This window comes from Dryobates pubescens, chromosome 20 (genome assembly GCF_014839835.1).
Source record: "Dryobates pubescens isolate bDryPub1 chromosome 20, bDryPub1.pri, whole genome shotgun sequence".
Lineage (NCBI taxonomy): Eukaryota > Metazoa > Chordata > Aves > Piciformes > Picidae > Dryobates > Dryobates pubescens.
The window spans coordinates 17270201-17549447 of NC_071631.1; the positions used below are offsets into that span (position 1 = coordinate 17270201).

Below are 279247 nucleotides of genomic sequence, written 5' to 3' on the forward strand. Positions count from 1 at the left end.
CAGCACGGGGCTGGGGGCCCAAGCAAGAGCTGATAGCGATGGAGGCAAAGCAGAAAGGCAGCCAGGTGCCCTCCCCAGGGGCCCTGGTCCTGCTACCCACCCCGGGCAGGGCAGTGACACCCCCAGCAGCTCGTGCAGGCTCCATTCTCCTCCCAGGGCAGGGCTATGGGCACATGGATCAGTGCCACACTTGCTCTCTCTCTCCCTCACAGGATTACTCCCTCCCCAGCACATGCAGAAACATGGAACACACAAAATTGTACTGGTCTTTGATTTTGTCCTCTCCATTTGTTTCCCCTGCTTCCCCACATCTGCCTCTGCAGTTGGGAGGCTCCATGAAAGTGTCACCGTTTGCTGTTTCCAGCACAGGGGAGACCTTGGCTCCCAGGCAAAGCTCCAGACCCCAGACATAGCCCTCAGCATCCTCCAACGAAGGACAAAACACAGCAGGACCCAACCTGGGGACCTCCACGGAGTTTCCAGGAGCTGGGCAGTGGCTGACACCACTCTGCTCCAAAAGCTCCATGGCTGAGGTACTGTCCCCTCCCTCCACCCTCCAGGCGCAGGCAGGGGGCATTCCCAAGAGGCAGGCAGGCAGGAAGGTTGGGCCCCTGCCTGTGGGGATGCCTGCAAATTGCCCCAGGACCCTCCTGCCTTCTACTTCTGCACCTGCACATGTTTCTGCTCCTGGCATGTTCTCTGCTCCTTTGGCTCCACAAGACAACTTTCCTCTCCCTCCCCTCCACAGACGCTCTCATCCTCCTCTTCCCTCACCTAACCCACACATGTCAGCTCCCTCACACCAATCCTTCCACTCATTTTCCTCTTTCCCATCCATTTCAGTTCCTCCAACTTGCAAATACCCCAAACATCTGCAATTCAGCAAAACTCATCCTGAACCTTCAGTCCTTCCTCCTCCAGGGAGACCCTGTCCCCCTAGTCGCCCCTTGCAGGCAGTGCAGGCACCCACCCATGGCAAAACCACCCCCGCGGCTTCAGCAGGTCGGAGCCACGCACAGCCTGACCAACCCTGCATAGTTTCACCCCTGGAAGCTTTCCCTGGGTGCCAACTCCAGGCACAACAGACCTTTCCCCTTGGAAGCAAGGCGGACAGAGGGAACAACCTTTGGAACCTGCAACAGGTGTTCCCTGAAGGGCTCTGCACTGCCTCACGGCACTGGGTACCCCTCGCCTCCATATCTCCTCACCCAAATGCCACCAGAGACAAAAGCCAGCCCCGTGCCGCCCTGCAAAGACTCGTTGCTCTTCCCCGTGGGTGAAGAAGCATAAGACAGAACCCAACAGCCAAAACCAGAGGGGACAAAGAGGAGCAGGCAGCCAGGGAGCTGAGCCCCTCGCTCCATGCCGTGCCTACCTGCTGGTGCAAGGAGCCCTGCGTGCCTTCCTTCGCCCCCCCGCCCCGTTAATCAACGCGGCGGAATTAAAGCAAGCTGGACGCTAAAGAGCACAGATGAATTAATGCCACAAACCTCATTAGCGCTGGGTCTGACTCAGTGTCCAAATCCTCTGCCCAAATAACAGGCACCCACACGGCGAGCCAAGAAATTCTTCCGAAGGCAGAGGGGGAGCGGAACGGAACGCACCGCACCGCTTCGCTGCCGCCGCTCGGCTTCCAGCTTTGCCCTTTCCTTTCTCTCTTTCTGTGGTTTTTTCCTTTGGTATGTGTGTTTTCGGTTTTTTTTTTTCCCTCCTTATTTTTTTCCCCCTCTTTTTAACTCTTTCCCCCCGATCCCTCCTCTCTCTCTTTGCCGTCCCTTTTCTCTTTCCGGTTAAACGTCAGCTCGCAGTCCGGGGAGGGCAGGCTGCCCGCGATCCCACACAACCCCCACCCTGATTTCTGTACCCTCCAGTCAAAAATCGACTTTGTTCTGGCTCCCCGGAGCTGCTCCCGGCAGGGGGTGGGAGGGGGTGGGGGGGGGAAAGGTGGGAGCTGCGATAAATGAGATGGGATCCCAGGTGAGGACGAGCTTTATCCCAGCTGGGGAGGGAGGAGGGGGTGCCCATGACTCAGGGCTTGGCATTCCTCCCTCGCACACCTGGACGGGCAGGCACAGCTCGCCCGGACCCTCCCTCCACACAAGCACCATCCCACAGGTAAAGGGCTGAGCGGGCGGTGGGAAGGTGCCTGCCATGAAGGGGACTGCTTGGCTTCTCCCACCTGCTCGGGGCAGAGTGGAGGGCACTCCCCAGCCCCCCTTCAGCAGGGGTTTCTCCTTCAAATTTCCTACCAACACGACTGGAGCTCCTCACTCCTGTCAGGTAAGTTCCTTCTGCAACAGCAACCACCCTGCTGCTGAGCACAGCCTGAGTGCCTGGCTCACAGAGGATGGATCCACATCTTGCTTGATCCCGGGCATGAGCACCACAGCCTACTGCTCATAAGCAACAGATCCAGCTCCTGGGGCAATGCAACCCACTGTAGCACCCACCCCAATCTGCTCCTAACGCTCCCTGAGGAGTCTGAGAGTGCAAGGAGCAGCACCCCCACCATTCTGCTAGCCTGGCTCCAAACCCCCTTCCCCAGTCACAGGAACAGCAGAAGTGGGTTTGCAGTTCAGGTGAGGTTACTTTTTTGTGCTGCAGCACCCTTTTGCTTCAGAGGCTGGGGTCTGTCACAGGTCAGACCTGGCTGCAGGGCACACGTACCAGAGCAGATGTGACTGCAGAAGCTGCCTTTCAGCTCCCCAGTAAATCCTCCCGAGGAGAACTGCATCCCCTCAGCTTCAGCAAAAAGAGCAACAACAGCCAGATGGAAAAAGTCACTTATTTCCTGCCTGCCTTGGAGGGTCAAAACACGAGCAGAGCAATTTTGGCCTCTTCATTATGAATAGAGCATCGTGGGGGCTGCTGAGCAACTTCTCCGTGATGGTGCCCAAGCATTGATTCAAATGGAAGTGAGGAGCAGGATTGCCTTCACTCCAAGAAATGGGAAACTTGGGTAAATGGATTAAGCCCAGGGAAGAGGAGGATGTGCCTGTGCCATTAAAGCTGCAGCGGAAGGGAAGCAGGCAGGGGGGCAGCCTAGGATGGCCCAGGGAGCTGGAGTTTGCTATTTCCTGGTTTCCACTTGACTTGGCAACCTCAGCACCAGCCTGGTCCTTTTGCAGAGGACATTTCCTCTCTTTAAACACCACCTCTGAAAATCAAGGGGTTGTGCTGTTGGGGTTTTCAAACCAAGGCAGGTTGTTTCTGTGCTTTGATGCTCAAGCTACAGCAGTGAAGAGCAGATTGTTACTGTTGAAGGGTTGAAGACCTTCGGGTCCTGCTCTGCCTCAGGGGGCCACCGAGACAGCAGGTGGTGTAGAATGTTGCAGCTGGAAGAAAGCTGTGCTTCAGTTCCCAAGAAGAGAGCAAGGCATGTGCTGGTCCTCAAAGATGTGCCTGCTCTTCTTGGTTTGGATCCAAGCTAGAGGAGGGGTGATTTAGGTTAGATGTTAGGAAGAAGTTCTCCACCATGAGGGTGCTGAGACACTGGCATAGGTTGCCCAGGGAGGTGATAGAAGCCTCATCCCTGGAGGTTATTTAAGCCAGGCTGGATGTGGCTGTGAGTAAGCTGCTGTAGCGTGAGGTGTCCCTGCCCATGGCAGGGGGTTGGAGCTGGATGATCCTTGAGGTCCCATCCAACCCTGACAATTCTATGATTCTGTGATCCACCAGCCAGCCCCAGCCTTCCTCCCAGGGCTGCAGTTCTGCTGCAGTTGGAGTGAGCAATGCTGCCAGGCACACGAGTTAAATTCAGGCTACAAGCAAGGAATACATTACTAAGCACCTCCCCCCCCCCTTCTTTTTTAGTGATGGTTCCCCAACAGTAACCCTGGAACCAACCAGAAAATCCTGGGAGCAGTCAGCTTCTGCCATGCTATTTGGTGTCCTTGGTTTGTGGATGTCATCCTTTCTCCACCTGAGATGGAGAATGTTTATGCTGTTTCTCTAGCCTCATTTACAGACACTGACAGCCCCAGGGCTGCCTGACCACCTCACACCCTTCCCCTTCATCCCTAACATCCTGGAGCAGCAAGGCAGGACCAGCTCAACATCTCCAGCTGTGAGAAGGAGCCCAGTTCCTCGCTGTAGCTGCTGCCAGCAAAGCCTGAGATCCTCAGTTTGCACCTTGCTTTGAGACATGGCCCCAGCCCTGAACATCCCTGTGCACACGCAGCCTGAGTTTCCCACAGACCAGTAATTGGGCTGCACTTAAGTAAACGTTGGCAAAGCTGATAGAAGGCACTTTCCCAAAGTCAGGACAACTCCACCACCAGACTTAAGACACCACAAAGCAGAGAGGGATCAGAAATCCTCTGCAAATGGTCGTAAGACTTAAATGGGAGTTTACTTCATCTTGATTTAAAAGGGTTGCCTTTCAGGGACTCCTCTCCAAGACACTTCCACCAGGGAAGAAGGCCTGCTGAGCTCAGGTTTTTGCCTTGGTTCAACACCTTGCACCTCTGGCATTTGCTCACAAATGTGCTCTTTTAACTTCAGAGAGGAAGGACCAACAGAATTGGCTGCAGGTGGCTCCTCCAAGGCTCTCAGCCACATAGGTTGGCGGGCCTCACATTTTCTTATCAGTGATGCTCTCTGGCAATGTGGCCTGGAAGTGTTTGCCCTAGAAGTGAGGACAACTCCTGGTATAGCTCATACCAAATTATTGTGCTCTCTGCTGAGACCACCAGTCCAAGTGCCAGCTACTGTTAATTACAAGTGGGTTTAGGGTTCATTGTTTTCTTCTTTGTAATGCCACATCACTTTGTACAGAACTTTCCTCCTCTCTGTCCTGCCACTGTGGCGTGCCTGGAGATGTCTCTGGGGCTTTTTCTAGGTCTCTGTTGAGTGGTTCCAGCCAAGCTCCTGCTGCTGGAGCACATTCATTCCCTTCCTGAATTCCTAACAACACACACTGCTAAAAGAAAAATAACTTCTCCATCCCCTGGCTGCACTGTCACTGTCCTGCTATCTGGAGCAAATGTCAGGAATGCTTAATAGTGTGTTATTAATGTGCACTGAATTATGCTCCATATAATTACCCAGGTAATTAAAGAGTGCAAGATGAAACCCTCCCCTATTCTCTTCCTCAGCCTTTCCCCTAAGACAGCACTAATTACACATGCCTGCTTTTTTTTTCCCCAATGGATCTTCCTTCTCATGGACAAACTCCTGAAGGAAAAAATCTCTTTGCTGCACATCACTGCTGCCTGTTTGCCTCCAGGAGCACTGGAGCAGGCTGCCCAGAGAGGTTGTGGAGTTTCCTTCTCTGGAGACTTTCAAAACCCACCTGGATACATTCCTGTGTGGACTACCCTCAGTGATCCTGCTTTTGGCAGGGGTTTGGACTGGATGGTCTCTGGAGATCCCTTCCAGCCTCTGACAGTCTGTGATGAATGGGCAGCAAGAGGCAGACAAGACAAGAGGAAAATGCTAGTAAAGGATCCAAGATTAAACTCCAGCCTGTGACAATCCTAACATCCTTCCAGGGAAAACAAGATCTTCTGAGGCCTTACCCACCTGCCAAAGGGCTTTCAGCCCACTGATGCTGCACTGGAGAGATTTAGCAAGCCAGCCCACACCCCTCTCTGCTCCCTGTCTCTGGTGGCTGGCCCCATACCAGGCATTCAATGGCATAGGTGAGGGTCAGCCACGGAGTGGAAGAGGCAGTGGGACTGTCACCTCTTGTCACATTCTCCAAGCACTACAAGAGGCTACTCCAAGAAAAGAGAGGTTAAAATCCTGGTAACTTCACATCTTAGCAGTGCTCCAAGCCAGGTTTGTTTTCTTCCTGCTGCTGGTTCATACAAACTTGGTAGAGGACAGAGAGACAGACAGCCAGACGCCTTCTACCTGGAAAGGCAAAACCTTGTCTTGTGAAATCCTGGTGCTTTGCTGTTTACTGGCAACCAGCAGCATGAGGCCAGCCCCAGCCAAAGCCAGGTTTTAAATAAACAAAGGCTAACTATTGGAAGTCATTGGTGTCCGTGCTTCTGGCTTCCAACAAAGGGAAGGAAGTGGAACATAAACAGTCAGAGGAACAGCAGCACACAGCAAGGCTCAGAGATGACAAACTGCTCTGCAGCATGCTGCTGTCAGTGCTCCCCACAAGGAACAGGAGACTTGGGTGGAACCTCTGCCCCTTCATGGGTTTTGGACCTCAACAGTGATTTATTTAACACCAGGCAGTTTCGGAGCCTCTCTCTGGAGGCAACACCTCTGGGCTTTGCTGGGTTCACAGCATTTACCAGGACTGATCTGCCCATACCCTTTGATAAGCTCCTGGGCACGTTGCAAAGACCATCTGAGTGGCTTCACAGAAACTGCAACTTCTGCTCCTGTGCTGAAGAGCTGGAAAGGAGCTCACACAGGTGTCGGCTGGCCAGACGCCGGCTGAAGCAATCACCTCCGTGCTGCTGTCATCAGCTAAGCCTTGGCATGGCCCAAAGCCTTGGCAAGGAAGATTCCCTTTATTTGATTTCATTTTTGAGTCTCAGGGAAGAAGTCTCATAAACCCAGCAGCACTCCAACTAAAACATTGCTTCAGGTGCTCACATTTTACAGTTTGAGGTGGGGCTGGCAAGGGCTGCCCCTCCCCACCTGCTCTTTTGGTTAAGCAGCACCCAGCAAGACATAAAATAAAAGCAAGTCCTGAACACACAGAAATCTCTTCCCACAGCAGCATCAAAGAGGGACAGATCTCTACATCACAACAAGCAAATGGGAAAGAAAATCAACACCTGAGGGCATGGAGGTGGGAGAAGAGACTTCAGAAGGGAGTGTGAGAGCAGAACCAACCCAACCCTGCCAGGGATGACTTCATTACAGCAGCTCTCCTCCCTCTGCTGAGCAGCCTGGCATGGCAAAGCTGAAGCTCTCAGACTTGGAGCTTCAGCTGAGACAGACCTACCCAAGTGAGGAGACACCCATGCTTTAAAAGGCAGTAAGCAGAGAGAAGCCCCTTGGCTTTCTAGGAGCATGAGTCTGTGATGCTCTGACTAAGGAATAATGAAAACAGGACCAGTTTTAGTCTCCTGGGACCAGCTAGTCTCCCCTTAGGAGGAGATGCAAGACTATCTACAGCTTTTAGGAATAAGCCTGAGAGTCACTAGTGCAGCAGCAAGCACCTTTTAGCTGTGTAAGCTGCAAGTTTACCTTAGCACAGCTGAGAAGCAGGTTGCAGTTGCAGCTCCTTGGCTCCTTTCTGACCTGAATGAATCTATGAAATCCTGCATGTTCGAGCTGCTTTCTCCATCACGGTTAGCAAACAGCCATGGGTGCTCAGGAGTCAGCTGCCAGAGCAGCACAGCCCAGGAGCTTGACACTGCAGGAGTTTGAAACCTGCTCCAGATGCCTCAAGCCCAGCTCTGGCTCATCAGGCCTCTTGCTCTACACAAATGGAACCATCCAAGTTGTTTTAACCCCACCTTCCTCAAAACAAGGAAGCACTTCATGGCTGCTGAGCCCCTTTGTGGGAGACTGGCCTCCACAGGGGAAGGCTGTTTTGAAAGACCCAGGAGCTAGTGCTAGAAGGTAACTTTTGCAGAGTTTAGGATGCAGGAATAGGTTAGAAGCAGCATTAAGAACAGCTGCATCACCTCCTAGTTCAGAACAGCCTCCACAACACAACAAAAGTATCTCCCACAAAAATCAGTTGAAACTTTCCCTCCCCCAGTGTCTAAGATTCAAAGAAAAGAAAAAATGCCAAATGGGAGAGAAGCTTTGTGCTGTCCTCACTCTCATGGAATTGCTTCCTACTCACCTAACAGTGTCTGCAAGCAAGAGCACAACAAATGAACTGCTTCTCCCTCCCCAGGCTGGGCAGTGACAGGCTGAAGAGCAGCCCTGAGAAAGACTTGGGGGTGCTGGTGGAGGAGAAGCTCAACAGGAGCTCTCAGTGTGCACTTGCAGCCCAGAGAGCCAATCAGATCCTGGGCTGCAGCAAGAGAAGTGTGGCCAGCAGGTCAAGGGAGGTGTTTCTCCCCCTCCACTCAGCTCTGGTGAGACCCCACCTGGAGTACTGCCTCCAGTTCTGGAGCCCCTATTACAAGAGGGATCTGGAGGTGCTGGAAGGTGTCCAGAGAAGGGCCACGAGGATGAGCAGAGGGCTGGAGTACCTCTCCTATGAGGACAGACTGAAGGAGTTGGGGCTCTGAGGTGACCTAATTGTGGCCTTCCAGTATCTGAAGGGGGCTACAAGAAGGCTGGGGAGGGACTTCTCAGGATCTCAGGTAGTGACAGGACTAGGGGGAATGGAATGAAGCTGGAGGTGGGGAGATTCAGGCTGGACGTGAGGAGGAAGTTCTTCCCCATGAGAGTGGTGAAGCCCTGGAATGGGTTGTCCAGGGAGGTGGTTGAGGCCCCATCCCTGGAGGTGTTTAAGCCCAGGCTGGATGAGGCTCTGGCCAGCCTGATCTAGTGTGAGGTGTCCCTGTCCATGGCAGGGGAGTTGGGACCAGATGATCCTTGTGGTCCCTTCCAACCCTGACTGATTCTATGAAATGCAGACACACCACTGAATTGCTTCCTATTCACCTCCCAGTGTCTACAAGCCAGAGCACAACACATGAACTGCTTCTGCCTCCCCAGGCTGAGAGAAGCAGGCACACCACTGACACCAGGCTTTGGGCTTTTTTTCCAAAAGGGTTTTCCTTTTTTATATCATTTCCTTCCCCCCCCCCCCCCCCCCCCCCACTACCCAGGTAAGATTTATACAATAAAATTTTTCAACTGAAAATCCTTTTTCACAACAGTGGAGCAAGCAGAACCTGCCAGGTGTGCACGGCCCAGCACGACCTAGTACAGAGATGGACAATGTCACAACGAAGATCAGACGCTTGGCCTCTGCTTCTCTGCCACCCAGCCTCACTCCCAGGCAGAGCTTTGCCACGCAGCTCTTGGCAAACCTCTGCAGCTGGTGGCTTCTGCACAGAAAGCCCCATCCCTGCAAGATGCTGCCAGGCCCGTTTCAGCAGTTCCTTCAAGAGGCCAGCTGGTTAACATGTGGTCACTAAGAGCTACTCAGACACACACAAGGGTACAGATGTCAGCACTGTAACACAGAGTCGACACTTACAGATGTCGATTGCTTCAAGTCTCTGCTACACATCTGAAGGTGGACACTGACCAACTGCCTCTGCTTTAATTCCCTCAGAACTGAGTTAGCACGTGAGGGGGGCACATACCACAGCAGCCCTGCAATACTGATATTCCTGCACTGCTTGCCTTTTCACTGCCTCCCCACCCAAACCAGACTTGCAGGTACAGTAAGACCCTACTGCAGTAATTCAAGAAGCTAACTTGGAGAAGCTGACTCCAGATCCCACCTCCCTCCAGCACCACACACACAAGAGGGGTTCTTCCCACAGCAAAAAGCAGAGGCATTTTCAGCAGAGGTCCATTCCTGTGGGCACACAGCTGGCATGCCTGCTCCTGGCCCACTCTTTCCAAAGGGAACTGTGGTCTGTTTCAAAGCGTTGTGTCATCTTTTACCAAAGGCGAAAGCTACCCCTCCCTTCCGAGAACAATGGCTTCCATCATCCAGCAAGTCCAAAGCTCCAGGCCCAGCACAGCAGTCACTGCTTTGCCTTTTTGACTATGGTGCCAACAGCTGATATGACAGTGGTCTTGGATCCACTTGCGCTGGTGGTCACTGTGACGACGCCTGGCAGCGTGGCGGTAGTGGTGAGGATGGTGGGCTGAGCTATCGTCGTTACAGGGATGGCAGAGTCCCACTTGCTCTTCCTCTTCTGGGCATCTGTGGGTTTGATTAGGTCAAGCAGACATGGATTAGCAGGATGTCACCAATCCCCTCCTAACACCCTGTCTTGTCAGCTCTTAATGTGCCACTGCTTGACCAGACAGCTTTCCCTCGCAGTAATTTCGGCACACGCTGCTGAGGAGAAGACAACTTCGTGCCTCAAGAGTCACAGTAAAACTCTGCACCTGAACTCCAGCCAAATAGGAGACAGGTTCACTCCTTGCCCCAAAGCACATTTCATTTCAACAGAGCACACTTAGCTCAGTTGCTCAGGTACAGGACACTCAGCCTGCAGTGTTTTCTCTCCCTTCCCCTCACTTGGAAATGCAGGAGAAAAAATTTTCAGTCTTTCCAAATCTCTCCAGATCAAGCAGTCCAAGGACCCTCTGCAACCATAAACATCAGCAGCCTTCTTGACCTGCTAATAAACCTCTTCTCCATCCATCCTCTCTCCCAAGCTTTCATTGCAGAAGGATAGCCATGGGATACAGGGAGTGGAGAAAAGCTAATCCATCAGCTCCTGGAAGGAACCTTCAAGTGAGGAGCCTTCAGGGCTCTCCTGAAGCCCTAATCCCAGCCTTACTGCAGCACAAGAGGCACAATCACAACTGTCTCTTACCTCCCACTGTGGTGCTGGATGTCGTGGTGGTCGTAGAAGAGGCACTTGTCGTTGTGCCCTTCTTAGTGCCAGTCACAAATTCAATCTGGGAAGGGGGAGACACACAGGGGAGAGGGGAGGAGATAAAACCGAAATGTAAGTGCACAAAGCCTTTGTCTGAACCCACCTCACATGGTTTTAAGAACAGCTTCAGTGTCATGTCAGACACCGGCCTCTGAGCTGACTGTGATGCAGGAAGAAAGATGCAGACCTGAGGCCAAAGCATACTGAAGTCCTGAGGATTGTTGAGGATTCCTGCAACCCAGCTCCTAAGTCAGATGCAATAAAAGTCTGTTTGTAACCGACACAAGCACAGGGATTCGATACAGCTCAGGAAGGACAGATCCTGACCATCAAAGAATGCATTGACACAGTCAAAAGCCCTCTGTTCTTTTTCCTTCAAGAAACCTGCAGGACAAGCCCCTGCCTGCATGATTTTCTGCAACTGCATGGTGGCAGGAAACCTAGCAACAAGAGCTACAACAGCACACAGCCTCCTCTTTTCAAACTGCAGATCTGGGCAAGGACACAATCAGATGCCTTTGTTACTGTGCAAAACCCAAAACAAGCAGCAAGACACAGCATGTGCTGCAAGAAAAAAAAGAGCACACCACCTCCACATACTGAACAAGGAACCTCCTGCAAGGTTAGATGCAATCGCTACCATCAGATGGTTTTCTGGGCTTTGCCAATGAGGCTGAAGCACCTCTGCTATGAGGATAGGCTGAGAGACCTGGGGTTGTTCAGCCTAGAGAAGGCTCTGGGGGGACCTTAGAGCTGCTTTCCAATACCTGAAGGGATCCTACAGGACGGCTGCAGAGGGACTTTTCATATGGGTGTCTAGCAACTGGACAAGAGGGAATGGTTTTAAGTTGGGGGAGAGTAGGGTTAGACTGGATCTTAGGAAGAAGTTCAGTACAAGGATGGTGAGACCCTGGAATAGGCTGCCCAGGGAGGTTGTGGATGCCTCCTCCCTGGGAATGTTCAAGGCCAGGTTGGATGAGGCCTTAGCATAGCTGAGTTGAGAGGTGTCCCTGTTTGAGGCAGGGAGGTTGGAGGAGATGACATCTAAGGTCCCTTCCAACCTAAGCCATTCTGTCATTCTATGATTCTGATGCCAGCCAGTAGCTTAAAGGCAGCACTGCTGGAAGACAAGAATAAAATCTCCCAGGGCCTGTCTGTGCTCCTTGAGGGGTACAGAAGAATGCATATTTTGTAACAAGCCCAGTTAAAGCTGCAACAGGCCCAGCATTTCTGGAAATTAGATGCAAGAAGGCAATATCCAGGAGAAGAGAATGCTGATAGACTCACAATGAGATAGGATGAGGAAATGAAGCTAGAACTAGGCTATGCCACCAGGTGAAATGTCATAGATAAGAAAAAGAGTTGTTCTTTATGTCTTATCTTCCCTGTATCTGGCTTACTGAATGCCAGTTTAAGAGCTCTGCTTTAAATATGCTGACAAAACAGCAGGAAATTCAGTGGAATAAACAACCTAGAGAAAGGGACCTTACAGGAAGGGCAAACATCTTGATCTGTGCAGCCTGGGAAAAGGCACACCAGAAGAAAGGACAGGATCAGGGAATACCAAGCAGTATTAGCACAGAGCACACGAAGAGCAAAGCAACAAGGTGGAATTCAGCAGGGAAGCAAACCAACCCCCTGGATCTCCATCTCTTTTGGTTCTGAATAGCTACCTTTGTGCGTTCCTTCTTGGCCTTCTCCAGCTTGTCCATTTCAATCTTCTGGGCTTTGGCTGAAAGAAACAAAACAAAACAAAAACCCCCTCAGAAGTCACAAGAAGCTCTAGGAGCAGCACAAACCCATAGTGTCATCTCACTCCTTTCCCATCATCAATAATCAAAACCTTCAAACTGTGTACACAAGACTCATCTGCCATGAAACTAGCTCATGAAACTAGCTACTGCTCTTTAATCCAAGCATTGCTGCACACAACTAATGGTTTAAGGGATGAAAACCTTGAAGAACCAATTTAAAGGACAAGGCTTTCCAGACTGATGAAGCATCAATAACATTCAGGCACATCCAACCAGAATGAAGCACTGAAAGAGCAGCATGTGATGACTTCTCATTTATAAAGGAAGTCAAGACTCCAGTACAGTTAATTAACTACAGAACACAAAGGACTAAGGAAAAAAGAAAAGAGAAAAGAAAAAAGAACAGACTTCCTGGAATTACCTAATGCCTCATAATATGAATCCTCTGACCAGCCATGAGGATCAAACATGTCCTAAAGGAAAGGAAGAAAAACCCACAGTCAGATGAGGGCTATTTCCACTTGTGAACAAAAATGCAGTTCAAAAATGGTTTATGTATTTCACTCATCAATGATTTCTTCCTGTATCCCAGCTCCACAAAGATCACATCAGACCTTCTTTTACAGGACCACCTTCTGTTGTGAATGAAGGAACAGCTTTGAAGCCAAAAGGATTCTGGGTTAGGATGCATTTTTCTGCTGCTCAGCCTCTGTCCCTGCCAAGGGGTTTCCCATTTATCTACAGAGTACAGCAGCTTTTGTTCAGAGTCACTGTAGCAAAGCTGGAGGTACAGAGGCTCAGCACCACATCAAAATGTTCACTTCAATGCAGAGGATCAGATTTAAGTTCCTTTAAAGGATCTCTAAGCAAGCAGGCTTGAGAAAGCCCAAGGCAAGACCTTACAGCCCTGTGTTATCTTTTACCAACTCCCCTACCAGTCAAAAGTATTGCACCTCACCTTTGGATAGTTTGTGCCAAGCTCATCAATTGAACAAAACTGGATCAGCTTCTCATAAATGCTGCAAAGGAAAGACAAGAGCTCAGAACACAGCCAGGGGGCCAGAAGGAAATGGGATGCAGTTCAGATTGTTAGTACCAAGAGGTTGTCACCTCTTCCAGCTGTAAGAGCAAGATCAGGACATGGGAAGCTACACTTGCTATGATGCATGTGGCATGTCAATAACCACCTGACTCCCTGCTTCCTCCAAGTGAAATCTCCCAGCTCCCAGAACAGACACACCAGAACCACTTCGCCCAAAGCTCATACGTTTAAAATCCAACCACCGCGCCAACCCCGGCTGCTGCCTCCCAGAGCACACAGAAAAGCTTCACTGCTTCACCCTCAAATGAGGTTTTATTTTTGTAACCTTTTGCCCAGGATTCTGTTTATGCCACAATTCCAGAGAAGAAAATTCTTGGAATTTGCTCTGTGGTGCTATGGTGACACAGATAAAGGCGGTGACTCACCTGGGGTTGCGGAACTCCTTTTTCCTCTGAATGATGTAGTTCATGTCCATGCCCTCTTTAATCTTCCTCTCATACAGCTTTTGAATTTTATCCTAAGGGAGAAGGATTTACAGGGTGAGCCAGTACAAAAAAGAAGGAGCACACCAGCTGACTGGCAAAGGTGGTATGTGGAAGCACGCCAGCTGAAACACTGACCTTGCATGGAGCAAGGATTCCACCTCTCCCAGTGACCTCCCTGCATGGAGCAAGGATTCCACCTCTCCCAGTGACCTCCCTGCATGGAGCAAGGATTCCACCTCTCCCAGTGACCTCCCTGCATGGAGCAAGGATTCCACCTCTGCCAGGCAGGTTGATTAGAACAGACACTTCTTCCTTTAAGACCTGAAAGTAACTTCCTGAGCTGTCTGGATGGGAACTGATCACTTTCTGAAGGTTCCAGTGATTAAAGATTGACATTTGGGGCTGCAGTGCACACTACAGTTTCCCAGTCTGTTGGAAGGGACCTCAAGGATCATCCAGTCCAACCTCTCAGGGTAGGAATACAGTTTAAATGAGATGGCCTAGCACCCTGCCAAGCTGGGCCTTGAAACTGTCTAATGTTTCCTTTAAGCTGTGACTGCAGAGGCCATCTCTGAGAGGGACAGGTGAACTCCCCAAAGGTTCTCTCCTAACTCAGAGTGACCATCACATCCCCCTTCCACCTGAAAAAACAGCTGCTGGGCTACACTGCACAGAAGACAAGGCTCATGGCTACACCTGAGCAACAAACAGGTGAGCAGAGCAACATTCTGCTAGAGAACCACATCCAATGTGATCCTCAGGCACTGCTGGTGGTGTCTGCTGGCAGCCAGCTGCTCTTACGACCAATGCACTCTTAACTCCCTGCCTGGGTGCAGTGGTCAGTTTGATAGAATCAGCTTCTCTGCAGATCCTTCCCACAGTTACCAAGGCTCAGTGGGTTGCTGAAGCCAGGAGCCCCTGCAAAAGGCAATTTAACTGCCTCAGTTTGGAAATGTGAAGCAGTCCTACTCTCTAAAAGAGAATGAAAGGTTTGAAAAGTAAAGATGATCTTTTTTCCCCCCCCATCCTCATCAATGCAGGGAAAGCCCTTAAAAGTATTGTTGCTTTTAAGTTAAAGGGAATAGCAAAAGCAGACATTTTCATAGGGAACATAAACTTGAAGGGGATTACCAGGAGAACAATCTCCTGCATCTTTTCATTTCAGCACAAATTTGTCATATCAAGTAAGACCAGAGGCCTTCAGTCTTGCAGGATGGGAGAGCTGAGTCAACTTTCCTTTGTTGTTTCTGGATAAGTCCCTTCATGCCTCCCTCTGTATGAGCAGTCAACTCAAATGCAGAACACTGACTACTGTCTAAGGGTTTGCTCATGTCTGAATGAAAGAGGATTGTTAAGAGCTGATACAAAACTTCTGTTTCATCAACCTTAAACAAAAAAAAAAAAAAAAAGCAGCTTTATAAAATAAGTTTTCACAAGGTCTTCACAAAACTAGCAAAAAGAAATTACTTTATCTCCACACCCAGTGCACACATCATGAGGTTTGAAGGAACCCCTGCAAGAAGGTGAACGTGGGGAGTAGAAATGACTGAATAGGTGTTCCCTTTGGTCTCCCCCACTGGAGAGGGAGGGAGCAGTACAGTTCACATTGTCTACAAATGGGGAAATACTCCCTTTGGCAGAGTTCAAGGTGAAGTTTATTGGAGGAAGCCTGAGAAAAGGGAAAAGCCTTGACCATATTGCATCTCTAAAGAACAATCCCAACTCCTTGCTCAAAGTGCTCCGAGCTGTGGTTTGACCTGCACACAGGGGATGTGTTCTCCTTTGATTTAACACAGCAGACTGCTGTCAAAGGGGAAGAAAATCCTACAAGAGAATACAATAAACCAGGTTGGAAAAGACCTCTGAGATCATCAAGTCCAACCTATCACCCAACACCATCTAATCAACTAAACCACAGCACCAAGTGCCTCATCCACTCTATTCTTAAACACCTCCAGGGATGGTGACTCCACCACCTCCCTGGGCAGCACATTCCGATGGCCAATCTCTCTTTCTATGAAGAACTTCTTCCTAACATCCAGCCTAAACCTCCCATGGCACAGCTTGAGACTGTGTCCTCTTGCTCTGGTGCTGGTTGCCTGGGAGAAGAGACCAATCCCCACCTGGCTACAACCTCCCTTCAGGTAGTTGTAGAGAGCAAGGTGGTCTCCCCTGAGCCTCCTCTTCTCCAGGCTAAGCAACCCCAGCTCCCTCAGCCTCTCCTCATAGGGCTTGTGCTCCAAACCCCTCCCCAGCTTTGCTGCCCTTCTTCTGCCTCATTCTGCCTGCTGGAGCTCTGTGCATTCCTCAGACCTAACGCACCCTCACTCACTGATGTCAGAACAGCAAAATCCTCCGGCAGCACAAGAGGAGGGCTGGGTGTGCCCAGGTACACTGTGACAAGAAAGCCTGATCTGGATGGTGAGTCACTCTGAATCACCATTGCATCTTAGTAGCTTGCTTCACAGAGCCCTCCACTAGGGATTCTTCACTTGTATTTCTCCCAGGCAGATCACTGCAGTTAAAACTCAAATGGGTGGCAGGAAACACGAGTCCCTGCTCTTCATTTGCCTTCTATCAGGAGGGAGAGAAGAGCAGAAGGCTATTGCAAAGTTGCTTACTGCAATTATTTGGGTGTGCACCAGACAAAACATGCATTTGTTTTCTTTTGCTGCTTCTAAGCTACTAGCCTTCCTTCTAAATGTTTATCATCTGAAGATATGTAGGTGGAAAAGGAATCCAGTCAATGCTGCCTCAACTATTCCAGTCAGGGGATTCCTGGGCCTGTGTAGAAAAACAATCACTTGTTCTTTCCTAGGGAGCTGAATTTTGCTGAGGTTAAGAGGATAGCAGCCTGCACAGTAAACACTGCTTCTGTGGCCCTGGAGGGATCAAGAGTCATTTTAAAGCACAAGTGACCCACAGAGACAGGAAAGCAGCTTTAAACTGCTCTTGAGATCCCTGAACTAGAATTGCAGTAAAGTCTCAAGCATTAACACAGAGGGCTCATAAAGTCAGTGTGGCAAAGCTCCAGCTTTGATGCTGCATTTCTGCTGTGTGCAAAAAATCCTGAGCAGTGTTCCCAAGCATGCCCTCTCCCTAATGAACTGCAAGCCTTCATTAAAAAATGAGTGGACTTATACCAACCTGCAAGTGGTTAGAACATCTGCCAGGAGGCTCAGGAGGGATTTTGATCTCATCTGGAGACATGTTTCGCACTCTCTCTGAAAAAGAAGCTGTAGAGAGCAAACTGGGCATGAGTTCTGGCAGTACTGAATGGAATTCAAGCCATGCAAGTCATTAAACTTGTTTTGTGTCCTTGCTAGTGCTGCTTTATCATTGAGGACCCATGGGTGAAGGTAACAGGGGAATGTTTGCAGCTGGTACTTGTGGTGTTGTCAAAGCGCTGAGCAAGTAACCTAAAGGTTACATCACTGTATTGGGGGGATGTGAAGGTTGCTTTTTCTGCCTCATGCCATGGTTCTGTATCACACTCATGCTTAAAGCTTTATTTTCAGGGATCTCTTCACCCCAGAATGGAAATTTGAGAAGCTAAGCTACTTCCCACTCCAGCTGCAATTGTTGATAAGATGCTCAAAGGCAATGGATCTCCAGAGGAACAAAGGTTGGTCTGTGGAAGGTATCTCACTGTCCACTACACACTGAGCTGTTCAGATAGCCTGGAATCTCTGACAGAACTTGTGTCAGGATACTCAGAGAGAGAATCAGACTGTGTATCAGTCTGAGGAGGATCAGGGACCAATCCAAAGCAGTCTGGCTCATTGTCATTTTGGGGACATAATCATGTAGGGTCCTATTTAGGTCAAGACCTACCCATATGAACAAAAATGGCTGAAGAAGGGAACAACCCTCCCCAAGGCTGTCAGGAGTTAACCACAAGAAATTACATTTCATCCTGAAGCTAAGGTTTCCTTAACAGGCCCTTTGATCTTTGCTTAGCATCAGAATCTTGCTAGAAAGAGCAACTCATTCTGCAGGACAAGAAGCTGCCAGACTTCTAGAGCTGTTTGTGTTGCTACTCTGATAGTATTATCAGAGTACCTGACTGCCCTGTAGTTTACAGAGTGATCAGCAAAAGAAACAGCCATGCTTCTCCCTACTGCCTGCTTCTTTCCCACTGTTATGGGGAATCCAGGCAGCTATCTAGCCCAGTCGTGGAGCTGAGATTTGTGCCACACTTCCACAGCTGGGATTGTTCTCAACTGTAATTTGTACAGGGAATACATCCCAGAGTTTTAGCCTGCAGAGGATAAGAGAGATCTGACACCAGCACAGAAGTCACTCACATTTGCAGCTCCTCAATGATACAGTCCTCAGCCAAAGCTGCCTGGACGGCAGCTCCAGCATGCTCATGTTCAGCTCTTTGACTAAAGCTCAGAAGGGCCCAAAAGGCAGAGAGGGCTGTTAGAACACAGGGTGCCTTCCTGCCTTCCAGCACAGAGCCTGGGACAGCTGAGGTTACAGACAACCAACACTACACATGTTCAGTGCTGCCATTTTCCATTTCCTTTGTAAAAATGTCAAGCATCCTTTGGAGATGCAAAGCTGGCAGGCAACCACTCACTCCATTTGATCAAGATGCTGCTGAGGGTTAAATTCTTCAGCAGCTGCTAGCAATGAACAAAAAGTGTCCTTTGGCATTTACTAAGAGGGTGCCTCTATGGAAGAGGGAAAGCTTGCCAGGGCCCCTGCAGAAGGGCAGGCAGACAGGAGCTCCCTGACAACAAGGCAGACATTTGTTATAGGTTACAGCTGCTGGTGGGGCAGGGAAGCCTCTAGTTTAATTAGAGATTCAGGAAACCAGAGAGACAGCAGCTCATAGGCAGAAGTGTTCACAACAGCACGCCAGGCTCTCTGGAAAGGTGAAAGCTGCTTATGAGCTTAAAAGATTCACAGCATCAGCAGAAACACTAGAAAACAGGCCACCAAATCCAGGCTCCATAAGGCAAAGAAAGGACCTAATGAGAAACAGTAAAATTCATCAAGCCTAGCTCCAAGTCAGACCTAACTCACAGGCTCCTTGGCATGTGAACAGAAGAGCCACGAAGAAACAAATCATTTATGGGAGGAGGGAGTTGTGTGCTCATGTAAACTCAGGGACTATGGGCAAGAACTCTTGTCTAGCATCAAGGAAGTCCTAAGAGTATGTTGAACAACAAATTCAAAGCTCAAATACCACTGGAGGAGGAACAAGAGTACCCAATGAGCCAATCTGGTTTGACCCAGGACTTTTCAGGTTTTGGTGCTTTCTGCTCTTTAGGTGGAACCATGTGAGAACAACCATCTACCAACATGATACTGAAGGGGGAAGGCATCTCATAATGCCTTACAAGGAACTGGAACTAAGACATCTGTGATCCCATCATAGCTGCACACAGCTGAAGGCTGAGTCAGCAGCGAGGGTACGTGTGGCCCTGTCCCACCTCAGGCTGAGCACAGACAAGCATTCAGCATTACTCAGTTCTTTCAACACACTGAAGGCAGACTGAGGTGCCACATCATTAGCAAGAAAAGGATGAGTTTAACCCCTTTGGGCTTATTTTGTAGCAAGGAAGTGCAAATTATCCATGCCCTTGAGCAGTCCCCAAACAGGTAAGAGAATGAATGATTCCACAACCTCCTCCCAGCAGGGCTTGGCCTAGAGAAAGGGGCTGCTAAGACAATCATTTGAGGGACTCCTGGAACTTGCAGCCAAGAAGGCAAACAGCATCCTGGCCTGCATCAGCAATAGCATGGCCAGGTGGACCAGGGCAGTGAACATGTCCCTGTACTTGGCACTGGTGAGGCCACACCTTGAATACTGTGTCCAGTTTGGGGCCCCTCACAAGAACACTGAGGTGCTGGAGTGTGTCCAGACAAGGGCAGTGAAGCAGGTGAAGGATCTAGAGAGCAGTTCTTCTGAGTGATGGCTGAAGTTGTTTAGCCTGGAGAAAATAAGGCTGAAGGGAAACCTTCTTGCCCTCTACAACTCCCTGAAAGGGGGCTGGAACAAAGTTGGGGTTGGTCTCTTCTCCCAAAAAGCAAGCAACAGCATAAGAGGAAACCGCTTCAGGATGTGACAGGGGAGGTTTAGGTTGGATATGAAGAAAAATTTCTTCACTGTAAGTGGTTAGGCCCTGGAACAGGCTGCCCAGGGAAGCAGTGGAGTCTCCATCCCTGGAAGTACTCAAAAAGTGTGTAGATGTGGTGCTGAGGGACATGGGTTAGGGACCTGGATTTGATGATCTTGGAGGTCTTTCCCAGCCTTGGTGATTCTATGATTCTGGGCTCCTGTATAGAATATTCTGTGTTTCCAAAGGCTCAAGCACAGCTCTCTGTTGCCTATACAGTGCAGATGAAGAAGGTGTGTCCTCACAGGATACATCCAACTGCTTTCTGTGTCCTGTTATTGCTGCCAGATCAAAGTTTTACTTTTACATGAGTCACAGGTAGTGACACTGGCTGCGGTCTCTAATTGGGCCTGTGATTTGCTGGCTCACAGCCTAGAGGATCTCCATGTGGGGACCTCAGGAAGCTGGCTGTTGGCACAATTAATCACTACAGGCACACCCAGAGTCTGGCTCCAGTAAATATCTTCCCCTTGGATTCAAGGCCAGGTAAAGAACTAAGACCATAAAGGAGACCCTGATTCATATGAAGGTTCAAGATGGCTGGAGTCAGGTCTGCAACTCAAAGCATCCTGCTGCTGAAGGACACAGCTACTGGTGCTTAGTTCAGGTCAGCTTGTAAATAAGTAAGACTTCATCAGCAATAGGTGCTTTAGTTGTACCACTAGCACATGCACTGAGGCAAGGCAGAGATCTTCAGCTTCTCCCAGGCTCTGCATAGGAGGCCAAAGTATAACCAGCTATCAGGGTGTACCTAGCAAAGATTCAGCATCTCAGTAGCCACTGGAGGAGATTTGCTTGCCACATTTAATCTGCTTCAGTTTCAGCTGGATGGGTTATTTGAGCAGTACATCCAACAGCACAAAGCCATACTGCAGAGCAGGAAAGGAAGGGGCATAGTGCACACTGTACACTCATTTCCTTCCAGAAAGGAGCAACTGCTCACAGTCCAAAGGTTATGCTGGAGACATAGACAGGAGCTTTTTCCCCCCTGCAGATGGGTCAGCATGTTCTCCTAGTGCAGGGAAACCCAAAAGAATGAAGAGAGCTGGCTCTACCTGGAGAAGATTGGGGCATGGGTCATCTAAGGTCTGGTAAAGCCTCAGCACTTCCAGTGAATAACACTGCTCCCCAAGTAGGATGAAGAAGTCCTGTCCCTTCCAAGGGTCACTTCTGAGGTGCACTTTTAGCAGCCACAAGGAAGCACAGGCAGTATCAGGTGCCAGCTTGTCTATAAAGATCACACTATGCAAAAAAAAACCAAGCAAAGACCTGGAAAGGGCAATGAGAGGGACAAGGCTTTCCCCAGAGCCACGCAAACCGGTGGTGCCTGGTCTCCAAACCTGCATTCTTTGGCACTCTAATCAAGCCTGCTTGGCATAAACCAGGCTCTGTGGGGTTATGATTTCCTGGCACCAGAACAGCCAAATCAGAGGGAAGAACTGGAGGCAACAACATGCCAGTGAGTCACCCATCCATGGATGGACACTAGTTCCCTTTCTGCTCTGTGGGCTGAGAAATGCAGAAAGAGACCTGCAACTCAGCCATAATTTCTGCCCTTATGAACACTGACTTTGTGCTCAGATATCCTAAGGGCTAGAAGAGAACATTTCTTACAATCCAAAAGGTAAACAACCATGCTGCAAACAGCTTCAGGGGGGTAGAAAAGGAGCAGGGGGGGCAAACCAAAGGTATTATTTTGCAAGGCTGCAGGAAACAGCAAATGCTGTCAGCACCGTGGTACAAATACAACCAAAACACAAAACCAAAAGGATGTAGAAATCTACCCCAAAAAAGTTTCAGGTATATCTCTTCTTCCACCACAGGGCAGTTAACTACTGAAATCCCCCCTCCTACTCTTTCAGGCTTTGATTATGTGATCAGCCCTTCAGCCTAAGTCAGGACAATGAAGCCCTTCCCAAGCTGGTCCCTGCTGGTTTCTCTGTGCCAGCTCTAGCACTCACCTAGCATGCACTAAGCAACTCAAGGAATGGATCCAGCTGGAAGCCTCACAGGGAAAAAAAGTGAAATGAAGGTGCATCTCAGCTGGCTCCATCTCCCAGACCAGCTCAGGGCACACAAATGGGTGAGGTAAACCAGAAACACTACTTTTGGCAGGAGCCTACCTTTATGCTTTGCTTAAGGAACTCCATGACCATGGACTTTGATAAAGGTGATACTGAACAAGGTAAGGTTACCTTCTGAGAAGGGCAGACCCACAGAAGCTTTAATGCCAAAAGCAGCTGTGGAAAACTAAGGACACTGGAAAAAAAAAAACTCTGGACATGCAGACTGGAGAAGTCACTTGCTCTGTGTCAGAAAACCCTGCAACTCTCTCCATTTCAGAGTTCTACCTCTAAAAGCTCAGGTTGCCAGGAAAGGAGTGGTTCTCACCTCACACCAACCATAAAGTTCTTGCAACAGTTCCTTCCCAGCTAGATATGGTCTCATGCAAAAAAGACCTGCAGAATCCAGCATGATCTCCACTCACCTGGCTCTGCACTAACCTACCCAAAGCTCTGTGGGTGTTACTGTTGGGAAAGGTTATTGAAGATGACCCTGGACTTTCCAAATCAAATAGTGGTGCAATGAGTAAGTGAGATGTCACAATACCCCAGGAGCTTCACTAACCAAACATACCCTAGGCTAGGGCAATTTAGCAGCTATAAATCACTACAAGGAACACATTTAAGTGGGGATGTTCTGAGTTAAGTTCCTGAAGCCACAGAACAAAAGCATCTGTCATCATTCCTGGTTAGAGTGGCTCTCACAGAAGGGTCTGGACAGGGCTACTGCTTTATTGGTTTTAATATTGTTTTATGAGTGTGATTATTTTAATTCATTTTAATGCTTTAATTATTTTAAGGAATGGATTGTTTGGTTTTATTCAATTATTTTAAATACTTTTTTACTTCTTTTACTTATTTACTTGTTTTTAGTATTGTTTTTCAGCTCATCCAGAAGAAAACCACCAGTGCTGCCCTTTATATAGACATCTTTAGAACAGACTAGAATTAGCCAGGTTGGAAGAGGCCTTTGAGGTCATTTAGACATATTTGATATAGAAATATGTATAATAAATAGAGAAACATATTTAAATGAGAGTATATAATACAGAAAGATGTCCATCTTTTTCAGCCCTTTCAGCCAAAGGAAGACTTCACTGGAAGTATTCCATTGAGAGAGAACACTGCAGGTAGTAATTCAAACTACAGCCCTGTCAGGACAGGATGAAGATGCTTTATACAAAGGGGGAAGAAGCCTAGGTGGTCTGGTTTGACAAACATAAAACACACTTCTGAGCCAACTTACCAACCAGCTCCTGAGGATCTCTTTTCTCCAATTCTGAGAATTCCTAAGAGGAAGAGGGAAGAAACAGGTTTTAGTCAAGGTGTACTTCCAATCCAAAAGCTATACAGCACAGTTCAGAAATGCACACAATATTTCTGAGGCAAAAGAATAAAAATGAAGAACAGAATGCAAGTTATTAGATAACTGGGCAATGTTTGTACCATGGGAAGTCAAAGCCTAACAGGATGCTCTGTTTCCTCTCAGAACTGCAGTCTAAATTTAATGAAAGAATTTGGGCTTTGTTTCTGTGAGTGCTGGAAACTCCTTTTGAATTCCACAGAAACTGCTGCACTTGAAGCCTTTCCTCAAAGCAGATCAAACCATCAATTCTTCAGTTTTGGTGACTGGCCCTTGGCACCAGCCAAGGGTCAATGTTTTAGAGCACAGCTAGCTAAACACAAGCTGCAGCCAGCCCACAGAAAACTATCCCAGCCCTGGGAATGCCAGCACAGGCTTGTGCAACTTGCAGTGCTCCCAGCAGGGTCAGCAGGATGCACTCTCCAGAGCAACACAAAACCAGGTGGAACGCTCCCAGGGCCAGCAGCAGAGCACAGCAACTTCAGAGCAGGATCTGCTCAGCCTCTCCACCAACACCCAGAGCGCTGCAGAGTTCCAGGCTGCAGAAGTTTGCCAGTTGTGCCTGCTGCCAGAACCGACTGCTGTAAAAGTGCCATTCAGGGCTTTGGCTGGTAAACCCTCTCTGAAAATGCCAGGTGATGGAGACGCAGATCCTGCACTCTCATTTTGGAAAAACCTTCCCACTGTCAATTCTTTCCTGGCTGCTACTTTCCAGGAGTGATGTAGCCAATTTGCTCTTCTAGAAACTCCAGGGCAAGCTCCACTGGCTTGTAATGCTCGGTTTGGACATCCCAACACAGCTCTTCCCTCCTTAGTACATAATCTGTTGCAGGAGCACAGCAGATGTCTGCACCAAAGCCTGCTGAGCTGGAGCTGTCATGTAGGATCAGACAGTCTTAAAATATGCATTCACCTGATTGAGACCAACATTCAAGTGTTTTGGTGCTTCTGAGAGACCCCAGGAGTGTCACAAATGATACCAAGTTCAGCACAAGAAGTTTCAGAAACAGTATCAGCTGTATCCCAACACTGGCCTCTCCCCCCTCCCAAAGACCTTTTGTGACTGGCTGGGCTGTGTGTCCAAAATTCCTCAGTGCCTCCAAACACTGCAGCTATTCATTCAACCTGACAGAGACAGAAACCTACCTCCTCGCTGCTTAGTAACCACTCCCTGACCCCCCCCTTCTCTACTCCATTTCCAAGCAGGTGAGAGATGCATGAGGTGAGGAGAAAGCAGCAAGGTCACCAAGTCAGAGCTGTGCCAAATTCACTGTGAAAAATCATCAATATCCAGAGAAGCCAAAGCCCCCTGGAAGCAGATAAACAACTTCTTTGTGTGGCACCAAATGCTACAGGGCACTTTTTATAGCCATTCATGGAGAGAGAGAGAGGGGGAAAAAAAGTAGTAAAAAGAAAAAGAAAGAAAAAATAAGGGGGGGGGGAATAAAAAGCACTATTTCTCCAGAAGCACACTTGGATCACAAAAATGAAAGGCTTAAGTTATTTTAGAAAGACAAAAAGAAGAAGTACATGAAGGAACAGGCATCTCCTCACTGGCCAGCTGGCCAGGCCCCAGGGGCTTTGTGAGATGGGCTGTAGTGTAACAGCTCCAACTCCTCCCAGCTAATGCACTTGTAGCACATCAACACCTCTTCTGCTGGGGTCTGCAGAAAGAACAGCACAAGCAGAAAAGAAAGAAAAGCAGAAGCCTGACATTTTGAAGCAGAAAACTCGTGCCAAGAGAAGGAGAGCTCTCTGCTGAGAGCGCTGCACAGGAATCCAGGGAATCCTCTAGGCTGTGTTCTCCACAAACCCGTGCAGGCACAGCATTAATGTGGTGAGCCTCAACTCTATCAACAAGGCAGTAACATGGGGAGCCTCAGTTTGGCACCAGAGAAGTGGGGGTAGTTCTGCATGAAACAGCAGGTTGTGAGGACAAATTCAGACTAGTCTGCAAGTGTTGCATGCGGGCTGGAGGTGGTCATGGAGCTCCAGACAGAAGGTCCTGTGTGCAGGCAGCATGCAGTGACCTGTTAGCAGCCTTCTGACTGCACACATGTACTGCCTGTCTTCTCTTCAGGGGGAGAACTTCTGGAGATTCATAGAATGGCTTGAGTTGGAAAAGACCATGAAGATATCTAGTTCCAACCCCCCAGCTTCCCCTAGACCAGGTTGCTCAAAGGCCTCATCTAACTTGGCCTTAAACACCTCCAGGGAGGAGAAGGATCCACAACCTCCCTGGGCAACCTGATCCAGTGTCTCACCACCCTCACTGTAAAGAATCTCTTTCTAATCTCCAGTCTAAACCTCCCCTCCTCAAGCTTCAATCCATTCCCTCTTGTTCTATCACTTCAAGCCCTTGTAAAAAGTCCCTCCCCAGCTTTCTTGTCAGCCCTTTTCAGGTACTGGAGGGCTGCTATAAAGTCTCCTGGAGCCTTCCTGCCTTGGTTTGAGACAACAAATGTTTGCTGAGGTGAAAGGAGGGAACTGCTTTTGTTCCAACCTTGACTAAATGACATCCTGCACTCTTATCTTCGGAAGGTTTCGTTTCAAGTGGACTGAGAGGGAAGAGGAAGAAACAGGCTACGTCCCTGAGTACCTCTGGACTCAGCATTGTATTTATTATTCCAATATCCCTCCCATCTTCTTCCACCCACTTGTCCTCTCACCATCCAAGAACATAAAGGGAAGAGAGAGATTAAAAAAAAAATACATATAATCCCCCAGAGGGCAAATATTGTCAAGCAGGCACTTAAGCAACCCAGTGGCACAGTCAAATTCAGGTGCTTTAGACATGCTAAATGCCCCCCAAAAGGCTGCCCTCTTCTCTGGCCAGTTAAAAGGGCTGCAAGGACATCTGCTATATTCCTGCACTTTTCAGAAGCCCATTTCCAAGGCTTCAGCAGCTGTTTGGAGCTGGCACCAAGCATAAGCAAGGAGACATGAACTAGTATTCTGAGAGATAATTTGATGGCCAAACTCTCTCCTGTTCTGTACCTGACATCAGACAAACCCCTCTAAAACGTCAGATGTGTTAAACAGCAAGCTTTAAGAATTCCCAGCATCATCAGCTGAGTCTGCTTCCACCAGAAGCATGTTTGTTCTTCAGCTGACATGCTTCAATCCTAGAGCTACAGCACAAGCCTGCCCCATTTCAAACAGGCTAAACAAAGCCAGTCCTATCAGGCTGCCACTATGTATTTACCTGGCCCTAGCACCCACACCCATTCCACCATGGCTGCTCTAGCAAGTCTGGTCTCCACATCCTCAGGCTACAGCCAAGACATTAGAAACCTCAGAGCTACACCAAGCAAAAGAAAACAAGTTCACTAACATATTTCAGCCACACCTCACTGCCCAGAGGATATAAATTTTGCTTACTGATGAATTACTGCCTACCTACACCCACTGCTCCGTCATTAAGGCACTGAAGACATCAACACAGCTTTTCATTAAGTGGGACTACTTTCAAGCCTCTGAAATGCTTTCTGAAAACAAAGGGATGACCAACTCCTACCCTGCTTGTTCATATTTGCTCAGTTTACAGTCTAACAGCATGGCAAGTACCAAGAACTTGACCAAAGCCCTACAGTTTGGCCATGCAAGATTTAAGAAGTCTTGTTCAACCCCCCAAGTATCTACTGAAAAATCAGAGTCACACAGAATGCCAGGTTGGAAGGGACCCCAAGGATCATCTGCTCCAACCTTTCTAGGTAATAGTACAGTTTAAATGAGATGGCCCAGCTCCCTGTCAAGTGCAGTCTGAAGACTGTCCAGTGTAGGAGAATCCACACACGAGGTACAATCCTCCCAGCAAGGTAAAGCCACCATCCACAGCTCAAGTTCAGTCTGCTAAGTATGCTGGAGTCCATGAAATGGGTGGCACTCACATATCCAGTAGGAATCACTGATCACCTTCAGGAGCAAACCACGACTCACCAGAAACTAGCATTGCTCCAGAGAGACAACTTAGAAGCCCCCAGGTGCCAGTTTCTATTTGCTTGTCAGCCACAAGCAGCTAAGAAGAGTTTGGGATTTCTAGTAAGGTCAACACAAACCTCATGAAGTTCAATAAAGGCAGAAATCAAAGTTCTTTCCTAGGACATCCCACAACCTATCTGCCAAGGAAAAGCCCCAGGCAGCAGGACAGGCTCTGCAGAAAGGGACAAGGGGAAATCTTGGGGGAACATCAAGATGTCTCTACAGCAGCAGCATGTCCTGTTGCAGGCTGGAGCACCTCTCCTGTGAGGACAGACTGAAAGAATTGGGGCTGCTCAGTCTGGAGAAGAGAAGGCTCTGAGGTGACCTAATTGTGGCCTTCCAGTATCTGAAGGGGGCTACAAGAAGGCTGGGGAGGGACTTCTCAGGATCTCAGGTAGTGATAGGACTAGGGGGAATGGAATGAAGCTGGAGGTGGGGAGATTCAGGCTGGGTGTGAGGAGGAAGTTCTTCACCATGAAGCCCTGGAATGGGTTGTCCAGGGAGGTGGTTGAGGCCCTGTCCCTGGAGGTGTTTAAGCCCAGGCTGGATGAGACTCTGGCCATGGCAGGGGGGTTGGAACTAGCTGATCCTTGTGGTCCCTTCCAACCCTGACTGATACTATGAATTACAGCAATTTCAGCCTCAGCAAATGTGCAGGCAGAGGGATTCCTCTTCTCTATGCAGCACTAGAGACACCACAAGTGGATTCCAGAGCCAGTGTGGGCTCCCCACTACAAGACAGACATTGACAGACTGGAGGAAGTCCAAGAGAGGACATCAGGGTGGTCAGGGGCTGGAGTACAGGACATGCAAGGAGGGCCCAAGTGAGTTGGGTTTGTTCAGCTGGACAGAGAAGAGGGTGAAGGGATACCTCTTGAGTATTTAAGGATAATCTAAAAACCTTCAGTGGAATAATCACCCAACAAGAACTGTCCTAGACTCCCTTTGGCTAATTAAATCTGGGACACACACTGAGTACAGTGAACTGATTAGAAAGGACAGCACTTTTAAAATAGAATTCATTCTGCAGATCCAATCTAACATGCAGTTGAAGGAAATGGGAGACTCACCAAGTGGAGAGACCAAGGTACAATAAGCATTGCACAGTTGTCATCTTTCTGTTTTGAAAAGGACAAAAATGTTTCCACGTGGCTGAGAGATTGCTAAAGGAATTCAGAGGCATTTAACCAATGGAAAATTGGAAAGGTAACAGAATTTTAAGCAGGGAAGTAACCTAAATACACTTCAGGAAAGGTGATCTTGCGGTAGCTTGCTGCCCACCCTGCTCTGTATCCTTATCTCACAGGAAGAGCACAGGATCAAGCAGGTGAATGGTTGCAAACAGAGATGGTTATGTCAAATCTCTTCTCTATGGGTAACTATGTGAAAGCTCTTAGAGCCTTCAGGTACCCCAGACCCACAGGTTAATGGGTGCATTTCCATTTGGATGCTCATCACTTTCAAAAAATAACAAGGGGAAGACTTCACCAGTGGCACCTTCCAATCCTGCCCAGTTTTCACAAGCCCAGCCTCTGAAAGTCTGTGCAGGAGCATCCCTGAACTTCCTTTTGCAGCCAGTTGCTTGCTACTTGCACAGAGTCAGCCTGGGCACATCTGTTAAGCTAAAAATTCCCTCTGTTGTCACAGAGATAAAACAGAGGATGCATTTTGTTCAGGTTTTGTATTCTTCTCTCTAGTCATTGTATCCCATTAAGTATTACATGATGATATCCAAGAAGGGCCAGACTGATGAAAGCAAAAAGCAGCACTTCACTTTGCTCCTCTCAAGCACTCAGCAAACTGGTTTTCTGGCTACTGTCTACCTTGCAGCCTAGATCTCACAAGATCAACTGTTCAAGGACCTAAAGCCCTACAGCCTTGCTCCAATGAACCCACTGAAAGGAGTCAAGGGATGCCATGTTCAGAGCCAAGTTGGAAGACTGAAAAAGACATCAGGACAAGCAGGAGAGAAACTCCTTTCCCCTGATCTGGAGACTAACAAAGAGCAGCCTCTGAAAAGTGCAAACTGCTATGGGTAAAGACAGGAATATTAACCCAAATCAAGCCCAAACCATGTAACAATAAAACCCTTTTCAATATCTACCTGGACCACTAACATAAGAGAGAAGTTCTGTGCTTTTAAGAGCAGTTCTGCACATCAGTTCACAGATAGCACAAACCAGCTATTCTATGACTATTCCTATGTGCCTCCAGGAAAAGGTTTACCCTCATATTCTCCTTCCTCAAGACAAAAGCTTTCTTCAAGCTTTGGCTGCTTGCAAGAGCCTGACTGACATAAACCCAGCTTCGGGTTTTCATGTGTCACAGTCAGTTAAAGAAGAGCAAGCTGAAGAGGTCTCTCTGTGTGTGTGTGTGTGTGAACATGCATAAGGAAAGCCCTGCACTTTGGCTTAATATTTCACCTTGCTGGTGTGGAACACAGAACATCTTTTCAGTCACAGAGTGTTTCCCTTCAGTTACATAAAACCCAGGCTCTGCTCAGGTTCCATGGAAAATAAAAACAACCCAACGCAATCCTCGCAGCGTGGAACAGAGATTAAAGGAAGGAAGCAAACAACAATATGAATTTGAGACTGATGAATTCAAGTTGGGAAAGGCTTGCCCAGAACAGTTTTATTATATGGAAAGAATGGGCTCACTTCTAACAACGCTCACTAAATCCTTCCTGAAACGAGACCCATAAATCCTGTCCCGAGCTCACATCGAACGCAACTGCTGGCATGAGCTGTAGCCAGAAGGTACAAACTCAACCTTCAGTTTCTCATAGCAGCAGCTGCCTGTGTGAGTGCAGGTGTACTTCAAACTACTGACCAGAAGCAAACCCAGAAAAGTGATTGCTTTAAGTGAGATGCAAATTGTAAGGAGTGGAGAAGTTGATGCTTACAGATTCACAGATTGCATCGAGGTGGAAGGGACCCTCAGAGGTCATCTTGTCCAACGCCCCTGCAGGCAGCAGGGACACCTCCATGAGTCCAGTCTTGAATGTCTCCAGGGACAGGGCCTCAGCCACATCCCTGGGCAGCCTGTTCCAGTATTTCACCATTATCATTGTAAAAAAACTTCCTTCTGATGTCCAACCTTAACCTACCTTACTCCAGTTTTAAACCATTGCCTCTTGTCCTATCACCACAGGCCCTTCTAAACATTTCCTTCCCAGCCCTCCTGTAGGCCCCTTTCAGGTATCAAAATGTAGCTCTAAGGTCTTCCTGGAGCCTTCTCTTCCCCAGACTGAACAAATCCAACTCTCTCAGTCTGTCCCTGTAGGAGAGGCACTCCAGCCCTCCCATCTTTGTGGCCTGCCTCTGGATCCACTCCATCAGGTCCACATGTCTCGTGTTGGGGGTCCCATAGCTGGAGATTGTACTCCAGACAATACACCAGAGCAGAGTGGCAGAACGACCTCAACCTGCTGGCCATGCTTCTTCTGATGCAGCACAGGATATGATTTACAGTCCTAGAGCTTCCCTTTCCCACTAAATTCCAGTCAGCATTTTAGAAAGCAGAAGGCTTCTGCAGCCCCCCTCAACAACATTTTCTGTTTATTTCTTCCAGAGAGGATGCTCTTGCTTTGCACAATTTCTTCTCTCCCACCTATTTCACCTGTTTGCTTGCAGATAAAGACATCTAACACCAATTTCAACTGACAGCCACAAAACATATAGACCAGTCACACTCTTGTCATGCTAGAGAATTAATTTGAAGATATAAATTCAGAGAATTTATCAGTGCAGTCTTTCCACTAGCAGCCAGTGGGGCTCCTGCTGCAATCACTGTTACAGTGGGTTTCTCTCACCTGAGCAAGTGTCAGCATGAAGTATTTGTAATTCTTCCTCCTCTACAATTCAGACTGTCTCCTGAAGCCCCAACCTATCAACAGTCTCATTTGGCTGAGGGAGATGGAAAGAAATTCTATAACCTAGCACAAATTGTTAGAAGAATTATCTAAGCTGAGAGTGAAGATGGCAAGCAGGTAAAATATTTATACACAGGCAGCAAGAGAAAGACCTCTCCAAACCCTGCCTCATGTGCTTTTATGCCCTTTTTTTTTTAAGGAGCATGCAGACAATTATGTTCTTCTACAGACATCAGAAGTGTTTATGCAAGGAGAACACCAGAACTTCTCATTTAATATTAAAAATGTATGACAAGAACTATTTCATTCCTTGCTCACCAGATGTACCTGACATGGGTGTGCTCCCATGCTGAGGGCAAACACAGTGCAAGTGTCAAGTGTATTCAGTCTGAGGAAGAGAAAGCAAGGGAACACAAGCACAGTGCTTTTAACCCTCCTTTCCCTCCCCTCCCATTTTGTATCGTGAGAGAGGAGAATCCCAAGAGAAAGCTTGAAACAAGCCCATTTCCTAGAGCCATATCCTGTTTGCCAGCTCTGATACGTGGCTGCAGGCATAGTGCCCAGGATAGGCTAAGGAATTTAACCAAGAAAAAAAAAATGTAGGGACCATAATCTAGACACTAAGAGACACTCAGCAGCTCAGACATAAGCCACCTACAGGGAAAAAAACAAAACATACATTCAGCCTTCAGTGACATTTATCAGCTGTCTGTTCAGACCTACCTGTTTTGAGACACTACTTTCACAGACAAAAAGGGAAGGAAGAACCAAGCCAGGAAAGAGTCAACTCCTGAGACATTTCTTAAGCAAAACAAAGAACCTGTGTAGCTGACACTGCCTTTTTCTTTGTAAGCTAAATTAAGTCTAAAAAAAAAAATCCACCTTCATTTCGCTTCAGTTTCACTGAATAAACACTGAAAAACCCCAACCAAGAACTGGCAAAGCCTTTCAGTGAGCAACTGCTTCAGAAGGGAAGCATTCATAGAGTAATAGCCTTTAAATAGCTTCTTTGAAACTTGATTCCACTCACCTGACATATGCTATCTCAATATTTGACAAAGATTATTTGTTAGAAGCAATTTCCAGTCAAGGAACTGCATGCCAGAACTCTAGCTGTCCAAGTGGAGGTACAATTAATAACATCTGCCTTAAGAAAGCACCCTGGGCCCACAGCTACCTGCTTCTGTTGGCTACCTTCTCTCTTTCCTTCCCCCATCTCTGATGCTAGGGACCCTGTAAGTTCAACATCTGCAGATCACCTTGTGCTTGACAAGACCTCAGCTTACAGCCTCTCCACAGCACAGACAGCAACCTGCACAGAACACTTTGTACAGCCACACGCCACGCTTTGCCTGCAGCCAGTACCACAGCTCCCAGCAGCCTCCACCTGAAGCCATCACGGTCTACAGAGACATGCCTTGCTCTGCAGAGCACATAAATCCTACTTTCAAGTCACTTTTGCTTCCTACAGTGAAACAGGAATTGAGAGGTAAAAATCCCAGCACCATGTGACAGGGTCTGAGGTGTTCAGCTACTTGGATGATTTTATTTATTTGACAGATTAAGGAGCAAAATCAAGTGGAAGGGGAAGCTGGGTTGAGAGAAAGGGAAGGCTTAGGAGAGGTGATAAAATTAACTTCCTGCACAAGCTTTCTTTCCTGGTACATAGTACTGAAAATTCCTCTTCATGGTTTGGAGTAGAGAGAAGGTGTGAGGTTCCTTACTGGACTATGCACTTCTCCAAGAATGGACCCCTGAGTTCTTCCAGATTTAGGTCCCATACCCAGGACTGGGAAGCTGGAAGAAGCTATTTTCAGATATTTCTTGGTATTTGAGGCAATCCTCCACTTGTGCTGACTGTTCAGACTCTCACTCTGACACGCACAGACATGCAAATTCAGAGCAGGCCATTTCAGTACAGCAGACAGAAATAATTGCAACAACAGAGCTGGACTTGAAGAACTCAGACCTTTACCAGGTGAAATATTCAAGGGGGAAGCAGCTCCAGAAAGGACTTTTCTTCAAGTTTAAAGACAAACAGAAAAAAAGGCTGCCTCTTCCTTTGGAGAAAGGCAAGCCACACCTGTGTCAATAATGTGTGGTATTTAGTACTGCAGGGAGTTAGGAGTCTGCCACAGCATGCATGCCTGGCGGGGAGGAAGGAACAAGCATGTCCATGGACATGTCTCATCTTCCAAACAGCTCAAGAGCTGGACTGAAGCCAGCAGCTCTAAAGCAGGTAAACCAGCTTGAGAGACCAGCAATGCTGTGATCCACCTCCCTCCTAAGCAGGCAGAGCTGGAGACACACAAGTACATGGGGCAAAACAATCGAAGACGCTGAACGCTCTTGCTGCCCACATGCAAAGATGTTCACCAACTGCTGATGCTCTCTAGCCAAGGTCTATTCTCTAGGGTCAAACACCTAGGTAGAAAATGGGGACCAGGTATCAGCTGTGCTCATGTCTGACCACTCCCTGGAACAGTGCAGAGCACAGCACCAGCACTAGAAGCTAAGTCTACTCCCCTTGAAGGCTCCCTGCATGTAATGCTAACTGCTGAGCTACCAAACTCTCTGGTTCCCTCAACAGAGCACTAAAAAAACATGGTGCCTAACCCCAAATGAGGGAAAAGCATGTAGAGTTGGAAGCCCAGGCAGCATTTTACACAGTTACATTACAAGGAAGCTATAATGTAGACAAAGATGAATCCAAGGCTCCAGGGCTTATCACTGGCACCTTCAGGCTGCTCTCATTGGCAGAGGAATGAGTGGGAAAGAAGCCACTGGAGATCCAGCATTGACCCCAGCCCTGGAAACTACTGCTCATGCTTTGGAAGCATTTACACACAGCACAGCCATGAGGCCAGTGTTAAAATGCAACTGCTCTTCTGCCACTTCTGCCCAATACTAACCCAGATGGCATCAAAACAAAGCCAGCAGAAGGGGGAGGAAAAGAGAATGAATGCCATGAATTTGTGTTTCTGATGAGACATCGGGAGTGTCTTTCTACAGCACACAAACCAGACTTGTCCTACCAGATCCAGCCACTGCAAGAAAACCTAATCCAGAGGTGCTTCAGCCATCACTGGTTTGGGGTAGGACAGCAGTTCTAGCATATAGTCTTCAATTCTATCACCTTTAGCATATTTTCAGAGGAATTTTTAGCACTACCTCTCAGCATCTGAAAGCATCGAGGGCTGGCATTTCCTAAGCCACTTTCATCATTTGCCACCACCAAAGGAAAAACATTCAGGTAATTTTCTACAGCTTAGTAATGCCAGCTCCTTTCACAAAGCTTGCCACAAGAAACCTAAATGGAACAGCAGAGCTTTAATGAAACAGCTCTTCCCAAACACACTTTCCCCTCTTTCTGAGCAAAACAGTTGTACTCGAGGTCAAGGTCACTGAGTAGGTTCAAGCACCTTGTGAGAACCTAGTGTGAATTCAGAAAAAAATTAACATGCTTTATCAAGAGTTAATTACAGGAATTACATTACTGCACACACACCTCACTTACTGGTTCTCAGCACTTGGCTCTCTTACTTTAGGTTAAGATAATTTTGGTGTTTAGACAAGTAAATGGGCAGGCGAGACAAAAAAGCCAACAGTGTAATCAAAAGCCTCTATCTAAGGATTAGTACACACCTACACATCATCATACAGCAAAACTATTTTACAGGCATGCTGGATCAATAAAAGCTCCACATCACAGACAGCTGATGATTTTCAAGAGGTGGTACTTAGACATGCTTAGAATCACAGCATTCCCCTGAAAATCTGACACCCCAGCAAATCCCTGCTAGATCCCAGTTTGGCTGCCTCTCTATACAACACCACAAGGATGGATGGAGAGAGGACTCTTAAAACTAAACCAGAAGAAGGAAAACATCAGCAACCTCCTGCTTTGAAAAGCTGTGACCACGTGTCAGGCATTCACTTGCCAAGGGAGTGGCAGCATTTATCAGCTCTCCTGCACTGGCTAGTCCTGATATGCAATCAAGGCTTGAGAGTTAATGATTTCCCCCTGTGAAAACTCCAGGAGCCAAGCTGCAGGGCTGAGCTCTGTCCTTGATCAACACTTGCAACCTGTTCTCCATCCAGCCCTACAATATGAAGTACAGAATCCCTTAGAGCACAAGGTCGGTGTTTTATTTAAGGTTAATTTTCCTTCTTCCTGCAGGGCTGGTCCATTTAGTGAGCTCTGGAGGCTTGTATTTGGTTACTGCATGGAGGCTGTAACCATAGCCAGCTGCTGGCAAGAGCCCAAGCAACTTGCACTGGCTGCACAGCCCATTAACCCCCATCATTCCAAACCAACACTGCAAGCAGAACACCACATTTCACACCCATTCCCACAACGTCCTCTGTTTTGTACCCACAGTTCCATCACCTCAGAAAAGGCCACAAAGAAGCCATCCAGGCTGTGGGATTCCACCTTTTTTAACACCACACTGTTGACCATTCCTTTTGCCTTTCAAGCAGAAAGCTGTGTTTCTGAAATGCTTTAAAGACAGATACTTGTTTACCATTGGTGACTACTCACTTAAAAGCAGGAATCCCCTAAAGTGATTTTGCTTGACTTTGTCCCTCATGCACATCCTGAGTGAAATGTGGAAGTTCTCCCTAGATTTGAATCTTCAGTTTTCTAGGAGTGCCTGGAGCACTTCAAAATACAGTTACAGAATGTGATGTATCTGACTTTGCTACTTAAGAGAGAAGTTTTGCTACTCAGAAGTGCTTTTTACTGCAAGCACACCCTGTTTGGGACCGGTTCACAGGTGCTCAGTAACAGTGAACACCATGGGCTAGAAGCCTGCTCTGAAAGAACACTTTCAGGTGACTGCTGAAGCTTAAACATTCTTCTGCTCCTACAGGGCAGACCCTTTGCATCTGGTATTACCCAGATGCAGAATGAGGCCAAATCCTGACAGGAAGCACCAGCAACATGAGCTCTCCTTCTCCACACAACCCAGCTCAAGTGTCCTGGTGAATTATTCAAGACAGTCTCAAAATTCATTCACTGTATGTACAAAGCAGCAAAACACCAGGAAAAAAAAACCCAAATCAAAACACTGAATGTATATTCAGGGCTTCAAATGACTACAATGAATTGATGAATTGCAATGGTTTTGTCTCATTCATGAATTTTAAAGGATTTACCTTCCGTGTACAGTGAGCTTCAGACCTTGGAAAAGCCCTAGCCTTATCTACAGGGTCTGTGATATCTACTGAATCACATTTCAATGCCTGTGATGTCTTGCAATGGAATTAGCTGAACCACTGACACAGCATTCAGCTGGGATAAAACAAAATAAATCTCTCCAAAAGCATTAGCAAGTTTGAATCAAGTGCCTCTCTTGTTGCCATGCTTTCACAGTAACTACAACTCCGGCTCACTGGTTGTCATAGATACTGCAAACTCAAAGCAGTGAGAATGAGAACACTGCCACTTGGTGGAAAAGTGGGATAGCAGTCACTTGCAACTTCAAGTGAAACCACTTTTACAACCACACTGCATCTCCTCCCATTCCATGTGCTAGTGCATCTCCACAGAGTGCAGTGCAGCAACATGCCCACTCTATTACAAGCACAGCACTGGGCAGCTTTCCAGTATGCTGTGTAACAAAGGTGGCTTTCTCAGTCTCCCCCACCTGCCAGCTGCCTGCTCATAGAATGGTTTAAATTAGAAGGGACCTCAGAAATCATCTGCTCCAACCTCCCTGCCATGGGCAAGGACTCATCTCAAATAGACTCAGGGGTTCCTCATCCAACCTGGCCTTAAACCTCCCAGGGAGGAGACATCCACAACCTCCCTGGGCAGCCTATTCCAGAGTCTCACCACCCTTGTACTGAACTATTTTTTACCCAAGATCCAGTCTAAACCTACTCTGCCATCCTCTCTTGTCCTACTGCTAGACAGCCTTATGAAAAGTTCCTCTACAGCCTTCCTGTAGGATCCCTTCAGGTACTGGATTCTAGAATTACACAAAAAATCCCAAAACCCAGAGGAGGCTGCTGCCTTTTTCATTTATGCATGAAGCCATCCATCAAGGATGACATGGAATTCTGAAACTGAAGCTCAGATTTGCCTAGCTGCTAATCTCCTCAAATCCTCACTTTTCATGCCACATTAGGACAGCAGGGATTACATTTTATCTTTCTGATTTATTTTGCTTATTATTTTTTAAGTTTTACTCTACATTTTCTCTTCTCTCAGGACCTACTGCAGAGAGCACCCACAATGCCAAATGCTTTTTAATACTTTCAGTGTTGCCTGTTTCCCCACTGAAGCTGAAACACTGCTCTGGGGCTGTGTGTAGCTCTTTCTCAGAAGGGCAAAATGCACACAAAACTTGCTGAAAACAAAGAATTGCTGAATGGTTTGGGCTGGAAGGGACCTTGAAGATCATCTAGTTCCAACCCCCCTGCCATAGGCAGGGACATCTATTCTATTCTTAGGATATCAGGTGGTGATAGGACTAGGGGGAATGGAATGAAGCTGGAGGTGGGGAGATTCAGGCTGGACATGAGGAGGAAGTTCTTCACCATGAGAGTGGTGAAGCCCTGGAATGGGTTGTCCAGGCAGGTGGTTGAGGCACCGTCCCTGGGGTTGTTTAAGCCCAGGCTGGATGAGGCTCTGGCCAGCCTGATCTAGTGTGGGGTGTCCCTGCCCATGGCAGGGGGGTTGGAACTAGCTGATCCTTGTGGTCCCTTCCAACCCTGACTGATACTATGATAATATGATCTCCTTCTAGAGCCAGTTCCTCAAGACCCGATCCAACCGGACTTTGAACGCTTCCAAGGTCGGAACCTCTCCAACTTCCCTGGGCAACCTGTGCCAGTACCTCACCACCCTCACAGTGAAGAATTTCTTCCTAATGTCTAATCTAAATCGAGCTTCTCACAGTTTCAAGCCATTTAAAAATTCATCAAGAGGCTTTTAAACAAGTCCACATGAAACCTCAGCAAGGTATTAAAGCAAGCAGCAGCCACACAACTCAGTGGTAAGGATTCTAGAATGCATCATTGCTCAGACAAGAGCTCCTATAGTCTGATCTCATTCTTTTTCCATGCCAGATCTTTTCTCCATGGTAGTGCAGTCCTTTGAGGGGAGAGAAATGCAGACAGTTGCAACAAGGCCCTTCTACAGAGACCATCTGTTCACATTTGAACCCAACAGGTTTGACAGGAACAATGGCCAAAAATTAGAAGCAGGAAAAGGAGAACAGTGAGGGATTATCTTTTCCTCTCTTCACTATACAATTATTTCTCTTGTGACAAGGAAAGGACATCATATACTTCATTTCCATTAATGGTATTTCAGACACAGATGCAACAGCCTTCACCTGCAGTACAGCTGCCAAGATTTTCAACTGTGTGTTGCTATAAACCCATGAAAATACTGTGGATACTGGGAGAAAGTGGTGCTATAGAGCTCATTGAAACAGAATAGCTGAAGGAACACATTTGCTTACTTTCATCTTGCCCTACCAAAACATTATACTAATTCAAATGCCCTACAGAATTTCACTGCTCTGGTATCCTTAACAGAGCTCAGAGAGTGGCCAAGAAGGCCCATGGCATTCTGGCCTGCATCAAGAATAGTGTGGCCAGCAGGAGCAGACAAGTCATTGTGCCCCTGTACTCTGCACTGGTTAGGCCACACCTTGAGTCCTGTGTCCAGTTCTGGGCCCCTCAGTTTAAGAAGGACATTGAGATACTTGAATGTGTCCAGAGAAGGGCAACGAGGCTGGGGAGAGGCCTCAAGCACAAGCCCTATGAGGAGAGGCTGAGGGAACTGGGATTGTTTAGCCTGGAGAAGAGGAGGCTCAGGGGAGACCTCATTGCTGTCTACAAACTACCTGAAGGGTGGTTGTAGCCAAGTGGGGGTTGATCTCTTCTCCCAGGCACCCAGCACCAGAACAAGAGGACACAGTCTCAAGCTGCCCCAGGGGACGTTTAGGCTGGAGGTGAGGAGAAAGTTCTTCACCGAGAGAGTTGTTAGCCATTGGGATGTGCTGCCCAGGGAGGTGGTGGAGTCACCATCCCTGGAGGTGTTCAAGAGGGGACTGGATGTGGCACTTGGTGCCATGGTTCACTCATGAGGTCTGTGGTGACAGGTTGGACTTGATGATCTTTGAGATCTCTTCCAACCTTGGTGATTCTGTGAGTGTCTGTATCCCTGAGGAAGCTACAGGATAACATGAAGGCCCCTGCCATTGTCATTCACTTGGCAGGCCACAAGGCTGCTTATATTGCACAGGGGATTGAAGTAGCATAGAAATTTGAGTACAATTCTCCAATAATTTTTAAATGGCTTTTTTTTTTTTTTGCCTGTCTTCCATCTTTTAGTCTGATGCATGTTTCTGTGTGCTGTTAAAAACCTGTTGTTCAGCAGAAACAAGATGGAAGGCTTCAGCCATGTACAACAGCTATCATCTGGGGATCTTATTCCCCTCTTACTTTTAAATCCAACCTTTACACAACACCCTCGTTCACAAGGTCAAAAGAAGAGTTGGAGACAACTGAATTGATTGACATGTTTCATGACCTCTAGGAACAGAAGATCATCTGTTCATCAACTTGTTCTAAGCAAAGCATTCCAGCAGTGGTCACATGAGAATTCTGTGCTGACTTCCACATCTCCCAGAGCGCTGCATAACTGGTGAGATGCCGTCAGAAAAACTCCCACAGATCTAGTACATGAGTTCCTAAATTCATCAATGCAGGTCTTGATGGTCACTTGCCCTGCAGCATAACTCATTAACTACCTTTGACAGAAGCCAGCACTAAAGACAAATAACTGCATTACATCTACAAAAAGGAAAGTATAAAACCCAGCTACAGAAGGTCACAAATGAAGACTGAGCCATGCTGTTAAGACTCATTCCTCTTGTACTGAACTTCCCCCCACCACACCACCATACCACACTCCCAAATACCTTTAGGTCACCAGCCTCAGGTTTTTCAGTCTCTGAATCGTCATCTTCCTACAAGACAAGAATTTACAGGATTAAGCTTACAGAGCAGGCTTGACAAGTAACTGCACTTACAACAAAGGGCTTGTGTTCAGCAGCCCCAGCAGTAGTCCAAGAACCTTTCCACCAAAGTTAGTTTTCACCCACCCCCTCATGACCCCAAACCAAGACCTACAGTCAGGGAAAGGAGTGTTTGTTTAGCACGGATATTTTTCAGACAAAGGCATTACTCAGTAGCAGATGTGCCCCACAAAACTCATGCAGCTGCTGAAGGCTCAGGACTAGACAATAAGAAGCAACAACACTGGGATAAAGCGTTTGTTATTAGAGAACTCTGTCCCTGGGCTTTCTGACTTGCCCCTACTTAGCAATACTCAGAGAAAAAGCAACATTTGCAAGACTTTTGATACTCCCAAGTATATGTCAGCAACAATGAGAACACACACAGCTGGCCTGTCATCCAACCAAGCATGCAGGCTTCGTGAGGATCTGGCCTAGCACCAAGTTCCAGGGATCTGGTGATGATGCCAGCTGACATCAACTCACCAGCAGCATCTTGCTGAGGACCTGAACTTGCACAGGAGGGAACCACTGACAAATTCCACTGCTTTAGTTAACAGACTCTATTCAGTTTTTATTCCTTACCATAAGTAAACCAAACAACAGGGTAAATGTCTGCCCTGTTGAGAGCTTAAAATACTAAACTCAGCCTTGTGTAAAATTCTACACAACAGGAAAAGTAAGCCCCAGCTTTGGTCACAGACAGGAAGTAAGTCTACTGCTCCACTGCCCTGTGAGCTACTGCACTGGAGGTCCTAGAGGTACCCATGTTTCTAGATACAAATACATACTCTGGCATCAAAACAAGTTTGAGGAGCAGAAAATGTTTTTCATGCTCACACAACTCAGCAGAATGTTTTCCCTCCAAATTTTGCCACCAGTTTAACTCTGGCCCTAAACCAAGAACTTGGTGTTGTTTCAGCTTCAAAAAAGTAAACCAAAAAAGCAGCAAAGTGATTTATATGTGACTGAAAGAAGAGCTCACAGAGAAATGCCCACCTCAGTATTAGCACAGGAGCCTGTTTTGGCAAGGCAGAGAGAGAGTGTCCAGAGAAGGGCCATGAGGATGAGCAGAGGCCTGGAGCACCTCTGCTATGGAGACAGACTGAGGGAGTTGGGGTTGTTCAGTCTGGAGAAGAAAAGGCTCCGAGGAGACCTTACTGTGGCCTTCCAGTGTCTGAAGGGGGCTGCAAGAAAGCTGGGGAGGGACTTTTGAGGGTGTCAGGTAGAAATAGGACCGGGGGGGGATAGAGCAAAACTAGAAGTGGGTGGATTCAGGTTGAATGTTAGGAAGAAGTTCTTCCCCATGAGGGTGGTGAGACACTGGCACAGGTTGCCCAGGGAGGTGGTGGAAGCCTCACCCTGGAGGTTTTTAAGGCCAGGCTGGATGTGGCTCTGAACAATCTGATCTAGTGTGAGGTGTCCCTGCCCATGGCAGGGGGGTTGGAATTGGATGATCTTTGAAGTCCCTTCTAAGCCTGACAATTCTGTAATATCAGCAAGTTTTAATTGCCTGAATTAATATGCACATTCCACAGAAGTGAGGCATCAAGCTTCTTCACTTCAGCTACTCTCCAGCTTACCTTTCTGAAACATGCACATAGTCAGTAATTTGGTCTTAACAGTTAAGTTTGCAACTAGAAAAGCACCACAGTGTGAAGTAACTTGGTGTTTATCACAAAAGATTCCTTCCCCCCCGCCACAGTCCTGCCTATATTTTAAGAGAGGAAAGTAATTTTCAACAAAGCAACAAGATGAATCATTCATGTTATTGAGAGGTAACTGCCACAGCTCCCCAAACCTCCTACTCTAGCAGGGGACATCTGGGAAATACCAAACTAACAAGTATTACTGAGAACTGCCTTTGAATCCCCATCCCTGGAGGCGTTTTAAAAGATGTGGTGCTTAGAGACATGGGTTAGCACCAGAGTTGGTAGAGTTAGATAATGGTTGGACTCAATGATCTTAAAGGTCATCTCCAACCAAAATGATTCTGTGGTTCGATGAAAAGGCAAAGGCTTTGCAGTCACTGTTAAGGAAAACAACAAGAGTAGAGAGTTTGTTTAGATAAAAGCCCAGCTTTACAGAAACAATTCAACCAGTAACAGCTGCTGGCACAAGCAAGATCAACATGGTTCTCAATTCTGGTCAAAGACTCTTCAGTGCAAAAAAAACAAGCATTGCTCTCTGCAAAACAACTGGAGAGGAAGCCCCCTGTGTAACCTGCACACATCTACACAGTAACTGCAAGTACATGCAAGACCCACTGGTGACACCCCAGAGTGACTGAACAATTGCCATGACTCAAGAGCAAGTTGTACCTTCCAGATGATGGACAGCTGCAACCTGTACTGAGAACTCTGTGTGCAATCAAGTCTACTTCATCTACCTGCCCTTTGGCCAATGTTAATCAATCACAGCTCATCTCAACAAGCTTCCTGATCACACTAACCACTTTCTACAGGCTAAAGAGATCACTGAAGGAAGATCTAGAAGTTTTAGATATAATAGGGAGAATCACCAAAGTACTAAAGAAATGTCATCACTTTGCTTAGCCACAGGCCAGAAGCAGACTGTGAATGTTACTGCTTGCACCTTCTCCAGTTAGCAGCAGAACAAAACCAAAAGCAAGGACAAGAGACAGACAAATTTCTTGTCTGGTACCTGGGAAAAAAGGGGGTAGAAATAGTGTCTCCTAAGAGTGATCTAATGCACACACAGTAGACTTTAATGAGGAAAAGCCACAGTGATACAACCCTATGTCTTTCCTCCACCAAATAGCCAAAGCACTAGAACAGGGCCAAGACAACATATTCTTAATGTGGTGGTATGCAAAAGGTTGATGACAAAAAAGACAAGAACCTCCTTCCCTAGTCCTCCAAAACTCACCTCTTTGCTCTCACAGACACTCAACAAAACTATATATCCTTTTGTGTATTAGGGTTGCACTCACAGGCAGCAAGTTACATACCCTGCCTCATAATGCAACAGTTACTTAGATGATGTTATACACATGCCATGCAGCTATGACAAACAAAAGCCACTCACGTCTAGACAGGACACTGTTACATCAAGGTAACTTGATGCAGTAAGTAGGTTTAGTTATACACAAAAGAATAACTTTTAAGACATCACAGAACTTTACTCTTGTTGATCCTCCAGCCAACCATGCAACTGTGTGTTCCTTTTACAAGTTGCTCATTTATGTCATCCTACGCTTAAAGAATATCTTTCATTTAGTGTGGCTGTTAAATTGTATCAGCCTTTTCGGCCCCCACAAGAATCAAATGGCATCAACAGGTCGCAGCAAACAACACAAGCTGTGTCAGGCTGCTGATGGGTTTCGAGCCAAATGCTTTCTACTTGAAAAATAAAGTGATTACAAGTATTTGGAAAGTGCCAAAACCCACGTCAGATACTTTGGGTTCCAGCCCAGTCAGGGGCTTTCCTTGGAGGAAAGCCTCCAAAACGCATGAGGGTCTTCGGACAAACTCTCAGAGCACTGAAGAACTTACTGACTGCCTGCTATTCTCATCATCCTCCTCTTCGTACCCTTCTTCGTCCCCATCCACGCGGGTGAAGTCGTCCTCTCCGTACCCAACCGAGACCAGACCTCCTTTTTCTCCTAAGGACGAAAGGAAAAGGAAAACCATGAGGAAAGAGAAAGCAGCAACGAGTTAGGCCTTCCTCTCACAGAGAGAAAGGTGAAGGACGCCGGCCCAGTGCTCCCCCGGCGCCCTCCCTGCCCTCACCCGTAGTCGTTCCCCCATCGCTTCCCGCCGTCCCAGCCTCGCTGTCCGACTCCGGGTCCGAATCCTCAGCGTAAACCGCCAACGAGGAGAGGACGCTGCGCTTCGCCGCCGCCATCTTCCGCCTGGGCCGCGGCGCGCTTCCGGCGCGCGGGGCTTACGCACGCGGCGGGGACGCGCGCGGGGATGACGTTGGGGAGCAGTCGCCATAGCAACGCCTCCCGCCTCCAGCGGGAGCCCGTTGAGGGGAGAGGGCCCCGGCGGCCGCGCACGGCGGGAGGAGAGAAGCCTGCGGCCAGGCGGGGCAGGGCGGGGCGGGCGAGGCCTCGCTGTAGGACAGAGAGAGGCAGGATAAAAGGTGTGCAGCCTGGTTATAGTGAGGGGCTGGCTCGGTATGAGCCGCTTGTGACGTCATTGCGTGGCGCCGCGACGGCACCTGCCGAACCCTGACCGAGTGTGAGAGGGTTGGGGCGCGGAGGGGTACGGCTGTGGCGGGCTTGGACACTGGGAGTGAGGCGGCGGAAGGATACAGCCCCTGGCAGGGCGCGTTGGTGCGAGGAGCTCTGTAGGCTTCCGTCTTCCTCACTCCCTGTGTGGGGGGTGCGGGTGCGTTTAGGGGGCAGCGAGGGTCTCCCATCCCTATGGATCCCATTAGCTATGCCTGGCTCGTGCTCCATGGGAAGACCTCGGAAAGGTGAGGGTGGGGGGAAGGGTCTCCAAATAAATTATATTAGAGTCCTCTCCAGTGAGGGGGGCCTGGATAGCATCTTTTGGCGGGGACAGTAACAGATAAGGAGGTGAGCCTAGCGGGACAGCCCTGGGGAGCGTCGTGCAGGTGGCAAGGAGACAAGGCATGGCAGCATTCAGGTTTAGCTTGGTTCTTGTCACTGTTCACAGCTTCTCTAAGATGAGCGGTGAGGTCCCCTCGGGCCTGGAAGGCAGGGTCCGGAAAACACTGCGCAAGGTCTTCGGGTTTGAGTCCTTCAAGACTTCCCTGCAGGAAAGTGCAACCATGACTGTGGCAAGAGGTGAGGCTCAGCTTCAGGAAGGTGGTTGGAAACGTGTGGGTTTCAGTTTTCCAGTGAGGGTGATGCTGCAGGAGTTGGCTTTATGTCTGTTTGAAAGAGATCCATCACCTGGAATAGGCCTCTGCTCTCGAGATCGTTTCAGTGGCACAGGAGCACCAGCATGTGCTGCATACAACCCCCCTGAGCACAGCTTTGCCTCTTCTCCTTTGTATTTGTTTTGTAACACCACCTTTGCCTCAACTAGGAAATGTGAAGGTGCAGCGTACTCGGTATCTTCTCTAGAGGCATCTGCCAGCATGTCCTTATGTTAGAGGCAATACTACTAGAAGGCTTGATGACCTTGTTTCTGTCTGTTCTCTGAATCATGTGGCCATTATCAGAAACACAATTGTTAAGGTACCCATGGAGGCCCTGCATCTAGCTGGACAGGCAGTTCACATTACAGACTGCCAACCCTTAGCTGCACTGGCAGGAATCTCAGTGTCCACCTCAGCACTCAATGTAATTTCTCTCTGCAGACCACAGCCCAGCCAAACCCAGTGCTCTGTCAGTGGAGTAGCTGCCTACTAACAGCACAGATACTGGCATCTCCTGACTTGAAGTAGATACCACTTAGTGTGCAGTATCAGTTACTAACTGCATGATATTATCTATGTGGTTGAGATTTCCAAACTCTTATTTCTTCTGAGGTACTGGAAGGTTTAAGAAGATGTGGCAAAACTCTGTTGTGGCTCTGGTAATTTGGTAACTGGAGGTCTGTAAGAAGAGTGAAAGCAGTTCATCTGGTAAAGAGCAGCAATAACTTCTCTTTATCTTGGTTTCTATGTATCTTCTGGTCCTCTCATAAGGCTATTTCTAAGTGTTTACAAAGCAATCAGAGATTCTTTGAGGGAAACCATTGCAGGGATGCAAGATACTGCTGTGCATTTAGAACCTAAAATGCAGTGTCTCTGGTTGGTGTACACACACACATATGCTGTTGCTCACAGGTTAGAGGCCTTGCTGCCCACCCCTCCAGACAGAGCCCTGGGAACCCACCTTCACTCAGTAGCCTTGAGCTTTCTTCTCTTGTCTTTGCAGGTGAGAAGGATGTCTTTGTATGCATGCCCACAGGGGCAGGGAAATCTCTGTGCTACCAGCTTCCTGCAGTTCTGGCAGTGGGCATCACCATCGTCATTTCACCTCTGATTGCACTGATCCAGGTAACTCTCCTGTTAGCTGTGGCTTTCCCTAGTAGTCTGTCTTGGTGACCTTTATTTCCATTTCCTTTTAACTGAAATGTTCTGTTCACTCCAGGATCAAGTGGATCACTTGCTGGCTCTGAAAATCAAAGCCTGCTCTCTCAACTCCAAGCTCTCTGCCCAGGAAAAGAAGACCATCCTGGCTGACTTAGCAAGCGAGAAGCCCCAAGTAAAGCTCCTGTACATCACCCCAGAGATGGCAGCTGCCTCTTCTTTCCAGCCTACCCTGAACTCTCTGGTGACCCGAAACCTCTTGTCCTACCTGATCATCGACGAGGCCCATTGCGTCTCCCAGTGGGGACACGATTTCCGGCCCGACTACCTGCGGCTGGGCGCCCTGCGCGCTCGCATACCCAGCACGCCCTGCGTGGCCTTGACTGCCACTGCCACCAAGCAGGTCCAGGAGGACATTGTGGCAGTGCTCAAGCTAAAGCAACCACTTTCCACATTTAAGACTCCTTGCTTCAGGTCTAACTTGTTCTATGATGTGCAGTTCAAAGAGCTCTTGACCGATCCGTATGCCAACCTGAAGGATTTCTGTCTCAAGGCACTTGAAGTGAAGAACACCCCTGGGGTAGGTTTTAGCTTTGGGGAAGAAGGCTAAACTGAACAAAATCTGCTCTCATGGTCATTTGGAATGTGTCCAGAGAAGGGCCATGAGGATGATCAGGGGGTTGGAGCTCATCTCCTATGAGGACAGGCTGAGAGAGTTGGGGTTGTTCAGTTTGGAGAAGAGAAGGCTTTGAGGAGATCTTATTGAGGCCTTTCAGTATCTGAAGTGGGCTACAAGAAACCTGGGGAGGGACTCTTTAGGGTGTTGGGTAGTGATAGGACTAGGGGGATTGGATCCAAGCTAGAGGAGGGTTGATTTAGATTAGATGTTAGGAAGAAGTTCTTCACCATAAGGGTGGTGAAACACTAGAACAGGTTGCCCAAGGAGGTGGTGAAAGCCCCATCTCTGGAAGTTTCTAAGGCCAGGCTGGATGTGGCTGTGGACAACCTGACCTAGTGTGAGGTGTCCTTGTCCATGGCAGTGGGGTTGGAACTGGATGATCCTTGAGGTCCCTTCCAACCCTGACAATTCTGTGATTCTATGACCTTGCAGTGGTTGGTATGGCCTGCCAGGTCCCTGATATGGCAGGGAAGGAAGAAGTCCCTGGCAAGAAAGTGCTCATGTGTGCTTTTTAGTTCCTCTGAAAGTGTTCACCTGTGTTTTTCAGTTCCTCTAAACCAAGTAGAACGTGGAGGCTGTGTTCCTTTCAGAAGTGTTCTCAGAATGGAGTTGGTCTAAAAGAAAATGGATTAGAAATATGTGACTGGCATTTCTGTCCTGGTTTGTCATGTCCCAGGCAATCATTGCGTGTTTAATTGTGTTCTGCTCTTCTGCTGTGGTGGGAGTGAACAGAAGCCTTTGGAATGTTGTACTGAATTTCCTCCTCTAACACTAATTCCCAAAATAACCCTCAGCAGCTCAGAGCACCTGAGTTCATCTGTAAAGTGGAGGGGAGACTGCTTCTTGCCTTGTGCCCACTGGGAAAGGATTAGAGCACCATAATTGGTCAATGGTAGGCCTTGTAAGGAAGCTGTCTTTGATTTACATTTGTGCTGCAACAGTATCTTTCAACTGCTGGTAATCAGCTCATGATGAGCTTTAGGCATCCCTCCTGTCCCCACCACACTAACTATGACTTTCAGTGTCATGGACTTTCTCTTCACCTGCCCAGGTGTACTCTGGCTGTGGCATTGTGTACTGCAGGACCAGGGATGTGTGTGACCAGCTGGCTATTGAGCTGAGCTACCGAGGAATGAAAGCCAAGGCATATCATGCAGGTATGGGAAGCTCCATCTCCAGCTACTGACACATGGAGATCACCTTTCAGGTCTGGGTTGGGGCTACCTAGAAAAGAGCTTTCTAGACTAGGTCTGAAATGTGTCTGATGCTCACAAGTTAGGTCTGTGATGAGGTTCAGGCTGGGTATTTCTTCACACAAAGGGTTTATCAAGCACTGGAACAGGCTGCCCAGGGCAGTGGTGGAGTCATCATCCCTGGAGGTATTTAAAAGATGTGTGGATGTGGTGCTTAGGGATGTGGTTTAACCACAGTGGCTTAGCAGTAGTGGTAGGATTACGAGCTCTAGGCTAGTGGTTGGACTTCATGATCTCAAAGGTCTCTTCCAACCACAATGGTTCCATGGAGGTGTGGGGCGTTCAAAGGAATGGCATTCCCTTTTCTCCAGAACTGTTGGTTTTGTTGGATCTTGCATGGCCTAAATATAACAACTCCTCTTATACCAGGAGAGAGATGAGTTTTACTCTTTGGAATAGAAACAGCTGCTGCTGACTTCTGCTTGATGGCAGGCCAGTTTAATAGGCAGAGGGGAGCATGTGCATCAGACAGCTTCAGGGGGTTGGCTCACAGCAGGAGAATGGAGGAGGAGGAAAATCATCTTAATTTCTTTTTCCCTTCCCAGGCCTGAAGGCAGGTGAGAGGACTTCAGTCCAGAATGAATGGATGGAGGAGAAGATCCCAGTTATTGTAGCAACCATCAGTTTTGGAATGGGAGTAGACAAAGCAAACGTCAGGTGTGTGAGGCTGAACGTTGTGCACCACCAGAGCCTGAAACCTGAGCAGTGGGAAGGCAAAGTCTCAGTCTCTCTGTTATTTATATATCTGACTCAAATACACTTGCTAAACCCCACAAAGGCAGAACTGGAGGAGTTTTATCATAGAAGCAGCAAATACAAACTTGGAAAGGTTTGAAAAGAGATTAAAAACAAGATACCAGAGCTCCTCTTTGCCAGTCAGCTTCAAACCCAAGAAAAATGGAGGAATGCTTATTTTTTGCCACACCCTCCAGGGTTTCAAAATGAGCCACAGCTGTTCCTTTGACTTCTCTTAGTGCAATATTTGCTGTCAAAAAGCAGTGGGAAGAAAATCTGCACCTAAAATAATTCATACACCCTCTCCTAAAATAGTCAGAGACAGCTTTTTTTAGACATCTCCTTTGCATTAGGGGGGAAGAAAGAAGCAGTTCACAAATGCAATAACCATATAAAAATACCACTCTAGTTCAAGGACAGAAACTTTACACATGGTTTCAATTGCTGTTCCTCTGGGGAGCCATAATTGCTCTGTGTTGCTAGAATTCCTGCACTGCAGTGTAGCTGTGCTGGGTTAGTGCTGTGAGCTTTGATCACTCAGTACAGGGATAGCTGGGGTGCGATGCTCACGCTTCACACAGTCCTGATCTTTACTCTAAAATCCACACAAAGCAATTGCTCTGGACACTGTGGGAAGAAGGGTAGGACATCACTGAGGCAGTGACATCAGTTCAGAACTGAGCCATCTTTCTGTCTGTGCTGCCAGATAGCAGGATCCTGTAACAGGAGTAGGCTGTTTTACTGCTTGATGCATGTTATGCCATGGCATTAATGACCTACTGAAACCACTCTGCCCTGTTCAGTGCAGTAGTGATTTAAAAAGGCAGAGTAACTGAAGTGCAAAGGGCTGATTGAGAGTGAAGTACAGCTGAAATATGCTTGGAATATCATTAGTTTCCAAAGAGTGGAGTTCAATTAACTCTTTACAGGACACTTTTGAATAGTTTGAAGGCCATTATACTTGAGCCCAGGCAACAAGGCACTGCTGGCCTTCATGTGGCACTGCAAAGCTAAGAGCTTTCCCTCTGTTGGCAGAGTTCTGAGTTCTCATGTGTCTGTTATCAGCTGAGATCAGGTCTGACAAGTTCTGGAGGTGACTCTTCTGAAGAAAAAGGAGAACAGAAGTGTCTCTTTTCTTGATGGACTCTGTTCCTCTGTCTTCACTGCTAGTTCAGTTTTGTTTGAGGTGATTTATCAATTCCTTCAGTAAACTTCCTGATGGGGATTAAATGTGTAGGGCTCTGATGCTTCCTGCTTGGCCTGTTCCTGGAGTGTTTCTGTTTGCTTGCTTTTGTCATTTAATCTTTTGCCACACCCTTATGCATCATACCTGCCTCTGGAACATGCTGGGTTTGAGGCAGACTGGTACTTGAAAACGTGGGCAGAGTTACTGTGGTGTAAAATCCTCTCACCACAGTTATAAGCTGAATTGCTGAATGTTCAGGTACAAGCAGGTTTAAAGCAGTTTTGCAGCAGTGTGTTAAACCTTCCTTCAGAGATTACATTCAATTTAGTAATGCTTCATAGTCCATTTGTTGGCTGGGAAAGTTGCCCTCATCTACAAGTGAGCTTGGTGAGATAGAATTTCCCATTCAGGCTCTGCTGGCAAAGTGTCTTTGTAAAATCCAGCATTTCAGATTGTGATCTGGAATGTTCAGATTGTGTTGCACAAAATAAATAGTTGTTGGTTTGGGTTTTGGTAGTTGTTTTTTTTTCCCTCTAATGCTGCATTTTATGGTCAAATCTCCCAAAGTCCTTAAATCAACGTCCTTATTCTGTACCATTGTCTGCACAGTGGGGATACTGGTGTGCTCCTTCTTTTCCATCCACTTGGAACAACATCCTGCTCATGTTTTGTTCAGCTGTGTTTGTTTTCTTATAGCTCTGCTGCTTTCCTTGTGTCTTGTGTAAAGAGGACTTAGGTTTCTGTGTGCTAAACCCTTTGCTCTGCTAAATCCTCTGTCTTTTATGGTTTTGCTGCCCTATTTTTTTGCTGATGTTGATGTCCACAAACAGCACAATCCTGAGAAACCTGCAGGCTTATGTTTCCTGTTCTCTTATCACATGCAGATTTGTGGCCCATTGGAATATTGCTAAGTCAATGGCTGGATATTACCAAGAGTCTGGCAGAGCTGGGAGGGATGGGAAGGCATCCTTCTGCCGCCTCTACTACTCAAGGAATGACCGGGATCAAGTCAGCTTCCTGATTAAGAAGGAGCTCTCCAACATCCAGGTAAGGTCTGCAGAGTGGCCTCTACCTGCCTAGATCCATTGCCTTTGCTCTGATCTGGTTTGCCTCTTTACCTGCAGTGACCTCTGAATATGCAAAGATGAGTTTTGGTGCATCTCAAGCTGCCTTTAGCCCTCTTAAGGCACAGCAGAAAGGGTGAAGCAGGAAAAGGGAAAGGGTTGCCAGACCCAGCTCTGTATAGAGAGGTATAGGTGAGCAGAAGTCTGGAGCAGGGACAGGGTGGTGTCTGTACTCAATTGCCATATTCACAGAATCACAGGATAGAAGGGACCTCAAGGATCATCTGGTCCAGCCTTCCTAGGTGGTAGTTGAAATGAGATGGCCCAGCAGCACCCTGTCAAGCTGAGTCTTAAAACTCAGTGTAGGGGAATCCACTGCTTCTCTTGGGTGACTATTACTGAACAGAAGGGTTGGATTTTGTAACTACTAGAGTTACTTCATCTCTTTATATTTCAATTGAAGACTATAACTACTATTCTCATTTAATTTCAGGAAAAAAAAGGGACCTTAAAAGAGTCTGACAAAGCTGTGATGACCGCTTTTGATGCCCTTGTGAACTTCTGTGAGCAGCTGGGGTGAGTGCACTTCTTTCAAGCACTGTTTAATGTTGGGGAAAGCATGCCCTACCCCTTCTGAGGCACTGTTAGGGCTGAAAATATTGAATGGATCAGCTGATACTTTGCTGTCTGGGCTGAGGAAGGTGTCCCTGAGAAGTCTCTCACTCCCACTTCTGAGCTGAATTGTTGGTCTTGGAGCCTGATGCAGTGATAGGCTGATGATAAACTCTTAAGTACTCTGGCTGTGGATTTCACTGTGCTATGTCTTTGATGATGGGTTGACTTAGTTCCATTTGCTTTTGTTTTGACTCTTTCCTCCTTCATTACATCTCTCTTCTGAGGAAACAGGCAGCTTAATCAGCATGGGCTGGAAATGTTTAGCCTGGATCTTTCTCTAAATCTCAGGGGCTCCACTGTGCAAAGCACTGGATATCTGTGATTCTCACTGACCTCAGAAGGGAGCTGATGGTGCTTTGACTGTTCCAGAAACGGGCCCAAATTATGGACATGCCCAATCTAAATGCAGAGCAGCAACCACAATGTGGATTGCTCAGGTTTAGTTCTGACTTGAAAGCTGTAATTGTTCTAACTGCTGTTCTGTGCTGGGTAAGACATCAAGACTGTCATTTGGCTGGTTGGAGAGCAGTGTGTGTTCACTGACTGAACATGGTCAACATGTGTCTGGCTTTCAGGTCTGCATTTGTTTCACTTTTCATGCCTGTGCCTAGGACAACTTTTACAGTGTGAATTTAGCATGTGTTGCTTTTCTGATGCCTTGGTGAGCATGTTGTTGGTAAACAAATCCTGCTTTTATGAGATTGCTCTGGGAAGGTCCTGCTTCTACTGAGCTGTGGCAGAACATTGAGTCTGGGAGCACTTGAAGCACTTCTTTGCCCAAAGTCAGGGTGATACTGGAAAGTAGCTACTAGGAGGCTTCTTGCTCTAAAAGTTTGATCCACTTACTTGGCTAAGTTCTCCTGCTGGTGTGTGTTGCCAGCTTGCAGCAAGAGCAGCCAGATGGCTCTTTGTGTCTGGGTTTTGTGTAATCTGAGAGGCAGCTCTGTTGGTCTGGTTAGAGGCTAACCTCAGGGAACCTGGTCTTGGTATCTACTTCTCCTTGATTCCTAAGCTGGCTATCAGTAAAGTGAGTCAGAGTGACAGTCATTTCTTGTAATGGACATTAGTGCCATGAGAATTGGACTAGGATCACTGAACTAACCTTGCACAAGCCAGAAGCAGTAACAGGACATTTCAGGGTAGTGTCCCAGTGAGGCCCAGCTCCATGGAACTCCATCCTACAGCATCTCCTACTCGTGCACACTGTCAAGAGCCTGCCTGCTCTCTGAAGTGAGGACCTTCTCTGGAGTTGCACTGCAGCAATGAGACAATAATGGAGCAAGGACAGAGAGAAAACATTCTCCTTTTGCTCAGATGAATAGTAATGGAAAGAGGGTTTCACTGAGTACCTAAGAGAGATTTCTGTAGGGAAATGTCACTGACCTAATTAGAAGTCACTTATCTCCCTTACCTTTTCTTCCTTCTCCCAGCTTGGTACATTCTTCCTGCTGTATAATGTGGCAGATTCATCCCAGGATCATAGAATAGAATCAACAAGGTTGGAAAAGACCTCAAAGATCATCAAGTCCAACCTGTCACCCTCATGACTAGTAGACCATGGCACCAAGTGCCATGTCCAATCCCCTCTTGAACACATATTGCAGCACCACTGCCTGGCTTTCCTGCTCAGAGCTGTGCAGGAGGCTGGGGTGCTGTGAAAAGGAACACCACTTCTCAATTCTTTTTTTACTTTTTGAATTAATGCAGCTCTCTTCACTATGCAAACAGTGAAAGTAAACCTGAATCTCTGACCTTGCAAGGTTCTAAATAAGGACAAATAAAGACAGACTTGTACACTGCCAGGCAAGTTTTTGCATAGTATATTTAGGCTATTGCCTGAGTATGACAGGAGAGCAATGGTATTAAGCTGCTTGGAGAGAATGGGTTTAGGCTTTTGCTGGTCAGTTTCCTTTTGCCCATTTGCAAGGTAGAAACACCCACCCCCCCATAACTGCAGCAGAGGAAGACATCTCTATCAGTTTTAGGTGATGGTTGTCCATTTGCCACCTCTTATCTGTGGTCTTGTTTGCAAGATGAAAATCAGGCAGAGGTGAGCTGGCTGTGGTATGAGGCTAGCTGTGCAGTTCCTGAATACAGGCAGCCTTGGGTATTGAGTTTGTTGTGGACTTGCAGAACAGCTTGCTAGCATTGGTGCTTTGCTCTTGATTCAGGGAAGTTGCATGAGGAGAAATAACCACCCAGAGAGAGAAGTTTTCTATGAACAACGCAATCAGGTTGTGCCTGGACTGATTCTTGCTTAGCTGCAGGGCTCCAAGTACTGCATCTCAGCCCCACTGTTTATGCACCACTACTGTCTGTGCCTTGGAGATGAGCAGCACCCAAAGATGGCAGCAAATAAGATGAGAGCAATGAAAACAAGACAGAAGATGCTAATCACCAGTAGCCCTCCAAGAGCCCAGTCACTTCTTGTGATCAGTCTCTTTAGGTCTTCGAGAGCCGAGGATGCCTCTTGTACTGATGACATGCTGGCTTCCACCCTGCTGGAGGTAGACAAGAACAATGTCAGATGTTGGTGCATCCTCCCTGTGCTTTGAGCCTCGGTCCTGAAACCAGCACAGGCCTGCATGCTGCCTCTGCCTGCAGGCATCCCTCCTCCAAAGGGGGAGAAATGGGAGCATGAATACAGGAAAAAAGGCAATTGAGACCAGTTCCCAGTCAGACCTAGAGATGTAAAGAGGAAAGCTTCTGGCTTCATGAGATTTTGGCAGTTGAGATTTATTTTAATCATAGTTTATCAATATATTATATAATACAGTGTCTCTTCCAGTATGTTCAGTATGAACCCTTCATCTCTGTCAACTCTCCACCCTGTACATGAAAGGGGGAGAACTTGCTTAATAACATTGGAAAAAATCCCTATAAAGAAGCTGGGCACTTAAACTCTGAGTTATTTAAACACAAACTAAACACCCCAAACAACACCCCCCAACAATAAGCAAAGGTCTTCACAGACAATTTGTTGCTCCATAAGGCTGACAACAGTCTAGCAAAAAATAGCTCCCATTAACAGAGCTTGCTGTAGTCACACTTTCTGTTACTCTGCAGTAGAAGCTCAGGGTTTCCTCCCATGAAGTGCTTTGGTTCAGCAGTAATTTAAGTTGGGATCTCCATGGGTTCTACACATTTTGTCTTTCACTGGTACTTTGCATAATGACTTGGCTATTGGCTTTCTAAAGAGCATCCAGTATCTCTTTGCAAGCATCTTGTGGTTTTACTGTAGCTTCCTTGCTTCCCAAGGGAAAAAGGTTATTTCTCCTGCTTTCTCTCAAATAGAACTGTACAGATGTGATAGAGGAAGAGATCTTGGTTATTTCTGACAATTTGTTGGCCCTTCTGTCTGTATCCTTAATACTGTAAGGAAAAGGTTAGTCATGAACAGCGTGTTTCATCCTCAGCAAGTCACATCTGACAAGGGGCACAGCACAAACTCACTCTTCAGTGTGCTGAAGTTTTTGTTTCTTTCTCAGCAGGCAAATATATTCAGTTCATGAGTTGTTTTCTGGAATGATGGCAGATCATCAAGAGGAATCCAGGACATGAAAGCTGTTCTGGAGAGCTTCCTTCACCTTTAGGAAGGAGGCACCCAGAATCTAGATCTGTAGATCCACAGGCAGCAGCCCTGTGTACAGCCTAGAAAGCTCCTGTCCCTTTGGCTAATCCCAGTTAATCTCCTGAAATAATTGAGCTGGGTGTGATTTTTATAAATACCTGAAGCTGTTGTGGATGCTGCTTCTGGTTCCTCCTGTGCACCCTCTTCAAGAGATCTTGGTGGTGAGGGACCCCCTTAGTGCTGCTGCTGACTTACAGAGCTAGTGTGCCTGTTTGTACTGCAGTAAATTATTAACAGCTGACTTTCCTGCAAAGGTGTGGTTAATCTAATCAAAGGCCTTGAGTCTACCTCAAAAAACCTAGTTCAGCTGTCACTCATTTCTGCCTCTCCATGGCTTTATCCACTGGTGTACGTGCTGAAAGTGGTGGTGGAGAGCAGAGAGCTTTGTTTCCTGGATCCTGACTGGAAGTGTATTGTGAGCTCTGTTAGGAGACTGCCATATCTAAAATGACTGTGAGCAAGACTGCCCTCCAGTGCAAACTTCACCATGACAGTTGAGGTGGATTAAACTCATCACAGAGCCTCACACTGCTGATAGCTGCAATAAAACTGACTGCTGGTTGTGTTCCTCACTGAAGAAGACCAGAGGGATGGTGCTGGAGAGAGGCAGGAGGGATAAAAGGAGGAGAGCATGGTGTGTGAGGCTGCATCTGTGTAAAAGGAAACTTGGTTGTCACAAGCCAAGCAAATCACTTTGAAAGCAGAGGGATGATGTTACAGAACAGAAGCTGTTCCATTAAGTCATCAGTAGAACTTCCACCACTTGTGCTGGAGGCTTTGCCCTGGCTGTCTCTGGAGAGGAGCTGTTTCAACACTTGTATCATCAGGACTGAAGTATCTGTATTCCCCTGCAATTCCCTCCAGGCTCTCTCAGGCTTTCACAGAAGTGGCTGTATTTGAAGCAGTCTTGCCTTAGTCTCTGCTCTTCTGAATCTCCCTCTTTGAAAGAGGGAGATCCTCCCCTTTTTGAAAGAGAAGATCCATCCTCACTAGTGCTCAGGGCACTCCAGGTCCCTTTCTGTGGGTAATGATTGAAGCCAAACCCACAAAAGCTTGTGTGAGTGCTGAGCAGGGACCCAGAGACTGGCAGGTTTCTAGTCAACAAAAACTGAAGAGCTGCAGTAAGCTGGGGATGTGCTGGACATCTTTCAATCCAACCTAATCTGTTGCATGCAAGAGGGCAGCAGACTCTGCCCAGCGGAGGCAAGCACTTGGCATACCCAAAGGAATAAGCTGGGCAGAAATAGTCCAGCTGAGTGCAATGGCACAAATTGGTACAAAGCAGAACATTAGGCATTTGCAGAAATCAGTTGAGGGACCCCTTCTCTGCATGGTGGCTGCTCCTCTGCTTCTTCCACCTGCCTTCTCTAGGGAACTGCAGCATTTTCTCTCCATTTTTAAAACACTGCTGTGTTGATCCTGTTTCTAATTCAGGAACTTGGAGTGGCAGAGATAAGCCAGGAGCCACTTCTCTTGTCCTCTTCGCTGGTATCTGTCAGTGGTTTAACTTGTAGCACTACTGGGAGTTGTGTAGCTTTTCCTGTTGAGATAAGGCCTGGCAGCTTGTTCCTGGTGACAGCAACCTGTCAGTCGTTGGTATGTTTCCAGCCTGCTGAGCTTCCTCCTGACTGTTAGCACAGCCTGGTTCCATGCTGCTGAGCCGTTTCTGAATGGGACTCTGTTAAGTCCTGTAGCTGGCACCGTCTGGCACGGGCCAGCAGAGAAAGGGAGCTCAGTCCTTTCACAGCTCTCATGGTTTAGATACAGAAACATCTGTTAAGTCTGTCTGCTGCAAGGGAGACTTTCTGTGGCACCTTGATTGCCACATGTCTGTAAGAGGAAGAAGCATATCTGAGGGAGAGGTCAGTGGGATGCATCTCTGAATGTGGATCCGAGTGAACTGATGCCACACTGGAGCTTAACCTTCCCCAGCACATCGTATGGGAGTGAAAGCTCTGGGGCAGCTTAGTCAAGGCCAGAGTCTTGTTAGTCTCAGTGTAACTGTGCAAGACCAGCTCACACTGGAGCAGTCTTCTGTTGGCAGTTGTCAGGTTAGGGCTTAGATATTTCCTTTCCAAGGGCCATCCTCATCTTCTGCTGGAAAGCTTTCTTTTGTTGATTTAAAAGGGACATTGGTAGTCTGAGGGTTATTATTTTTTATCTGATTTTTTTAGGCTATTCTCTGTGCAGCTGCCTGTGGATACATTCCAGTACATCTGTCTTCTTTGCAAAAAAAAAAATCAAGTGCCTTAAATGCACAGTAAACTACTGCTGTAATGTGCTTTTTACTAATCTGGGGACAGGCATCAGAGAAAAGAGGTTTCTTCACAAAGCTTTCCATTTTTTGTGTCCCTTCTGATGTGTGCAGAATATTTCCAAGCCCAGTGTTACAAAGGTGCTGATTCTTATCTCTCCAGCTAGATGGTGGCTCTGGTAGGTACATGTGTTAAGCCCTTTGACTCCTCTACACCTCTCAGTTGGGATGCAAGGGTAGATGATGACTTCTCTACATGCATGTAACTTTTAATCTTTTCTCATAAACGTGGCTGGTTTCACACATGTGGCCCCCAGCCCAGTGGCTGACAGTTAGGTGCAGCATGATGCTCCTCTGCTTGGCTGTCCCTGTTGTGAAAGTCACAGCCTGGGCCATAGCCTTGTACTCACATAAATCCCTTCCTGAAGTTCACTGAGGTGTAAACCAAACATAGACAGTGGCTGCAGCATGGAAAAAGGGATTTATTTGCACTTGGTAACTTCAGCCATACAGCCCTTTCTTGGCTCTGCTTTGTCACAGTGCCTGCATCGCTCCTCTGAAGTGCCTTTGTGCATGCTCATGAACATACCTTAGGCATAATGCTTGTGCCCACTAAAATGAACTGCATACAGTGCAGGGAGTCAGGCACAAGTCCCTCAGGTCAGGACAGGGATTTGTTCATCTCTGTAGCTCCTGTACTCTGTAAGGACCATTCACCTGCAATAAGCAGAAGAGCAGAACCATGTGGGGAGCACTTTTAGCAGCAGAATGATTCAATTAAGCTGTAACTTGGTGAGTTTCTCCCTTTTGCCTTCATCTTTCTGCTTACAAAGGGTATTGCACGTGATCTGATTTGTTTTCTCTTTGGCAATTTCACATCATTGTGATGTTGATGAAATAAAGCAGGGAGTGTTTGCTGCCAGCTGTACTCAGAGCCTCAGCTGGTGTGCCTGGGTCAGAAGGTCCATGACTTGTTTTCAGCAGACATCTCACCTAAGCATGTCCGTGACAGGTGGCTTTAGAAAGAGCAGGTTTGGGCTCAGTCCAAAATGCGCTGCCCACATGGACCTCCCAGTCATGTTGGTGGGCCTTGTTAGCACCCAGCACCATCCTTCTGGATTAGCCATTTGTGAAGAGAGCACTTGGCAGTGTGCATGTTCTCTGCTTTGGTCTGTGGCTCCATGCTCACAAAAGGAATCCTCAGCTGGCCCAGTGGCAGGGCTGTCATTGGGCAAGCATAGAATGTCTGTTTGCTCAGCAGCATGTGTCCATGGCCCCCTACCCCACCCCAGAAGAGGGAGACAGTGATGGTACAGTAGCATTACCTCTCTGGGCACCCCACAGAGCCCAGCAGCGGCTGTCACAGAAAGGAGGGATTCCATGCTGTGATTTCTGGTCCTCTGAGTCATACTAATTAACACTGTTATTGCCATTTCCAGTGAGCTAGTGTAGAAGGTCATTCTGACAGGACTGAGTCATGGTGTCCACACATGTCCTTGATATGTCCCTGGTAGTAGGTTGTGTCACTTCTTCATGGATGGGCAGCTGGGCGGACTTGGATCTTCCTACGCCTGTGGTCAGCACGTCCATTGCAGCCACAGCAGCTGTAGCAGCAGCAGCTGCAGGCAATGACCATGAGCAGCAGAACAGTAACTGGAAAGAGAAGTGAAGGATAGTCATAGAATCATAGAACCATTAAGGTTGGAGAAGACCTCTAAGGTCAAGTCCAAACTTCCACCCAACACCAGAACCACCTCCACGACTATCTGCCATGCTTCCCAGCATAGGAACAGTCATAGCAGGGCAACTCCTATGTCTTCTGCAAGTTGTTTGGTGAGCAGGAGAGTGAGCAAAGCCCGGTTTCTTGATGACCTTTTCTTGTTTTGATCCCCATCATCCTCCTTCTAAGTTCCTGCCCCCTTGTATTAATTATCCATTTAACCTGGACAATCATTACTGAACACTTCATGATCTTAAGAGCTATGTACCAAACCACATGGGGTTATATCTTCACCTGCATAATGGGCTATTATTTCAGAGATGACATGCAGTAACTAAGAGCTGTGTGCCTGGCAAGGATGGAGATCCAGCTCTCTCCATAGCTGTGTCAGAAGCAACTCAAGAGGATCTGGTTAGTCAGACTGGCAGCTGCCGGTCTGAGGAGTGTGTGCAGTGTACCCTTTAATGAGGACACATGCTCAGGACTGGGCTGGCTTTAGTCTTTCTTATGGATCTAGCTTGAAAAAATAGACACTTCAACTGCAGGGGTTTGCTTCCCAAAACAGTGAGCTGACTGACTGTTCTACACTAGGCATGATGGTTGGTGTGGGGAGGGAGGTGTAGTTTGTCTGGAATAGAAGAGGCTGACATGTTTGATCCTGCAGAACATGCACGAGTGTGTGAACGTGCATGTGTGTGTGTGTGTGTGCATGTGGGCCTTGGAAGTCTGGAGCTGGGCTGCCAGGTTAAGGGACCAGGAACCAGCTGTAGGTAAGAAAAACACAAAGCAGCAGGTGTGCCCTTCTGAATTCCAGCCCAGGGAGGAGTGTCCAGGCTGGATACACACCCTTCCTTTTGGCTGGGAGCAAAGTGTGCCTCTCTGAGGGGGAGGGCCTGCCTTCCTTCCTGCTCCTTTTCCCATAGTCTAAACAAACTTCACCCCCTTGGTCCAGCAGCTGTTTGTTATTCCTTCCATGCCATCCCACAGAGCAGCAAAAGGGATCTTGCCATTAACCAGAGGAGCGTAAATAGGCTCATCCGAAGCATCCTGGCTTGCACTGAAGTAAACACAGGGATGAAACTCAGTCTTAGCCTTCAGGTGTCTTCTGTGGCTAGGAGATGCCCTGATACCACTTACTGTAAACTGTCTTCTATACATGAAAACATTGCAGCAGCTCTGGCTTGGTTAAAACACTGTTGTTAAAAGTAATGCTTAAATATGAGAGCTTTGGAGAAAGCTGTGCTGTTACCTGTTGTGCTGTGCAGGTGAGCAGAGACACACACACTGAGCATTAAAAGCTAGACCAAGGAATCAAACTGGGCCTCTGAGCACAGCCTGGAGCTGCCTACAACAGCAACAAAGATTGTGGAGCAAGCTGCCCCCGTAGAAGAGAAGAGAAGAGATGTTCTGACAGCCCCTCTGCCTCCACCAAGCACTCACCAATAAACAGAAGAACCACACAAAAGGACACAATCTCCACCGGGTCAGCCTTCGGCAGTCTCTGGAGCTTAAGGAGAAGCTTTTCACCAATGGTTTGCAATTCCTTCAGAAAGCCTTCAGAAGACATTCTGGCTCAACCTTTCCAGGCTTTAAGCTGTAGAAGAACCAAACAGAGAATGAGTCTTTTCACTGACTAATGCTAGGAAGCTGCCAACCTTCTTATAGAGGTGGTGATCACAAGAAAACAAGTTTGTCTGGTCTCAGTCCTTGCTCCCAGTAGCTAAGGTGGAGGACTATTAATTGTCTGCATGTTTTGGCACTGTTTTAATTTCAAAATCTGGCTTTGTGGGTGCTTTTGGCAGCTGCACTGTTTAGCAAAGGCAAAAGAGTGTTTCTTCTAAAGGGACATTTATTTCAGCAGGCACAGAGTTAAAACTGGACAGTGCCTGCCCTCTTGGCTTTCACCCAGTGAAAGGATCTTTTATTCAGTTGTGGTAACTTGTCTTCCAAAATGAAATTCAGTTCTAATTGGACTTGAATTCCAGGTGCTGAACTCCAGGGATAACACAGTTTTCAGTTACTTGTTACTGACTCCCTTGAAGACTTCTTCCTCTTTCATCTACAAACAGCCCCTTCCAAAACAAAGTCACTTACTGCAACACCTCACTACCCACAGCAGCATTTTTATCAACCAGTTTTACTATGTGGTGACAGAGAAAACTAAAATCTGTGTTCACTGGGGACACCTGGATCCTCTTCAGGCTCTCACAGATGAATGCAAGTGGTGCATGGTAAGGTAAATGGTGCTTTTTTCTTTTAAGTCATTGTTCTAATGAAGCAGTGTATGAATTGAACAGTGGATGTCTACCCATCACTGCTAGTGATGAGCAAAGCAAAAGCCCCTGGATCTGTTGGGGAGATATCACAAATTCACAGATTGGAAAGGATGCTCAAAGGTCATCTTGCCCAACCCCCCTGCAGTCAGCAGGACAACTCCAACTAAATCAGGCTGCTCAGGGCCCCATCAAGTCTGATCTTGAGTGTTTTCAGGGATGGGGCCTCAGTCACATCTCTGGGCAACCTGTTCTAGTATTTCACCACTCTCACTGTGCAGAACTTCCTTCTTTTGTCCGACCTAAATATATCCTGCTCCAGTTTCAAATCATTGCCTCTTGTCCTATCACCACAGGCCCTTCTAAACAGTTCCTCCACAGCCTTCCTGTAGGTCCCCTTCAGATATGGAAATGTAGCTATAAGGTCTTCCTGGAGCCAGTCCCAAATCTTTCAGCCTGTCTTCATAGGAAAGGTGCTCCAGCCCTCTGATCATTTTTGTGGACCTCCTCTGGATCAGCTCCAGCAGGTCTCTTGCGTTGGGGACCCCAGAGCTGCAGTCCAGGTGAGGTCTCAGCAGAGCAGAGTGGCAGAATCCCCTTTCTTGATCTGCACGTCATGCTCCTTTGATGCAGCCCAGGATGCCATTGGCTTTTTGGGCTGCAAGTGCCCATTGCTGCCTCATGTCCAGCTTCTCATCCACTGTCACCCCTAAGTCCTTTTCTGCAGGGCTGTTCTCAATTTCATCATCCTCCAGCCTGTATGGATATCAAGAGATCTCCGTTGTGGAGCTAACTCCTTCTGCCCTGCTTACACCTTCTTTATTCTCAGAAAGAATGATCACCATGAAGTGTTGTTACTGAAAACATCATTAGTCCAGTCAAAGTTGGGCACCTCAGTTTTCCCACCAATATTTGCTGTTCTTTTGCCCTATCAGCAGGATTTTGGAAGATACTGGGCAAAAAAAAAACCTAATCAAACCCAAACAAGCAAAAACAACCAACACCCAAGCTTGCATGAGAGCTGGGGAAGTTCAAGTTCTGCTGGAATAGGATATTGTTGGGTTTCACCTAAACCTTTATGGACAGGTCAGTGTTTGGGTGAATTGTAACTCGTAGGTCATTATTCTATCAGGATGTACTAGCTTGTGTGTGTGTTGTCAAAGTCAACACTGGGTTTTATGGGCCTTGGAACAGTGTAATTTAATATCCTAGTCTTGGTGATAACACAGAGCCAAGTGGCCAGGACAATGCAGGGGAAGCCAGCTAGTTCATTACTGCACATCTGGCTTGGTTACTCAAACAAATGGATGCTTGAAGTTCAGTTTTTCTAAACACACTGAGGACAGGGAGGCCTTGGCCGGTTTGGTGCATGCTGGGCTTGAAGGCAACAGAGGCCAAGTCAAATTACATTCTGTATGTTTATGCAGTTCAAAAAAAAGGAGTTTCTTTGTTCTTAAAAGTCCAAGATAAGGCCTGAAAAATCGCAAGCAGCTGCTTTCCTAGGGCTCTGGGTGGCTGGAAAAATCTGCATCCCCAGAAAGACCTCTGTGCAACTTCAACTTAGCAGGGAGGCAGAGCTGTGGCCTTTGAGCTGAGAAGGTCACTTTTGAGACTAGGATTAAATAGTTCTTTCCAGATGATTGCTGTACCAGAAACTGCTGCTTTCTCCTTTGCAGAGTGCTGCAGGATTCTGTGTCAGCAGCAGGTCTCCAGTCTTGTTTCCATTCCAAGAGATGGCAGTGCAGGCAGAGGGGAAGTGATTTGTTTTCTGCTCTTGGCTCCAGAAGAAAAAAAACCTCTTTTTTTTCTCCCTAAAATAAGTATTTTTGGCTCTAACATTCTGAAAATGTTTCTTCCTTTTGGGGGTGTTTCTGCTTGCCCAGAAGCTCTCCTAGCAAGGGTTCTGCTCTAACCTTTCATACCATGCTTTGGGCTGCACCAGGAGCAGCAGGCAGAGGAGCCAGCCTCTGAAGTGAGGGTGTGCAGCGTGAAACGACTGAGTAGAACGGTGAAACTCCACATGGAGTAGCAAAGTGCCCAGCCTGAAATGATAAGAGCTTGTCTTCTCAGTACTAGACATTCCTCTGCCCCCCAGTACCTAATCTGCAGCTATGTGAAGGAGTTCTTATTCTCAAGCTTGCAAGGAATGTTGCTTGTTTACCTTGGTTTGAACTTCTCCAGGGACAAGGGTTGATGTCGGCGGTGCGGTCTCTAACCTAGTCGTGAGGAAGCAAACGTTTCTCTGCTTGACTGCACTTCTGTCTGCACTCTGGTTCCACAGGCTCTCACTGCTTTTGGATTTCTGCTTGTGGAGCAGAAGGGTAAAGAATAAATCACTTCTTTTTTAAAAAAAGCCAAAGCTCACCAAGAAAGTGATTTCTAATCATGGAGCAATCTTCTGTGCTGCTCGTGACGTGAAGTCTTTGGTCAGGACTCGTTCTGATTGTGATCTTTTTCTGATTGATTTCAGCAGAACCAAGATCTTATCTTAGAGATTGGCATAAGGGTCAGGCTGGTGCTGGGTGACTTGAGCAAACTGGCTTCTGTGTCTGCACATGTACAGCAGTGATGAGATGACTGACACATTTCAGAGCACAGCTGTTAAGAATGAGTTCCTCATTTTGAATTGTACTGTGTTCAGGTAAGCTCCCAGTCACCAACAGCAAGTAAAGGCCAGGTGATGCAGGATATCTGAAGCAGCAACTGTAATGATTATTCTTAGAGCAGGCAAGTCTGGAGAGATTTGAAATTTAAGGTTGGTAGGTCTTAACTGATGATTTACTTTCTCAAACTGGACTCCTCTTTCAGAGCCTAGAACAGCCACCCAAGTTGGTACCTCACAGATTCTGATGGGTTTGGAGCAAGCATAACCGTCTGTCAGTGCTTTTCTCAGTTGGGAGTTTTTCCTTGCTCATTGTTGTTCCTCAAAACCACGTCCACTGAGGATGAGAACCCTCCAGAGCAGAGGAGATAATGGCTGTTGTGGCAGCAAAGCTGATGGAACCCATGGAAGCAATGCTGAATGACCACAGTGCAATGTAGTCTTTGTAACGTGTCAGACTAATGGCGTGAACTTTTGCTCCATAGCTTTGGGTAGAGATCATGTGAAGTGAAAATAAGAGCGAGGAGAGGTAAGAGCAGAAACTGACAGAGAAGAAAGAAAGAAAGTGAGCACAATGGTCATGGCTTGTGATAGGCAGTGTGGAAGTTCCTGCTGGGCTGGGGTGGCAGCCTGAAATTCGTGGTTTCAGCTGTTTCCTCTTCTGGGTGTTCTTGAAAAAATAGCTCCTCTAACTGGTGTTACCAGTGGGACAAGATCATCAATTCTTGCACCCTCCTCTGTGTTACAAGGCCTGGCAGGGGAAGGAATAAAACAAAGCTCATTTGGGTTTATTTGGTTTTAAGGATCTGCCACGTGTGCTATGAGTTGTCTGCCTTGGCTGGAAAGAGGGAGCACAGAGGCATGCCTGACGTCTGAGGTGTTGCTGCTCAACTCCTAGGATTAGATGACCCTCTAAAACCAAAGTATGTCCTACATTTAGGGCTTCTGTAGCATTAGATTCCCAGAAAGTGCTTGTGCTTGTTTTTAATACAGCTTCATCTTGCTGTGCCCACTGAATAAAGCTGTGAAAATTGCTGTAATAGCACTGAGATGATCCTTCTGAACTGTTTTAATGGGTTTATGCCATACTCAAGCACTCAGAAGTTGGCTGCTCAGCCCTTCTGAGAATAAAGCCATTAAAAAGCCTCAATCTAGACATTCAAGAGAAAAGCCTTGGTCAGGCTTTCTTTGTACAGAGAACTGGCTGTGTGTGGTAGCTTCCAGGCTTCAAGCAAGAAAAAGAGCTTTGGCATGACCCACATCCCAAGGAGGGGTCCCACATGCCTCTGCCTTAAGCTACTCCAGTTGTTGCATTTTGAAATGGATGGAAATTGGTCAGGGTTTTTTTGGTCTGACTTTGGTTTGACGAGCTGGAGCTTATCTGTGTGTCTACACAGGTGCATCAGAAGTCAAGCTGTAGGGAGTGGGTGATCTTAAACTGACTGCTGAGGAATGAGACACTTGTTTATCCATAGCCCTGGTGGCATTTGAGCAGCTTATTTCAGTGCAAATGACATGAATTTGGGTTTGTGGTTTAGCCCCAGGACTGGAAATTAAGTAAGTGCAGGCAGTCTTCCTGGCCTGCCAGTGATGTTACTGGTGGTATGACTTTGGATAAGTCATCCATCCCTCTGCTGGGTGACTTCATCTCTGCAAAGCAGCAAAACATGGAACCACCCTCAGAGGTTGGTTTGCTAATTGTTGTGTGTCCAGGTCTCTAACGTGCTCTGAACTCTTTACACAGAATAAGTCCCTGGCTTTGTTACAGTTACAAACTGCAATGGCTTTTGCTTGCCAAGTGCTTGTTACACTTCACTCACTGAGCCTGTTGAGGATGAAAGTAGGTGAAAGCATGGCTTCCACTCATGGTTGCTCCTTAGTCATGCTCTACAGGGTTTATTTCTCTTGATGTGACCTCCTGATCTGCTGCTTCTCCTCTGTGAATTTTTGGCTGTGTGGGTTTGTTGCTACAGTAATCTAAAAGAAGAGATGAGAGGGGGAAGCTGTTGGTTGTGACCTGAAGCTGCCAGTGCCTCTAGTCCTTAATGTGGCAAGTGCCCATTGCCCACACCAGCACTGCTCCAGAGACCTTACAGGGTAGGACACCAGTCTTCATTGTAGCATTGTCTTTTTTTCCCAAGACTCTGGCTGTGGAGAAGCAAATCCTTTGTGGTGTTGTTACCTCCGGCAAGTCAAGTGAGGTGGCTGAAAATTGGGCTAGCAGAGGGATAGGAAGCCTGAACAGACTGGAGGCGCTTATTTGGTAGGAAATCATAGAAGGCTACTCCTAGCCTCATGGAAGGAGAGTGGTGAGCAGCTGAAGGGGAGTGGAAGCTTTTTGTTCTCATCTAAAGCTTCAAAATAAACTCTGACTGTGTTTGGCCACTTTCTTGAGAACATGAAGGCTTGGCTGGTTCCTAAGCCTACCAGCTTTGTTCTTGGATCCTGAAACCTGCTTCTGACCTCATATGCATGAGGCCTGCAGTGCTTCCTGTCCTAAAACAACACTTGGCTGCTAGGTGTTGTTAGAGTTTAGATGCATTTTGGCAGCACATGTAATAATTCTGGTGATTGTTTATTGTTCTGAGTTTGCAGTGTACTTCTGAGATTTAGAAAGGGCTATAGAAATGGACTTGTATTATCAGTGCCTGGTTTTCCCTCACCATTGTTAATGCAATGTTCACTGCCATGACTGTAGCTGACCCAGCCACGTGACACTTAAGGGCTTGTCTGTTGTGTTGGGTTTGCTTTTTTTTTTCCCCCCTAAAACAGGAGCAAACAGAGCCAGACAGACCTATAATTCATTCCCAAACAGATGAAAATAGTTTGCAGTATCAAGAGAATTCAGCCTTTTAACGGCACACGCCCAAACTGGTAAATTGCAGCTCAATGTCATGGAAGAAAAGTTTTGACTTTGTCAACTGCTCTGGAAGAGAAGGCCACACATTTCTTTTAGATTATAAAGCTGCCCTGGCTGGGTAACTGTTTGGCTGGGATACCCTGTCATCTCCACCACCCACTATTTGGAGACTGGTCTTGAGGCAGCCCTGTAAATGTTCCATCCCTCGCCTACAACCTAATATTAGATTAATATAAAAAGGCACTGAATTCCCTGCAACAGCAGCTGCAGTAGCTGAGGTACCCACTGGGGCACTGAGCTGAGAGTCTCTACACCTCTGCAGAACACCACTGCTTTTCCTCCACTCCATCCCACAAACAAGGCCACAAACCCCTTGGAGGGCATTCCTTACTACTGCTCCCACTCTGAAGTGGGGGAACCAAAACACAAGAGCCATCCAGTGGAAGGGAAAGGTCAGTTTTAAAAATAAACCTCTAGCTCTTCTACAAGAGAACTTTTTTTAGGGTGGCTGGTGCTTGAATCTAGCATGAAAGTCTATTCTAATATTAGCAAAATCACCATTTCCCAGGAAGCTGACAGGGGTAGCTGTGTGCCTGTGCAAGCCTGGTGGATAGTTACTTCACAAACATACTGGGATCCTTTGGTGGTTTGGTGTTTGAGGTAAGGTAAGGCAGCTGCAGCCCCCTGACAGTGCTGGAAACACTTCCATCTTCTTTCAGCCACCTCTGTGCCCCGTCCTTGACTGGTCTCAGAAATTACAAGCATTTTAGAGTTATGCTGATCTAATCTTAGTAAAGATGCCACTTGGGTGTAGGGACTCCAAACTGAAGGTTACGACAGCTGCTTCCTCAGAAGAAGCTGTTGTGAAGCACATCAGCTGTGGTGGCACAGGAGTAGGGGTGAGAGCTTGCACGGAGGTGAGGAGGGTGGGTGTTGCTGTCCTCACCCAGCTCTCTTACAGTCTCTTCAGTCCCTGCCAGTGGCCCACTGCAGGCTGTGGGGGACAGGGGCTGTGCTGCAGAGGGGATCTGCTCTGTCAAACGTGGCTGGTTTTGAACCTTCGCTCCCGCGAGTGCTTTTGCTTCGCAGTCAGGCTGAGAGCGCTGTGCACTGTGACAGCTGTAACACGAGTGCTTTTACCCACACATGTTTCATATTGCTTACCCCCACACACAGCCTGTGTGCAACGCTGCTGTGGCTGGACAAACCCCCAGTCAAACCCAGGAAGATTTTCTTTTGGTGAGGACAACTTGGCGAGTTTCTCTGCCCCACTCCCTCCTCTGCCCTTCTCCCTTCACTCCTCCCTCCTTTTCCTTTTTTTCTTTGTTTTGTTTCTTCCAGTTTGTTTGGGTTTGTTTTGGGTTTGGGTTGTTTGTTTTTTTTTTGCCTTTCCCCCTAAACTTTGTTTTTTCCCTGTAATTATTTGAGAAACCATCTTAACTGCAACAAACAACCTACAGAGACCCTTCATTATCAGGGTGGAAACTTCCCTCCGTCCCCTTTGAAGCCAGGGCTGTGTGTGTGGAGGCATGTGTGCCTCAACTACTGCATCTTCTCACCCCAGCAGTCCCAAGTTGGTGTTTGTACAACACGTAGGTCACAAAGACCTGCCCTCCCTTCCACTTTAACGAGAATGAAGTGGAAATACCTGATCCTTAGCATTCCTCCCTGCAGGCATGTGTAGGATAGGGAAGACATTTTTTTTTCCTGTGAGAATTGGCTCTCTGCCCCTCTCCCTACCTGTTTGTAAACAGCTTGCTGCCCATGTGCCTCCTGGAAGAGGCAAGTGCCATTAGCCAGCTCAGTGATAGGAGGTGCAAGGGCTTCCAAACAGAGTAATTGGCTTCAGATGGTAGAAAACAGAGGCTTATATGGTCAGTCATCTTGCCCCCCACCTTCCTGCACCCAGCAGCAAAGCAGAGGTGGGAGCACAGGTTGTGGGACACCTCTCTATGCAAAACAAGGCTTGGGCTTGATCTTAAAGGTTTTTTTCTAACCTAGTGATCCTATGACTCTATAATTTCATGTATGTGGGGAATCCTTTTCCTTCCCTTCAGACCTGACTTTCTTGTTCCTGTAGACCTCAGCCCGTGGGTATGTTCTCTCAGAGCAGTGGCTTCTCTGTTCTGAGCAAGCCAGCATCTGTGCCTGCTACACGAGCTGGTTTTGCCTTTGTTTTTAATGCTCTTGTAAGAAGCTGTGTAAAACCTTTCTGTTTCTTCCTGTTGGACACAGATGCTTAACTTGCACAGTCTGCTAGTTCCCCCACCAGGGTTTCTTTCCTAAGCTTGCTTTTTACTTCAGGATTTGGGAGATCAAACTTAACTCCAGCAGTGAGGAGCTCTGGAGAAGGCTGTGGCTGGCACTTGGTTTCACCGGCACTTGCCTGTGCTGGCAGCTCCTCTCTGATGGCACCGCTCTGCTCAGCCTCTCTGCCACACCAAGCAGCAATACACTAAGTCATCACCGTGGAGAATTCCCTGTGCTAGACCTGCTTATCAGCTAAGGTCACATTCCATCACAGCAAGAGTAAAATGAGCAGCCAGCCTCTCTAATCAGCAAAGTTGCTTGCTCCAGCTCGGTGGAAGCACGGCGAGACTCGGGCTGGCCCCTTTGTTAGCAGCGCGGCTGCGGCGCAGGTCTCTGCAATCCTATTAAAAGCTTTTCCTCTAGTCCCCTTTGCTCCTGAGTGCCCCTCACAAACAAATCCAGGCTAGCGAGCTCTGCTCCAGGGCTGGTTCTGCAGCTCACCCTACCGAGAGCTCCGAAGGCTCCAGCTACTTTGCTAACTCGCCGCGCTTGAGCGGACACCGGCAATAGCTCAGCCTTACCCCAGCCGCGCCGCCAACTCTTCTTCTCCTCCTGTTCTTCGTTTTGTCTTCTTCAAGTTTTCACGTCATCTCTCCCCTCATCCTGGCTTGCGTCTGGCTCCTCGCTCGGCTCCTCTCGGCTCTGCTGCTGACAGCCAGCTGTTGTCTCTGCCTTTTTTTGTTATTGGTTGTCCTGGAGATGCGAAGTTTCGTGTTACATGTGTGCCAGAGCGGAGGGCGGGTGGCCAGGAGCCACCGCAACCCAGCCAGCCGCTGCTGCGAGCTCCCCGAGTGCCCCGACCTAGCACTTGTTGCTTGCTTCCTCTGTCCATCTCGCAGCTGAGTTTTTATTTATTTCCTTTTTAATCGCAGCTTTTCTTTCTTTTTTTTTTTTTTCCTTTTCTTTTTTTCTCTGGAGTGAGACTCCAATTGATTCTTTTCTTGCCATAGTTTGGGGGAGTGTTCAAACAATTCACTTTCCTTTATGGTCCCCAGTTTCCTTCCGACTCCTGGGGGAAGGAGCTTGGCTCTTGTGTTCTTCCAAGGGATGGAGCAAGAAAGCACAAGGATGGAACAACACCAGGGGGAGGGAGGGTGGGGTGCAGGGTAGTGAATCTGCTCCATGCCCTTGGCCAGGTCAGATATTCCTTTGACACTGTGGGTTTTGTATTCTGGGGACAGCTGACACCCACTGTCTTTTCCCAGAGGGTTGTTAAAGTTCTGATGGTATTACACAGGGTACAGTCCTTCAGACAGCTGCAGTGTGGCAATTTCTCATCAGCTTCCTAATTTGCTCTTCTCTTTGATAAAGCTCATTAAATGGCTTTTTAAAATGTTTTTCAGCAGCTGGAATCTAGGTAACTGATTTGTCCTCATGTGAATTTTGCCTTTCTTAAGGCTTTCATTTTTTGTCTCTATTGCAGGACTTGATGGGTTGGGTTTTTTTTTTGAGGTAGAGCTTTTCTGATGAGGCTTTGTACCCCTCTTTGGCTCACGTGAGGAAATGCTTTTGGGTTTTTTCTGGTGTGTTCTGGGAGAGGCAAAGCTTCCTTTGAGATTTGTGACTGCTGCTTCTCTGACTGTCCATCTGCTTCTACTCATTGCTCTTGTTTCAGCTGGGGTACAAAAGCAAGGAGGTACGGCGCAGGCAGTCATGTGGTCAGTTTAGCACTCTCCTGAAATGTAGTGGCCAGACAAAAACATGTTAATAACCTTCATCCTCTCCCATGATGTCAGGTCGAGGTAGGATGCCTCAAAGGAAATAATGATGTTGTTTAGGCCTTTTAAAGACCAATGGTCAGCTCCTGCATAGTCCTGTTAAAGGGTGAGGGAGGCAAATAGTGCAGCTGCATATTTAAAAGATGAAATAATTTTAGGATGTGTATGGTGATACAAACTACCATAAATGTATGGAAATCAGCTCTTGTGGGCTCTCCTCAGGTGCTCATGTGATCTGAAGTTTCCCCATTATGGTTAATGCATAACCAGCTGTGTTTCAGGACCTCCTGCATTCAGTTAAGCTTTAGGTCTGTTGAGCATTAGTTAAGCATTGTGCTCAGTTCACCCAGTTGCCCCTCAACACCCCTTTTGGTAACTCTGGCTATGACTTCAACTGTGGGTCTGCAATCTTAGTTCTGCAACTGCCTTTCTGTGGTGAGCCAACTCATGAGCACCGTTGGCTAAAGCAGGGCTGTGGCCCCAGTTTGAGCAACTCTGCAGGAAAGCGCAGGCAGTGACAGGAGGCTGGAGGGAGCGGGCTGGGCTGTATGAGGGGTTAGACCCGAGAACCCTATATTCCCGTGACTTCAGAGCTGATCTCTGCTTCCACCAAAGGCCTCCCTTGGGGCACCTCTCTGGTTTGCAGTAAGGGACAGAGGTGTGTGTGGGTGTCCCTCCCCAGCACAAGCCTGGTGAGCAGGCTGCCGGAGTGAGGAGAGGGCTCGGCCGTTCCTGCACGCCTGAGTTGACTCCAATGCAGATGAGCGCGTGTGAGAGCGCCGTGGCCGAATGAGAATGCCTGCCTGTTTTCTTTTGGGGCAACAAAAAGCTGACTTGCAGCTCGCTGACATTTCTATAGTCACGTTGCACTGGCAGGACAGGCAGCACCAGCGGCTCTTTCGGCAAGGCAGGACAAGGGGATCGAATGTGTTGTCCCCATCCCGATCCCCCCCACCCTTCCCCACCCTGTGAAAGGAGCTCTTTGAGCACAAGAGGAGCGTGAGTCAGTGTGGCTCTGCAGGGGGACATAAAGGCAGCTTTGTCACAGCCCTCTCCAGGCCCCCAGACCCTGCAGCACAACATCCCACTGGGGCAGCCCTCCTTACCTGAGCAGCGCCAGGTCCGCTGTGCGTCAGCACACACGGTGCTGTGGCCACAGCAGGCTGTGCCCTGCTGCTCTGCTGTTTCCCTCGCTCTCCTCCTGGCAAATTAACCTCCCAGGCCGTGGGAATGAGTGAGCCAAGGGAGCCAGCTGTAGAGCCTTGCAGGGTTTGTGATGCTGTGGCAGCCAGGCAGTTATGTTCCTCCCAGGCACGCATACCCGTTTAAGAAGCAAACTGCATTTGTTAGATCTCTGGCAAGTTCAGACTTGCCTTAAAGGGTTCATAATATGAGTAAATAAAGTGCTCTCTCTCTTACTTTTCCCCCTCTGTGACCCACTTTCTGCAGATGAAGTTGGTAAGCCAACTAGGGCACTCCTTGGTAGAGAAGAAAAATCTCTGCTTTGTTCTTCCTTGCAGTAAAATAATTCCCTTCTGAAACAGCCCTTGTTGAGACTTGGCTGCAGGACTTGAGCTCTAAATGCCTGATGAAGTGTTTCTGCCTATCTGGTATCAGCATTTTTGATTGAGACAACTGCTCCTGCTGTGAAACCCAAGTTTTAAAAAGCTCTGAATTCTGGCCACTTTCTTAAAAGAAGGGGGGGAAAAAAAGAATGTAACCTCCTGGTGGCTCTTTCTCTAGCAGAGTCAGACTTCACTGCTGTAAGTTAGGGACTGTTCTAGCAGAGAAATGACTTCCTGCCTGTATTATGTATCTCTGTCACCAAACTCTTTTTTTACACACCCCAAAGCACTGCTGTCTGCCAGAAATCTTGTAAAGATTCCTGGAAGAATCTAATCATCTTCACATGGCCGGTGTGCTAAGGCTGGTAGAACTGGTTGTGCAATAGAGGACGAGCGAGTGGAGTGGTTTGCATGGATGTAGGACCCTGCCTGAACCTTGGCTGCTGATCTTCAGCATGTGGGAGCAGATTTAGACCCAGGCTCTGTACCACCTGAGCAGCCCAGGACAGTCTGAGTCTGAACTCTCTTTCTGGGGTGCGATTTACACTCCTCTTTCCTCAAATGTAAATTTCTTCACCTTCAAACCCAAACCAATGAAATTAGCAGCTCTCCAATGGGAAATGTACAGACACAGGCTGAAGTCTGAGGTGCAGGCATCCACACTCTTTACCTATTTATCCTAGAGCCATTCTGGTTAGACATGGAATCGGCTTGGCCAGTGATGCAGAATTGATAACTGCATGTTTAGTCATAGAATCATAGAATGGTCTGGGTTGGAAGGGACCTCTGAAGGTCATCCAGTCCAGCTCCCTCTGCAGTAGGCAGGAGCATCCTCAACTAGATCAGGCTGCCCGGAGTGCTGTCAAGCTTTGAATATCTCCAGGGATGGGGCCCCAACCACCTCCCTGGGCAACCACTTCCAGTGTTCCACTACCCTCACAGTAAAGAACCTGTTCCTACTATCCCATCTAAACCTGCTCTTCTCTAGTTTGAAGCCATTGCCCTTTCTGCTGTCACTGCAGGCTTTTGTAAACAGCCTTTCTCCATCCTGCAGGTACTGGAAGGCTGCTGTTAGGTCTCCCTGAGCCTCCTTCTCTCCAGGCTGAACACCCCCAGCTCCCTCAGCCTGTCCTTGTAGCAGAGGTGCTCCAAACCCCTGATCATTTCAATGGCCCTCCTCTGGACCCGCTCCATCATGTCCATGTCCTTCCTATACTGAGGGCTCCAGACCTGTACACAGTACTGGAGGAGAGGTCTCACCAGAGCAGAGGCCTTCATGCCTTTTGCAGATCTCAAAGATCTGGAAGCATTTAGCAGAAGAGATTGACCCCTGTTGTTTGTTTTACTTGTGAGGAAGCAGAGGCAGAGAGACCTTAAGCAAGGTGCCAGGAACACAACCCCAGTTCTGCTCCAGGGCTCTGATCCCTGTGATTCCTGCTGGAACAGGCATTCTCTGCAAGAAAAAGACTCAAGTCTTCATCAAAACACTCCTTGCACTTGGGGGGGTTCTTGTCAATAGAAGTAATCACCAGGTCTTTGCTCCTTTTGCTTCCCAGGTGCCGGCACAATGCCATAGCCCAGTTCTTTGGAGATGTCTCCCCACCTTGCAACAAGGGCTGTGATTACTGCAAGAACCCAGGGGCAGTGAAAAGGCAACTGGAGTCACTGGAGCACTGCACCAACAGCTGGAGCAAAACCTGCATTGGGCCCACAGGCTCCTCCTGGGACAGATACGACCCGGAGCTGTACGAAGGTGGGAGGAGAGGCTGCGGAGGTTTCAGCAGGTCAGTGCTTGGTGATTCAAATCCAGCTCCCAGGAACTATCTCCCAGCTGTGGGCCTGGCCACTCCTGTTCTCAGCACATGTTTCTCTGTGGTGGTATTTTCCTGTAACTTCCTGGCAGCAGGAGCTGGAATTTCATTTTCCACACACACACACTGGCAGACTTGATCACATTCATGTCCCAGAGAGCCAAAAGCTGTTTTGATTGACCTAAGAACTGCCCTGCAGAATGCAATTGGCTCAAGAAATGAGCCTGATTTTTTTGATTTGTATTTTTTTTTTTAAGCAGCAAGTGGGCTCAGCCTGTTCAGTCACACAGATCAAAGCTGTTTGAGACCAACATGACAGCAAAGCATGGCACTGTCCAGAGTTCATTCCTGTCTGTGGGCCAGCAGGCTGAGTGGGCCACTTGGCACAACTTAGTCATCACAGAGGATGTAACAGAGCACCAGGGACAGCTGCTTCTGCAGACTGCTAAATTTTAGTGTTTCCCTGTCAGGCTGACAGCAAAAGGAAGATGAGCAGTGGGAAACAGGATTAATTCTGTAAAACACTTGGCAGAGTGGAGATGACAACTTCTCTTCTTCCTGGTGCTCTGGCTGAGCTGCAACGGCCATGCAGCTCCACTGGGCTGCCAGTTTTGCTGCCTGCACTGCCCATGGAGCTCTGCCAGGGTGTGCAGCACTGTTGGCTGGCCTGGCCCTCTGCTTTACCTTAAACGGCTGCAGACTTGTGGCTTTCTTCTTCTGGCATATCCACCTGACTCAGGGGAAACTGGAGTCCTTGTGACCTGAGCCTGGTTGATCTCAGGACCTGAGAAGACATGGCCAGTGCTGCTGCACAGCACAGTTTGCTGCTTGATTTATTGAACCTCTCCATGACTTGGTTGTAGCTTGGCCTTGGAAGTTGTAATAGTCACCAGCCAGTCACCTGCCAGCTGTGGAAGGCAGGAAGCTGTTGGGCTATGTCTGGAGAGAAGCAGCTGCTGCATTTCAGTCTGTTAGTGATGGGGACTTCATTTAATACATTTATATTGAATAGATTAATTTTATTTAACAGTCTGTGAAGAACTGAGTAAGGGATGCTTTGCTCATCGCCACTCCAAGGGCAGTAGTGACTTAGAGGTGGGGTAGAGTAGAACAGAATAGAATAAACCAGCTTGGAAAAGACCTTTGAGATCATCCAGTCCAACCTATCACCTAACACCATCTAATCAACTAAACCATGGCACCAAGCACCCCATCCAGTCTCTTCCTAAACACCTCCAGTGATGGTGACTCCACCACCTCCCTGGGCAGCACATTCCAATGGGCAATCTCTCTTTCTATTAAGAACTTCTTCCTAACCTCCAGCCTAAACCTCCCCTGGCACAGCTTGAGACTGTGTCCTCTTGGTGTGTTGCTCCAGGCAACCAGCACCAGAACAGCCCCCATCTGGCTACAACCTCCCTTCAGGTAGTTGTAGAGAGCAAGAAGAGAAGGCTCTGAAGGAGGCTACAAGAAGGCTGGGGAGGGACTTCTCAGGATCTCAGGTAGTGATAGGACTAGGGGGAATGGAATGAAGCTGGAGGTGGGGAGATTCAGGCTGGATGTGAGGGGGAAGTTCTTCACCATGAGAGTGGTGAAGCCCTGCAATGGGTTGTCCAGGGAGGTGGTTGAGGCCCTGTCCCTGGAGGTTGGATGAGGCTCTGGCCAGCCTGATCTAGTGTGGGGTGTCCCTGCCTGTGGCAGGGGGGTTGGAACTAGATGATCCTTGTGGTCCCTTCCAACCCTGACTGATACTTTGATTCTGTGACTTAGAGCACCTCTCGTAACTACTGAGGCTTTCCAAAGCCTGTCCCCCAGGTAATGCTGGAGCTACAGAAATGCTTGTTCCTCTTGTTCTCCTGCCCTGTGCAGTTATGATGAAGAAGGCAGTGGGCGAGGGGGCGAAGCTGATGAGGAGAGTCGGAAGCGAGAGTGGAACAACTTCTACCAGAAGCAGATGAGCCTGCGCAGGGTCAGTTGGTGGCACGGCTGGGGTGCTGGGAGCTTGTCTCACAGGCACAAAGGCTTCCTGGCACCAAGGAAAGTGAATGATTGCATCTGGCTGTTGCTTGTTCTGGTTTTTACTTTCTGTACCTCTGCTTTTGCTGTTTTCTCCCTGTCCTGGGTCAGCCCTCTGATGTGAGGAAATACTCGTGTACTGACTGCTCTGCAGTGCTGATCAAGAGGCTTCTGTTGTCTTTAATACCTCTGATACCAGTGAAAACATCTTCCTGGTCACCTTCTCTTGCATATTCCTCTAGCAGAGGGGAACTTTTGGCTTTGATTTTCATTCTTTGTCTTCTTTCTTCCTTTTTGGTGCCTTTGTAACTTCAGCATTGATTTTCCCTGGGAGCAGGGCTATAAAATATGCCTTTTGTGCTTCTAGACCTGCATGTGTGTTGCAGGAATGGAAATGTTTGACTGATCTTTGTTTTCTTCCAGGGCAAAGAACCAGAAAAGGATGATTTTGTTCCTCCCAGTAAATATCTTCTTTGATTTATTGTGGGTTCTCTTGGGGGGAAGAAAGCCTTCTATTTTGCAGCTGTGTGTAATTTATACAGCATCAACACTGGAGGTATCAGTCCCTAGGCACAGGGGCCAGGCTCTTGGCTGTGAAAACTTGGCTGGAGGAGGTGGATCAGAGCTTAACTTTGGTTGAGGTGAAGATGTGGAATGCATCTTCCTGAGCAACCCTTCCAAATAAACTAGAGAGGAGGAAAGATGTCTAAGCTGTCTCTGTAGGCTGTTTCTGCAGTGGTGATGCAGCAGTATTCAACTGGGCTGTAAGGAAACGGCTGAAAATCTTTGCTGTCTAACGGCACAGGGTTTAGGCTGTTGTAAGAGAATTCCTGGATGTTCATATTCCTCTCTTCAGCCTCTTGGGTTTTGAAGTTTTGGGGAGCAAAAAAGGGCTGTTTCTTAAGAGCTAAGATGGGCAGGTTTGGGAAAGCTGTTAGTCCAAACCTGGCAAGGTTAGGTATTCTCATCCAGAGAGACAAACCTCACTTTGCCTTCAGGGTTTGAGTTTGTTGCTTCTCCAAGTAGAAAGGGTGACTACAATGACTTGGGGTGACTATGCAGGGAGGAACATGCCAAGCAGCACCCTCCTAGGGACAGCTGAGATGTTCTCCATGATGCCCCAGCCCTTGCATGACACCTTTTCCAAACACCTCTTCTGTGGCAGGTGCAGACTGTCCCTTGAAGGATGCCTCCAGCAGGAGGATTTCCAAGCTGACGGTGAAGGTAAGAAAGTTAACATTCAGGCTTGTGGACTTGCAAAGAACAACAAAGGTTCTGCCTGCCCTGTTCTAACTCCTCCAGGGATGGAAGTCTGACTTCTGCAGAGCATGTCTGAGTATCCCATATTTCCTAGGGACGGGAACACTGCTTGAAGTTGCTGGAAGAAGCTTTGAGTGCCAATCAGAAGATACCAGCAGCAGAAGGCAAAGGGTATGAGATGAGAGAAAAGGGAAACGCAGGGCCTGCTCTTCCCTAAGCAGCACGACTGCTCCCAGAGGATGTAACAGTATCCTCCTTGCAGGGATGTTCAGGGCCAGGTATGAGGATTCCTGTGCCTGATGCTGCTAAGTCAGCTCGATCCTGGAAGTGCCAATTCTTCCCTGCCCCACAAGATGGGGATAGTGTGCTTTCCAAACTGAGCAGCTGGACCGGAGGACTTGGATTTGAAACCCTTTTCCATCACCCTTTCCATTCACCCCTGCATCCTGCAGGACTTACTGGGTGTTATCACTTAGTCCAGCTCCCCAGGGAGTGAATTTGGTACATTCTGGGAGGTGCTTAAGCATTAGTGTTCCCTTTGCAGATGTAGAAGTGTGTCTTGCCAGAAATCACCCCAGCCTGTGTTACAGGTCAGACCCTCATGCCTGTGCTGTGGAGCTGGAGTATGAAGTTTTCCGAGTCAGTAAAATGGCCAACTTCTACAAGGCAGGTGTGCTAAAGAAGGTAGGGCCATAAGCTGCTCTTGCTCCCTTGAACCTGGTGTGGCCTCAGCTCCAGGGGGAAACAGGGTGTGGGAGAGATGAAGGAGAAGCTCTTCTTTACCTTGAATGCCTTCCAAATCTTTATTCTTGATTTTGTTTCCAGGAGGGCCCAGAATCACATTGGCTTAGGAAACCTACATACTCGTGCAAGCTAATCCAGATACCTTCTAGGCCTAGCAATAAGGGAATGGGGAGTTCCTCAGACTGTTGCTGACAGCAGAGAAGCCTTGGTTTAGGTTAGCTGCTTGCCATAAATCTGGCTGAAGGTGTTTCAGTTCGTGGGAGAGGTGCCTAAGGGAGACATTTGCTTTGCACTGTGGCTTCCAGTATGTGCAAGGGTAGGAACATGTGAAAATTTCTGGCCATTAGAGAACGTTTCTGTTCTCTTTCCAGGTAGGAGAAATCAACAAAGCCTCAAAACAAGGAGAATTGTTCTCAGTCTTTGGGTCTGGAACTGGGGACAAAAGCAGCTCAGAAACAAAACCTGAATCTCCAGCAGAAGCTGATTTCCTGCCTGCCTCCCAGGTTTACTCGGTGAGTGAGTTCAGGAGGGCTAGGCAAGGAGGGAATGATGTGCTTTGTCTGGCTGCCTTTTATCATCTGATGTTCCTTCTGTGGCCACAGCTGTGTATTTCTGTTGTAATTGCTGTCCCTGTCTGTCCTTTGCTTTTGGAGTGAGATCAGCTAGTCCTGCTGGTTCCTGTTACTGGACACAACCCCTCTGCAGGCCATGCAGGGAGGAAGTTGTTCTCACCTTGCTCTAACCGAGGCTGCTGTCAGTTTGCACTGAGACTTCAACCCAATCCACTCCCCTCATGTCCCACTTGATGGTTATGGTCATAAGTCAGTTTTGGAGCCTTCCCCAGTGCAAGGCTGTGCACACTGGGGTGTTGGGTACAGACACTTAGCTCCTCTCAGCATGCTCCCAGGGCTTCCTTACAACTCTCACACCCAAAAGTTCTTGTCCTCCCTTTCTCTGTAGTTCAAACCCAAGCGTGTGGGATTAAAACTACCAGAGGCATCCAGCTTGTTCCAGACAGCTTCTGAACTGCTGAAGGGCCAGGAGAAGAGCAAGGTAAAGCCAGGCAAAAAAAAGGCAGCTTGTCCAAACAGGCAAGACAACAGCAACTGCAGTCAGGAACTGGACACCAGAAAACCTGCTCTCCAGAAGGAAGAAACAGAAACCAAAGCAAGTAGTGAGGGTGCTGGGGCAGAAGTACTGCTGCCTGAAAAGAGGCGACAGCAGCCCAGTCCAGATGCAAAAGCTGCCCTTCAGGAGAGCCCTGCTAAGAAGTTCAAACCTAGCAAGAAGCAGAAAATGCTTGCAGAAGCAGCTAGAAAGGACTCCCAGGATATTTTCAAATTCTTCTCCCTTCCCAAAGATGCTTCTAAAGCCAAAGGCTGCAGTTCAGCAAAGGAAGATGGCTGTTCTGCAGCAGCACTACCTCAGGTTTCTTCCCAAAGCACGTGTCAAGAAAACCCAATACCTCAGGAAAAGGAAGGCATCTCTGGAGAAGATGCCACTGGACACTCCCAGGCAGAGAATGAAGAACTGGGGGCCATGGAAGTAACACTGACTGAGAGAGAGGAGGATTTTAAGACCCAGCAGGCTGCTGAATGTGAACTTCCTCAGGAAGACCTTGCTGTAAAATCCAGGTAAAATCTCTACCTCTCTGCTCCCCATATTGCCCTGTTAACAGCTGCAGAGCCTTCCCCAGCCTTGTCCTGGAAAACTGGGAAAATTTGCATGGGAGGTCTGGGCTGGTGAGAGAGGCTCTTGCTTTACCATGGAGAGCCTTGTGAGCACTGCCAGTGAATGCAGTGATGTCTTCACTGGGGAATGACTCATGCTGGCCTTCTTTCCACTCTCCCCAGCAGTGTTACTGAAGATGCTGCACAAACTGAGCAAACTGTTGCTGGGGAAGGTGAGAGTGGGAAGAGACCAGGATCAGATGAGGTAAGACTTTATGAAAGGATGCTGATTTCCTCTCTTTCTCCTGCTCATCTTGGGCCAACTTGCTCTCTGGGAGTGTTCCTCCTTCACTTCATAGGGTTCTTTCTCTGGGGAGGGCCCATTCCTCTGCCACCCACTGGGCCAGTGCCAGCAGCTCAGACTGCAGTGGAAAGCTTCCTCTCCACTCAGCTTTGTTCCCTCTCTGCTACACATGTGACTGTACCCTTTCTGGTGACTTGCCTGGAATGAGCCTCTCCACCCTCTGTGGATCTGTAACTATAATTAGCAAGGTGATTTCTCAGCTGAAGGGAACAGCCCCAGGCCAGTGACACACAGGGCAAGGCAGAAGCAAGCCATGCTCCCAGCCTTCCTTGCCATGTGGTCTCTGGCTCTGCCAGATAGTATCTGGGACTGCCTGGGAGCTGTCACATGCACAGTCTTCTCCTTACTCTTTGAACCTGGTTGATTCTTCCTGAGGGGTATGTTCTCAGCAGACATCCTGGGCAATCCTTTGCTGGCAGGCTTTCTTGTGTAGGATGGAGTCTAGCATTTAGGGTGTCATGGGGTAGTTCTGATTGTGGGCTCTCTTCAAGAGTTGCCCTCCAAGTCCCTTGGTGTAGGAAAGAGGGACTTCTGTCTGCACAGCAAAACAGGTGCCAGATTCCTGCTTGGTCTTCACTACTGGGAGAGCCTGCAGGAGGCTGCAAAGATTCATGTTCTCAGAAGGCAGTGGCTGCTTGGGAGTGTGATGCTGGGTTTCTGATGCTGTAAATGAGTGGGTTTGGTTTTCTTCTGCCCTGTCTCCAGGATATGGAAAGTTCTGCAGCAAAGCAGCTACGGACAATGGCAAAATCTTCTATTCTATCCCAGCCAGAAAGCAAAGGTGTTGGTCCTTCAAAGAAGAAGGTGACTTTTGATCCAAGCCTATCACAGTGTCATAAAGAAGGAACCAGCAAGACTGTGCAGCCAGTGACCAAAGGCATGTCCCTCAAAGAGACAGCAGACATCGTTGTCAAGTATTTGACCCCCTTCTACAAGGGTGGCAAATTTGCTTCCAAGGTAGGGCACAGCTCGGGATCCTCTTTAGCAGAAGGAGAAGGCATTGCCCTAGTGCTCTGGGGCCCTAAGAAGGGGAAGGTGATCTGGATGCCACAATTCAGTTCCAAGTTACATCTTGCTATGTGTTGTCTTGGTGTCTCTGGGTGCAGCAACTCAGCTGTCTCAGAAAGGGTTTGTGTGTGATTGGAAATGGCATCACGTTGCTTCTACACTTGAAACTGGAATCCTGGCATTGTTTTGGTTGGGAAAGACCTTTAAGAGCATTGAGTCCAACCATTATCTAACTCTACCAAGTCTGGTACTAAACCATGTCCTTCAGCACCACATCTCTGTGTCATTTAAACACCTCCAGAGCTGGGGATCCAACCTTCTCCCTGTTCCAGGCTTTGAGAACCTTTTCAGTGAAGAAGTTTTTCCTCATGTTGAACCTAAATGTCCCCTGGTACAACTTGAGGCCGTTTCCTCTTGCCCTGTCACCACTTTGTGACTGTTCCTGTTGTCACACTGAACTCTGGCATGTTTTCAGAGCTCCCACCTGTGGAGTGGCCACAGATCAGGCTCAGTCTGACGTCCTTTACTGGGGGTGGCACATGTGTGCACTGCTGCTCCAGCCCTGCTGTAGGTTTGCAACACTCCTCTAGCCTAAATCTAGGAATGGTTTGTGCTGCAGCCAGCCTGTGCTGAGGGCAAGGTAAACATGGAAAGAGCCTGGTGAGGTAACTGATGTCTGCTTTCTGCTCCTGCAGGATCTGTTCAAGGGCTTTGCTCGGCATCTGTCTCACCTCCTGACCGAGGAGCAGAACCCTGGCCGCAAGACTGGTGAGTTGGCCACAGATCTTGGTTTCTTTGGGTGCTAAGTGGATTGATGTCTCTGGAGGGGGCAGGAGTTGTGAGTATCATCTCAGAGGTGGTGCTTCCTCTCTTGCAGTGAAGGAGGAAGCACAGAGACTCATCAAGGAGTTTTTCAAGACACGGGTCAGGTGTGAGAGCGAGGCAGACTGGCAGGAGCTGCAGAGCTCGGAGAGCTGATCCATCCTGTTGGTTGTCTTCCTTCCTCCAGCAGTGGGACCAGGGGATCCTGAAGAACTCAGCCCTGGAGGGTTTGAGGAGCCTGCAGAAGTGAGCTTTTGTTCCTCACTGCTGCCCTTAGCGACGTGCACCTTACTGTGAGCTCGTGGAGAGTCCCTCCGATCAGCAGGGTGCTGAAGCCCTCCAGTGTCGCTTGCCCAGAAGGTTGAAGGCTGTATCTGCTGTGCTCAGTTACCAACCAACCTCTGTCCCTGCAGCAGTCTGGGAAGGGCTCAGCCTTTCCAACAGGGGCTCTGCTTTGGGATGGCTTCTCCCCTCACTCCCTGCTGTCAGTTCCCCTTTCAGTGTTAACCAGTAGAAGCCTTCTGCTGCAGGTTCACATGCTGTGCTCAGGGCTGCCAGAGACAACCTTGGGGTTGGGTTCCTGGATGGAATGTTTCCCTTGGAGGGCAGGAGGAGGGAGCATTTTGTTTTTACCATGCAGGCAGTGTCTGCTTTCTGAAGGTGGAGAGCCTTGGATTCCTTTTTTTCTTTTATTCTGAACGTTTTCTACTTTGTTTACCTCTGCCTGCCCTTTAACTTAGGCAGTGATGTTCTTTCAGTGGTAACTCCTCCAACAGTGGCACCAAGGTTGCTGATGCCTTCCCAGCATTTGCTTGTAACCCCTAAAGCCATATTTGCTCTCTGTGCCTCACCCACAGTCTGCAATACCAAGGGCACTGCTGCTGTTACAGCCTGGCCCTCCAACTGGCACTGTGGTGCCTCTGCTGCTATATTTATATAAGGACCTGAAGCTTGGGGTGGCAGTGGGCTTGAAATAACCCAGTTCCCTGGCCCAAGTCCTTTCTGTTGGGTTCTGCCTTTGTGCCATGCCCATAGAGGCTGGTGGCCCCGGGCACAAGTGCTGCTTAGAGGAGTCTGCAGCCTGAGAAGCCATCACCCAGGCTTTTGGGTCACTACTAAACAGATGTATTTTTTTAGATGTACTGAAGGGTAGGTGCAGAAGTGACAATAAACCAATGTTACAGCTGCTGTGGACTCTTCTGCAAGCTTTTTCTCACCATTCAGTCTTACAGGCTCCATCACTATGACCACAGACATCTGAACAGACAGGTAACAAATGCAAGCAGAGGGTGGGATGGGTGGGAAGTACCTCCAGGCCCTTGTAATTGCAGGGCTGCTCCAGCTAGAAGCAGGAGAACTTGGAAATGTGTAACTCAAAGTTCACTTCCATCAGCAGCTTGCTGTGCTCACTGGAGTACAAAGGGCTTTACAGGAAGCCTTTTACACAACACAAGTGGTTTTCAGCTGCTGCTTGTTGGCTGCTCTTTTGCCTTACCTTTAAGAAGTGCTGTTTTATCAGCCACCCAGGAGGGGTTACTATCTCCACAGTTGAGTGCTTACAGAGTTCAGCTGCTGCCTAGGTGAACTTCTCAGAAGTGCTTTGTTTATCTTCTAAATCAGCAGGCTCCCAAAAGGGCTGGCCAAGGCCTGGGGTTGGGTGACAAAGTGCTTTATCACAATGTGTGGCAATTCTAACCAAGGGAGTTGTGCCTCTGTGTGAGGCAGCAAAAGTTGAGTGAGGGGGGAAGATGAGTGACAAAGGAAAGTGAATCTTCAGCTATCTTCCCTCTTCTTTTCATGTCATGGTGGTGTTTTACACTGCTGAAGGGGGAGGGTGGGATATACTTCAGCTAAGCTCTCATGGGACACAGTGAGCAGCAGTTGAAAAGAAGTTCCTAGCACAGAAGATGATGGAGTTGTTGCTGGCATCTACTCACCAGCAAGAAGCTGGCTGTGCACCCTGCTTTGCAGTGAGCACCCTCAAATCTGTCCCCTTCCCAGCTGCCAGTAACAAGCTTCTCCTCAAGCAGGTGAATCATCTGCTGGTGGGTATAAAGCAGTATTTGCCAGGGCACAGCTTCAAAAACATCACTGTGATTATTTTATTGCAGTCTCCTGAAGGGCAGAGACTTTACAGTTCCAGGGGATAGCTGTAGCAATAAAAATAACTTAAGCAATTTTGTACAACCCAGGACAACCCTCTGCTGGAAAACCAGCTCCCTTTGGGTACACTTTCACCATGGGCATGGAGCCATCATTCTGTATGGCAGCTGCAGGGACGTGACTGACTGCTTTATATCAGAGGGAAACAGATGCAGATCATTATGTCAGTAGGAAACTAATTAACAATGAACTGTCTTACCACTGCAGCTCAATCTGTGCCCCAACAGATGTGTTAAGTGTGCATTAACACTGATCTGCTTTGCAATTAAGATGCTTTCTGCAAGCTCCTGCTTCACAAATCCTGCTGTGGGGCCCCCTTGCATGTCAGTACAGAGGAAAAAGCTGGCCTGTGGAAAGCACCAACAGCCAGTGCAGGCAGGGCACAGCCTCTGCTGTCTGGTGTGGCATCTCTAGCAAGCCTCAGTCTTTGCTCCTGTTAGCTAATTCAAAAAGCAGGGAGTCCCACACTGCACAGTATGAAGGCAGCTACCTTCATCTGTTCAGCTGCTCTGCTGGAAGAGGCTATGAAGAAGCAGGGATGTGGGGAAAAGGAGGTCTGGTGCTTTGTGTAGCCACTGCCTGCACTGCTGTGAGGAAGAGTACTTGAGGGGTGAGGTTGTAGTCCAGTCCATCAACAAACACTGTGGTGGCAGTCTGGGAAAGCAGCTGTCTGAGGTCACGGATGTCTTTTGGAAGAGTCCTCTCCAGAAGACAGGGTAGGGAGCACTGAACAAGCTCAAAGATAGCAAAACAGTGCTGCTGGGTTTCACCATTCTCCTCTTAGGCTCTATGGGTGCAACACTGTTCTATCCAGGATGGCAGTGATGGTGTGGTACAGTTCTTTAGCCTGTCAAGACACAAATCAGTGCCAGTCATTCTCTGGCCCAGAAGTGGCTGCTTCTCAGAACTAAGTACCCCCATAAACCACTTGCCATAGTTAAATGTCAGGTAGGTGCTGCACTTTGGGGCCTGGGCAGTGCCCCCATGCACCTCTGGGACAGGAGAGATGTCTTCTGGCAGTCTTTTAGCAGAGTCTCAGCTGGGCAGTGAAGGGCAGTTTCAGAACTGCCAGGAGGGTGCAGGCTGGTCTTACCTGTGACAGTTCAAGCCACATAGCCTTGGGGCTGTCAGCTGAGCCATAGTCCAGTTCTATGCCAGGAAGGCCTCCCTCAGAGACAGGCCTCAGGATTCGCATCTGCTGCAGCTCCTTCAGGGGAATGATGCAGGAGACCTCCTGTTTAAGGAGAAAAGCCACAGAACACTCTTCTGGTGCAGCCCTTACAAATATGAGCAGCTGAGTCTCACCAAATGGGATTCACCTGGAGAGCATGTTGAAGGCTGGGACAGAGGGAAGTGTGCACAGAATACGGGGCAGGTTCCTGCTGCCAGCATGGCCCTAGACTGGGACAATCAGGACTGTGACCTACACCTCTCCTGTGGACCTTGCTGTTAGCACGATCCCTGGGCTTACAAAAGAAGGCAATGGCAGTACTCAGTGTTCTACCACTCTTGGCTCTTGCTTTGGGGTAGAGCTGTGGGCTGCTGTGATGCAGGTCAATGCAGTCTCCTCCTGCACAAGTTCTTCTAAAGGTCAAGTTAACATCTGACAGACATCTGCACTCTGGACTCTAGAAGGTGTTGTCTGGCATACCTGGGTGGTGCTATCCACTGCAATGATCTCCTCTTTGTTCACACCAAAGAAGCAGGGCACAGAGATGGTGTCATTGCTGACTCGCTCTACCAAGTAGGTGTTGTAGCCAAAGAAAGGCAGCTTCATCACCTGCTCTGTAAGAGAGCAAAAGGTGGCTTGCAGGCAGCAGCTTCAAGCCATCAAGCTCTAGCCTGAGGGGGGCAAAAGCTGCAAGTGTTCCCAAGCTTTTTTACATTAAAAAGGAAGATTGACAACTTCTCCCTACCCTCCCCCTGCCCCAGGCTGCTGCTAGTCAACTCTCAGCAGCCTGAAGGGCTGTCCTTTTCTGACCACAAAACAGCCAGCATTCCACTCGAAACACAACTTGTACAGAGCTCTGGAAACCCTGCTGCAGAAGAGGTGGAATTTGTGCTGTCATGGGAACATGCTTGGGAACAAGTGCCAGTCTGCAGGGGGAGGCTCTTGGGCAGCTCTGTGGCATGGCCCGTTCCAGGCTGGCCCAAAAGTGCATTCAGAGCAGCTTCCATCGTGCTCTGGAGTCATACTGAAGCAGGTCTGGGTGTCTCCTCACCTATGAACTGGATTTTTGCTTCCTTGGGCTGGAGGGGCTGCCTGGTTCTCAGCAGGGTGCCCACATGGCTCTCCAGAGCCTGGAGTCTGAGGGAGGGGTGCAGGCTCTTTGGTGTGTACTCGTTCAGCGCTTCCCTGTGCCAACAAGCAGAGAGTAAATCAGCCTCGGCCCAGCTACAATCAGAAGGCCAACCTGGGGGGTTAAAAGGAAGGAAGGGACCTGACAACAATTTTCAATTGCATGGCTGGGGTAAGAGTGAAGGGAGAGGAGAAGAGCACACAGGATAACGTAGAGACAGTGAGACCATCACTCTCCACAGAGGGGCAGCTGTGCACCGCTGAGTAGAGCACAGGGAGAAATTTCCTTTCTGCAGGCGGCAGGAGCTCTTCACACAAGGGCTGTGGCATGGAAGCAAAGCACCAAGCTGTTCCTTTCTGCAGGCTCAGCTGAGCACCATCGTGCTTTAAAACTTTTGCCCCGTGCATGCAGAGCACTACACGGAGCAGAGTTCCCCATGCCCAGCAGGGTTGTGTCATTGCCCTTTGGTGATGGTGCTGGGAGGAGATCTGGAGGAGATACTACTTCCACTGTGCGCCAAAGAGCATAAAGATGTGGGAAGGGAGGGAGCATGGTCAGCTTTAAGAGTGTGAACTGGAGGTACACTTCCTTGATTACAGGCAGGAGTCAATCACTAAGTGACCTTAATTAGCAGCTTTTGTTCTCCAGAACTGCCCATTCCTTAATTACCCAGGGAGTACTTTCAGGCAGCCACCCCAACCCCTGTGGTACCAACAGCCATTAGAGACAGAGACCCAGCCCCAAGACAGCTGTACCTGGAGAGAGCAGAGCTCTGCTGCTCCCTTTTGGCCCAGTGCTGGAGCACTGCCAGAACTCCCACCTCCATCTCCATCTCTTTGCCTCGGCCCAGCAGTATCCTCCCATCCAGGTAATCCCTCAGGATCTGAGAGACAGCAAAGGAGCCTTTGTTACATGTGCCAGAAGGCACAGGCAGGTCTGGGGGGAGCCAGGCTGCGCAGAACCACATCCTGCCTTGTTTGTGACACATCCAGCTCAGGCTGGCAACACCAAAGCAAAGGCTTTCGAGGCTCAGAGCTGCATGAGCCACGCCTGGAACAGCACAGCTCATAGGCTGGGGCTGCAGGCAGGCTGCCTCCCTTGCAGCCATAGCTTCAGTTCTTCATCACGCCCAGAAACAGCACACAAAGCCCATCAGCCAGACTCCTCCCGCTCCTTCAGCTCCCCTGGGACCTTCCTGTTGGCCTCTGCTCCTGCTGGGTAGGGTCCTAGTGCACACCCTGGCCTCGTTGCTTACCTGGCCATAATGGATATCAGTATAAATTTGGTTCTCAAAGTGCAGAGGTGTCCTCCAGAGGAGCCTGCGTAAAGTCACGGTGACCAACTTGTCCTCCAGCAGGTAGTCATGAAGGTATTCCTCTGGTCTGATTGGCCTTGTAGCTCTGCCTGCAGGTTCACACAGAGAGAGGCTCAGCACTCTAGTTGCTGAGGGAGGGGGCTGAGCTCCATGGGCTGGGACAGGAGCCCTCCTGCACACTTCTATCCCACCCTGCCCCTGCGACTCCAGTCACTGGCCATTCCAAAGGGCCATGGAGCCTCAGGGACGCACACACCCCTCTTTCAGGAACAGAGCCCCAGAGAAGGCACAATTCCTAACCCCAGTACAGAGGGAAACTGCTGAAGAGGAAAGCTCCCCAGAGCCAGCAAGGGTGGAGCTCTTCAGTAGCCATGGTACTCCCTGCCGGAGTCTCTACTTGCCAAGGTTGTTGCCGTTACTCCTGCTGGCAATAAGAACGAATTCCTGTATCTCTTCTTGTTCCCCTGCCCCCATCTTCTCACAGATCTCCTGCAAGAGCTCCTTGGCCACCTGGAGCAAGGAGAGGAGCAAATAAATACCATGGGGCAGACAAGCCCAAAGCTGGGCTTTGCACAAAGAATCAAGCTGGGTGAGGCCTCCCAGCCTCATGCAAGCCCTGCACAGAGAATGTGGCTCCAGGGGCTCCTAGGAAGCGAGTGGGAAACTGTCATAGCCTTATGGGAAGCAGAGGCAAGCCCAAGGTTTGGTGGGTATGGGAGTGCCCTGGTGTGGCTCAGAGTCCAGATCAATGAAGACATTCCAAGCAGAACACTCACAGTGAAGGTCTGGATCTTGGTGATGTACTCCACACCTCCAGGCATCAGCACCGTCAGCCGGCGGGCACTGCGCCCCTTCTGCAAGGGACAGGGCAGCAAGAGGGGCAGGATGTCATCAGCTCTGTGATTGTTCTTCCCTCTTCCTCCTCATCTCTATTTCCCACTGCTTGCCCATAGCACCTTGCCTCTTCCCTGCCCATATCCCTGCCTACTGCATAGCAGTGCTCCTCCCAATCCCCTTACAAACTTATGCCTCATTTCCCCTCTTGGAGCACCAGCCACCCACATGCACCTCCTGGCAAGCCTCTGCCCTCCCTCTCTTCCCAGCATCCCTGCCCTGCATACCAGCAGTGCCTCTAGCTCCACGGGGAAGGGAAGGTGCCGGCGGCCCCCGAACATGAAGTTCTTGCGCAGGTTGCTCTGACAGATCTTGGCTATGTCTGCAAGAAAGGGAGAAAGCTTCAGCTGCAGAGCCACACAGAGGGCCCAGTGGTGGCTTCTCTGGAGGGCAAAGAGACTTAGAATCATAGAATGGCTCAGGTTGGAAGGGATTTTAGAGATCATCTACTCCAACCTCCCTGCCGTGGGCAGGGGCACCTCTCAACTAGATTCACATGCTTAAGGCCTTGTCTTGACCTCATCTCTCATTCTGCCAGCCCCAGACAGCACCCAAGGGCAGCAGGGAGAACCAGAACCCTCTTCTCAGGCAGGATTCCTACCCAAGTACTTCACAGCTGATTCTGGAAGACCGCAGCCTGCCTGTTCCCCAGGGTCTAGATGTCAAACTGGGCCTAAGCCACAGGGCTAAGCTGAGCCTCAGAGCAACAGTTCCACCTTGCCTGTCTGAAGATGCAATGCAAAATGACCTTTGCAAAACCAGAAAGAGGTCTAAAGCAGACACTTGCCTGCAGGTTCAGCTCCCTCAGCATTCCAATGATTTCTCCTGCCCAGCAGGAGACAAGGAACATTTTCCCATTAGATAATGCCCCTGCTTGGATCCTGTCTTCTTTCCTTGACCATTGGGCCTTAGTAACAAGAGGGTAGACATTTACCTTACAGGACACAGAAAGAGCCATACCATGATGGGTGCTAGATGGATCACTGCTGGCTAGCTGCAGAAACTTGGTGGCATAGGGCATCAGGATGTTGGAAGGGAGGTAGTACCCAGTTAGCAGGTTTAGGAGCAGCCAACCACGCAGCACGCTCTCCCTGTGGAACAGAAGGAATTGTGGGCACCCTGGAACAAGACAATTCCTGCTCCAAGCAGCTCAAAGCAAGCCTCTGCCCTTCTGAACACCTGTGGCAGGTGGCAGAAAATGAGGTGGTGGCCTTTGGTCTGAGATTTCTTAGGCTGAGGAAAGGACTGATCCAATTATTCTAACAGCTCCCAGCAGTCAAGGTCACTCTGATGTCACTGCTGCCATATTACAGGGAGGTGTGGTGTCAAGCCAGTCCCTAACTGTTGACTCAGATCCCCAGGGCTGTGATGAGGGAATCTGGCCAGCACCACTACCAGGAACATTTACCAGTGCCCAGATGTGTCAGCAGCCAGAGATAAAACAAACATCTGTTGAAGTGAAAATGCCAACACAGGGACTGGCTCAATTCCCTGAGTGCCCAGCATCTGAGCAGGCAGGGACAGTACATCATCAGGGGACATCATCAGGCCCTGGTGTGCCTGCAGTGAGGCAGGTGGTTCCCCTTCAGCTGTTCACACACAGGACAGTGCTGGTACTCACTGGTTAGGGTTGTGGGAGACCTGTTTGATGACCTGGCAGTAGATTTCATCATGCAAACTCTCCTTCTCCTTGCACAGCTGCATTTAGAGAGAAGACAGCATCAGAGAGGCCCCAGGTCATCCCTGTGCCCTTCCCCTCCCAGCTCCAGAGCTCTGCCAAAGCTGAGGCATTGCAGCCTCTGGTCTCTAGTGCTTTCTAGGTTGTGCCCTCTTCCAGTGATACCCAGGGAAGCCATTTACATGCAACCCCTTCCCTGTGTGTTTTTAATCAACCTCTTTCAGCTCACTTCCTCATGTAGGAGGTTTCACTATGGCTCTCCCAGCAAGATCTTGGCCCTTCATTCCCACTGGTGCTTCAGCACCTTGCCTAGGGGAAGGTCACAAACCTGAAGGATCTCATAGATGCATTCAGCCTCCTTCTGGTTCTTGAGTTTTGGTTGATCTCCCATGAACTGCATCAGGGCTGCAAGGCAGAAGCTACCATTTAGGTCTGAGCAGAGGCAGAGGTCTGCCTTGGGGCAGGCAGTGGAGAATTTCCTGAAAGCTTTTCTGCTCCACAGGCTATTAAGAGGCTTGCAGTGGACATGTGCAGTCAATGGGGTACTATCCCAGGCAGTGTGTCTCTCAGACACTTTGCACTTGAGGCAAAGTGCATTTTGCTGGATGCTTTCAGCATGGACACTGCAGAAATGCCTTAAGAGGGACCTTCCTTTCTCAGCTTTCATTGCCTGCTTTGGGCCTCACGATGCCTGTGTGTGACTACCAAGGCTGTCCCACTCACCCCTGCCCCAGCCTCTACAGTTGGTGTCCTAGGGAGGTACTTACTCTTGAAGTTCTTTGTGGCAAGCTCATTGAGGTCACTATCAGAGTACTGGAGCAAAGACTCCTGGATTGGGACCTGCAGGGCCAGAAGACAAAGGTAAGCTGGGAAGGCAAATCCCACAGAGCTGTGCTGCAGGCTTCCTGGGAGGCACAAGCTCCCAGGATCTTGCACTGGAAGTAGGGGGATCTACACTTCTGCAGAGACTACAGCCAAGGATCTGCTCTCTGTGCCTCTGCCTTGTGGAAACAAAGCTGGAGGCAGTGGTGGAGCTGGGATTCTGGCTGTAGCCATGGGGAGACACTTTGCTCACCTTGGTGTGCTGGACCAGGTCAGCCACACTCTTCTTTTCAGCAGACATTGCCTTCAGCCTCTGCCTAGACAGAGGAGAGGGGACATGCAAACCAAGAAATACCCCAGACACTGGCCTGGTGTGGGTCAGGCCACACAGGTCCTGTGTATAGCTCAGGAAGGACCACAGCTTACTCACGTGGACTGAGCATCTCGGAAGTAGGCTGTGGCGAAGTCCACCATGGTATAATTATCCCCAGCAGGGACTAACATAATGCTGTTGGGTTCTGATGTCAGGCTGGGAGTAGGACTCTGCAAGGACAAGCATCAAACCCACTCCAAAAGTCGGCTGAGGAACTGCAGTGTGCCTTCTCCTCACTTGCCAGACCTGGGGAGGCCTCATCTGCAGCTGCTGCCTCCCCCTCCCGCTGTGATAGTACCTGAGTGTCTCAGCCATCTCTTCCCTCTAGCCTTGGAGGTCAGATGGTAGCAGGACCACAGACCCACCCTGGCAGCTCCCACAGAACCCAGCCACAGCCCCTAGAAGCTGCCCAAGGACAGCTCACCTCCCTGCTGGTGTTCCTGCTCTCTGAGGAAACTTTCATGCCCTTCCACCGCCTTCCACGCCTGTCCATGCTGATGCTGAGGTAGTCAGGGGCTGCAGCCAGCTGCACCAGGCTGGTGGGGAAAATGCCACAGCGGCCACCAGTGGAGCCAAACTGCCAGCCTGCAGAAACAAACAGGGGAGAAAGAGTCAGGAGCCATGGCAGCTCCCCAGAGAAAGCAGCAGTGAAGTCTTGCACCAGGGCAGGGTTAGGTTGGATCTTAGAAAAAACTTCTCCACTGGATGGTTCTCCGAGACTGGCACAGGCTCCCCAGGGAGCTGGGTGAGTCCCCAGCCCTGGCTGGACTCAATGATCTTAAAAGACTTTTCCAACCAAAATGATTCTATGATTCTGCTGGCAAAGCAGAGCATCAGGCTGACCTAAGACAACATCCCCTGTGAGCATGGCGGCTGGCACGAGGTGGGTTGTGGTCAGAGAGTGGCAGAGTTGAAGGCTGACTGTGCCAGCCCACAGCAGCCTGCTTTCCTCTGGGTCACTGGACAGCAACATGAAGAGTTTCTGGGCACTGTGTGTGTCCAGCAGGCCCTTGAACCCAGACCCCACCTTTCCTGCCAATCTCAACAATCTCCCTCACCTGGCTCCATGCCTTGCATGGGCAGTAACTCAATGAGGTCACCCTTCTTGAAGCTAAGAAGGCTCTTGTCATCCGAGATGTAGCTGCGCAGAGCAACCACGTAGTTGGTGTCCTGGGGAAGAAATGATGGGGAGGTCAAATCTCATCTTTAGATTGTGAAGAACTCAAACCCTGTCATCCCATGGGCCCTCTCAGGTCCATATGGGAAACCACTTTCATTCTCTAGTGCACTACAGCCATTCCCTCACCTGCCTCAGCTCCTGGATGAAGAGTTCCACCATGGCCTTGATGCGCGGAGCCTTTGGAGAGCGCAGGGAGAGCTGCTCTGTCTTCAGAGAGAACTCCAAGACACTGCTGCCCTTCAGTTCCACTGACAGCACATCTGCAAAGCTGAGAACACAGCCAGCATGCTCAGGCTCCCCCTGCCAGAGCTGGGGATGCAGATTATGGAGATGGGAGCTCATTCCAAGGAATGCAGACAGCACACTCCAGAGTGTGGCTGTTCACCAGCACTGTGTTACAACCCACAACACAGGCTACTCATGGCTTTCACCACACCACTCTGAGGACCTCCCTTGTGATGATGTGCACGGAGCTGGCTCACACCAGGCACTCACTCACTGTAAGCAAAGCACAGGGTAGGAAGGGGAGGGAAAAGCCAAGCTCACTAGAAGAAAGGGTCACCGAGTCACAACTGGTTTGGGGCAGCACAGCCAGGGAATTGTCAGCTCACTGGTTTGGATTTTCTCCCAACACTCCGAAAGCATCCTGGGGGCTGCACCAGATGACCTTTGGAGGTCCCTTCCAGCCCAGCCCATTCTCTAAGTGCCACATCACCATCCTGCAGCCCTTCTGCTCACCTGTAGCTGCGGAGAATCTTCAGGTGCTCAGGCTTATAGCCAGCTGCCTTCACCACCTTCAGCAGCCGCATGCCCCGGTGAGAAACACCCAGGATCTGCACGTCGCTTCCATTCTCACCCTGCCAGGGGCAAGCAGCAGAGAGCATTGAAGGCTCCATCCCACCTGGGCAGGATGCAGCAGGGGAAGAAGAAGAAGATGCTACCACAAGTACCATAAATGGGCTGACAGAGGTGTCAAACCCAGGGAGGTAGAGAAGGTGAAGTGTGGCTGGATAGGGAGAGAGAAAGAGACTGCAGGTGAATTAAAACCACCCAGCTGAAGTTAGCCCAGGGTGTGGTGAGGAGATCAAGGCTCACATGAACTGGGAACAGGCGGGAGAAATAGTTGGCCCAGTTATCCCGAGCTGCCAGCACGATCCTCTTCTTTATCCCATCCTCCAGAATGGACTGGGCACTGCTGCCAACCCTCAGCTCCACTACAGCAGAAGAAACAAAGAAGAAACTTTCTCAGCAAGACAAAGATGGCCAAGTCTCCTTCTGCACAGGGCCTCATTCCCACCAGTCCCCCTCAGTGATTACAGCACAGCAGACGGCATGCAGAGGCAAAAGAGCAGCCCTGAAGAAAAGGGCTTGGGGGTGCTGGGGGATGAGAAGCTCAACACGAGCCAGCAGTGTGCACTTGCAGCCCAGAAAGCCAATCACATCCTGGGCTGCAGCAAGAGAAGCATAGCCAGCAGGTTGAGGGAGGTGATTCTCCCTCTCTACTCTGCTCTGGTGAGACCCCATCTGGAGTACTGCATCCAGTTCTGGAGCCCCTATTGCAGGAAGGATCTGGAGGTGCTGGAAGGGGTCCAGAAAAGAGCCATGAGGATGATTAGAGGGCTTGAGCTCCTCTGCTACGGAGACAGACTGAGGGATTTGGGGCTGTTCAGTCTGGAGAAGAGAAGACTCCAAGGACACCTTATTGTGGCCTTCCAGTATCTTAAGTGGGCTACAAGAAAGCTGTGGAGTGACTTTTTAGGGTGTCAGGGAGTGATAGGACTGGGAGGAATGGGGAAAAAAAATAGATTGGATGTTGGGAAGAAGTTCTTCCCCATGAGGGTGGTGAGACACTGCAACAGGTTGCCCAGGGAGGTGGTGGAAGCCTCATCCCTGGAGGTTTGTAAGGCCAGGCTGGATGTGGCTCTGGGCAACCTGCTGTAGTGTGAGGTGTCCCTGGCCATGGCAGGGGGGTTGGATCTGGCTGATCCTTGAGGTCCCTTCCAACCCTAACATTTCTACGAGTCCATGATTCTAAAAGGACCCCACGTTGCTTGCACGTATCAGCCTACTAGTAGTTTCTCTCTCCCTCTGCATGAAGTTTCTGTTAAAGAAATTCTGAAACAACTCAAAGCCCCCCACAATAAACATACCCAGACTATGATACTTCTTTTTGCTCAGATAAATTTCAGGGGCATTTTCTGGCCAGCTGGAATAAACAACCATCCCCACGCTGCGCTGCCCTGCGCTGCGCAGCACATACAAAACGCTTTCTTGCTGCGGTGACAAATAGTTCTTCTCTGCCCCAAGCCCTGCCTAAAGGGATGTGGAGGTTGGTTTCTCAGGTCCAACCAAAGCTCTGGGGTGGGCAGAGGGAGGGAAGGGATGATGGGGCTGGTAATTACTCAGGAGATCTTTCATCTTGCGCTTCTCCTCCCTGGAGATCCGAAAGCAGGAGTCGGAGAAGGTGTCACGCATGATCTGCAGGGGGAGGGAACAGAGAGGTTTCTCTTGAAAAGGCCACAGCTGGTTGTCTTGGGGCATCTCAGGCTTTTAAACAGACTGAGTTTCAGGAATGGCTTCAAAGTAGAGAAGAGCAGGTTTAGATCAGATGTTAGGAACAGGTTCTTTAGTATGAGGGTAGTGGAACACTGGGGCAGGTTGCCCGGGGAGGTGGTTGGGGCCCCATCCCTGGAGATATCCAAGGTGAGGCTGGACAGGGCTCTGAGCAGCCTGGCCTAGTTGAGGATGCCTCTGCAGAGGGAGCTGGACCAGATCATTCTATGATTCAAAGGAATGAACAGGGGCTTGATTGAATGGGCCTGGAGAAGAGACTGATGCCACTAGGCATGCAGACATGAAGGCAACTTATGGAATGTAGCTGCAGAGTGATTTGTCCCCAGAGACAGCAGGCCTTGGGGCATACACCAGTGCATACCTGTTCACACAGCAAGTTCAGACAATAAGGGTGGCTGAAATTTTCTTTGGGATAAAAAACCTGCAAGAAGAGAGAGAGAAAAAAAAAATCCCTAACAGTGATGTTACAGATGTTGCAGGGGATGTTTTGTACTCTATATGCCCTACTGCCAGGGAGGAATGAGTCTCCAAAGCCTGGCAAGGAGGAGACACTGTGAATGTGACCAGGAGTGAAGGACCAGCAGTAAAGTGCTGAGTCCATGGGACCTGATTAGCTCAGTGCACTCCACAGTACTTGATTTTAAACACATTTATACTGTTTTAACAGGAAAGCACCAGATGCAAACAAATTCATTTGTAGATTTCTCAGTGCTTTGCAGAACAAGGAAAGGACAGGGAGGGAAGCAAGACACCTGAGTCAGTAAGGCAAAGCAGGGCCAAGATCTCCCATCAGGTGATCCCCTGCCTCCAACTCCTGTGCTGTGTGACCTCCTCCCAGAATTATCTCTGTGCTCTTGTATCACACTGGGTGACAAGAAGTGGTTTTATGCACATGTGGGCCCGGTTCCCTCCCCCTGTAGCCAGCCCTCAGCTAATGAACCGCACCTCTTTGCGCAGGAAGAGCTTCCAGGCAGGGTTGGCATAGGAAAAGCTGACACTGGTAGCAAGTTTATACAGCTGGGTCTTGATGTCATCGTCTTCTGTCATTGTTACAGTAAAGTCTGTGTGAGGAGAGAGCACTGAAGATCACAGAATGCTTTGTATTGGAAGGGACCTTAAAGATCATCTGGTTCCAGCCCCGCTACTATGGACCTAACCTACTCGAGCAGGTCACTCAAGACCCCACCCAACCTGTCTTTGAGCACTTCCAGCCTCCACAACTTCTCTGGGCAATCTGTTCCAGTTCCTCACCACCCTCACAGGGAAGAGTGTCTTCCTTATATCTAAGTTGCTTCCTATAGGGTCACCTTCCCACCTGTCAAAGACCTACCAAGAGAAAGAGGGCAGTGCCTGACTGGATATTGCCAGGAACCCTCTTGAAGGTCAGTGATCAGCCAATGTGAGTGCATGCTCCCAACAGCCATCATGTGAGCAGCAGCATTTCTGAGAGCCTTTACACTTGCTGCAGGAGCCACAAAGTTCAGTGCTCCCACTAGAAGCACTCCAGAGACAGGGAGCACACAGCACCCCAGGCACAATACTACCCCTCTGCTCGAGGCAGAAGACACAAGTTTCATTTTATGTCATTACCAAAAAGCTGCTAGAGGTTTTAAAAGGGTATTAAAACTTTATAAACCTGAGCTGCAGACTGCATGGTTCTGGTACAAGTACTTGCACTAGTTCTGGCACCCAGTACTTGCACTGAACTTCCCCTCTGCAGGAAATCCATTAAAGGCAGTTTGAAGAGGACCATTCAGAGGCACTGCTTTATGGGGTAAGGATGTCTTCATGCAAGCACTCCCAGCTTTCCAAACTTCAGAGCTCACTGACAGGAACTCTGTAGTAGAGTCCATAGTTCAGCTGGTTCATTATCCCTCATCAAAAGCAGATGAGGCTTTTCCAGGCTAATCCAGGCACTTTGATTTACCTTCACAGGACTTCTTAAGGAAATGTGTTTTAAAAGAGAGGGGAAGTGAAACAGGGGAAATCTATACCAGGGAAGCTACTTCCACAATGTGTTTGGCTGGCTGTTCCTTGTATGTCATAAAATGTAAAGCTGAAGAGAGTTTGAACAGTTTGAAATGCATTGGTACATGTATCCAAAAGAGCAGCAAAGGACAGAATGAATTATGGCTTCAGGCTCCTGCTGAAATTCAGAGGTAAAACTTAAGACACTTCCAAAGGACTGCTGAGAACAATTTGGGTGGGCAGCATCCAGACAATCTGCACATGGCCAATGCCCAAGCTCTCTTTCTCCCTCTAAGAAACATTCCCTCATTCCTCAGCCTGTCTTTAAGGACCCTTCAGAGTCTCTAGAAGGTTGGCTGCCCATTCCTCCCTGGTCTAAAGTCCATCTGTTGAATTGCAGCTTTGATAAAGTAATTGTGCTTCAGGTGAGTAATAAAAGGTATGGTGTGCTGAACCTTGATAAAGCTGCAGCCCAAAGGTCCCTTCTGGCTTTAGCTGCATTCTTCAGGGAAACCCAACCCCTCCTTCCTCATTTGTGCCTGGCATGCACATGGGAAGACAGGGAAGAGCTAAAACTGGCAAGTGCCATGCTGATTACTGGGCCAGACTGGAACCATGACAGTCTCTCTGGTTTCATACAGCCCACACAGTCTCTGGCCAGCTGGCCGATGACAGATCATGAGCTGTGACTTCTCCTGGGCCACTGGACTGATTCTGACCCCATCCCCTCCCTGCTACCAAATGCCTTGGGCAAAGTCAATACTCACCCTTCCCTGTGGCATCCTCCCAGTCTTGGTTCCCAAGCTCTGAGAGAGGTGAAGGCAATGGTGGGGGAAGAGGAGGAGCAGCAGGTGGAGTAATTGGCTGGCTGAAGATGCTCAGGAGTGGCAACTGCTTCTCCTTGATGGAGCTAGAAGTTGAGCTTGGCTTGGGTTTGGTAGGTGGAGGGATTTTCTTTTCCTCTGGCAGGGGGGATGGCTGCAAGACAGCAAAACCATTTGACCCAGTCATCCTCTGCATTACTGTGCCCTGTGCTGACACTGCTGTTATGAACCATCCCTAGGGCAGCAGTCCAACCCTGGAAGCAAAATGTGTGTGAATAGGGACACCAGGACTGTGAAATCCACACACTATCCACAACGAGATGAAGATTAACCAAACCCAGGTGCAGAGAACCAAGTCAGTGAGATTGAAGCCTCCAGTTGGGAAGGGGAATAAAGCATCAATAGGCCAAGACCTTGGTGTCAAATGTGGGAAACACAATGTGCTTGTTTTCAGCTCAACCTTAAACCTCAACAATAGGACTTGCTGCTCCAAAGCCTTCCTCAAAGTGACTTTACAGACTGGAATCCAGTCTGGAATGGGCAGCACCATGCTATGAGCTCACAGCTCTCTAGTAACCCATCAAGAAATCACCTGCTGCACTACCAGATAGCTTCCAACTTATTGCAGGAAGGGTATGCAGGCCCTCTCTGTGATCAGAGAGCAAAGAACTCACTGATTTAGGAGGTGGGAGGTTCATCATTCCCAGCTTGGCCAGAGCCTCATTTTTGGGGTCATTCTTCTTTATAAACGGCTTGGACACTCTCCTGAAAGGAAATGGGCAACACAGCTACAGAGGGGTTGTAGCCACAACAGAGCCACGTGGCAGTGCAGAGACATATTCCCAGTCATCCTCCTGCCCCCCAGGAGGACCCCAGCCTCTCACCTGGCAGGGATGATGGGCTGGGGCTCGGGGGCTGGCCTGCTCTGGTACATCTTGATGATGTTGCGGATCTCCCGGCTGGGTTCAGGCCGCAGCTCGGGGCCTGAAGGCTTCACCACGGGCGGCTCCCTCTTCGGTTTTGGAGTCTGTTTTTTTGGCTTGGGCTCAGGAGGCAGCAAAGCAGGAGCAGGAGCTGTTGGGGATGACAGCTTTAACCAACAGACCAGCAAAGACACGCACAGGAGAAATCTCTCTACCTCCTCTGAAGCTCCCTCTCTTTCACCCCAAAGCTGACTGGCCACAGCCTTGCTTAGGGGTCCCACTTCCCAAAGCTCAGCCTTCCTCTCTCCCATCTCAAAATGTAGACTTCCAAGAGAGCCAGATGCTTTCCTCCTCTGCATGTATCCTGGCCTGCTGCTCTTGAGAAGTTCCTGCTTGGCAGCCTGCCTGGGGCTCTGCTGCACAGCATCTTACCTGCTTCTGGTTTAGGTCTAGGCTTCTCTTCTTTCCTTGTCTCCTGCTCTTTTTTCTTCTTCTCCTCCTCCTGCTCTGGCTGGGGATTTGCTGGAGGGGTCCAGGCTTTGGAAGCAGGCCTGATTTTCTTCACTCGGATCTTTTGCTCTCCTGCATAAAAAGTGGCATTTGAGCTGGTTAAGCTCATGGCCAAACCCCAGCACTAGCAGCACAGTCCCCACCCTTGCATCAGCAGCAGAAGCTTGTGCTTTCTAGAGGCAGGTGTCAGTCACAAGCCCAAAGGTCTCTAGAGAAAAATGGCAACTCAACACCTCACAATCTGAATGCAGCCAGCTGAGGAGGCCCCCCAAAGTCCTGCTGCACACAGCACCAGCAGCTCCTGCAGGGATTAGCTGGGCTCCAAACAGGGAGACAAGAACTCCCTGTTATGCCAGGAAGGCTGCAGAACAAGGAGTTATGATGAGTGAAATTCCCACAGTGGGAGATGCTCACCCTTCTTCTGAAAATATTCCCTCTTCTCCTGGAAAGTTGTTGGAAGATGTTCATCATCTTCACTGCTGGAGGACTGGTCTTCTGTGTACTCATAAACCTGCAAGCAGTTCACAGCATGGTCAGTCAGCACTAGCCAGCCCACACCTCCACAGTGCCCTTAAGTTCAGAGGGGAGCTTCCCTCCCCATGTTCTGATCTAGAACTTCATCCCATCTGGGAGTGTCCCAGGAGATCAGTCTCTGAACAAAGGAATCATCAACCAAGTCACAGGAAGGAGGAGTACATATTAGAGACCCAAGACAACTTGCTGGAAGGTAAAGGACTATGGGGAAGTACAAATCAGCTGGGAATTAATTGGCCAACACTGCAGCCAAAACTCCACAGAGCCAATGCCAGCAGGGTTTGGTCCTGGGTCTTAGAGACTCAGCAAGCAGAGTTTGAAAGGCCTCAGCTACCACAGGCAAGCACAGCTCTCTGCTCCCCTCTCTGCCAAACCACTGCCACACTGGAAGGGGAGCAGAGCAAATTCAAATAATGAAATTCAAACCAAATTCACCACCACTGTTTGTTTCTCATACCAATTCTTCTGCCCTAGGTGGTGGTTCTGGAGCATCCTGGCTCCTGGAAGGCTTCTTGAGTTTTGGGGAAGTAGCTGAGACTGGGTCTGAGGTTGGACTTAGGGCTTGGGCTTGTGGTGGACTTGAGACTCTTGGCCTTGAGTTCTCAAGAGACTTTTGCCACCGCTGCTGTTGCTGCTGCTGCTGTTGTTGAGAAAGGGTCATGGCTTGAAGGGTCATCTGCTGGGCCTAAAGGAAGGAATTGGAATGTCTGTGAGCTCTTGGCTGCACAAAACCACCACCCACCAGTCAGGCTGCCCCACTCTTTCACTGGCAACCACAGAATATCCACCTGCCAGTCTCCCAGTGTTATGAACAAGGTGTGCTCAGGGAGTCTGCTCCCACCTAGGCAGAGCTCCTAACGTGTTGCACCCCAAAGACTCAGCTACCTGTGAGGTAGCCTGGGAGCTCCATGCTCTCAGAAGCCTTTGTGCAGGAAGCAGAACACTGCAGATCTGCAGCTGTAGCAAATCCCACCTTAAAAACCACGTGAGAATTACAGCTGAGGCTCTCCCTTGTCCCTTGAAGCTGCTCTTGCCCCTGCTACTCACTCACCTGTGGTGCCTCAGTGTTCCCATGGACACAAAGGGGCAAAAAGGGAGTTCCCAGTTTTGCAGTCTCAAATAACCCCAACTTTATTTAGCTGAACCCCAGCACTAAGCACAGAGTGTTACAGAGCAGGCCTAAGGCAGGAGGGGAGCTTGGCTGACCTCTTCACACCACACATACACCAACCAGTTCCTTGCTTTTCCCCAGCTCATGGACCCCTCCCAACCAGTCCCTTCCACTCACCATGAGCATGGCTTGCTGGTTGATGAAGGCTTGCTGTTGTGCTGCTAACTGAGCAGGATCTACAGCTGGAATCACAGCTGTGGAAGACACACAGGTCTGCAGAAGCCCACAGGCAACAGTTCCCCACAGCCCAGAGATGAGTGTTCACTGCCTGGCATTCAAATGCACAGGCTCCATGACAGCACCCACCCCACCATCCTCTCCCCCTGGACAGTTACTGAAGCACTGTGGTGTACCTGGCATAGGTGCAATCCCACCAGCTGCTGGCATCATAGGCATGGCTGCTGGCATGCCCAGCATTGAAGGCATGGGCTGGTAAACTGGTGCTTGGGTCGCTCCAGAGAAGCCTAGAGGCAAAAGACCACAAGCACAGTGGTTTTGAGGACTTGCAGATGAGGAAGCCCTAATCAGTCCTGCAGAGCACACTGCATAGGCTGTGAACCTCTGGTTCCCCCCACATGCAGCAACCACAGGGAGATGTGAGTGGTTTATCTCTTCCCACACAGGAGGACACAGCAAAACTCAGGTGGAAAAAAGAAATCCAAGAGAAATGTGTGGCCTGCCAGACTTTACAATAGCAGTGTCCAGACAGTGCTCCTGAAGTCTAGTTTATGTCACCACCATCCTTCATGACTAAGCCTATAACCAACTCCTGCCTGTGAATGATTACACAGAAGGGTTTCTCTTGAGGGATGGGCAAAGGTCTCGGGGACTGTCACATCCATACTGGGCTTCTTGCTGTCGGTAGCAAGGGTGAATGAACAAGGAGCCCTGGCCTGGGTGACATTGTGAAGGAACTGTGGGGAAAAATGAATTCCTCTGCTCTCAGCAGTCAAGTCCCACAGAAGGCCACAAACCAGAAAGCCCACTTGAGGTCAAAGCCAGAAGAGCAAGGGGTATGGAGCTCCATCTCAGCCTGGGGTGAGTCAGCACACAGCACAGGTCTACCGAATCATGATGTCCCCACCAGCGAGAAGGGCCCTGGGATGCCATAGAGAGATTTCACATCCCCCACTGATCTAAGCACAGTGAGTGATAAACTGGCTTGTCATGCCCCAGAGACTCTATGATAGCCAAAAATAGTCCCAGACACAATGTAATGGTCTGCCCAGGACATTCCCCACCTTTCTGAAACAGCTGGGTGTGTTCCTACACATGCAGATTTCTCACTGCCATTAAGGTACTGCTGTTTGACTCCACCCTGCTGAAAATCCCTGAGCCTCAGCTCCATGGAAACAAGGAAAAGTGAAGAGACCAAACACAAACCAGGGCTCAGACTTACTAACCCAAGGAGTAGCTAGAGATGGTGGGAAGGTCTGTAAGGAAGCAATAAGAAAGATTAAACACCCCTCCCTGTGAAAGGCAGCAACTGTTTTGTGAAGGGACAAGGTGGATACAGAACTTATGAGTATTGGTCTAGGGAAGAGGTTGCTGGGGTCAGAAACCAGCTACCTGTTGCCTTGATCTTCCCAAGATTAACTTGAGAGAGGAAATTAAAAGCAGAACAAAGGTGGTGCCGTTGCCTAGCACTTCCCCAAAGCATCTGTCTCCCAGCACCTGGGAGTGAGGAGTGCATCTTCTGTTGATCTATGCTGAAGATCAATGTTCTTCAAGAATCAGCCAAGCCCATGCAACAACTGGGATTTAAGAGACTCCCTGACTTGTGCACCCTGAAGTTTATGTAGCCCCAGAGGTCCTCCCAGCTGTCCCCACCCCCTCACAGACCTGTAGATGGAAAGATTCCTCTCTGGGGGGGTCCAATCTTCCCACCTCCTTTCATGCGTCCAGTCAGAACCTCTCTGTTCTCCATGTCCTGCATCAAGGAAGAAGTTATCTGAGCCCAGAGAGAGAGGACTTCACAGAAGGAGAGGCACCCAAAGGTGCTGAGCTGAGCAGAGGCAGGGTGAGGGGGCAGAGGTATACTTGACAGTCAGAGAAACAAGACAGCTGCACAGAGCAAGTAAAAGGGAAGATCAAGGAACTTACTGGGACTCTGGATCCTTGATGCAGCACAGTGTTGAAGAGATCATCCACATAGTGATCCAGGCCTACAGAGGTTCTCAGGTCGTCTCCAAACCTTGAGTCTGAGAGCAGGGAGAGAAGTCTGGTGACAAAGCAGGCAAGGAGCATTCCCTTGCCTCCAGTCCCTGTTAGACAGTTATCATCTGGAGAGGAGTCCTTCAGAAAGTCCTTCAAGCCCTTGGAGTCCATCAAGAAGGATCCTCTGTCTCCCTGTCTGCTCTGATTCCCTCCTGGGATCCACTTGTCCTTTCCCCATGCCTTCTACAGTCCTGGGCAAGAGCTCACCTGGATGGAGACTGTTGAATTCTGGAGGCAGGCTGGGTGGGGGGAAGGCAGGGGCCTGGATGCCTGGAGCAGGAGGGATCCTGTTGAAGGGGATGATGAGATGAGGACAGTACAGAGCACGGAAGGATGAGCCACTGGGTGACAGTGCCACGAGTGGTGGGGCAGGAGGAGGAGATGACTTACGAATCGAGGTCATGGAAGCTTCTGTCCCTCTCAGGTGTGATGGGGTACTCAGGTGAGGACTGAGAGGAACTGATGAGGTTGCTGACATCCTCCATCTCGCCAATGAGGTCCAGCACAAAGTCACAGCCCAGCAAGTCCTGCCATGTGTTGCCAGTAAACATGGAGATAGACCACCCCCGAGACTTCTTATCACAGCCCCTGGTAAGGAGGAGAAGAAGGAGAGAAAATGTGTTCAGGGGAAAGAAAGGAAAAACACTGCCTTCAGATTCCTCTTGCCTTGTCTACCCTGACTTAAGTCCTCAAGATTTAGAATGTGAAGCAAGTGTGAAGTGTCCAAGGTCAGGAGGAAAATAGAATCACTGCAGATTTGTCCTTTCATTTTGATCTGAAGCTGTTCTGAGAAGCTCACACCAGTGGGTCCTGTGCTCCTGGAGAGGTCTGCAGCTGATGCACACAGATGGAAGGGTGAAGGAGAGAGCACAAGGCACAGTGGGTGAGGAGTGGCTATTCCACATCTGACCATATAAATTCTAGCCTGCAGCCCCAACCAGCCTGAACCTTAGAACTAGTGACAACTTTTTTCATACCCCCAAGACCTTCTCCCATCCTCTGGCAGTACCTTGCACTCAGGATCCAGCCTGCATATTGCTCCCCAGTCATCCAGGACTCCACCTCAGCTGAGAACTTCTCCTCTAGCATAGAGAAAAATGTCAGTGCACAGCCCCCCCAGCAGGGCCCAAAGCAGCACCTAAGCTCTGCAGGACACATAAAGAGCCCAGCTGAAGTCTTACACACTCCTGAGTAAGGGCCACAGGAGGAGTGGAAGCACGTGGAGGGCTGCACATGAACACATTCACATCCTAAAGAACTGTTTGGTGGCACAGGTTGCCATTTCCAACCTGACAGCGGAAACCCCTCACAGTATCCTGGCTCACTTGGGCCACCACTCCCACTTCACCAAGGAGCCAGAGCAAGGATGTCTTGCATCTGACTCCCAGAGCTTCTGCTTGCTCAAGAAGCAGCGGAAGCCAGTACTGGAGAAGGGAGAAAGGCAGAAAGTCCCTGTAACAAAGGCAGCAGTTCTGCTGCATGGGCTGGGCAGTGAGGGGTAACGGGAAAACTGGACCACAGAGATGGACAACCAGAACAGTCCCCTGTTGAGATGGGCCCAAACCCAGAAGCATCTCATCCCTCAGCCTGAGAAGCAGGTCCTGTCAGGCCCAGCCTTTGGAACTTTTGGGTCTAGATTCCAATGCTTGTATCCCCCATGGTTGTACCATCCAGAAGCACCTGGTTGTTCTGATCCCTCTTTCCTAAGCTGAGGGGAGTTTAGTCTGGTAGAGCTTGGTAATGGTTGGACCAAATGATCTTAAAGATCTTTTCCAACTGAAGCAATTCAATGCTTCTAATTTCTGCATGCTGATCTCTATGATGGAGAAGTCCTTAGGGATTAGAAGCCAGTGGGAAGGCAGAAACACAAGTTACCATTAAAAGTATGAACATCCAGCACCATCCTCCCTCTCCTCTGGTTTGCAGTCCACTCCAGCTGGGTGGGAGGGTAGGCTCGAGACAAGGCAGAGTCTGTCTCTCTGTGCTGTGCTGCTGTCAGGATCTTGTGCTGGCAAACAGCACTGTAGCCTTCCATGCCGTGGTCTGACACAAACCTAGGGGCAGCAACTGCATTTAGCACACTGATCACGCTCTCTCAACCTCAATCCAAGGGCAGCTAGGTTTTTCCTCCTCCACCTTACTTCAGCAATGGCTTCTCCAGTGCTGGTGAAGGGGGGAAGCAGCTCAGCAAGGTTGCCATCAGGACCCAGGCTCGCTGGCTGTGCTCCATGTCTGGGTTTTTCCACGCCTGGGCAACCACCTGACTGAAGATTTCATTGCGTAGAGCCGCACTGTTCAAGCCTCTCGCAGCAATGTAGTTGCCCAGGAGGACCTCCTGCCAGCCCTGGAGGTTCTTGTCACCAATGAACCGCAGAATCTACAGGCATCCAAGGGAAAACACAAACCCCAGCAAAATCAATAGAGAGCTCTGCTTGTAAGCCTCTGCTCCAGAGGTGACAGCCTGGGCTGGAGGCACCAGGATGTTTGTGAGCCCAAGAGAAACGGCCACCACTCAGTCAGGATCTGCCCTCAGGCTCTGTGCACCACCTATGTTCTGTGGGATTTGGGTGGCAGTGCTCACAGAGACTGGACTAAAAGCCAGGGTGGCTTCAGTCTCTTCTTAGATTATGTCTCTGACTCAGACTTTGTTATTGAGCAAAACACTTCCCTTTCTTTGGGCAGAGCTCAGCTGCAGAAGCGAGTCACCCCAGGCTGTTTGTTTGCTACTGTCTGAGCACACAGGCTGCCTGGCTGTAAAAACACACACAAGATATTGATGCCCTGTTGATCTCTGTGGAAAGCTCAGAGAGGCAGGCATGAGGAAACACCAACAACTAGATGGCAAAAATAATTTGGTGAAGTTAATATCACAGCAAGTTGTATGACCTGTGGTTAAGCCTTGTTTTATGACTGAGAGATAAGTGTTGGAGAAGAGAGATGTCCCTTATGGTGTCATTGCTGCTCAGTCTGGAATACTGGGAAACTAAGGCTCAGCAGTCTAATGCCTCTATGTCCTGCCAAATTCAGAGGCTTCATCACTTTGATCCCATTGGTCCATGGCTGGTCTATATCTCACCAAGAACACAGCAGCCCTAAGGGGCTGCATGCAATCTTTATCAGACTGCTCCACTGCCTAGGAGGAATGATTTTTTCAGCTCTCCTAACACCATCAATGTTTAGAACAGTAGCCCCCACCACCATCTTGTTACATAATGACATCAAAACATCATCTTCTGCCCACCTGTACACATCACCAAGGCCCTGGTCAAGATGTCTCTTACCAGTTTGTTGACCTCAAGTGCACTCTCCTGGTATTCAGCATCCAGCTGGGTCAAGGGGTGCTGCAGAGGCTGGCCAGGGGCAGGGAAATCCGTCTTCTGCAAAGAAACAAAAGGACAGAAACATAGAGGTTGATTCTGGTGTTACTAGAACTAGTGTGCTTGCCCAGTGGGGAGGCAATGAAGGCATGTAAAGAGTTCTCACCTGGAAGTGTGACTTAATGAAGGAGGAGAAAGGATAGCTGTTGATGTTGGGTGGGAGGGAAAGGTCATCTTTGACCCTGACTTCTGGAGGCAATGCCTCTGTTATCTGGTTGGCCTGTGCCTGGTACCAACCTGCAGGAAAAAGGTGGTTTGTGTTGTAGCAGTTGGAAAGGCAGCCAGAATACATCCAACTCACAGGGCAACACATGGATAACATGCATCTATCCTTGCTTGAGCACCTGTACCAGCCCTCTGGCTCCAGGGACATCCAGTGCATCCCTACTGCCCTAAACCCCCAAGCAGGCACATTCTTGCCTCCTTGGAACCCCACAGACTAAGCTCAGGAGAGAGCTCTTGCAGAGTCTTTCTGACTCTCACCCTGGGTAACAGCCAGAGGGCACTCAGCATGCAGAGTTCCATTCTCTTGTGCAGAGTTTACAAGGCAGGAAACGCTGAGCCTGTGCAGAGCTCCTGCAGAGTCACTGTTCAGTCAACAGGTGAATGAGAGGCCCTCATGAAAGGCACAGGATGAAGGATTTATCTTGGACAACAGAGGAGCAAGTAAAGATTTCTCAATGCAGCACAGCTTCTGTGCATTCCTCTCTCTCCACACCAAGGTGTCCCCTGATGCTCTCCCCCTCCTCCCTGTTCACATCCCACCAGCTTTCATTTGCAGCAGCTTGAGTGCAGTTTGTCCTTTGAGCTCCTCTAGGTAGCAGTGCTCACTAGCCCAGCTGCTGGTGCCTAGAGGGGTATGCCGTGAAGGGTGAGGTGTTTGGGGACCCAGCATAGTCTGCTCCAGTTTCCAAGCCAACTGATTCTGTCCTTCACTTTACTATGCAGAAGACCAAAGACAAAGCTACCCTTCTCTTAGATGCTGTACCAACTAAAAGGCAAATCCTCAGCCCATGTATATATTGTACAAAGAGTTTCAAGAGGGCAGAAAACTGCAGACAACTTCAAGCTGGCAGCTTGAGAAGTTCTTTCATTTAGTGATGTTCTGGTCATTTGAAACCAAACCAAGAAACTTTCCAACCCAAGCAAAACATTTCCCTTAACTGCTTACATTGTTGCACCCTTAAGTGTTGTACTTTCTCTACCTGCTTCTATGTTTAAATACTTAGCTTTGAACAAGTGATTTTTAATTAAAAACTCCAAGTGCTTGTTTGAAAGTGCCAGAAGCTCTCAGGTTTGGCTTCTCCACCTGCAATTTGCTTGGAGGCTTTTGAGTAGGACAAAAGATGTGTTTCATAGTATCATAGTATCAGTCAGGGTTGGAAGGGACCATAAGGATCATCTAGTTCCAACCCCCTGCCATGGGCAGGGACACCTCACACTAGATCAGCCTGGCCAGAGCCTCATCCAGCCTGGTCTTAAACACCTCCAGGGATGGGGCCTCAACCACATCCCTGGACAACCCATTCCAGGGCTTCACCACTCTCATGGGGAAGAACTTCCTCCTCACACCCAGCCTGAATCTCCCCACCTCCAGCTTCATTCCATTCCCCCTATTCCTATCTCTACCTGACATCCTGAGCAGTCCCTCCCCAGCCTTCTTGTAGCCCCCTTCAGATCCTGGAAGGCCACAATTAGGTCACCTCGGAGCCTTCTCTTCTCCAGACTGAACAGCCCCAACTGCTTCAGTCTGTCCTCACAGGAGAGGTGCTCCAGCCCTCTGATCATCCTCCTGGCCCTTCTCTGGACACACTCCAGCACGTCCATATCCCTCTTGTAATAGGGGCTCCAGAACTGGACACAGTGTTTGAGTTCCCATACCCCAGATATCCAACCCTGCAACAGATCTGGGTTTGTGGCCACACAGCTTTGACCATAAAGGTTTTGCACCACCACCCTCATCAGTTTTGTCAGCACAGCTCAAGAGAAGAGCTGAGAAGGTAACAGAGAGACTGAATTCTCAGCTGGTGGTGTGCCCGCAGCAGCTTTTACACCCTGTCATGCTGGGAAACAATACACATGACACCATTTGTCTTTAGCATATTTACACTGCAATCATCATAAATCAAGCACAAGCCAGGTGACAGGCAGCAGGGAGAGCAAGCACAGACCTGAATTGCTAGGAAATAAGGAAATAAAGAGTGCGGGAAAGGGAGGGAAGGAAAGAGGATTTCTCACCTTCGGCTAACTGCAGGAGGGCAGCAAACTCTGCAGGGATCTCCAGCAGCTCCACATCCTGTGGGGCATAGTGAGAGCATGTCAGGCACTGGGGTACCAGCAGTGAAACAACATGATCATAGAATCAAACAATCAACCAGGTTGGAAAAGACCTCAGAGATCATCAAGTTATAGGTTGGACTTGATGATCTCTGAGGTCTTTTCCAACCTTGTTGTTTCTATGATTCTGTAAGTCCAACCTATTACCTAATACCTAACATCTCTTGACAACTAAACCATGGCTCCAAGTGCCACATCCAATCCTTTTTTTTAACAGCTCCAGGGATGGTGACTCCACCACCTCCCTGGGCAGCACATTCCAATGGCCAATTACTCTCTCTGTGAAGAACTTTCTCCTCACCTTGAGCCTAAACTTCCCCTGGCACAGCTTGAGACTGTGTCCTCTTCTCCTCTGGGAGAAGAGACCAACCCCCACCTGGCTACAACCTCCCTTCAGGTAGTTGTAGAGAACAATAAGGTCTCCCCTGAGCTTCCTCTTCTCCAGGCTAAACAACCCCAGCTCCCTCAGCTTCTCCTCACAGGGCTGTGCTCCAGACCCCTCCCCAGCCTCATTGCCCTTCTCTGGACACATTCAAGTATCTCAATGTCCTTCTTAAACTGAGGAGCCCAGAACTGGACACAGTACTCAAGGTGTGGCCTAACCAGTGCTGAGTACAGGGGCACAATGACATCCCTGATCCTGCTGGGAATAACCCTGAGTTCCTCTGTCCAGACTGGGTAAAGCTACTTTGAAAACCTGGTCAGAACAGGGCTTGGGCAGCAGAGCAGAGCCAGTAGTTTCTGGCTGTGCCATGTTCAGAACCCTTCCACACAGGGAAGGATCAGATCAACCCAGGTGTATGACGTGGGAGGGAAAGCTGAGTAATTCTTACAACAATCAATAGCCACAGGAACAAGTGACAGGAAAGGTGACCTTCTTTGACTCATCCCTCATTACTAACAGGCATTGCACAGATTGCAGCTGAGCCATTTTCTCCTGCTCCTTTCTCTGCCATGTTTATGCACACCACTATTTTGGAGGCTCCTCAGGAAGCTTAGATCTGTACCTGAGTAATTCAGGTGAGAATCTGGCCTTGGATTTGCACTGCTTTTGCACACGACTTTGTGCCAGGCAAGAAGCAGATGGGCCAGTGCCACACAGCGTATCAGCATCAATGTCTGCACAACAATGGCAGTCCAGGGCTTTGCAGAAAGGAATGCTTAGGTTAAGACACTACAAAACCAAGCCAGAGGCACAAATCCTTTGGAATTTTCTTTGGGTTTTGGTGTGTTGGGGTTTCATTTTAAAAGATCTGCACACTCAGCAGCACACCACTGACACATTCTCCGCATCTGCTCTCAGCAATGCTTCAAGACAGATTCACAGGAGGGGTTTTTGGTCAGTTTGATTTTGCTTCTAAGAACATACTTGACTTTAAGTCTGGCTTTACAATGGCATGCTCTGGAAGTGGACTGTGAAATTCCACAGTCCTGGATCCACACCTGAGGAAGCAGGTGGCATTGCAAGAGTGCCCAGTGCTGTTTCTGTTGTTGGTACTAACAAATCCATGCCAAACTGTGGATGGTGTCCTTGCTACACACATCACAGCAAACGTATGCCTGGCCCAAGCACACCAATACTGGCATTAATTAGTGCTACTGACAGTACTTGATACAGTTAAACTTGTTAGGAAGCCTCCCTTCCTCTACATCTTCCATAAACACATCTGTGCAGCACTGTCCCATTCCCACCCTTCACAGCAACCCATGATTATGACAAATAGTCTTCTGCCCAGCTCCAAAGAACAGCTCCAGTGCTGTGAACAAACACAGTCCCCTGCCTCAGGAGCACCTCAGTAGGCTTGCCCAGGGACAGGGAAACCCTGACCTAAAGAGAGCTCCTTACACTAGGCTGAACTGAATTCTTACTGCTAGCTTTCCAGCATACCTGTGGGCTCTATACAGCCTCCAGATATGTTGATGTTCCTCAGCAAGCCTGGGCTGAGGGGATGGAGACCATCCTGAGAGCCTGGCTTGTTCTCTCTCAGACTGCCCCAGACTGTTTGACAGCTTACCATTCCTTGGCTGGGACTGTTCTCCGTGTCACCACTCTCCAGGAATCTCCTCCTTTTCCTTTCCTCTAACTCCTGCTGTTAGGAGATATAAGGGGGATGAGGGGTAGGGAAAGATGCAAACTACTGCTTTCAGGGGGCAGACTCTGGATGGGCAGGAGCTGGTGTCCTGCTCTAGCAGATAAAATGACAGAACAGTTTCAAAGCCTTCTGGGGACTTATCACAGCATATCAAGAAAGATATGGCCAGATAAAGTTCTTAACTTTGCTGAAACACCTCATGCCCTGCTCAACACAACTCAACAGCAAGAGCCCAACACCTGCCCAGCATCCCTGCCACCCCTTTCCTCCCAGCCTAGCATTTGATGTGTCTCAGGACAAAAGCACACAGAAGCTGTCACAAACGTTCCCCTGGCTCCTCCAGCATCAAAGAACAAGGGAACAGAGCCAGAACATGAACATGATGAGCTTGTCCCCGGAGAGGGACCCCTTTAGAGGGGTTTGAGGGACACCAAAAGCCAAACTCCCTTGCAGCTCTGCCCCTTCCCATCTGTTTCACTGTCCCCCAGCCTCACCACTCACCTGACTCCTACTCCAAGAGAGAAAAGGAGGGTTTCTGTCTCTGCTTCTGTCTCTGCTGCTTGTCTATATTGCAGAGCAGTGTGACTAGATGGGAGGTTATGAGGGCTGGGCTGAGAAAGACAGCAGGCTTGCTAAAGTCCAAAGGGCAGGGCTGTGGGGTGGGGGGGAAAGGAGGAACTTGGCAGCAGGTGAACTTTGAGACCTTTATTGTTGCTATTGCATGTGTAGAGACCTCGACAGGCAAATGTTGGAGGAAGTGAAACAGATTCAAAAGAGGTGTGCTGTTGTGGTTACCTGAGCAAAAGAACAGGTGGATCCTGTCCAAGTAGGAAGGGGAAGGAAAAGGCAGAGAAACACACAGTGCTCTGGGCATGGTGTGGCCGAATGAGCCTCTGCAGTCTTCCAACACTCAGCTATCTGCCTCCTCCTTTGCTAGTCACCACTGGTTAGGCTTGAGTGCTGGGTCCAGTTCTGGGCCCCTCAGTTTAGGAAAGATGTTGACTTGCTGGAACATGTCCAGAGAAGGGCAACGAGGCTGGGGAGGGGTCTGGAGCACAGCCCTGTGAGGAGAGGCTGAGGGAGCTGGGGTTGCTTAGCCTGGGGAAGAGGAGGCTCAGAGGAGACCTTATTGCTCTCTACAACTACCTGAAGGGAGGTAGTAGCCAGGTGGGGTTGTCCCAGGCAACCAGCACCAGAGCAAGAGGACACAGTCTCAAGCTGTGCCAGGGGAGGTTCAGGCTGGAGGTTAGGAAGAAGTTCTTCATAGAAGGAGAGATTGGCCATTGATGTGCTGCCCAGGGAGGTGGTGGAGTCACCATCACTGGAGGTGTTTAGGAAGAGGCTGGATGAGGAACTTAGTGCCATGGTTTAGTTGATTGGATGGTGCTGGGTGATAGGTTGGACTTGATGATCTCAAAGGTCTTTCCAACCTGGTTAATTCTATTCTATTCATGCCAGCAGCTGTGCTGGGTCCCTCCCTGGTGAAGCTGACAGCTATGGAGAGGTCAGTTGCTGCTCTAAGGATCAGTGGTCTGATTTTCTGGCTTTAATTTTCTTTTCAATAGCTCATGCAAAATACATTGAACCCACTTGACAGAGCCATGGCTCTTTTCTGCATGCAATTTTCCATCTTCTCAAACCACTGGCATCCTGTTCTCACCTCAGCTATCAGCCCAGCTGCCATCCAAGGGCCAAGGACTTCAGCAAGCTGAGGTAGCTGTAAGGGGTCAGGAAAGGATCACTGTGGACTGAAAAAATCTTGCATTTCAGTCATCATCTGGGAAAACACCAGAGCTTTAACTGGACAACCAAAAGAGCAAGATGAGTGACTCCTCATAGCTTAGGAAGTACAGCAGCTCTGGAAGCCACAGGTGGAATAAGCTCGTGTGTGGTGTGGGACAGCTTGGAGAAGCTGACATACACAGCTGCATTTCAGTACCTTTGCCAGTTCTGAACTTTGTCTAGAGGGAGGAAGCTGACGTCTCTGGGATTCTTTCTTTTGACTCTATTTGTGTCATCCAGAGGTGAAGGACACCTCACTGAATCATTTCCAATAAACTTTTGAAAGCCATCCCTGCCCTGGCCTCACCCACTTACCAGCTCTCCCTGTTTAGAGCAGAAATAGCTCCTGCAGTATAGCTCCTGGGAAGAGTGTTGTTACCTGGCAGTGCTTCCTCCTTTGAATCAAAGATCTGGAGATTAAAATCATGGTATTAAATTGCACCAAGGCCTTCTTCAGCCTCCTGTAACGCTTCCTAGAGGGATGTGAGAAGAGAAGAACTGCTGGTGAGGGAAACACCAACAAAATGTAGGCAGGCTGTGACTATGACTTGAGGGTATGGGCCAAACAGAACATCACCACAGTCAGCCAGTCCAGCTTTGGTCTTACTGTCTTAAGCCTGGTCCTCTCTTAGATGTTTTCCCTCCAACTTTTACCCTGTCACAATATCAGCCTTACCAAAGCAAAGCACTTTAGCAGTTTTGGCAGCAGAACTGCCAATCAGAAAGGGACCTGGGGGTGCTGATTGACAGCCAGCTGAACATGAGCCAGCAGTGTGCCCAAGAAGGCCAATGACACCCTGGCCTGCATCAAGAATAGTGTGGCCAGCAGGAGCAGGGAAGTCATTGTGCCCTGTACTCAGCACTGGTTAGGCTACACCTTGAGTCCTGTGTCCAGTTCTGGGCCCCTCAGTTTAAGAAGGACAATGAGACACTTGAACATGTCCAGAGAAGGACAACGAGGCTGGGGAGGGGTCTGGAGCACAGCCCTGTGAGGAGAGGCTGAGGGAGCTGGGGTTGCTTAGCCTGCAGAAGAGGAGGCTCAGGGGGGACCTTCTTGCTGTCTACAACTACCTGAAGGGAGGTTGTAGCCAGGAGGGGGTTGGTCTCTTCTCCCAGGCAACCAGAAGCAGAACAAGAGGACACAGTCTCAAGCTGCCCCAGGAGAAGTTTAGGCTGGAGGTGAGGAGAAAGTTCTTCACTGAGAGAGTTGTTAGCCACTGGAATGTGCTGCCCAGAGAGGTGGAGGAGTCACCATCCCTGGAGGTGTTCAAGAGGGGATTGGACATGGCACTTTGTGCCATGGTCTAGTAGTTATGAGGTCTTGGGTGACAGGCTGGACTTGATGATCCTTGAGGTCTTTTCCAACCTTATTGGTTCTGTGATTCTGTGAATCTCTGCTCAGTGTCAGGAAACCAGGTGGGAAGTCCCTCCTCTACCACCCCCTGCATTGCAGGCCAGGAGCCAACATGAGAAGGGACCCAGTCAGACACATTCCCACCTTGCTGTCCTAAGCAAGGACAAAAGGCTGTGCTTTGCCTGGCCCTTGTCTCCTGACCTTGCCTGGTAACCTCGGAAGTGAGCCTGGATGACTGTGACCTTCTCCTGCAGGACACGGAGGCGTCTGCGGCGCAGGAGGCATCGGAAATTCCTTTGCAGAGTAACTATGGCCCAAGCCAGCCTCTGGTTCCATCGCCTCTCCAGGAGCTGCCTGGCCTTCTCCTTCAGAAAAACCTGGGCAAAGGGAACAGCTGCTGACCCACAAGGAAAGCAGACAGCTTCTCTGGGAACTCATCAAGAAGACAAGTGGCTGGCTGATAAACATCATCAAGGTTAGTAAGTGGGAAAGGCAGAAGCCCAGATCTCCATCAAGGATTGCTGGGTCAGTGAAGGAGCTGGCCATGCTACTGCAGCCTCCTGTTTCCTTATCTGAAATGCTAAAAATCCTTCCTCAGTACTTGAGACAAGAGGCAAAGCCAAAGGGAGGTGAGGGCATGCAATGTTCTCCCTCGTTGAGCTGAAATCCAAGCTGCTCTCTGTCCACTGACAACCAGTGAATAGATGACTGGGTCTGTGTGATTAAAGTGGGATTCTCTATAGGCATCACCTTTGTCACTCCAATCTGATAGAGCTCTGAGGGGTTTCCCACCACATGAGACAGCACTGCCAAGCAGCCTTCTCTCTCCTCCAAGCAGTTGTGCCTTCGCCCAGCCAAGAGGCCATACCTGGAAGGAAGCCAGGGCTGTAACTTGAGTCCACATCCAGTGCTGACAAGTTCATCCAGGCTTCAAGTGGCTGGAGAATCCCAAGCCAGTACAACACTGTACCTGGCTAGGAAGCTGTGGAATGGAAGACGGACTGGGTATCCCTCCTTGCGAATGTGGATAGCCTCCAGGATCCCGGAATGCCGCAGCTGACAAGCGACATGCTCCACATCAAAGAGATTTGACAGCTGTGAACATAAGGCAGAAGAGAAATGCAAAACAAGAAGTAAAGAGGGGGAAAAAAAATAAAGGAGACAGAAGGCAGAGAATTTAGAAAGAGTCTCCTTCTATTGTCCTGTTCTTGGGTTAGGTCTTGTCGTGGTCTGGGGGTGATGAAACACAAAAGCCAGCACGTTGTCTGGTGTCCAGCTGACACTGGCTCCAGCATGTGGCCAGTTCACATGGTCATGGGGAAGGGTGAGAGCCAAAAAAATAAAAGGGAAGAAAAGTTTCAAGCTACCAAATGAAGCAAAGAAGTCCAAATTCCAGCTGTGAAAGGATAGCTGCTGGAGAAGACTGGACTTCAAGGGACTGAAGGATTCCATAAGGAGGTCAGGATGCTGCCCTACCTTTTGGGGATTAGGGGTGATGCACCAAATGAAGAAGGCATGGCTCCTGCGAAACAGAAAGGAAGAACCTTTGATCATCATTCTCTCTGTGCTGACTTGGGAAGGCTTCACACACTTCTGCATGCAGCAGTCAGCCCCGTGCAGGGATGGCACCATAACAATATCTCTCACCTTCTCAGCCTGGCCGTGAGGTCTTGCAGAGACTGCTGGAATTTGGACACCAGTGTGGAAGCCTGAGGCTTGAGCCCTTTGCCTCTGCCCCCCAGCTCCCTTTGCTGACTATAGGCAGCTTTAGCCTTCTGGAAAATGTGAGACACCACCTGCAAAAACAAAGAAAAGACCAAAGCTCCCTGAACTACATGGAAAGAACAGTCTCTTCTGCCAGAAACTAGGAAATCATTCTCCCTTACCCCTAGCAGTGCCAGGAACCCAGCAGCATTCTCAGGTACCCTGTGCTTTTCCTATATCAAATGCATCAATTGAGAGCAAAGATGACTTGCTCAAATCCCAAGTGTGCTTCAGTAGAATAAAATTCCTCTTGGTTTCTCCAGGTTCTCCTGACACCTGAACAGGATCTTTCTGCTTCTCATATGGAAGCAATGAGCCACTTGTTAGGTGTCTGCAGTAGAGATCTTCATCCTGAACCACTACAGTACCTTGAGGCGGCTCTGAGAGAAGATATCCAGCACCTCTGGACGCAGCTGGTCACGGTTTTTGTTAAGAAACTTGTGGACCTGCAGAGGCAAAGTCTGATTTGATGCATCATTCAGACCACCAACCACACAGGTAAACACTCCTCTTACACCTTGACTTGGGGCAGACAGCTGGAGAGGTGGAACAAGGGGAAAGCCCTGGAGAATGAGGCTCGCTCACTCCCACTGCCACTAGGAGAGGAGGGGACAATGACTTCTGCTTTTAGGAGGGATTGCACCTTTTCTAGCAAGCTTTGACCCCTCACTTGTCTTCAGCAGATACAGTTTTCCTGAATTTCCAGGAAATGTAGGCTATGTGGGGCTCAAGCCATTACCTATTTTGCTTCTGCCTACAGGCAGCTTGGTTAACTTTCCTAATAAGAATTTTACTGTTTCAGATAACTCATGCTCTGCAGAGATGTGCTGTTACAAAGAGAAGCTTTGCTCACAGCACGCAGAGCTGGTCCATCAGGACACCTACAGCATGCTTCCAAGGTGACCTGTTGCTCCAAGTGCTCTGAGCCCCTTGCCAGCTCACCTGGTAGGTGACAGGGCCTGCATAGTGCTTCACCGTGAAGACTGGCAAAGGCAGCTTGGGCTTGGTGTACCAAGGGCTGTTTTCATGATGGTAGTGACACTTCTGGAGGAAAGTGTGGTCAGTGGCCTGCAAAGGAGATGACAAACATGTTTGCCTGCTGCTGTAACATATTTGGTAGGCTGACAAGCAGATGCTAAACCAAAGGTCAAAACATCTAATACTTGTGTCATCACAGTCCCTGCTCAGTCTGTTTATCTGCCTCACCGTAACCACCCTGTGAAAGGGATCACAGAAAAAGGACAAAAGCTTCTCACCTGAGTCAGTGAAGTCTGGTCATCCAAGATGCACAAGATGCCATGGGGCTTTGCAGCAATGAAATCTAGGCATGACTCACTGTACATCTTGGAAACAGGAATCCATGCTAGCTGCTCTTGGCTGTATTCCTCCTGCATGTTAAAGACCAACCAGTCCAATCCAGCCATGCAAACAAGAGCAAACAGAGGAATTAACAGAAGGATTTGTGTAGCAGCTTCACTGCTGCTAGGAACTTCCCCAGAATTATCTGGGTTTGTCTTACAAAGCTTCTAAAGCCACTAATGATTTTCCACATTAAAGGGAGGAAGGCTGCTAAACAAGGTAATAAAATTAACTGTAAAAAAGGCAATTCCATCTCCAAGACACGAGTGGTACACAAAATGCTGCAACGAATCCACCAAACAGGCTTTAAAAGTGGCAGCTGAGGTCTGGAATCCTTCATTCTGATCAGCTCAGTTATAAAAGCTGTAAAGGGGAGCTAAGCACTAACAAGTTCCCCTGAACTCATGACACAATCAACATAAGATGTGAAATAGCCAGCTCTTTGGACCAGGATTCCACAGGTACTGCCTTAGAGGACCAGGTTTGTTCAGCTTCTTGTTTCTCCACTGCAGGATTGCTCTCCAGCTGAGGCAGCCTCAGCTCATTCTGTACATGCTGCCTTTCACCTGCTGGCCTGAGTTCCATTTACCTCTTCCTGGGCAATGACAGTCTGGCTGAAAAACTGCTGGAGGTGCTCGTTGGCAAAGTTGATGCAAAGTTGCTCTAAGCTGTTCACACCTAGATCCTGTGAAGACAAAAGGGCATCGTCACTTCCAACCCACAGGCTGTGTCTTCTTACCAGATGGTGCTGATCTGAGCTGCTGGTTCAGGCAGCTCCTGCTGATTGGTAAGTGTGAATGAACCTGAGGAATTCAAATCATCTTCTGTCTGGTTTGCAAGCTTGCAGCCTGGTTTTTTTTTGACTAAGCTGAACAGCAAGAGGTGAGACAAGCTGTAAAGGAGCATAAAGAATGTGCTCATTCAGCTCACCTCATCAGTACAGCAAACATATACCAGGTTTGGTTCTTAGGGCTCCTCCAGATAGCAATTCAAAGCAAGAGTCTACAGTAAGTGTTAAGTCACACCCTGAAGGAGCACTTCTCCACTGCATCTGAACACAGACACCTACATGAAGTGGTACAACTGCTGTCTCCTTTCTGGAAAACAAGAGAAAACAGAACCAAAAAGAAAGCCAACCCATCAGATACCCTTCCATTTCTGGTAGTGACTGAGGAGAACCAGCACTCACACTCACAGCCCAGATAACATCAAAAGGATAGAAGCAGCAACCTCAAACCCATGGATGTCCACAATGCCCAGGGCACAATCTGATTCCCCAGGAGCCAACCACTCGTTGATTTGCAGCAGCAGCCACTCAAAGAGCAGGTAATAGAGAGTCTTGGCAATGGAATCCCTGAGTGGAAGAGGGGAGGGAACCCAGTTACTGTAAAGACAGAACCCTTGGGTGCACCTCACCAATCCAGACAGCAACAGCAGAAGTCACCTGGCATCGATGGCTCCTTCTACAGACAGAGGGGTGAAGATCCGATCATAAGATGTCACCTGGGCACAAGAAGAGCCAGATAACATCAAAAGGCACTACATCCCTCAGCACTACATCTCTGCATCTTTTAAACCCCTCCAAGGAAGGAGATTCCACCACCTTCCTGGGGAGCCAGTTCCAGTGTCTGAGAATCCTTTCAATGAAGTTTCTTCCAAGACCCAACCTAAACCTCCCCTGGCACAGCTCGAGGCCACTGATCCAGCACAGCAACCATTAGACTCCTGCTGTTACCTCCCAGATTTTGGACCTGCTAAGCTGGTGGTCTTTCTGCTGACAGAGCCCTAGGCTAGAGCACTCCATGCTTCAGGATGAAGGAGAAATCACCACAGTGGGACTCACAGTGACACGGTGAGTGACAGCACTCTGCAGGAAGTCTGCTGAGACGCGCAGCAAATTGGCCACGATCTGAATCTCAGCATCACTGGCGATGGCTGCGTGTTCATAGGATTCCTTCTGAAGAATGGAGAACAACAATGTGTCACCTCTGGATGGGAATCTAGGGGCCACTGGTATTAATGCTCTCAACAGCATCTCAGCTGCACAAAGCTAGCCACAGCACCTAGGCTCATGCTGGCTCCTCAAAGAGCCACCCAAGCTCTAAAGACCTTTGGTTGCCTCCCATCTTCTGTCCCTACTAAGGTCAGTCTAGAGCCTAACATCAAAAGAACAGACTAGTCTTCAAAGGATATCATCTTCAGTCAAGAATGAAGTCCCACCACAGAGGACAAAAGCAGCCCATTCCCAAGCTGCCAGGGGTTAGCTTACCTCGTAGGAGGTGAAGCAGATATTCCCCAGCTGCAGAATGGCAGCCAGGACAGCCCAGGTGGAGGTCAGCTGATCATCAGAGAGGTTGATTCCCTCCAGAGCCTGCACCAAAACCAGAAAGTCCTGACTGTCCTCCTTCCCCAGGATGTCACAGGCTCTGCCCTGAGAGAACGGGGAGAGATAGTCATGATCGGTCCCTTTTGCCCCAGGGTGGAGCTGAGTTACCAGCAGCAGTCTTCAGAGAATTAGTTTAGTATCTCAAGGATTGGAGGAACCTGAAGTAAAAAGACCAAAGACACCACTAGTGGGAGCCCAGCGTTCATGACAGACCAATCTCTTCTCCCCAGAGTTTTTGAGAGTCGGATCTCTCCTGCCCATAGATGCTAAGTTTCTGTTATTGTTCCAATACAGACACCCAGCTACCCCTTGCCCACTGCTGAAGTGCAGATTCAGAGAGGAAGGGATGCCAGAATCTGCTCCCAAGTAAGTCATGTCAGAGTTGCTACCTTAGCTAGCACCAGAACCCACTGTATGGGGTAGCCCTTGGACATAAGGAAGAAGTTCTTTACAATCAGAGTGGTAAAACATTGGAACAGGTTGCCCAGGGATGTGGTTGAGCCCTCATCCCTGGAGACATTCAAGATCAGACTTGCTGTGGCCCTGGGCAGCCTGATCTAGTTGGAGGTGTCCCTGCTGCCTGCAGGGCGGTTGGACAAGATGACCTTTGAGGGTCCCCTCCAACCTGACAGAATCTGTGAATCTGTATCAAAGCACACTGGGTTCTGTGCACCTGGAGAGCCATCCTGAGTCCTCATCTCACTGCCCTCTGCCACAGAGCTGCACTACAGTATGGGCACAGCACTCTTACACTCCTGAGTGTGAGTGAGGACACTCCTGACAGCCACCTGTGACCCTAAAGTTCACAGAAATCCTGGGTCAAGGGGGTCTGTAGAACCTGCTTCTGTGCACAAGAACATTCTTTGACAGAATGTTTCCAGCTGACCAGATTCAAATGAGGACAGGAAGGAGGTCCAGGTAGCTCTTGGTCTTGTTGCCAAGACTAAGATTCAAGAGAGATGTTTGTCAGTCTCTGATAACATCTTTACACATGATCTGATATTTTCCTGGGCAGCAGGATGAGGCACTCCTGCTAGTGACCACTTTGAAGGGTTCAGTTTACAATACAGGTCCTTTGCCAACCAGGAACATCACCCTGTTAAGGGATGGGCCCTTAACTGCCCTCCATCCTGCTCTGGGAGTGGGGGTTGGACTAGATGATCTTTTGAGGTCCTGTCCCACCCCAACATCCTGCGATCCTCCCAGCCCCTAACATTCTGGATGCATTCCTGTGTGACCTGTGCTACCTTCTGTGGTCCTGCTCTGGCAGAGGGGTTGGACTCGATGACCTTCGGAGGTCCCTTCCAACCCCTAACACCCTGTGAGCCTGTGATCCTTCCAGCCCCTAACATTCTGTGCTTCTGTGATCCTTGAGTAATTAACGGTACTTGCCCACTCCTCGCCTGAAGGAAAGAGGGCAGCAATCATTCCTCTGCTGAAAAGAGTTTGCTCTCCTGGGAAAGCTGCCTCATACAGCCGGAGCTGGAAAGATACCTGGCGGCTGCTGCTGTGAACTCCTTGAGCATGGGAACGAAAGAAACAGAGCTCCGAGGGGATGGTTTGTCACGACTCTGGCAAACAGTATCCCGGTTCAAATGGACTGAAATCAGCAGCACCTTGCCGGGGTTTAACATTCCCACCCATTTACTCAGACAATGAAGTAAGTGTTTTGCTGGGGTAGAAAGAAATACTCCCTGCTCTTTCTTTCCAGTCCCGCGATAAACTGCAAAGGCAAGGCAAGATGAGGAGGTTTCTCTTCCACACGGTGGAGCTGTGGACCCACACAAGCTCTGCTTCTGTAAAAGGCTTGCGTTGGGAGCAGAAAGGGGTCTGAGAGGTGAGACAACAAAGAAGAGGCAAAGGGAGACCTTCTTAAGTCAGGTGTGAGAAGGAGCAGAGCAGACTTTAGCACAGCCCCGTGAGGGACACATCAGAAAGGAAGACAAATCAAGTGCCTCACTAACCAAACAGAAGTGATGTCTTGGCCATTTCATGCCTGGCCTCACTCACCTGATTCAGGTAAAAGTAAGACTCTGCCTCTTGCAGGTACAACTCCTCTTTCTGCTCCACGGGCAGCCCAGCCAGCAGCTCATAGAACACATGGAAGTTCCTCTCACCACGGGCCTGACAGGGGACACAAGTCACCCAGCTGACTCATATGCAGCTCCCAAATCCTACAGCACAAATGCTGCCATGAACTAAACACTCAAAGTGCAGGACACCAGAACTCAGGTCAGCAAAAGGAGGCCAGAAACCACCCATGAACTATTTAGTTTCAAAAGCTGTCAGGGTTTCTCACTGACACATCAAGAGCAGGTCAGCAAAAGGAAGCCAGGAACCACCCATGAACTATTTCATTCAAGAAGTTTCCAGGATTTTGCACTGGCACCTTAAGATCATTCCATTTGAGAGTGGTCCCTTTCACACAGCTCCAGTATCTGATGTCTTCCACATGCCAGACATCAGGAAAAATTTACTTGAGGACAAGTTTAGCTTCCATAAAATCCCTAAGAAGTAGCTTGATTCAACCTGGGACAGAGTGACCTTCTATTTTACTCAAATAAAATAAGCAATCACCTTGTGCTGCACAGAGGGAACATGTTTCTTCCTAACAGAAAAAATGAGAGGCACTTCCCATGCTTATTCCCACCCCTGCTGTTTAACACTAAATTTAAAGCTAAGTATGAATAAGGGGGAGAGGGACCCATGGGTACTCACCTGAAATACCACACGAGACTTCTCCAGCAGGTACTGGGAGATGGATGTTCCCACCACAACGCCACTAAACAGAGGACAACCACAGATCCTGTCAGAAACCAGTGACACATTTTCTGCTGATCCATTTCTCCGAGGGTTTAGCAGAGGGAGCTGCTGCTGAGAAGCAAGGGTATGACCTGACCAACTTGGGCTTGATTTTGTAGCTTTCCAGCACTGGTGTTCTGTGTCACACTGCTACAGAGAAAGCAGCTATGAAATACACAAGTTCAAGTTTGGGTCCTGAACAGCCTCCAGAGTGCAAAGGAGTTTGGGTTTGAATGACCCTCCCAGAATATGCCCTGTGAATGGTTCAGGAAATATTCCATGCCCCTTGCCTTCAGTGGTACCTGATCACTGCTGCATTACCACTCCTCATCTGACCTTACCTACTCATTTCACATGTCCAGCTGACAGCCTGTAGGGACAGGAACCATCTTTTTGTTTGGTAATTTAATTGCATCTTGCACAAAGTGATCCTGGACCAAAATCAGGATGTCCAAGTACTAAAGCAACAGTGGAGCACGCAGCCAGCAGCCTGGAATTGAGCTGCCTGCAAGGACGTACAGATCCTTTAGCCTGCCATGTGTCCCAGCAGATCAGGCAGCTGTGTAATGAAGGGCTGGGTTAGTAGGCACCTGAATATGAGCAACTGATCTGAGGAGACCCAGCATGGCTTCTGTACAAGGAGATCCTGTCTTGCCAACCTCCTGCAGTCATTTGAAGGGGATGACAAATTTGCAGATAAGAATCATGGAATGGTTTCGGTTGGAAGGAACCTTAAAGTTCATCTGCCTCCAACCTGCCATGGGCAGGGACACCTTCCACCAGATCAGGTTGCTCAAAGCCCTGTTCAACCTGACTTTGAACAATTCCAGGGATGGGGCATCCACAACTTCTCTAAGCAAACTGTGCCAGCATCTCCCTATCCTCACAGTAACTAATTCCTTCCTCAATCTCATCTAAATCTACCCTCTTTTAGTCTGAAAATGCTACCCATCATCCTAGCACTAGAATGAACACTTGGAGGTATTCAAGAAGCTGTAGATGTGGCTCTTCAGGATATAGTTTAGTGGTCATGGTAGTTGGGTAGGTAGGGGACAGAGTCTCAAGCTGCGCCAGGGGAGGTTTAGACTCGAGGTGAGGAGAAAGTTCTTCACCGAGCGAGTCGTTCGTCATTGGGATGTGCTGTCCAGGGAGGTGGTGGAGTCCCCATCCCTGGAGGTGTTCAAGAGGGGATTGGATGTGGCACTTGGTGCCATGGTCTAGTCATGAGGTCTGTGGAGACAGGTTGGACTCAATGATCCTCGAGGTCTCTTCCAACCTTAGTGATACTGTGATAGTGTGGGTTATGCTTGGACTCAAAGATCTTAAAGGTCTTTTCCACCCTTAACGATTCTATGATCTAAGGGATACAGTCTGAGTTTCCAAAAGGTTGTGACAATGCTGTGGGACTTCCATAGAAACCAAGCAACCTCTGCACGAAAAGGAAAGATCCAGCCACGGGCAGGAGGAAGTGGCTAATCCTCTTCACAGTGGGAGGCAACCACCAAGTGTCTGTGCTCTGTCCTGTGAGTGTAACCCCAGGCTGGGGAAGCGACCTAAAAGAAGGGCTGAACAGCAATGTGACAAAGCTTCAAGGCAGTGAGGGTGAAGGCCAGCTGTGGATAACTGCAGACAGACCTTACAACACTGAGTGAATGAGCAAGGCAAAGGCACATAAAATGCACTGTAGAGAAATCTAAAGTGATGCAAACAGGGCAAAGTTATCCCAGCCCCACACAGAAACTGAGAGGCTCCCAGTTAACCATTGCTGCCTAGGACTGAGACCTGGGGGTTATGATCGACAGTTCCAGGGAAATATCAGCTCAGTGCTTGGCAATGGTCCAAAAAACAAAAGGAGGCAAGGTCAAAACAAAAAAAAAAATGGTGTTTTTCACAGAACTGGTTAGACCTGCAGAACACTTGCCAAAGACTGCTGCAGAGGCATGAAGTCTGTATGAGTCCAAGAGGAAACTGGAAAACCAGGAGTCTCAGAAAGACTCCTGAGCTGCTGCAGATGGGTGAGAGCTAACAGAGTGCTAGAGGAAGGCATTAGATGTATTTGGCCTCTGAATCTTGCCTCAGTGAATGCTTGTGGCCAGGGCTGGAGACACAGCATTGTGTTAGATGGCTCCTTGGTGTGAGCCAGTTCAGCCATTCTTAAGTTCTTGACCTGTCACACATCCTGAGAGGTGAAGATCTGTTCTTTTGTGGAGGAAACCTAAAGGCAAACTTAGGGTGTAAACTCATCCTCTTCCTATCCTGATGAGAACAAGAGTGTAGGGAAGGGATGACTACGGCATGAGCTCAGAGCATGGCTAGACCTTATCTCAGCCGAGCACCCTGTGGCAGATGCAAAGGGCAGCTTCCCCAGGTGCTCCTTTAACTCACTGTTGCAGGTGGACATTCAGAAGCTTTCCAAACCGGCTTGAATTGTCGTTGAGGATGGTTCTGGCATTCCCAAAACTCTCCAGGATGGGTAAGACACTGCAGGGCTTGAAGAAAAGAAGGAGAAGTCACTTCAGTAACAATCACAGGTTTTTAAACCCCAAAGGGACTTTAAGTAACTGTGCAAAAGTGCAAGAAAAATAGGGCTCCACTGAAATAATTACTGCCTGGCTAAAGAGTCTCTTTTGGAGTTTATCTTGGTGCCATTGCCTCTACCCATTTGTGAGTCGCTCTATGAGGTTTTTACCTTCACTGCTATGATCTTTCACTTTATTTCTGCTCCGCTGAGATACATCTCCCAGGCTGCTGCAAATTCTTTCTGGCTTCTACTCCTTGCTGAAGCATGGCAGCATAAAGCCATGCTCAGCTGCCTCTTACCTGCCTGGTCCTGTGGCTGTCTGATCTCTGGTACAGCATGGTCAGGTATTGCACAATTGCTTTGGCAGCTTCTGTTTTACCCGATCCACTGCGTCCGCTGCAGGCAGAAGAGGTAAGGAAGTTGGCATCAAAGCAGAATGATCTAATTTAGGCTTATCAGAGGAGCTGCTACAGTAAATCAGGGGAGTTTACAACAACTGATTTACAACAACTGAAGATCTATCACATATTGTTTGAAACCCTGAGATAACTTGACAAAAGAGGCCCAAACAGGATTCCACTGTGAAATGCCAGTGCTTTCTCTTCCAGCCTTCCAAAGTGATGTGAAGATAAAGTCAAACTGTGTTTGCACAGGGTGAAATAAAAATCCATCTTATTTATGGTCTCTGCTGACAGCCTTCACACAAGAGCCAGAATGATAAACTCATGGAGGGTGAAATGCAAAGATGAAAATCTTACAGGAAGGAATTAAGAAGCCTTGGAAGAAGCAACCTTCTTTCCTACCTGATGATGACACACTGCTCTTGCTCTGAGGACTGGGATAACCTGTAGGCCATTTCTGCTATGGCAAAGATGTGTCTGGATGTACAGGAAGAAAACCCCAGTTAGCCAAACTTGTGTTTCTACCTCACAAATACAGCACCAAAAGGTTACTCAGCAGTGAGTAACTGCTGGGCCAGTGTCTTGATCTGAGAGCAGTGAGGAACCAGGGAAATCAGAGCTTTGCTCCTGGCTGACACCAGGTTAATACCACTGTTGCAAGGTATTGCAGAGTTCAGGTTCCTCCAGGACCTATTCAGCCCAGCCTGAGTTCAATTGCATGGGACACCAGCAGTATTAGCTGCACTAGAGGAACCTACAAACCAGCTGGCAAACCAGCTCAGGTGGGGCTGTGCCAGTGTTAAACTCAAGAAACTTCAACCAACTGCCTCAGTTCTTCAAGCTTACAGTCACTGCTGCTAGCAGTGTGGGGAGCACACACTGCCAGAACTGCTCAGGTACAGTCCCAGAGGGCACCTTCAAGCAACAGTGAAGAAACTTGACCTAAAGAATTTAGTTCTGTGGCATTACAGGTCTGAGCAACTACAGCTTTGCCAAATGGGTTTGTGCACTTCCCATGGCATTCACCCTGCTCTAGCAGGCAGCTGGAGGAAAATAAAACCCTTTCTGAAGCACACAGAGAACAGAGTTTAGGGAGGTAGTAGAGGAAGAGAAACCTACGGGGCATTTCTTGAGAGAGTCCCTTGGTGGTACTTGGTAGCCACATCTTCAGAGTAGATACTGAGGTCTTTGAAAGGATTCACAGAAATCAAGATTTGCCCAATGTAAGTCTGAAAAACAAGAAGAAGGGCTGGGGGAACAAAATCTGGTGGCTTCTTAGAACTTTCTGGATGAGGAATGCTACTGAACACATTCAATACAAGGACTGAAATGACCCCCAAAGGAGTACTGTCTATCCTGACAGCCTGCTCAGCCCACAGCACAGGTTTTTTCAGTGGTCATTTTCAAAGGTCTGTCATTAATACTTTGGAATGAGTGGGCACTTGCTGGTCCATGGTCATCTTCACTGGTCACTGCCCATTCACCAAGCTTGGCACGAAATTACAGGCAAAGGTTTGATCTCCTGAGCCAGCAACTGAAAGCAAGAGCAATTAGCCCTCCAGAACTAGCTCTGGACTGCAACACTGTGGAATGTTTGCAGAAACTGTGAAGCTTCTTCTTAAGATCCCAATATTTATTTTACTCAGAATTGCTTTGCTAAGACAGGAGAGATCCACTAGCAGCAGCTGAGGCAGTGACCCCAGACCACAAACACCAAAATTAAAGAGAGACTTCCAGGATTTATCACAAACACCCTCCCCATCTTCGCAGCAAAAGCAGTCTGAGTATCCTTCTTATCACTGCTCCCAGTAAGGAGAGAGCTCTTGAGCTACTTGTTGCCTTATTAAAGCTTGATGGAATGACAGACATTCTTTTCTCCTAAAGTTCATTGTGCAGAATAAGTAATCACTGAAGAGAACAAATCCAAACCAACCACCACCCCCCATACGTACATAAAAAAGATCTCGATGGAACCTCTTCTTCAGACACAGCAGAACTGAGCTCTCACAGACTTCCCTACAGACAGGAAAGGACTTGTCAGCCATAAGCCTCACTTGCACATGTTCACATTAACCTCTCTGCCCTCCCAAGGATTTTGGAGGAGGCTGGGATCTGAAACTATTTGCTGCCTTCACCTGGTTCCAACATGCCCACAATTAAGCATGCCAGAGAGCAGCCAAAGCTCAGAACATCCAACCTGTCCAGCTCCATGTGAGCACACCTCCTTCCACACCACCTTTACAGATGTTTATCTCAACAGGATAGCACAGTTTGAGGTGGAGGGCACGTGAGAAGCAGTGCTAGGTGCTTCTCCTTCAACAACAGCAGTGAACCCATGATTTCAAAGCTGTTAAAGATGTAGAGCCTGAGCTTGCTGTAGCTGAAGGCAACTGGAGTCACAAAAGCCACAGATGCTGCTGGCAGTAGGCAAATGACAGAGAAATGTGCCTCTCCTCCTGCAAGCCATCCTGACTTACCACCCACTTCATGCAACAGGAGTGGTATATTAAATTCCCTGTTCTGTCCCTGTGCAACATCACAGGAGTCAGCCTCTAAACCTGGTTTCCCCTACCCAAAAAATATTGAGTTTTTTGAAGCCCATCTCAGGACCAGGAACCCTTTAACAAGAGAGGTAGAGTTCCCGGGGTGCATTTGCAAGTCTGCTGACTGGGATGAGCTGCTGTCTCTGGTGTGTGACTGCAGATTCCATGTGCTCTCTCTGTGCAGCAGAGCTTGGGGACACACTGTAGACAGCAGAGTTCTCCTGTGCTGCTCCCCACAGGATTCAGCACAGGTCTGTAACTTAAGCAGCTCAGTTAAGGTTTTTACTCAACTTGACTGTGGAGTCAATTGATTCTATTTCCTCACATGGTGGGCAAGGATCTACAATGTGCTTTCAGTCGTTGAGGCAAGAGTAGCTTTGGAGGATAGCAAAGAAGCATCAGGGACCTTCAACTAGCTGCAGAATTTGAACTGAAAACACATACTCAAGTCTGGTTAGATCTTCAATCTCCTCAGCTTCTACACAGTGGTCTTCACACATGCACACCTGAAATGCAGAGAAACATTACTGAAGATCAGGAGAAGTTCAGCTCCTTTCCACTGCAGGAGACAACACTCATACCTGTTTCTGCCTGAATTCCATCTCCAGTGTATTGTCTGTGATGTCTTCTGCCTCCCACTGATCCTTGCAGACCTTCATCAGGTGGCTGCTGGCCAAATGTGGCTCCTTGTAGACGGCCCATTTGCTTAGGTTCTCAATGGTGACTCGTGGTAGCAGCAATTCAGAGCTGAGCCACGCTGCAGGGTCACATCCCTGAGCCTGCTGCTGAGTCCAGTGAACACAAGGTGCAGTTACGGACCCTGCAGTCTGGAGGACACCTGAACCCTCTCTGACATCTACCTCACTGGAATAATCTGATGGATGTATTAGATCCTCTCCTCGATGTGGAAGGAAGCCCTGTTCACTTTGTCTCTCAAGGCCTTGGTCCATCACAGATCTGTGAAGGTCACGTTTGAATCTGCAACCCTTTTGCACAGGCATCACAGATTTTCTGTCTGATAGAGATCTCAGTTTCTTTAGGGAATAACCAATCCCTGAGCCCCTGGAGAAGGAGCTCTTTGTCTTAAGCATGCTGGGGATGCCAGGGAATGCTACAGCAAACCTGGCATCAGTAGCATTGGTTTTGCCCTCATCCAAGCTAATCAAGTATGGGCAGGAGCCGGTTCCATGAAGAGGGGAATCACCAGAAGGCAAATCAAAGTGTCCCACTTCCTCTGCCATTATAGGACCTCCTTTTCCCTCCAGCAATGGAAAAGATTCTTTGTCACTCAACTCAGCCCTCCCCAGCTGTCTGGCCGTGCCGGGGAAGGCTTTGCCAGACTGACCAAGCCACCTAGCAGCGCTTACAATCCTGATTGCCACCCTACTTCTGAATCGGAAAGGTTTGCTGCGCCTCTTCCTCTTCCCAAATCTCTTCAAGATCCATTTTGAAATGCCAATCGCACGTGCCACGCTCAGCAGACGAGCTTTCAGGCTCCCATTCTTGGCAGGCTTTTGCCCAAGCCAGCTGGTGACTTTTCTGAAAGCAGAACGGGCGTGCAAGTTCTTGGCTCCTCTCCCGTCATGCACGTCGGCTTTTTCTGAAGGTGCCTCTGCAGCCACTTTTCCTGCCTCTAAAGTATGGCCTGAACTCAGTTCGACTCCTCCAACGTTCTTCTTCTTGCCAAGGACCTGCTTATCAGAAGATTTTTTGGTGGTAGTAGTGGAGCAGCTTGAAATGTTTGAAAGACTGAATCTTTTCCCTCCAAAATCCCCAGCTATGTTGGGTTCTTTCTGTGTGCTGAGAGTTTCTAGAGTCACGGGTTTTGAACAGATGCTTTCAACATTTTTCAGGTCAGAGTTGGTTTCCAAAGCCATCTGGACAGGATTTGGTTTACAGCTTGTTAATAGTTTGGTCTCAACATTTTTGTGTTTGTTTTTCAGACTGAGAAGGATTTGGGACTGAGAAGAGCATTTCTTTGCAAGCATCATTGCTGCCAGCTCCCGCTTCCTGAAGTCTGACAAACTGTCCCCCTGGCTCTGTCCTACTGCGTTATCTTGTTCTGCAGTTTCACACTTCCCAGCTCTGTCTTTCAATGTCATCCTCTGCTTGGCAAGCAAAAGGCTACCTTCTAGAGCCTTGCCTTCATCATTCCCCTTCTCTTCCTGTTCAGTTCCTTGAAGTCCTTTGCTCAGGCCAAGGTGGAGTTTTGCTTTCACAGCAGTAGGCAGTGGTGGTTTTGTTGCGTTTTCTTTTCCTCTGTCAATGCTCCCTTTGGTGCTGCCCTCCCCACTGCTGCCAGGACTATCATGTGCATCTTTGGACACGTCTTGAACTTTATTCTTTTCTAATGTATTTCCCTTGCCTACTTCATTCTTAACTTTTTTGCTTTGGGTTCCAGCAATGCTTACATCATCCTCTTCCTCACTGCTCTCTCTTAGAATAGATTTCAATTGTCTTGGCTTAGCATCTTGATTCTTCATTTTCTCCTCTGCCTTTAACCCTGCAAAGTCAGTGCCTTCATCCTGAGGTTCATTCTTTCCCTCTGTGGTCACCTGCTCCATTTCAGCTTCAACAGATTCATTGGTTTCCTCAAGCAGTTCCTTGCTGCCTTTCTTCTCAGCCACTGGAGAATCTTTGGGCATGGCTTTTGTGTCAGTGACCCCATCTTCCTCTGAAGAACTGCTCTTCTCTTCACTGCTTGCTGTGCTGTCCACTACAGTCTCTTTTGCGCCTTTTTTGTGGGTCCGATGGCCTTTGTTGCTGGAGTCCGAGTTACCCGAGGTTTCCAGGAGGCTTTCCTCTGCACTTTCAGTGACAACAATCCTGGGATGGTTTCCAGCTTGCTTTGTTCCAGTTCTCTTACCTTTTCCCCTTGTCATCCTGCCTGGGGATTGGGGATCTGCCCTCTGCTGAGAAGCTTCCTTAAAGCCATGACTCTGACTGCGCCTTCCCCTCAGCCTGGCACCGCGTGCCCTCTGCGGCAGGACGTGTTTGGGAAGGGAGCCCTCAACACGTGGCACTGCAGCAGCCTCCATGGGCTCTGACTCAGTGACTCTTTCACTAATAGCAGGATGCTTTCCATACCTCCTTTTGAGCCTCTGACCCTTGCTCTTTGGGGGGGCTTTTTCCTCCTCATCACTACAGTCCTCACTCTCTTGGCCTGTTGGCACAGCCTGCTGCTTGCAGGCCTCTCCTTTCTGCCCCTCCAGCTTGGGCGCTAACTGCTGTCCACATTTGCTCCCTGAACCAGGCTCTCTTTTATCAGTTCTCTTGTAAGCTCTTCTTCCCTGAAACAACTTTTTGTGGCCATTTTCTTTGCTTCCCTGAAGCCTCACCAGCTTCTGGCTTTTAGAAGGGTTTTCTTCAAAGGTGTCATCTTCTTCAGGCAATGATTCGTTGCCCTTCTGCTGGCCTCTACTCTTAGCTTCCCGCCGCCTCCTGCAGTGGATCTCTGCATCCCGTGGGGAGTTTGCCTTTTTCTCACCATCCAGCACCTTCTCTTTTCCAACCTTTTTGTGCTGAGTCTTGGATGGAGGCATTTCTCTAGTGCTCAGGATTATGCAAGAGCTTATCTCAGTTCACCTATGAAAGGAAACATTGTGCAGTTGGCTGTAAAAATAAGCTACAAAGAAAGGCCAGGTCCTCCCAAGCAGTAATTTGCCTCGTTTCTAGAGAGCCAAGCAGACATTTGCAGGACTGTACCTGTGCAGCTGAAGAGTGCCAGACTGGCTGTCCTGTCCCAGGTTAATCTCTGGCTCTTGTCATGAATCACCCTTATTTTCTACTTTTATTAGGAATCTCAGCAGAGGCCAGTCAGACAACTGAATGAATGTCCATGATTTCCCACAGCTGACAGAGGCCTGATCACACTGTAATTTAAGTAAGAATGATTATCATGGAAGCATGGAATGGTCTGGGTTGGAAGGGACCTCCAAAGGTCATCTAGTCCAACCCCATTGCAGTAAGCAGGGACATCCTCAACTAGATCAGGTGGCCCAGAGCCCTGTCGAGCTTGGATATCTCCAGGGATGGGGCCTCAACTACCTCCCTAGGCAATCTATTCCAGTGTTCCACTACCCCCATTGTAAAGAACTTGCTCCTAACATCCAATGTTTTCATTTTTTCCTTCTCCAATAACCTTTGTGCTGAAGAAGAGGAAGACTCCTAATGATCTACATCAGATGGAAGGACACTAAATAGTTAACTCAGTTTCCTAGAATCACAGTTAGAACTAGATGAACAACACTGGCTTGCAGGTTGAAAAGACACAATGCTGAGTAGATGCTGTACTGCTGACTAGAACTGAAGAGATCACAACTGGCTGTTAACCAAAACAAACAAGCAGTTTTAACTCCAAGTGTAAAAGCTGAATTGATGCTGCAGCTCTAGAAGCTGTCCAAGCTGAGTAGTAGAAAAGATGCAAAAAGATAAAACCTCCATTTTTTTGGTGTTTATTTGTTGTTCTTCCCCATTGATCTGGGCACTTCTCCCTTAACAAGCCAAGTACTTGGTAAATTTGAATCTGTACTGCAGTTACAATGAAATAGTTTCTGATTTCCCAGGGAATAAGGTTTGAGATGTTATGCAGTGCAAGAGAAGGACATTAACGAACAGATCATACCCAAAACAACACCTGTCCCTGAACAGCTCTCCTGAAATCTTACTGGAGAGGAGATTAAATAAATAAGGGAACAAATGAGGAATGGGAGGTGGGGGAAAAAAAGAGAAGAAACAAAGCATTGGAAAAAGAAACATAACAGAGTGGAAAACAACCCAGTGGTGTAAAACTGATATAATCTCTACAGGAAAAAGGCAGTTGAAACTAAGTTACCTTTGTAGCATAAATCTGTGTTTCAGAATTGCCTCTGAAGAGATGAAATAATGACAGAAGATGGATTGATTTTATTATCTATTTACTCTTTAAGGACAGAGTTTTAGTTGCCCACAGCAAAAGGATTTTCAAATCCCAACAGCTGATTCTACCTCAGGATTGTTGTTGCTACACATCTGTACTGCAGAAGCACACTGAATAGATCCTGGCAAGCATTTGTGCATCAAAGAAAATTCCTAATGTGGGCCTAGTACTTGTCCCTGAAATTCCCTGATTCCAGCTTTTCTTTTGGTGTGATGGAGCTGGTTTTGAACGGCATGTTCCATGAACATGAGGCGTTCAATGCCCTCCAGGATCCGGCTGAGCAAGAAGGCAAAAGTAAATAGATTTCCACCACCTAACAGCATCTCCACACAGCTCCCCTGCAGTGCATTGTTGTTAGCTGTCAGTCTAGGAAGTGTTCAGTGTTCTAAGTGTTAACCAGCACTGCTTACCTCTTTATCTTTCCTCTAATCATAGGCAGGAAATAAAGGATGTAAAAGTGCCCAAAGGATTAGTCCTGACCTTCCAGCCCGTTGGAAAATACCACTACTATCCTTTCCACTTACGAAGATCTTTTATTTTATGAGTCAATCTCTTGCTGCTTCAGACAGACCAAAATACCACTCAGGCTCCAGACTCCACTTCTGCCCTTTTGTCTGGATGAAGTGCTAATGGCAGAGCCTGGTTTTGATTCCCCAGTCGCTAAACACTTTAAGGCAAAGGTCCAAACCAGAAAACAGTAAGGGTATAACTGAGAGGAAACAATGAACCAGAGAAAGGAAAACTTGAAGGTGACTGGAAGAGGAGAATGGGACTAAGGGGGAAAAAAGAACCCAAACTTAGGAGCAAGGAAACCAAACAGACTGCAACATCTTGACAGAGGAAAAAAAGGTGAAAAGCCTCCTGTTAGGTGCATTTGTAATTACCTTAGAGATTACCTTAGCTGATAATGGGAGAGGAACAAATCAGCACACAAGCCACAGAGCAACTCCATGATTCATTGTTGCCCTCTCATCTCATTCTCTGTTAAATTATTCTCTACCTTTGGCCCTTCCTCCTCTTTCTGTTTTTCAGCCACTCCATTGGTTCTCTACAAGCAAAGAGAAACTTGCACCCATTGTAGCTTTAGTTGCTCTCAAGATACATGGGTGCTGAGGCTGGGTGCTCACAGCCCTTTGGAAGGTCAGTTTGGTCACTAGTCATGCTTGGCTGTTCAAGGCAGGCTCCATGGTTAACTAGGGGTGAGTTAGACTATGGGTGTGCAGAAAGGAGACAGGATATGGACATCCAGCTGAGCTCTTGGTGTCTGGTCCGCAGCTGCCCTGTGTCTGCTCCTCCTCAGCAATGTCAGAGCTTTGCATTTAGATCATGGTTTATACCCCACCCCCACTGATTCTCCAGCCTTCCTTCTCCAAGCACAGATAATAACTCATGAAGTTTTGGGAATGTGATTTGGGAATTAGTGCTGCTCACAAAACTTCTCTAGGCTTCAGGAAGCTAAGGCAGCAAGATGGAAAAGATTTAGAATGGATGTTAGGGAAAAGTTCTTTACAATGAGGGTGGTTGAGCACTGGAACAGGTTGCTCAGGTGGTTGAGGTCCCATCCCTGGGGAGGTGAAGGTGAGGCTTCAAGGTGAGGCTTGACAGGGCTCTGGGTGACCTGATCTGGTTGAGGGTGTCCCTGTTTATTGCAGGTTGGTTGGACTAGGTGACCTTTGGAGGTCCTTCCCAACCTGGGTGATGCTGTGATATGAGGGCACAGCAGACAAGATTTTGTTACTAACTCCTAACCTTTCCACAGAGGGTTAACTTGTTTATTTAAAGGCTGAAATGCTGCATCTGGAAGCCTTCAGTCAGATGTTTGATTATTATAGGATGCTGACAACACATTTACCTCACAGCTCTGAATCCTGCATCTCAGTGATGATGGTTGCAGTCTACAAGCTCTGACAGCCACAGCCACACCAACAGGGACTGCAAAGATACCGAAGGGCTAGTGGGGAATTCCCGAGATGGGATTGAGCTGGGAGGATTAGCTATACTACATGGCACAAATGTTTTCCTCCCCATAATGGCAAGCAAACCCTTGTACACATGCTGAAAGCCCAGAAGAGTTCTGGCCAAGCTTTGTTGAAATTTGCTTCTATCCACAGGCCTCTGCCTTCCCCTAGGGGAAGGGGAAGAGGACACAGGGGGACGATTGCAATTCAGCATTAAGCCTTAAATCTTTGCAGCTACTATAAAATCTGACAAGGAATGAGACTTTTTAACATTTAGTACCCCAGAAAGGCAGCCTGCTCTGCTGGATGGAAGGGCAGCCACTCTGCAGAATACTTTATGACTTGCTTGCAGACCAAACACTTGTGCAAGCTTCCTCACGAGCTATTTAAAAAGCAAAAGCCATCCAAAATATGCATTCCAGTACTTTGGGACAGGCTGGCAAAGAACAGTGAGACACAGTTTGCCTCACCTCAATCACCCCAAGGAGGGCAGCAAAACCACATTTGAGACTTACACAACCCAGGAAGGCTGGGGCTCTTTGAAAAACCAGCAGCAGACTAGGTGCATGAAAAGTACATAGTTTCATTGCAAAAAGCTTTTTTTTTTTTGCTTACCACCCATTTTGTATTATGCTCTAGGAGAAAAAAACATCCTCCACAACTGTTAAAAATCCCAGTATCTGCCTTTTCCCCCAGTTGCAGCTCTGATGTTGAACAAAAAGCTGCTGCCCTGGAGCACTCTTATGTGCCTTTAAGAGCTCCTCAACAATCAATCTTCAGTGTTCCCTCTGAATTTGTTTGGTTTTTTTGCTCTGGTCCAGAGTTGGCACAGTTCAAAACATCTTGGGCATGTGTATTGCACAGGAGAATGCCTCTCTTAACATCAAAGCCTCTTCTTTTATCCCACTCTTTAAGCAGTACTCCCTACAATATGCAGGTGTCTGGGCACCTTATTTCAGTCCCCCTCCCCTTGCTTAATATACCAATAATAGTGGCCTAGATCTCTAAATCCTGCACCAAGAGTTTTGTTTCTGAGATTAATGGCAGCTGAATTAGTCTCTAAATCCTCAGTACAGAATAGTTGTTAATATTCTATCCTCCTAGGGGCTTAAAGTTGATACTGCTGCTCCACAATGCCAAATGCAGGAGAAAAGAAAAGAAAACTAAGACAAGACATTTAAAAGTCTGCTTTTATGTGCCTCTGCTAGATAGTCATGTGTCTGCAAAGCTAAAGCCTTCTGCAACACAAAAACACTGCAGTGCTTGGATCTTGGAGGATGAGGAAGATCAGGAACACCGCCCAAATTTGTAGGCACAGCACTTTGGTTTGACTCACTCCCAAGCCTCCAGACCCCCGACTGACTGAATCCAGGTTAGAATGTGAAACCCCAGAGTTCAGAGTTCTTCTGAGACAGGGCTTTAGAGCAGATTGTTTTGTAACACCCCTGTCACTACTGGGAATGCTGAGATGATTCACTGCTTATATAAACAATTCCTTTGACATCAGACCCGCGCTGATTAACTGCCCTTGGACCATCTGCCTCCAGGACACACTGCAGCAGGTGAAAGATCCTCATCATCAGTTTTACACCAACTTTAGCCAAGCAACTACAGGGAAAAGAAAAATTAATAACTTTTGTTCTTCTTTTTTTCTTTATAGAAGAAATACTACTTCACATCAGAGAAAGGAGAACCTCAGTGCAATTAAGAATCACAGCATGAATCTACAGATGAAAGGAAGAGCAGACAGCTCATGCTAAGTTAAGACCAGTTGTGAGGTGAGCCTCATCTTCCCTAAATACATTGGTTCCTCCCAACTCATACAGAGAAGGTAGAATCATCAATCTTATAGGGAAACACCTAGAATTTAATTCTTAACAGGTTATGTTTTCATTCACCTCTACAGCTTGCTCAGGCTCCTTCTTTATCACTCTGCACAGTCACTTCTTCAACATACCTATGCTGTCCGCCCCAGTTCCAGCCAGCTTCTCAGCACCACGTATCACAGGTCACATTCATGGATATGGTAATGAATTCCCTCTCCTGTACCTCACTTCCATGCAGCCCAGAGTTTGTTCAGAGTCCTGGCAAGTCTGCCCAGCTGTAGAGTCTGACATCAGCGCTGGCTGGGCTGTGCCCCAGCAGCAGATGATTACAGGCATATGGAAGGAAAGTGGCATCAATAATTCAAGGTTTCTCATGGTGCCTTTGAACTTTTCAACCAGCAATACCACCAGCTGGCTGGCAGAGTTTTGGATAAAAGAAGAGGTGGGATTTCACCCAGGCAAGGGTCAGGCTCCAGACATGGCATGTCTAGGTACATCTCCAAAGAAAGACTGCAAAGGAGAGGTCAGTTCCAACACCAAAACATGTTTGCTATAAACCAAGAGGCTAGCAGACAAGGCAGAGTGAATACTGTCTAAATAAGAGCTTAGGCTAGTGAACAGGCTTAAATCACAGGCCTCTTTCTTCTGCATCCCTGGAGTTTTATTTCAGGGAGCCAAGCACGGAGAGCTCAACCTCTGCTCTCTCCCCCTTGCCAACACCAAGCTCTCTGCTGACAACAGCAAAGTAGTTTCCATCTTGGCACTGAAAAGACAGCAAAAGTGGCACCATTTTTGTCCTCATTATGCCTAAACCTCAGTCCAAATCTATCAGAGTGACTAAATCTCCTTTCAACTTGGATTTTCAAACAAAGCCATGCTCTGCTTTAAACAAAGCCTTTGCAGACAGGCTAAGGTTACTCGCAGCAGGTGATTGTGTCCATGCAGCATTGCTAATTCAGTGATGGTTTCCCCCTCCTGTGGTTTTCCTCAAGAAGGCAGATGACAGAGCAAACACAAGTGCAGAGTGTAGTCTGTACCTGCAGTGCTCCTCTGCACTCACCAGATTGGGAAGGGACAATGTGGTCAGGACAGGATTTGACTCTTCTGACAATGACCCTGGGTCTTTAAGACAACCTACTCCCTCCCAAAAGTGCTTTCCAGAGGAGCTGGTGATTAAACAAAAAACCTCAGGTGTGGCCAGCAACCAGAACAAGTGACCCTAACTTCAAATGTGATGAGGTTAAGATAAGATACTAGATGGCAGCAGCTCTAGTTTGGGTGTGGCCTGTTTTCTTATCTTCTCTCAAGAACCCCTTGGCTACTAAGTTCTGTACTCACACAAATGAGAGATAGGAAGGTAACTCAAATTAAAAATGGCTAAACCACATGGGGAAGGGGAAGGGGAAGGGGGAGGGGGGAAATGAGGGAGTGGGAACTGCTCAGAAAAATGCAACTTCCTGTAAATTCACAACCACCTTGTTAGGTTGGTAGCAGTTCAGGTAAGGAGCTGGTCAGTGCTGCTCCTAACTAGTTTTAAAATGAAATTTGATGAATGTATAAAGAGGGTCTCTTCTTAGTTCCATTCCATTGCAAAGCAGAACAGACAATCCAGTCAGCACCTTGCAGCCCATAAGGCTGGTTTAAAAATAGCTTCCTCTTTCTGGGGGGTTGTTTCCCCACTAGGTCTCATCATATTTATCCAGAGAAGGGCAACAGAGCTGGGGAGGAGAGGCTGAGGGAGCTGGGGTTGCTTAGCCTGGAGAAGAGGAGGCTCAGGGGAGACCTTATTGCTCTCTACAAGTACCTGAAGGAAGGTTGTAGCCAGGTGGGGGTTGGTCTCTTCTCCCAGGCAGCCAGCACCAGAACAAGAGGACACAGTCTCAAGCTGCACCAGGGGAGGTTGAGGTTGGATGTTAGGAAGAAGTTCCTCATAGAAAGAGTGATTGGCCATTGGAATGTGCTGCCCAGGGAGGTGGTGGAGTCACCATCCCTGGAGATGTTTAGGAAGACTGGATGGGGTGCTTGGTGCCATGGTTTAGTTGATTAGATGGTGTTGGGTGATAGGTTGGACTCGATGATCTCAGAGGTCTTTTCCAACCTGGTTAATTCTATTCTAAGATCTCCTAGAGAAAACATTCCACCTTCAGCCTGTTACCCCAAACTAATGAGGAGAGAAGATCCTCAAACTGCTCTCTCAGCTATTTTGAGTCAGAAGGTCTCCAGGGTCTTCTCCAACAACAACCTGAGGAAGCCAGATAAAGTATTAATGACTGCAAGAAGAAACCAAAACAATTAAGTTACATAGGTTCTAAAACAGCCTCCTTAAATATTTCAGGAGCACTTTGTTGCCCAGTTGTCTGCCATTCAGTGAGGCTGGGTGATCCTGTTACACTGGCAGCCAGCATCCCATGGCCCCTACTCAGAGGTCAGCCAAAGCAGCAGACCCACACCTGGCACAGATGATATTGCGCCATCCCTTTATTTTCATCTGTGCTGAAAGCCTCTGCACTACACTAAGACACAGCTCAGGCTTCCTCCTTTTAATCCCCTGGCCAGCTGCTGCAGTTAGTGCCTAAAGAGAGCAAACTGAAGACGCAAGACCAGGCAAGCCTGTACTACCTTTCACAGAACCATAGAATGGTTTGAGTTGGAAGGGGCCTTAATGATCATCTTAGTTCCATGGGCAGGGACACCTCACACTAGATCAAGTTGTTCAAGGCTTCACCCAGCCTGGCCTTGAACACCTCCATGACCTCCCTGGGCAACCTGTTCCAGTGCCTCACCAGCAACACTGTCGAGAAGTCCTTCCTCATCTGCAGTCTAAATCTCCCCTCTTCCAGCTTAAAGCCATTCCTCCTCCTCCTCCTGTCACTACAAGCCCTTGTAAAAAGTCCCCTTCCAGCTTTCTTGGCGGCTCCCCTTCTGGCTGCAACAGATACAACCCATATCCTAAGAAACAGAACAATTAAGCTATTAAAAAAAAATTATTTCCTTCTTTTTTTGCTAACCAGACATGCCTCAGGCCTTATGACTAAGATGACAAATACTTTTCCTCCCAGCATTTTGTTCTTCTAATAGAACTGTTAGACAAATTCAGCAAATATTCAGTTGCTAAACATCTGAGGAACGTTTGCATTACTACTGAAAAAAAAACCCCCACAACACCAACCAACCACCAAAACCAGAACAAAAGAGCCCCAGGCCAAATTTTTTTCTAGGACTACAGAATTTTGGCACCAAATATGCAACTCCATAAAAGAGTTCATGTTACAAGAAAGCATTTGACCCAAAACTCAGGCCCGCTGTAAACCGGCAGCCCATGCTAGGTACCAAATGTGTGTGTTCAGATGTGGAAAATTTGGGCTGTTCTTTAGTTGTGAGCCAAGAATTTCCCCCTCTGCAGAGAAAAGGATCTGCAAGGGTTAGGGAGCATGCTGCCAGCATGGCTGTAACAAAGGATATTTTTTTTTCAAGGGCTGGCAGTTCACAGCAGCTCAGCTCCTGCAGCAAAGGGGCACTTGAGAGTGCCAGATCCCAAGGAGGCTGCATAAAGCAGGAGAAGGGGAGAGCGCTGCCAAAGCCTGACTGGCAATAACATTAATAAGGGCCAATGAGCCCTCAGAGTGCTTCCAAGCATTAGCTCTTGGAGACAGCAAGCTTCTCTCAAGGAGACAAGGGGAGCTCGAGAGAAAAGTAGAGGTAGGCACAAAACCCAAGGAGTTTGGCAGCAGCTGATTCCTCTGATCAGAACCAGGCTATTATTGTTACTGTCAGCTGATAGGCAGGCTAAGGGTAAGAGAATGGCTCACAAGGCAGCTCCTGAAAGGGAGAGATACAGAGGGATTCTTTTCCCCTTACATTCAAAGAAGCTGCTTACAGACATTCATTGAAGACTCTACCCTTCATGGATGTCTCATCCCATCACTGATTTCACTTGCTGGTGGTTTTCTGACAGTGCAAAAAAATCCACCCCAGATCTGTCCTGAGCCTTTCCAACCTCTCCTGCTCAGCTCAGAATAAAAGTGAAAGCACCACACACAAGTTCCAGTGTTCCCCTGCTTTGGCCCTTTGCTATTTCTGCTGAATTTGAGGCATGGCAGCTCTAAAAGGATTCTCAATGCTTCTGCTCACAACAGTTAAGCCAAGCAGCTTACTCCACTGAATCCTTCAGTTGCAGGTTTCAAAGCATTGCTAAGCAAAATCTGCCATACATCAGCACACATCCTAAACTCCTCAATCCCATTAACAGTCTGCTTTGTGCTTCCAGGAAAATAACAGGAAGCCTAGATAAAGTTGGTTCTGCTTTGAAATCTAAATCCACTTTAAGGGGTACAAACTGGGACACTATTTTTGTCATTCACCTAACCCTTCCAGTGCACCTATTGGATTTTTCAGGTTATGTAGGTGAAAATCATAGAATGGTCTGGGTTGGAAGGCACCTCTGAAGATCATCCAGTTCAAGCCCTTCTGCAGTAAGCAGAGGCATCCTCAACTACAGCAGGCTGCCCAGAGCCCTGTTGAGCCTCACTTTAAATATCCCCAGGGATGGGGCCTCAACCTCCTCCCTGGGCAACCAGTTCCAGTGTTCCACCACCCTCATAGTAAATTTGTTCCTAATACCCAATCTAAATCTCCTCTTCTTTACTTTGAAGCCATTGCCCCCCATCCTGTCACTGCAGGCTGTTGTAAACAGTCTCCAGCTTTCTTATAGGTCCCCTTCAGGTACTGCTATTAGGTTTTCCCAGAGCCTCCTCTTCTCCAGGCTGAATACCCCCAGCTGCCTCAGCCTGTCCTTGGAGCAGAGGTGCTCCAACCCCCTGATCATTTCCATGACCCTTCTCTGGACCCTTTCCCTCAGGTCCATGTCCCTCCTATACTGAGGGCTCCAGAGCTGGATGCAGTACTGCAGGTAAGGTCTCACCAGAGCAAAGTAAAGTGGCAGAATCACCTCTCTGGATCTGCTGCACCAGAATCACCTCTCTGGATTTTCTGCACCAGAATCACCTCTCTGGATCTGCTGCACCAGAATCACCTCTCTGGATCTGCTGGCTGTACTTTGATTGCAACCTAGACTGCCATTCACCTTCTGGGCTGCAAGCTCACACTGCCTGCTCATGTCCAGCTTCCAGTCCATCAGCATCCCCCAAGCCCTTCTCCATAGGGCTGTTTTCTACCACCTCATCCCCTAGTCTGTATTGATAGTGAGGATTGTTCCAGCCCAGGTACAGAACCCTGCACTTGCTCTTCTTGAACCTCACCTGAGGAATGAGAAGAATGCTATAAATGGCTGCTGCCCCTCGAGCAGGACTGCCATGCCATGAGCCTGCCAGCAAACCAAATACTCAGAAGAGGCTGATTAGAATCAGTCCATCTGTGAGGAGCAGAAAGCAGCAGCTGGGTGATGCACGTGGACAGGATCACACCAGCTCAGAAGCTGCTGATTAAACCATAACTTCCTCTAAATTTGCAGCATCAGTGCCTGGCACAAGAGGTGGAAAACAGCAGGCCACCTTTTCCATTAGCCTCAAGCCTGCAGCAATAGGAACAAGGAAATAATGAGGCTAGTAGAAATAAGGAAATAGAAACTAGGTTGTGAGACCACAGTAGGTGGGAGAGAAGGCTCTCTAAAACCTCATTAACTCTCAATACTTCTAGAAGGAAGAGTGCCTGAAACACTACAGCTGTGCATTCAGCAGCAGCAACTCTGCAGCCATATTCTCCTGCAGAATAGAAAGTGCTGCTCCAGTACTCTTAAGATAAAGTAAGGATCCCTCTGTCTTGCTTGGGAAGACAAAAGCAGAGCTCAAATAAAAGAGGGCTTTCAAGGAGAGGTTTCCAAAGCATGATGACAGCTCAGCACCCAGCCTGGGAAGACTTAGTTCTTTCTCACTGCCTCTTCTAGTGTTACAAGCAAGTTACAGGAGAGAAACGGGAGAATACTCTGTTCATTTCCTTATGTGGAAAGGAACAAAGCAGTGTCAGTTCAGGGACAAAGGAAGCAGAACACTTAAAAGAGTAACAAACTGCTCAGCATGGAGTTCTTCACCGGTTTTCCTTCAAAATCCATTGGCTGGTGAGCTCAGCAGCCTTGCCAGATCAACTGTTTCTCCCTTCAGAACAAATGTTTCTCCCTTCAGTATGCTATCACCCAAGTTAATTCAGGACGATCCAGCAGACGACCTCCCAGGGACAACGAGCTGAACCACTGCCCTTTCCTGTCAGCGTGAGGCATCAGTCTGCTTGCCACAGGTGTCTTCACCAAACCCCCACTTTGCTTAACCAGGCCACTTAATGTGCAGGAATACCCTTGGCCTCTCCAGCACACGGAGGGGAGAGCTCCACCTTCTTCAGGGGGTAAGCAGGCACGAGCCTGCTGCCAGCGATGGAGAAAAACAGAGATGAGAGCAGGCCAGGATCACAAAAGGGAATTTATTTCCAAACAAAACAAACAAACAAAAAAAAGAGAGAGCAATGTAGTGTTGAAACAAAACAAATCAAATTCAATTAGTTTGGGGTGGTTTTTTTTTTGTTCTTTGTTTTTTCCTTTCTGATTGGAATGGCTACAAAAATAGATTCTACCCAAATCCATCAAAGTTAACAACAGTACCATAACAAACAACCCCACCCCACCCCCCCCGAGTTTACTCATTCAGGTACCACATACAGCAGTCACAGGAATCTAGCATATATTATTTAAATGCCTTTTTTTTCCCCCCCCCTCTCCCCCACCTTCCTCCTTCTTTTCTCCTTTGACAAAGTCAGTCTCTAAAACGTTTCTGTTGAACTGAAATACCCACAGGATCTTCCAAAAAAATATATCTCTATAAAAAGAAAACCCATAATCATTTTAAACCGGTTGGAGGTAACAGTGTGCATTTATTAAAATCCTGCCCCCCACAGGCAGTAGAACTTTTCATAATTTAAAACCCAGCCCCGTAGAAAAGAAATGTGCAAACGTTTGTCAAAGTCGGATGTACTCGAAGAGGCTTGTGGCGCGCCGGGACCTGGCGGTCGGCTTCCGTCCTAACGCAAGGCAGGGCTCCGACAGGAGAGGTCTCCAATGAGGCACTAAGAGGGGAGGGCAGAGGCGGAGGCAGGCAGGCAGGCGGACGCCGGCGAGGTGCGGCTCAGGGAGCCTGCGCTGGCGCGGGGAGCGGTGCTGCCTCTCCCCAGGGACGGTTTGCCCCAGTCAGTAGTGGTTATGGCACTTGATCCAATGCCGGAAAGTCCGTGGCGAGTTCTGGTCACTCTGCTTTGGGGGTGAAAGAATGCAAAAGCCCTGTTAGAAAACAGATGCTGAAAGCTTATGAGAGCTAATGAATGAGGTTGATATGCTCAGCAGACGATCCCTAGAAGGGACCTCTAAGATCATCTAGTTCCAACCCCCCTGCCACAGGTAGGTACACCCTCCACTAGACCAGACTGCTCAAGGCTTCATCCAACCTGGCCCTGAACACCCACCTCCCTGGGCAACCTCTCCCAGTGTCTCACCACCCTCACTGGAAAGAATTTCTTTCTAACATCCAGTGTAAATTTGCCATCTTCAAGCTTCAGTCCATTCCCTCTTGTGATGCAAACCTGCACTCATTTGTTAGTAGAAAAATCTGCACTATAGCAAACCGAAAGGAAGCTAAGGGGAGACCCCATTGCTCTCTACAACTACCTGAAAGGAGGTTGTAGAGGAGTGGGTGTTGGTCTCTTCTCACAAGTCACAGTTGGTAGGGCACGAGGAAATGGCATCAAGTTATGCCAGGGGAGGTTTAGGTTGCATATTAGGAAAAACTTCTATATCAAAAAAAGCTTATCAAAGGCTGTCCCAATACCCATCTCTGGATATATAAAAAAGCCATCTAGATATGGTGCAGTAGTGGCTCTGGTAGAGTTAGGTGATGGTTGGACTTGATCATCTTTCCAGCCATAGTGATTCCGTGATTTAAATCAGCTGAACTTTATCCCCAAACTTCATCCTACTTTCTGCTGCCTTTGGCTGCTTCACTGCTCCTGAGATAGCTTTAGCCTCCCCTACCTCCTCCATTACTTAGTCCGTGTCCTAGGGGATTTCTTGCCGAATTTCTTTCTGCACAGCTCCTGCAATGACACAAGAGAGGACTCATTATTGCACTGCACTCATCATCCCATCCACTCCCAGCTGCTGACAGAAGACCAGGATTAGGTAGTGTCCAGAGGAAGTGCACAGAGCAGAGCATGTCAGGCAGTCACCTGTCCTTACACACCAGCAGTTACCAATCCCACCAAGCTTCCTGGCAGACAGTAGGTCCTTTGCCTACACTTCCATAGCCCCTGTCACCTGAACATCAGTCTTCTAGGGAGACAAGATAAAGTCCCGCACCCACGGTGGTAGTTTAGCTCTACTGTACAGACAGAATGGGAGCAGAGAGACTGAACGTGTCCAAGTGACAGTGTCAAGCCAGGATTAAAACTCCAGAGTCCCATCCTCGGCCAGCTGAGCCCATGTGGCCTGCCCTTAGATCAGTATGGGTTGACACAAATAGAAACCTGTATGCGAATACTCAGAGTCCTGCTCCTTGGGGCTGTGGGAATGTGATCTCTCCTGCTTTTCGGAGAGAAAGAGACAAAGCATTACTCATCAAAAGTACCAAGGGACAGCACCTGCAAGAGAACCTGCCTCTGTCCTACTACTGCCCTTTGGTAGCTGCTGGGACACATACATGACCAGATTCCAGTGCAAGGGGTCCCTCTCATCGTGTTGGGCATCCCCCTGCTTTCAACTAGAAATGCCCTCCCTTCCCAGCCCCCCCCCCAATCAGGAACAGAAGCTGGATGATACTCACCCTCTGCCCCCCTCCAGAGTACTCTGGATCTCCTTCAGGACTTCTGGAAAGCAGAGGGTTAAAGCAGTGAGCCAGACGAGTGGAGATCTGCTTTCAGGCAGCAGCCCAGCCACATTCCATCCCCCTCCCCCCAACAGCTTTTAAGATCTGCCTCCCACACCACCGAGGTCAGACCTTCTGCTGCCACTGCCCCTGCAGCAGCACCAGCTCTTTACAGAGCAGGCTGGCAGAAAGGACTGGAGCAGGCATTTGCTAGAGGAAATGTTGCCATTCCCAGAGTGCCAGAGCCCCAAAGGAGCAGTTTGTGCCAGCTGTCGTTTCACACACAAGTCCTGCTGGGAAGCAGATGCAGCTCTGGGGAACAAGCCCTGCCTGAGGGCCTGGCTATCAGTCTGACCTTTGCACTGATTCAGAATTTCCACCTCTTTTGTGTAATTGCAGACTCCTCAGAACTGACTACAGGAATCCATAAAATTCCCAACAGCTTTTCTCTTTTCCCTCCAAGAAAGGCACCTGCCCTGTCAGCAGCAAGAACTCATCTCACTCACTTTCATCATTGAGCAAGGCATGTTCCATCAGCCTTCCAGACTTCCTCTCTACAAAAAGAGAAAGAAAAAAGCAGCTTTTTACCTAACATTTCCCCTTTTCATGCAATATGTGCAGTTTTGACCACACACAGTAGAACTGCGTTATCTTTTTCCTCCTGTTAAGTGCTTTTTGACTTGACTGAATGCTTTGCATTCTGAATCCTTAGAGCCTCTCACACCCTGAACTGTATTTTCCAGCAATACCAGTTTGGCTAACAGAAGATCTCATCTGTAATTTCAGACTTTAGCTTGCCACAGCCTCCTCCTTCCAGCAGGAACTATCTTCTGTCCTTTCAAGGCAGCATGCAACTTACTTTAAAGGTAGCAACTACTATGTCCAGGCAGTTTTCCTTACTTTCCCCATTTTTAGGTAGAGAACACCAACTGCAGCATCAGGAAAGATGTGTCAGGCTTGCACCCCACCATGCTACATGTAGTACAGTCATTTTTTTTTTGCTTACCATCTTCTCCATAGTCACCTGAACTCCTTCCTGGTGCCCTAGGAAAGGAGGCAGAAAACAAACACTGACTGTGAGGCACAGGGGTGCAGAGAATTCATGGACACTGCTGGCAGCTCCAAGAAGTTCCACTGCATGCTAACAAAATGGTTTGTTGAGCAAGAATGGAGGAAAAGGCTTCATCACAGAAATCTGCAGGCACCACAGAACATCTCTAAACTTTGGAATGAAATTCCTACAGGATCTCCATGACTGTCAGATCTGCTGTTTAGTCCTGACGTTCCAAGTGGAGAAGCAGCACACTGGAGTTCCCTTCACAGAGCAACAGTTTGGCCATGCCAGTAACACCCAGTCCCTGAAGTATGCAAGAGCCAAGTGTCAGTCAGACACATCATTAGGGAGCAAGTACAGCAAGCCAGGGCTTACAGTTTATGACTCTAGCTTAGGGATACTAATTCCAGTGCTTCACAACTTTGTCCCACCAGCTGTACTACTGCAGGTAGGAAAGTCAACAGGCAGAAGGTTACATTTCCTCCTGATGCCAATCCATCTAGGGATGTTGTTAACAAACTTCAGTCATTTCTCTCTCTCCTTTTTTTATTTTAAAGAAAAATCCTCAACATAATGCAGAGCTCTGTTGGAAACAGTTGAGCAGATCACAAAAAAATCACAGAATACCAGGTTGGAAGGGACTCCAAGGGACTCTAGGTAATAGTACAAATGAGACAGCTTAGCATGCTACCCTGCCAAGCTGAGTCTTAAAACTGTCCAATACAGGGGAATCCACTGCTTCTCTTGGGAGATGATTCCAATCTCTAATTGTTCTCATACTGAAACATTTTCTTCTGGAGTCCAACAGGAATCTCCCCAGGAGTAATGTGGACCCACCACCCCTTGTCTTTTCCATGCAACTCTTTGTTAAAAGGCAGTCTCCCCATCCTCCTGGTAGCCACCTTTCATGTACTGGCTTATGGTAATAAGGTCTCCCCTGCATCTTCTCTTTTCAAGCCTGAGCAAAGCCAGTTCTCTTAGCCTTTCCTCATATGGCAGGGCTCCCAGCAGACCTCATTACTCAGTCACAGACAGTGGGTAAGAGTGTTAGAGGCTTTACCTGGATTTTCTTGCAGCATTCTCCACACCAGGCTTGTTGTGCACGTGATTGTTGCTTGTAACCTCGGGCGCGTCCACAACGCACCGGGGCTCCACCAACCATTTGGTTGAAAGGGAAAACCTCTCAAACTCTGATGGTGAGATCAGGTAGAAACCTACAGATGATTGGGAATTGGTAAGTGATTCTCAAGTTCAAGACTACAGCTCCAGAACTAGAGGTGATCCACAATCATAGGATCACAGAATAGCTTAGGTTGGAAGGGATCTCGGAGATCACTGATCTAAGCATCCTCTGTGTTTGGCAGAAAGGGTTTGCATTTCTTCCTGTCTAAACAAGGAATCATTGAAGGAGACATTATCCCAGTTTCCCAAGGACTGGTTAGCCTAGAGACTGGGCAATTTAAGATTATGCTGAGAGTTAACTGTATTGTCCTGTGCTGACACTTAGAAAAAGCAGCACAGAAAGATGCAAAAGCTGAACTGCAAAGCCCCGTCAGCAGCCACAGGATGTTGGATCCCAGTTTGGCATTTTGAATGTTGAGCCACAGGCATGCAGAGCAGGCACAACGCAGCCATTCCCCAGTGTCTGCTGCTCAGAGAGCCATCCTCCTGATTCTAGAAAAGAGGAAGGTGGCCAGATGGAACCTACCTATTGGGGCACACCCAACCTGTAAGCTGAAAACCAGCATATCCCTTAACAATAATGGAATAAACTCACTTCTGCTAATTCATGTGTCTGTGCCTTTTGGCAACTGGTACTCTCCAGAAGCATGTAACACAGAGATTTGTATACTACTGCAGATACACAGAACATGTCTGGTTGGAAGAGACCTCTAAGATCATGCAGTTCAACCTCTGACCCAGCACTGAAGGGTCAACACTAAACCACATCCCTAAGCACCAGGCCCACAAGCTGCTTGAACTCCTCCAGGGATGGTGACTCCACCACTGTCCTGGGCAGTGATTGAGAACCCTTTCAGTGAAGACACATTTCCTAATATCCAGCCTAAACCTCCCTTGGTGCAGCTTGTAACTATTTCCTCTGGTCCTGGTATTTGTCATGAAGAAGAAAAGACTGCCCCTCCTCCTTCCTCCAACCTCCCTTCAGGGAGTTGTAGAGGTCTCCCCTCATCCTCCCCTTGTCTAGACTGAACAACCCTGGCTCATGCAGTCACATATGTACACAGCCCTAACACCAAACTAATGCCTTTTTGATTCTCTCAAGCACACAGCAGAGGCAGAAGACCAGGGAAGAGCAGACCTTACCTTGGCCATACTTGGTGAAGACGCAGGAGGCGATGCCACTCACGTCCTCTTTGCGGATGCATGGGTAGCGAATTTGTAACTTGAGGAAGGGCAGTGAGATGATCTGAATGTCTCCCAGGTTGGTCAGGACAGCCAGGTCATTCTCACTGTAATCATCAGTCTTGCAGCTGCCAAAGTTTGCAACTGTCACCTTTCGTACCCTACAGCCTTCCAGGGCAGTCAGCTTGAGCTTCAGTTTGGAGCTAACCTTGGGTAATGTGAATACCTGTCAACAGAAACAGGATGCTGATGTCTCTCTCCAGCACCACAGCCACACCCCAGGACAGCTGCTGCTCCCTTAAACAAGGTTTTCATTCACAGTGACTACACACAGGTGTCATCTGAGCCACTGGCTCCCCACTCATGGGACCAGCAGTAACCAGTCAGAGTCAGAAACTATTTCTGGTCTGACATCCATCGGTTTTACCCTTCAGGCTGCAAACTGCATCGCTCCCCCAGTCCTTTCAACACCCCTCCATAGAATTAGTGCAGAAAGAGAACAGAGTTTACACCACCCATGTGCGCTTCTGCATTAAAGAGCCTAAAGCAGGCTACTTCAAGTCTTGTCTTCTATGCTGATTAGTTAGTGTGCAAAACAAGCAGCTTTTTAGTTGCTTTACAGAACTGCCTCCCCATTTCTGCTTCTGTACTAACCATGGCAAAAGGTCTTCCCCAAAAGCAGAAGCAGCCTTGTCCAAGGAGTATAATATAATACAGGAATGCAATACCCAGTTTGTCAGCTCACATCTGATTTATGGGCTGCACCAAACTGAAAGGTTGTCCCAGGGGTGTTATTCAGGTACAAAAGAATGAGCACTCCCAAGAGTTCTCTCTCCACTGAGCACTGCTCAGTGCTTCAGCAGATTTTATGCACAGTCCATAGCCACCTCTTGGGTGATACTTACCTTAAATTGCTCCTCAGATACCACCAACAACTGGTGGCTGCCTTGCATATCAGGACTCTTGGAAAGATCATGTGCTACTTCTAGAGGCTCTGGGAGAGGAGTGCTGCGTCCATCCAAGACAAGTATACCGACAACAGGAGCTCTGTGCATCAGCTGAATCTCTTTGGCTAGACAAGCAAGATAAGGAGGGAAATAAACAGAAAAATCAACCAGGAGTCTAGTCAGAGACACTGCATTAGAACTTCACTCTCATCCTCTCAAAGCTAGAGACCTCTACAATGTACTTCCAGAAACCCTACCTGAAAAAGTTTACTAGTTAAAAGGTATGTGGACTGAACTGGTTCCTGTTAAACAGTAATTGTTGTTATCTGTAGATAGCAGGCCCAGCTGTCAGAATAAGCTTCAGTGGCAGCTGACACAAATTTACATCTCTGCAGTCAGCAGGAGGTGGGGCTGAGGCATGTTGGGCAATGCTGGGGCTCACTGACTCCAGCTGCTGCAGGGTGTCCCTCAGCTCAGACACCGCTCTGCTCCCACTGACAAACAGCAGTAACTGAGCTGCCTCACTTTTCTCTATGTACCTCCTGGTTGTATGAGTGACACTCCAGGACCTTGCTTTCAGGAGACATACTCACCCTGCTCTGCCCTGACAGGTTCATCCATCCTCCTCTCTGCTGGGGGAACACGCAAACAGAAGGCGTAGACTGTACCTCCATTGGTGCCTGCCCACAGGGACGGGCAGTGGCGGGAGCCTGCAGCAAGAAGGGGGGTCATGAGCAGGGCACTATCTCTGAGAGCCTTGGGTAACTGCTTTCCACTAGCTAAACACAGCCTCCCTCCATTTATAGCCTTAAACATTAGGGCAGAATTGCAGGTTCTTAGCATTTCTTTTCCCAATGTGTGTCCCTCAACAGCCCTGATAAAGGACAGAGCAAGTGAGTAAAGGGAACAGAGTGCTGCTTCCATCAGACATCACAATTGCTGCACCCAGTTTTCACATTTCTATCACATATAAGCAGAGTAAACTTGTGCCTAACCTCAGTCTGGGCTCTGATGCACAGCCAGACACCACCCTGACCAAAACCAAAAGGTTCTGCTGGGAGCAGGGATGAACTTTACAGTGCAATGAGACAAGGAGAAGCTTATACTAAAAACTCAGCTGAAATTACAGCACATTTGAGAACCATACATAAAAGGCTGCATCCAAAGATGAACTACCTCCTTGCCTTGGCCTAACCAGCAGCCAGAATGGCTAAACAACAGCTCTGCATGGCAACATATGCTCTTGTTCTATATTAGTTCTTCGGCACAGCACAAAGTAGGGCACAGGAGGTGCCCAGTTTTCCTGGCAGTAAATTCTAATATATTCCTTGGCAGGAGGAGGAAAAACCCATTTGGAAGAAAAGAGAGAGGCTTTTTCTCAACTCACTGTCTCTCAAGAAGGTATCAGCAAAATACAAGGTTCGCACAAAGCCAGTGAAGGAGTCTTCTGCAGAGCGGGCTTCGATCTTCCGCTGAACTGGAGCCAGTTCCATCTCCTGCAACGCGTCCTGGTCAAACTTGGCATTTGCTTCTTGCACCTTCACAGATGAGGAGGCAGTTTGCCAACCAGGCAAAGACACAGGGAAACAGATACAGATAGCAAGAGCGGCAGCAACAGAGAGGGAAAGCGCCGTCAGCCCAGCAAACAGGTACATGGAATCGTAGAGTGGTCTGGGTTGGAAGGGACCTCTGAAGGTCATCCAGTCCAACTCCCTCTGCAGAGGCATCCTCAAGTAGATCAGGCTGCCCAGAGTCCTGTTGAGCCTCCCTTTAAATATCTCCAAGGATGGCACCTCAACCTCCTCCCTGGGCAACCTGTTCCAGTGTTCCACTACCCTCATAGTAAAGAACCTGTTCCTAACATCCAATCTAAGTCTGCTCCTCTCTAGTTTGAAGCCTTTGGCCCTGGTTCTGTTACTGCAGGCCTTTGTAAACAGTCTCTCTCCATCCTTCTTGTAGGCCTCCTTCAGGTACGGGAAAGGCTGCTATTAGGTCCCCCTGGAGCTTCCTCTTCTTCAGGCTGAACACCCCCAGATCCCTCAGCCTGTCCTCACAGCAGAGGTGCTCCAACCCCCGGATCATTTTCACGGCCCTCCTCTGGACTCTCTCCATCAGGTTCATGTCCCTCCTACATTGAGGGCTCCAGAGCTGGATGCAGTACTGCAGGTGAGGTCTCACCAGAAGCATCAGAATCACCTCTCTGGATCCTGCCGTGTTTCTCTCCAGGCAGGACATCTGCTCTAAAGCTGTGACCATCTCATCTAACAGCAGCACCAAAAATTGACGTTCCTGCCCTTTTACTGATAGCACAGCAGGACCACCTCACCCTCTAGACAGGCCTCTGCATGCTCCAAGCTGTAAACAGATGTGATCTCCCAAAGAAAGTGGCCTCCCTCACCTCTGAGGCATTGCCACTACCTCCTCGGCGCTTCCTGCTGGACACCCTGCTCCTTCTGATCCTCCTGAACGACTGCCGGAGGGACTTCTTCAAGGATTTCACCCGAGACAGGGGCCCTTCTAAGGCCAGCTGGTCACTGGGATGCAGTGTACACCTGAAAGGAGGAGACAATAAGCACATGGTCACTTTCTACTGGGTGGAAATCAGATCCAGAAGTCCAACAGGACACACAGATATGTCAGTGTGCTTAAATATTCTTGAGGAGTCTTTCAAGCAGAGAGTCCAAGGAGGTGGGGCCCCATGCTACCCTGACTGCTCTTGAGAAACTGCTTATCACAGCTTGCTTTGTTAGCAATTCCAGGCCATCTTTAGCAGAGGATTACCACAGACCTCCTGGAAAGAAGACACTTACTTGACAAAGACCAGTCGTTTCTGCTGGTGGTCAAAAAGCCCAAACCCATGACTGGTACCAAAGGCCACAAGCTTCCATTCAGAGTGAAGGGCCAGGGAGGTGACCACAGCTGGTGGCTGGCATTGGACAAGGACGAAGGGCTGAAAGCCAGCTTCAAATCGAACAGCTCCATCTCGAGTTCTTAGCTTCTCGTGCCCTTTCCACCGATAGCCCTCTTGGTCCTGCAGGAGATCTGCCTCAGCATGGTCCACAACATGCTCTGCATCTTCATCATTCAGTTCCATCACCAGCACCTGAAAGGAAGGGGACGAACTGCTACAGCTTTTGCTGTTCTCCAAGGTGTGGGCCCCAGCAGCTGCATCCCTCGGGGCAGACACACAGCATTAGGTGAAAGTGTCTAAAAATACAGGGCAGAGAAGGCAGAGAACTGAGAGACAACATTTCCAGCAATCAATTTGCCACTAGAGAAATGAGTATTTCAGACTTCAACATTATCTCCAAGGTGCACTGTGACAGCCTGCACCAAAAGCAAGCTCCATGCTGACTGGATTTCAATACCTGTCCTGCTGTACCAGCTACGGCCAAGTATCCGCTGTATTTACACAGGTAGATCTTCTGGATGCCAAGTCTTGGATCATCACTGTAAGGGTCAAAGGTACCAACCTAGACAAGGGAAGACACAGTGGCTGGGATTTGCATATGAATTAACTAGGGCAAGAATCAAGGCCCTTAGGTTCTCAGGAAGCTTCCACAAGCAACAGCTTTCCTACCTTGCGAAGCGGAGGCCATTCGTCCTCACCCAGCATGTTCATGTTGTCATTGGGGTCAGCATCAGTGAGAAACACCCTCACTGTGCTTAGCTTATAGAGGAGGTGTAGGCACACACCAGATGCATCCCAAAACCTCACAGTGCCATCTTCATGCCTGAGTGGGGAGGGTTACAGAAACACAGCTTGTACAGAACTGCAAATCACCCACAGGAGGACGACAAAACAGAGCGGGGAAAAACACAACCAAAGATTAAACCACGCTGCTTACAAAGCCCTGAGCTCTGGCAACTTAAGAGCTTCATGGGAAAGGGTTTGGGTTTTCTTTTAGTTGTTTTTTGGTTTGCTTTGTGGGGTTTTTTTGGTTAGATTTTGTGTGTGTGTGTGAGAGAGAGAGAGGAGAGAGCTTTGGTTTGGTTTTGCTTTATGTCGGTTGGGTTTCTTCTTCAACCCAGTTTGTTCTCAATGATCTGACCCCAGTGTGAAAATTTAAGGTTACTCCAAAAAGCACTGAAAAGGGTTAAAAAAACCAAACCAAACACCAGGGAGGACAGAAGGAACAACTCATCCTGACAAAAATACTATTACTGGGAGGGAAGGAAATAAATCAAGCTTTAATCTTAGTTCTCCAGCTGAAAACTGGCAACGTTCTTCCAGCATAAGGGTAAAGACTTCTAACAATGTGCTGCATCACCAGTGAAACCTGAAGAGAAGGCCACTGAAATCCTTAAAAGTGCTTTGGAAAGAAAAGGGTTTGCTTTTATCTGATGAGACAAGCTCTGCCCAGCTACTTCCACCCCTCAGTCCGTGCTGATCAAAGCAGACAGGTGTCCAAGCCAACCTCTCACTTTGAGCTTCAGAACAGTGTAAGGGAGGGGAGAGAATGCTTCAAAACCTGTATGATTAAGCTCCCCTTTCTTACATTGCTCCCTTTGAACCAATCTGGCTTACCACCTGCACTTCTACACTGATGTCTGAGGGGGAATGGATAACAAGTCAGAGCTACAAAGAAGCTGCCAGCTTTATAAGTCATCGATGGACTTCCTGATCCACTTCCTCAGAAGCAGTACAATCAGTTACCTTCACAAAGCCAAAGCTAAGTTGGAGCCCTCTCTCTCCAAGATGAGTAGACTTTAATCCCATGGGAAAGCCTCAGTTAGTTCAAAAGGAAGAAGAGAAAGTGGAAAGGGCCCCTTGCTTGTGATCAGGCAGGTACATACCCTGTTAGCAGCAAGTCCCTCTGCGGAGGATCCGGAGCTATGTTGGTGCCACCATCGATTGGCCACGGCTACAAATACATGAAGGGAAGACTGTGATTTCCTAGGCAGTGACAGTGTGAAGAGAATGTGCAGTCAGCAGGAGAGCATGAACTCCAGTGCAAGTGGCAGTGAAACAGTCCATGCTGTTAGCTTTTGTTTGGATTAGATGTTCCTGTTCTGACACCAGCTGTGCTTTTTAGAAGTTATGCTACACATTTCCTCAAGAAGCTGTGCCGAAAGCCTCATGCTTCTAAACCAAGAAGTTTGTTACCACTGACAGCTGGAAACACTCAGACTTTCCTTCTAGCTTGTCAAAGCCTGAAAAAAATATCACATTTTAATCCCCCAGTGTGAGCAACTGTATTGGTGGTGCTCTGGGAAAGAGCCTTTCTTGACCCTATTAAGAGGCAGGACAACGTCTGCTGGGACTCATCCCTGCCCAGAGTCAGCAGCACAGACCACCCACAGTCTCAGCACTCAAGCTATTCTTATATGCATGGGAACACATGGATGTTTAAAGCTGCCATACCATAGTGGAGTAGTGAATGTTCTGCTTGCTCCCAGCACTGATAATCCTCTCCCACAGCTTCAGTGGGATGTTGGAGACGTGGTGCGAGCAGGTGATGGCTGAGCAATGGAGGGAAGCCAGGTAGGGAGGATGGACTGCTGGCCAGCCTGCAGTTTTCAAGTCTATGACCACCAGCTCTTCTTCTGCCAGCACAACCATAGCAGAAGGGTCATCAAACTCTGCAGAAACAAGATTCATTGAGACTGACAGAAATGACCATGCAAGGCTAATAGAAACAAGCTTCCTGTAAGGCTTGTTTGAAAGCTCTTATCACAGAGCTCTACACAAACGTTTTTGTTGGCAAAACCTCTAAATGCTTCTGTGTTAAGCGAGCCTGTTGAGGGACTAACATTAATAGACTCCTAGATGCCAACAGATTTACTGCAAATTCATGTTCCTGGGACTGTCAAAGTGACTTTCTATAGATTCCACTGTTAACAACATACACAGCTAAATAAGAGCAGTGAGTATGAACTTGGGTGAACAGCCAGAACTCAAAGGACCTTACCTACAGCTAATTAAGCAGCGTGGGGTGGGACAGACACATGTCCACCCCAGCAATGACCCATTTAGTGCTCTGTTAGGACCACAGTCCATCTAGGCTAAGCTGCTTAAACCCAGTAATGCCATGGGCTCTGCAGAATGCTTCTCTGCTGGAACTGACAAGTATTTACAGTTCAGCTGTCTTCTCCTTCTCCCTGCTGCTCACTCCTTGTGACATATTCTTTGGACTTCCAGTTTTTAAGGAGTACCTCATCTAACATGTAGCCATTGTGTAGACTGGGCAAGATTACAAACAAAAGAAATCTGTTAATGTAACTTGGTAGAGAACACTGGCCACAATCAAGAGTTCAAGATTCTTCATTGGAACTAGAATTGAAGTGAAAAAAAAATGTACTCTAAAGGACATGATTGCAGCAATGCCATGAGACAGCCACGGTGGCAACTGGGGAGGAAAACCAAAACCACCAATCACTTCACACCATCAGTAATTAACACTGCTAGAGAAATCAAAGCGAACACAGAACTCCAATGCCAGGCTGGGGGAAGGCGTGGGTGCTAAAGAGTGAGCCATGAGGAAGCCAGCAGCTTCTCCCTGACCTTCCTTGCTAACCTGTGCCTTGACTTCCCTCCTGCAGTTGTTTGATTACCTGGAATACACTTGCAAGGAGGCATGGCTGTGAGCGAGCACATACCAACGCTGTTCACTCAGCAAAATTAACTTCAAGTAATTAGCACTTGGCATCGCTCCGGTTGGACACCCCAAGTTTCACCTCTGACTAGCCTCAGCTGTAACACACCACTAACCAGCTCAGTTTCTTAATACTAATTAAAAAAAACAGGCTTCTCTTCAGTTTGACTTTGCTTCCTTTTGTGCCCTCACTTGCCGCTGCCTACAGGACTTCTGAGAACCAATCACACCATACCTGTCCTGCTTTGTGCCTGACCAACCCTGCACTCTGCCTGCTGCTGCCAACATCAACCAAATATGCTCTGTTTTAACCATCATTTTCTCCCTGCAAAGCCACGCATCTGAGCTCACTGCTTATGCCAAGAAGCTATTTTAAGTTGCTGAAGTAGCAATCATACCAGAATTTGTCATGACTGCCACACACTCATCCACCTGCTAATTTAAAAAACAGAAAACAGGAAGGGCCAGCCTTTTAAAAATTGTTTCCACAGCAGATTCAGAGGAGTGGAAAGTCACCAGCTCCCACCATGCTGCAACACAGGAGCTCTGTGCTTATTAAATTAAGTGGCTTTGGTATACAATTAATACCTTCGTATTGCCGTCGCAGGGAAGGCTGCTTAAGGGCAAACAAGGCAAGCAGTGTAGGCCCACTGAGCTTAGGCAATCAGCCACAAGGAAGCTTCTCAATCACAGAAACCTCTTTTTATTGTGAACTACTTCCTCATCTGAGTGCAACAGCTTCAGCCTCCTGCAGCAGCTCCTGGCTGTACCCCCCACCCCAGAAGTCATGTTAACCAGATAATACAGGCCTTGGGAAGTAGAAGTACAAAGCCTGTTATGTGCAGTTACTTCATGCTAAAGGGCAGCTGGAACACTGTGTCCAGCTCTGGGCCCCTCAGTTCAAGAAGGACCTCAGGGAACTGCTTGAAAGGGTCCAGCGCAGAGCCACAAAGATGCTGAAGGGAGTGGAACATCTCCTTGCTGAGGGAGCTGGGGCTCTTGAGCTTGGACATGAGGAGCCTGAGAGGTGACCTCTTTCATGTTTATAAAGATGTGAAGGGCAGGGTCAGGAGGATGGAGCAAGGCTCTGCTCAGTGATGTCCAAAGGCCGGACAAGGGGCAATGGGTGCAAGCTGGAGCAGAAGAGGTTCCACATGAACATAAGGAAAATTCTTTTCACTGTGAGGGTGACAGAGCCCTGGCACAGGCTGCCCAGAGAAGCTGTGGAGTCTGCTTCTCTGGAGACATTCAAAACCTACCTAGATGCATTCCTGTGTGACCTGCCCTGGGTGATCCTGCTCTGGCAGGGGGATTGGACTGGATAATCTTTTGAGGTCCCTTCCAACCCCTTACATTCTGAGACTTCTAATATCTTCAAGGAATTGAACTTCAAGTAGTCAGTCTCTTACCTAAGACTCAGATTTTTTTCATCTTTAAGACTTCCATTCCAGCATCTAGAACCTCAACTCTCAACTTCACACAACAGTAAAAGGGTCCAGTTTCTTCCATGATGAAAAAGCTAACCAGCACCTCAAGTTTAATGGCATTGCTAAACTTGAAGGTTTAGACCTATAGGATCTGCACATTTGGAAGATGCTTACAAAAGGCAGGGTTGTGTAGGGAAAATTCATCTCAGTTACATTCTGCCTATTCCTTTACTGGTTTTCCAGTGACTTGAGAGGCTCTGTTAAGATCCAGGGATTGAGTTTCTTTATGCCTGCTCTCCCAAGATGGTCTTGCCCAGGATCTGTGGTCTCCTTTGTACATAGGCCAGAAGGAGCCAACCTGTGTTTGCATATTGGAATGCCCATACCTGCACAGTGTGCAGCTGGGAACTGTCACCATCATCACTGGCAGTACCCAAGACAAATGGGTTTGGAAAGCAGTCTATGAGGCAAGCTAGGAACTAGAAAGCTTGAGAAGCTTTAGTAATAGAAGATTTAAAGGATCCAGAGGAGTGCCACAAAAATGATCTAGGGGCTGAAACACCTCTCCTGCAAGGACAGACTGAGGGTTGTTCAGCCTGGAAAAGACTCCAGGAAGACCTAATAGCAACCTTCCAGTACCTGAAGGGTGCCTACAAGAAGGCTGGAAAGAGACTGTTTCCAGAGGTCTGCAGTGATGAGGAGCAATGGTTTGAAATTAGAGAAGGTTAGGTTTAGGTTGGATGTTAGGAGGAAGCTCTTTTTCATAAGGGTAGTGGAACACTGGAACAGGTTGCCCAGGGAGGTGATTGAGGTCCCATCCTTGGAGATATTCAAGGTCAAGCTCAACAGAGCTCTGGGCAACCTGATCAGAGAACAGAGGATGTCCCTGCTGACTGCAATGGGGTTGGACTAGATGACCTTTGTAAATCCACTCCAACCCAAACCCTTCTATGATTTGCCTACAAGCACCTAAAGAGGATCTAGACTTCCACAACTTGGTCTGACCCATCTTCCACTGGCGCACATGCATGGAGCTTGAAAGAGCATCTTCTAGTCAGTTACTTCAAGTTAACCAGAAGCAAGGACTGCACCAGCCACAGACAAAGAGCTCTTGGGACATTTCTTTACAATTCCATGAAAAGAAATAATATTACAACTACTGTGGAAGCAAAAGCACCAAAGCTCTTCAAGAGGCAAGAACCTGACAAGCTCTAAGGAAGCTGTGGAATGAGTGCTATTCAGTTTTAGAACTTCTCACATTCACATCCACCAGCAGCACATAAATTCTGTATGTTTACCCTCAGTTCTATGTCACCTATGGCTGATTTATTACCCAGAGCTCTAGTCATAAATCCAGGTAGTAATTAGAAGAAACAGTGTCTCAGTGGGAGTAAATTCTGGGTTTAATTATTGCCTCCTTTGAAGTGCTGTTCCCAAACAGCAACACTCAGACCCTTATTTCACGACCTGCTCATGTCCAGTGTCCAGCTCACACAGACATGAGCCTAAGAGATCTTTTCTCACTAATGGAGTAGATGAGTTTTTCAAGGAATGTGTGGCCATTTGGAACCAGCCCATCCTTTACACCAACATTTTACACTTCACTTTTAAATGGCAAATCTCTCTCCAAGTTAGATTCACTCTTCAGGGTCTTTTCCAGCCTCAATGACTCCATGACCCTCTCTTAAAGCCTGTGAAAAAGCCCACACAACTGACCTCCTTATCACTTTTCATGTGCTATTTATACCAGGCAGATTTTCACACACTATACTACTTCCTCTGATGGCTCTTTCACCACATACCTGCAGTAGGCTCTGAACTGAAGATTATAAAGAAGTCTATCACCCGGGACGTGAAGTCAAAGGCTGTTTGCTGACTGCCATGGACCACAGAGATGCTGTGCCGGTCACCATAGCTAGCCCGGGGCATCCCTCCTTGGAATATGATGTAAGGAAGCCTTAAGAGAAAGACAGAGTTAGAGTGGTGTGTGCTGAAGGGAGGAAGAAGCAAAATGTCACAGACATGAGGCAAGGGGAAAAAAATCTTATCTCACTCTAAAGGGTTCTTAAGGCATTGGAGAGTGTGCCCTTCAAATGCCTTTGAAGAGGGAAGAGGGAAGGGATACACCACAAACTTACCCATTTTTTGTTGTCTGCCAGTAGATCTTGGAGATGGCCTTGCAAGGAAATGGACCTAAGAGAACAGAGTTATTTGCTGTAACTCAAGAAGGAGCAGACTTGGTAGGTTGGGTTAATGGTTGGACTTGGTGATCTTAGTCTTTTCCCACCTAAACAATTCCAAGTGCATTTTTACAGAAGCAGCTCCTGGGCTGCCCAGGGAGGTGGTGGAGTCACCATCGTTGGAGGTGTTTAGGAGGAGATTTGATAGGGTGCTTGGTTGCATGGTTTAGTTGATTGGGTGGTGTTGGATGATGGGTTAGATGCAATGATCTTGAAGGTCTCTTCCAATCTGGTCTATTCTATTCTGCTTCACCTGGGTCACTTCAGCCTCCAACTTGAAGGGAACCACCCAAATTAGACACCACCATCATCTCCCCAGACCAAAACACATCAGACAATAACCCTTCTGACCACAGCAGTCCTCAGCAAAACAACTCAGACTCAGAGGAAGTTTTGAACCACGCTGCTGAAGGCTAACAGGAAGTCCTTGTTGTAGAAGCTGATTAACTGGAAAGGATCATTAAAAGCACAGGCATTCCTGAAACTAATGTAAAGGTGATAGAGCTTTAGAAGCTTCTATATGTTTGGAAGATGAAGTCACCCCCACATTTGATGGGTTTCAGCAAATCAGAGGCTTCATTTCATCACTGCTCAGGCTGACACAATGTACATAGCTCACTATTAATTACAGAAGATCTAAGCAACTCCTGCTGAACAGGACACCTGAACTAAAACAAAGAGCTGAATCACCATAGGGGCACTAATTTCTTTGACACATTTGCTCTCTGTGTTTGAGACAGAGCTCAGTGTTGTAAAGGAGTTGAAAATCCAGGAAACAGACCTGGACTGAACTCCCTTAGTCTAGGCTGACAACCAGTTCAAAAGGCAACTCTGCATTTTGCTATGAGGATTAAACAGTAGAGAGAATGTGACCTGAATATCCCACAGAGACTCAAAAGGAGTTTGAGTTTAGACAAATACACAACAACCAAACCTCACTTACTGACCATAAGGCACAAGGTTTTCCAGAGGCTCAGGCTGCCTGTTGTCACTGGATACTGGCCACTGGGTGTAACTTCCATCATAGTGACAACTAATGAATTTACTGCCATCCCTCTGCCAGTAGAGGTTCTCCAGTTGCTGAAGAGAAAGACACACAATGAGTGTTCTCCAGAGAGCTGTTAACCCTGCCAAAACCAATGCCTTCTTACTCAAACCCAGCTTTGCCAGCCTCTCCCTGCACCTCCTTGTCTTCAGAGTGCCCTGAGAGCACCCTTCCTCCCCTGCTGAACTGACCACAAATGCAACCCATTACCTGGCTGCCCAGGAAATGGTGTGTTGCTTTGTTATTCTGCAGGTCCCAGAGGACAATCAAGCCCCTGCTGTATCCAATCAGGATCTGGTCAGGGTTCTTGGGGTGCTCTCGAAGAGCTTCCACCAGCTCACAGGATCGCCTGTTACAGGAATCCTCTGGTACCCTACAACAAAAGAAAACCCAGAAGTTTATTCCAGCAACAACCCAACCTGACTGTAATAACAGTTAAGGTTTAAGAATGAGTAACTAAGCAACACACAGTTCAAACAGATGAGGAGAAGCACAACCTCTTCACAAATCCTTCTAGCAGAAAGAAAGTCTCAAGACACCACACCAGGCCTGCCACATGGACATGCAGCCAGTCCCATTTTCTTCAGGGGAAAACCCAAGGTTTACAAAGAACTCCAGGACTGTTGCACCAAGGGAAGCTGAAGTTGGACATTAGGAAGAAATTCTTCACTGAAATGCTTATCAAGCATTGGAATGGGTTGCCCAGGGAGGTGGTGGAATCCCCATCCCTGGAGGCATGTAAGAGTTGTGTAGATGCAGTGTTTAGGAACGTGGTTTAGTCAAGGATATGTCAGTGTTAGGCTTGGTGACCTTAGAGGTCTTCCCTAATCCAAGCAGCTCTGTGATTTTGTGCCTGGATCCCAGGAGTGTGAAGGCAGCCTGAATCACCCCTCCTGTTCTCTTGTGACTCTTACAGAATAAAGGTAACAGGGAAATGGCAACAGGAAGCAACAGTGACAGGATGTAGGACAATTTTCAGCAGCACTTGAATCTCCAAAGTGACAAAAGTCCTATTTGGACCCCCCAAAAAAAAAGGGGGTAGGGGGGTGGTAATTACAGCTAAGTGCAACATTTGCTGCAAAATTAAACACAAGGGACAGGGCAACAAGGTTTGGAGATTTATCCCAAGTGTCTCTTGCAGAGTTTTGCCTAGATGCTGCACCTCCACAGTGCCAGCAGGACAGAAGCCGTTCCTTACATGGTTACACATAGCAGGACTAAAAGCTACATTCACAGGAGTCAGGCAGCTCTGGACAATGCTTAACACAACAACGAGGCCCCAGTATTAATCCAGGTTGACATTTTAACAAAGGATTATGTCTGCTAGTGGCATTCCACACCTCTCCACAGCAGGGCCTGCGTGCTCACTCACCGCTGCAGCACGGCCTCGGAGGTTATGGTCCTGTCCTCCAGCACTTTGAACGACGGAAGCTCCACGACAAAGATGTTGCCGCTCTCCGTGCCAAGATACAGGACTTCCCGGGAGGAGTGGGGAAGGACAGCTGTTATCTGTGTGGCACTTGGTGGAGACCTGGGGGGTGCAAAAAGACTCTCATCAGCTGGATGCAAGAAGGGTGGTGTACCCACTCTTGAGAGAGCTATGAGCTCAGCAGGGATACCTACAACTCATTGGTTTTATAGGCAGCTGTTTTGAGCCAGGCAGGGTTTTTCTGAAGGAGGAAATCACTAGCTTTAAGGTAAATGGTGTCAAAAGACTTTGGACAAGTGCATGGATGAAGACCCAGACACCTTCTTCACAGTAGCCTCTCTTATTAAATGTCCCCAAACAAGCTAGAAACAGCTCATCCAAAACTGGCAAGATCAAGTGAAAGGACAAACGAAGTATCATAGTACTACAGTACATTACAGCTTGGAAAGGACCTCTAGAGAACCTTGAGTTCAACCCCCATGCCAAAGCAGCATCACCCAAGGTAGTCCACAAAGGAATGCATCTAGGTGGGCTTTGAAAGTCTCCAGAGAGGGAGACTCCACAATCTCTTTGAGCAGCCTGTTCCAGGGCTCTGTCACCCTCACTGTAAAGACGCTTCTCCTCCTGTTGAGGTGAAATCTTCTCTGTTCAAGCCTTGAACCTGTTATTCCTTGTCTTATTACTGTTCACCACCAAAAAGAGCTTGGCCCCCTCTACTTGACCCCCACCCCTCAGATATTTATACACACTTATGAGATCCCCTCTCAGTCTTCTCTTCTCAAGACTAAACATCCCCAGGGTTCTCAGCCTCTCTTCACAGGGGAGATGCTCAAGTTCCCTAAACCATAGCAGTAGTTTAAATTTTGACTTAAGGGATGCTTAGCTTTACTTAACCTTAAGATTTACAGTTCCTCTATACACAGAAGTGGGTGGACAGCATCAAAAAGAGATGTCACCCTTTACATTGGTACAACACTCCTACAAGGTGGTCTCCCAGGCCCTATCCAGCTCCTGGTTGACCCCCCTTTAATGGATTCATAGTCTGTAAGAACTGAACAAGCCCTAGCTACTACAAGAACAGACTCTTCTTACTTGCTTAGCCCCACACACTAGCTCAAAAACCACTCTAGTGGATTACCCAGGTGGCCCTTTCAAGGTGAAGCGGTGCTCCTCCCGCAGCTCAGATGCTCCACTGTGCTGCTTCAGGCTCCAGAGATGCAAGCTGTTATCATCTAGCAATGTCACCAGCTGGCACTGCAAAACCACACAAAATGCCCTTTTTTCAGGCTCACAGTATGGAATGTAACACAGTAAACCTAGCAAGAAAGTTGCTGCTGTTCGTAACTCGGCTCAAACAGAACTGGGGAGCCAGCCCCAGCTCTTTATCACGGTGGGTACACATTGCAGCAACACTGCCAGCCAACAGCCAGGGATTTGGGACTTAAGGGGAGACAAGAAGTAGCCTTAAAGGCTAAAAACTCTGTTCTAGAGGACAAAGGCACAGGCTATCAGCGAGGGGGATGACAAAGATTTAGGCTTTTGCTAAAGATCAGCCTATGCCTGTAAAGCTCAAGCAGGCAGCTGCAGGCTGTTAGCTCTCCACCTTCTCTCTCAGCAGGGTTTGATGCAACACACCCCAGCTTTGGGTGGGGCTGACAGTCTACTACACCACACTCCTTGCATTCTTTGCGTCCAACCTCATTCTGGAAGGTTGTGTCAGAGTCCTTTCATGAGCCCAGCCCTGCTGGCTGGATGTTCAAATTGAAGCATTTTACCTGCAGAACCACACCTGGTGCAACACTCCCCATGGGAGTTTCAGTTTATACCATTAGTTAAGCAAACAACCAGCCAAAACCGCCCCAAGAATTAAATCCCTCTCACAAAGAGGCCACTCGTGCTGAACTGGGGGGTGTCAGGCAACAAAGTATGTGGCCAAGACACCAGTCTGCCACTCAAGGGAAAGGAAAACAGTCAGCCAGCCACAAAGACATTCAGAAAAATTCTGCCTTCCTATTTTTAGTTTGTGGCAATAACTGTTCAGCAAGCCCCAGGAGCAGGATTCAGTACCCCAGTGCACAAAGGCAACCAGCTAGCAGCAGGTGAGGTTAGCAGCACTGGGGTGAACTCCTGAAAATAACTACATCAGTCCAGCTGCAGCTACTGTTCTATCTGCTCTGCTGAAGCCAGACCACCCAGACCCAGTGAAAGAATAGGGGCTGCAACAGGAAAAGGAACTTCTGGCTTCTGCAGCAGGCTGCCTGAACCATTCTGGCTTTATTTCCATGCCCAATATGCTGTTGGAGATAAACGACTAACAGTTACAGACAACAAAGCTACTCTCATGTTTTACCAAGCATCTCCACAGCAACAAGTGCTGCTGAGAGCAGAAAATACACTGGGATAAGCACTCCCCACCAAGCAGCATTCTGAATACACCTGGTAATAGCAGCCCAGTTACCTGGAACAAACTCAACACCTGTTTGAGGTCACCATGAATTGCAAGGGACTGAAAATAGACTTACCTGATCAGGTATAAAGTGAATCTGCATTACAGTATTGTTTTCTTCATGTAAACCCATGAACTCCACCCCAGGAGCACCATATCTGGAAGAGCTGGTTGAGGATCTACAGTATTTAAGATGACCCACAGCTACAATTAATTGATGAGAAGCTTGCTAGCAAGCAAGATGAAGAGGGATTAGTTTGAATCCATGTTTTACTGTTAGTGATCCAGGCTGAAAAGAAGCAAGGCAAAAATCTACTTTCCTTTCACATGCCTGGGACAGGTTTTGCATGCTACAGGAGAACATGGAAGTCTGCTTCATCCTTTGAGCATATGCAGAAGAAGTGTCTGGACCCTGGTTTGGTGTTGGGTTTTTTTTCCTTTCCTCTCAGAGATGTTTAGTGGTTTCCCAGACACTACAATCCTGCTTAACTAATTTGTAACCAAGAGACAGATGGCTACCGCCCGCGTGTGCAGTCCAGCCTCTGAACACACAAACACCACTGGGAATGAATGATTAAGCAGGCAGAGAGAGAGCACCAACTTTTCCTTTCTGAGCTGAGTGGCATGCCTGGTTTACAGCTTGCCTGGCTGGTACTGTGCCATGGGAATCACCTCAGTGTCTCGTGTATACACATGACTAACTGAACAACAACAACAAAAGAGTCATTGCCTTCCACGTCGAGGTCTTCAATGCCTGCATGGTCAAAAACTCAGGAAGCTGAAAGCATTTCTGACTCTGAAGTTTTAACCTTTGAAATAGAATTGCTTACAGAAGGGGGAAGAAAAAAGAGAAGGAACCCTGCCCCAAATATTTAAACAACCCTGGAATTTACAACATGAAGGATTGCTAAACATAGGCCAGAGCTAGTTTGACCTTCTGCATTGCAAGAGCAAGGAGTCTTGTCTAAATATCTGCATCAGCTCAGCTTCTCTTTGAGCTGTAGTTCAGCTCTGGGCAAGATAATCCCCTCCTGATCAAACTTCAAACCTAGGCAAACTATTCCAGCGTTCCAGGAACCCTTGCTTGCAAATTTATACTCAGTTTAATCTTTTTTTTTACAGTGTCTTCAAAAGCTGCACACCCTGATGTGGTCAGAGAAGTGTAGCCCAAGGTGATCAAAGGGATACAGTTTGATGGCTCCTGATCGTGTTCCAATGGCCATGAGGCGGAGGAATGGGCTGTAGCCCAGGGCACTGGGCTGATGGGGAAATCCATGCTCCACAGTCTGGGAGAGAGAAAGAAAAGGCAAAAAAAAAAAATCACAATCAGCAGCATGTTGTCCATAGTTAAAAGCCAGAAGTTAAATATGGCATGGCAGCCTGCAATACAGCACTTAATGGCAGCTCCTTCCCTTGAAAAGCGTTCAAACACAGGTTAGATCTGCTCAACAGCAGCCTAAGGATGAATCTCTTCCAAGAACTAACTCCCCTGGCTCTGCAGCCAGGATATGCAGAAATGTAACAGAAATGGAAGAGAAACATTCTCAAAGCAGTAAGCCAAGCAGTATCCCTCTTTATGCTAAGACTTTTAACTGCAGAAGCCCAGCTTACTCAGTCACCATGGCACACTCCATCACTCCAACCCAGCTTCACTCCTGTAAACCAACTGCTCAGCACAATTCCAACATCTGCCTATTGTAAGGTCAATCTTTATCTGCCAAATTCCACACAGGCCAGCCTTCATGACCTCCTCCTGTTGACTGACATGAAGAAACAAGAACATCAGTGCTCTTCAAGAAAATTAAACAGATTTCCTGTGGGGCAGTCAGGAAAGCTAACCTAACCAAGATCCAATTTCCACAGGTAGCACGGAAGGCTGGAATTGTATGAAAGCAGGAGCTAGCTCAGCTACCTCAGACTAATCCAAAGCCATTTAGCAATGAAAAGATGTCAGTGACTGTCATGGGGAGCAGCAGTATGTTGCTTGGCCTTAGTGGCTTCCCTGAAGTGCAATTTACACTGCACCAAGACAAATCATGGAAGGCACCAGGTTGGAAGAGACCCTCAAAGGTCATCTTGTCCAACCCCCCTGCAGGTGAGCAAGGACATCTTTAACTAGACCAGGAAGATGAGGAGCCTGCTGCACACACCACACTTAGCACAACCAATGCATTTAGACTGGACTAATGTTCTGCCTTCCTTACAGGATGCTGCTAAGCTGCTGGGCAAGTAGCTCAGTGGAGTTTTCAGAAGTGCTAATGTACAGCTATCATCATCCTTCACACAGAACAAGTATGCCTGAGTGTTCAACAACATAGACCCATGTACAGAGAAATCTATGTGCCCCAAGACTCATAAGGCCACTTCCTGGAAAACCCATCTTCTGGAATATACATTTTTTTAAGGCAAGCTGTTATAAAACAGCCTCAGGACCACTCACATAATAGAATAAGCAGAGGACACTCCATCTACAAGACTTAGCGCTTGCACCTCACTCCCATCCTGATATTTCCATCATCTTTTTGAGACAGAGCTACCACATCACTTGGCTTTGGAGTTTATTCAGCCTACAAGTAACACCTGGACTTTATTTCCTGCATAGTGATTTCCCACACAGTGCTTTCCCAACTTAATCCCTTGCAGGGGAATCACATAAAGCCAGTTTCAGTTCTGTGGTCATGCCATTAGCCTGAGGTCCTCCCAGCTGCTACAAAGGAGTTTAATGCCCCTTTTACAGTTCCTGCTCAAAGACACAGGCACAGGCGGGGATGTCTGACTCCATCCGCTGCCAGATTGCTTCAGTTTGGGTCGTTTGATCCCAATTCACAAACTGTAAAAACAGGCTTCCTTCCTCTAACTCATCAGTTACCCCAGTCTGAGGTCCTGTCAGGGGAAGATGAGCTATTGTAGAAGATTACAAACTGGAAACATTGGAGCACCTAAGACCGGGCAAAGGAGAAGCTTCTACTTTTTAAACCTTTCACCTGTAATAAACCAAGATTAGCACTGCTGGCTCCGAGACCACTGAGTTTATTTCCCTTTATGATAACTTCATCTCCAGCCTTGCTTATTTCTATTCTAAGAAGGTAATTTAAGTCTTGGCTTGGTGGTATTAAAAACAACTTTGGAGAAGTCAGCTTTTTCATGTCACTCTTTGAAACTGTTGCTAACCAACCTTTGCTTAGCTACAAGTCTAAAACTTCCTGGAGGAGACTCAGAATTGGAACAGGGCAGCTTCCTAATCCAGCACAGGCATAAGAGGAATTTCTTTGTACCATGACAGCTACTGAGCTAAGACAAAAGCTTCCAAGTTGTCAAAGTATGAAGCCACAGCCACACAATTCTGGGAACAAGAGGGGTTTGGATGGGGCACTTGGTGCCATGGTTTAGTAGGCATGAGGTCTTGGGTGACAGGCTGGACCTGATGATCTTTGAGGTCTCTTCCAACCTTATTGAGTCTATGATTTTATTTAACAACAAATCAGACATTGAATTGAACCAGGTGTAGAATGGCCAACAGACACCATTCCACTGTCCTCCAAAATACAGTGAGAAGCTTGTTAGGGAGACAGGAGAATAGAAGAAGAGAATAGAAGAAGAGAATAGAAGAAGAGAATAGAAGAAGAGAATAGAAGAAGAGAATAGAAGAAGAGAATAGAAGAAGAGAATAGAAGAAGAGAATAGAAGAAGAGAATAGAAGAAGAGAATAGAAGAAGAGAATAGAAGAAGAGAATAGAAGAAGAGAATAGAAGAAGAGAATAGAAGAAGAGAATAGAAGAAGAGAATAGAAGAAGAGAATAGAAGAAGAGAATAGAAGAAGAGAATAGAAGAAGAGAATAGAAGTAATTCCACTGTTAGCTGTAGTTTCAGCCTGTTGACAGTCACTGCACTGTCACGTCCTCAAGCACACCTTGGTGCTGTTTCCAATTAAAACATCAATTAGAAACTCTGTTTATTCCAAATTTCTTCCAGCAGGAAAAGATAAAAAGTTTTAGCCTAATTCCTGTAACAGAAACCCATGACTTACACCATCCTGCACTGCCTGGTAGGAAGCTGTCAATGCTGGCTTTAATATTTGCCTAATTATAGCTTAGCTTTGATGTGTTAATTTGTAAACACATTAGACAAGTCAATAAAAGCTTTAATTTTCAAGTATGAGAGCTATGAACTGATAACTGACTGTGCACCATTCAGGAATCATGATAATAGGAGGGCAATTTTTTTTCCCCTCCAGGTTTTCCTTCTGTGGAAGATGTGAAGTAACCCCCACATCCCACGAGAAACTTTACAAAAGCTACAGCAGCTCTCACATCCAGGAGTAAGCTGTTAGGAACAGAAGGCCCCTGCAGAAAACAGTACCACATGCAGAAGCACAAGAAGAGAGTTACCAGTAACAATCACAGTGTGTTATTGCTTATAGAGTAAATCTGCTACTGGTTTCTGAGAGTTTTGGATTCTTCAGCCAAGATGCCCACAACACATCATGAAGGTAACTCCAGCCTAAGTCACTCATTTGTTTCCACAGCTGAGCAGGAAAGGCTTCAGGGTGGCTTTTGGGTTGTAGTTGAAGCCACCCGGGCCAGGCATTCACATTCACTGTACTGATTGCTCAGATCTTTTGCCTGTGCTTCTTCACACCCTGGTGTTAGATGACATAAAGTCAGCTTTTCAGTAGGCTTCCTTTCCTCCCCTCTCTGGAGCAGCTTTCATCAGCCCATCCTTTCACCTGCTCAGCAGGTAAACCCAGCAAGGGGGAGCGAGGGGGGCAGAAGGCAGGAGAGGTTACAATGGAGCCTTTCAGCTAGGCTGAAATAAGAAACTAAGAGTGCCCACAATGTGCCCTCTTTCTCAAAAGAGCCTTTGTTCCTTTGAGGAAAGGTAGGAGCTTTGGGTTTCCTTCTCCTCAGACTCAGTAGCAGTGAGCTGGGTGTCAGCAGCATTAAGGAATAGAAATGCTTCGTGTCAGTCGTGTTTACTGCAGGAAAAATGCAGCCAAACTCAACAGTTGTTCCCAGCCCACACTAAAGCTGTGCTGATCAAACTCGGTGCTGCCTTCCTCCTTTCATGCCTCTCCACTTCTCCTCTCAGATTGTTTTATGACAAAGCAGAGACAAACCCAACCACAGGCAATACAAACCCTATACCTTTGTTAATGTGTCTTTGGAAGGAACAATGAGGCCTGTAGGTGTTAAATCTACTTTGCATAGACACTAGGTCAGATTGAAGGGAAGTCATCCATCACAGCCAGTAGCAAAGGGTTAGGAAGACTGAAAAGAGGGAGGAAAAACACAAAGCCATAAATTAAATGCAATGTTCCCAGTCTGGTAACATCCAGCTGTAAGACAGGCTGGTTCACCTGTGTGTTACCCATCATCTCGTCTGACAGTGCCAGCCTGGACATGTTTGTTCTGCAGGGCTTGGGCTGAGCCAAAGGCATCCAAATACTACTTCCAAAAGCAGGATAAACTTCAAGAAGCAGACTGCCAAGTCCACATACCTTATCCTTCATCCTATCCACTGAGCTAAAAACAGATTCTTGCAACAGGTACACACAAGTATGGGAAGTTCTTACTCATACAGAGAAACAGATAGGCAGAGCTGAGTGACTGGCAGAATTCAGGAAGGTGTTTTTTGAAACAAACAAATCTGAGGGCAGTTGGAAGAGCCAGTCCAGTGGTCAATCAGTCCATTAAAACCATCTGGACCACCTCTGACCTGGAACAGAAATGTAAGAGGGAAGCAGTAAAAACATCACAACCTATTTACACTCGAGGGAGTAAAGCAAACCAAAAAAAGCCACCACCACCAATTAACAAGGTGTCTTAAATTGAAGTCCTTTACTAGGTCAGCATGGCCAAAGATATTCCACTCTATTGACACTAAACTTGTGTGGCAGCATCCACTCATACTCACCTCCAAGGCAAACAATAAAACAAAGGCAGGAATCCCCTGCACTTGATGGAGAGACCTTCCATTTAGTCCCCACCAGCATCACAGACTGCAGGGGTGCAAACACACCAGGGCAGCTTCTCTGATCAGCAACTTCACAGTGCCACAAAATAATTCCCAAGCAGGTTCTTATCCAGAAGTGTTCCAAAGACCTCAAATAACAAGTGTTTAAAAACTTGCTTGCCAGCACTACTGTGCTTGCTTTACTAGCAGGAGACAAGGACAGCTTTGGCACACAAAGGACTATGTTTCTTGGCTCCCTGAAGCCACAGCCTTCAACAGGTCAGAATTAAAGTCTGACTTTCCCAGATCAGAGAATCACAGAATGGTTTGGAAGAGACCTTAAAGATCATCTAGTTCCAACACCCCTGCCACAGGCAGGCACACCTTCCACTAGACCAGGTTGCTCGAGGTGTCATCCAACCTGGCCTTGAACACCTCCAGGGAAGGGCCAACAGGGAGACTGAGATCACAGGCTCACAGGATGTTAGGGGTTGGAAGGGGACCTCTGGAGATTGAGTCCAACCCCCCTGCCAGAGCAGAACCATAGGATCTAGCACAGGTCACACAAGAATACATCCAAATGGGTCCTGAAAGTCTCCAGAGAAGGAGACTCTACAACCTCTCTGGGCAGCTTGTTCCAGTGCACTGTGACCCTCACAGTGAAGAAGTTCCTCCTCATGTTGAGGTGGAACCTCCTGTGCTGGAGTTTATATCCATTGCCCCTTGTCCTATCACAGGATGCAACTGAGCAGAGCCTGGCCCCTGCCTCTTGACCCCCAGCCCTTAGATAGTTATAAACATTTATATGTTCTCATTCTACCTAGCTAGGAGTGGGTGTTTATTATATCAAAGGGTAGGGGCTTTCAAATGATCCATTATCTCTGGAAATACTGGACTAGGACACAGAAGACTTGGGGGAAAAAAACAACAGCAAAACAACTTTATGCAAAACCAAAATGTAATGTAAAAGACTCTGGCATAATATTAATTCCCTTTCCAATTCTTGTTAGAAAAGAGCAAGTTACTGGGGCTTAAAAGGTGCAAATGCATATTGCAAGGCCTTTAATTACCAAGTTGTTAATGGGAATATACCATTAAGGAGGTGACTACTTTGGACACTTCCTATAAACAAGCTGCAGTATTTACCTTCAGGACTGAATCAAGTGGAGTGACAAACCCTGATGTCAACTCCTGATGCATCAGGAAGTTTCCCTCAGCTGCAGAATCTTGTTCTTTTAGCCCTGTTTTGCATCAGCCAAATTAGTCTGTCTCTGGCAGGTGAAGTTCAGCCAAACATTCTCACAGGAGAAAGGCAGATTTGAGGGAGAGACACCCCTGAAATAACAGAGGTTTTTTCCAAGGTATATACAATTTAATACACTTATGAGCAATTCTAACCCATCCCTGGGATGCCTTTTCTGAGGCTGCCATTGCATTCAGCCAAATGCAAGCAACTCAGCCCTGGTCTTTATTTACTGGAACTTTTCCTGCATCTGCACTAGCATTTCCTCATGGCAGCAAGAAGAAAATCAGCCTGAAGCATTCTTGAGCTCCTTCTGTCTCCCCAATGGGAGGGAGGTTTAGATGGGAATGGTGCCTTTCAGTCCCAAATTACATTAAACCTTTCATCTCAAAGTTCCACTTTATGTATCCACCCCAGAATTTTAATGAATCAAGGAGGTCATCTCCTAAGCTGACTTCATTTATCCATTTTCCTTTTCAGCAAGATTCCATTTAAACCTTGGAAATGCAAAAGCCACAAATCTATTTCTGATAGCCAGTGAAGGTGTAAGTGGCCATTAGCCCAGCAATGAATTAATACCAGGCATTTACAAAGATGAAAGCACTATGCTCCTGGCCAGGGCTCAAAACAAAAATGCCCAGAATGCTGGGTAGGTAACACAGCCAGGGCTGTTTCCTCCTCAGAGGGAAGAAAAAACCCCTAGATCCAGATTCAGACCAAGATAATAGCAATTCATTATTAATGGCCATCGTGCTGCCTAGGCGCTGCCACATTTCCACCACAGTCTTTTAAATGCACATTTAGAAACAGATCTACACTTATAATCCCAAAGTCTAGTCAGGGACATAGAACTCTGGTTTCATCTCTGTCACAGGTAGTGGCTTACACAGAACCATCGTAGAATGGCTTAGGAAGGGACCTCAGAGATCATCTGCTCCAACCCCCCCCCACACACACACACAGAGGCAGGGAAACCTCTCACCTAGACTTGGCTGATCAAGGCCTCATCCAACCTGGCCTTGAACACCCCCAGGGAGGAGGCATCCACAATCTCCCTAGGTTTCCTATTCCAGAGTCCCACCACCCTCATATTGCAGAACTTCTTCCTAAAAGCCAGTCTAAACCCACTCTCCCTCAGCTTAAAACCATTCCCTCTTGTCCTATTGCAAGACACCCTTAGGAGAAGTCACTGTCCAGCCTTCCTGTAGGATCTGAAAGGTTCCCCTGGAGTCTTCTCTAGGCTGAACCAGCTCCCTCAGCCTATCCTCACAGCACAGGTACTGCTTAAAGAAATACACCTTAGCAAGTCTTTGGAAGATGGATCTAATCTCAAGGTCCTCACAGCTCTCTCCTAAAAGCTAACTCCTGCTGCACATGCCTGACTGCTAGAGCTTGAGGGCACGCTCACACCATAGTGTGCAGCACTGCCTGGAGGTCCCAAGGAATAATCAGTTCCAGTAGCAGAAGCAGGTTGGCCTCTGTGCATTTCTGCTGCTCATGTGCCTTTAGAATAAGGTTGACTTTCACAGCAGTGCTGCTCAGACTACCTGTGACAGAAGCAGCCCCAGCATACAGCAGGGCAAACCACACAACACTGAGTGCATACAAGCTGCTGAGCAGATCTCTTCTTTCAGCAAGTGCCACTCAACAGTGTGACAATATCCTTCCTCTTACAAAAGGAACAGGCAGGACTGAGAACATGCTCCTGAGCCCAAAGAAAACCAGTCAGGCACACTGCTGGGGGGAAAAAGGACAGAACTGAGAGGAAAACAAAGCAAAAAAAGGAGCAAACCACCTCTCCCTAAATTTAACTTTTCCACCCACACTCACGTAGGTTTTGCTTCTCTTTACACCATGCAGTGGCTCAGGATAATGCTGCCTAGCACACACACACACACACATGCTTTGAAGTTTGAGGAAAACTGTACCTTGTTAAACTGGAAAAGGTCACGTTTGAGCCTCTCTCTCACTGGATCATGTCCGGGTCTTAAGAACCTTCTCATCTTCCTCGCTGTAGTATCTTGGCACCAAAAATCCTAACAACAGGGGAGAGAAAAAAAAAACCAAAGAGCAAAGCACATAAACAAAAGCAGCCTGAGAAGAGCAGCAGGCAGAAGTAGGTTATTTATTTGGGTTTTAGCAGGTAACACAAATCAGCCAGGGCAGAACAAGACAACATCGCTATCGAGTAACTAAAACCCGACACCACCACGGAGCAGCAGCATCGCTGGTGCAGGACTTACACAGCAACCTTTTCACACTGCTGAGGCAAAGCAGCACGGAAGAATCAGGAGGAGTTTAGACGTTGTTACACTTGGCCACTTTGGGATGGCTTCGGCTGACCTTCTCCGAAGCGGAGGCAAGCAAAACTGCAGCATTTGCATAAACATTCAGGCAAACCCAACCTAAAGGCTAACTCCCAGGCTCACAGGCATTATCGACTAGTATCAGTTTTCACCTCAGGTAACCCTCCAGCTATTGAGCTAAAAAGAGAAAAGAAACCCATTTTAGCTCACTCCATGGGTAGGGCAGAACAGAAAGGGCTGTGCTGCCCGCGGGGCAGCTGCATTAATTATTAACTTGCTTTTGTAAAACATCAAGCCTAACTCCCTGCCCAAGGTGGGGGCAGGGGCAGGAAATCTTGCACCTGCAGTTCAGTGCCCAAAGCCTTTCAGCCCATCTCGCTGCCTTGTCTCTCACGGCACCAGCGGGATCCGGGCAGGACAAATTAGACCAGACTTGTGACCTAGCAATCCCACCAGGGGAACCAGGATACGGCCTCACATTCTGTACAGCTCAAGAGAGTCTTTGTCACATCTCCCCTCTGCAGAGGTGATAAGTGGCAAGTGAAGAAAAAAACCCCAACTCTGCCAACTCAAGGTGTGAATCACATTTGACAACTTACTTCCCCATAAGTGCTCCTGCCTACCCTGGCCATCTTTCATAAGCTCCAGTTTCCAGTGTACAGGCAGCCTGGCTGTTCATGAAGCAGCTACTGGACACCCCAGTCAGTATTTTATTGTAATTTGTTAGACAGGAAATTCCAGCAATTCACCAGCTGCTGTGTACACAGCACACATGCACACTGGGGGGTAGAACTTCTGAGAGGCAAGGAAGCATCAGTACAGATATCCTTGTCTGCAGGAACCCATCATCAGAAGAGGTACAAACACACATGGCAGGGAGCTGCAAGGAGAAGGCTGGAGCCTCTCAGTTTAAGAAAGATGTTGAGATGCTCAAACGTGTCCAGAGAAGGGCAACGAGGCTGGGGAGGGGTCTGGAGCAGGGCTGAGGGAGCTGGGGTTGCTTAGCCTGGAGAAGAGGAGGCTTAGAGGAGACCTTCTTGCTGTCTACAACTCCCTGAAGGGAGGTTGTAGCCAGGTGGGAGTTGGTCTCTTCTCCCAGGCAACCAGCACCAGGAACAAGAGGACACAGTCTCAAGCTGCACCAGGAGAGGTTTAGGCTGGATGTTAGGAAGAAATTCTCAGGAAGAGTGATTGGCCATTGGAATGTGCTGCCCAGGGAGGTGGTGGAGGTGTTTAAAAAGATACTGGATGAGGCACTTAGTGCCACGGTTTAGTTGATTAGATGGTGTTGGGTGATAGGTTGGACTTGATGATCTCTGTGGTCCTTTCCAACCTGCTTAATTCTGTAAAGGAAAGGTGGGGCTAGGAGTGCCAAAGGGACTGCCAAGGGGAACAGAGAGCTTTGAGCCCTTCTTCAGACTGTGGGGCTGGAGGGTGACAGAGGGATGAGAGCTTTCTCTGCCTGTGTAGATGGGAGCAGCACAGCTGGCAAACATAAGGATGGTCTTTGGTTAATGACTTCAATCAGCCAGCCATTCCTGAGGAGCTTGTTTTGTTTTTTCAAATGGTTTCTAGCAAGGCCTTACCAGCTGTGAAGGACCCCCAAAAAAGGGGGGAAAAAAAGGAAATGTTATTACAAACAGGATGCTCCACAGCCATCTTTTGAGAAGTCCCTTTAGAAACTCCCCTGAGCCAGAATTTGTACATCCCTGTTGCACTGCTCCCCTTGCAGCTTTCCTGTTCACACTCCCAAGATCTTCAGCCACCCACACAGTACTGTCCAGAGCCCTCTAAGAGGACTGCAATGCAGACCTGGTTCAGAGGACCAGATCACATCAGCACCAAGAGCCTGAGTCACTTAACTCTCCACCCAGAATCTCTAGCATCTCCACTCCCCACAGAGAAAAGTGGTGCTGAGCAGGCAGCTACAAGCATCTGTGTGTGTGAGCCCTGCCATCAGCACATACAGGGGTGAAGACTGTGCACAGAAACACACAGAGGGCAGCCCAAAAAAGAAAGGAAGGATACTAATATAGTTTTCTTGGAAAGTATACCCTCCCACAGTGAATCAGGTACCTCAAGTGACATTTCACATCACAAGTCCTCTTTCACCAGACCTTCCTGACAGAAAGAAGGACATATTCACACAAGGCTGTATTTAAGTTAGCAAAAGTTCCAGAGCAGTGACAAGCTGCTGTGCTATGCAAGGAGAGCACATCACACCCATGTAGAACACACAGCTTGCCCTTAGCCAGACAAGGAAAGGAAAGTGCCAGAGACCCACCCTTTCCCACTGTCAATCAATATCCTGGACCTGCTAAACTAGGCAAACCCACAGAGGAGCTCTACTAATTATCCTCCCCACTCAGAAAAGAGATCTCCTCAGCTGTGACAGCAGAGACAAACCCACTGCTACGAGCAAAGCGAGGAACAGGCTTGATCTGAGACACAGCTTCAGATTTAACACCCTGCTAGAAAGGTTTGCCCTGGAACATTAATTGCATCCAGGAGCATGCTGTTTGAACCTGCTTATGCAAGAGATCCTGCGTTCACACTCCAGCCCACAACAACTTGCTCAACTGGCTAAGGAGCCTCGTAGCTCAGAATCAGGCAGTAACTCACTTGAAGAGATGTCATCCTGGCAAGCTGATGTGTCCATCACCATCAGGGAAGGCATGCTACAAAAGCCATCTCTCATCAACTTGTATCAGGGTTTTGCACCTGACCAAAGAATCCCTGCCTGTCACAGCGTGGGAGGAGGTGAGAGGGAAATGGCAGTTTGAGCAAAGGGGAAGGCAACAGAAACCACTGCAGCACAGGTTGCCCAAACAGAATTATCTACTACGAGCTTACAAGGCTCTTGTCAGTGAAAAGACATATTTAGTACAATAATCAAGTGTCTCTTCCCATTCCAGAAAAAGAAAAGGTTCCACAATCTGTATGATCTTATCTTCCAGATGCACATTTCCATAGTAGCCAACCAGTTTCTCTCCCACACACCTTCAGAGTCTTACATAAAACCCCAACCCCAAGCGCTCTGCAGTTATCTGCCAGTCAGCATTCACAACCATATGGTAACAGTTGTGGCTACCAGTAGCCAGAGAGGAATTCTCCAGTAGCCTCTGAAGCCATGCCAGGTCTGCATGTATCTAATGTTCTCATTTTCCAGGGAAAACATTCTTTAGGCTTTCAATGATGAGTCTTCTACCAGAAACCATGTGCAACATTCTCTTCTAAGACGCACTGAGGTCTGCTGTTTATAGGCAACAATAGCCCAGGCTGAGTCAGTTCCAGTTTTGCTCCTATTCAGTACATGGACACCAGACAGCAGAGTTCAGAGTGCCCTGTACATTGAGCACCTGCTGCTTTGTTAGCTGAGTGCTTAGCTAAGTATCACAAGGTACCCTTTTTTTCACCTTACTTGATTAGATCCAGCCACAAAACAAAAGCTCTTCGCTAATTATACAGAAATGCAGTGAGAGCATGAGCTGCAGGATGATCCTGTTTCCAAACACAGACTGGGGAGCAGTTAACATCCAAACCAGGTTTCATTTGGTTTCCTTGCTCAGCTCCATCCATTCCAGGTGCTGAGATTTATGGAAGCACACATGCCACGTCCCATATTCCAAAGGAGGCCAAATACTTCTTCTTAGGAGAAGCATTAATTGCTCCTTACTGCTGTGTGTCAGCAATCCCATCAGAGCTCCATGGTTTGCTTTGTCTTCACTGTTTTGCACACAGCAACATGTCTTGATGCCCATGCACAGCTTGCTGAGACACTCTGGACTTTCTCCACCAGCTAGGTATGGGATGAGGGGAATCACTCTCTGTAGAAATTTGTTACAATCTTTTTCTTATGTGCTTCCATCATAGTGGAATTTCTAAACAGGAGTACAGAAGAACCAACAGTCTAAGTCCCAATCACACAAGTTAATCCAGTCTTACAAGATGAGGAAGCCCAGGTCAGAAGTTTTTACTACACTGAGAGCATTAAGTGTGGGTATGGTCCCAGGTTAACCCCACAACAACAAAAAAACAAACCCATAATGAGTTTATATTGCTCATGTAAGAGTTGCAAGGTACCATCTGTTTGCTTCCTAGGCAACCTTTACTCAACTTGAGCAAGTTTTCATTGGGACTAGGTCCAAAAGCTTTCTTTTCAAAATGCCACAAGTATCTCAAGAGCTCTTCAAGCTTGCCTTGCTTTAGGTCTCCTTTTCATTCCTTCCTCATCATCCCTTCCTGCTTACAGGTCCTTAAAGGGAGAACTTCTCCCTATGCATCTGATAATGCTTTTATCAACCCTGCTAAAATAAAAGAGGCCTTATCAACGAGCTTTGTTTGAACTACCAGCAGTTACTGCTTCTATAACAAACAGTCACCACCATGGCCTCGTCTGAACTGGGTTTCCTCCCTCAGCCAGCAGCCTGCCTTGTTCCTGTTACCAACAGTCAACAGTGACGGAACAAGAGGCTGGATCAACTGCACAGGAAAAAGCTATTCCTGAGCACCAGGGAATCTCACAACAACAAAAATGATCAAAGCATCACTTAAATACCAGCCTTATCAAGTTTATCAATGGCAGGAGCCACCAGACATGACTTGCTGTGAAGCTGCAAGTTTAAGAACAGCTTCAGCTTGGAGTTGGCTATTCTTTAACTGGGTTGTCACCGTCAAGTTCACCTCTACAGCCAGGCTAGGCTGTAGTGCACCATTAAGCCAGACACTCAAGAAGAAAGCACAGGGCAAGCAGAACAGCTGGAGCAAGAGAAGGAGCTGCTGCAGCACGTGGAAAGCTTGGAAGATTAAGAGGGACATGGTTTCATGGTAGTAGCTCAGCAGTAGTGGTGGGGTTGTGAGCTCTCGGCAAGTGACTTGATGATCTCAAAGATCTCTTCCAGCCTCAACAGTTCTATGATTTTACCAGGATAAAACTTAATCAGCAAGGTGTTCTAACACATTAATCTCATAGGTTGATGAGACCATGCACAAGTGCTGATCCTTTACACAACTGCTGATCAACAGCTAGTCCCCAGCACTCACAGCATTATGACCAGGAGAGCGTTCAGGTGCACCCTGCGCAGAGCAGCCAGGCACCAGCAGAGAGGCAAACCAAAGATCCTCCAGCCAAAAGGAAAAGAACAAGAGATTTATTTCCACCAACCTGGAGACACAGCTAAACGAACAACTGAGCAGGCTGTGTCAACACCTCCTTCAGGTGGCTGCCCTCCCACAGCACAGAACACGTTAAGTAAAAGATCAGAGATCGATTCCCGAGAACTCTTGGAAAACAATGAAGAGCCAGTCCCACCAATCAAGCAAGTTCGTGTACGATCGCCGTGCTTGGAATTACCAGGAACCGCCCACTTGCAACGACTTTTCACTAGTTGTGCAAACCCTGTGTGTGTCATTATGGCTCCCATTGTGCTCTCCCTGTCATGGGAGCATGACAACACCGAGTTTCAAAAGGCTACGGCAGAGCAACCTCTTTGCACCGAACAACACTATTATTGCTGTTACTGCACACGAGGCAAAGCTCTTTGTAGGCTTCTCCTGAGAAGCATGATTCAGATGGAAGAGTAGCTGGCCACTGGAACAGCACTTCACACCACAGTGGGTCCACGGAGTGGGCCACAGAAGAATTTGCTTCTTAAAGCAACACAGAGACATAATTAGAAGAAACTTCTAGTTGAGGATTGGAGTTTCCATAGAATCTCTGTGCAGAAATCAAACTGCCAGCTACCACCAGTGCCTCCTTTGGTTAACTGTTTTAGAGGAAGATCAGGCTACTAGCAGCAGTACTTATTTTCATTGCCATGTACTAATGGCATTATATATGCTTACAAACACCTTTGACGTCTCTCAAGGCTCCATGTCAGCCAGGAAAAACTTTCACCTCTTCCATAAGCAGTTCCCAGTAACAACTGTATTCCTATCACAAAAAGCCACTAAAAGATATAGGAGCCTCAACTGGTTTAACTCCTGAACAATTTCCTTCAGGCACTACTTACAGGGGATGCAATCTGTTAAAAACTAAATGAAAGAAGCTCCTCAGCACCATCCATGAAGATGTTTGAGAACTCTTCTCCCTTTTCAATACTCTAAACTAAACAGAGCCCCTCCAAGACACCCTGAGCTGGATTAGGGACTGCTCACTACTTGCACAAATCCATGGGCCAGGCTGTCTTTACAAGAAACGTGCCAGGATGCACGGAGAAGCCTCAGGACCTACCACCACTTTGCATTACGCTTGCCAGAAGCGCCAGCTTCCCAAATCAAAGCAAAAATCACCAGGCAGCTGCTTTGGGCATACAGCTTCACCTGGGACTTGGTAAAGCAAGATATTCCAGTTGACTGCCAGTGCCCTCAGATGACTACAAAGGGCAGCATTCCCCATCAAGTAACATCACCATGGACAACTTTTGTTACCCTTCTCTCTTGTCACTGTTCTCATAGAAGCCTAAAGATTTGTGACACTACACTGCAGACACCCTGACCAAGAAGTCTTCCTTCAACTGCTCCACGCAGTTAGCAACACTAAATACAAGCACACAAAGCTTTCTCCAACGCCAAGGTTAAGTCTCACCTCCAGGAGAGAGATCTCAGTAACCAGCTTGTTCCCACGCCACAGCTGCAGGGCAACCTGAGACAAGGGCTAAGCAACTTGTTCCACCTTCTTGTTTCACCTGCTCGCTGCTAGAAGCAACCTTCTCCCTCACCCATCAACCTCTGACAGCTTTGGGGAGAAAAAAAAGCAAAGAGTAACAAGATACATTCAATATGGGCAGCGACCTGAAGGGAAAAGAAAGAGGAAAATGCTACCGGAGCGTCCCAAAGAGACGCTGCAGTTCCCCATCACATCTGCCCCGAGCCAGCCACACCAGATGGAGACCCGCAAGGCCGGGCTGCGGGCGGGGACATCTCCCACAGCGGGACAAGGGACTGCTCCGGGCCGGTTCCCGATCTGCGGCGGCTCTCGCTGGAGCCTCCATCCCGAGACCGTTCCCAGCAGCCCCCCAAGGCAGCCCCGGCCAGGACCCACTCCCGCGAAACCAGGAAGTTATGGAGCAGGCGGCCAAAGCCGCGACCTCCGCCAGAAAATCCCAGGATGTGCAGCTGCCCGCCGTGCCCCCCGGCTGCAACACACACGGCACATGCCGCCTGAGGAGCCAGAAACCGACGCGCTAACAAAACCCCGAACGGACCTGAACCAACCCAACCCCTCAACGCTGCTGCCTGAAGTTTTTCAGGAGAGCCAAGGCCGGTGTCTCGGGATGCGCCGGGACACAGGAGCTTCAGGTGCGGGCAGCCCCAAAGCACCGTGACCAGCAGCCGGACTCGCCAGAATGGGGCAGTGCGCAGGGCCCCGGACAGCCGGTAAAGCGGACGCCCGCCGGGGGCGGGGGCACCGGCGAGCACCTGCCAGCCCCACTGGAGGGATTCTGGGAGCAAGCCCGCGGGACGCCGCAAAGCCAGAGGGGCGGGCAGTCAGTGCAGTCCCGGCCCGCCGCAGAGAGCCCTGCCACGGGCAGCGCTGACCGGACCCCCCCACCCCGGGAGGACCCTCCGTGGGTAAACCCCACCCCCCCTTCCCTTCCTCCACTCCCCTCCCGCCCCTCGGAGCCTCTCCCGCCACACCGGCCCCGTTCCCGCACCCCCGCGGAGTCCCAGCAAGCTGGGCTCACCTGCGGGGCCTGGAGCCGGGGCCGCCCCGGCCTCACTCGCTCCGCGCCCGCTGGTCCCTCGTAACGCGGTTGCAGCGGCCTCGGCCTCCCTCCCTGGGCACCTCCGGGAGGGGTGCGGCGGGGCGGGGCATCGCCTGGAAGCCGCTCCCGGGGGCGGGGGTCGGGGACGGGCCGCCCCGGGGCGGGGCCTCGCATGCAAATCAGGCGGCCGGCAGCTGCCCCGCCCCCCCATGGGGTGCGCTCATGAATAATTCAGCACTCCGCCGCTCGCAGCCAATCCGAAAGCGGCCGAGGGGAGGCCGCGCTGCCTGGCTCGGGGAGAGGGACTCCACCCCGGGGGCACCCCGACACCGAGCACTGGCAGGGCAGGCTGGATGCCACCCGTGCCAGCCTCCCCTGCTGCCGGCTCTGCCCATCCGCCAGCCACACGGGGGACAGGGAGCTGTCGCGAAGGCCAGAAAGGTGCCAGCCTCCCTACAAAGACAAGAGAGGGGAAAGGCTGAGCAGAAAGCTAAAGCCTTATCCAGAGAGCGACACACAACTGCCAGCACAACTCCCTGCACAAGCCGGCTGTGTCCCATTGCAGGAAACCGCCGTAGTCCAAGGTCTGCCAATTGCTCTGCATCCATGCAAAAGCTTGCCGTGACAAAGGGGTTGTAACACTCCAAGTTCAGCCAAGCTTCCAGAAGTGATGTTTTTCAGTTAAAGTATTTGTTTCTGTCATCTTGCAACATCCAGCCAGGCTGCATCACAGCCCAAAATGAAGCAGCGGTATCAGTCTGCATCATAATCCCATCCTGGTAAAGGCACTGTCGGATGGTGTGGTGCTGAGCAAGGCAGCCACAGTTTCTCAATCCTCCCTGCAGTGGTTATTAAATTGTAATTGTTTTGTGCTGAATCAGGGAGTCTCTGCCCCAGCGAAACTCACTGGGTGGCTCTTGAGGAGTTCATCGATGCAGTTCCACCTCGGCATAAGCAGATGAGACTGATTGAAATCAACAGGAGGGAGTTTGACCCAATTCCAGGACAAATGTGAGCCCTGTGGGTCAGACTGGAGCTCTTCTGGCTACGCCTGTTCTTAGAAACTCTCTTCCCACTCCTTTAATCTGCAAAACAGTCTGGGAGAATGCTGAGAGCACAGACTGGAGCTACCAACCCCAGGGTTTGAAGGACTAGCAGAGCACAAGCACTGCTCAAGGAGGAAGAGGAAGGGGAGGTCATGTGGGTGCAGCTGTCAGACCCTTACAGCACCCTGCTGAGTTCCAGCATCTGATAACAGGGGTGTGTGCACAGAACAGGACCAGGCACAGAGCTTGCAGCAGAGCCCTGCCACCCTGGGCTATGATACCTCTGACCACGCAGCAGGAAGATGAAGATGGGAAGGTGTTGTGTGCTGCAGAGGTTGGGACTCCTCCAGGCTCTGAGGCTTGCTGCTCTCCCAGGGAACAGGCCAGCAGCTGGATCCAAACACAGAGAGGTGTAGAAGTGGAGCTGCACAGCCAGGGTTGTACAGCCATGAGCAAGCACTCACCAGCTGGTGCTACTCGGGTCCCAGTAGCCTCCCCAAGAGTGTCTCGCTCTCCCTGTGTTATTTCCATTTCTGCAGGAATTAAGAACCACACTGAGGAGCTCACACTGCTGGAAAAGGCTTTTTATTGTTTGGCCTTCTCCCAGTCTCCAAAAGGAACTAAAAAAAAATAAAATCATCAAACAAAAAGCATCCAAACCAGTTGCTATTACAAACCTCAGTACTGCTCTGCACAGCTGTGCTCAGCACACTCCTGCCCAGCCAGCAGACCACCTGGCAGCAGCACTTTTGCATAGAGGCTAAAGCAAATTTGATACCTGGATATGCTGGTGGGAAGCTCCCACAGGAACAACAGCCACAGGACTGAAAGGCTCACGAGGAATTTGTAGCTTTTCTTTTACTCAGGGATCTCTCACTTGCAAAGGGAAGGATCCACAGCCAGGAAAGAGGGGGTCAGGCTGAAACAGGGAGCTGCAGCACAGCTCTGGTGAGGCTACTGGTGGCCCAACTTTAATATGGCATAATGCTGCACGGCCAAAACACATCTCAGAACAGCTGCTCCAGTGTGAGGCTGGAGTGCCATCTGCAATGCTCCAGGGCCTTCTGTGACCTCCAGCTGATCAAATAGCGTTCAAGGCACAGGCTGCTGCTCTCGAGTGCCTGGAAACTTTACTCCAGGTGGCTGAGCTTTACGGCTGTGCCTTCTGCAGATCAGAATCTGCCCTGGCAGTTGTTGACGTAGCTGAATGACCAGAGCTCAGGACACCACCACTGATCTGATCAGCTTATTCTGTCCCTGATTGACCTCAATGACTCTCCAACCATTCAACTGGTGTAGCACAGTGGTTCTTAACATGTGACAAAAAGATCACCAGTGGACTATTAGAAACACAAGTCAGCCAAAAATGACTCAGAAGAGGCAGACTAGTGGTCCACAAGATGAGAAAGCAAAGAACCAGTGGCTTCAAGAACAAAGCAGTGTACTCCAGTCCAGAAATGCCCAGCTAAGTCCTATCACTTAACTGCTGTGAATTTTGGTATTTTCCCTGAGCCACCTGGCTGGGTGAAGTCCATAACAGCTCATAAAGTAGTCAGCTACTCAAGGTTCCACTTATCAGAGGCTCTAGTTTCTCTGGTATTGCTTTAATCAAGAAAACAAATCCTTCCCTTCATCCCACACCATTTCTGCAAGTGACAGCAACTTCAGTGATTAACATCAACTGGCAGCTTGAATTCCTTCAGTGAGTAAAAGGCAATGTCTCCATGATCCACCAGAGCAAAGACCACCGGGACGTCCCCACTCTGATAGGTAACCTGCTTCAGAGCCCGAAGGGATGGGATCTGCTCGTCAAAGCTGCAGAGAGAAAGACATCCCTTGTTCTCAAAGCAAGAAGAACACAGACACCTGGTAGTGACCCTCCCCACCCCTTTGAGGAGGCTGCTGGCCCTCAGACAGTACAACTGCATGCTGGGAACTGGGAGCTGTCAAATCCTTTGCCAAAACCAAGGCCAACGGCACACTGCTCCACGCTGTGCCCATTAGATACGGCTCACAGGGCTACAGGCAAATTGCCAACCCAGTGCAATCTTAATACCTCTGTGCCAGGAAGATCTTTAGGTTGCTGGGATCAACATCTGACCTGCTTTCCCCTCCTTTTAATTCTGCAGAGTCCATGTGCTTGCAAATGAAAATATTTCTAAAGCAAGGCTCATCCTATTTGCTCACGACAGGACTTTGCAAAACTGCATTACCACCTTCCTTGCTCTGGCTACTGCAGCTGCAGAGAGCAGAGGAGGAACAGGTTTAGTAGATCTCAAAATCAGAAAGGGCAGAGACTGAGTTTTGTACCTCCCTATGGAATTTAAGCACCAGATTCTAGATCCAGGCAAAAAGGGGTCACCCACCCTCCCTTCACACTGATCTTAAGGCGACATTTGACAAAGACAAAAACACTAAACCCATGGCCCTTAGCCTGTAGCAAGCTCTGGGGAAGGAACATCTCTGCAGAAATCCATAGGGGCCTGCACTGCCTGAGGATTCAGGCATCACACAGCTCACTCCCTGCAAAACTGAACTCTACCTGAGTTTCACCAGCATTGCATAAATAGAGCTGTGGCTTCTTATTCCTGACTCCATTAATGCTCAGCCATGAACAGCAAACAGATGACCAAAGAGTGTGGGCTGAGAACAAGGGCTGGGGGAACTGTCAGCCACAGCCTCCAGCAAAGAGGAACTGAAAGCCAAAAAACCCCACCAAAACTCCTCCTGGGCAGGACCACCCTCAAGGGTGATGATCTGTAAAGCTCATGAGATGCTGGGTCATTCACAGATCATTAGGACTTCATTTTACCAACAACAACGTTTCACAACACAGCACAAGATCCATAGGTACCTCCTAACACACATCCTGACACATGGCTTCCCAGGGTTTGTCTTCTTAAACTTGGCCACAGCATCTGCTGGATACACATTGAAATCTATCTTCATGGCCTCTGGGTCCTCCTGCAGCCTACAGAAGAGACAACATACCTACACATGTATAGGAGTGAATCACTGCAAGGTATAGATACAGCAGAAGAAAGAAGGAGCCTGAGTTTTGAAGTCTAGCTAGTCTGGACCCTTTGAAAGGTTTCATTCCTTAAAGGACTGCACCTGCAACCCCAATGTTCCACTTGGCCTGCAGTGCCCCAGCTCTGCTGCTGCAGGACCTGATACTTCATAGAAACATCAGCCTCCCCGACTACAGATGCAACAGTGTCACAGAGCAGTGCTGGATTCTCCCAGCATCTTGGGTACCAAGCAGCTCTCAAACTGCTGCCATGTGCATCTCTCAGACCTCACAAGCAGGGACAGTCACAAGACCCCACCCCCCACTCCCTAACAGCTATGAGCTGGCTGGATACTAACCGGGAGGCTCCATCCAGGATGTGGGAGGGCTGCAGCACGCTGATCTGCTGGAGGAGCGCAGCTGGAGGGAGAAGGAACAGGAAAGGATCAAACCAGCTATTTCTCTCCAAGGCTACTCCAAGCACTCCACCACCACCCACAAGCCTTCCTCCCCTGACAATGGCTGGCAGCACCACAGTCATCACTGGCTACTTCAAAGACCTCAACTTCCTCATCTCCCCCCAGCGCACAGCTCAGCACACCCTGCAGTGGCTTTGCAGCATGCTGGCCCTGGGTTCACATGCCTAACAGCCTAGCAGGAAGCACTGCAATACAGTAGGACATGGGGAACGCATTAGGCCCCAAGGCCCCATTTATCCTGGCACTTGAGTAGGCTACAGAAACAGATGGAAAGGCAGAGGAGAAACTTTCTTCTATCTCCTCATGCCTTTGGCTGGGCTCCTGTCTGCCTGCTTTACCTAGGCCTGCTAATGATCTTCTCCTTCTCAAGCTACTGTCCTCTAAACTGACATTCACTGTCTCCACAGAATCACAGAGGTATTTTCCAACCAAAATTATTCTAAGACCACCAAGTTCAGCCATCAACCCACCACCACCACACCCAGTAAGTCATGTCCCAAAGTGCTATGTCCACACACTTCTTGAACACCTCCAGGGCTGGGGACTCCACCACTTCCTTGGGCAGCCTGTTCCAATCCCCAACCACTCTTGCAGCAAAGGCATTTTTCCAATCTCCAACCTTAACCTCCCCTGGGGCAATTCCAGGCCATTTAATCTCCTTCTGTCACCCGATGCTAGGGAGAAGAGACCAACCCCCACCTCATTCCAACCTCCTTTCAGGTAGTTGCAGAGCACCTCCTCTTCTCCAGACTGAACAATCCCAGTTCCCTCAGCTGCTCCTCACCAGATGTGTTCTCCAGACCCTTTGCCAGCTTTGCTGCCCTTCTCTGGACCCACTCAAGCAACTCAAAAAACTCACAGCAAGGGCTCCAAAACTCAACATAGTATTTGAGGGCACCCCTTCTGCTGTTGCATACCAGGCACTGTTTCACAGAGCTGGGGGGAAGGGGGCAGAAGGAGACCTTTCTCAAGCTCCTAGAGCCACTACCTGTCGAGGTAGCTTCGTCCGGCCGCAGGAGCGGTGTGACAGCCTGGTCCCAGAGATGCGGCGGCCGCCTCCAAAGCCTCTGCTGGCTCCTCTTCTGCAGCAGGGCTTTGTACTCCTGCCAGTTGGAGCAGCGCCTCACCTCCCGGTCAGCATTGACGCTGCTCTTGTACCTGCTCTCCCTGTCGCGCTGCTCCCTCTCCCTCCGCGACAGCCGCTCCTGCTTCTGGTTGACGCGCGCGCGCCAGCCCGCCGCATCCACCTCCCTGCCGGGCACGTTCTCTGGCAGCAGCCCCCTCTCGGGTAAGGGCAGACGCGTGCACGGGTGGTCTGAGGCCACATTTGGCAAGATGATGGTGGTAAAATCCCAACGGGGTGCGCGGGTACCGGGGCTGCCTCTTTGGTCATCTCCGGCTCGGCTCCTGGAGTGGCTCAGGGAGTCCTTCTGTCCTGTATCAAGAGGAACAGGGTTTGACTCCCCGCCTCCACTGCCAGCATCTGAGTCCTTTGACTGCTCTGACAAGGACTTTTCATCCATGGGAAGGCAGTTGGAGCCTCCACAGTCATCTCCAGCTTTTTCAGAGGCCCCTTCAGCTTCTGGAAGGTCCTCAGATCTCTTGAGTTTCTTCTCACATGACCTAAAAACAGATAAGGAAACCATGAGGTAGAACTTTATTCCCTTTGAGCCCTGCCTTTTCCCTGCTACCAGGAAGAATGTAGCCAGTAAAGCCTGAAGGAAGCACAGCAAAGGTGGCAGGAATCCCCAGAGAGGTCTGCAAACCCTTGACAACAACTTCTTGGCTGTAAGGAGGGCATTTGCTTGTGCAACAAGACAACAAAAAGGGCAAAAAGCGGGCCAAAACAAGCAGTGAGTGTCAAAGGCAGAACAAACTCCTCATCAGCTTTGACTCCAGCACTGAGGAGAATCCCATCTTGGATTTGTACAGACACATTCTCAACCCACTACGCAGCCTCCACCCCCCACATACTGACCCAAACACCTCCCTGCAAACTGCAGCCAAATCAGCACAGGCCAGGCAGAAACCTCCTTGTCAGCACCTCTAACTGGTATGAGATTCAAGGCTCTGGTCCCAGAGAAGATGGGACACTAAGATAGGACTGTCCCAGCACTTTTATCTCCCAGCTCCTAAAATTTCACAGCTCCTCAGACACTGGGTTACTTGTTAACAGGACAGGACTTGCAGACCAGTCTCCTCCTCCTCTGTTTCTTAAAGGATGATGCCACCTACTGGAAACTGTCAAAATTATTAGCAAAATTACTAATTATGTCACCACCTCTTTGCATTCTGGCAACATCTAGAGGCTGTGGGCAGGGAAGGACCCAACTATGCTCTCAGCTGCACAGTCCTAGCACAAAAGCTACACCGAGGGGCTGGACAAACCCAAGATGTGCACTGAGGGCTCTGAGCTCCCCTAACAAAGAGCAAGGGGAGGCATATGTGTCTCTCCTGCACTGGTCTCTCTGCCCTTCTATTCTGGCTTCTCCTCACTGCAGTTGGAGGCTCAGCTGCAGTTGGCCCCTATTAGCCCTGCATGAAGTACAGACATGACAAAAGGGTGCTGCAAAGCTTTCAGGTAAAGCCCTGCATTGCCTGGAGACAGCTGAGAGCAGCTGAGCCTGAGCAGTCACCCACAGCACAAAGGGCTGAGGATGCTCTTCCCAAGCTGCAGAGCCTGGCTGAAGATGGAAGAAGGCTTTGGGTCATATCCTTACCCAGGGCTGGAACTCCCCTTCCTCTTGCAATGGTGTTTCCCAGAGCTCTGGCAGTGGCTTTCCAGGTTCAGTTGCCTCTCATAGGGAGATGGGAGAGTGCTGTAGGGAGACACCAACACAGAGGCTGACAGCAGAGCGGGGCAGCAATCTACCCTCCTGCTCAGCCCCCAGCACACAGCCACAAAACCTTTTCTTCCAGGCACAGAAAATCCACAAACAAGACCAGGATGGTCACCAGTTCATTGCCCCATTTCAGGTTCCCAATTGCCTCCTCAAGAGAGAGGAGCAAGGAAAGGTAGAGTGCCACTTTTGGCCTTTAATCCTCCCAAGAGATGGAATGCAGGGTGTCAAAGTCCTCTTCTCTGCCGTTCCACTGGGGCCATACAATGGGCACAGAGCTGCTCAGGGTCTTCAGAAAGGAGAAAGCAGCATGGAAAGGAAAAGCTGGTTACCTGGGGTCGAATCTCAGTACAATATAACCCAGTTGCTTCAAGTGGCTGAACACCTTAGAGCAAAGGAAAGCAAGAGGGTTAAATGACTACCCTAAACCCAAACATTTTACTTCAGTTCTGCTACAACTGAGTAAACAGTGTGGCACTGGCAGAGGAGAAAACACCAGGATTAAGACCCAAAGCAAAGGTGGGGAAACAGGAACTGATCATCTGGAGGGTGAGCAGGAAAAGCTGAGAAGGACTTCCCTTCCCCCCCTAATTCTTCTACTCTGTTCTCAGCCACTGAGAGAAGGTTGTGTGGCAGAGGCTGGGCTCTCTGCCTTCATCCTTCCAACACACCTGGTAATGTGGCAGGCTCACTGCCTCCTGGGACAGCAGGATCTCATAGGCTTCCTGGATTGACAAGGGCAGATCCCTGTAAAAGAGTTGAACAGAGCCCTGCAGGGCAGAAACTTGGTTTTTGAGAGAATCACAGGGAACAGACCCATACAAGCTCCTACCAGCCTCTCCCCACTGGTCTCATCACTCTCCTTGCCACAATATCCATATCTCTTCATATGCCACTTGGATTGCTTACAGTCCCTCTCCCACACCTAGGTTTTAGCAACCAGGTAAGAAGTTCCCACCCACAGCTGTCAGCTCCTACTTCACCACTGCATCAGTTTGGAGGATGCAGCTGGGGGCACAACACAACTGTTAAACTGATCATTGCTTTGGGAGCTACCTTTCTTTAACTTTGGTGATCTCAGTGACTCAGGACAAAGCTCAACTACAAGAAAAAACCATTTAGGACCAGCACAACAGAGAGAGATGAAACAGAGGAACTGATGGCATCCTCAGATTGGTAGCTCCTCAGAAGCTTTACTGCAGCCCCAGTGCTCCCATAGGTAAATTCCCCAGGCCATAGCAACTAACCTGCAGGAGGCAGTTTTAGGCTGTGCTTCCTTTTTCTCCTTTATTTTCCCCCTTTAGAATGTGTCTACTCATAAACCAGGAAAACAAAACACTAGGAACACCACCTCTCCCATGGGATGGGCTGAAGGCATCCAACTGGTCTTTTCTGCTTCTGGTGTGAGATTTTTGTACTCAGCAACTGCCCAAACAATTTTACTTTCATCCATTTGTTTGCAATCTACTGTTTGTCAAAACACCAGAGGTGAAAAAAAGCCTGACCTCTGCAGGTCAGCTTCTGCTATGGAGAAAAAAAGTTTCCCTTTAGATCAGTGCACCTCCTGTATTGGTATAAGGCTTTGGTGGAGAGACCAAAAGAAAGCAAAACCAAACAACCCCCTCTACAGCAAAAAAAATGCAACTGAGCCCTAACCAGCACTCTGTAAGCAGAAGAGCACTGAAAGCAACCTGGTCTCACTCCCCTGTCTGCCACATTCACATTTCCCTCTGCTGTAAATACTGGGAAGAGATGCCAGGTAGCAGCCCCAAGACCTCTGCTGAAGTGTAAAGCATGCACAGCACTGGCTGCTCTAGAACTGCCTCCCACACCAAACCCCTTCACAGGGACAGAGCTGATGTGGAGGCTAAATGTGGCCCTACCAAGCTGGATAGTGTCACTAATTCCTATCAGCTTCTTAGAGAAGCACAGAAGAACTGTGCTAATGAACTTATGAACCCTGCCACTGCAAAATGTGCAAGAGAAGAGGATGAGAGAGGAAGTCAACTAGACAGAGAAGGCACTGACCAGTCTCAGGAGTCCTCATTAACTGTACACCAGTTCTGAGGAAAAGGATTTCTCAGTATCAAACCTTTTACTCCAACTAACTCCTGCAAGGAACAAAACACAACAGTTTGATCTTGCTTCCAGGTATTCCCAGGGCAGTCAGTTTTCCTGAACTGAAGTTCAGTCCCTATACCTACAGATTTCAGGAAAGCAGTCATTGGTACATCAATGTGCTGCCTCCATCCCAGAGCAAGAAAGCAGAGATCTCCACAGGAATCTTTGTCCCATGTTCCTCTTGCTTCTCTCACTCTGAGAACAGAGCTGACTTATCAGCTACACCAACAGAAATCTGGATCAGCTAAAACTCTCCTCTCTCCTATTTGACAGAGTGGGCTAAACACAATAGCAGCTGAATAAATGGGCCACCAACCCAACTAACACAGTGTCAATGGCACAAGCTGCTCTGAAGCACACCATCTGAACCCATGGCATGGAAGCAAACAGCTCCATCAGCAACAGGCTAAAAGAGGCAATTGCTGGAGAACTGGGTGCTTGCTGGCTGCTCAAACTGCAACAGTGACCAACACAAATCAAGAGATTTCAGAGTTCAGTGTAAAGCTGCTATAGCTCCTCCAGTCATTCAGGAAGGACCCAATGCCCCATCCACATGCAGGTAACCTACTTACACACTCCAGCAGGTACAGAGCTTCCTCAGGCAGCAGGCACTGTTTGCCATGTTTGGAGAACCCCATGGTGTGCCAGAACTTCCCCTGGAACAGAAGCACAAATCCCTGATGGGCTCTGGCTGTTCATTGATGCCAGCCAGGCTTTCTCCCATTTCAAGCAGCAAATTAAGGAGTCTGCAAAGGCCAGCAGGAGATGATTGGCACCGAGCACACTCTGCAGCAGACTCACCGCAGGGGACTGCAGCTCTACGATGCCTTGTCCTGGCTTCCACTCAGCTTTGACCAGATTCCCCCTGAGAAGGTTACAGGTTAGCTTGTGATCACTGGCATGTCCTACAATCAACTCTTATGATAGCAACTAGCAACACAAGCTTAGGATGCTATCAAGGGGCAGCAAAACTTCCAGGTAGCATTTTTACAGGGTAAGGCCTTAGACAGACACCAACCTCTGGATCTAGCAACACCAGCTCAAGATTTTATCCTCACCAAACAGTTAAGGGTGTCTTCAGTCAGCACTGCAGACATCTGTCTACAGGCTACTGCAGGCTGCTGCAGATGTATGGCCTAAGCCATGGTACAACAACATGTTCAGGTGCTAGTAAGACACTCTCAGATTGCTGTATCCCACCCACAGAGACTCACACGAGAAAACTAATAGCTGAGAAGTGAAATGTAAACATGGAATGTAAACATACAGCTTTAGCTCAAGGAAAGAGAAGGCAAGAGAATACCTGTAGGGCCCACCACAGACTTGCTCTGCATCCTTAGTCAGTACCACAGTCACACTACCTGAAAGGAACTCAAAACCTAAACCTACCCCAGACACTCCCAGCCCAAGGGTCTCCAGACATGCATTTATGGATGCAGGTGAGCAAACTCAACTGCAGCAACAGTAGAAGGTAACAACCCACCCTGTCTGCCCTGCCTGTCTGCTCTCTCTCTGGAATCCCCAGTGATGTGGTTTAACGTGGATAGTTTCTGCTGCTACTGATCAGTGCAGACAGAGAAACTGTTACCAGACAACAGCAGATCAACCAGGGAAAGCGTGTGCTGAGATTGCAAGCTCCCGAGACTGGCAGTGCTGTTGAAACCACCAAAACTGGTAAGCCAGGGACACAGAGTCGGCCGAATTTGCAAAGGCCACAGGTAAGCATCAACAAGGGGGTTTGTAACACAGACCATGCCCAGTAAGGCAGCGGCTGCTCCGTGCAAAGGCTACGGGATTATTCACACACCTAGGAGAACTAAAGGGCCTTTGAGGAAGCTTCTGAACACCCACACCGAAGCCACTGGTGTGCCAGGGTGACCCTCTGTTAATGAGGGCACAGCGAGGCTGAGCTGCCCCGAAGCTGCTCCAACAAGGGAGCTGGGCAGAGGTTAGCTGAAGGAAGGACCAAGAGAACTTACCGTGCTAACACCTACAGCTCTGCTCCTAACACCGCCGGCACGGACAGAGCCCTGCTCTGCCCCCACACACCATCCCTCCCGGGAAAATAAACGGGCATTTACAACCGGCTGGCTCTGGACACCCTGCGACCCAGCCCCGGGCACTCACAGCCGCTCCACCCGCTCCTCGGAGAGGATCTCCCACTGCTCCTCCTGGCACAGCCGCAGCTTCTCCGCCTGCTCGGCCGAGCCGTCGGGGAAGAAATCCTTCGGGCCATGAGGCCGCTGCAGGGCCTTGCGCGCCGCCCGCCGCTCCGCCGCGCTGCGGGGCGAAAGGAGGAGGCACCGTGAGGGGAGAGGACCCCGGCACCCACTCAGCAGCCTCCCGGCCCGGGCACAAGCCCCCGTGCCGCGAGCAGCCGCCGGGACCCCCCTGCCCCGCCAGGCACTACCTGTGGCGGCGCGAACCGCTGGGCTCCATGGCCGCGCCACGGGAAGCCGCCTTCCGACCCGCCTGCTAGAGCGCCGCAGCCCTTCGTGCGCCCCCTGGGGGCTCGGAGGACTGCGAGCGGCGGGGACCGGGGCCGGGAGCTGCGAGGGACTGGCAGCGGAATGCGCCCGGGGCTGGGCACTGAGCTGATCTGGGCTGGGCTGTGTGCTGCACCTGGGCCCGGCGTCCAGCTGTAATTGTTGGACAATTGACTAAGATGCTTCACAAGATAAAGCATTAAGGAAGCTGAAAGACAACAGAGGAGTGGTGGATTTCTGTCTTCATGTGTGAATTTGGGAGCAGTGAAGTGACTTCCTTGCCATCTTGTGTATAAGATGCAGTCTATGTCCTAGAAGGTGGGTTAGCTTCTCGACATCACCCTGCTAGCACCCACTCCTGATCATGGTCTTAATAAACTCGAAATCTTGTCTCTGTCTGTGGGTTGGACTTTGCACACTGCGTGTGGAAATCACTTTTGGCGCAGCATGCTGAGCTGCACGTTGGGCTGGGTGCTGCACCGGGGCCAGGCACTGAGCGGTGCACCAGCACAGAATCACAGAGTCATCTAGGCTGGAAAATGCCTTTGAGAGCACCTAGTCCAACCATCAGCCCAGCACCGACTGGTCACCACAAAACCATGTCTCTCAGCACTACATCTACAGGACTTTGAAACCCTTCTAAGAGTGGGGACTCCACTACTGCCCTGCACAGTCAAGTTCAGGGCTTAACTACCCTGTAGGGAAATAAACTGTTCCTCGTGTTCAACCTAAACCTCTCCTGGTGCAACTTAAGGCTATTTCTTCTTGTTTTATCATATCACTGGCCGGCTCAGCTGTGCTCTGTGATGCGTCCATTGGAGCCACCTGAAACCAACCAGCACAGGGCAGCTGTATCCCCTCATAGAATCATAAAATCATTAAGATTGGAAAATACCTCTAAGGTCATCAAGTCCAACTGTCAACTCAATACCATTATGCCCACTAAACCCTGTCCATGTCTACACGTTTTCTGAACACCTCCAGGGTTCCTCCAGAGCCCCTGCAGCCTTCACAGCTGGTGCTGTGCACACTCAGGCAGATGCTGCAGCCCCTGGAGCAGAAGCAGTAGTGCTGGGGGAGGAGGTTTCTCCCTTCAGTGGGTGTCACCGTTTCTCATGGCTCAGGCTTCATCAGTGCCCAGCACGGTGCACGGTGCCAGTACCAGTGTCACCAGGCTGTGTGGAGCATGCAGTCATCTGGCTGGGCTGGAAACAAGAAACCTCCCTGGAACTCAGCCTCGTGTCTCTGCTGACACGGCTGGATTTGCTGTCAGGGGGGGACATGAATGGGCCTGATGGGGAAACACACCAAAAGTTCAAGTTTCACCTCAGAGCCCACCTCCTGTTGCTTCAAGGCAGCTGGCAGGAGCCACTGAGCCTCAAGCAGGAAAAACACAGCTTCCCCCCCAGCGGAGTCCTTGGTTCCACTGTGGTTTCCCAATAACAGTCCTTTGACAAGATGCCAGCGTAGGCAGATGAATGCAAAAACCATTCCCCTCAATTTTCCACTGAATAGCTTGATTTTTTTTTTTTTTTTGCTTCCTGCCTGATTATTTCCTGCTTCTGAGCTAAACTTTCATCCCATAGAGGGGTCAAGTGATCTCTGTCCTGGCACGCGTCAGGACGCGGACCTGCGGGCAGTGTGCGGGGCGGCCGGCACGTGGTGGCAGCACTTTTGCCCCCATGGTTTCCAACCCCCAGCCCTTCTGGAGGCCACTCGGGCTGCCTGATTAGAACATAATCCCAGGACACCACATCCTGCAGCTCCCAACCTGTGGGCTGCCACCCCTTTGTTTGACTCAGGCTTTCTTTAAAATAGATGTTTAAACTGCTCGGGGAAAGGCTCTGATCCAGAATTTGCTTTTGTCGCCCACTGTGATTACAAGACCCAGAAATGTCAAGACTAATCTCAGTTCACATTTCTTTTCAATACTGGGATCTTAGCTGTCACAGGGCAGGGGCTGGGGGGAAGGGGGTGTCTTGTTTCACACAGAGGTACCAGCAGAGCCTTGCCCCTGGTGGAACTCACTAAGGCTCTCCCAGCTGAAGCCTCTTAGCAGCTCTAATGGAGTGAGTGTCATCAGCTGGGTGTGGGTGGTCCTTGAGCGGGCTTACACTCACTTTCTCAGTTTACAAATGGAGGGTGAGGTTCAATTTTCCCCTTTCCTTTCTTTTCTTTTGTTCCTTTTTTGGGTTTAAGTTGAAGATTTTAATGTGATGCTTCTGTGCTACAGCCTTGAAATTACAGCTATGGTGTTGATGGAGGTCATCCTGGGCTTTCTGCAGTGACTCTTTGGTAGGGTTGTGAGAAGGTGAACAACTGCAAGGCTTTCCTCTTGGAGCTAAGATGATGGTAACTGGGCTGAACAGTGGCAAAACTTGACTTTGTGAGTGAATGGTCTGCTCAGGAGGTCCTGTGAGCTGAAATAAGGATGAGCATGGGACTGTGAGTCTGGAAGCTGCTAAGAAGGAAGAGTACAAGTGTGTGGCATCAGGTAGCAGAGCAGGATCCAGCTCTCATCAGTTGTTGAGGAGGCATAGAGGAAGTTATTGATGGAAACCTAGGCTGCTCTGTCATGACCCTGTGGGAGGCTGCTCTCTCTCCAGGGGAAAGCAGGCTCGATTTGACCAGAGAAACACAACCCTGGATGTACCAGCACTGCCCCAGGACCATGGGCTCTCAGAACAGGTAAGTCTGGGGGGTTTGCCTGCCTTTTGGTTTTTTTCCTTTTTTTCCTCTTGGGGATAGAAAACATGCTGATAAATTGTAAATGCAGTGTCAGGATTGAAAACATGCTCTAGCTGCCCCTTCTGAATGGGGTCAACCAGCTCCTGACCGTCCCTCCTGCTGCTGACCCCTGGTGCTTTGAGTGGAGTGGAGCAGAGCTGTGATGCAATGTTACAGGTGTGAGTCCTCTCAGTTCTTTGCTGTTGTGTCCAAGTTGTGTTTGTGTGGTGCCTGTAAACACGAGTTCCTTGTGGGTAACTCCTGGATGAATTTGATGTAAACAGACTCAGTATTTTGGGAGACAAACAAGGGAAAGTGTGGCCTTGGGGTTGTTTGTCTAGCTTCATGTAGCATGCAAGGCATACCCAGGTGGGAATCATGTGCTCTGTGTCTGAGCTAAGCAGCGCTGCCAGGTATGGGGCTACCTGCTGTAGTTCCTGTGGTTCTTGGCACGGTGTTTGGAAATATTTTAGTAACTCTGCAGAAACCAGCTGTGCCACAGCTGTTTGTGGTTCAGACTTTATCTACTTGTCAGCAAATGGGAACACTTGGAAAACAATGTGAGACAGACACCACTGCCCCATCCAGCCTGACTTCGCTGCAACCCATGGAGCACATCCTGGTACCAGGAGGGTTTGTGTGGAGATGCAGTTATGTGATTTGGGATGGAAAAGGCTGTTGCAAGCTCCCTTTAAGTGGGAAGTGCTTTAATGCCTCTGTGTGTGTTGCAATACATGTGGTGGTATCACAGTGGCATAGCCCTGGGCTGTGCTCATGTCACTGCTGCTCAAGGAGTCTGTTATCACAGGTTAGCTGCAGGCCAGCATACAGATGTCTAATTATTATCATTACCTTCTAGTGGAAAATATCTCCACTCTGAACTTCCAGAACATCACACAGGCAACTTCTTACAGCAGAACATAAGAAGGGCTGGGCAATCAACTTCAACAAGGTTTGGCAGGCCTTTAGATAATAAACAGTAAACTGTTTGGGTTTGGATGAAAAGGAGATAACGGTGCCAGGTGTTACAGCTTGTCTGGGAGGTGTGGGACCAGTGTGTTTTCTGGTCTCAACTAGGAGGCTCTGGTGAATTCCTTCCTGGTTTGGCATGCTCCTGATGCTTGTGTTCATTCCTCCAGCATGCTACAGCTGGGACTTTGAGCAGGGCAATAGGAAAACAATTTTGCCCCAAAGTGAGATTACTGAGAAGTTTCAGGGGGCAAGCTGCTGTTGTCACATCTCAGGGCTGGGCATGGGAGGTGGAAGGAGAAGCTATTATTATGATTATTAAAACAAAACAAAAAAAACCAATTCATTTTTCAAATAAATATTTTTTTCCCCAAACAAAAGAAAAAAATATTAAAAAACAAGAATAAAAATGGAATTTAAGGCCCCCAAACCACCTGTCTTTGAGTACAGGAGTTTGGGGATTTGGTGGTTAATGTGTCTGCACGATCAGTGTGTGTGATGTGGTTGCCTGGCATCTGCTGCTGCCTTCTGATGGATGAGAAATGAAGCTGAAATTTCACCTTCTCTCTTCTGCTGGGTTTTGTTGTAGGAGCTGCCCTGGTGTGACTGTCCACGGGCTACATGTGGTTCTGCTTTGCAGCAGGGGAAACTGATGCAGTGTCATTAAGCAGGCTTATGGTGTACAAGGAGCCAGCTATAAGGCTTCAGGTCATGAGCTGAATCAAGGCTTTCAAACACCACTGTATGAATTTCTAGAGCTGCTGTCTGTTAGCTGTCTAAGGATCTATTTGAAATCATTTACTGGAGGCTGCCCATTGTTAATTAGATGTGAAAAGCCAAAGAACCGTGGGCCAAATCCAGCAAGATTGATTTAAAAGTCAGAAGCCTTTCTTGCCTCAGTGATGCACAGCTTTAGGCTGGGAGAAATGCTTTGTTATTTCCACCTGGAGAGCATGGCTGGAGCTTTTCTCATTTCCCCCACTTGCCTTGGCATCCTGCTCATGGCTCTCTTGAAGGGACTGAAGATTTACCCTGGGATGCCTACCTCAGGGTAAAGAAGCCTCATAATTTCAATTTCAAGTCTATAGATTAGCTCCTTGCTCAAGCTTCATGATTTTCCCTGCAAGGTGTTTGTATTCAGTGGGTACATTGAGATGTGTTTCCTGGGCTTGGGTCTGGAGAAGCACTTCAGACACTGCTGGGCTTCATATGAAAGGAGGTACCTGGTAGCGATGTGCCTTTGGGTCAGAAACAAGTGGCTGGGTCAGGACTCCCAGAGTGCCTTTGGCTTGTGCTGGTGACTGAAGAGGGGGAAATATTGTGTAAGGCAAGGAACTGGGAAATCAGGGATCTGCTCTGCAGTGTCTCATTAGTTTGTGGAGCTCCAGGCTGCATCTCACCTGTTCTGGGTGAGACCCTAGGCTTCAAAACAAAGGGGATAAACACTTTGTGCTGCGTTGCTGAGTCCATAACCACAGCAAGGCTGGGAGCAGTGGGTGATTCAGGTGCATGGAAGGCTGAAGAGCTGCTCACTGTCTGTACCATCAGCTTTCTTCTGTGTTGCTGCCTGAGTTTCAAAGGTCTTTGCACTGATTAGTTGCAACACTGACGTGTGCTCCTCTGAGCTCTCAAGTTTCCATTCAAGTGCTGCAGCAAGAGGTTGGCATAATGAAGATATTTTGACAACTCCAACAAACAAATCAGCCTTGTGAATACTGAGTCACCTCTACAGCTCTCTGATGGTGACAGGTAGAGACCTCTTCAGTGACAGCACTACAGTATGGTGATTTGTCCTCTGTATGAAAGGCTAAAAAGGATGTTGCTTGCTTTCCTTTTTACTTGTAGGTAGAAAATTGTCAACACAGTTACTGAATGGGGTGGGAAGGGATAAGTCTCCAGCTACTACTTTGCTTCTCCTCCTGCCAGCTCCTGTGTTTCTGCTTCCCTGCTACCCTGCTTCCAGCTGCTGGGTACCCAGCTCTTGCTCCTGAGCATCTCTTGAATGCTGGGAGGAGGTTTGCAAAAACACAACACTTGCAACCCTTCTTAATATCCTCTTGGCTCTCCCTCCCTCCTTGGCTTTAGAAGCCAAGCTGGGATTCTGGTGAATTTGGTGAGATGCCCAGAGGGTCTTTAGTCCTAAGTGCCCCACTACTTGTGGGATCCTGCAGAGTGAACCTTATCCCTTGGGAACCTTAGATGTTAAAGACTCTGGCTGAATTCTTGCCACCCTTGCATAGGGCTGACCTTGACTTAAGCCATTTCTCAGCCAAGTGGTGATTCTTACGTTCCAAGTTGTGCACGGCTTTCAGAGCCTACATCAAGGCCATTTTCTAGCTGTGGCTCCCTTTTGTTTCAGACTTGCAGCTTGAGATCTTTCTCTCAAATGTGTACATAGTATTTCAGGTGGTTGGGTTCCATTTGGACTAAAAAGTCAGCTTTGTGGAAGTGGTTCTTTTCTGCACTGAAAGGGCTGTGTAAGTGCAAAAACACTCAGTGCTTAAGGGCAGTTTTCTTTCTACCAGTCACACCTGGGTCTGGGTCCAGCTTGTCTTGGAATTCTAAGTGAGCTGAACTGTGTGTTAAGCCACTTACCTGATTTTTAATCTTCAATGAGGCTCTGTGCTAGAGTAATTGTCACCTTACTTGGTAATGGTGTTTTTCAGTCACCTAAATCATGCTGGGAGCAGATAAAAGTTAGGTGGAGCACTTTGGGCAAGCATGGAGTCCATCTGTGTGCCTCCTGGGGCATCCAGATTAGTAGTACATTATGGGGCAGCTCCTGCCACAGAAACAGGGATTATCCCTGAAATCTTTCCCAAATAACCAAGCTGCTTTCCTTCTTTCCTCCCATAAAGTTGTTGCTAAAAAAAAAATGAAATAAGTTGATAGCCTGCACTTATGCTGGGCTCTGCTGCCTGTGTTTGCCTGGGAGGGCAGCCAGGGGAGCTCCTGGATGCTTTGGGGAATAGTTTGTCTTGTCCTCAAACACCAGAAGTGAGATTTCAGTATGAAATGTGTAGCCTTAATCTGTCTTGCTGGAGGAAAAGCTACTTATATGTATATACACACACGTGTCTTTAACAGAGTTAAGAGTTCAGTGTCTCTCTGCGATGGGGAATTGAGGATGTGATGGAATTGGAACTTCTGCAGCTTTGTCTGATCCTGGCTTGGCTTTTTGGCTTCTGGGCCAGCTGCTCCCTTGCTCTGTGCTTCTGTGCCTCTTGATGTGACCCTCCAGACACCTGAGGGTGTGCTCTGCCTTGCATGTGGCTTGAGTGGTTCCCATTACTGTGCAACTAAATGAACAGCTTCTACTTCATATATTGCAGTTGGGAACACTGAGCACTGGCATTAGGAATCTCCTTTGTCCGTCTCTGAGGCTTTCAAATCTAAAAAGTGTTCTTGGGCTGAACTTGGGAGACATCCTGGGATGTAATCTTTGTACACAGTGCTCTGAGCAAGGTACTTAGAAAAGTGAGGGAAGTGCCCCTGAAATGGACAGAGATGCCTCTTTCTCCTGAAAGCTTCATTTTCCTTCTTTCAGGAGTTCCAGCTGTTGCTGAGAGCTGTTGGTAGATGTAGGGGTGGGTAGAGGTGAGCAAGAAATGGCAGTGGAGCATCGACAATGAGCCAGGTACAACTTGATCCCATCGCATCTAGGGAGACTGCTTGGTGCACTCCTAAAATGAAGTTTAATTTATGCTTCTCCCTGAGCTGACTGAAATACCTGCTAGCAAGCTATGCAGATACAGGCAACAGCATTAGGAAGGAAGGAATATTGTTGGAAACCATCTGCTGTGTGGGTTAGCAATAATCCTGCCAGCCTAGCAGGATCTGGGGTGGGAAGAGGCAAGGCTAAGCTCTTTGATTATACCTACACATCCAAAGGTAACCCCAGACGCAGAATGCCTCCTGTCATCAGTGTGCAATGCTGCAACAGCTGCCTGCAGCAGGCTGATGTTACTGATGCACTGCTATCAAATAGTTGGAGGGGCTGGAGGATGTGGAAGGTTGTCTCCCTGCTTCTTGCTGCTGGGTGGGAAGGAGGAATGGTTGCAGGGTGGAGGGCAAGGGCAGGGAGATGATCTCTTTGCCCTTTGGGCAGTGGTGAAGACAAAAGTACTGAAATCACCCTGAGGCTTCCGCGTGGGGGTATTTCAATGGCTGATGAAGGTTTGGAAGCCCTGTGAAAGGAGATGCCTTGGAGGGAGGGAACTCAGTCTGCTCAGTCCTTATCAAATCAAGGACTGGGTGACTTAATTACACTGTAAGTACATTCCCTGATAAAGAGGATTTTAATCTTGGCAGGGGGGAAGGCACAACGAGAGCCTGTGTCTGAGGGATAAAATCAGACCAATTGAAGCCAGAAATACTGGGCAGTCTGCTAAAGGCTTCCACCTCAAGGAGGAAATTTTGTCTCCTGATAGGATGGTATGACTTGGCCAGACTTGTCTTGCATCTTGGCTAAACCAAGCACCTCATTTGGTGAACAAGGTGATAGTGATTAGTCAGAGGGGCAGAGGAGGTGTTCCCCATCCCAGGATAGGTGTCAGAGGTCCTGTTGTCAGTCCAAGGTCTGGCTCAGACATCTGGCCAACCTTTGTCCTGGCCATGACAGGGCAGCCGTGTGGTTAAGTGGGATGATGGCCCTCTCTTGGCCACGAACTCTGACGTCCAGAGCATGTTGGATGAGCCACAGGCCGACGTGGTCCTCCCTGGTGCTGAGCTTGCCGGAGGCAGTGGGTGGAAAGCAAGCTGTGCTCATTCGTGAGCAGAAAGATGACTTCTGCTGGCTCCCTCCTTGCACTTTTCTCACCACTGTTGGCATTAAAAGGACGTTGCATCCAGATTATTCATGCACTGCTAATAACTCCAGAGCGCCTGATCTTGATTTCAGTTGCACCCAGCGCTTCAGTTGTGCTGAAGCCAAGGGAGCTGTACTGACAGATCTGAGGGAAGTCAGAATTTGATATGTGCATCCATTTCCAAAGCATGGCTACAGAACAGGAACAGCATGATCCCTGCTGCTGGCATAATTCCATTTAAATGACATATCTGCAGATGGAAGAGCTGCCGGTGGGTCTGCCTGGTGGTGCGGAGAGAAACGGAGCACCAGGTTTAGAACACCTGAGAAAATAACAGTTTGTTGTCTTTAGGAACTGGAGATGAAAGGTGTGGGGGTCAAGCAGGTCTCCTGCTGTGAGCTGAGAGGACACAACAGCTCTTTGAAGGAAGATGCAGGAGCATGGAAATGTCCACCTAGAATGCTGCTCCCTCTGCACTTGCCCTAATACTGGGGAGACCCCAGGTCCCAGCCCCGTCTGTAGGGATGGCAGTGGGATGGTGCAGCATTGGGGTATGGCACCACTCAGGGATGGGAACCTTCAGGGCCCCGTTGCTCTCTTGATGAGCTCCATTTGCAAGAAAATAGAGTGGCTTTCTCTGGCATTGGAATTGTGATGTGCTGGCACAGCCCTGGGGGCTGTAGGCAGCTTGGTTCTTCTCTCAGCTGTCACATGGCTCCAGCAATCTGATGTTGCCTTTGAGGAAGAATCCTTCGTTAATTAAGTTGTATGTGTTGGGAGATGACTTTGAGTGATTCCCTTTGTTAGCTGCTGTCTTGCTTGGGGAATGGCTCCCTTGCTCATAATGAAACCTCTCCCTTCTGCTGCCAATGGAAAACTGTCTGGAGACTAATGAAGACCCAGACCTTCCAGAGATGCCCTTGCTTCTTAGGGACACCAAAGTTGCATTTCCTTTCTTGTGGGGAAGTGGCTATCTAGCAGCAAGATTACCAGCTCCCAGACAAGCAAATAAATGAACTGGATGTGTTGGCCCAAAGGGTGACACCTCCTAGGGGTGAATGGAGCCAGTTTGGAGAGGTGTTGGGGGCCCAGGGGCAGGACTGGGGCCTTGTGTTCAGCACTGACTGTTGCAGGGTGTTGGTGTAGGAGAGCAGCAACTTTGCCATTGCATGGAGTAAAATCTGTGACCCATCCTCTCAACCCTTCATGTCAAAACTTGCACACAGCTGAAAAACAAAACATGCACTGTGTGGTGTGGAGGAGCAGAGGCGCTCAGGTACTCATAGGCAGCAGAGGCAAAGACTCCCCTGTTGGAAGATGAGGCTGAAATGACTCACAGCAGGATGGGGAGCTGGGCTTGAGCCCTGGGCATTCACTCTGCTCCCTAGAATGATGGGCCTGTAGCTCCAGCTGTACAACCAGATGTTGATAAGGATTAAGTGCTGCTGACACTTGCTTTGACTTTGGGTGAGGAGCATGCAAAGCTCCTCTCCTTTATCACTAATAATTCTCCAACCTAATTTCTCTTTCTCCATTCAAATTGAATGTTTCCCAGCAGCTGTCTGCTAAATCACAGGCAGGTTTTGTAATTGGCCCCATTACCCTGGGAGCTCTGCAACAGCAAAGCAGCTTTTGTCATCTTTTCATTCCTCATGAAACTTTTATATCCTGGTGAAGAATGAAATTCTCCCCCCCCCCCACCCCTGCTTTCTTCAGTCCTTCCAGGCATGGCTCATGGGGCTCTCCAGGGGCTGTAGGAACAGTTTATCTCAGCTCCCCCTGGCAGCATTGCTAATTTCCTATAATGCAGATCAGCAGAAGACATAAATATAACTCAGGATTTCCTTATTTCCTTTACTTATTTATTAGCTTAGAGTTGGGAAGTAGCTTGGGCTGCAGATGGGGCTCTTTTGGTTTGCTGGGCAGGAGCCCTTTAGGTTAAGGAGAAGTCAAGATCTCTGGATGATGTCAGCTGCTGCTGCTGTGGGGCTTTGGACCGGTTGGAGGGGCCACGCACCTAGCAAGCGCTGTTCCAGGAGCATCTTGTGCATCAGGGGGCCTGCTGCTGCCAAAAAGCTGCATTTGGAAGCTCAAGGGAAGAAGCATGAAGGAAATTCTGCAGTTATGGCTGCAAAGATTCAATGGTGACCTATTTTCATCCTGGAGAAGGATCCTGCTGTATTCATGTGTCTGTGAACACAGCGTTAGAGGCAGCTGTAGGTCTGTGCTTCCTCTGCTTTCCTGCCAGGTCTGCCTCATGTCAAGAGCTTGGTAGGAAACAGCAGAGCATCGATGTTGAATGGATCTCACCCTGTTGCAACTTGGTTTGGATGACTGGAGGTGGTGCCAGGGTCTTGCTTGTTCGAATGGGATGTGTTAATGGAGGGTTGCAGGCAGCTATTCCATGCAGATGTGAAGCTTTTTTTTTTCCTTGATGCATCTAATGCAGGCAGGGTCACAGCCCTGAGTGATGTCCTCCTTACCTCAGGGATACTGGGGGCTGCTGGGTTTCCCCAGCAGCTCACCATGTCTGAGTGCAAACACAGCTTGCACACAGTCTCAGGTAGGAGCATCTCCCCTTGGGAGCCTGAGGGCTTGCTCTGGATAAATTGGCAGTAACAGCCCTTGTGTTGCTGAGCAACCCTGTGGGCCTGCAGTGAAGGAGGGGGCTGTGAATTAGAGAAGGATCCACATCTCCTCCTGGCTCTAATCAAGGTCCTGGCCCTGGATGCAGATTGCAGCCTGGTTCAGCTGTTCCTCTTAGCTGGAGCCCTGGATGAGTGTTTGTGATGCTGTAGTGTTCATAGCTTCCATCCAGTGGTGTTAGCATTTGTTCCTGGTGCTCTGATCATGGTAATCAATCCCAGCTCCTCTAGCAAATTGAATCGCACCTGGGAGGCTACAAGTGTTGTTACTGTTGATGGACTGGGCTGCTTAGCTATCTGCTGGCTTCCTCCAGCTCTGCAGGACTGTTCCACTTTTCCTTGGCAATGCCACTCCTCCATTTTGGGATCTCCTCCAGGGAGGTGAGAAGGTTTTCCTCTGCCTCTCAGACTGCCTGACCTGGCAGTGCTGGTGCTGTGCTGGCAGTGTGTGCTTGGGCTGCCAAGGCAATGTGTCATGGGATGAGAGTGGTGGTGCTGCGGAGGGGGAGAGGTCACCTGGACATCATTCAGGTGGATCATGAGGGGGGAGAAACTGCTGTCCAAAGCTTAAGCCCTGCTGTGGTGGAAAAAAAAAAACCAAACCACCAAACTTGCCTTGTTTCCAGTTTGTCCTGTCTTAGAGAAGATAACACACTCAGGCCTGCTATTCTAAAGCTATTTCTGCTCTTGGGTGCCCAAGGGCCTTGGGCAGAGATAAAAATTGAAGCTGAAAATCTGGTTTCTCAAAAAGGGAGCCCCAAACAGAGCCAGAGCCTGGCCCTGCTGAGCAGTGTGACTGCAGCCAGCCAAAAGCAAGCCTGGAGTTCCCACATGGGCTGGTGTGAGTCACACCAAGGACAGCCAACTGTGTTCATGCTCTGGCTGCCATACCAGGCAGGTGCCAGCTGAGGCAGCCACTGCAGTGGAAACAGCCTGTCTCAGAGCTCCCCTGGGGAGGGTGAGGGGTGTGTTGGGTGTTAGCATTCATGAGAGAAACCCAGCTGTCCCCTGGCCAGCGTGGGACTTGGCTTTGGAGTCTCTTGTGTACTCAAAGGTCCCATGGGCACATACTCTGCCCCAGGCTGAGGATCTACTGCACTCAAAGGATATTGCGAGAGAATAGCTGCTGTAAGACAAACTTCACAGGGATGAGCTGTCCATGGGTGGATGATGCTTCTGAAATCCAGGCTCCTGACACCCATAAAAGTTGTCATCTGCTGCACCCTTACTGTTGGCTGAATGTTACCCCCCTTCAGATCTGTCTGTGCTGCTTCTCGCTGAGCTGGTGAGGCTGGAGCTGTCCTGACCACTGCCTCACCTCTCAGATCTGCTGTCCCAGCTGCTTCCTAGGGGGAAATTCCAGCAACTTCCATCATAATTTGCTGTTCCCTGAAAACCCTTCACTGGTTTTGCATATTGCTCCTGGAGGCTGGTTTGAATGGTACTGAACATTTTGATCTCTTCTCTTGTTTGCCACCTACTCCCTTGACCTGCTTTGCACTGCGGCTTCTTTCCTGCTGGCTGCAGCTTGCAGTTCCTCAACATCCCTCTGCATTAGGTGACACCTCTTTACCAACATTTACATGCTTAATGTACAACCAGGTAATTGCTGTGCAATTTCACACTCCAGTGATTTATTGCAAGCTCATCCAGTCAGACTATAATAATTAATCTGGAAATTAAACCTGCTTTTAAACCAAGGCCTGCATTACAGCAGCCTGATGGTTAACTCCTAACTCTTAGGCATAGAGTGGTGTTACTTGCTTCTCTCACTCAGGCTGTGGTGGCTTTACTGTGGCTTTCATGTGTCTTCTTATTCTCAAGCAAAGCAAAGATGACTCTAGAGGCAGTGAGAGCAAAGGGTGTGGTGATGCCATGTGTTGGAAGCCAGCAGGACACCAGGCACTGCCATGACAATCAGACCAGCTCCCTCACCAGGAAGGTGAAAATGAATCCTAATCCCAAATTTTCCCTCTAATCCTCTGATGTTGGACTTGACTTAAAATAGCTTCAGAATAAGGGGGGAAAGAAGATTTAATTTTTTGCTTGTTTTGCAGCTTCCACAGGGCTCCAGCTCCCTGATCCAGCCAGGAGAGTCAGCAGGTCTTAAATGAGCAGTGCTTGGTGTAAATACCTCAGTAAATACCAACTGCTTTTGGTTTCCTGGAGTTGGTAAGGCTTTGGGAGGAAACTAGCCTCACACGGGTCTCTCTCAAGCAGGACAAAAGCTGCTGGGATCTAGGTGGTGTCAGCAGGCAGAAGTTCAGCATTTCTCCAAACCAGCCTTTCCTATGCAATATGTGGTTGGTCTAAACTCTAAACCCTTCCTACCTTTCTCTTTGATTTCCCCTCAAGTGAATCCTTTTTGAGATCTTTGTTAATTCATCCCCATCTGAACAGGGTGGAGGGGGGTCCTAGGAGCCCTTGGTGATGCTAAACACAAGCTACCCTGCTCTGGCAGCCCCTGCATTGTGGCTGCCTTCCCCTTTCCTCCTGCAGCTGGGAGCCCAGGTCCCACTCATTCATTCATTAATCCCTTTCATTCCCTGCTCGTTTGTTCGTATCCTCTGCAGCATGGGGAGAAACTGACAACAAATAGGGAATCCTCTTCTCCTCGGGAATAAAAGGCAGTCCATTTAAATTGTTTGTTCTCTTTGAGATGTGCCTGGGTGCAGATGAGCTGGAGGTCTCTTATAATGGAGTGGAAGCCTTGGTGCTGAGCAGGAACAATAGGAGGGAACCCATCCCTCTTCCTTTTGTATCACACTCTCCTTGTGCCTCCCCCCAAAAGGGGATCAGATGAATCAGTTTTAATGGTGTACTTCTGTGCTTCTCTGGCCTCCAGTAAACATGATTAAAGCAAAGACATTTGCTGAGTGTTTAGGGGTTGGTTTTTTTCAGTCTTTTGAGGACTGCAAAGTTGCTTTGTGGCTCCTGCCTTGCAGCATGGCCACTGCTCCAACACTTCTTTCAGCCTGTGCTCAGTGAAGGTGCTGGGCTTGTGGGTTCATGTGATTGCAAATTTATCTGCTAGGAAGGACATGGGGACATGGAGCCTTCTTCTGGCTGCGTGTGTGCACAGAGAGCCCTGGCATCTTAGGAGGGGATAGAGCCTGCTCCCTTCCCACAAGCATGGCACCCTTGTCCTCTTGGATTTTCCTCTTATTCCAGCTGATCCCTTTTTTTAAGCTTGTCTTCTGACAGGAAATTATAAGCTCTGCCCCTGGAACTTTGGAGAAGCAATTTTAATTCCAGACCAAAAAACCCATTGGAGCTCACCCTGTGAAGCTTCGCACCAGAGCTGGACTGGGGCAGAGTCTGTGTTTGTGGAGAACAGGCCTGCAGCGACCAGCACAGGGCGAGTGTGAGCCTCAGCTCCTGCTCTGTAGTGGAGATGGTTGCCTGGGGACAGGGGACCACCAGCAGACCCTGAGCCAGGCTGCTGACATGGGTGATGGCAGAAGGTTGGGGGAACTTGCTTTGTCTGTAGGTGAATGGAGGCTGATACTTTTTCTCCCACAGAAGTAAAATGCAACACCTTGTGCCAGGATGGATGTGAGCAAGAGACTTAGCTACTGCAGCCCAGTAAGTGATTCTCAAAAATCTAAGTTTCCCAGTTCACAGAGATGTTGACCTGCTCAAGTGTTTTAGGTGCTCTGGAAGTGGGAGCTGCGTTCTGAAGTGTCTCTGTTTAAAGCTGAGCAGACCCTTGAATGTCTTGTCCCTGCCTCGTGTAAGAGGCTTCTTTTCCATCTTGAAGGCTCCTCAGCTACATTTGCTGTCAGAAAATCATGAGTAATGAACTCTAGAAACTACTTACCTGTCTTCTGAAATAAAAATGTTTTTGTCCTGGAAACCAAATGATCTCCTGTGCTTGGCAAGAACAGCTAAAACATCCTCCATCTCAAATGTCATCAGCTCACAAAACTGCTCTTGAGCAGCCCACAAAGCAGAAATTGTTTCACGTGTGACTGACAGGGTTTGGTTAGTATCACTTTCTGGAGGGGAATAAAGGAAATTAATTATTTGGAAAGTGAGCTGTAGGAGCCTGCTTTGGTTTTTGCTGTGGATGAGCCCTTTCACCTCCAGCCAAGGGAAGTAGTGCTGTGACTTTTCCTGTAGGATATAACTTACCTGAATAGGATAAAAGGATATTGTTACCCAGTGCTGGCAGTCCTTCACCAGGCCTCAGCCATTCCCCAGTGTGCTTGGAATGCTGGATAATTCTGCCTGCCAGTTTGGGAAAGATTCACCTACCGCAGTGCCAGAGAGCAAAGACCTTCTGAAACCTGTCCTGCATCGGTGTGGGTGATGTGCTCTTGCTGGAGCCTCAACCCTCCACAGAGGCAGAGCTGCTGTGACCCCCCTCAAATGGGTGTCTGCAGCGTGTGAAGGGCCTTGTCTTATGAGGAACAGCTGGGGGAACTGGGGTGGTTTCACCTTCAGAAGAAGAGGCTGAGGGAAGACCTCAACCTCCTTTCAGGGAGTTGTAGAGGGCAATGGAGTGAGGTGGGGATTGGCCTCTTGCATGCAACAAGTGATGGGACAAAAGGAAACAGCCTCACGTTGTGCCAAGTGGGGTTCAGGTTGGATATTGGGGACAATTTCTTCAGAAAGTGTTTTCAAGCACTGGAACAGACTGCCCAGGGAGGTGGTGGAGTCACCACCCCTGGAGGGATTTAAGAGGTGTGTGGATGTGGTGCTGAGGGACATGGTTTAGTAGCAGTGGTGGGATTGTGAGCTCTGGGTGAGCAGCTGGACTTCAGAGGGAAAGTCTCTTCCACCTCAACAGTTCTGTGATTCTATGTGGAGTCACTTTCTGCCTGCATAACTATTGGGAAGAGTACTGCTGAGTTTTTCCTTGTCCAGAGCCTCTTGGGTTTGTGCTTTGCCAGTTTAATTCTCAGTAGGTGTAAGTGAGTCTCCAGCTCGATGTGAACGAGCAAACTGAGCCGTTGTGAGCAGCTGTCACTCAGCTCCCAGCTGGAGCATCAGCAGGGTCCTCTCCGGAGCATGCAGCACACAGACTTAGGCTGACCAACAAAGGGCATCTCTGAAGATGCACGACGTTGCTCTGACAACTTGAGCCTAAAGCTCCCCCAAGCCTTGCTGCTTGCCCAGATTCATCCTCTCGGGCTTTGCATCTCAGCACTCCTGCTATTCTCCTCTGGTCAGAAGCAACCGGCAACTGCACAGCCACCACCACTAAATCAGCCGGAGAGGTGCCATTGCCGTTTCTTGTTTTAAAGCACTAAAAATACCTCTGCCCCTGCAACCCAGACGGTGAATGGAGGAGCTGCAGGGGCCCAGCAGGCTGCTTAGCATGACAATCCATCACTCTAATTGTTCCTGTGCAATGTTTGGTGCTGGGTGGGTGAGATGAAGAGGCTGGTTGGTGATTCATGGCTGAGTCATAGGTCCTTTGACTGGAGGGAAGTTTTGTGTGTATGTGTCCCCACACACACACTTCTCAGCTGGAGCAAGGGGAGAAAACTGAACTGAGCTCTGAACTTTAGATCCACTGCAGTCAAGGGTGTCCTTCCACGAAGGTCTCACCAGCTGCTGGCTACTGAAAGGTGTCCAGCTTCTTCCTTCTGTGGCTGCTCAGCAAACTAGGGACTGGCCTGGGTTGGGTTCAGCGTGTGCTAATTAATCCTGAGCTGTTAACTACTGCACAAACACAGATCTGTTGCCCCATCTTTAATGCAGGATGACCTGGCCCTGCTCAGATCTGAAGGATTTTCTGGTTTTGCAGCTCTTTGAGGATAAAGAACATAAAAGGCTGAGCTTTAATGGTGGCATTAAATGAATTTAAATCTCTTGGAAAAAGCTGCAGGTAGCAGTAGAGATTTGGGAGGAGAAAGTGCCCTGCTGCAGGGGCAGCAGGTTTGGCAGGCTGGAGTCCAGGGTTTGGGGTGTCTGTGAAGAGGCCAGAGCTCAGCAGCCTTCTTGCAGGGTTAAAATTGGATGAGGAGCAGCAGCTATGGCTGGGCAGGGTCTTTTTTTGGGGTCTGTAAAACTGGAGTGAGTGTCAAAGCCACCTCCCTCCTTTGCAGGTCCCCAAGAGTGCTGCCTGGTTGCTTCTCTAGCACTGTAACTTAAGAGGAATGAGTTTCTGGAGCTGTTGCTTGGCATTTCTTTTGAGAAGTGGGGAAATGCTGATGAGGAAATGCAGCACTTGTCCTGACCACTCCTTATAGGTCTGAATGAAAAAGCATCTAGGCTCCTGGGAGGAAGAGAAGTGCCTCCCGTGTGGTAGCCTTGGTCTTGGTTTTCCATTGAGTTTAGCACAATTCCATGGCCTGTCTCTGAAGGTAGGATGTGAATTCAGTGTGAAGGCACTAGGAGCAGCACTGCCTACAGCAGCAATATGCATGGTGGTGGTGTTCCTAGTCCCAGCCTAGCTGTCTGGTTTGATTTTCTTCTTATTATTATTATTTCTTAACTGCTGCTGCCCTTTCCTTCAGAGGCAGCTTCCTTCTCCAAGTGGAGGAATTCTATGTGATCCTAGGGAGAGATCTGTCACACCCAGCACTGCTGCTGACCCTGTCATGGGAGAGTCAAAACGCCAGGAGGTTAGAGTCCTGTCACATTAAGCACCCACAGTCAAGGATAGGAACTCAAAATGACTTGTGGCTGTAAGGTGACAGGGACCTCACACACACACCCCCCTTACAGGCACCCTCCAGGTGTTTGGAGAGCTGAGAACCTGCTGCTATCTGTCCTTGTAGCCCTGGAAGGGCTGGTTGTGTGTGCTGTGGGGAGAGCTTTGGAGCAGGCAGGATGCTGCCCATGTTACTGGGTTATAAATGGTGTGAAGTCTGATGGTCCTGAATTCTTGGGGGCTGCACTGCAGGGGTTTTATTGCAATCATGCCCAGAAGGCTGGAGTTGGAGATCCAGGATGGGAGTTGCTGTGTCAGACACAAGAAGTCATAATGATCCTTTGGGCTTCCAGCTTTTGCTGCTTGAGGAAAGGAGGAGAGAAAAAACAAAACCAACCAAACAAAACCAACCAAAGGAAAAAAGAGAACAAATAATCAAACCACAATCCCCCAAAACCAACTAACCAAAATCCTCAGAAATCTGTATTCATAACATCATGGAATTGTTCTGTTTGGAAAAGACCTCTAAGATCAAGCCCAACCATCAGTCTAGGACCATCATGGCCATTAAACCATGTGCCATGTCCCCATGCTTCTCAAACACCACACTCAAACCAACAAACATGCAGAGGCTGCTGTGTGCTGATGAGCAGGGCAGGAGGCACTTGGTGCTGTGAGCCTGCACCCCCCCGGGGAGCTGAGCTGCCTCCTGGGGTCGCTGAAGATGAGCCCTCCCTTGCTGTCTGGATGCACACAGGACATCAACGGCAGAAGATGCAGCACCAGCCCTGGGGAGCTCCTCAGCTATGGGCTGGAGGCACTGTGAGAAGCAGCATGGCCAAAGCTCAGCATCTCACAGCTGTATTTGTGAAACCTGATGGAAATGGCCCTTTCTGCCCTGCCTTCATGCAAAGCCCTAGCTTCTGGCAAGAGCTAGAGCTGGGTAACAGCATCCAACGGGAGCTCCAGGCTCTCCTCTAATGACTCACTGATATGGCTATCAGCTCATTACCCTGTGCTGCTCTGCCTAAATGGACAGTTAATTTGCTTGTAGCAGGCACTACCAGTTTGCATCCCTTACCCACTTAGCTATTGATGTGACTGCAGCCAGATGCAAATTAATTGGCTGTTGCTTTGTTGGTCCAGAGCAAACTGCTTGCAGATCTGTCATAAATTCATAGATGCTAGACTGGATTGGCAGAGTACTGGGTGTCCTCTACACCCCTCTGTATCAAGTTGATGAACAGCTTATAGTGATGGGAGGGAGGGAGGTATGCTCCAGAGCAAGGTCACAGAATCACCGAGGGTGAAAGAGACCTCAAAGGTCATCAAGTCCAACCTGTCACCACAGACCTCATGACTAAACCATGGCACCAAGTGCTACATCCAATCCCCTCTTGAACACCTCCAGGGATGGTGTCTCCACCACCTCCCTGGGCAGCACATTCCAATGGCAAACGACTCTCTCAGTGAAGCACTTTCTCCTCACCTCCAGCCTAAACTTCCCCTGGCGCAGCTTGAGACTGTGGCCTCTGTCATCAGTGCCCTGGGTGCCTGCAGGCTTTGCCAAGGAGCTTGAGAGGAGATGAAAATAAGAAGAGGGTGGCACTGGGTACCCTTTGGAATTAAAAGCTCTTTGTGGAGGTAGCTTAGTGTCTTCTGTCAGCTCTCTCCCCTGCTGCTGGCAGTTTGGGTCTATGTTGCAGGGAAGCGTTGTGGATGGGGGCAAGCTCTGTTGCAGGGCAGAGCCAGCCATGGTTCTGTCTCGGTATGAGTGAGGGTCTTGGTGTGGCTGAGCTTGAAGGGCTTTAGCTTACACAAACTGTTTCTTAGCCTGGTTTATCTTCAACCAGCTCAAGCACAGTGCAAGTGAAGTATTTCCTCTTTCCACAGCTTTGACGAAAGCCTAAGATCAACAATCTTAAATTAATGATACGTTGAAAGCTCAAGGCTAAAGGCAGCAGGAATTAATATCCTTGAGACCTGTCTAGTTCTGCCTTTTCTGACACCTCCTAATTTTCCATGTAAATTGGCTTATGGATCTTTGGCTGAAAGGCTGTGGTGTGTGCTGGAGGGGGGGTTTGGGAGGCTGGTGTGTCTGCTAGGAACTTATCCGGCGTGATGGCAGGGTTCTAATTGTGTGGCAGCTATTCAGATCTGTCTCCCCTGTGTGGCTGCCCTATCTGTGACTATCTGAGTAATCACTGCATTGCTAGCAGCTCTGTGTGCCTTCCTGGTTTGTTAAATGCTCTGTGCCACAGGCCCATGTGGGCACAGTTGTGCTCATAATGAAACCTTGAGGTTCAAGCCTTCTGTTCTATTGACTCAGCCGTGCATGAACAGCCAGGATGGTTCTTAGGCACACACCTAGAAGAATAAGCTCAGGCTCCAGCTTATCCAAGGAAAATAAATGTGCCCAGTGTTTCACAGGAAGTAAACAAAGGTGTGAGCACAGCTGCAGGGAAGTCCATTCACAGGTGTCAGAGAATCACAGACTTATTGCAGTTGGAAAAGATCTCTGAGACTGAGTCCAACCCTTGACCTAACAGTACCGTGCCCCAAAGTGCCATGGCCACAGGTTTCTTGAACACCTCCAGGGATGGGGACTCCACCACCTCCCTGGGCAGCCTGTTCCAATCTCTGACCACTCTTACAGGAAAGAAATTTTTCCTTGTATCCAACTTAAACCTCCCCTGGTGCAACTTGAAGCCATTTCCTCTTATTCTCTCACTTGATACCAGGGAGAAGAGACCAACCCACACCTTGTTCCACTCTCCTTTCAGGGAGCTGTAGAGAGCAATGAGGTCTCCCTTCAGCCTTCTCTTCTCCAGACTAAACACCCCCAGTTCTCTCAGCTGCTCCCTACCAGACCTGTTCTCCAGATCCTCACCAGCTTTATTGCCCTTTTCTGAACCCATTCCAGCACCTCAAGGTCCTTCTTGGAGTGCAAGGCCCAAAATATCCAAGGTATGACTTCACCAGTGCCCAATACAGGGGCACAATCACTGCCCTGGTCCTGCTGGCCACACTATCCCTGATCCAGGTCACAATGCTGTTGGCCACCTGGGCACACTGTTGGATTCAGTCAGTCCTGGCTCTGTTACTGTACAACAGGACAAGCTGAAGGTGGTTTCTGACTTTGAAGAACATCAGATGTGGAAGTTGCCTTTTAAAAACAGTTGTATAATATTGTTCTGTGTTTTGGGGTGCATGAAGAAGAGTGTGGCCAGCAAGTCAAAGGAGGTTCTCCTCCCCCTGTACTCTGCCCTGGTGAGACCACATCTGGAGTATTGTGTCCAGTTCTGGACTTGCCAGTTCAACAGGGACAGGGAACTACTGGAGAGAGCCCAACAGAGGGCCATGAAAATGATTAGGGGTCTGGAGCACCTCTTTTATGAGGAGAAGCTGGGAGACCTCAGTTTGGAAAAGAGCAGGCTGAGGGGATCTTATCAATGCATATAAACATCTAAAGGGTGGGAAGTTGTGAGGATGGGTCTGGGCTCTTCTCAGTGGTGGCCAGTGATAGCACAAGGGGCAATGTGTACAAACTAGAACACAGGAGGTTTCACTTTAAGTTTAAGGAAAAACTTCTTGACTGTGAGGGTACCAGAGCACTGGAACAGGTTCCCCAGAGAGATTATGGAATTTCCTCCTCTGGAGGCTTTCAAAACCCCTTGGATGTGTTACTGTGACACTTGATCTAGGCAAACCTGTATCAGCAGGGGGCTTGGATAAAATGATCTCCAGAGGTCCCTTCCAACCCCTGCCACTATGATTCTATTAAAAGGAGAAAATTTGGGCAAGTCAGTGAGCTGAAATTCTTTCACCTTTTAGCTTAAGGGTCTGTGGACTAACTGTGCTTCAAGCAGTGCTGATGCTAGGGCTGTGTTAGCACAGTGAGGACTTGTTCCTCCACACAAGTGTGATCAATACAAACAAGGCACTTTTGTACCTGAGCTGCTGTGCCGTGGCACCATGAGTTGGCAACTGGAAAATTCCCTCAATCTGCACCCAGCTGTGCTCTTTACTTTTAAAGCCTGAGATGAGGATGGGAACCATAGTAACATCAATAACAAAACTCTGAGAGAAAGGGGTTTGCTGAAAAATTGTCCCTGTTAGACCCTGGGAGGTGGTTATGGAAACAAACCTGTGTGCATCTGGAGGCGCAGCCTGGCGTGTGCCAGCCCTGGGGGCAGTGCCTGGGCTGGATGCTTACAGAATGCTGCTGCCCTTCTCAGATGCAGATCCCATCAGCCTGCTGGGAAGGTCTCAGGCTCAGCCCAGCAAAGCCTGACAGCTGCTTTCAGGTGGATATATGTGAGGATAGAGACGTCTCCAAAGCCCAGGAACAAAACAATGAGTCTTTGCTCAGTTCAGTCACCCAAGTTCTGGAGATGGTTGAACCCCATCCCTGGAGGTGTTGAGGAGATGCTGAGATGTGGTGCTGAGGGATATGATTTAGCACCAGACTTGAAGTTAGATCATGGCTGGACTTGATCTTAGAAGTCTTTTCCAACCAAAATGTTTCTATGAAGAATTCCTACCCAGTGCTCCTGCACTGTTGTCCCTTTACCACATACAGGACTTAAAATCTGAGCTTCTGCACTGAGCTGTCAGATTGGCAGTTCATTAGTATTGATGATTCCTCTTTAAAGAAGAGATTAAACACTCCTGAATAGCACTCCTGACAGAGCTGATGTACTGCAGCTTGTTGCTGGTTGCAGAAGCTTTTTTCCCCTGCTAGTAATGCTGTACGTTGGCTGCATGTCACTCAGCCAACCTCATACTCCTCTGAAGCAACACTTTCACTGCTGGGTCATCTCTCCCAGCCCGTGGGAGATGTTTCTGGTATCTTTGCAGCTATTGGAATGAGCACATTTTAAAGAATTAATACAATGAGGTGACCTGGGGAGACTAAAGAAACGGAGGTTGTGTCCTGGCTCTAGTAGAAGACACCTGAGCTGATCTGCCTGATCCCTGCTGCTGGCAGGCTTGTCAGAGCTGGAGCTTTGATCTGTCACTTGTAACGCTGCAGACAAGTGTTTCTGGTGGCTTTTGTCTTTTCTTCAGTCACCCACTACACTTTTTCTAGCTTCCTTCCCTGTGCTAAAGGATAGTCAAGATAAGCAGCTGCTTTTCTCAGCAGTACTGGAGATTTTTATCTGAGGTGACAGCCTATATTTTCCAAGGATAGAATGGTCATCAGTGTTCTCCTGTCTACAGCCATCGTCTGAGCTTTGGGTCATTCATACTCATAAAGCATTTCACAGAATGTTAGGAGTTGGAAGGGACCTTGAAAGATCATCCAGCCCAACCCCCCTGCCAGAGCACCTTGAGCAGGTCACACAGGAACGCTTCCAGGTGGGTTTTGAATACCTCCAGGGAGGGAAACTCCACAACCCCTCTGGGCAGCCTGTTCCAGTTTGAAATTATTAGACCCAAGGAGCTAGCAGACAGCAGTGTGTCAGCTTTTCTTCTTGGCAGTTTGGTGGTGAAATCAGAGCCCCAAGATGTCAAACCCCACTCTTGTGCAGCACGGAAGAAGCTTTTGGCATGACTCAGACCTTGTTTTTCTTGGCTTTTCTCTAATCCCATGTCATTAATTTCAATGGAGGCAGCGGTGTGAGAGCAGACTCTGGATTTCCTTCCATGGCTTAGCAGTAAAGAGGGTCTGAGGCTGCCTGTGCCTGTTCCATGTGTGATCACAGGCTGTTGAGTGCCTGCAATTGCCCAATGAGTGTTAACCTCTTGCATGTCTGTGTGATGTGCAGGGAGCTGTCCTGTTTTGGAAGGGATTGAGTAGCTGTCTGAGCATGGGTGCTGAGGCTGGGTGCTCACAGCCCTTTGGAAGGTCAGTTTGGTCACTAGTCATGCTTGGCTGCTCAAGGCAGGCTCCATGGTTAACTAGGGGCGAGTTAGACTATGGGTGTGCAGAAAAGAGACAGGATATGGACATCCAGCTGAGCTCTTGGTGTCTGGTCCACAGCTGCCCTGTGTCTGCTCCTCCTCAGCAATGTCAGAGCTTTGCATTTAGATCATGGTTTATACCCCACCCCCACTGATTCTCCAGCCTTCCTTCTCCAAGCACAGATAATAACTCATGAAGTTTTGGGAATGTGATTTGGGAATTAGTGCTGCTCACAAAACTTCTCTAGGCTTCAGGAAGCTAAGGCAGCAAGATGGAAAAGATTTAGAATGGATGTTAGGGAAAAGTTCTTTACAATGAGGGTGGTTGAGCACTGGAACAGGTTGCTCAGGTGGTTGAGGTCCCATCCCTGGGGAGGTGAAGGTGAGGCTTCAAGGTGAGGCTTGATAGGGCTCTGGGTGACCTGATCTGGTTGAGGGTGTCCCTGTTTATTGCAGGTTGGTTGGACTAGGTGACCTTTGGAGGTCCTTTCTGACCTGGGTGATGCTATGATTCTATGAAAAGGACTGGCAGCCACAAAACCAAGGGACTGAGTCTATCTGTAGGCCAGTCTGGAAACTGTTGTAAAGGAATAAGCAGACACTGATGTAAAGTGGGCCAAATCTCAATGTGCAGCTGTGTGGACAACTCAGTGCAGCCTTGGTGGAGACCACAGTTGTGTCCTCCTCATCTCTTATCTGCACACCAACACTTCAGCTCTGTGCTTTAGCCAAATTTGGAGGTGAGAAAATAGGATATCAGCAGTGGAGCTCCAATCCATTGCTAGCAAGCCTGAGCTTGAGCATGGTGCCACATGGACAGGAAAGATGATAATTCAGGCTGCTGGTGTGGCGCTGTGGGCTTTGAGCAGTTGATGTGTTAGGGTTGCTGAGAAGTGGGCTACAGATGCTCCCAGAGCACCTCTCTGAGTGATGGGCTCCCTACTGGGGCTCCATAACCTGATGGCAGAGGGGCTCCATAGGGTCTGCCAGCCTGAATTGTGGCTGCACCATGAGAGTCTTATGACAGTCTCCTCCCCTCTGCTCCCAAGTCTGCTCCCAGGCCCAGACTAGAACTGGAAGAAATTGGCCATCTGTATTAAACTCAATATAGTGATAGGTGGATAAGTAACAAGGCAAGAGTCAGCCATGGGCTGCTTGAATACCTGCTGGCAGCACAATGTTCTCAGGACAGCTGCTGAGTGCCTGGGTTGCTGGCCATGCACCCATGCCTGCACTGCTCCCTCTGCACATTGCTCAGGCTCAGGGCAAGCTGCTGTCTCTGGAACCTCACCTAGCACTGGCAGCAGGGCATGAAATGCTCCTTCCTCTTCTACCTGCAGCTGGCATCTGAGTGCTGAGGATGGGCAGGTCATGATTCTGCCTGCTCCTCACCTTTCCCCAGGGTGGTTCTGGGCCCTGGGTTTCAGCTGCCACCTGTGCCACCTCATGCAGCTGCCCAAGTGGAGCAGGCTTCCACGTGAACAGCAGTTGAACATGGTCAGCTGCTCTTCATGCTGGTGGTTCTAAGAACCAGCTACTCAGACCAGCCTCTTCTCCCATCCTGTGGCATTCCACACACCAGGACATTTGGCAGGACCGGAGATAAAGCTAAAACCTGCCTGCTCTCAGCACAACCCTTTTCTCAGGAGCAGGGAGGTCATTCTGCCCCTGCACACTGCACTGGTTAGGCCACACCTTGAGTCCTGTGTCCAGTTCTGGGCCCCTCAGTTTAGGAAAGATGCTGAGTTGCTGGAAGGTGTCCAGAGAAGGGCAACAAAGCTGGGGAGGGGTTTGGAGCACAGCCCTGTGAGGAGAGGCTGAGGGAGCTGGGGTTGCTTAGCCTGGAGCAGAGGAGGCTCAGGGGGAGACCTTCTTGCTGTCTACAACTCCCTGAAGGGAGGTGGTAGCCAGGTGGGGCTTGGTCTCTTCTCCCAAGCAACCAGCACCAGAACAAGAAGACACAGTCTCAAGCTGCACCAGGGGAGGTTCAGCCTGGGTGTTAGGAAGAAATTCTTCATAGAGAGAGTGATTGGCCATTGGAATGTGCTGCCCGGGGAGGTGGTGGAGTCACCATCACTGGAGGTGTTTAGGAAGAGACTGGATGGGGTGCTTGGTGCCATGGTTTAGTTGGTTAGATGGTGTTGGATCATGGGTTGGACACAATGATCTCCAAGGTCTTTTCCAATCTGGTTTATTCCATTCTATTCTACGGAGCTGGGCTGTTCCTCTTCCCTCTAAACCCAGGAGTAATTAGCTCCACTGTGGTACTACAATGAACATTGAGCTGGGTTCGCTGGGTAAAGCTTCCCTGAGCTGGCAGGAGACATCCTAATTACCCTGATTGAGCCATTATGATGCAGGGTTGATGGGGAGATGCTGGAATGTTGGTTTCCTTTTTGTGTGTGCGTGTCTTTTACCCTGAGCCTGAGAATGTCAGTAGAAGAGGAGGGAGGTCTCATTAAAATTCCCCCCAAGAAAGAGGTGTAATTTATTTCACACCAAACAATTGATCTTTCCCATGCTGGAGAGAGACTGAATATCAATTGCAGCAAAATGGGTCCCTCCTCATTGAGCTGCCTGTGTTTGTGTTCTTAAACCTACAGATTGTGTCAGTGCTGGCTGGGGGCTGTGGCTTGGCACAAGGAGTCTCAGCCCAGGAGCAAACGTCGATTTGCTTTCTTCGGTGGCAGAGGTTGACTGGGGAAAGGCATCTGGGCTTGAATAACAGCAAAGGACAGGCAGTTTGTTCTCACTCTGAGAAGTGAAGTTTTACCCTTTTTCCCCCCCCTTCTGAAGTGGTTTCCTCCATTGAAAATACAACACATTCACATTGCCAGGGCAGTTGGAAGCCCAATGTGGGGATTATGGTCGAGGAGGTTATAATGACTTAGCCTCTGAAAAAAAAAACCAGGGGAGAATCAGATTGTTTAAATGCTTTGTGCCAGTGGAAATACTAAGTCTTCATTTATGAGCAGGCAGGAAAGAGGACAGCTTGTTCTGACAAAAACAGTCTGTTCCTTTCAAAACCTATTCCATTTCCCAGTGGGAGGGACCTTGCTGATGGAGAAAGATGCACCTCCAAGAACCAAGCTCCTCATGGAATAAGGAGGAAAAGTTTTAAGAAGCTTTCACCAGTGCTAACTTTGTTGACCATTTCCACCACCATGTTTATCCCTCCTGAGTGCTCCATGCCAAAATATCAGCGTTTGGCTTTCTTGGTTGTGTTCCATGGGACACAAAGGTAGCTGACTGCATCCCTGAGCCTGCAGTGGGATGTGGGTGTGAGAAGCAGAACTGCTCCTGGATGAGGCAGAAGTCTTCTTGCTATGCCTACCTGAGGAGAGCTTTTTCTCCTCTGAAGTGTCTGGTGGAGCCTGTTGTTGCCAGGCTGCTGTACTTCCAGCAGCATCATGTGTAGAAAGATAATCATAAGAGCTCCTTCAGCCTTAGCAAAGGCAATTTAATAATTACCAAACACCAGAATAATTACAATGCCATCAGCCTGCCCACCCTGCGGGGGGGAAGCCTGCAGGGGATGGAAGAAGCATAGGTTAAAGGGAAGGGCTGACTCATCTGTTAGCTTGGTTTAAAATGAAATAAAGTTTAAAGCTTAAACCAAAACCTATGTGTGTCACTGTTTAGCTGGAGCTTGGAGATTTTGCTGCCTCAAAGGTGTTTCTGTGGAGCCAGACTCTCCACATCTCCTGTTCTCATGCAGTGCCGAACGACGATGTGCTCAGTGCCTGGGGCAGAGTCTGCTCCCTCTTACACCACCAACTGCTGTGGTGTAAACTCAGACTTACCCTGATGAGCTGGGCAGCAGAACTTGGCTCTGATTTCCAGGGGATGAACTTTATATGGATCTGTGGGACAGGGCCTTGAGCCCTTGAGTGGTGTTTGTGTTGTTCAGAGGTTGCTCTTGAGGAGAGCAATGCTGATGCAGTCTGCATTTGCTTTGGAGGAAGAATCCTTCTAGGCCTTGACTCTAGGAGCACTGACATTGCTCCAGCATCAGGCTGCAGCATTTAGGAATGATGGAAGGTACTGAGCTGACAATCCTGGACCCTTTTCTAACATGCTTGTCCTCAGCACGTCCCTAAGTGCTGATGAAGGCATCACTCTGTGCACCATCATGTCTCATACTGAAGGAAGCCTAGTCTGAAGTGTACCTTTGCAGTGGTTGGAGCCCAGCTCTAGCCTTCAGAAGTCTGCTGCTCTCCCATGAGCCAGACAGGAAGATCAGGAGTGATGATTTCCATAGCCAGCACAACTGTCCTGGTAGAAACATGGTGTGAGAGGAATAGCTATTGGGTGTTGTATGATTGCAGGTTTCCCAAATGCATTATGGGTAGGGCACACAGGCTTTAAGAGCAGGTATCATCTCTTGTACCCTCCTGCAATTGGTGTCTACACCTCTTAAAGCTTTTCCTTCCAGTGCAGGCAGTTCTTTGTTCCAATGCTGCCCTGTAAATACAGCTTCAAAGCACATCTGCTGTTGCCTGGAGGCACTGAAGGGCACCCATCTGCTGAAAGAGCCCTCCAGTGGGAAATGGGGGGCTTTAGATTAGACAACCCCCTACCCTTTACTTCTCTATTGTTGCTGAGTGCTACCCATCTCCATCCCCACAGCAGGGATGGAGTAGGTGGGAAGGCTGCAGGGGGCTGTAGGGGTTTAGTGGTGTTGGCTTTGCTAATGGAAGGCAAGCAAGAAAGGGCATTGCTGTGTGGTCCCTGCATCTGGCAGGACTAATGCGAAGCGAGTGGGCTGCGGACACATCTGTACCTGCTGCACGGTTCCTCTCCCACCAGCGAGTCTCCTGAATGAAATGCATCCAATTAGCAGCCCAGGACGACTGATGAAACAGGATTAGTCAGGTTGTGTCTGTGTCCCAGGGGCCAGTGAGTCACCCCACCTTTTTCTCCTCCCCACACAACAGCCACCAGCATTGTTCTTGCTCTCCATCCCCACTGCAGTCTGCTCCTGGGCAGATGTAGCTGTGGCAGAAACCTCAGGTGAAGAGTGCCTGGGGAAGGATGTCACCAGCTTGCTGCCTAGCAGGGCTTTGGGGATCCCTGCTTTGCATTGTCCTTAGGGCTGGCTTGGCAGAGTGGGGACTGTGGGGAGGGCAGGAGGATATTTTACTGCCTAGTGTAGACGCAAGGATGTGAATAGTAATAAAGTACTTGAGAAGCATGAACCGGAGACTGAACCCTGCTGTGACCAGCCAGGGAGGGCTCTGTCACTAGCTGGGACAATAGGAGCAGTATTAACTGGACCATCCACACCTTGTGGGAACTTACCAAGAGCAGAGATGTGACATGTGTCTTCAGTCACACCTCTGAGGACAAGGAAGAGAAGGGAAGGGGGTGGAAAGTGAACCCATCTGTCTCCCTGCTGTCTGACAAGGCAGCTCGGGAACAGACAGGAAAAGCGCTGGCAAAAAGAGCCGAGGAAGTGTGCCTCATCCTGCAGAGCTGCCTGTTGATCTGCACGACCAGATTGGATAGGTTCTTTCTATCACCCTTTGGACTTAGGGGTGGTTTTCCCCCCGGTTCTTCAGCAGACTTCCTTTAGCTTCTCTCAAACGAGAGAGACAATGGGCTGTGCCTGGCAGGCAGGACTTCAGGGAAGCACTCTGCGTTATCTCCCTGCCCTTCTCGCCACCCCTTTCAGACAGAGCTCGCAGCACTTCAGCTGCCTGTCTCTGTACGAGTAGCTGTGTCCTTTTCCTACTTAGCCATGACTTTGATTCAGCCTCTGCCATCAGAGACTGAGGCACCCAGATGGGGTATCACATAATAAATGCTGAGGGAAGAGACAAAGAGCTAAAGCTGAACACAAATCAGATCAGCAGCTTCTCCAACCTAAGCCAGGTCTGGAAAAGAGGCGGGAAAAGGGGTCGGATGTGTGAAGTAGGTGAGACCAAGGTACACAAAGTGTTTAGCTCCTGGGAGTCCTTATCTTAGGTAAGGGGACACCTCTGAAGGCCTTTGATCAAGAGGTTTGTGTTGAACAGAGGCTTTTATTCATCTTGCCCTGCGCTCTGTGGGGATTTAGGGAAGATGGCAAAAAGCTGTGTTCTGCCTGTGTTCTTTGCTGGTCTGTTTTGTATCTTCCTTTGTCCCTCTCTTCCCAGCCTCACAGTGCATCCACCAGTATTCATATCATGTCTTCCTGAGGCATATTTGCCACAGCTCTCATGGATGTACACAGAAAGGGAGAGACTCCACAGCTAGTATTTAGACATCTGGACTAGGATACGCTTTAGGGACAGGCAGGAGGCACATGAGTGAATGGAAACCATGGGCCCTTGCGGGGTGGTGGGAAGGGGCAGATGCTTCTGCTGGGACACTGGCTAAATGGGAAGGCTTTGCCTTGCTGTTGGGATCAGGTCTCTCCAGCATGGCTTTCCACATCACACAGATGAGATCTGAAAGGACTTTAGCCTGGGAAGGGTACTGTGCCTCAACTTCCATGTGATGAGAGCTGGAAATTTTCACAGAGACCTTTCCAAGTATTAAACCAGCTGGTGCTGGTCTCCCTTCTTGGTTGACTTACAGTGGCCCCATGGTTTTTAGCATGTGGCTTTGCCACCCTGGGTCAGACTGACTTGACTGGATTTGGAGGGTAAGAGAGTCACCCAGCCATAAACACCTTTACTGTCTAAGCAAGACATTATCTTCAGTCGTGCTCTGCTCTGGGAGCCCTGACAACTCAGATGTTTTCACCTCCCCCATATTTCCTTATTGCTGGTATTAAAGGAGTAAAAATCCCCACCCAACCATTGCCACCTTCTTTCCTGGAGAAGTGTCAGTCCTCCCCTTTACTTCCTTATGGCAGAAAGGTAACACAATAACTTCTCTTGTCCTGAGGGAAGTCTGGCTTGGCACAGCATACCCTCGACCTTCAGTCTCACCCCCTTCAGGGAGAGTACTGACCAAGGAGCAAGGCAGCTGCATGAATACCAGCAGGTGAGAATTCCTGGTGGTTAAAATGGAGCAAGGATTTTAAAGTCATAAATGTTGAAAGCTCCATATGTGTCTGTCTGACCTTAGTGCCTAGGGGGGGGCTGAGGCCAAAAGCTGGCTGGTGCAGTGCAGCCGCGATGTGGATGTGCTGCTGCAGCGGGTGCAGGATGACAGAGCCTGGGATGAAGGTACAGAGAGACCCTGTATAGAGGTTTGTTCAGTGAGCTGAGAAGCAACATGCTGCACCTGATAGCTAAAGTGCTGGTGTTGCACAGTAGCCTGCTTTGATTGCCAGAGGTGAGTGAAGGGCTGTATGGTCTCTACAGGGTCTGTACTTGAAAACACCTCTGAGGGTGTGTGTGGGGATGTTTGATGCACCTCTCAGCCTACATGTGGCTTAGACCATGCTGTGAGATGGCACAGGCTGGCTGTGCAAGGCTGAATTCCTGTTCTGTGTATATTGTCAGTGGCTGCTGGCATGAAACCATAAAGGTGGCAACCAATCTTTGTGTGCTGTTTGATGCTTTTAATTCATCTTTATATATAATTCATCTACAGTAACCACTTCCTCCGTGTTTGACAAAGTGGGAACAAAGCCTGCACGGTCCCCTGGGAGCCCAGAGCAGGCAGGCAGTGTAATCCCCACGTTTAGCTGGTCTGTGCTGTCTGTTCCCTCATCTTTGTCGTCAGCAAAGCTCTTTCCTAACCTCCGACTGTTAAAGCTGCGTATGCAAACCGCAGACATTTAATTTTCCCTCTCTTCACCCTGTAAAGCATTTGTTGTTTAGAGGAAGCTGCATAAGCAACTCTGCTCCCTCTGGACTGCCTTTTTTACAGCTCCTCACTCCACGGATCTCTGCACAATGTGTTTTTTCAGTCGTGTCTAAAACCCCTCTGCCTGGGGCTCCCCCAGGGGCCGTGCAGGCTGCGAGGCACAAGAGCAGCCTGAGGAACCAGCAGTGGGAAAAGCTGCTGGTTGGCATGAAAAGCCACAGAGCTGGCGTCAGCAGCAGGGGTTTTGAGAATTGTTTGCAGTCCCTTGAAGCAGTGCAAGTTGTTATCTGCCTGATTTTGCTCGAAATCTTTAGGGTTAGCATGAAAATTTTAGCCAGTTCTTGAGGATGTCTTGGCTGCCGAACAACCCAGCCCTCTGAAGGCAGGCAGGGCTGGACCAAAAGGCCAAGTGACAGAGATTTCTGGCCTGAAGGTTTCTCTGCTGTTTGCTTCTAGAACATGAGCACAGCACCCCCCAAGCTTGCAGGTCAGTGACCTGCCCTATGAGAGCGTGTTTCAAAGGTTCAGGTTTTGAACCGAGCAGCTCTATACTCACTTAGCAGGTTCACTGCTTAGGAACCTTGGTCACACCAGCAGGTGAGCAACCATTGGCCAATGATGTTGGTAGAAGTTTTACTCTTCCAGTGTGGACATTCTCCACTGAAATCCTCTTTCTGGTCCTTTCTCTGTTTTCCATTCACCCTCTGCGGGGACTCAGTTATGTTGTGCGACAGAGTTCTGCTGTGCAGCAGTGGAAAGAAGCAGCAGTCCACAGCATCCCCTTGGCTAAGGGCAGTGTAGGAGCAGAGTCCTGCAATGAAGAAGGGAGCACCTGGACTCTTGGAGGTGGAAGCTGGTAGCTCATAGGCTTCACCAAGAATGGCCTGAAGTGGCTGCTTCTCCAGCAACTTGCAGATCTGAAGGCTTTCTGCTGTGATCCCTTCAGAGTGCCCTAGTGAACAGCCACCGTCACAGGCAGTGAACGTGGGGAAAAGTCCTCTAGAAACTGAGTCTGCTGAGTGGACTCTGGTGCCAGTTTCAGACACACACTGGCCTCTGTCATGCTGTTGTTGTTGGCAGAGCTGCTGTTGCGACCCGGCTCTTTGGCAGGGCGGATGGCCACTAAGAACTGGCGCTTGAAGGTCTCGCTGAGGGCAATGTAGAGGAAGGGGTTGAGGCAACTGTTGGCATAGCCCAAGCTAATGGCAAAGTTGTAGGCATAGAAGAAGGCCATGGATGGTGTGTCAATGCCAAGGTGGACCAGCTGGAGGATGTAGAAGGGAGCCCAGCAAATGAAAAAGGCAGAGCAGATGGCAACTGCCATGCGGGTGACTTTCTTTGTACGGACCTGGAGGCTCCTCTGGGGCAGTGGGACCACAGTGGTGGCCATGTGCTGCAGAATCTTGAAGTAGACCACACAGATCACAATCAGTGGCACAGCAAATGCCAGCATGAACTGGTAGAGGGTGAACCAGTAGATATCAGTCTCTGGGTTGGGAAGCAAGAGAGCACAGCGGACAGTGCCGTCCTCCAGAGGCATGAGGCCTGCATACATCCACACAGGAATGATGGTCAGGAAGGAGAGGAGCCACACCAAGCAGATCACCAGAGCTGCCACGCATGGGGTCCGCACGTAGGTAGACTTGAGAGGGTAGACAGTTGCCAGGTACCGGTCCAGTGTCATCACAGTCAGGATGTTGGTGCTGGTGATCTGGCTGTTTGTGTCCAGGGCAGTGATGATGGTGCACAGAGGGGCTCCAAAGTACCACGAGCCATTGCCTAGGAGCTGGTGGATGAGGAAGGGCATGCCCAAGAGGAAGAGGAGGTCCACAATGGAGAGGTTGAAGATGAAAATATCAGGCACAGTGTGTTTGCATCTCAGCTTCTTCTTCTTGACAATAGTGTAAATGACAATGAGGTTCCCCACAATGCCCAGGAAACAGATGATGCTGAAGAGACTGGGCATGATCACGTTGGTGTAGGGTGCTGGCTTCTCTGCTACTGCTGAAACAAACCAAAGCAATGAATGCAACACAAAGACAACTTCTTTACATCTCTGTGTGCTTGCCCTGTCCTGCAGCTGGATCCCCCTTAAAGATGTAGCCTGGGATGATGTTTAAGACCCTCTTCAGTACTTGGAGAGGCTTAGCTGGGGATTTGACATCTCTCTGCCACTCAGTACATGCAGGACACTACCCAAATCTGGCCATGTGCAGGCATCAGCTCTCCTGGTGTAGTTCTCCTGCCCTGAAACTCTCCAGCTCTCTTTTTGAGGACTAACATCAGGCTGTACTCACCAGTGACTGACAGGGTTGGTAGTAACTTTTCTTCCAGGGTGGTGGTGGGCTGGGTGTCCAGCCATTGAAGGGACTGGGTGAGACAGCTGGTGCTCTGCACATCAGAGAATGAAAGCCTCTACATGGGTGCCAAATGCTAGATGCAGTCAATGCTCAAGCTGCTGTCAGAAAGCTTCAGCTGGTCTCTTGTACAGTATGAGACTGAGTTCCTTGGCCATGCAGGCAGACAACTAACTCTTACCTGTTGTGGGAGATCTGGGACTGTACCCTAGCCATGTCCCAGCTCTGTCAGGGGTAGGCTGGAGCACACACTCTTTTCCAGTTTCCTTCCCTCCCCTTCTCCCTCCTTCTGGTTTCTTCTCTAGAAGGAAAGCCAGGTGTGTGGGCAGAGAGAGGTTTGGGATTAGGTTTCAAAGTGGGCTTCAGCAGGGAATGCCCTCATTCTACATGGGAAAAAAGTATGTCTTAAACCCAGCTGCCTCTGGGTTTTGGATGTAGGTTTTGGATCTTGCTTGATAACACTCACCAGCACTGTTGCTTAACTGTTGCTCTCTGGGGTGGGAGGTCCAAACATAATCAGATTCACATTTTGCCTTGTCCCTAACCCAGCTTTAAAGTCACATTTTGAAGCCACAAGCCCTCAGTGCCAGCCAACAGGGATTTCTGCTCTTGGGCACAGGAGATGATGTCAAAGGCACTGATTGTGGTGCTCTCTGTTCTGCAAGACTGCCATGTGCCTTGTGTGGTGGAGACTGAAAGTACCCTTCTCAGCTGAGGCAAATCTCATTACTTCTCTCCTATAGGACCTGGTGGTTGGGGATTTTTTCCCTCTAGGAGAAGGCTTTGTGTGAGTTATCTGTGTGACTGTTACAAAGGCACTCATGATAGCCCTGAAGCCTAGGCTGTGTGTGTGTTCCATTGAATTGCAGATGACTCAATGTGGTGCTGACTGGAAATGTGTTCAGGCACTGTCCTATTCCACCTCCTTAGCAGCCCATGCCTGTAGATGGGAACTCTCCTCCATCAGAACCTAGGGAAATCTGGAAAATGGTTTTAAGTGAAATAAAGATACTCATAAGGTGTTGGTCCTGCCAAAGAATTGTCAGTTTGCCAAAGTGGTATCTGCTTACTTGGAGCTCTAGAATTCCTGAGTACAGAGTTACTTTGACAGAGAAGCTTGGCTGAATTGGCAGGAAAGCTGGAGTTACACTGCTGGCTTGGTCTGTACTGAGGAAGGGTTTGCCATACCAACTGTATGGAACATGGTGCTGTGAGTAGTGGGAAATGATGAGCTGCCACTGCTTCAGTCTTTCTGGCACAAGGAAGCAGCCAAGTTAGGTGTAAGCAAGACCAAGATCAGAATCTAGCAGAGCTGCTGAGGCACAGGAGAACTGGCAGGGCCTCAGTGTGGAAGCTGAGCTTGCTTAATAAGACCAAAAAATGGTCCAGGCTTTTATCATGAGAGTTTAAATGATCCCTCTTCCTTCTGGGTGCTCACTACTGCCAGGAAATGCTCCATGTTATGTAGCTTTTGGCAGATAAACTGTCAGCAGCACCCTCTTGAGACCTGATGCTTGCCCTTCAACATCCAACCTGTGCATCCCTGAACATCCCAAGGGATCTCACACTAACTTCATGCTTGAAGGTGGCACACTAGAAGTTGGAAAAAGATGGCTGTGGTCCTGCTGCTCTGCACATAAGTTCTGTTCTCCTCTCTTTTAGCCCCAAACTTAGTTATGAATGTGGTGGAAATGGATTATGTGAGTGAAACCAAGGCTTCTTTGTTGGCTGGAAATTGGGACAAAATGTTCTTTTGCTGCAGTAGGACTGATAGAGTGCTTGTGGTGATCCTGTACCATTTGGAATGAGCTCAGCTGGCCTTAAAGCAGAAGGTGTGCAAGCCCAAAGGCACTGTGTGAAAGACAGCCTGTGCAGTGCTGCAGCTTCTCTCCTGCTGTTGGTGTTTGTATGAGTAGGACTTTCAAGCATGATTAGCTGGAAGCTGGTGTGAAGCTATAGTTCGTGTGGGCATTATAGGCTGGAGTCAGAGGTGCACGGCTATCAGAGGCTCAAAAGCTGCCTCTTATCTCGAGATGAAAGAGGCTTTAGAAAACATTGAATCTGAATTTTCAGCACTGCTTCTGTGCACATCCCAGTGGCTGTACTTTGTTTACTGGGGGGAAAAAAAAAAAAGGTGAAATACTTCAGGCAATGATTTGTCTTTGCTTGAAGGTCTGTGGCTGCCCTGTTGCTCTTCTGAGGAGTCCCAAAGGGAGCTGTGCTATGTGAACTGAATGAAGACTGGTCAATTTTTTTTTCCACCCCCTCTAAGGTGATTTTTATGTTCAGCCATGCCCAGATACATAAGAAAATACATCTTTACTACATTTCACAAGTGTCAGGGCTTGATGCCAGACAGCCAAACACCACACAGCTGCTCGCTCACCCTCCTCCTTCACTGGGGATGGGGAAAGAGAACTGGAGGAGTAGAGATACTAAGAAAGGAATGGCGGGAGGGAAGGGAAAAGTTAGCTCTCTCCTAGCCAAACCCAGCAGAATAAGGAATCACCTAAGGCACACTTGCAATTTATGAGGGACATACTGATGGAGAAGGGGTCAAAGACCACTTATAAAGCACCTTCTCTTGAAGAGTTTCACCAACTCATACCACCAAAAACTGGCCTGCTTGACCCTAAAAGATTTGGGAACTGTGAAAGCATGGAGAAAACAGACTGATAAGGAACTTAGCTTTCTTGTCTAGCTCCATCTCCTCTGTGCCTTGTTCCCTTCCCTGCCTAGCTGGGTTCGTTCATCTCCTCTCTGCATCCCAGACCAGCAGGCTGCTGGAGCTGTTACTGTCTCACGGCCAAGAAGCAGCGAATAGCTTCAACCCCACTGGTGCCGGTGGCCGGGCTTTATCTCGGTGCTGTTCCTCCGGAGGGAGCGCTGGGCCCGGGACCCTCCGCGGACCCGGGAGGGGTCGGTGCCACCTGCGCGGCTTGGGGCTCGGCGCTGTCCGCCAGTGGGTGCTGAAGGCAGCGGGTCCGGTCCGCAGCCCGGGGTTGAGATACAGGGTGGGGCAGATCCCTATGCTCAGCCTCTCCCACCTCATGGGGGACCGGTTGGCCCCGGCCGAGGACGCATATAGCCGGGCTGAGGGCTGCAGGGCAGCTCAAGAGCCATTTGCCCGCGGCTGTACCCCGAGAAGGTCCCCGCGCCCCGGCCCTGGTGCGGACGTCCCGGCGGGGAGGTGCTCTCCGACCCCGCAGCCCCTGCTCACCTGTGCCGTTCCGAGCCTCCGGCGCGGAGAAGTTGCGGGAGGAGTTGGCAGGGGCCATGGCAGTGATTCCCGGTGCTAGGAAGGGAGAAAGTTGGGCAAGTTCTCTTCGTGGATCTGCGGTGCCGACGGGGCGGGGGCTCCCCACTCGGCTTTCCCTGCTGGGGAGGATGGAGGCCGGGTAGAGGCTGGGGGACAGAGCCCTCCTGCAGCCGGGGAGCAGAGGCTGCAGCTCGGCTGCGCTCCGCTCGCCCACTCTCGCCCCGCCGAGCCGTGAGCAGGTACTGACATCAAAGAGCAGCTGACTCCGTCAGCCACGTCGTCCGAGAGCATCCATTCCTCCACGCCGTCGGGTGGGAGGGAACGCCGGTGCGGAGCGGGGCCGGGGGCAGCTACCCTCCTCCAGCCAGCGGGGAGCGGGAGGGGGCAGACTCCCAGAGCCCCTTCACATGGTTTCCCAGTGCCGCCCCTGAAGGGATGACTAGGATCTGCGTGCTCCCAGTTAGAGCCAGCCTGCTATCGGCAGTAGGAGTATCAGACTTCACCTTTTACAGCAGCTCTGATCTCCTGCCTTCAGCGTGGATTTCAGTCCCTTGAGGAGACACATGCGCTTTTCACCCTTGAGTCACAGCCCCACTAGTGGGTCTAAGGCATGTCAAGGTACTAAATTGCCCACTGAAATCTCTGCTGCTTTGACACTCTGAGCCCTCTAACCCTCATTCCAATCTGAGACACTTCGTTTGTAATTAATTCTTTGCTATTTTCTGCTGTGCCACAGATCATTTCCTCCCTAGCTCCAGAAACTAGCCCTGTTGCTAGCTCAGATGTTATTTGTCCTAATTTTTTTTGGCCTTAAAAATACTAGACAAGAACTCCTTTGGGTTTTGAGAAACTGCTTTGCCCTTTTTCTGTGCCATGCCGGAGCTGCAGCCTTGTTCTCTTCTGTGGCTTTGAGCTGAAGATATTTTTGTGCTTCCCACCACTGTTTATAAGGGAGTTGGGTTCCCCCCCCCATCACGGTTTGATAAACCACAGGCTACCAGGGCAAAAGGATCATTCTCTACCTCTGAGAAAATTTCTGTACCAGGAAAACCAAAAAGCATGCTATCATGTCAGAAGTCTGCAGGAAAGCAGCAGCAACAGGCAGCTTTTTTTTTCTGTGGTAGAACCTGGTGTGGAGGATTTAGTTTGCTTTATGAAAACCACATCTGTGTTTCTGGAAACCTGCCTTGTTTCAGTCTCTTTCTCTATAATTGCAAAGGCTGGCATCAACCATAGGGGCCTTGTTTGTTTGTTTTCTTTTGAGCTTTGGAAGCCTGTATCAGCCAGGACTATAACTAACCTGTACCATCAAAAAATAAGGCCCAGCACATATACCACCAACAAACCCAGCACGGCTTGTAGGCTGGATTTGGCAGCAGTTATGGGCCTTTTACTGTGGAAGCCAAAGGAGCTCATCATTATTAGGTTGTCCTCTAGTGGACCAGCAGCAGACAGAAATCTGGAGCTTGCTTCACCCAGGCATTGTAGCTCTTCAGAGCTGAAGACAGGCTGGGGCTGATTTGTCTGCTATGCCATGAGATTTTTGCTGGGTTGCCTCAGTCAGTGATTTGCCCAGGAGGTTTTTCCCTGGCAGCTCTCTGCTGTATGTGAGACAGTCCTGAACCTGCACAGTTTGTGACAAAGTGATATTTCCCAGTTACTTTGTATTTTCTTTTTTCCCTTCACATCTTGGGCAAGCATTTGCATCCATCTATATGGAGTTACTACTGTAAGGCAAGCTATAGTTTGTGTGTTGGGATGATGGAGCTAAGGCAGAAGAGCTATTGTGAGCATAATGCTGTCCTCTGCAGGGAGTGCCTACACGCACTCCAAGTGCAGAGTATGAGTGTTTGCATGAGAAACTGGTGGGCAGCTACTACTCCACTTACCCTGCATAGACCACCTCTTACTCACTTTCCCTGGAGAGGAAAGAGCTATCTCAGGGCTTTCAGAGAAAGAACCTGACGTTTAAATTTGGCAGTTTCCAAAACACGGGGTTATTTCTAATCGGCACTCTCAAACATTTCTGCTCACTTAGAAACAGCCTTGCGTTTGAGGAAGCTGTAATTCCCCCAGCTCGGCTGTAGAGGCACAATAAACCACAGCAGCTCCAGCCCTGGTGCACATGTCACAGCTGCAGGGACAAAGCTGTGCTCAGCGCTTGAGATTCACCTCACCAGCTTGGCTGTGTGACGGTTTTCATAGTCAGATTTTGATAAGGCTGGAGTCTCCCTTCCTGTCATGTCATAGAATCATAGAACTGTTAGGTTTGGAAGGGACCTCAAGGATCATCTACTTCCAACCCCCCTGCAGTGGGCAGGGACACCACACACTAGATCAGGCTGCTCACAGCCACATCCAGCCTGGCCTTAAAAACCTCCAGGGATGAGGCTTCCACCACCCTCCCTGTTCCAGTGTCTCACCACCCTCATGGTGAAGAATTTCTTCCTAACATCCAACCTGAATCTACCCAACAACCTGTATGTCAATAATGTATAGAAGCTCTTGCCCTAAAGAGGACTTGGTAAAAGCAGCCTGGCTCCCCAGTTTGAAGGCATAGAGAGGAGAAGAATATTAACCACAGCAGCTGGTGATGTAACCTGTCTACACACAGAGCTCACCATCATGGGAAGGAGCAGGCGCAGTAATCAGCTCATTATCTGGCCAAGCACTTGAAGACAGTAGCTCTCTGAAGGACTAGCTCTGTGAGTGCTCATCCACTGGAAAGCGAAGCAGGGATGAGCTCTAGAGGGACCTGGGGAAATAGCCGAGGAGTTGTACTAACCACTCTATGTAATTACAAGGAAGATCGAGGCACTAGCCCCTCGAAAACATCTTGAAAGAGAGAGAGAGTAATTAACATTTAAGCAGGGAACTGCCATCTCGACAGCCTACTGATGTAGATAAAGGTGAGGAAATGAAGCTCAACCCTTCAACATAAAAGAAAATAAATTACTTCTTCCTACAAACCTGACATCACCATTACCCTTATCCTGTCTGCAGCATCACTGTTATGGAGATAGATCCTAATCTTCCAAAGCTGCTGCCAGGCAAATTCTGTGACTAGGGAATGAATCTGGCTGGTCTAGCAGTGGTTTAACCCTGAAAGGCTCTTGCATTTCAATAATGAGTTCTATTTCCTGTCTCTGTCCCAGCTGGAGATCCTGTCTTACGCAACACGAGTAGAACCACAGCATCCCACGGGGCAGAGCGCAGCGCCGGCTTCTGTTACTGTGCTACCGAAACCATTTCCCCCAGCTCGTTCCACCAAATCCTTCCTCGTTAAATGGAAACTTTCTCGGTCTCTAAATATTTATTTAGCACCTAGCTACTCCTCTGGTTTGCACTCTGGAGAGAGGAGGCTTCTCTAAGAGCCAAGTTGCGAGTCCTCCTCTCTAACTCACTGCTGCCCGTACTCACAATTCCAGACATGCAGAATGGGCCTCTGCGTTTTCCTTGCTTAGCTCCTGGCCTCTGTTTGTGTTGATCAAACAGCCTAATGGTTGACGTTTCACCCTCACGGTGGACTTAGAGATAGGGATGATTTCATTCAGGATGGTAGACATAGTGTATCATTTCTCTGTGCTGGCTGAGTACTTGAATGCTGCTGTCTCCGTTCAGCAGCTGCGTGTCAGTCTCACACCTTTTCAGGCAATATTGCTTAAGGTAGTTTCCAACTGCTGATCCATTTTGCCTCCTTGAGTCCGGAAAGTGAGTCTTTGCTGTCGCTTCTCACCTACAGGGGAAGAAAATGTCATGTAGTAAAGCTAAATAATTTCCCCAAAGCTACATGCTGAGCTTGAGGTCAAAAATTGACAGTAATTCTCTCCACAGCAGCGCTGGCTCAGGCAGCGTCTTATCCATCTTCCTGTAATGATTATCCCAGCACAAGTGTTTGTATCCTCGCAGAGGGATGCCTGCTGAATGCAATCATTTGATTAAAACAAAACAAAGCAGCAAAACAACCAACCAACACACACAGAAGGGCCAAAACTTTGAAGGAGTAGCTTTGTCAAGGCAACTGGATGGTGACTCAGGCACTGCTGTCATCGATCTGGTCGCATGCTGTATGTTAGGTCTGGCTGACTGGAAAGAAGTTGCTGTTGTGTTTTGATGCCTGATTCGATTCAGATCAGTGCTACCATGTGAGCCAATACTGCCCTGAGCTGGTGTTATTGCCCAGGGAGTCATGGCTCAAGACTTGAGCCAGCCTGTGTTTTCTCCTAGATGTGTCTCTCCTGACTGCAGCAGGGTAAATCCCCTTCTCAGCTGCCCAGTAGCCACACAGGGCTTTGCAGGAACACAGCTAAACCCTCACCCAAACCCTCCTGTTATCCACACTGGGTTTCTAATTTAATAGCACAAAATGGAAATTTATCTGAAACCAGAGGAGCACCTCTCCCCCCACAGCCTTCCTGCCCTCGAAATGACCGAGCCAAGCTGCGTGGTCAATCCTGGCTCATTCCAGTCCCACGCTGCTAATTTGCAGTTGTAGCCTTCAGCCTCTGTCCATCCCAGTTGCTTGCAGCGAAACAAAGGCCAGGGCAGCAGCCTTGTGGTTTTGTTTTTATTGCTAAAGGTTAGAGGATCCCAGAGACAAAAGCACAGCCAAAAATAACAAGCAGGGGCCAAGCAGGGCTTGCCCTGTGACAAGGGAGCTGAGAAGCTGGCGGGCTCCATGTGCTGAGGTCAGGGATGCGGATGCACGCTGGATGAAACGGGCAGATCCAGTTGTCGGAGATAAGAAGCTGCTGGCAGCTCTTGGTGTTGAAGAGAAACAGCCAGGAGCCCCCAGGGAGGCAGATCCTGCCACAGGGTGTTAGTTGTTGCATTTCCCTTTCACAAGAACAGGCACTAGCACGAGGAGGAGGCAGCTGTAACCTGAATTCCTCCTGAGCCTGAACAGGGAGGAAGGAAAAAAAAACCACCACACTTTTGGCTCAGATCTGTGGCTCGTGGATAACTGTGCACAGGGCTCAAGAGGAGTCAGAGGAGAAGGGATGCAGGGGGGCTGACGACTAAGAACAGATGTCTGCTCAACCCAGAATGAGCTCTCTGCCACCCTTTTCAATGAGCATGATGATGTTGAACTTGGAAATGGAAATTACAGATCTGAGATGAAGCAAAACTAAAAAATCCTGAGAGGTTCAAGTCAAGGAGAAGAGATAAACTCCAGTCGGTGCCTGGAAAGAGCTGTCACATGAAATTGCAAATCCAAGCATGAGGATTTATGGCAAAGCTAATAAAAAGAAAGAAAGAAAGAAAAAGAAAGAGAGAGGTGGTGTTTTATAACCAGAAACTGCAGTCCTGCTACTGAGCAGGGGGCAGGAGGGAAGGAAGCAGCAGTAGCTGATTTTTGAGCTGCAGTACGTTAGGTATACCTGAAGTCCAAGAGAGTGTTTGATACAGCATCTCCCAGGGAATTCTGGTGTTGGAGAAGACTTGGAGAAGCACAAAGCCTGTAAAATGAATAAGAAATTAAATCACAAGGGAGACTGAAATCTTGTGTTGAGAAGGGGGGGAGCTGTCAGTGGCAGTAACATGGGGTCAGAAAAACCTCCTGACATGGATCTGCAGGCCCCAGGAAAAGCTCTGCTCGCTCCAACAGTTGGGTTGCTGGAGTAGCCAGATGTTGCTTCCCTCTCTTTTCCCCCCCCAGCAGATCAGCCAGATGTGTCCTTGTGCTGCCCCTGGGTACAGAGACGTCTGCTGGGGTTGGAAGCAGTGGCTGAGGGCACTGGGAGAGGTGGAAACCTTTTAAAATGATAATGAAAAAGTAAAATGATGCTCACTTATGAAAACAATAATTGGCAAACCACTTAGCCCCGTGGGCTGTGAAATGCTAAGGGCAGAGACAGACGTTTCAGCAGCAGCAATCAGCATTTGTTATCATCTGGGAGTTCATTAGCCGGAAAGGCAGGAGAGGAGCAAGACGTGGGCTGGTGTGAGCTCCTGGTTTAACAGGGCTCCAAAGAAAGGCAAATCTCAGAGGAACCAGGTGAGATATTTCCCTGGTAGGAGTTACTGTGGTTGTGGAAGGTGGGGCTGAGGCTTCCTCTGGAGACCTGCATGGATTTTTGGCCTTCTGTATCCAGATTTACACAGAAAGTCCAGCTGCAGAAAGAGTAAGCGGGTCAGGGCAGAGTCAGGGCACAGGGAGGTGACTGGGGTGGTGCTTGGGGATGGGCAAACCCAGTCCCACGTCCAGTTCTGCAGGTCAGACTCCCAGAACAAGATGTTTTCCGAGGTGGTGCCTTCTTTCAGGCTGGATGCAGGTTTCAGGAGGAAGGGTTAAACAAGCCAGAAATTGGTCGTTTTGCTGGTTGCCTTAAAATATTTGGAGAGAGTTCATCTGGATACAAATCAGCCCCAAATGGTATTTTTGATTGGCTCAGTTCCTGGAGGGTTTTGCGGCAGCGGAGGATGCAGATACAGCAGCGCCATGTTTCTAAATGTCCCAGTTTGCCACCGGGCAAACTTTCTCTCCTCTCCCTCTGACTTTTTCCTGCTGTGTGAGAAGGGTTGTTGGTCTGGAAGGCAGTGGAGATCTTTCTGCTGCCTCCTGCCCTGGGTTATTCCTCTCACGAAGGCCCCTTCCGAAATCTTGAGCCCTGTGGTTCAGTGCACTCGGCTCCTCTTCCCACTGGTAGCCTTGTTCATGGTAGCCTTGTTCTTGCCTGGCTTATTTCTTCCCTCTGTGCCTTATTTTCCGGACTGGGGTGACAGTCGAGGCCTTTGTAAAGCCAATAGAAATGTACTGTGCTAAGTTTTGTGTAGGAGCATGTGTGTGTGTGTGAATCTGGGCTGCTGAGGTCACAGCTGGGCTTGTCAGCAGCCCCAAGAAACTAAATCTATCTCTAGGTCCAGTTTTCTTTCCTGTCAGAAAAACACAGTTAATTAAAGCCCTCTCCTGAAAGGAATTTCTTAGCCACACTAGAGGGATAACAAAGCTAGAGCCGTGTCCTTAATCCTGCCCTTTCATCTCCTGGAAATTCCTTCCTCTCCTGTCTCTTTCTCTGCATCCTGATTGTTAAAAAGAAATGAGAAATAATTTCCACTTGGAAAAAAACCAAGACAACAAAACTCCAGCCCAGCTGATTGCAGCAGAAGCCAAGGAGACGGGAGCTGAAAGGAGGGAGCTGTTAATGAAGCATCAGTGGCGAGCCAGGGGCAGGAGCTGGAGCCTGTCCAGATGGCACTGCTAATTCCCTGCATCCACTTCACACGCGGGGAAGAGCCTGGCCGAGCGGCCGCCCTCCGCAGTGCTGGTCAGCTGCAGCCTCCCCCATCGCCCCAGGAGGGGATTTGCCCGGGTTACTCCAGGCCTCCAAATTGGCTCACCCAAATTCCCTCCATGGATGGGGAGCGACAACTTCGCTGCTGACCAGCGAGGGGAAATGGAGCCCCAGACTCTGGGGTTTGGTATTGCATTTCTGCAGGGATGTAGAGGTGCTCCAGCTGCTGCTCTGCCTCCAGCCATCCCTGCCAGCACGACAGGGAAGGGCTGGGAGGAGGGAGCAGTGGGTGCAGAGAGGCAGGGAGCAACAGGAATGGGGAACGGGGCTCCATCATGGGGAGCAGAGGGGTGTTGCCACAGCCCTGGTGGCAGAGCCAGCCATGGCCAGGCCGGCAGCACCCTGCCTGCTGCCTGAGTGCCCTCAGCTTCCCTTCATCCCCAGTCAGCCCAGATCCTGGTGTTTCCTGGCCTGGCAGATAAGGCAGCCTCACCGTTAATCAGGAGGCCTGGAGAATGGGATCAGCGCGAGGCAGGCGCTCGCAGTTAATCTCCTTTGCTCCCCGATGATGGATGGAGCTCATTGCAGGCATTAATCAAGTCTGTGTGCATGGACCAGGCAAAATGGATTAGTCTGTGCTGGCCGACGAGGTGCTCCCCCAGTCCGTGGGCAGTCCTGGAGTATGCCCACGACGTGGTGGCAGTGCCAGCTGAGGCTGCATCTCAATGGTGTGAAATGGGTGACAGAGGGATTACAGCTGCCAGATCCTAGGGAGAGCTTAGGTGTGTCCTTGCTTCTGATCTGCAGGCGCTGGCTGTGCCTCTCTCTTGGGACCAGACTGAGAAGTGAATCTTGACCACGGCTGGACTGTACTCATCCGTGGAGCCACTTTCCCAAACAACCTCTAGAAGCTGCTGGGATGGTTCCAGGTGCATCTCCATGGGATATCAAGATCCTGCTCTGTACTGGAGCGGTGGGCTGCTTAGGACATCATGAACTCGAGGAGTGGTGTCTCAAAGGCAAAGCAAGCCTGTTGCAAATAGCATGAGAAAAATGCTCTTTATCAACTTCAGAGTGGTGCTGGAGGTACTAGCCAGTGAAAATTCCCTCAAGCTCTTGTCCTCTAGAGGGACAAGCTCAGACCTGAGGAAGCAAAGTGAAACGCCTGATTCTTGGACTGTGCTGTAGCACAAGCGTCACACCACAGGGAGTAGGGTATGGTTTTCCATCTCAGCCATCCCACTGCACCTGCTTCTCCCTTAGAAATGAGCTGCTGTGGGTATCCCCAGTGGGGAGCCCTGAGAACCCATCTCCACTGAGGCGATGCCGGTGGCCCACATGCTCCCTGCCGCGCGGCAGCTGGAGGTTGCAATATCCGCTGACAGCCAACAAGTTGTGGGTTTCCAATGATTAATGACACCTCCCTCCCTGGCAGGATCCATTCAGCCTCCACGCTGCTGGATGATAGTGGAGTCAGGGTGGAAACTGGGTGTTTCCAGAGCATAACACCCAGCTGCAGTCCTGGGGCTGTGGGTCAGCCTAGCGTCCCCAGGTTGATCCTGGAAGGGGACTTGGTTTCTGCAGGTAAATGTGCCTGACCTTCGTTTCCAGGACGGGTGCAAGTGAATGGGCAGAGCCAAAGAGGTTTGTTGACAGACATTTTCTGTTTTCCCCTCTGCCTTAAGTGCAAAGCCCAAGTGACATCAAAGCAACAGAAAGTCTAATCCCGTTTTGAATCGGTGCAGGCACACGCAGCGAATGTTAAACAGGGGATCCGGCAGCGAAAAAAGGGAGGATTATCCTTAATTTCCTGAGTTGAGGGGCTGAGCAAGGGAGACAGAGAGAAAAGAAAGGCACAGGAGCAGAAAGGAGTGACTGGCAGCACAGGGAGGCTGGTGGAGGAGGAGGAAAGCAGGTTGACAGGCGGATAGTGCAAGCAGCAGTGCACGTGTGCCTGGAGAGGTGAGTCTGGCACGTGGGACAGATGGCTGCTCCTGCCAGAGCCCCATGCCAGCACCTGCCCAAGCTCCCAGGCAGATGCAGGGGAAGGGATTGTGCCCAGGGTTTGCCATGCCAGGGCAGAGGCTGGTGCAGGCTGTAGCTCCTAGCTCGCACGTGTTTGAGCTGAGGCTGTGGAGCTGCTTTTTGAGGGAGCTTGGAGCTGAACTCCAGCAAAATGATGTAACCGAGGGCTGAGGTCACGTGTACGTGTGTGATGTCTTTGCTGTAAAGGACTGTAGCTGAGCAGAGCTTCCTAGATGGCCTCCAAAGCCCTGTTACCAGTGGGAGAGCCAACTCTTGGTTTATATTGCTATCTGCCACTAGCCGGTACCACCAGCTCTGCTAACAGTAGTCACTGCTGGGTTTCATCCTACAGCTTCACAGGGAACTTGCACATTGAGCTGTGTCCAGATTCTGTCCTGGGGCTGGGATGTGTCTTGACATAGAAGCTCTCCTAAGAGTGGTGCCTGGCCAGAGACTGCAAGCGGCAGCTGTGCTGCACGTGGTGTGGGGGCTGGAGGTGTTTGAGGCCAAAGCAGTGCAAACACTTCTCTGCCAGAGGCCAGGAGCACAGCATCCTCCTCCTCCTTGTGAGCAGTGCATCTCCCTCTTGATCAACACCTCCTTATTTTTCTCCTTGGACTTCTTCCAGCAGCAGTTATTTCCAGCAGAGTTTATAAGAAGTGATGGAGTCATACATAAGCACTTTTCGTATCTGGATCTCCTCTTCTCTTCTAGTTTTGCCCTTGACATTGCAGCCAGCAAGGTCAATTGTTAAGCCAGGTGGGAAATGCCTCTCCTGGATGTAACGTGGGAGAGGACAGATATCTGTGCAGAAAAAGGTCCCTCGGGATGGGATGTGACTGCTGAGCACCGGGAATGAGATTGAGACTTGCTGGGCTGCTTACAGACAGGACCAAAGCCCAGCAGTGGGGCACCCATTGTCTTTTGGTCCTTAGTGAGCCAGAACCTCTGGGAATGAACATCAGGAGCTGCAGGAAGGGCTCCTGGGGTGGCTTTAAACCTGAGCAATAACCTGCTTTCTGCCACGGTCTCATTCCATGCAGCAGAGGTTCTTCCTCACCCTGCTTCATCCTCAATCTGCAACTTCTCCCTTGCAGGACAGATACTGTGGTGCCAATGTGGAGCCCCACAGCCTCTCCCATGCTGGTGTTGCCCTCGTGGGTGGGCAAATACCAGGCTCCAGCCCTGCTTTGACCCTGAAATAGGAGTATCTGGGCAGTGGTGTCTGCACACACATCCAGGAAAAGCAACCCTGTCTGCCTGTGGGAATCTTCCTCTGCTTGCCTGGCTGCTTAGCCTCACATGAAAGCCTCAGCCTCCCCTTGCCTGGCTGCCAGAGGTAGCTTTGGGACAGCAGCAGCAAGTCCTCAGGTCGAGATGGGCATGTTCCTGTGATTTTTAAACAGCAGCCAAAAGGAGAGCCTGAGCCACAGCTGAGAGAAGTTTATCTTCATCCAGCTGGTTTGTAACATAACTCAAATGTTTTGGATGTCTGGTACGGACCTTTGCAGACCTCCTACCTGCTCAGAGGGCACGGGATGGCTGTGACTTTCCAAGTTTTGGGCTTTCATGGGTGAGGCTTTGGAGTGGGAACCTTGCACTCTCCAAGCTTGAAGCCGTGTCTCTCCTGGCCTCACCTGCAGCCCACACCGTGGAGCTGCTGTGTGCATCGCTCCTGCCCGTCGGTTGCTTTCCTCTCAGCAAAGGCATCAGTCTGAGATTCTTGCCCCATCCTCCAAATAATCTAGAAGCAGAGAGGAGAGAGTTGCGCAGCTGCTGATCTGCAAGAGGAGCCAGGATGGGCTGTGGCTATCAATCAGCCATCCAAGACATGGTCTTGAGAGAGCTGGCAAAGTGTTGTGCAGTGACATTTTGAGTCAAAACCACATCACCTGTAGGAGCAACTCAGCTGCTCCTCCCCCTCAGCCCCTGACCCAAAAGAGCTGGTGTGAAATGTTGCGTTAACTAAAAAAACACCTCCACCCCAGTACTTCGGAAGGAGACGATCGTTGTACCATGGGCCTCTAGATGGCAACATCGACCTGAAGAGCTGCGAGCAGGAGCAGGGGCCCCCGCCAGACCCGAGCAGACAGAGTCGGGAGGGCTCCCCTCACCCAAAGTGGGGAACACGCATAGGTGCTGCCCTGGGCATCTTTCTGCAGGCGCTGATGACAGGGCCGGCCACCCAAGGGTGTCTGCAGCCCGATACCCGCTCCCCCCACCTACCCCCTCCCCCTGCTCCAGACTGCAAACATCTTGCAGGACCAAAATGTCAAAGGGGTTTCTCTGCAGTGGAAACACAATCGATGCTCTCAGCACCTGCTCTGCGGCCACAAGGGACAAAATGTCACGGTGGGTCTGTCAGCTCGGCAAGGTGGACATTGCTGGTGGTCTTTGTGCTGCGACCACCCACCAGCTGTTCAGCCTCTGAGAGTCGATAGAAAGCTGAGATAGGTGATAGCAGTGAGGGCTGCTGCCTGCGGGAGGGCCACGAGGCAAGGCTGTCGGGCTTCAGGGCGGAGTGGGGAGCACCAAGATGTGGTTTGATGTTCAAAAGCTGCGCTACAAATTGTGACCTTCTAGTAAACTGGGGTAAAGCCTCCAGTGGCACCCTCCATTCAAAAGGCTCACATGACACCAGAAATTAAGGCTTAAACTACCCAGATTAAACCACATGAGTGTATCTGAAGCAGCATAACCTTTGGGTGGGAATGTTGGTGCAGCCTGCCCTTGCTGTGGTGTAACGGTGAGCTGATGGAGGTCATCGGGGTGGAAAAGTCCTGCCTCTGCCTGAAACAGCGCAGGGCACAAAGCAGGGCCGGGGCTCCTCTTCTGCAAAGTGAGTGTAGCCTGTGCTAGGGGAGATCCAAAGCTCAATTAAGAGCCTTAAAAGGACAAAAGGTGCTACATAAATTCAAGGGATTATCATAAATGTCACTGCACTTTACAAGCTCTGGCAAAACTCACAGGAGGAACAAGAAGACCTTTCACTTTGCAGCCCTTCCTAGCAGGGCTACTTAAAGCTTTGTGCTTTGGCATAGCAGCCATAAAATGTTGACATTTATAATTAGATGTGCATAATAATCTCTTTATTCCCGATCTGAAAAGACAGGGTGTGTCTTGAAACGTTGGTTCCTCCTCGCCAAGGATCCCCCCCGCCCCCGATTGGGATTGCTCACAAAACCATCACTTGGTGAAATGTCTCGGGGTCTGGTCCGAAGAGGTGCTGGATCTTTGGGAGGGAGGAGTGGTCTGGGCACTTAGTGAATAAATTCCAAGCCTTCGTGTGGTTTTAATCTGATTAGTTGATGATAATCCAGTGGTATCATGCAGCAAAAGCTGTCCAGCTTTATTAGGGAGTCACTTGTTTTAAGAGAACTCTGCTCAGGGGAGCATTTGGCTCTGGTGTTTCTCTTGAGGACTGGCAGAAATGGGTGATTTTTTGGGTGGTTTTAGTGTTTTGTGAGAGTAGAATTAGTGCAGGGCTTGGACGGCTGGGGGATCAGTGGACTTGGGTCCCGTGGGTGTCATCAGCAGCTTTGTGCCGCCCCTCTGCCTGGGTCAGTGGTGGTGGAGGAGGCAAAGGGCTGATCGGGTCGGGCTGGGGCTGAAGATGGTCCCCAGGGGCTGGTGCCGGACCACCAGGTCAGTCCTGGGATGAGGATGGAGCTCTCGCCGGAACTGGTCCCAATTTGAGGATGGGGGACCTCCCACCACTGCGGGTCCCTGAGCACCGGGTCGGACCCGGGCCGAGGATTAGGGATCGCCTGCCGAGGCCGGTCCCGGCTCGGGCGTGAAGGACCTCCCACCGGGGCCGGTCCCGGAGCACGGGGCCGGTCCAGTACCATGTTGGTCCCGCCCCCCGAAGCCGGTCCCGGCCCGCGCTGGGTCTCCAGCCGGACCCCGTCCCAAGCGACTTCGCTGCCCGGGAGCCCCAGGGACACCCCTCGGTGCGAAGCGAGGCGGGAGCGGTGCCGGCGCGGCGGCTGCCCGAGCCCTGCCCCTGCCCAAATCTGCCGGCGCATCACGGTGAGTGACAGCGGCCCCGGCCCTGCCCAGCCCGCACAACCCGCCGGGCTTTTCCAATCAGGCCGGGCCGGGGAGGGATTTCCTGCCGGGACGGGGCCAGCCTGAGCGGGACTTTGCCGAGCTCCGAGCCGCCCTGTTAGCCGGGCAGCCGGGACCGCGCCGCTCTCTCCGGTCCGCTCCCGGTACCGGACCCGGACCCTTCTCCGCGCAGCTCGGCAAGTTGCTGCTGAGCTTATCCCAGCTCGGTCCGGTTCTCCTCGGCTCGATTCTGTACTTCTCGGTGTGGCTCGGTCCAGAGCGGTTCCTCTGGGCTCGGTTCGCCCCGGTGCGGGGCCAGGTGAGTGGAGCCGCTCGGGCCGCTCTCGGGAGCAGTGGAGCGACTCGTCTCGGGGAGGGGGGTTGAGGCAAAAGTACTCCCCAAGCCTTACCCCAAAGAGGAGGGTCCCGGGGGTCTCGGGGACCCGACCGGTTCCCACTCCCCGCCCGCCCCTTGGCGTCTCCCCGGGCAGTGCAAAGCCTCCCGGGGGCCTCCCAGGGGAGACGAGCTTCTCCCCCTTCTTCTCTGCCCTGCCCCTTCGGAACCCAGCCTCGGTGCCTACTGCTCTTTTGCATCTTTCCTTCTCCACTTACGTAATTGGTTTGGGTTTGTTTGGGTTGCGCTTCCCCCCCACCCCCCTTCTCTCCCTCCTTTTTCTCGGCTCTGCTGTTGGCTGCGGGAACGTTTGGGATACTTTAGTTCTCCAGGTGGATTCCTGGGCTGGAGACTGAGCTCTGCTCGAGTGGGAGGGATGTTTGCTGTTGCTTTTCCAGCTTTGTGCGTTTCTCGACTTCTTACTTTTGCTGCTGCTCCCCTCTCAGGAGGCTGAAGAGGTGGAGATCGGTATTTGGAGCTCTCGGTACCTCCAAGTAACTCTTTGAGTCTTTCTGGCTCCGGGAGAGGTGGGCAGAGCGCCTGGTGTTCCCAGCGAGGCTGTGCTGGCTTCTTAAATAAAAGAATAAATAAATTCGGCACCCTCAGACTCACTTTTTGTGAACGCTTTTGAAGAGCACGCGGAGCACAAAACTGGGTGCAGGGCAGAGGGTTAAATTAAATAGTTCTGAAGCTGGTGTGAAGGAGGTTTCGGGAGGAGATTTGTTTGCGGCAAGGTTAGCCTGAGTCAAGTGGCTGAAACTTTGTTGTAACGCAGATAAGCTGGTGCGGGCGCCCCAGGATGCGGGGAGGTGACAGCGGGTGCTGGTCTCGGTGCCTGGCACCAAACCCCTGAGCAGCTCCGGGGACACGGGGCTCACCGGCTTAAGGACCCATGGGCTCCAGGGGAGCAGTGAATCCCCAGCTTGGGTGGGGGGGAATCTCAGCAGCCCCTTTTCCCGGGAGCTAAGCCATCACTGGAGTATCATCTCTCCAGCTACCCTGAATTCTGCTGCACCTCAGGGAGGGCTGGAGCACAGGGAGCCCACGGGGGGTCCATCCTCGTGGCAGCTTCGAGCTTTACTGTGGGTGGGCTGAGCGATGCTCTGTCATGGGACCTGCTTCTGGCTTTGACCCCCCACCCCAGATGCAGGCAGGACCACTCCTCCCACTGTTGCCTTCTCTCCCCCGTGATTTTCATTCTCAAAACAGTGACCTCGATTGCTCAGAGGAAGCGACACCCCCTATTATATAAACGGCTGAGGGCGAGCGCTCTGGGAAGGGAGATGGCAGGTCTGGGCCACGGCTAGGGGAACCAGAGCCAGTTCTGATATGACCCAGACTGACACAAAGGGAGTTGTGGGGTGATCTTGCAATGGCCTTGCAGCTGGCACAGCATGAGCTCCCTGCCCTCCTGCACGCACACTCCTCCCTGAGTGTTGGAGCAGCCTGCCAGATTCACAGCCCTTAACCAGGAGGGATTTTCTCACCACCCAGCTTGGGCAGCCAAGTTGCAGCGTGAGAGTATGGGCTGGGAGCTGTGAACTGCTGCTGCAAGACCTGGTGGTCTCTCCGGAATACCTCAGCTGGCCAGGAGATGGGCTCAATCCTCTTCAGAGCATGGTTGTGCTGCTGAGCTGCACCTAGCTCCTCACTTGGGCCAGCCAGAGCTCATGTCCTGCTTAAAGTGTGTCTTGGGCCCTAGGGCACCGAGTTTCATGGGTAATTTGGAGAGTGGGAGTTTTCCCCCTGCACAGGAGTAGAAGGGTGCTGGGCAGGCTGACCTGCTCCCATGGGCTGCAGAGGACTCTGGATAAACCTCCCCGGCCTCCATCCCTTGGGTGCTGCCCCTAGGAGAGGAGAGGAAAGTGCTGTCTGAAGCTACACGTGCTGCCTTTAGGGAGGGGATGGCGCACATGGTCCCGGGGGGAGGGTGCTGTGTCCATGTCCTCCTGCTCCTTGTCCACCTCCTGACAGCACCCTGGGGAGGCTTCCTCTGCAGGTTCTTCCCTCTCCATTTAACATGAGGATGAGCCAAGTCCCACCAGGACTAAATATAGTCAAAGTATTTGTTCTTCGGCGTGGATACAAAAGCTGTCGCGACGGAGCCGGAAGGTAAATGGCCTTCGAGGGCTGACTCTGCTCTTCCCCTCCGCAGGTCCCGGGCTGCCGTGTCAGGGCTCGGCTGTGTGCAGGGCTCCCCAGCGTGGCTGCAGCGCTGTTGCCAAGAGGAATGCCAAAACGAAGGGGCTAATGAGCACCAGAAAGGGAGGATCTATAACTTCCAGATGGCAAGGAGCCCGTAATCCCTTTGGGAAGAATTAGGGACTCATCGTTGCCGCGGAGCCTGGTGAAGGGAGCAAAACACATCACCTCCAGTTTCAGGAGTGCTGTGAGAGGCCAAGGACATCCCAATGCTGACTGTGCCGGCCGCCTTGTCCCAAGCCACCTGGCTTTGTCTCATGGAGCCCTGCTGCTGCCGGGAGCCTGTCCCTGAGCACTGAACTATTTCTTGTTTTAATCGATTGCATGTTCTCCAACCAAGCCCTGTCCGGGTCCTGCTCCTCCCAACGTGGAAAAGGACTTCTGCCCTTAACAGAAAGACTTCTTTTTGGGTTTTTATGTCCCGTGGGATTGTAAAGCATCTTTCTTGTTGGATTTGGTCTCCTATCAAAGCATGTTTTGAGGAATTACAGTCTTATTCCCATGGCTTTATAAACCGCTGGGAGCTGAGGGTTTCTGCCTTCCACACCGCCGCTGCGCCCACCGGTCTGCGATGGGGCGAGAGCAGGAGCTGATCCAGGCCGTGAAGAACGGGGACGTACCCAGTGTGCAGAAACTGGTGGCCAAGATCAAGGCATCCAAGAGCAGTGAGTACCTGGGCACAGAGCTGCAGGCTCCCTCTCTCTGGCCAGGCACTACTGCCTGTTCTGGGGCATGAGTCCCAGCAGCAGGCTCGGTGCAGCTGAGCTGGGGTGCAAGTGCTGCCTCTGAACCCCACGCAGCAGTTACAGTGCAGCTGCAGGCAGGAGCACAAGTTCAGCCTGTGAGGATAAATGACCAGGCTGTAAGCCACCTGCCCTACAGGGCTGGGGTTCTCCCTGGGCTCCGGGCCAGGGGACCTGAAGTGTGGGCCACTGAGCAGGAACGGGTGAAGGGAAATGGCAGAGGTGGGGGGAAGTGAAGCCACTTGTTGGGGGACATTGCTACAGAGGTTCTGTGGTGATTGCTGCTTGCTCCTGGCCATATTTATCTTGTGAAAAATTATCATCCCAGCCAGTCAACTGGAACCAATCGTCAAGCCTTGAATTTCAGTCTGGTAATGTTTAACCCTTCAGCAGGGCTGTTTTCTTGCATGTGCTCTCGGAAAGGTCAGTGGCAAACGTGGCTCAGAGCGAGCGTCTGGCTCATAGGGTCCCCAAGGGCACCAGCATCCTGCAGGCACCACACAGCATCTGGAGGAGATAGAGGGGGGTGGGAAGGTGGAGGAGCAGCTCATGCCTGGTGTCATGGTGCCCTGCTAGAGGGCTGAGCTCCTGGTTACTTCTCATGATTTACCAAGAGAAGGCAACTGGGAAAAGTGAATAAAAGGGCTCTGGGTACAGTGTTTGCCAGGGGAAGGTGCATGAGTATGGGGACCCCCTGCCAGGACTGCTCATCATGGGGGTTCTTGTGGGTGTGTGAGGGAAAGTTGGAAGGGGAAAACCTGCTTTGGGGAGGGAGAGGGGAAACCCGGGCAGGAGAAGCAGCTTTAAGGCTTCTTAAGAGTGGCTCAGGGCAGAGAGGCTGCTGCTGAGAAATGTGAGTTAGGCAGAGGATTATAACTGTGAGAAGGGGATCAGCTCCCCTGGGTCAGCTACTGGAAAGCTTCAATGAGGACCAAAACTTGGCAAATTCTGAATGCTGGGCCCTGCAGGAGGGCTGCGGCACATTTCCTCCCTAGAACGGGGAGTACCTGATGCCCCCTCTGGGGTGAAGGAACTGGGGGCCATTGCCTCCACTAGCAGTTCAGGGATTGCACCCATCCAGGGTCCCTGAGCTGGAGCAGGCATGTTGAAGGACACTCTGAAGGCAATAAATAACAGTCAGGACCTCAGTGTCCTGCTGACCAACACAACCACATTCCCCTGAGCTGGTGTCCCGTGGCTGGTGGTGTGGGCAGTCTGGGATGCCTGCGGCTCTCCTCCTCCTGAGCTCCCAGAGGGGTGAAGTTACACTTGTTTCTTCTCCCCTCCAGTAATTCCCTCCCAGTTAAACCCAGTCTGTGTTTTCTCTCTGGCATCTTCTCCTCCCTCCAGCCGTGGGGCATCCACGTGAACGCGTGTTTTACTCCCTTGCTGCAGCAGTGTCAGCAGCTCCTCCTGCTTATTTTCACTTTATTCCTTTATGAGGCAGAGGTGGGGGGGCAAAAAGCCCAGACCTCTGCAGGGCCCACCCTGCAACCCTTCGGTGGGGTTCCCATGCTGGACCTTCTGAGGGGGGCTTGCCTTGTTCCAGGGGCTTGTCCCTAGCATAGAGGGCATCAGTGCTCCCCATGCCTTATGGATCCCTCTCTCTCCTCTGGCCGATGCCATGTGAGCTGAGCATTTGCTGCATTCGCTGCTCGTTAAAGCCCCTTTCCCATATGACAGCCTGAGATGCTGATTATTTTTATGTGTGGGTTTTGGTGTTGGCGTTTTTTTGTTGTTGGTTGGGTTTTTTATATATATATATATATAAAATCCCTCTAAGAGTCCTTCTGCTGTCTCAGTGGATTGGGAGCTCGGTCGCTGTGATCAGCCCTCTGGGGCTTCCTGTGCCTAAAAAAGTCACTGCACGTAAGCAAAAAAAAAAAAAAGAGAGAGAGAGAGAGAGAGAAAAAAAAATAAATCAAGCGCCAGTCCCGGCAGCGGGAACTTCAGGGACACGTTGTTTAATATTCACCGTGCGCAGCCTCCTCCCCGCGCAAGCGCTGCCGCGCAAGTGGGTCACGGCACCCATTATTATAAGGCGGTGGGGCGGGCAGGGAGAAAGTTTTTTTTGCAGGCAGGAGGGGAAGGGCAGGCGTCCTGCCTGCGAGAAGGGGACGTTGGGACCGTGCCGTGGTCGCTTCATCAGCCGGGGATGGAGGGCGGGGGGGGAGATGTCCTTGGGGAGAAGCGGCGGCTCCTGCCGAGCTACCGCGCTTTGCTGAGGTTCCCCGGCGCACAAACAGAAACGTCCCGCTTCGTCCTGCTCTTTTAATTTCCTTCTCTCCCTCTCCCCCCCCGCCCGCCTCCCCTCTGCGTCGGAGCGCTGCAGAGTTTAATTGAAATTGTTAAACGACCCGTCACGGCTTTGGCCTTTCTCCCCGCCGATCAATCACGTCCCCGCGTTGGCCGCGCTCGCCAACAATGCAGCAGTTGGCCGGGCCAGGGCGGCTGCTGCGGCACCAAGGGGCTGGGGCTCCCAGGGGAGGCGAGAGGCAGAGCCCTATCACCAGGGCTCTTGTCCCTGGGAAGGGGTGATGGCTTCTGGATCTGGAAACTCAGCAAGGTTTGAGTGTCCTCATCCCTGGATGTGCAGGGCTAAGGGGTAGAGGATGGGGTGATGCTGGGGCTGTGTGCGATGCCCCTACAATAGCCAGGGGGCTTGAGGAGCTGTGGAAGGTGATGGGAGCTGGACTCACTGTTTGCCTTCCTGGAGGGAGTGGTGAAGGTTTTTGTTTAAACGTGTGCAAAGTGCAAAGAAAGGGCAGCAGCTGAGCAAACTGGTGTTAAACTCCCAAGGACAGGGAGTGAAGCCCTGCTGGGGTTCAGTCACGGCCCTAGGGAGGTTCAGCCAGCTTCAGGCAGCCACTTGCCCCATTTCACCCACTATGTTAGGGTTTTCCAAACGTTGAATATATCAAGGAGAGGGAGCCTGGGACTCAGCTGTGATGGGGTTGTGACCTAGCAAGTTGTTAAATGCTAGTGAAGCTTGCAGAGGGGCCTGGCTTTATTCCCCATGCCTGGGCTGATGCCCCTCATTGCTGCATCCCGGCAACACAAAGCACAGCAAGGTTTTCTCAAGAGCAGTGCTGGCCCTGGGATGCCGCTGTCACCCATCTGGCTGGGCAGGAGAGGGACGATGCAGTTCCACGTGCTGAGAGACTGCAGCAGGCAGATGTGGGATAACTTCTTCCTTCCCTCCCTCCTCCCCTCCCTCCCCCTTAAATTTCCTCCTAATCCCTAGTAGCTATATCAGCTTAAGCCCCGAAGCATGAGGTTTAATATCACTCCTGTGATTTTTTAGCCTTTGCCACCCATGCTGTGTCCCTGTTCTCTGCAGAAACACCCACCCTCCTGCCATGTCCTGCCAAGCTTTTGCCTTCTCTCAGTTGTTTGGGGGAGAAGCCGTTTCTTTTTGCAGTTTGGAGGTAATTTTGCAGTGATGTTAGATGCACCTTTGTACCACCTGGCAAGCCCAGTGTGCCATCCCCCCTCACTGAGGAGGACTGTCTTCCTCTTCACTGCTGTTCCTAAAGAAGCTTTGTCCTCGGGTGCTCCAGCTGCTCTGCTTGGCCTGGCTGCAGTGAGGAGCTAGGACCAGCCTTGGGCACGATCCTTATCATTTCAGGCTCTGTTACACCCGATGGCTTTCCCTGCTGGCAGTGGCACAGGGATGTCTGGGCACCATGCCCGCTCCAGTCCTGCCCTGGGCAGGCGGCTGGACCCGGCCCTGCCGCTGAGCCCCAGCGAGGCCCTGGCCGTGTCCCTGGAAGCCCAAGTTTCGAGGACATGTACCCAAGCGTCCTCAGCCGTGTCCTCCCCTCCTCTCCCCGCGCTGTAGGTCTGACGGGCTGGACCGGCTCCGCAGCCGCACGCCGCCTTGGAAAAGCTGTGGGCACGCCTGCGGAGAGACGCCGAGAAACTCTGCCGAAACGGGCAAAACTCCCTCTGCCGCCGACACCGAGCCAGGAGCGGGGCGAGGCGCCGTGCCCAGGGGAGCCTGGCTGGCGTCGGCCCCGTGCTGGGGACCCCACCGCCCCGCAGCCTGCTGAAACCTGCTTTTGAACCAGCCCGCCGTGGGTGGGTAGTGGGAGGGGGAGAAAATTGGCTTCAAAGGCTCCGGCGAGTGTGACGGCTGCAGCTGTTGTGGCACGGCAAGGGGTCCGGCCATCTCCTCCCGACTTGCCCAGGATGGAGGTCTCCTCCAGCAGCCTGGTGGCTTTTGCCATCTGCATCCAGGTTGTCCCAGCTTTTGGGAGGGTTAGCCCTTTTCTTTCCAGCTCTCTCACCAGGAAGGAACGGCCCTGTGCGGGCAGTGATGGAGGGAGGAGGGAACAGGCTCTTGCTTTTCAAAGCTGGCCTCTAACAGGTGTTGAGTTTGGAAAGGGGCCCAGCTGCCACCGGTGCACCCAGAGCTGGGCAAAGTGTCACTGTGGTGAGCATGAGAGAGAAGGCAGGAGCCTCTGCTGGCCATCACCCACTCCAGTGGGCACAGCCCTGTGCCCCCCTGCACTTCACCTCCCTGTGTTCACACCTCCACTCTTCCCCTGTCCCAGGTCTGTATTTCTGTCCTCAGCCTTTGAAAGCTCAATAGCAGGGCAGCCTGTGGTTCTTTGCCCTCAGCCTGGGCTACCTGCAGCTGCCTTTTCCTTGCCTGGCTGAGAAAGTTTGGGGGGAAAAAAGGCCCAGTTTTGGGGAAGGGGACAAGTGTGGGTTCCGTCCTATCTGCTCTGGGCTATGCTGCCATGCCTTGGGGATGGCTGGGCAGCACTGGAGTGTCCCAGGAGGATGTAGAGGTCCCTTAGGGCTATGGATGGCTGGCAGCCATCCCTGGTGCCACAGGCAGGAGGGGGATTTCCATCCTTCGGGCACTTCCTGGTGACTCAGTCCAAAGCAGGGGGCTCAGCTCTCCCGTCCCAAGGGTTGCAGGGCCTGTTTTGGCTGTCTGACCCAGAAACGTGGGACAATTCAGATGACACCCAGCTTGAAGGCAGACAGGGAGGGCAGTCCCCAGCCATGGAACAGTGTGTACCCGGGGCTGCTGGTGGCGCACGGGTGCTGTAACGGGGACGGTGCTCCCCAGGGCTGCACCCAGCCAGGGGACAGGGGGACGAGGCAAGGACACACCATCAGCACAGGCTTCCCATCCTCCAGCTGGGAACATGGATGTGCTGAATGCACGGAACTGCTTCCAGGCAGGATGGAAAGGGTGGAATAAAAACTTTCAGCGAGTTTCTTTTAGCATCACTGTGCTCTTCCTCCTCCTCTTCCTCCACATTCCCCTAACAGCGCTTCTGGCTCTGAAGACCTTGGCTACGACCTAGAAAGGGCTCGCAAATCATCCCTGTCTGGGACCAAGCTGAGCCTCTGTGGACCACAACCGCCTCACCAGCATCTTCTAATCGGGATGGTGGGAAGGAGAGGAGCAAACGATGAGGATCAAAGCGGCGGCCAACAGCATCCTGCATGGAAGATGGTTTCCAGCCGGCCGGGAGCGCGCGGCCGCGCGCTCCCGGCCGGCTGGAAACCATCTTCCATGCGTTGTTGCCCCGGTAAGAGTTAAAAGAGGGGCTGGAGGCCGTGCGTGTGTGTGTGCATGCACGCGCCCTGCTTTGTTTTTGAAAGCTCCTCGGCGCTCCTGGCCCCCCGCCAGAGCCGGGGCCCTGCCGCTGGCAAAACCTTCAGCGTGAGGAGTATGAAAGGGGCAGGAAAAAAACCCAAACAACAATAACCCACCTTTTCTTTCCTTTTCTTTTTCTCCTCTTTTTTTTTTCTTTTTTCCTTTTGTGTCGTTGTTGGTTGGTGGTTTTTTTGTTGTTGTTGTTGTTGTTTCTGGCTCCTCTAGCAAAAGGGGTGGGGGAGGAGTTGTGGTGAGCGTTCCAAGTTTCCCACAAATCCCATCCTGGCTTCTTTTCTCTCCCCCCCCCCCCCAAAAATGGGATGGAGAGGGAGGGACGTGCATGAACCTCGGAGGTGCAACATCATCGGAGCCTTGCCGAGGTGTCCCGGTGAGTCATGGACCTGTCTGGAGATGCCCAAAACTGCTTGGAAATGGCTCTGCCTGGGTGATCTTTTACCCTCCCAGGGAAGGTCTGGGTACCTTTGTCTATCCCTTTTTCCTATGGGACGCCTGGGGGCTGTGGCAGCCTGTGCCTGGGGTGGGTGCGTTAGGCACCCTGAGCTGTTTGCTACCCCGGGGGAGAGAGGCCGGAGTTACAGCCGAGCCCAGCTTCGATGGGGAGATAAGGGAGCAGGGAAAACCTGCGTGCACGGCAGGTATGCAGCTCCCACAGCATCCCAGGCCTGGTGCAACACGTCCGGCTGCGCTTCCGCCAAGCCCTGCCAGCGCCGCTCCCTTGCCGGGCCCCAGCCAAGGCTGTGCAGAGAGCGTGTGGCTGCCGGCGCTGCCACTGTGCCCAGACCCCCACTCCGCCGGGTGCCATTCCGGGAGCCAGAGCCTGTATTGGCCAACCTTGGTGGGCGGCTGTGCCGTGAGGGGTGAAAACTCCCAGGATTTCGTAAGGCCGGCTGCGGGCACGGCTGGTTGTGTAAGGTGCCCTGTCTGCTTGTGAAGGGAGTCAGCGAGTACGCTGCAGGCGTCTAGTGCCTGGCACGTGGGTGAGCCTGGCAGCCAGGCTACCTCAGGCTCTCTCAGGCTCTCCTGCTTGTTTTGCAGGTGCCTCTTGCCCCCATGGAGTGTCAGGGTCTGGCTGATTGTCAGCCCTCGCTTCTCCCCCTTGAGGAGCCCATCCTGGGGCTTGTTTCTTTGCCAGGATGGGCATGGCTAAGCCTGAAGGGGGTTTTCCAGCTGGAGCTAAACTGGGTACAGACAGCAACAGAGAGAGCATGGATAGGGAGTGCCATGGACATTCCCCTGCTGTGGGTGTCCTCTCTCCCTGGGCAGGAACACCCAACTCACAGCTTGTGCAGCTCCTCAGGGACCTCCCTGGATGCGTCCTCACCGTGGCAAGGCCACATAAGCACCTCTTGCCTCATTGGCCTCTTAAAAGGGCCAGAGTCCTCCCTGGTAGCTAATCATTGCCTACGCAGGTGCATGGCAAGCCCAGCTGGCAGCGTGGGGGCTGGCAGAGCCACAGCAGTTGAGATTGCTCTGGGCTGCAGCCCAGGTTGCTCCAGTCGGCCTGAAGCACCTCAGGTTTGGTTTTATTGAGCTGACGCTGGTGGGAAGGACTGCACGAACCTTCCTGGCTTCCCTGAATGAGCAATTGCTAATCCTGCTGGGATAAAAAGAAGAGAAACACTCCTCCTTGCAGGGATTTGAAGAGGTTCCTGCAGAGAAAGGGGAGTTGTGGCTGACCATGCTCTCTGCCTCCAAACCCAGAGGGCTGCTCAAGCCTCGGAGGACCCCTCTGCTTCCTTCTCGGTGGTGCTGGGGCTCAGGCATCTCTCTCTCTTGGAGCATCTGTCCCACTGGTTATATTTAGCACCATGTGCAGGGCTGCACATGGATGTCCTGGAGCTGCTTCTCCATTCTCTCCAAGCCTGGTGTGGACGTGGAGGGGACCATCTCTGAGCCTCCAAAGTTACTGTTTTGCTCTGGCCCAGTGCAGCCTGCTCTGAACACCTGTGGCTTTCTGGGGCTGAATTCACACCAGGTGTCAGGGTCACCACCACCCACAAGTGTTTTCCTGGGTAAACACCTCCCCGGGGCAGCACAGGTGGGTGTCTCTGCTCCAACATCACCCAGGGACAGCTCGGGCACTGGCACAGAGACTAACATACGGCCATCAGCCCTCTGAGCCCCCCAGTACGTTCAGCTCTGGCTGGGGCTGGGGGACGTGGGGTGCCGTAGGGTGGGTGGCACAGTGCAAAAAGGAGTGCCTTTTCCTACAGAAAGGAGCTGAGGGGGTGGGGGAACCCTATTTCACCCTCTGCACCCTCCTCTTTCTTCCTGCCATCCCCCCGGAATGCTGTGAGGCAGCGGGCGGGCGTTCCAGTGCTCGGCTCCCACGTCTTGCCTCCGCCGCCAACTCGGGCTTGCCGGGGCCGTTCCCGACACGCACCCGCCGTGCTGCGAAGGCATAAACAGATCGGGTTGCCGGCAGGGGTCCAGGGAGCGGGCAGGCCTTGGCTTGTGTCCCACCACCGCTCCGTCGGGCCGGGCTGCGGGGAGCACCGAGGCTGGGGCATGGAATGGAGGAGACTGGCCTGGGGGCAGGGATCCCCGCAAGCGTCAAGGTCCCTGCGGGAAGCTGGGCATGACCCTGGCTTGATGAGGGGCCGGTGATGCTGCCCCTGCCTCAGTTTACCTCTGGTGCTGAGGTGAGCCTGCTGTTCAGGGGTTTAGAGGTGTTGATGTGCTGCCTCAGACCCCCCTTCCCCATCCCCACGTGGGAAACTGCCAACCAGAGTTCAGCTTGTGGATGGGAGTCCTCAGACCCACCCCCCAACCCTTATCCACCGCGTTTGTATTCTGATGCCTTTGACCTTGCTGTAAATCAGCCCTTGTCCCTCCTGTGGTACGTGGCGGGGGGACAGGGCTGCTCTGTGCCGCCCTTGTTCCCAGCTGGTCCCTGAGCAGCTGCTGGCCAGCTCAGGCGCCTGGGCTGGGCAACAGGAGGAACCCACTGCCCTCCCTGCTGGCCCTGGAGCAGCTGGGACAAGGGGAGTGGGACAGGAACATGGCTCCCAAAATAACTCGGCAGCCACCAAGGCCCCCAAGGGGATGGCGAGACAGGCGTGGGGTCCTGATGTGGGTTCCTGCTTCCACCCCAGGGACAGGGAGATGCTTCTCCTAGGACATAAGAGTCTCCAGCTGCTAAGTGACTTTATCAGTTTAAGGCTGCTTCCACCTGGGTGGTGCAGGGCATTGTGGAGATGTAGCTGTCACGTCTGTGTCCTGTCCCCTGCAGATGAGTTCTGGGGGAATCCTTAGCTGCTGCAGCTGGGTGAAAACATCCCACCCAAGCCAAGGCACAAGGAAAATGCCACCAGCCAATTGCTCTGCTGGATTTTTGGCAACAGCTTCTCTCACTTCATGGCATTGCCCAGCAAGCTGGAAACCGAGGCGGGCAGCCGGAGGGTCTGACCTGGCTGGCAAAGAGCCCTCACACTGGGCACAGGCAAAGCCCCATGGCCCTCCCCAGCCTTGGCAAGGAGAGAAGAGAGCAGCAGTGGGTTTGTTTCTCTTAGGCTGCCTGTCCCAGGCTGGAGGGAGCTTGGCCTGTTCCCACTGGGGATGGATTTGTTCCTCTCCCTTTCTCACTGGGAGCAGTGTGGAGCAGCCAAACAATTCCTGCTTTCTTTGATAGATGATCATGCAGCAAGGATGGGGGCAGCAAGAAGAGATGAGTGCCCTCTGCACCCTTACCACTGCTGGAGAGAGGACTTGGAAAAGGCTCCCTCCCATCCCTCATGGCTTGGGAGCACTGAGCAGTCTCTGCTGGGTGAGATCCTCTTGCTCTCTTCCAGTGCAGATGCCACAAATCACTGGAGTGCCATGGCACCTGCTGGAGCAGTCACCCCTCTAGCATCTCTTGAGACCAGCCCAAGAGCCAGAGTCCATGTTTCAGCTCTGTTCAAGGGGGAAGGAAATGGTTTGCTCAAGCTGTTCAGATCCATGCCACAGTTCAGATGGAGCTGGACAGCCCCTTGTATCACTTGCAAAGAGCCTCTCACTTTGGCAGTAGAGGGTAGAGGTAGTAGCCCCCCACGAGTGGAAGACCTTGGTACACAGGGAGGAAAACCCAAATCCTAGACAGTGTCTGCCCCATCCTTGCACAAACTGGGCTGTACACATCCCAGGGGACCCTGCTGACATGTCCCTGAGCAGGGCTGGCAGCAGCACCAGCTTGGCTTACGGGGTCAGGGCTGAGGAAAGGCATCCACAAGGTATTTTTAACCACGGGTGACTGCAAACCCCAGTCGTGCAGCTGCCAGCAGCGGTCTGAGGTTAGTCCTCGAATGCCGAAGGTTGATCCCCGTGGGCTGGTGGAGGGGGCAGGCTTTGGGGAAAATTCAGTTCCCAGTCATCAGGGCCTCAGGAAGGAGTGACAGCACTTGAACCATCGACCTTCTGGGTGACCTCGAGTGAACAGCTTCACCTCCCGGTGCCTCCCCTCCCATCCTGTGTGTGTCTTGCCTAGATTAGAGCATCCAGGGTGGGGACAGCCACTCTGCTCCGGGCACACAGCAGCTCCCCTGGGGCCAAAAGGGAGGATGTCACAGGGTTTGCCGCAAGGATGCTTCAAGTACTGGTTCCACTGGCTGGAGCAGCTCCTAGATGCTGGCTGCCACAGTGGGTACCAGCCTGACAGTGATGGAGACAGAGTGACATAAGGCCGTGGCAGCCCTGTACCCCAGCCTCAGCCTTGCCCTGTTGTCAGGAGCTGCACAACTTGCTGCAGCCATCCAAGCAGCAGTGGAGGGCTGGGTTCTCCGTTTGCTTCCTTGAGCTCATGGGGCTTTGTTGGCCACTCTTGGTTGCTCTAGTTTTTATCTGGGGCTTATTGTCAGAACCATAAAATAAATAGCTACCTGCTCCTCCAGAGCGTCAAAACCCTCCAGGTGTAGGTGGGTTGCTGCGTACCTGCCTGCCCTCCCTAATTAACTGTTGCTCAGCAAATCCAGACTTAGTGACCTGCCCTAATCTTCCTGTGCAAGGCAAGCCCTTCAGCTTCTGGCTCCTGCTGCTCACCTCTCACATCCCCCCAAGCTTCTCGTGTGCTCTGTGAGCTTGTATCATGTTCACAGCCCTGGGTACAGGATGGAAGATGGTACCCAGGAAGCAGCACCCCTCTGTGCAGGGCTGCTGAGGTTGTTTTCCTCAACCAGCAGCTCCCTCTGTCCCACACTCACACCGCTCTCCCTGTTCCCCCCACATCCTGCTTCCCCTCTTTCTTCCTCCCATTGACCGTCTGCTGCTTGGATTATTTTTGCCCTGATGCTGCAGCCTGCAATTTCCCCAGGTCGAATCTGCCTGGGTTTTGTTCTCCTAATCTCTCTAAGTCCTTTTTGTGTTATTTCTGCCCTCGTCAATCTGTTGAGCATCCTTCACAGATTATATTCATGTGCTGTTTGCTGGTATCACGTTAATGAGGAGGGTGGAGGGGTGGCTGTGGGTGCAGCCTGAGTACCTGTGGGGCACTGGAGCCCTTCAGTCCCTTCCCTGGCTCTCAGTATGGAACCAGTATGGCACCAACTGAATGGGAGTCGGGGTGCATCGTTAATGCTGGACCAGATGCTCTGCTGGTCCCCATGTCCAGAAGCCCAAGGGTGGCTCAGGGCCCTGTGGCATGCCCAGTGATGCACTGTGGGCGAGGGCAGAGCTCACACTTGGCTGCTGGCCCCTGCTGCTATCGCCCCATCTCTTCCCGCTCAGGAGGCGTCCTGTCCTTTCGGAAGGATGGGGGAAATGGAAAAGGCTCCACCTCTTCCCTGGGCAAATACAGCTCCTCTGAGTTCATATCCTGGAGAGCGGAATAGCCAGGTCCCAGCAGGGACGGTGACTTCACCTCCCGGTAACGCATTTCCCTGGCCAGCCCTGGTATCTCTGAAGGAGCTGCCTGCCTTCCCCCACCCGAAGCCTTTCCCAGCTGTTTCCATTGTGGTTGGGGCTGGGGGATGCAGCTTTGGGTCCACGGGGAAGGGGTGTTACTGCTTCCCCTTGCCAGGGGAGCTGCGCTGGGGTGCATCACTTTGGGGTAGGCAGCTGGTATGAACCCCCAGATTATTGCAGGGAAGGGGAATGAGCACTGCTCCTCTCAGCACACAGCTGAGACCCTTCGGGGGGCCTGAAACTCAGAGGATCACGTGTGGCTATTCCCAGGGGTGTATCTAGTCCCAAAGGGCTCCTGGGAGGCTGTTTTCCTCTCCTTGATGTTTGCTCCCTCCATCCCTGCTGTGGCCACCAAACCTCAGGGGGTGAGAGGCAAGAGCTGCACCTTCTTCCCAGCTGCGTGGATGGGGACACAGTTTCCGACTCTGCTTTTCCTTTCATTGTTCTGGGAGCCTTCACTTTGAACAAGCTGCCTGTTTTTTCCTGCTTTGCTTGTGGGGGGAAGTATCTGGGGGGAAATTGAGGGTCTGGCCGGGGGTCCCGGGGCGTGAGTGATCGATGCCTGTGCTGAGCAGGGATGCTTCCCCTGCTCCCCCCTGCTGCCACCTCTGAAAAACTTAATTGTTGGATATTCCTTGGGAAAAAAGCTGCCAGCCTTTCCCAAAGAAGGGAAAAAGCTCCCAGCTGACTCTCTGGGTCTGCAGCCATGTCCTCAGACCCTCCCCTTTGCATGTTGTGTGTCCCCAGTCCAGCCCAAGGGAGGAAGGCAGATGCCTTGGACTGCTCAAGCTCTTCTGCCTTTGCCATTGCCTGCCTTCCCCAGCATCCACCATCATGTCTGAATGCAGGACAGGAGAGCTTAGAGGAGAAGGCACAAGTGACGATTGGAGCCAAGCTGCCAGAGAAGGCTCAAATGTACCATCGGCAGAGACAGCTTGGGCTCTGCATGGCTTTAAGCCTTATGGTTTGGGGCTCAGGCCCCAGGGTAAATGGTGGAGGCTGTTGAGGTTAGAGACAAGCAGGCTGTGTTTTGGTGTGAGGATGGTCACAATGCAGGGATGATATGAGAAGCTCCTGGCAGGTTGCTGCACAGACTGGGGATATTTCAGCTGGACACAGGCTGCTGAAGCCAGAAGTGGGGCTTGGGTGTGCACACCCTGGGAAGCATCAAAGAAGGGAGGGTCCACTGTGTCTCCTCCCTGGGTTTGGTGGGTTTCTCAAGGGAGGAAGACACCAATTATTCTCAAGGAGTTGCCAGACGCTGGTGTAGGGAAAGATAAGGGGCTCCCTGCCATGTTGCACTCTTCCATTGCTGCCATTTGCCAATCTGCTTCCTTGATTGCAGCCTCCCCATCCCTGCCAGTTAACCCAGTGGCTTGCCCCAGTCAGACCCACCCCGCAGTGTCTGGCTTTGGTGGAGGACCTGTTTGTTGGCTTTGGTGGGGAGCCCGTTTGCAGGGATGCTATGAAGCCTCAAACCCTGGCACAGCCACTTGTGGGCAGGAAAGTACTCGTGGCATTTGGGCACCTGTGACATTTGGATGCAGGGACCAGCTCAGCTGGGTATCCCAGGTGGCAGCAGCTTGGCAGCCAAATTCACTCACCATAATCATAGGGGCCCAGAGAACTGGGCACAGTGCTGGGCTTGGTGTTTGGGGTGTGGGCTGGTGGCTACAACAGGCAGCCAGGGTCAGGAGCCCTTGGCTGTTACCCAACTTCCATCCCAAGCTTGCTGAGCAGCTTTGGCTGAGTTTCTCAATGTCTGTGTGGCCCAGCTCCTTCCCTATCGAAGCAGGGGAATCTCTTCTGAGCCTGTTGGGAAACTGCAGCTGAAGCAGCCAGCTCGCTGGGAGGCTGCGCCGGGAGGAGCTGGCTGTGGGTGACCGCAGCGGACGTGCCTGTGGATGGAGAGGCGACGGGGAAGGGTGATTCCTGCAGGGGAGGGATGGACGTCACTTCTTTGGGTCTGGATGTTGGGTGAGATGTTGAGTCTCTCCTGACCCACCACATGCCAAGGCAGGGCCATCCAAGGCCGGCAGGGCAGGTCACAGCCAGGCAGGGCAGGGCAGGTGAAGCTGCCACCTCCAGCCCCAGGAGGATGTCACCACCATCAGAGAGGGCTGGTGCTCTGCGGGATCACAGCTGATTAGCTTCTTCAGCTGGTTTCTGGCTTAGTGGTGACAGTCCTCAGGTGGATTTTATTTTCCCAAGAGGGTATGTGCATCTCTTGGGTGCATCCTTCTCCCACCAGCCAGGGCAGCAGGATGGTGTTCCTGCAGTGCCCAGACAGAGCATCCCTGCCTGCAGGGTACTCATGGTCAGTAGTGCAGCTCATGGCTGGATGTTCAGAGACGCTCATGGTGCAGAGCCACTTGGGCTGGATCTTGAAGGATGCTTATGATACAGGGATGCTCAGTCCTGCAGCATGGATAGGGCTCACGTGCAGCCAGCGGTGTGGGGATGAGATTTCCCAGGGCAAGGCAAAGGGATGAAGGTCTGTGAGCAGCACCAGCAGGAGGGTGAATCTTTTTAAAGTGTCTCTGGCAAGGAGGTGGCTCTCCAGTTGTAGATCTGTGCTGTGGCCATACTGAGTGGACAAAAGTAGGGGGACCACAGCAAAAGCACTGCTTTCTGGAGCCTGGCTCTCCCTGTGAGAGTCAGAGCATGAGTCTCCAAGGGACACACACAGGATATTTGGGCATTTCCTTCCCCACCCAAACCCAGGCGAGGTGTGTGGCTCCTTCCTAGGAGGTGGTGAGTGGTTCACTACTTTGGAGGGGTTGTGTCCATTTCTGGGACCTCGGGGCAAAGCTCACAAGGACAAGGTCTCCAGGGAAGGGTAATACGGTGACACAGGGTGCTTGGTGTGCTGGCACAAGGGGTACCAGCTGGGCAGGGCATGGGCACGCCTGGCTCCATGCAGCCGGCACAGCTGGCGCCAGGCAAGTGCCCCGCGGGGGTAAATACAAGTTGGTGCCGGGCCGGCTGCCAGCGGTGCGAGTGAGGCATCAGCCCTGACCAGCAGCAACCTGGGTGCCCCCCACCCCCCACAGATGGGGGATGCAGTGCAGCCCTTTGGGGAAACTGAGGCACGGGGCACAGCAGGGCAGAGAGGCTGCTGGGCTGCGGGAGCTGGTTGGAAACACGCCGTGCGGGGCTGCTCCAGCTTGGTCTCTGCCACCAGCCACGCTCCAGAAGGCTGAGGGCTGGCGCTGGAGCGTGCCACAGACGAGAGTCTGGGCCCCGTGCGATGAGCGGTGGGACCGCGCTGCCTTCGGCACGGCCGGCGTCCCGCGGAGCACACGGGGCCGACATTCGTAAGCAATTTGGCGGAGCGCGCCGGGGCCGCTCCCCGCCTGCCGCTTGGCAGCGCCGCGCCGCACAGAAGCTCCCTGGCTCCCCCGGGGCCTCGCTCAGCCTGAGCTCATCCTGCCTGGGCCCGCGCCGCGCTGCAGGCGGCGAGGCGAAGCGAGGTGGGGGCCCGGTGGGACCCCTTGGAGGGGTTGTGTTGGAGAGTGGGGCCGAGCGGGGGGAACCCACGGCCGGAGTTAACCCTCGGGGTGCATCAAGCCGAGCTTTTAGCAGGGCCTGTTGTGACAGGATGAGGGGTGATGGTTTGAAATTGAAAGAGAGAGACTCCGACTGGAGAGAAAGAGGAAATGTTTTACACTGAGGGTGGTGCAACCCTGGCCCAGGCTGCTCAGAGAGGTTGAAGATGTGTCCCATCCCTGGAACCATTCCAGGTCAGGTTGTGTGGGGCTGTGAAACAACCTCCTCTAGCTGCAGATGTTGAAGGCATTCTGTACTAGTGAATGGGTCCTGGCAGCCTAGCTGTGCCCTGTTTTCTCCTCCATCCCTCTGACTATCTTCTTTGCTTGTGCCTTTGTCCCCATGGTGCCAGGGTGCTTGGCCTCTTTCCTACCCCTGATTTACCTTCCAGCCTGGCTGCAAACCCTCCAGCAGTGATTTACCCAGTTAGAAACTGGGGGCGAGCTGTTTCCCTTCCTGCCTGAGGTGGGTGCCAGTGTTTCTGCCTTCACCTTTGGGAAGAGCCCCAAAGGGAATGCTGCTCCCAGCTTCGCCTTTGGGACCTGCTGCTATCCCAGCCACCCACACCACGTCCTCATGGTCCTGCCCCATGTCCTGACCTTTCTGGGCTGCAGGAGCAGGGAAGTAATTTAAGGAATGTTGCTTGGGGAGAGGAGTAAAGACACAGGCATTATGCCATGCAGATGCTGACAGCTGCCTCCTGGGTGCAGGGAGCAGGCAGGGACACCTGCCGTGTCCTGGGACACCCACCACATCCTAGCCCTGCTTACAGGATCCTGGTGTCCAGCCTGGTTCCCTTTATGGAGCAGGTCAGGGATGGGATTTTGGGGTGAGCTCTCACTCTTCAGATAGTGGGCATTGCTCATCTCCAGGACCAGCCCCTGGGGGCTGTGGGATGTTTCTGCCTCTTTTGGGTGTGCTCGTGCTCAGTGGGCATCTCCATCCAGCCCTTCTCTTCCCAGCATTGTCTGCCCAGCTCTGCCTCTCCTCCTCCATCCCACCCTTTCTCAGCAGCAAACCTGGTGTCAATTTTCACCTGCAGCTGATGGAAGCAAACCTGCCTTTGGTTACCCCACAGAGCATCCTTTGAAAAAAAATGGCTAGGGGGCAAGGTGGTCATTGGAGGGCGGGGGAGGTGATGGCTTCAGGGGCATTGCCCACAGCTCAGTGGAACTCTTAATTTTTGCATCCTTTTGAAATCCACCAGCAGCAAATGCTCCCCAGCCCTTCCTGCTCCCTAGCTGCAGAATCTGTCCCAAGACTTTTGGAGGGACAGGATGAGGCCTTTGCCCACCCACAGCCAGCCCTGTTCCTGGCTATGCTGTATGCTCCAACTGTGATCTTGGCTCCATGAAAGTGGTACCACAGAGGCTGGTGGTTGCCTTTGCTCCATCACTGGGATCACAAGTGGCCAGTGCACAAGTGAAATGTCAGTTTTTCCTGGCTGGTGGGAGCTTATCCTTAGTGAAAACCCTGGATCCTGAGCTTTTGGGCATTAAGGGGTTGGGAGGGAAAAGTGAGAGCTCTGCTGAGCAGTGGCTTTGAGAGCTGATTTGTTTAGGAAGGGCTTTCTGGGTTGATGGAGCCACGCTGAAGATGAACAGCCCCTGGAAGAGGTAATTAGGGTGATCCTGCCCCGATCCCTTCAGCTGTGGCCACAAGTCACGAGTCCTTTACCAGCAGCCACTCCAAGCCCATTTTGCATTAATTAGGCTGTTTACAAAACACTGCAAATTGCAGTAATGAACACACCGGTCCTTGGTTTCCTTTAATTATCCATTTGCATAGTGAATGAGCTGGGCCCCTCTTCAGCTCTCCCTTCCAGAGAGGGGATTTGCCTGGGATCTGTCGCGTGAGGTGAGCAGAGACCTTGGAAGAAGAGGCAAAGAGAAGGGAGTGGAGGAGAAGGAGCTGCAGCGGTGGCGATCTACCCGGCCGCGGAGGGGGAGGCTCCTTCCCAGGGACCCCACAGCGTTTCAGTGGGTTTTGAGCAGCCATTTCATCCTGAGCTTGGAGCCTGGCTCTCGGGCTTTGATTTTGCAGAGCAAAGAGTGCAGAAACCTTTCAGAGCATTTAATCCTCCTGGGCTCGGCGATGGGGCTGCCTGGAAGGGCAGAGGAGGAGCGGTGGCATTTCTTGCCCCCTGCATACCTTCTCCTTTCTTTCCCTTTTGACTCGGCGGATGAATTCCAGAGATGTTAATCCGCTCTCAGCCTCTCGGTGAAGAATAAAACGTCCTCTCTGTGTGGGAGGAAGGAATTCATTCGAATTAATTGCGGGAAGGAGCGGGGAGCAGGGGGTGTGTGTGAGAGACTGTGCCGAGGGTGGGGCGAGCACCCTCCACTTCTCAGTGGTCCCTGAAGAGGAGGGAGGGACAGGCAGGGGGATGGGGATGTCCGAGGTGGCACAATCCTCGCATTCACCAGCAGAGCCTTCAGCCTCTGCCCCAGCCGTAAAAATGCCAACCATGCGGTCTGTGGGCCAGCCCTCGGCAGCGGCGGCGGGCACAGGGAGCGAGTGGGGGGTGAAATGGCCCCGCTCAGCAGTTTTGGGGTGTTGCTGCCTATAAAGGGGAGGAATGCACCGTCCCTCCGGGCCGGGGTGACGGGAGCCATGGGGTCTGACCCGTCCCGGGGCCACGCAGAGATGCGACAGGAGAGACAGAGGGAGGAAAGGGTCTGAGCCTGAGCTGGGTCAGCCCATGGAGGGTTCGTGGAGGTGATCGCAGAGTGAGAGGAGAGGAGAGGCCACCGGGATGGGCCAGGCGCTGTTCTGTGCGCTGGGAGGTCGGTGTGGTTGCAGCGTGGGGTTCATGCAGGGTCCCAGGGGCCGTGTGGAGCGGTGTGAGCCTTGCCTCCTGCCCTGACCTTCACCTCTTCTCTCTGCAGAGCTCCTGGGATCTGCCAAGCGCCTGAATGTCAACTACCAGGATGCAGATGGGTGAGTGCTCCCCTGGCGGGGTGCTGGATGCCAGCCTGGGTGGGCTAGCTCTCCTCAGTCATGTCTGCAGCTCTGGGTGGCATAAAGCTTTCAAGGGTAGCTGGTGAGCCCTGGAGAACACAACAGCATCCTGAAGCTAGGGCAAGCCCTGCAGAGGCAAACCCAATACCTGTCCAGATCCGAGCTGAGGGCTGTGCTCAGTCCATCCTGCAAAATCTTCCATGAAGGATCTCTGTAGGGCTGGGGGTGGAGAGGGGCTGCAGTGTGTCCAGCTGGTGCCCTGTGTCCCATCTGCTGGCTGAAGCAGAGGAGCTTCAGAGGAGCACCCAGCCAGCCCCGATGCCTGCACGTGTTTGTGCCTGTGTCTAATATCCCAAAAGCAAAACCCCTTCATTTGGGGGGGGGTGTGCTTAGAGAAAGAAAAGATGAGGTTGCCAAGTGACCACAGCATATTTGTGTAGCTCATCACTTCTAAAATCCAAGCACTTAATAAGCTGGGCACTGAGAGTTAAAGAAACCACGAAGGCCCATAAAATAAATAAGCAAGTTACTCTTATTGAATTAACTCTGACCTGTGAGTTATTAGCATTGTTTTATGTACTGGTGTGCTACCTAATTTCTACATGTTTTCTTTTGGAGGACTCTGTAGGAGGAGATGTCTGTGATGAGTTCTTACAGGCCAGTGGTGGGGGTGAAAATGTGCAGGATGGCTCTGTCTTAAAATAATACTGTGCAGATGGAGCCTAAGGGGGGGGGGACGACAGTAATTAAAGAAGCAATGATCTGATTCTGATAAGGCAAGGGGCTTGGGCAGCACTGAGAGGACTGCTGGTGGGGAAGAGGGTAAAGGGTCCATTCCCTGTGAGAGGGATGTGTGGGGTGTAAACAGCATGGGCAGTGTGTTGGGTTTTGCTGTGGTACAGGAAGAGGACATCAGGGAGGTGAGACCTGTGGATGGGGATGGCAGCCTGCACCCTCCTGGGAGAGGCATGCTACTGGCAGTGTCCTCAGCATCACCTTGCTTGTGCCTTGGAGATGATGGGACTGGAGGGCAAGGGTATGAGCAATCTCCTCCGGACAGAGCTGCAGGGATCCCACAGCACTGGCTCAGGGAGATTGTGCTTCCCTCGGCTGGGTTCAGAGATATGGTGGCTGTATTGTAGGGAGTAGCTCTCTCTGCTGGGGTTAGCATTGCTCCTGCAACACTCAGAGTTTGCAGGGATTTGGGGATGCTCTGGGACTGCCATTAGGAGGAAGAGCTATGCTGGCCAAACTGTGTCCCCAACCCTGGGCTGGGATGCTGCTGAGCCCATTAGAGTCTCGGGCTGGTGCTGTCTAGAGTCCTCCCTGCCCTTTGGAGTGGCACAGGGCTAATCCCCAGCGGCACAGAGACCACTAACTTGGTCATGGCCCTTCACATGACAGCACAGGGGGAGTGCCAGGCAGACAGGCCCCTTTCACAGCCCCAAGACACAGAGCTCTTTCATTACCAGTGGCCTCCCACACTGTGCTGTGGGCTCCCAGCATCCTTACTGGCATGGGGAGGGAGTGACTGGTGGAGGGGCCAGGAGTAGCCTCTGGGCCAGTGTGTTTGCCCATAGCTTCGGGCTGCCTGGCTACACTGCAGAGAGGGAAAATGTATCTGTCTCCATCCTGTCTGTTCACCCAGGGCCTGTGGGACCCCTGGGTCTCAGGGGCTGCTCAGGGACCCTGCATTCCTCCCTGAGCTCTGGGTCACAGGCAGCATGAGAGGATTTGTCTCTGCTTTGCTCTGGGGAAACTGAGGTACTGGTGACTGTTCCAGCCCTTGGTCCAAGTCCCTCTGCAGGTGGGGCCATAGGGGTGGCACAGTGGGGACAGGCCAGGCTGAGCCCTGTCTTGTGTCACAGGTTCTCAGCACTGCACCACGCAGCCCTGGGCGGCAGCCTGGACCTCATCTCGCTGCTGCTGGAGGCGCAGGCCACCGTGGACATCAAGGACAGCAACGGTAAGGAGGGACCCCTCCCAGCCACAGCCCCATGCCTCTGGCAGCTGGCTCAGCCCTCTGAGCCAGGCCAGGGGCCACATCCATGCCTGCTGAGCCTCGTTCCCCCGCAGGGATGCGTCCCCTGCACTACGCGGCGTGGCAGGGGCGCGTGGAGCCCGTGCGGGTGCTGCTGCGCGCTGCTGCCTCTGTCAACATGGCCTCGCTGGATGGACAGATTCCACTGCACCTCTCAGCACAGTATGGCCACTACGAGGTGGTAAGTGAGAGCCTACCACAACCCTCCCCACCCCCCCTCAGGCCTCTTTGGAGATGCACAAGTGGGAGCAAACCCCATGGTGCCAGGCAGGAGGGAGACAGGGGTGTGGGATGCTGCTGAGCCCCCGTGCTGTGTTGCTCCCCTGCAGTCGGAGATGCTGCTCCAGCACCAGTCCAACCCCTGCATCATCAACAAGGCAAAGAAAACCCCCCTGGACCTGGCCTGTGAGTTTGGGAGGCTGAAGGTGAGTGCCAGGGGTTTCTGCCCTGAGCTGGGCTCTTCTCCAGGGGCAGCTCCTCCAGGAGCAGTGCACTGTGTCTGACCATGATCACTCTCCCTTGGCTCATGAGCCTCTAGAGCCCAGCAGGCAGCACCTGCCTCCTCCTAGGGCCAGGCAGGGCTGGATCCTGAACCCAGGAGCTGCAGGTCATGCTCCTGACCTGGCAGCAAGACCACATCAGGCTGTGAGGAAAGTCAGGAGTCCTCGCTCCTGCATTCCTGCAGCCTCCCCTGCCCGCTTCAGCTTTGCTCCCATTTTAAGCACAGAAAGGCTGAGCTGGCTAATCCATGCAAGCCCTCAGTGTTTGGTCCTGCCAGGGTTGAGGTCCTCAGCATGGTTCATGGGGACAGGGACACCTCATGCTCTGGGAGACCCTGGGCCAGCCAGCACCACACTCCTGGGCTGGGCTGGAGCACAGCCAGCCAGACCATCCTGTGCCCCACCAGGGAGGGGACCAGGGGGACATTTCCATTTTTGGAGTATCTATAATGTCTGCAGCTATAAACAGGGCAGCAAAAATAACTCCTCTGTGCCTCAGGGCTGCCCTGAGACACAGAGTTGCTCTGGGCTTGGAGAGACTGGAGGTTTTTAGGGCTTGGTCTGAAAAGTCTGATTACGGGAAGACTATTTCTGGCTGTTGTGACCTTTTATGGCCCCTTGCACAGCGTGCCCCTGCCAAGCACTGGCCAGCTTCAGCCAAACCCTGGGGCTGCAGATGGAGGGGAGCAGTGGGCTGGGGAGCAGAAGGCTGGCCCTGAGGGTGAGCCCATTGCTGGGACGGTGCAGGTGCTCAGCCCTGTGACCTTTGCAGGTGGCCCAGCTGCTGCTGAACAGCCATCTGTGTGTCGCCCTCCTGGAGGGACAGTCCAAGGATGCCACTGACCCCAACTACACCACCCCACTGCACCTGGCAGCCAAGAACGGGCACAAGGAGATCATCAGGTAACACTGCCAGCCTGGAGCACAGCCCTGTCCTGCCAGAACCCATCGTGGCTGCACTCCTGCTTCCTCCTAAATCTGCTGCTTCCCTGCTGTGGGCTTGAGTCCCGCATCCCTGGAGCGGCACAGGGGTTGTCCCCTTCCCATTGCAAAGCAGTTGATCACCAGGCCCTGATGTCCGTGTCCTGCTCTTCATGCTGCTTCTTCCTTCCTACCAGGCAGCTGCTGAAGGCTGGGATCGAGATCAACAAGCAGACGAAGACAGGCACAGCCCTGCACGAGGCTGCGCTCTACGGCAAGACGGAGGTGGTGCGGCTGCTGCTGGAGGTGAGCGTGGTGGGGACAGGGCAAGCCCCGAGGGTCAACCATCACCCCTGTCCTCTTGGTCCCTCCATCTCCCGTGGGGTCAGTGGCAGATGTGGGGTCTGGCCATGACCACATCACCTCCCGAGCAGGGCGGTGTTGATGTGAACATCAGAAACACCTACAACCAGACAGCGCTGGACATCGTGAACCAGTTCACCACCTCCCATGCCAGCAAGGACATCAAGCAGCTGCTGAGAGGTGAGGTGGGGCTGGCACACAGCCAGGTGCTGCCTGGCACTGAGAGGGGCTTTTTTTCCCCCTGGGATGTGCCTAGGGCTCCCAGTGCTCCTGACCAGCTTAAACCAGCCTGGCTGTGAATATCAGCATCCCAGCCCCTTGTCATGCATGCCCTCCACATGGGCAGTGCCCAGGGATTGAGTCCTTGCTCCTGTATTGATGTTTTCTTCTCCCCTCTCTTTGCTCATTTTCTCCCTCTGCCTTCCCTGAACCTCTCTCTTTCCTCCCTGTGCTCTGGCACCTTCTTTCTTCCCTCTGTCCCTTGTCTTCAGAGGCATCAGGAATCCTGAAGGTCCGAGCTTTGAAGGACTTTTGGAACCTCCATGACCCAACAGCTCTCAATGTGCGGGCAGGAGATGTCATCACGGTGAGGCTGCTGCCTGCTCCCCATCCCCCTGCCCTGCTATGGCCCTGGGTACTAACCTCACCCCTTTCATCACTGCTCAGGTCCTGGAGCAGCATCCGGATGGGCGATGGAAGGGGCACATCCACGACTCCCAGAAAGGCACCGATCGGGTCGGGTACTTCCCCCCCTCCATCGCTGAAGTCATCAGCAAGCGAACGGGTCAGTGGCCGTCCTGGGCATGCCAGGGGCAGTGCTCTGTGTGAGACCAGCCCAGCCTTCCTGGTGCCTTGTGTAGGACAGGTGCCTGCAGCCCTGGCTAGCTAGAGGGGCAGAGGGCTTGGGTGGGCACAGCAGGTTGTGCCACCAGCGGGGTGACCATTTGGGCATTGAGGCTCAGGTACCCTCCCACCCTGCGTACTGCATGAGCTCTGACCACGTGTGTTTTGTCTTTGAATGCAGGCATGGTTGTCCCCCGTGTGCCACCCACGCACCAGCGCCAGGGTCCCCCCGGGGCCCTCCCTGTGCCCCCCAGTGGGCTGCAGCACCTCCCCGACGAGGGTCCTCAGCAGGCAGCCCTGAGCATCCCAGCAGCCTATGGCCACCTCACCCTAACCCGGACGGCCCCAGGCCCTGACAGCTCAGGTCAGGGGTGCAGCTGGGGAGGGAGAAGGACTGGGGACCTTCTACTGGTCCCAGCCCTGCCCATGCAGGGGGACACACCAGGACACTCTACCTTCTGGTGGGAAATAGCCAGATGAAAGGGAGAAGGCACAGGCAAAGGGAATTTAGGGGAGCCCAGGGAGCAGCCCCTTCCCTCCCCAGGATGTCCTTGGCCAGGATGTGTCCCTGTATCCCTTGTGTGTGTCCCTTTCCCACCCAGGTCACCTTGTCTGTGTCGTGTGTGTTGGGGGGTGGGAGGGATCAAAGCATTGCTTGTGGCCAGGAGGGATCTTGCAGGAGGCTGTTTTCCTGTGTCACTGTATTGGCACATGGGTGCCTGCCAGGGCTCTCTGTGCCCTGCGTCAGCCCCAATCCTGGGGTGCTGCTGACAAGCTTCTCCCCTGCCCTGAGCAGCAGGAGACAGGAACAGTGTGGGCAGCGAGGGCAGCATCGGCAGCATCCGTAGTGCGGGCAGCGGCCAGAGCACCGAGGGCACCAACGGGCAGAGCACCAGCATCCTCATCGAGAACGCCAGGGTAGGTGTCCCTGCTCCTCTGGGGCTGCTCCCCCAGGCTGCAGATGGAGCCCCAGCACCTTGCCCGTCCCCACCCTACACCACCCTAGTGAAGGAGCTGAGCGTCTTCCACCAAACACCCATTTGCTGCCAGGAGTCATTAGGGAGATGCTCCTGGCGGGGTCTCATTGTCCCCCACAGCACAGCTGGCCTTTTCCAGGGGAGCTGGGGGATGTGGCTGGTATCACACAGCATCTCCACCATGTCCTGTGTCATCTGAGAGGAGAAAAATGGCCCTGGCCCAAATCCTGCCCAGATCTCCTGCTAGGTGTCAGCCCTTTACTGGGTGAAGCTGTTCCCAGCAGCCCAGTGTGGGGACCCTGGCTCTGCTCCTGGGGTGTGACAGAGCTTGTCTCTGGAGGGGGTTCCCTCCTCCACTCACTTCTCCTCTCCCCCAGCCGCTGCCCTCCGCTGGTGATGACCTCCAGCAACAGCATTTGGGATCAGAGCCACGCAATGGGCAGATGATCTCCACAGCAGGTGAGGGATGCTCCAGCCCAATGGGGCCTTCAGGACAGCTGTCCCCTCTGTCCTGGGGGTGTCACACTGCTCCAGTGCCCTTGTGACAGTTCTTCTCTCCTCTCTGCTAGGGCCACAGAGCCACCAGACCCCAGGCAGCTGCCCTCCTGGAGACAGGGTCTTCTCCCAGCAGTTCTTGCGGCCTGAGCAGCTCCTGGAGGGGAAGGTAATGGCAACCTGGAGTGCTGGGTCAGAGGGCCACACCTGGGGCTCTCAGCCCAGCTCTCACTGCACTGGAGTCAGAGGGGACTGGGTTTTGAGGATATGGGGAACAGATGGGTGTTGCCCAAGAAGATCTTGTCATCTTGACTGGAACAGCCAGGTCCTTGCAGCTCCTGCAGCCACCCTCATGGACTGCTCTGTGTCCTGTCCTCTCTCCAGGACGCAGAAGCCATTTACAACTGGCTGAGTGAGTTCCACCTGGAGTCATACACTGCTAACTTCCTCAATGCTGGTTATGACGTCCCCACCATCAGCCGCATGACCCCAGAGGTGAGGCAGATCCTTCTCCACCCTGGCCAGCACCCAGCGCCCCCTGAGCTGCTGGCAGCAGGTCCCCACTGCCCCTGTGCCCCTGCTGACCACGGCCCCACTCTGCTTGCATTAGGATCTGACAGCCATCGGTGTGACCAAGCCGGGTCACAGGAAGAAGATCTCCACTGAGATTGGGCAGCTCAGCATCTCCGAGTGGCTGCCCAACTACATCCCGGTGAGTCCCTGGCACCGGGGCTTAGGTCCAACACCCTCTTTTCCCAGAGCTGTCACCTCAGGACAGGAGCAGGGTCTGTAAGTGAATACATGCTGCAATGGCCTGTGCTGACACAGACAGCCACCCCAAAAATTCGGTCTCCTGGCCAAGGGCAGGAAGGGGATGGGTGAAGGTGCTGCCCATGCCTTGCTGTTCATGGCAGCATCTCTGTGCTCTTCCATCAGGCTGACCTGATGGACTGGCTCAGTGCCATCGGGTTGCCCCAGTACCACAAAAAGCTGGTGAACAACGGCTACGACTCCATCACCATTGTGACAGACCTGACGTGGGAGGATCTGCAGGAGATTGGCATCAACAAGCTTGGTGAGTCCCTGCTACTGTGTTGGGGTGGCCCAGGGCAGCCAAGTTTCCCACCCAGGTCCCCACACCCCATTCTCTTTCAAGCTGGGAGGTACAGACATGTCCTGAGCACCCGGAAAGGGCAGTTCATGGCTATCCTTTGGGCTGTTTCAAGGACTTCCCTTGGCAGGCTGGAGTTGGGCTGGGCTAGGTGGACACTGGCCGTAGTTTGCCTCCCCCCATAGGCTGGGTTTAGATCACCCGAAGGCCTTTGCCCTGGTTGGTGACGTGATCATGACTCTTCTTGGCCAGGAAACAAAGGCCTGGGGGGCCAGAGCCAACCTAACAGCTCTTTCCTGTTGCAACCTTCCTGCAGGCCACCAGAAGAAGATCATGTTGGCCGTTAAGAAGCTCAGAGACCTCCGCAAAAGCCTCAACCAAGCAGAAGCAACTCTGGTGAGACGCAAAGTCCCCGGCGCCCTGGACATCGTCACCATCGAGTCACTGGAGAACGGGGAGTGCCAGTCCCCACACACCCCCAAAATGACAACCTTCCAGGACAGTGAGCTCAGCTACGAGCTCCAGACCGCCATGTCCAACAGCTGCCACGAGACACTCAGCATCAAGAGCAGCCAGGGGATGTCACGGAGCCAGGAGAGCATCGGGGTGCGGTCGCGGGGCTCGGGGCACTCGCAGGACAATGTCCTGTCCAGGCACCTCTCCAGCCCCTCGCAGGAGAGCCTGGGCAGTGGAGAGAGCAGCAGCAGTAGTGGGCAGTCCTGTGCGCTGCCCCGCAGCAAGGAGAGCCCAGCTAGCCTGCCGGGGAGGCCCAGTCCTGAGCCCTATGGGAAGCTCGTGTCCCCTGAGGGCCTGAACGGCTTTGCCAATGGTGGGGGCAGCCCCCTCAAGGAAAGGAACCTGCCTGAGGGCACAGATCAGTACACCCGGCCGGTGGCTCAGAAAGGTGCTGGGACACCAGTTGTCACCCCCTGTAGTCCTCCCCAGACCCCCAGCAAAGCGACAGCCCCGTATGTCTTCATGTACCCACACGTCTCCTTGAAATCTCCAACCGTCCCCTCCGTGCTGGGAGCAGAGCAGCCCAAGCCCCTGGCGCACCCATACCCCTCCGTCTCCCCTGGACAAAAGAGCAGCCTGCAGACATCAGCCCAGAAAGCCTTCTCCTACCTGCACAGCCAGTGTGGCCCTGCAGAGGCACCAGCTACGTCACCCACTGCTGGGGTGGCCCCAGGCACCTGGCAGGCTGTGGAGCAGCACAGTGGGGGTGAAGGTTTCAAGCACAAGAAGCGTTCGCACAGCCTGAACCGCTACGCACTGTCAGACGGGGAGCACGAGGAGGAGGAGGAGGGGGTGCCCACCAGCACCCTGGGCTCCTATGCCACGCTGACACGGCGGCCAGGCCGCAGCCAGATGCCACGGACCTGTCTGCAGACAGATGCCAAGGTGACCCGCAGCCAGTCCTTTGCCATCCGGGCCAAGCGCAAGGGCCCTCCGCCGCCGCCTCCCAAGCGCCTCAGCTCCGTCTCCAGTGCCCTTGCTGCAGAGGCAGACAGCGAGCAGCCTCCTGACCCCGAGCGGCAGCCCACAGCTCCCCAGGACATGGCTGATGCAGGTGCCAGCCCTGGTGACAACAGCCACAGCAGGACAGTGAAGAACCTGGCAGCTGCACTGGAGGGGTCACCAGGAGCAAGTCCACCCAAGCCCCTTCTGGCCCCCAAACCACTGCACTTAGTTCAGGACTGTTTGTCCAGAGCAGGTGTGGACAAGCAGTCCTATGATGGTGGTGACAGCAGCACCACGCTTTCTGATGCCAGCAGGGATCCCTTCGAGAGCAGCAAGCCACGGAGGCGGACAGTGAGCGAGCCCAGCGCTCCCATGACAGAGGTGGCTGCACAGGGCGGGAGGGAGGATGCCTGCTCGGACACGGAGGAGGAGGCCAAGCCAGGGGTCTCCTCCTCATCCTCCCAGAACAGCTCCAGTGAGTGCATCCCCTTTGCAGAAGAAGGCAACTTAACCATCAAACAGCGGCCAAAGCCCACTGGACACCCCAAGGCCGATACGGCCACGCCGGACACAGAGCCCAGCTCCCAGCCGGTGGAGCCCTCCTGCTCCACGGGGAAGGAGCCGGCCGCACCCACCGCCGCCAAGGAGCCTCCCGTGCTGGAGTTCAACCTCACCGAGTCGGACACGGTGAAGCGCAGGCCCCGCTTCAGGGAGCGAGAGCCGCTGCAGGCGGTGCTGAAGGCCTTCAGCATGGCAGGGCAGGCAGAGGCGGCGCCCAGCCCTGCGCCCCAGTACGCCCAGGCCCAGGCAGTAAGCATCGCAGGCCCCACAGCACCCACACCAGCACCACGGCCCGAGCTGGCTGGGGATGCCTTTGATGATGACAGCGTGGAGTTCAGGATCGCCGAGATAGAGAAAAGCATCTTGTCGCTGGAGAAAGGGATCAAGAAGGCACCAAGCCCCAGCAAAGCCCCCAGCCCCACAGAGCTGCTCAGCACCGCCGTGGTGAGGACTCCTGCTCCAGGTACGTGTGGCTGCCTCTGAGGCAGTGATGGGGCCGAAGGCTCTCTCCTGTGTTGGTATGGGAGGTGAGGAGGATGTGTGCCACCACCTGCCATTAGTCACACAATCATAGGATCGTTTTGGTTGGGAAAGACCTTTAAGATCATCAAGTCCAACCATTAACCCAGCGCTGCCAGGTCCTTGCTAAACCGTGTCCCTCAGCACATTACACAGCTTTAAAACCCCTCCAAGGATAGGAACTTCACCACTGCCCTGGGCAGCCTGTTCCAGGGCTTGACAACTCTGTCTGTGAAGAAGCTTTTTCTAATATCCAATCTAAGGAGTGCCTTTCCTTTGCAGATGTCCCTGCCAAGCATACCTCTGTGGCATCTACCAAGCTAGTCTTCTCTGGGCCCAAGACCATCTACCAGCAAGTCCTGCAGCCCTCCCGGCACACCGTTGCTCCCTGGGCAGCCACCGAGTTGGTGCCAGATGTGATTGGGTCCCTGGCCGGTCCCAGCTCACTGACACTGGAGGCAGGCAGCAAGGTGTCAGTGAAGCCTTTGGCAGCTGCCCCGGGGGCCACCTTGGCCCAGCAGCGGCTAGAGCAGAGCAACCCCACCCTGGCCACCACACTGCAGGTGGCCGAGAAGACTGTCGCAGTGGAAGATGCAGAGAGGTGAGGCAGCGCTTGGGGCCAGGGAAATGCTGGGGCTGATTCCTTCAGGGTAGAACTGGGAAGGTCCCAGTGAGGGCAGTGAAGGGCTGGGCACTGGCACATGCCACCAGCAGCTCACACATGCTCCAGTCTGGCTGCATGCTGGGCTCTGGCTGCCACTAGGACAGTCAGAACCAGGGTGGCCAACCCTACCCCAGCAGCACCTCAAGCCTTTGGGTAGTGTTTTGACCCTCTGCCTTTCCTCTCCAGCCACCCTGGGGCTGTGCACTCCGCCAAGAACATCCTGGAAGACATCAGCAATATGTTTGATGACCTGGCTGACCAGCTGGACGCGATGCTGGACTGAGGCTTACTCCCACCTTCCCCTCCCTGTGTCCAGATGCTCTGCCAGTGCCCCTCGTGACAGGGGGAGCGTGGATCTGGCACCGAGTGGTGCCTCCAGGTCTCTCCAGCCGCCTCCCTCCCCACACTTTGCACTGCGGCTGGGAACGCAGCTCCCCCTCGGTGCCCACCCCTGGCTCTGTCTCACACGGGCCAGCGTGGGCTGCTTCCCGAGGGGTCAGGCCTTTCCCACCAGACTGGTAGCAGGACGAGAGCCCAGAGGCTGCACATGTGGTCCTGGAGGCCATGGAGAAGCCCTCACTCCCCTGCACAGAGCCGAGGAGCCTCCACAAGGGACCTTTCTCTTCCCCAACGCAGTCCTGCCTCCTATTATTTATCCCCTGCCAACAATGTGTCAAAGGAGAGACCTCCCCCGGGCAGCCGCCACCGAGCTGGCTATTTACTGAGCAGATCCCAGCCCCGGCAAGGCCTGACAGCAGCTAACAGAAGACAGGGCCTGTCACAAATTGGCAGCTTGCAGGGCGAGAAGGAACCTTTCTGCTTTATTTGTTGCTTTTCCAAACGCATCAGCGTCAGGCAGCGTGTAATCCGAGTGGATCCAAATCCCTCCAGTGGGACCCACAAAGCCCTCGAGGCCGGGCTGGCACAGCCTGCAAAGCAGCGGATGCTCTGCCATGGACCTGCTGGACGTGGGAGTCTACCTGCCTCTTCCCTGAAGCCGTGAGGATGGTGATGGCAGAGCTGAAGGCCTGTGTGTTTGTGCCAGTCCAGCTGGATGGTGCTGCTAAATGGTGACTGCCCTCTGCCGACGCCAAGCCTAGGCACACCGGTGCTTCCGGGCTGAAGGAGCAGCGTCCCGAGTGCTCTTCTTACCCTTTTGGTTTTTTCCCCTCCCTAATCCCTTTTTTGGGGGAGAAAACATCCCTTTTCCTGCTCCCCCTGCCTGTGGGGAGCTGCTGGCACGAGCAGTTGAACAGTAGCAGCATTTGGGACTCCACGGGAGGCTTCCTGGCAGCGCTGAGCTCAGGGGGAGCGCTGAGCCCGGGGGGAACGGCGACCCTGTGTGCCCTGGCTGAGCCGGGCTGGGCGGCAGCTCCCGCGCCCACGGGCAGGCTGCGGTCACGGCCCCGGGGAGCAGCAGCCCTGGCTCCTCGCAGCCAGGCGGCTGCGTAGCTGGGAGACAGATTTCTCCAGCAGGATCTGGTTAGTGGTGCATGGCTAAATATGTCCAAGAGCCCCGAACTTGGCTTGCGCTCGGCATGCCAAGCAAATGAAAGCATCGGACTGCCAGAAGGCAACCCGAGATTGGAACCCAAGGGCTGTTTCCTACCACAATTCCAAACGGGGGGGGGGAGGAGGGGGGTAAATATTCCACGTGGTCCTCCTTTAAAAAAAAATAAATAAAAAATCAAAAATCACTGCAGGGAGGTGGCTGAAGGGGCAGTGGCTTCCCAGCCTCCTGGGAGTTTGCACCTGAACTGGAACTGTCTGCAGCCCCTCGCAGGGAAGGGGAGCAGCCCCTGCCAGCAGGTCTCCGCTTGCTGCTGCTGGGTGGGCTGGAGGTGCCAGCCTGGCTTCTAGGCTGAAGAAAACAAAAAAGCCCTGAAAAAGAACTAAATCCTGTTGTTGGCTGTGGGGGCTGAGGTCAGTTTGAGGCAGTTAAGACGCTTCTGTCCTGGCTGGTTGGTTGCTCTGACTTACTGTCCCAGCGAGCATCGCTGAAGGGACCACGTGTGACAGGCAAGTGCCACGTCCTGGGCCCCACTGTTCTCAGACAGCTACAACCGGTGGCACTTTATCAAAAGGTTTGCAGGAACCTTTTAAAGCTGATTTATTTTTTACTCTTGTGACTCAACCTGGGATGAGCCCAGTTTTTGTTGTGTTTTTTTTCCAATGTTGATAAACTGTAAATGTTTGGGGGTTGTGTGTTTTGGTTTGTTCTGTTGTGGGTT

General features: G+C 50.2%; 9 protein-coding genes across 15 annotated transcripts; 3 read left to right on the forward strand and 6 right to left on the reverse strand.

The window, feature by feature from the left end:
- Positions 1-8696: 8696 nt before the first annotated feature.
- On the reverse strand, positions 8697-44057 carry SAP30BP (SAP30 binding protein). 2 transcript variants are annotated; one of them, XM_009897941.2, is made up of 11 exons: positions 43929-44057; positions 43692-43801; positions 40081-40128; positions 23167-23209; positions 16874-16962; positions 13667-13758; positions 13158-13218; positions 12621-12672; positions 12119-12177; positions 10383-10467; positions 8697-9760 (listed from the first exon to the last, which is right to left on the reverse strand). In XM_009897941.2, exons 1-11 carry the CDS (start codon positions 44041-44043, stop codon positions 9579-9581), a joined length of 936 nt encoding a protein of 311 aa, XP_009896243.1. In that variant the 5' UTR covers positions 44044-44057; the 3' UTR covers positions 8697-9578. The 2 variants fall into 2 exon arrangements, with proteins under 2 accessions (XP_009896243.1, XP_054027119.1); XM_054171144.1 differs by lacking the exon at positions 40081-40128.
- A 769-nt stretch (positions 44058-44826) lies between these two features.
- RECQL5 (RecQ like helicase 5) lies at positions 44827-82790 on the forward strand. 4 transcript variants are annotated; one of them, XM_054171141.1, is made up of 19 exons: positions 44827-44953; positions 46034-46155; positions 46250-46768; positions 47919-48024; positions 48666-48777; positions 50926-51088; positions 51599-51681; positions 74270-74497; positions 76394-76493; positions 76964-77000; positions 77706-77764; positions 77895-77971; positions 78391-78484; positions 78916-79056; positions 79505-80178; positions 80398-80479; positions 81284-81535; positions 82282-82354; positions 82464-82790. In XM_054171141.1, the coding sequence occupies exons 1-19, from the start codon at positions 44833-44835 to the stop codon at positions 82562-82564; spliced, it is 3144 nt and encodes a 1047-aa protein (XP_054027116.1). In that variant the 5' UTR covers positions 44827-44832; the 3' UTR covers positions 82565-82790. The 4 variants fall into 4 exon arrangements, with proteins under 4 accessions (XP_054027116.1, XP_009896246.2, XP_054027117.1 ...); XM_009897944.2 differs by having other exon boundaries at positions 80401-80479; XM_054171142.1 differs by lacking the exons at positions 78916-79056; positions 79505-80178; positions 80398-80479; ... (1 more) ...; positions 82282-82354; positions 82464-82790 and having other exon boundaries at positions 78391-78545.
- SMIM5 (small integral membrane protein 5) lies at positions 54011-70246 on the reverse strand. Of its 2 annotated transcripts, XR_008462772.1 has the most exons (4): positions 69952-70246; positions 60826-60979; positions 58991-59318; positions 54011-54281 (listed from the first exon to the last, which is right to left on the reverse strand). XR_008462772.1 is itself a non-coding variant. In XM_009897942.2 (3 exons), exons 2-3 carry the CDS (start codon positions 60950-60952, stop codon positions 59197-59199), a joined length of 249 nt encoding a protein of 82 aa, XP_009896244.1. In that variant the 5' UTR covers positions 60953-60979; positions 69952-70246; the 3' UTR covers positions 58816-59196. The 2 variants fall into 2 exon arrangements, 1 of the variants encoding a protein (XP_009896244.1); XM_009897942.2 differs by lacking the exon at positions 54011-54281 and having other exon boundaries at positions 58816-59318.
- A 2285-nt stretch (positions 82791-85075) lies between the features above and the next one.
- Positions 85076-132115, reverse strand: MYO15B (myosin XVB). Its single transcript, XM_054171105.1, has 68 exons — positions 131661-132115; positions 129961-131381; positions 129155-129297; positions 127150-127259; positions 126441-126507; positions 125929-126048; positions 125494-125597; positions 123025-123088; positions 122317-122430; positions 120190-120351; positions 119764-119877; positions 119365-119423; positions 119158-119274; positions 118990-119017; positions 118510-118605; positions 117818-117949; positions 117504-117629; positions 116930-117007; positions 116445-116593; positions 116274-116319; positions 115768-115892; positions 115548-115665; positions 114999-115174; positions 113823-113916; positions 113322-113378; positions 111584-111658; positions 109470-109527; positions 107338-107468; positions 107136-107231; positions 105996-106231; positions 105730-105908; positions 104864-104936; positions 104245-104442; positions 104062-104141; positions 103741-103838; positions 103480-103588; positions 101991-102101; positions 101755-101831; positions 101053-101151; positions 100347-100443; positions 99855-100004; positions 99384-99573; positions 99174-99261; positions 98443-98653; positions 96653-96768; positions 96069-96128; positions 95536-95611; positions 94229-94347; positions 93872-93990; positions 93260-93401; positions 93012-93123; positions 92378-92538; positions 92011-92123; positions 91834-91897; positions 91526-91598; positions 91087-91163; positions 90702-90778; positions 90041-90171; positions 89308-89402; positions 88963-89040; positions 88588-88696; positions 88127-88275; positions 87692-87754; positions 87376-87380; positions 86794-86927; positions 86223-86356; positions 85665-85805; positions 85076-85418 (listed from the first exon to the last, which is right to left on the reverse strand). The coding sequence occupies exons 1-68, from the start codon at positions 132113-132115 to the stop codon at positions 85359-85361; spliced, it is 9039 nt and encodes a 3012-aa protein (XP_054027080.1). The 3' UTR covers positions 85076-85358.
- An 11998-nt stretch (positions 132116-144113) lies between these two features.
- On the reverse strand, positions 144114-182964 carry LLGL2 (LLGL scribble cell polarity complex component 2). 2 transcript variants are annotated; one of them, XM_054170576.1, is made up of 26 exons: positions 182865-182964; positions 174802-174909; positions 166867-166964; positions 165755-165836; positions 164371-164486; positions 163176-163334; positions 162014-162176; positions 161706-161838; positions 160657-160711; positions 160321-160475; positions 155861-156078; positions 155293-155360; positions 154076-154229; positions 153864-153968; positions 153306-153598; positions 152894-153047; positions 151883-152033; positions 151089-151205; positions 150454-150620; positions 149510-149774; positions 148245-148398; positions 147137-147174; positions 146637-146684; positions 146089-146131; positions 145302-145363; positions 144114-144524 (listed from the first exon to the last, which is right to left on the reverse strand). In XM_054170576.1, exons 2-26 carry the CDS (start codon positions 174874-174876, stop codon positions 144520-144522), a joined length of 3078 nt encoding a protein of 1025 aa, XP_054026551.1. In that variant the 5' UTR covers positions 174877-174909; positions 182865-182964; the 3' UTR covers positions 144114-144519. The 2 variants fall into 2 exon arrangements, with proteins under 2 accessions (XP_054026551.1, XP_054026550.1); XM_054170575.1 differs by having other exon boundaries at positions 144114-144527.
- On the forward strand, positions 181995-182928 carry LOC128898247 (translation initiation factor IF-2-like). The gene is made up of 2 exons (XM_054171106.1): positions 181995-182478; positions 182525-182928. The coding sequence occupies exons 1-2, from the start codon at positions 181995-181997 to the stop codon at positions 182926-182928; spliced, it is 888 nt and encodes a 295-aa protein (XP_054027081.1).
- A 2159-nt stretch (positions 182965-185123) lies between the features above and the next one.
- TSEN54 (tRNA splicing endonuclease subunit 54) lies at positions 185124-209931 on the reverse strand. Its single transcript, XM_054171107.1, has 11 exons — positions 209837-209931; positions 194509-194940; positions 193183-193246; positions 192954-193037; positions 190932-191030; positions 190593-190645; positions 190141-190239; positions 188409-189043; positions 187301-187361; positions 186786-186902; positions 185124-185746 (listed from the first exon to the last, which is right to left on the reverse strand). The coding sequence occupies exons 1-11, from the start codon at positions 209929-209931 to the stop codon at positions 185596-185598; spliced, it is 1890 nt and encodes a 629-aa protein (XP_054027082.1). The 3' UTR covers positions 185124-185595.
- A 17118-nt stretch (positions 209932-227049) lies between these two features.
- LOC104298026 (melanin-concentrating hormone receptor 1) lies at positions 227050-231999 on the reverse strand. The gene is made up of 2 exons (XM_054170812.1): positions 231848-231999; positions 227050-228274 (listed from the first exon to the last, which is right to left on the reverse strand). Exons 1-2 carry the CDS (start codon positions 231903-231905, stop codon positions 227223-227225), a joined length of 1110 nt encoding a protein of 369 aa, XP_054026787.1. The 5' UTR covers positions 231906-231999; the 3' UTR covers positions 227050-227222.
- A 13256-nt stretch (positions 232000-245255) lies between these two features.
- On the forward strand, positions 245256-278144 carry CASKIN2 (CASK interacting protein 2). Its single transcript, XM_054170547.1, has 21 exons — positions 245256-245512; positions 247743-248454; positions 266488-266539; positions 268429-268526; positions 268637-268782; positions 268931-269026; positions 269874-270004; positions 270220-270328; positions 270457-270565; positions 270877-270971; positions 271052-271169; positions 271410-271592; positions 272025-272146; positions 272583-272664; positions 272775-272869; positions 273085-273195; positions 273311-273412; positions 273637-273775; positions 274128-276296; positions 276635-276953; positions 277203-278144. Exons 2-21 carry the CDS (start codon positions 248361-248363, stop codon positions 277297-277299), a joined length of 4467 nt encoding a protein of 1488 aa, XP_054026522.1. The 5' UTR covers positions 245256-245512; positions 247743-248360; the 3' UTR covers positions 277300-278144.
- Positions 278145-279247: the final 1103 nt, after the last annotated feature.

Coding starts and splice junctions, on each gene's coding strand:
- SAP30BP (XM_009897941.2), bottom strand. CDS start 44,043: ATGGCGGCGGCGAAGCGCAGCGTCCTCTCCTCGTTGGCGGTTTACGCT. Junction 23,210..40,080: donor CTGAGGCTGGTGACCTAAAG/GTATTTGGGAGT, acceptor TCTTCCTCTTAG/GAATTCTCAGAATTGGAGAA. Junction 16,963..23,166: donor AGATCCTCAGGAGCTGGTTG/GTAAGTTGGCTC, acceptor TGCTCTCTACAG/CTTCTTTTTCAGAGAGAGTG.
- RECQL5 (XM_054171141.1), top strand. CDS start 44,833: ATGAGCGGTGAGGTCCCCTCGGGCCTGGAAGGCAGGGTCCGGAAAACA. Junction 44,954..46,033: donor AACCATGACTGTGGCAAGAG/GTGAGGCTCAGC, acceptor TTGTCTTTGCAG/GTGAGAAGGATGTCTTTGTA. Junction 82,355..82,463: donor GAACCCTGGCCGCAAGACTG/GTGAGTTGGCCA, acceptor CCTCTCTTGCAG/TGAAGGAGGAAGCACAGAGA.
- SMIM5 (XM_009897942.2), bottom strand. CDS start 60,952: ATGTCTTCTGAAGGCTTTCTGAAGGAATTGCAAACCATTGGTGAAAAG. Junction 59,319..60,825: donor TGTGGTTCTTCTGTTTATTG/GTGAGTGCTTGG, acceptor TTCTCTTTCCAG/TTACTGTTCTGCTGCTCATG.
- MYO15B (XM_054171105.1), bottom strand. CDS start 132,115: ATGCCTCCATCCAAGACTCAGCACAAAAAGGTTGGAAAAGAGAAGGTG. Junction 104,142..104,244: donor AGCTTCCATGACCTCGATTC/GTAAGTCATCTC, acceptor CCCCTTCAACAG/GATCCCTCCTGCTCCAGGCA. Junction 88,276..88,587: donor GAGTAACGGCAACAACCTTG/GCAAGTAGAGAC, acceptor GTGAACCTGCAG/GCAGAGCTACAAGGCCAATC.
- LLGL2 (XM_054170575.1), bottom strand. CDS start 174,876: ATGAGAAGGTTCTTAAGACCCGGACATGATCCAGTGAGAGAGAGGCTC. Junction 153,599..153,863: donor TAGCTGGTACAGCAGGACAG/GTATTGAAATCC, acceptor CCTTCCTTTCAG/GTGCTGGTGATGGAACTGAA. Junction 149,775..150,453: donor TATCTGAGGAGCAATTTAAG/GTAAGTATCACC, acceptor TTCTGTTGACAG/GTATTCACATTACCCAAGGT.
- LOC128898247 (XM_054171106.1), top strand. CDS start 181,995: ATGCTACCGGAGCGTCCCAAAGAGACGCTGCAGTTCCCCATCACATCT. Junction 182,479..182,524: donor CCGGGACACAGGAGCTTCAG/GTGCGGGCAGCC, acceptor CGGACTCGCCAG/AATGGGGCAGTGCGCAGGGC.
- TSEN54 (XM_054171107.1), bottom strand. CDS start 209,931: ATGACATTTGAGATGGAGGATGTTTTAGCTGTTCTTGCCAAGCACAGG. Junction 189,044..190,140: donor AAGGGGAGTTCCAGCCCTGG/GTAAGGATATGA, acceptor ATCTGTTTTTAG/GTCATGTGAGAAGAAACTCA. Junction 185,747..186,785: donor GTCAGGATGTGTGTTAGGAG/GTACCTATGGAT, acceptor TTCTCTCTGCAG/CTTTGACGAGCAGATCCCAT.
- LOC104298026 (XM_054170812.1), bottom strand. CDS start 231,905: ATGGCCCCTGCCAACTCCTCCCGCAACTTCTCCGCGCCGGAGGCTCGG. Junction 228,275..231,847: donor GGAGGCTCGGAACGGCACAG/GTGAGCAGGGGC, acceptor GGTTTGTTTCAG/CAGTAGCAGAGAAGCCAGCA.
- CASKIN2 (XM_054170547.1), top strand. CDS start 248,361: ATGGGGCGAGAGCAGGAGCTGATCCAGGCCGTGAAGAACGGGGACGTA. Junction 270,972..271,051: donor GGGCAGGAGATGTCATCACG/GTGAGGCTGCTG, acceptor ATCACTGCTCAG/GTCCTGGAGCAGCATCCGGA. Junction 276,297..276,634: donor GGTGAGGACTCCTGCTCCAG/GTACGTGTGGCT, acceptor TTTCCTTTGCAG/ATGTCCCTGCCAAGCATACC.